Source organism: Dama dama, chromosome 19, assembly GCF_033118175.1.
Source record: "Dama dama isolate Ldn47 chromosome 19, ASM3311817v1, whole genome shotgun sequence".
In the NCBI taxonomy this organism is placed as follows: Eukaryota; Metazoa; Chordata; class Mammalia; order Artiodactyla; family Cervidae; genus Dama; species Dama dama.
In genome coordinates this window covers 48,709,791-48,942,149 of record NC_083699.1, presented here as the reverse complement: position 1 = coordinate 48,942,149, position 232,359 = coordinate 48,709,791, and the positions used below count along the sequence as shown (strand labels likewise).

Sequence of the window (232,359 nt, the reverse complement as noted above, 5' to 3'; positions counted from 1 at the left end):
GAAACTAGAAAACCCCTTTAGTGTCTGCAAACATATGCAAGGTGTGAGCATAGGGAAGGATCAAGAGACCTGGCCCTGGATCCTATTGGGCAAGATCTTACATGGTATTTCCCCTTCATCTCACTTAGGGCCCAAAACTCTGTATGGCAAAAACTTGGTAATGGTCTATGTAGAGCTAGACTTGCACAGTCTCAACACTTGGAGGACCTTTAAGTGACCTTAGCCAAACTGTGACCTCCTTAATGGTGCCTTTATTCAACTAACATTTATTGGGCACCCTGAGGTGCTCGTGCATACTGCAGTGGCTTACAATTACTCATCTTTGTGTCCACACCCTAGCACAAGGTCAGCCATGTAAAATAGATGCTCACTGAATGTTGATTGTGAGATCAGAAAGGTATCATGGGATGAAATACCTTCATTAAGATTTCTTCATAATAGTCTGAAGATTTAGTTAGCGTCTCTCTGCAATACTTAAACATAACCCCTGAGAGGAGAGGGAAAGGGAAATCATTAAAATATCTATATAACCATTTCTGGAGTTCTTCTTCCCTTGTCCACACCCACCTTCTCACCCCTTGCCAAATGAATCTTCATTTGAATAGTGCTTTTTGGCAAAACTCCAAACTCCTGCATTAGGCACTTGTGATGGCACTGAATTAGATTAGTGTCTGCAAGGTTAATGTTCCCCCAGGCATTAACCTTAGTAAATCATGATGCCTGTTTAGAAATAGCAGAAGCCCAGAGGTTCAGCTTAATTTAGACACAGGTAACTAAGAAAAAGCAAGGGTAAACCACAGCTCCACAAGCAACTTTTCCTGTGCTTTCTTCATTAAAAAATATAAATTTTAATAAGATGACAGTGCATATTCTGAACGCTAATTGCAACAAAACGTTGATACAAGCTAGAGCAAGGGACAGTTATCTGGAGGACAGCCTTCTGGCAACTTCTAGCATCTGCAATGGCATCAAATTCAGATGTTTAAAAAAAACACCTCTGGCAGCAAAGAGGCAGACTCTGAGTATTAGGTAATAGGAAAACTAATAACTAAACAGAATTGAAGGCCTGGATATTACACCCAGTAGGCTAAGATTGATTGGCCTATCATCAGGAATAGACCTAGTTCTCTACTCAGGATCATAACTAAGAAATAATAGAGGAATAACTGTCTAACATGGGCAGAATAAAGAGCATAAAGAGGTAGTGACAGCAGAAGTGATGACGGGGGGAAAGTTTAAGCCTTTGGTAGGTTAAACTTCTGGTAATATTTCTCAGATCCCCAGTTTGCCTTCTTCATGCTCCTCTTGCTCACTTCCCCAATACCAATCCTAGGCATTCAACCTACTTTCCTTCTTTTAAAAAAATTTTTTTAATAATTAAAGACTCAGAAGAAATTGCCAAACTAGTACAAGGAGTCCCATTTACCCTTCACTCATCTTCCCCCAATGGCAACAGAGTTTTAGAAATATATCAAAACCAGGAAATTGACAATGGTACATTATTTTTTAGTAGACTATAGAACTTACTTTTTACCATTTTTAAAAAACATTTGTGTGTGTGTGTGTTGCACAATTTTGGGCTTCCCAGGTGGCATCAGTTGACTTCAGTCGCTCAGTCATGTCCGACTCTTTGCAACCCCATGGACTGCAGCACACCAGGCCTCCCTGTCCATCACCAACTCCCGGAGTTTACCCAAACTCATGTCCATTGAGTTGGTGATGCCATCTAACCATCTCATCCTCTGTCATCCCCTTCTCCTCCTGCCCTCAATCTTTCCCAGCATCAGGGTCTTTTCAAATGAGTCAGCTCTTCGCATAAGGTGGCCAAAGTGTTGGAGTTTCAGCCTCAACATCAGTCCTTCCAATGAACACCCAGGACTCATCTCCTTTAGGATGGACTGGTTGGATCTCCTTGCAGTCCAAGGGACGCTCAAGAGTCTTCTCCAACACCACAGTTCAAAAGCATCAATACTTCTGCGCTCAGCTTTCATTATAGTCCAACTCTCACATCCATACATGACTACTGGAAAAACCATAGCCTTGACTAGACAGACTTTTGTTGACAAAGTAATGTCTCTGCTTTTTAATATGCTGCCTTGGTTGGTCATAAACTTTCCTTCCAAGGAGTAAGCGTCTTTTAATTTCATGGCTGTAATCACCATCTGCAGTGATTTTGGAGCCCAGAAAAACAAAGTCAGCCAATGTTTCCACCATTTCCCCATCTACTTGCCATGAAGCGATGGGACCAGATGCCATGATCTTAGTTTTCTGAATGTTGAGCTTTAAGCCAACTTTTTCACTCTCCTCTTTTCATCAAGAGGCTTTTTAGTTCATCTTCACTTTCTGCCATAAGGGTGGTGTCATCTGCATATCTGCGGTTATTGGTATTTCTCCCAGCAATCTTGATTCCAGCTTGTGCTTCCTCCAGCCCAGCGTTTCTCTTGATGTACTCTGCATATAAGTTAAATAAGCAGGGTGACCATATGCAGCCTTGACATACTCCTTTTCCTATTTGGAACCAGTCTGTTCTTCCATGTCCAGTTTTAACTGTTGCTTCCTGACCTGCATACAGGTTTCTCAAGAGGCAGGTGAGGTGGTCTGGTATTCCCATTTCTTTCAGAATTTTCCACAGTTTATTGTGATCCACACAGTCAAAGGCTTTGGCATAGTCAATAAAGCAGAAATAGATGTTTTTCTGGAACTCTTGCGTTTTTGATGATCCAGCAGATGTTGGCAATTTGATCTCTGGTTCCTCTGCCTTTTCTAAAACCAGTTTGAATAGCTGAAAGTTCACGGCTCATATATTACTGAAGCCTAGCTTGGAGAATTGGTGGCACTAGTGGTAAAGAATCTGTCTGCCAATGCAGGAGACATAAGAGATGCAGGTTCAATCTCTAGGTTAGGAACATCCCCTGGAGTAGGAAATGGCAACCCATTCCAGTATTCTTTCCTGGAAAAAATTCCATGGGCAGAGGAGCCTGGCAGGCTACAGTCCACGGGATTGCAAAGAGTCAGACACAACTAAGCACCTGTCAGCAGCAACAGCATGTACAATTTTATTCCATGTGTCATTTGTGTACCTACTACAACCAGGATATGAAACTGTTCCATTATCACAAAAAAACTCCCTCATGCTACATTTTTGTATTCACAAATTTACCTCCACTTCTAACCCCCCACACTATCCCTGTCTCCTAGTAACCACCAATCTGTTTTTCATCTCTATAGTTTTGTCATTTCAGTAATGTTATATAAACAGTATCATATAGCATGTAACCTTTTGATATTTTCACCTAACATAATGCCCTTTTCTAGTAGTCATGTATGGATGTGAGAGTTGGACCATAAAGAAGGCTGAGCCCTGAAGAATTGATGCTTTGAACTGTGGTGTTGGAGAAGACTCTTGAGAGTCCCTTGGACTGCAAGGAGATCAAACCAGTCAATCCTGAAGAAAATCAATCCTGAATATTCCTTGGAAGGACTGATGAATGCTGAATCTCCAATACTTTGCCCACCTGATGCAAAGAGCCGACTCTTAAGTAAAGACCCAGATGCTGGGAAAGATTGAAGGAAGGAGAAGGGGATGACAGAGGATGAGATGGTTGGATGGCATCACCGACTCAATGGACATGAGTCTGAGTAAGCTCTGGGAGATGGTGAAGGAAAGGGAAGCTTAATGTGCTGCAGTCCATGGCGTCGCAAATAGTCAAACACTACTGAGCGACTAAACAACAACAATGCCCTTGAGTTCCATCCACATTGTGACAGGTTTCAAACATTCATTTCTTGTGATTGTTAAGTGATATTCCATTGTATGGTGGTACCAAAATCTGTTCACCCATTCCCTAGGTGAAGTACATTTGGGTTGTTTCCAGTCTTTTTGCTATTATAAGTAAAACTGCTGTGAAAACCTGTGTACATGTTTTTGTGTGAACTTAAATTTTCATTTCTCTAGGATAAATCCTAAGATTATGATTGATGGGTCATATGGTAAGTGCACATTTAGTTTTTTAAAGAAACTGCCAAACTGTTTCCTAGAGTGGCTATTATCCTTTTACATTTCCACCAACAATGTATGAGAAATCTAGTTTGTCCCCATCCTCATCAGCACTTGATATTATCACTCTTTTTTATTTTAACTGTTTTAATACATATGTAGTGGTATCTCATTGTGGTTCTTTCCCTTTTAAAAAGGGGCACTGTCTCCACAAAACTGGTTCCTGAGTAGGATGTATGCTATCTTTCTCTTACTTTCCATGGTGTATTTTTAAACATGCTTACCAGCCCGTTTGTTGACAGATACTCAAGTGTCCACCAACAGATGAACAGATAAAAGAATATGTGGTGTATACATACAGTGGAATCTTATATATCACTGCAGAGAAACACAACTCTAATGGATAAGTTATTAAATTTCTTGAAATATTAAGTACATATAGCTTATATCTTTTTTTCACATCTTTTTTGAGATGGCTCCAGGAAACATCTGTTAAGCAGATGTAGAAATTTCTCTGGGGAAGTGATACATATAAGCTGCTCAGGATGCAGTTCACAGGTAGAAAACTTTAATGCCCAACAAGCTAAGCATATAACATGAATAAGTAAGGCAGGCCAGATATAAAGATAACTGACAGTAAAAGGGACAGTAAAGAGCCAGACAGTTTAAGCCAGTCTAAAGGGCATCACCACTACTCATTTCTAGCTGATTATTTCCAAGTGAGAAGGTAAAGAGCAAGAAATCAAGAGAAATCAGGAATCTGAATTTTGAGGTGAACTCTCCCTACTATTAATGTTGGCAAATAACATTTAAAATTCTTTAAAACAGGAAAGCATATTAAACAAAACATCTCTGCGGGTCAGATTCAACCTACAACCTTCTGGCTCTCTGGCTTCTTTAGAAGAGGAATGTACTTCCATCTCTAGTCCCCAAAGACTTCGCCAGGTCTTCAGAACCTCCTGAACTGACCATCTTCCAAGCTTGCTGGACTTCTTAGGCTCAGGAGGATGTGGAAGTACTACCTTCTCTCCTCATGTGTTGCCTGCTGCATGAGCCATTTATAAAGGCTGCTCCTACCTTAAGCAGAAGCTTGGCTTTTTTTTTTTTTTTTTGCAAAATTATAAATTCATAACCCTGTCAGAGATTGATTGACAGGAGCCTGCTCCACTATATCTTGTCATTCCCACTCAATCCAGAAAAACATGGCTTTTCCTGTTCTCAAGGGCCATCTTTTCATGGGACACCTCTCCCTCAGTTCCTGCTTCAGATTTGAAGGACACTTACTGATCATTGATATATTCTAAAACTAATGACCAAAATATGGAAACAACTCCAGTGTCCATCAACAGATGTACAGATAAAAGAATATGTGGTGTATACATACAATGGAATCTTATTCAGCTTTTAAAAGGAAGGAAATTCTGCCATTTGTAACAGCATGGATGAACCTGGAGAAAAGTGTGCCAAGTGAAATAAGCCCAACAGAGAAGGACAAACACTGCATGATTCCACTTGTATGAAGTATCCCAAATAGTCAAACTCATAGAAGCAGAGAATACAATAGTGGTTACTAAAGGCTGGGGACAAGGGGCGCAGGGGAAATGGAATATTATTATTCAATGGGTATAAAGTTTCAGTAATGCAAGATAAATACGTTCTAGATATCTGTTATACAACATAGTGCCTATAGTTAATAATACAGTATTGTACACTTAAAAGTTGTTTTCCTTGGACTTCCCTGGTGGTCCAATGGTTAAGACTTCATCTTTCAGTGCAGAGGGTATGTGTTCAATCTCTGGGCAGGGAGCTAAGATCCCACATGTCTCCTGACCAAAAAGCCAAAATATGAAACAGAAGCAATATTGTAACTAATTCAATACAGACCTTTTAAAAAATTGTCCCCATTAAAAGTAATCTTTAAAAAAATTCCTTTCCTGACAAATCTCATGTTAAGTGTTCTCACGACCAAAGAGAGAGAGAGGGAGAGGGGTAGAGAGAGAGAAACATACACAGAAGGAAACTGGGAGGTTTTGGATATCTTTGACCTTGACAGTAGTGATAGTATCACCAGGGTTTGCATATGTCCAAATCATCAAATTGTACACATAAATATGTGTTGTTCTTGGTGAAAAGTGAAGGTGTTAGTCCCTCAGTCGTGTCTGATTCTTTTTGACTCCATGGACTATAGCCTGCCAGGCTCCTCTGTCCATGGAATTCTCCAGGAAGGAATACTGGAGTGGGTAGCCATTCCCTTCTCCAGAGGATCTTCCCAACCCAGGGATAAAACCCAGGTCTCCTACATTACAGGCAGATTCTTTACCATCTGACCCACCAGGGAAATAAAGATATTTAATAAATAAAGCTAAAACTAATGAATGGCCTATTCTTTCCTGCTTAGGAAATTGAGTTTAGACAATAAAGTTTTCAGTTTAGGAAGGCAAGTAGTCCTCCACCTCTCAGTAGCCTCTGAGAGAGGTATTGGGTTGCACTAAAGTTCATTAGCTGTGAGATAACTATAGTTTGGAGGGATCCAGGGAAGACCTGAGTGAACATCAAGAACACAGCAATGAATGAAAATAACGCCTTGGGCCAGGATGATATCCGGGGAAAGGAAAAATTAAATAAAGCAACATTATAAGGATAAAATATTATCAGGGCCTAGAGATTTGCCTTGTGGTTAAACTGAATCCTTCTGGGTTTAAATCCTATCACTACCACTTACTAGGTTTGCGACCTTAGCTACTTCTCTGTGTTTCAAGTACCCCATCTAGAAAATGAGACTAATAGTAACTTCTTCTTACAGTTGTTAAGAACATGAAATATTAATACATGTAAAGTATTTAAAACAGTTTCTGGCACATAGTTAAATGTTCTATGTGTTGTGGATATTGTTGTTCAGTTCAGTTCAGTCGTTCAGTCCTGTCCGACTCTTTGCAACCCCATGAGCTGCAGCATGCCAGGCCTCCCTGTCCACCACCAACTCCCAGAGTCCACCCAAACTCATGTCAACTGTGTCAGTGATGCCATCCAACCATCTCATCCTCTGTTGTCTCCTTCTCCGCCTGCCCTTAATCTTTCCCAGCATCTTATTGTTGTTATTCTTACTGTTAAAAAGGATTTAAAGATGGTGCTGAACCAAATTGCCTAAAAATAAAATTTGATAAGGGCAAGAAGTCAGCTCTTGGAAGTGGACTGAGGCAAGGGAAAAGATAAGAACTATTCAAGGACAAAAAAAAGTGATTTGAATGGGAAAATATCTTACAAAATGTTTACCTTAGGGAATAAAGAGGGTATATGATAGAGGGAACCAGGAAAAATAAGCAATTAAGCTGCAGGAAAAAAAAATACATAACATTATTCAAGGGCTTCTCTGATGGCTTAGACAGCGGTGGCTCAGTGATAAAGAATCTGCTTGCAATGCGGGAGACCTGGGTTTGATCCCTGGGTTGGGAAGATCCCCTGGAGGAAGGCATGGCAATCCACTCCAGTATTCTTGCCTGGAGAATCCCATGGACAGAGGAACCTGGTGGGCTACAGTCCATGGAGTCACAGAGAGTCAGACATGACTGAGCAACTAAGCACAACATTATTTAAAGAATTTATTTCTGAGCATAATCTTTGCCTGAATAATTTTATTTATAAGGCTAATGAAATTGTAAAGATGCTTGTATTTTCAGCAAGTACAAGTGAATCAAGCTCCTACCTCTCCTTTCCCAAAGTTTAAGCAGAATGAAGACAAGTTAACTACTGTTATATGTATTAAAGCTGTGGGTTTCCATAAAATAGAAAGAATGACAATTTGAAATTTTTATCATTCTGGAGCTTTCAAAGATTTCATACTTTAGCTTATTGCCAGATAATGTGATATAATGTGGAGATGATTTTTTTTCTTGTTTTTACTATCTTTTATAATTTAAAATTTAAAAGCACATCAGAATTCCAGCCTTACCAGAGAATCTTAAAAATACCCTGTTGCTAAACAATTGTTTTTGGGGCTCCAAAATCACTGCAGATGGTGACTGCAGCCATGAAATTAAAAGATGCTTGCTCCTTGGAAGAAAAGTTATGACCAACCTAGACAGCATATTAAAAAGCAGAGACATTACTTTACAAACAAAGGTCCATCTAGTCAAAGCTATGGTTTTTCCAGTAGTCATGTATGGATGTGAGAGTTGGACTATAAGGAAAGCTGAGCACCAAAGAACTGATGCTTTTGAACTGTGGTGTTGGAGAAGACTCTTGAGAGTCCCTTGGACAGCAAGGAGATCCAACCAGTCCATCCTAAAGGAAATCAGTCCTGAATATTCATTGGAAGGACTGATGCTGAAGCTGAAACTCCAATACTTTGGTCACCTTATGCGAAGAACTGACTCATTTGAAAAGACCCTGATGCTGGGAAAGATTGAAGGCAGGAGAAGGGGATGACAGAGGATGAGATGGTTAGATGGCATCACCGATTCAATGGACATGAGTTTGAGTAATCTCCAGGAGATGGCGACGGACAGGGAGGCCTGGTGTGCTGCAGTCCATGGGGTTGCAAAGAGTCAGACATGATAGAGCGACTGAACTGAACTGAAATAATTGTGAGGGCTTCCCTGATGACTCAGTGAGTAAAGAATCTGCCTGCAATGCAGGAGACACAGGTTCAGTCCCTGGGTCAGGAAGATTCCCTGGAGGTGGAAATAGCAACCTGCTCCAGTATTGTTGCCTGGAGAATGCCTGGAGAATCCCATGGACAGAGGAGCCTGGCAGGTTACAGTCTATGGGGTCTCAAAGAGTCGGACACAACTGAGTGACTAAGCATTCACACAAACAATTGTAAAGATCAACACAACGAAGGAGTTCCTCCGAAATGACCATCTTCCTACCTGTTAGTATCCGGGATAAACATTTATGAAAAGCGCATATGCAAGACTCAGCAAAAGAGATAAAAGAGGTCCTGGATTGCACTGAAGTTCATCAGCTATAAGATAGCTATGGTTTGGAGGGATTCAGGGGGAGACTCAGGTGAAAGGTCAAGATGCACAAGAATGGAGTGCTAGGGTTGAGGCTGTCACCACTAAAGTGATCATCCAGTTAGCCTCAGGCCCCACATCATGGGAGTCTCCATGTGTGCTCCGCTGAACTCTAACACAGAGAGACATGACATCCAAATCACTGATATCTGTAGGTAGAGCCTCAAATCAACAAAGAACTATTAACATTGCAGGCATTTTATTTAAAAAGTCAGAGAAGTGTGCAATACTTTTGGAAAGTCCCCATCTTTCTCTCTCTCTCTTTTTTTTTTTTAATGTTTTGGTATTTACAAGAGTAAATATCAATGTTTGGAAACTCCACTTATATCAAATATTGCATTCCCTGATGCCAGAGAGTAGAGATATTACAAAAGAGAAAAATAAAAGTTCTGGAGTACAATTTAGTTATTGTGAAACTTTTATTATATACCCTTTGGCACACATTCTTGGAAGAAACATTGGTACCATCAGTCTTAAAAAGTGCTGTGAAAAGGACTTTCATGACTTTGTATGACCTGTAAAAAGGTCATTCGGGGAACCCTGCTCAATGTTTTGTGGCAGCCTGGAAGGGAGGGGCATTTGGGGGAGAATGAATACATGTATATATATGGCTGAGTCCCTTTGCTCTTCCCCTGAAACTACCACAACATTGTTAATCAGCTATACCCCAATACAAAATAAAAAGTGTTTTTAAAAATCTGCATAGGTTGTACTCTGGAATCTCAGAAAAGGAGAATGCTGGCATCAAAATTTGGATATATAGTAAGATAACATTAAGTGCACTGAAAACCTACATGAAGTATGGATTCTAATATTAACTCAAAAGTTTAATATTGGGACTTCCCTGGTGGTCCAGTGGCTAAGATTCTACACTCCCATTGCAGAGAGCCTGGGTTCAATCCCTGGTCAGGAAACTAGGTCCCAAACACTGCAACTAAAGATCCTGCGTGCCACAACTAAGACCCAGAGCAGCCAAATAAACAAATAAATAAAATTTTTTAAGTTTCCTATTTACTCTATAGCTACTTTGCACTAAGAGAAAAGCACACTGTCTTTACTGCAGATTTCCTGACAGTCTGCCCTCTCTTGCAGCAAGCCTATTTACTGAAGGACCAAAAGTCTCTTCAGGCACAGATAGACATTCTGACCTCATTTCTGACCTCTTCCTGGGCAAACAGTAGAGAACAATGTCACATAGTGCCAAGCCATTTGAATCGGACACCATCTCTCAAATGATTTTTTTAAATGTAATATCACTAGGGTGAGGAGCAACATTTACTTCTTTCAGTCATTCAGCAATATTTTTTGAATGCCTAGCAGTATCAGGCAATGTGCTGAATGTTACTGCTATTCATTTCCTTGAGAAATCTATACATTTGTTCTTTCATTCATCAACCAGATCATTCCTGAATATCTGGTACTATACTAAATACTAGAAATACGATGGTAAGTAAAATATTCTTCCCCCAGCCCTTGAAAAGGGCTTCAGCTTCAGTCTTCATTCAGCTGAAGCAAAACACGCAAGGAAGCCACTTCACTAGAGGAAGATACACTCTAGGACGGACAAGCCAGGCTCCTGGAGAGGACATGGCTCAACCTAGGGCCAGGCAGCTCTCCCTTCCCAATATAAGACCAAAGCCGAGACCTGAAAGGTGGTGGACTGGGTTTCTGATGGAGTCTTGGATAGAGGAAGGAGATGGCGAGTACAGAGTCCCAGAGCCAGAGAGAGCTCCATGCTCAGACAGAGCTCGGTGTATTCAGGGGAACTTCCAGTCATTCAGAATGAATGAGTGCAGAAAGTGGTTTAAAAAAAAAAACAACTGAGAGTCTGCAGCGGAAAGCACAGCCAACTTCAGGGTGCCTCGTGGGCTATGTTGTGGCATCTGACTTTATCCTGAGAGCAGGTTTCCCAAAAGTGTGGCTGAGTGGTACCAAGATTTTAGATGGTGTGCAAACCAATGTGTGTTTCTTTCTTTCTTTTGTTGGTAGCTAATGGATTTTCTATGTGCTAGAAAATACATAATGCAAGTATCCAACACATTCTCTTACATTATTGCTCAAGATGGGACTGAGCAATGAAAGTGATTTAATTCACACAAATTTTAAAATATCACTGGTACATGAACAACCATAAAAGATGGACATTTGGGAGAACCTGCCTGAGACCCAGAGATTGCCTTTGAAAGATTTTATGCAGTAAAGTAACAGGACAAGACTTTTGAAGTCGGAAAGAACACTCTAGTTGTGGACAATGCATTAGGGAAGTGTTCATGAAACTTCTGATTAAATTCCATTAAAGGATTCTGAAATCAAATTTAAAGTTGTAACTGGCAGGGTTTTTTCAATGAAATGTAATAGGGGAGAATAAATAATATCAGACAGCTTCACACTAATGATACTTTTAACTATATTATGTTCATGTGTGCATGTGTGTGACTCTTCACTGGATTACACTGTAAAATGTTTTTCCTCCTGTGAGTCAAGTTCAAAGAAAGTTTAAAAGCCTCTGAAAATAGACCAGTTAAGAGGCTATTACAGTAGTCTGTTCATTCATTTGACTGGTATTTATTGAGCACATCCTATGTGAAAGGTGCTGTTATAGGCACTGAGAATATAGTTGGTGAACAAAACAGAAACTGTCTCTGATCTCACAAGATTTACACATCGGTGAGGAGAGGTGATATAATGACCACGTAACCAAATATATACATAAAACAATTTGAGGGATGGCATGTTTTTAAAAGCTATAAATCTAAGGGAGAAATGTAAGCTCCACACAGGCTGTTTTTTTTCACTGCTGTGTCCCAAGCCCAGGGAATAAATAGTCCCTGGAACATAATGCTTATCAAGAAGTATTAGTTGATTGAGTAAATAAAGGAAGTTGTTGGTTTGACACAGGTAGTGACAACAGAAATTAAACAGATGGGTTCAACATATATTTACAAGGTAAAAAGGGCTTACTGAGAAAAAATTGTGGGGGGAGGCGCTGAGAGATAAAAAGAAGAGGAATAAAAAAAAAAAAAAGAAGAGGAATGATTTCCCTACAACCTATTCTAAACATTCTAATCAGAGTGATTGTATGATTTCTTCACTCTAAACCCTCCTATGGTTCGCTATTATACTCAGAGTAAAACTCAAAATCTTACAATGGCCAGTAAGACTGCACGTGATGTGGACTTAGGTACCTCCTTGACCTCATCTCTAATAATCTCCCCATGGTTCTCTCTCTTCAAGCCACACTGACCACCTTGCTGTTCCTCAAATCCTCCAGTTAAGTTTCTGGTCAAGGCCTCTGAACCAGCAGTCCCTCTTCCTGAAATCCTCTTCCCCCAAATATTTATTCATTTAGCACAGTTCTTGCTTCCTTCAACAGTCTCTTCCTTCATGAGGTCTAATCTGACCATTCCATTTAATATTACAGTATACTCTCCATGACATTCATTGCTCTGCCTCCTCAATTTCTCCCTGATATCATGTATTGTTTTATATAAATATATAAATGGGCTTCCGCGATGGCCCAGTAGATAAAGAATCTGCCTGCAATGCAGGAGACTCAGGAGATGCAGGTTTAATCCCTGGGTACGGAAGATTCCCTGGAGAAGGAAATGGCAACCCACTCCAGTATTCTTGGCTGGAAAGTCACATGGACAGAGGAGCCTGGAAGACTACAGTCCATGGGGTCACAAAGAGTTGGACCAACTGAGCACACACGTGTGTATAACAATTACACCAAAATGTATTGGCTTAAAATAAAGCACATTTATTATCTTCCTCCTCCTGTGGGTCAGGAATCTGTGCACTGCTTAGCTGGGGCCTCTTGTTACGTTACATTACCAGGCTGCAGTCAAGTTATTAGCCAAGGCTGTGGTCTCTTTGGTAGGGTTGACTGAGAAGGAATCCTCTTCCAAACTGTTAGAAAACTGGCCAATTGTTGGCAGGATTCCATTTCCTAAGATCTGTTAGGATGAGGGCCTTGGATCCTTCTCATGTGGGTCTCGCCATAGGGTACCTCACAACTTGGGAGCTTGCATCAACAGAACAAACATGCAAGAAGACTCTGAGGAAAAGTGCAAGCAACTTTCTTATAACTTAATCTCAGAAGTGCCATGCCATCACACCTCACATTTGTCTTATTCTGTTCTTTAGAAGAAAGGTACCAACTCAGCCCACACACAAGGGGAGAGGATCATGAAAGGGAATGAATACCAGGAGGTGGAGATCACTGGGATCCATTTTTGAAACTGCCTCCTCCAGAAGATGTGTCAGCAGTATTAAATGTTGTAGCATGATCAAGTGTCCAGGAGATTTGGCAATCTCCTGGGAAGCCATTTGTTATTTTAGAGAGAGCTGGCTTAGCAAAGGCCAGACTCTGATGGCCTGAAGAGTAAGAATGGAAGTAGTCAAGACATCTATCCCAGACAGTTCTTTAAAGATGCATATGAAAAGATGCTGAACATTGCTAATTATTAAGAGAAATGCAAATCAAAACTACAATGACATATCACCTCACACTGGTCAGAATGGCCATCATCAAAAAATCTACAAACAAAAAATGCTGGAGAGGGCGTGGAGAAAAGGGGCCCCTCTTACACTGTTGGTGTACCTCTCTGGAGAACAGTCTATGCTGTGCTGTGCTAAGTCGCTTTAGTCCTCTCCAACTCTTTGCAATTCCATGACCCACAGCCCGCCAGGCTCCTCTGTCCATGGGATTCTCCAGGCAAGAATACTGGAGTGGGCTGCCATGCCCTCCTCCAGGGGATCTTCCTGAACCAGGTGTTGAACCCACATCTCCCGAGTCTCCTGGATTAGAGGCTATTTCTTTACCACTGAGACACCGACAAAGACCCATGGAGAACAGTATGGAGGTTTCTTAAAAAGCTAAAAGTAGAAATACCATATGATCCAGCAATCTCACTCCTGAGCATGTACCCGGAGAAAACTATAATTCAAAAACATACATGCAACCCAGTACTCATTGCAGCAATATTTACAATGGCCAGGATATGGAAGTAACCTCAATGTCCATCAACAGAGGAATGGATAAAGAAGATGTACTACATATACACAATGAAGTATTACTCAGCCATTAAAAGGAATGAAATTGGGTCATTTGTAGAGATGTGGATGGACCTAGAGACTGTCACATAGAATGAAGTAAGTCAGAAAGAGAAAAAAATATATCATATGTTAATGCATATGTGTGGAATCTAGAAAAATGGCATAGATGATCTTTTCTGCAAAGCTGAAATAGAGACACAGAATAGAGAACATATGGATACCAAAGTGGGAAGAGGGGTAGAATGGATTGGGAGATGGAGATTGATATATATACACTACTATGTATAAAATAGGTAACTAACGAGAACCCAGTGTATATAACTCTACTCAGTGCGCTGTGGTGATGTAAATGTGAAGGAAATCCTAAAAAGGGGGGATATATGTATACATATAGTTGACTCATTTTTCTGTACAGCAGAAGATAACACAACATTGTAAGGCAACTACACACCAATTAAAAATGTTTTTAAAAAAGATGCTTAGATCAGGTGGTAAAGAATCCACCTGCAATGCAGGAGACCTCAGTTCATTTCCTGGGTTGAGAAGATCCTATGGAGAAGGGATAGGCTACCCACTCCAGTATTCGGGCCTGGAGAGTTCCAAGGACTCTCAAAAAGTTGGAAACAATTGAGCGACTTTCACACAGGTATGAAGGAAAGGATAGAGATAGGATGGCAGGGGGAAAGAATGGAGTCAAGCCAGATTATAGGTTTTTTAAAAATTGGAAGAAATTTGAAAGTGTTGAAATGTTATTTGGTAAGCATCAATAGAAAGGAAGAGATTGTGGTCAGAGAGAGAAAAAAATCACTCAGATGGTTTTATGAGGGATGGAGAAGACCAGTAGTAAGTCCAGGAGAAAGATGATGAGGGCCTTGATAACTACTGTTTTTAAGGCCTTGTTTGTCCAGGCTTATTGAAAGTACTTTACTGTATTATCTCATTTAATTCAACTCTCAAACCTAAGACTTTTATCACCATGCTATATACCAGGAAACAGGCCTAGAAAAACTAAGTAACTTGCCCAAGATCACACAGTAAATAAGAGGAGCAAAATTTGAAATCAGCCCATAGATCACTAGGGCTCAAATTGTAGTCCAGCAGCAGCAGCACCAAGGAAGTCATTAGAAACGCAAATTGTCATGTCCCACTCCAGACCAAGTGAATCAGAAATTCTGGGGGCAGGGCCCAGTAATCTGTTTTAACACGCCAGGCCCTCCAGGTCACTGAAGTTAGAGAAGCACTTCTCCAGGCAATGCTGCCCTTCAAGGCCTAAACTGGGGCATGTGTGCCAAAGATGAGTGAAAATTATAGATTTGAGAATTATTTAGAAAGTTAAAGAGAGAGGAACTGGATGAAGAAAGCCAGGATGAGTTTCTAGCTTGAGTGACAGAGAAATTGCCCAAAGAAGGAGGAAGTTTAGTAGAGAAAGGTAACGAATTTTGTTGTGGACAAGCCAATTTTGAAGTTCTAGCAAACAGGTACACTGTTTAGTAGGCAAATGAATATACACATCAGATGGTATAAGGGAAGATGGTGACAGAAAAGCTGGTCCCCAACATTTGCAGAGCCTGGGGCAAGAGTACACATAACCTGAACTTTAATATTTAAATGTTTGTAAGTTATCAATCAGACTAAGTTATTTTTAAATAAAATACACTATCTCCTTTTACTATGACACATATACCTTCGTAATGACAAAATTTTAAAAAATGTGTATAAAGAGATGGTTTTTTATATTCCTGAAAATTGGCAAAATGGCAGATGCCTTGGGAGTTCTGTTGATGGGTCAGTGATTAGGATAAGTCATAAAGTATGTAATTTATGTAATACATAAAGTATTACAAAAAATTATGTAATACATAAAGTATGTAATTCATAAATTATTGTTCATTTCCTTTATGAAATTTATTTTCCATGCCTTCATCTCAGCAGAATTTTCAATGAAGTTGTTATAATGAAGATTTTCACATAATCTGTATGCAACTGACAATAATGATTCAAAGGGTTAAACAATAAATGTAACTATTCAAAGTTCACAAAAATTTTTTAGTAAATTTTCATTAAAATGTAAATCAAAGAAATGTAAAAAATTTCAATTACCTTTCATGAATGTTTCTAAAAATTCTTTTTCTTCCAAACTATTCAGAACTATTAAAATTAAAAAGCAAGATACAAATTACAATGAATGAACATCAATTTAAAGCAAAAGCAAAAGTTGAAAGTCTTAATTTTTTGACAATTTAAAACTTATTAAATATTTTTAGAAAGATAAAACTATTAGCAACTCTAGCAATTCATGTTTTCATTTTCTCTTGCCACACAACTAATCATCTCAAAACTTAGTACCTTAAAATCATGAGCTCTTATCTCTCACCATTCTGTGGACTGGCTGACTGGCTTTTTTTCCTATAGTCTCTCCTGAGCTTTTCATGAGCCTGCAGTTGTACGGAAGCTCAGCCAGAACTGGGTTGCGAAAATCCCCTGGAGAAAGGAATGGCTACCCACTCCATTATTTGTTAGGGTCACAAAGAATAGGACACAACTGAGCAACTAACACTCTTCTAAAACTAATTCTTCTCCAAACTCCTCTTCCATCCAGGCTGCTACATAACATTGAGCGGAGTTCCCTGAGCTATACAGTAGCTCCTTGTTGGGTATCCGTTTTAAACACAGCAGTATGTACATGTCCATCCCAAACTCCCTAACTAGCCCTCCCACCCCCCGACCCTGTTCTTCCACAGACTTCTGTCACTTTCTACTGGTCAAAACAAATCATAAGGTCATTCCAGATGGAAAGAAACAGACTCTGCTTCTTGATGGGAGAAATGCCATGACTGGACAGGGATGGGAAGCATTATAAGAAGCTATCTATGCAATCTACCATAGTCCATCTGGTTGTCAATGTGAAAAACTGGTTATCTTCATAGCTGCACAGACCTACATATAAACCTACATATATACAAATTTTAAATAATAGGATATAGTAAATAACAGGATATATAACTTAAAATAATAATTTTGTTTAATACTGCAAAATGGTCCTCCACCATTCTGTACAACAATAGGAGAATCAGAATTTAGAACATGAAGAGAAGCAAGAAAATGGAGGTTCATCATCCATTTTCTACAGTTAGTGGGAAACACTTCGTTATGCAAGTATCTGTTATACTTCATGCAGTCTGAGAGAAAGGATTTGACCAGTTAATTGTCTAAATACTTACCCTGCTCAAATCCTCTTCAAACTCAGAAGCAGCATCAATCTCTATGTCAGCAGCAGGAATTTAGAGGCAGCTGCCTTTTGTTTTAGGGACATAGGGCAAAAGATGTGGAGAAGTGTTTCCTTGGGACTTGAACAGTATTAGTAAAGTGGATGTTTACAGATACGGATCACACTGTACCTGTGCTGAGTACTTATGCTGATACCTGAGTACCTGTGTTGATCCTGGATGACAAAGGTGCTCAGGTAGTCCTCCATTCATTTATACTGTATATGTTTGCATATGAAGGAATCTCCAAAGTACACAAGTCAGGGAAGAACCCTCTTGCCTAATGGAAGTACTGAGTAGGGACCACTGGATAGGGAGTAACATGAGAGGAGAGGAGAGAAAATCCAGGGAGAATGGGGAGACCAGCAAGGATGGGACTCTGGGGAATAAACACATTGTTTATGGTATGTGAAGGTCACTCAGTGGTGTCTGACTCTTTGCAACCCCAGTCGGTGAAATTCTCCAGGTCAGAATACTGGAGTGGGTAGCTGTTCCCTTCTCCAGGGGATCTTCCCAACCCAGAGATCAAACCCAGGTCTCCTGCATTGCAGGCAGATTCTCTACCAGCTGAGACACAAGGAAAGCCTGTTTATGGTATGGATGAACTGAAATATCCACTGACAGGAGAAATGATTAAATCAATTATAATGCATTCATTGTAGGAAATCCTAAGAACTCTTTTCTCTCATTCTGTCTTTGTCTCTATCTCTTTTCTACATACATTTGCATGGACTGATCTCTAAAATAAAGCACAGAATAAAACAACCAGCAAAATGTAGGACAATAGGTATAACATGATTTATATTACATTTATATCACACACACACATGATGCATAGAAAAAGGACTATAAGCAAACATACCAAACTGCCAAATGTTTAGAGGTGCAAAGGGGGATTTTCACATCTTATTCAGTCACTTAGAATAACTTGTTGTCTCTGAACGTGAGTTTTCTGTTACGTAAAGTACAGATAATAATAGTAATCACTTCACAGAGTTCTTTTTTAAAAGTTGAGATATAATTCACCACAAAATTCACCCTTTTAAAGTTTACAACTTGGTATTTTTTAGTATATTCACAAAGGTGTATAGCCATCACCACTGTCTAATCCAGAACATTTCATCACCCCAGAAAGAAGCCCCAAACCCCTAAGCAGTCACTCCCCAAGCTCTCTTCCTCCCAGTCTTTGGTGACCACTCATCTACATTCTGCCTCTCTGTATTTGGCTATTCTGGGAATTTCATATAAATGGAATCATACAGTATTTTCAAGGTTCATCCATGTAATAACATGTAACCTATTTTATTCCTTTTTATGGCTGGTTAATATTCCACTGGGTGAGGGTATCACAATTTGTTTATCTATTCATCAGTTGACAGACATTTGGGGTTTTTTTTCCCATTTTTTAGCTATTATGAATACTGTTGCTATAAACACTCCTGTACAAGTTTTTGTTGGGGGCATAGATTTTATTTCTCTTGGGCCCATATCTAGGAGTGGAATTGCTGAGTCATATGGTAACTCTATGTTTAACTTTTTGAGAACTGCCAAACATTTTTACAGCAGCTGCACTATTTTACATTCCCATCAACAATGTATGACTGTTCCAATTACTCCACATCCTTGCCAACACTTGGTGTTGTCTGTCTTTTTTCTCACAGTCATCCCACTGGGTGTGAAGTGGTATCTCATTGTGGTTTTGATTTGCATGTCCCTGATGGCTAATGATATTGAGTATCTTTTCACATGTTTATTGGTCATTTGCATATCTTCTTTGGAGAAATGTGTATTTACTTTGCCCATTTTAGAATTATTTTATTTTTTATGAGGTTTTTTTTTTTAATATTTACTATTTATTTGGCTATGTTGGGTCTTACTTACGGTACATATGCTTCTCTCTGCAGTGTGCAGGCTGAGTTTTTTTGTTTGTTATTTTGTTTTTTGTTGGCTGCGCTGAGTCTTCATTGCTGCCTGTGGGCTTTCTCCAGTTGCAGCGAGCAGGGGCTACTCTTCATTGCTGTGTGCAGGTTTATCATTGTGGTGGCTTCTCTTGTTTTGGAGCATGGGCTCTAGAGTGAACAGGCTTAGCTGCCCCTCAGCATGTGGGATCTTCCTAGACCGGGGATCGAACCCATGTCCCCTGCATTGGCAGGCAGGTTCTTAACCACTGGACCACCAGGAAAGTCCCAAAAGCTTTCAATTTTGATGAAGTTCAATTTGTTCTTTTTTATTGCATGTGCTTTGGGTGTCATATTTTTTAAAACATTACCTAATCCAAGGTCACAAGGATTTACAACTATATTTTCTAATAGTTTTAGCTATAAAACTGTAAGTTTTAGCTCTTACATTTAGGTTGTTGATCCATTTTGAGTTCAGTTTTATATCTGGTGATAGATCTCAAAGTTCTTACAATGATTCAGTGAAATGAATATTGCAAACTACAAAGCATATAATAAGCTCTCCATGACTGGTAGCTAGTATTATTACTGTATTGCTTGTTTAAAAACCATCAAATGCACAACAATCACCAAAAAAACTTTGCAGAGAAAGATCAACCTTATTACTATGTTGTCACATCTACTTTTTGAGAAAAACATAACCACCCAATATGGTTATCCCCTTGCTCATCATTTTTGGTAATTGCTAGTGTTACCAAAAAGATGAAGACTTGCCATGGGTAAAGATTTCAAAGCTGAAGCAGTTTCCAAGGACAGCCCCAGCACCACCCTAGATAATGAGGCACCTCTGGCCCAAGTGTAAAGCTCCTCACAGTGACTGACTATTGGAGGAAAAACATGCATTTTGACATAGTTATTTAGCATGAAACTTCATAGTTTCATCCTTGTATTTCTATGTCCATGTGCATATATATTCTGCACCTGAGCCTTACGGAGAATTAACTTTTGAGGATTCACCCACTACTTAAATGCTCCAAGCTAACTCAGAGCTCCAGCTACCCAAATGTGCTAGATATCTTCTCTGAGTCTTTAGTACTCACAATGACCCCGTATTGGTCTTTCTTTGAGACAGTCTCCCTGAAATCTCAGTATTTTTAATGGGGAGGCGGTTGCCCCCAGCGTACGTTTGGCAACGTCTGGAGATATTCTTGGTTGTCACAACTGAGGGAGGACTACTGGCATCCAGCAGGCAGAGGCAGGGACATTGCTAAACATTCTACAACGCACAGGACAACCCCCACACAGAAACCTCCGTGTGTGTGCTCAGTCATGTCCGACTCTTTGCAACCCCATGGACTGTAGCCCACCAGGCCCTTCTGTCCAAGGGATTCTCCAGACAAGAATACTGGAGTGGGTGGCCATGCCCTCTGCCAGGGAATCTTCCTAACCCAGGGATTGAACTCGTGTCTCCTGCATTGACAGACAGGTTCTTTACCACTGGTGCCACCTGGGAAGCCCAAACGAAAACTTATGCAGTCTCAACTGTCAATCATGTAGACTGAGAAACCCTGACTAGATTTATGAGTCAATCATGCTTACATTTTGAACTAGGGCCACAAGATGTGAAGGCTCTGGAATCAGACACAGCTGGATTCAAATCTCAGCTCTTTCACTTACCCCCCTTTGTGAGCTTGAGCAAGTTTCTTAACCTCTCTGAGCCTTAGTTTCCTCAGCTAATAATCACTCTAATATACATATGTGTATATACATATACTTAGACTCATCTAATATGTAATGTGTGGCATAGTGACTGGCACATATTGTGTTCTAATATTAGCTCACATAAACATAGTTGATAACGATATCCTAATAAAAATAATACCTTAGGATTTTTTTAAAGTTGGGTGTATTGTATTGATTTACATAGGGTAATATCATCTTTTTTGAGTATACAATGAGTTTTGACAAATGAACACAATGGTGTGATCACTACTGCAGTAATGATACTGAACAGGTTCATCACCCCCAAAATTCCCTCATATCCCTTTGTATAAATTCCTCACCCCACTCATCTACTTTCTGTCCCTATTGTTTTTTGCCTGTTTCAAAGCATCACATAAATGGAATCATAGAGCATGTAGCCTTTGAATCTGGCTTCTTTTGCTTACATAGTGCTTTTGTGACTCATCTATGCTTTTGCACGCATCAGTAGCCTTGTTCGTTTATATTGCTGAGTAGTATTTCATTGTGTGGATGTGCCACAGTTTTGTTTATCCATTTACCAGCTGATGGGCTTTTTTTTGTTTCCAGTTTCTTGGCTATTATGAATGTAGCCACTATAAACATTGGCATACAGGTCTTTCTGTGGATGTGCCTTTTTATTTCTCTTGAAACTAACTAGTTTAATCCCAGGAGTAAGACTTCTTGGTGTCATAGTAAATGTATGTTTAACTTTGTGAGAAACTGCCTGACTGTTTTCTAAAGGGACTGTACCATTTTGCATTGCTGATCTATAGCCTAGCTAGTACGTGATGCTGTTAGTTTTTGCTTTGCAATTTTAGTTATTCTAGAAAGTAGGTAGTAGTATCTTATTGTGTTAATTTGCATTTTCCCTAATAACTCGCAGTGTTGAGTGCCTTTGTTTTGCTTTCAGTTCTTAACATACAGACCATTTGGGATGCCTTAAACCTCACAGAAAACTATATTAAGTAGGTAGAAATAAACAACATGTTCATACTGATGAGAATTAAATGCATGCGTCTCTCCACCCCACCATCACCAAAGTGACTGCTTCCCCACTTCCCATAAGAAAAGAGACGTCTGGTTTTGTACACTCTAGCAACCCGGAGCTGCAGCCAATCTGCGTCATCCTCACTGTGTAATTAGAGGCTGGAGGTGCCCACGTGTCTCATTTTTAGGATGCTGTGGGCTACATTTGGCCCAGATTAGGTTATACTTTAGGCATTTCACTGCATATCTCTTTTTCCCCCTCAGAGTTCTGTTTCTCAGAAGGCTCTCAAAAGAACAAACAGCTCTGGGTCCAAGTGAAGATTCTCCCTCTCTGAGGACAGTGGGGGTGATAGAGACCTCCCTCAGGCATACTCTCTAAAGCAGAAAAGGAAAGAAAAACAAGCCCCAGCAGCCCTGAGGGTGCAGTGCCTTAGACTCAAACCCAGAAAGAGCATGCTGCTTCATGTACTAAAATCCTCCATCCACAAGTTTATTTCACCAAGTGAACATTGTCCTGCCCTCTCTTCTTCTCACATAGAACCCATCATCCCTAATGCTTTTCCTTGCTCTTCTAGTTATGGTTGCCAGAAAAAATAGAAGATCCCCGGTTAAACTTGAATTTCGAATAACACACAAATTTTTAGTGGAAGTATATCCCATATAATATTTGGAGTCTTCTTGTAGTGCCAATGTTGGAGGGGTTAACTTATTTTTATTATGGGAGTCAAAATATTACTTGAGGAGAGAACTAAGAACCTATTTGATTTTGTCTTAACCCTATGCTTGTTCTCCCCCCTGCCCCCACCCCTGCTCCTGGATATATAGACAACTACTTATTTTCTCCACCGCAGCATCAGTTAAGGGACTTCAGAAGCAAAAGGACCAGAGCTAGATGGCAATGACCATCAGTAGCAATTCCTGTTTAAAAAAAAAAAGCAAAGCTCCTTCTGGGCTGGCTCTGTGTATAGTCAGATGAAAAACTGACCACTCCGTTTGTTCAACACAGGATGGCTGGGGAAGGAAGTGAGCCAATCCTTATTAAAGCGCCACTTAAACTCATTTCTGAAATCAGCCTGATATAAATGCATTCATGTTAAACTTCTTCAGTCACTGCACTGCCAGCAAATCACTAAGAGTGAGCCTCTCCTACAGAGAAGGGAACAAGCAATTTCAGACCCTTCAGCCTCTCATATAAGGTTAATGGGAAAATAAACGCAAACTATAATTAAAAGTAAATGAACAAATGTTATTTTTAAAATAAGAGAAAAAATTTATTGACTGCCTCCTTGTCCAAGTTCCCTATGTGTGTTATGTGAATGGGTCCAATTTTACCTAACATACTTGTGGGCTATGTGTTATGAATTACTGAATAATTAAATAACTTTCCCAATGCTAGTAGGAGTAGCTTGGATTTTTATTAGGATCAGTCTGATTCTAGAATTAGGTCTCCCTACTAATCCACATAAATCTGACACCATAATTACCCAGGAGAAGGAAAGAGAAACTTCTCAGTGAAAATGCTCGGTAGTGTATGGAAATTCTCACAATGAATCGTCCCCACAGTTACAAGGCCTATGATTCCAACAGCCAAGCAGAACCCACATAGGCAGTTTTGACAGCGATATGAAAGATGGGTTCCAGGTGCCATGGCCACAGATTATTTAAGAGGCAGCTGTGGGGCTCTAGTGAAGCGGCGGGACTGAAGATTGGTGTTAAAAGTCATTGACACAAAGGTGAATAAAACTGTCTTGTAATTTCCCAGAGACCAGAGCAGACAGATCAGAAATCGAGGCAAGTAGAGAAATCCAATCACATCTCTAGCTACCAAAGCACCATGAAGTGATTATGACTCTGACATAATGTCTGGGCCAGCCATAGCTTGGTCAGGGCCTTGGACCTGTTTCCCCAGGTGTGATGTCAACAACAACAAGAGTTAACATTGTCATGGTGCTGTCCAGGTGTCAGGTTCTGCTTCAGGTGCTGCACAACTTTTAAGCCATTTCATCTTCACAAAAACCCTCTGAGATAAGTACTCTTGTCATCTCTCTTTCATCCTTGAGGAAACCATGGCAGAGGGAGGCTAAGTAACTCACCCAAGATCCCAAGTGGCAGATCTGCGATTCAAACAGAACAGTCTGGATCCAGAGTCTGTGCTCTTAACCATCATACCACGTGCTATGTGCTAAGCATCTGCACCTGTCAAAGAGGCGGACCTGAGGAAAGGATTGAAACTGATGGGTAGGATCAGCTTTCCAAATGAAGGCACTGAATGTAGAGGAGAAAATCAGTGGAGAAAGCCATGGTGAGAGGAGGGAAAGAGAAGGGAGGACCATGGAGGTAGACAAAGAAGGAACAGTCAGAGAGGTATAAAGGGAAGCAGGATTGTGCAAAAGCAGGGAAGTACAAGGAGAAGGAAGCTTCAGGAAGGAAGGTCATCCACAGAACCCCAGTGCTGCAGAAAGATCAAGAAGAGTGGGGCCTGAGAAACAGACATTGAATTAGCACTTTGAAGCTTGTGTTGATGAAGACTGGGTTACCCCTGAAGGATACCAATTTGGATGCTGTGACTCGGATGGTAAAGACTCCACCTGCAATGCAGGATACCCAGATTCGATCCTTGGGTCGGGAAGATCCCCTGGAGGAGGGCATGGCAACCCACTCCAGCATTCTTGCCTGGAGAATCCCATGGACAGAGGAGCCTGGTGGGCTACAGTCCATGGGGTCGCATGGAGTCTGACACAACTAAGCAGCCTACAAAGGCCCACAACAAAGGCCAAAAATGACAGTGTGAAGGGTATTTCCCCTCATGTGACAGTCCAGCCTAAACAGTTCTGGGCTAATCTCACCTTGGTGCACTGCCATCTTGAGCATGAGGTTTCTATATTAAAATGACTGTTCCTGTCATCTCTCCACAGTCTAGGCAGCATGAAGGCTAAAGACTTAATGGAAAACGCACCCCTTCCTTTCAAAGGGTTGGTCTGGAAGCTATGAACCTGGCAACACCAAGCTGCAAGGGAACCTAGAAAATGCATTCTTTCGTTGGGCAGTTGTACTCAGATAACAGTGATGAGTTCTATAGAAAAGGTAGAAAAAAAGATGACAGAATCAGGACACAACTCTATACCATAGAGGTCACTGATCACCTTGGCAGTTAGCTTCATCTAGTGGGCTGTAGGGAGTTCACAGGGAGAGGGTGGGTCTTTCCTAGAGAGGAAAGACCATGTGAAAGAGTTACTGGTCATGGAAATAGAGAAAATGATAGAGGCAGAGGAGTAGCAGAATACAAAGATGGTCTGTGCAAAAAGGGGAGAATCAGGAATGTTTATGGAGAATAGAAAAAAATCAAGAGGGAAGAGAGAGATCAGATGCTGCGAGGTCTGCCTTGGACACTTCTTTCTTTGAAACAAGAGGACAGGATAACACAGTGAGTAAAGATGTACATTTCTTTATTTCTTTCTTTATTTTTATTTGGCTTCATTGGGACTTAGTTGTGGCACAAGGGGTCTTTTTTTTCTGGTTGCAGCATGTGGGACCTAGTTCCCTCACCATGAATCACACCTGGGCCCCCTGCATTGGGAGTGTGGAGTCTTAGCCACTGGACCACCAGGAAAGTGTACATTTCACTGTGAAGATTAGGGAAGTTGAGCAAGCATGGGTTCATGTGGCTCCAGTCTCAACCACATAGGTGAGATCAGTCGCCTCCCTAACAGCGTGTTTCCAAATATGAAGGCTACCAGGAGCTTACAAAACGTAAGGGTGATGCTCCCTGTGCCTGACTAGCATCCTGTCGCCTGCATCTCAGGAGGACACTCGTGACTACGCACTGTCTCTCTCCTACAGAGTTAGAACCCTACAGAGAGCCGCTTCTCACCCATAGAGCCACTGTGGACACAGAGATGACCCCCAATAAATATCTGTTAAGTCAGTGAATAAATGAATAGGTGAATGAACAAACACATTTCACGACTGAGTAGTTGCACATGTTCAGAACATTTAAATTCCTCTTCAAGCAGCATAATTCCTTATGGGCTGACATTCATCTCAACAGATTCCATTTCCAAACCTGCTTCCTTCTTCTCTAAAACATGAGAATGATACATCCCCTGGAATATCTGAGATGTTGTAGATTTTACTAGGCAATATCTCTCTAATAGCACAGAGAAGTGCCTCCGTTTATTAGTGACTCTAATAGTGGCTAATATCTCTCTACGTCTTTTGTTTGCATTGTTAGAGAAGCTTGTAAGGATCCATTCAGGCTAAATGTTGACTTCTTTCAGTTTAAAGAAACAGCACCCAAAATAGGCTGCTTTTGCCCTAAAAGGAAAATATCCTTTCATGGAAGTTTTTTGCATGTACTTGTTTCCTACTGCCACAATGTCATATCATTTCGGATGTCAGCCAAGCAATGTCAGAACTCAAAGAGTTCAGATATTTCAGACAAGGAAAATGTCCCCCCTCCCTGTTCCCCACCTTCAGTTCTTACAGTTAATTGTTCATCAGCTCAACTCTGTTATTTCAGGAGGTTACTTACAGGAAGATGGTGAAATTAGCAGGAGAAAATCAGATCAAAAGTGGCCTCATCAGCCACTAACTACCCAAAAAATCACAAAGTCTTTCATTACGTAGTTACTATATGTGGTGACATGTTTAGGACTAAACAAAATGACAAAGTGGCTCCTGGGCTGGTGTCAACATATCTTCAGTACCTGCCTCTGTAGGATGATCCCAGTCATATGACCACTTAAGACTTTGGCCCTGCCCTGGGTTTTTTTCTGAATTAAACGCACTCTGTTGGTGAGTCACAGAACATGTTCTCTGTAAAGGGAGACTCTCCAGGTTCAACTATTACAACTGCAGAAACTATAAGCAAGCATAATGATTACATCACTTCTAATTACAGTTCCTCTTTCTGGCTCCGACAGGAGGAAACATTGTGCTTGCTCACCTCCAGACTGCCACTCTCCAAGCAGCCTTCACCTTCTGAAGGACATAGCTGCCTCTGGTCTTCTACCCTTGGAAATCACCCTGAGCTTGTCTCTCTCCAAGACAAGACACTCTTTAAAGCATTCTTTAAAGCCCAGACTCTCTGGCACAGGACAGAAACAGGTGTGCAAGGGACTTGAAATAACTGTCCTCTTCCTTCTCCAAGAAAAGTGACTTTTGGCGACTATATTTGGGGCGCCACCTCTGCCTCCTCCATGCTCTCCTGAAACACTGAGCTTCCACTGTTCTTGGCAGGGGATAGGGCACTAACACCAGTACCCATTATGTGGCCTCAATCCCTCCCTGCTTCCAGATTGTTCCATTAGCTTTAGGGCACCACCCAGTCCTCTCAATAACTTTTGTTTGACTTCACAGCTTCTGACTTCTCAGCCTGCATGCCAGAGGTTGACAAGGTCCTTCCTGCCCAGAGCACAGGGAGCGCTTTCTACCTTGCTTTTCCCTCTTTTCCATCTGTGGGCCTCCCTCTTTCCCATATGCAAAGACAATACAAAGAGCAGACCACACATTTTCAAGATGTTTACTGAAGAAAATTAAAGGAGTGATCTAAAATTACAGACTAGCATTTGTGTGTAATCCTTGGTTAGAAATTGGTGCTAAATCCTGTCCATCCTTCTCTGATCACACAGTTATGGTCACCCAAGATCTGTGCCTCTCCCAGGTCTATCTGGGACTATGCCAGAGTCCCCATGCTGACCCAGTTTGGGCCCAGCCTCCTCCTGTAATTACAGATGCACTAGACCATGGTAGTCTTGTGTCTGAATCTTGTCCTAGCACTTGATGCACCTGCTATTTCATACCCTGTGTTTAGTCCTGGTTGTCATCATTTGAGAAGCACGTTGACAAACTTGAGAGAACAACCAAGTAGTGAGGAATCTGGAAGACATCTTACACCCAGAATGGTCAGAGAAACTGAGGATGTGGGCTAGAGAAGGACTTGGGGAGTGGACATGGCCATCATAGAGACTGTTGAGATACATCTGCTGCTTTCAGGCCAACCCAAAGATAATGCCTTTCTTACACTAACCCAGATATATTAAAGTGGTGCAGAGTGTTCTAGAAAATGGTATTTCTGTCTCTAACTTGTTCTAGCAGTGACGTTCCTTCCAGCAGAGATGGTCCAGAGATTCGTGTGCCGGGTAAGGGCTGGCCTTCCAAATCCATAATTGTCTATTTCTATGGAGAACACCGAGGGAGGGTCCAGAGGTTTTTGGTGACTGGGATCCTGTTAAACCTTGTGGCCTGCTTGGTACTAGACATCAGTCAGCTTTCACCTATTATTATTAGCCTTTGAAATTCTGACATGCTCTCCAGGAATTTAAAATATTCCCTTCTGCAGGACGGCACAGCTTGCCAGCTTTAAAATTCAAACTTCAAAGCTGCTTTGGAAATAAAAATTTGCTTTTACAATTTTAAACGTTTCTAGCCACAAGAAAGATGACTTGAACTTTTGGAAATTGGCTTTTGAAATGTACATCTATTGACCAGTTTATGATGAGCTTGGAAGGCCCGCTGCCAGTGGCCTGTTTAACTTACCTTTGCCCTCTAGCAGGTCACCCAGCATCTGGTTCAGAGCAGGCTACAGCAGTGGCTCCCAGCTGGGCTGGGATTGGGTCAGGCATCGGTCACTTATTTAATTCTCTGGGTCAATGTGCAGCTGGAGGTGAGAAGCTCTGTTGTTGAAGGTTTGAGAATTGCCATTTTAAACCATGTTCCTCTCAGACATCATTTCAGAACAAGCCAGTTTGCTTACATTCTATCATATCACAAAGCACCCTTCCGCAATAAGTGGATGAGATGTTTTTATCTGTTGTCCTGATTCTCAGAGGACCTCAGGTCTGCTGACCCAGCTATGATGGTGGAGTGACAATGGGGTGCAGGTTGAGAGGTGTTTTACATCTCTGATGACAAAATTAGGGTGGTGGTCAAGCTACACTCACCCCTAGGTGTTTCTAGGGTTTCTCTTGGGTGCCCTTGCCAACACACAGCCTCCCCAGGCCTGGACAAAAACCTTTTTCTCTGGAGCTTCCACAGTCTCAGACAAGACTGCGTTCCTTTAAGAAGGCTTTTGACATGCTGATTCACAGCTGTTTGTAGTCAAGAATAGCTGCCCATTGGGGAAATCACATCTGTGCTGACTATTGGAATAAAACTGCCCACAGAAGTTGATGAGCCAGCAGACTCATTCTTCTGGATAGTGCTAGGTCCCTGCCATCCCCACACAAAAGTAAACTCCATGAAGGCACAGATCTCATGGGACTTCCACACCCTGGTGACCTCAAAGCCTGGAACAACATCCGGCAGGAAGGGGGTGCTCAAGAAATGTATTCAATGGATGCATAAATGAATGAATGAATCTAATGCTAATCGGGGCCCAGAGAGAACTCCAGAGACCATCGATACTACTTAAAAATAAATAAGTAAAATATTTATTTACAGATTTTGGCTTTCCCAGGGCTTCAGATACTAGCAAGGGAAAACTTTCTGGACAACTTTACATGTTAACCTAGGGCGTTGTGCTATGCTTAGTCACTCAGTCGTGTCTGACTCTTTGCGACCACATGGACTGTAGCCTGCCAGGCTCCCCTGTCCATGGGGATTCTCCAGGCAAGAATACTGAAGTTGGTTGCCATGCCCTCCTCCAGGGGATCTTCCCAATCCAGGGATCAAACCCAGGAAGCCCAATAATACTGGAGTGGGTTGTCATGCCCTCCTCCAGGGGATCTGTAGGAACAAAGACGGCTCAACCTACATGAAGTCTTAGATCCACTGCTAACTGACCAGCCCAAATGCTCTCATTGCCAAGAATTCCCTGAGCATCAGGAAGCATCCCTCCACAAAGCTGCCTCCCCCAACTCAGGGGTTACCGATATTAACTGCACTTACCCACCCCACCTAAAGGGAGGGCCCCTCACAAATCCATTCTCATGTCTCAGGTCTCCAGCCTGACCCCCAACACCCTTGCATAATTCCAGTTTTTTTGTCTTCTTCCTCAGAAGCAGCTTAGAAAATCTTCTTTAATTTGTGTGTGTGTGTATGTGCACATGCATGCCTTAAGAAATTAGAACTAGGCTTGTCCAGCCCTGCCAGTGTTAGCAATCATCTGCTGGGGAAGCATACAAATTTGAGTAAAAAAAAGCCACACAGCTGTGTTCTCCCAATCCCTAGGGCCCTAGAACACACCCCATAGAGAGTAGAAATCCTTTCTTGAATATGGAATGTGGGGTTGAATGAAAAGATTCTGACCTAACCACCTTTCTCCTGGGCTCTCACATCTTTCCCCTAGAAGAAGCTGGTATATAGGGAAGTGTTCACATCGATTGCTTTTTAGTTTCCCCGTCAGCTTGGCTGCTGACCACATGACTTGGCAGAGCCAAATATCTTTCCCTGAGTCTCTGACTGGTACAATAAGGAATTTTAACTTTGAGGTTCAGTCAGCTGTCTGATGAAAAGGATTCTCTATGTCTCAGTATAAGCATTGCCTGTATCAAAATGTGCACATGGAAAAATCAAGTGCTTGCACCCAATAGTTGATGTGTTGAATCCCTTGTATTTATCACATTCTCTGGCTGAGATTCAAAGTGAGTGATTAAATGCTGGCAACCTGGGGGCTAGCATTATTTAGTGTCTTTAGAAAAGTCCCCTCTATGATGCATCATTTAGACTAGGAAGATCGTTTCCTGTGGACTGCACCTCTAGGGAAGTGCATCTTAAAATCAAGAGGGAAACAGTCAAGCAGCTTGATCTGTAACAATAACCTGTGATTGTTAGCCACAGGTTAATACTTTAAGAAGAGCAGCATTCCAATTTCTAATCAAGGGGCCATTGTTACTGATAATAATTAATCCTCTCTCTGCTTATCCCTCTCTTTGAACTATGCATCCTAGACAGGGTGGAAAGTTATTGCTTGTTTAGGAAACTTCACTCTTGTCCATGTTATCACAACCACAGGGAGATTCACATAAATGAGGCGGAGGTATTAGGACTGAGAGCAAGGCTGAGATATTTAAAGTAGCGCCTAGTTAGCAGCAGCTAGAGAGAGCTTTCCCCTCCCTCAAAATACATGCAGACACAGAAAAAGATTAAAACTCTAAGTCATCCAGGGATTAAAAAAAAAACCACTCATCTGACAAGTGATGAATAGTCACTGCTTTCAAGGAATTTCTGGTCCAGTCACTAAACCAAGCTCTTAGTTAACTAATTTGCTGTGTAGCAAATTACCACAAAACTTAACGGCTTAAAACATTTATTTTCTCACAGTTCCTGGGGGTCAGAGTCCAAGCGTGGCTTAGCTGGACCCTAACTGGGTCTCTCTGGGCTCAAGAAGGAAGGATTCACTTCCTCCCTCAATCACGGGGCTTGTCAATGGGATTCAGCTCCTTATGGCTGGCAGTCTGAGGATTCCTTGGTTTCTTGAGACATGGGCTTCTCCACAGAGCGTATCACAACACTGCAGCATTTGAAGAGCTTCAATAACAAAACAGAATGGAGTAAACCTGGAGACAAGCAGGAATAGTTCCAAATTCCCTGCCTTGTTCCCCACTCACAGCTGATTTGAGGAGTATCTTAAATGCTTTCCTGCCCACCCATCTGTGACTAGACGCCTTCTCATTCCTTCCTTCACTGATTCATCCACTCAACTATTAATATTTGGGGGTTCTCTCTATGTGCCAAGAATGATTTGAAGTAGCGGGAGTATAGCCGTGAACAAAGCAGATTTCCAGTTCTTAGGGATTTTACAGTCCAGTAGAGAAGACAAATAATAAATAAATAAGAAATGTAATGCTCACTTCAGCCTCACATACTAAAATTGGAATGATTATAGAGAAGATTAGCATGGTTCCTGCACAAGGATGACACATAAATTCATGAAGTGGTCCATATTTTTGTCCATCAACAGAGGAATGGATAAAGAAGATATGGTATGTATATCTATATATATACATATACACACAATGGAGTATTACTTGCAGCAATATGGATGGATCTAGAGACTGTCATATTGAGTGAAGTTATTCAGGCATAGAAAGACAAATATATGATATCACTTATATGTGGAATCTTAAAAAAGGGTACAAATATACTTATCTATAAAACAAAAATAGAGTTACAGACATAGCAAACAAACATATGGTTACTAGGGGGTAAGAGGGCTAAACTGGGAGATTGGGATTGACATATAAACATTACTACAAATAAAATAAATAACTAATAAGGACCTCCTGTACAGCACAGGGAACTCTACTTGATACTCTGTAATGATCTATATGGGAAAAGAATCTAAAAAAGACTGGAGATATATATATATATATATATATGTATAACTGATTCACTTTGCTAACAAAATGTAAATCAACTATACTCCAACAAAAATTTTAAAATAAAAGAAATGCTTCAAAATTATTTATTCATATTTTATTTCCAATTTTAAATAAGGTTATTACTATTTTACTATTGGCAAATATTTTTTAAAATGTCAACTCTCTGTTGTTATATTTAAAGCAAAACTTTACAAGTTAGATTTTGTCCTTTTATTGTGTTTATTATTTTAGATTAATATTTTAGGTTATATGTATTCAAATTTACCTGTCTGTATTTAAGTTTTATGTCTGAGAATATTTTTCCTATTTTTAATTAAAAAAAAAAAAGAACTGTATAGTTTATCAGAAGACAAGTGCTATAGAGAAGAAAAAAAGTGTTGGTCTTCCAGTCATGTCTGACTCTGTGACCCCATGGACTGTAGCCCCATCAGGCTCCTCTGTCCATGGAATTCTTCAGGCAAGAATACTGGAGTGGGAAGCCATTCCCTTCTCCAGGGATCTTCCCAACCCAGGGATCAAACTCGGGTTTCCTGTATTACAGGTGGATTCTTTACCATCTAAGCCACCAGGAAGTGCTGAGGGGTGTGTAAGTCTGTGCGATGGGAGGTTATAATATGACATTGGAGCAGAGAAGTGATAGAAGGTAGAAGTCTTGGGGTTGCAGTGTGCTTGATGTGTTTGAAGAACAGCAGTAAAGTCGATGGGACTGAAGCAAGGTCGGTGAGGCAGACAGCAGTACGACAGCAGGTCAGAGGGGTGGTTGACTCATGGGATGTGGTAAAGCCCATTTCACAGTCACTTGAAGGGTTCTGTAGGTCAGTTTAAGACTTCGATTTTTACTGTGAGGTGGAACATGGTGGGCAGATTTGGACAAGAGGAGTAACATGATTGGATGTAAGACCACGTGGTTGCTAGGTTTAAAAAGAAATGGTCTGTGGGGCAAGGCTGGAAGCCAGGACACCAGTTACAAAAGAATAGAAATAATACAGGCAAAAATGGTAAGAAGTAGCTGGATTCAGGATTTATTTTAAAGGTAGAGTAAATATAAGATTTAATGACAGAATGAATATGGGAGCAAGAAAAGAGTCATTAAGGACAATTCCAGAGTTTTTGGCCTGAGCAACTGGTGCCATTAAGAAGAAAGAGGAACGCTGGTGGAGGAATAAGATGGGGAAGGTTCAGAAATCAAGAATTGTGACAGAACCAAAACAAATAATCCTAACATTTATACAGACCCTGAACAGCCAAAGCAAGCTTCAGAAAAAAGAACAAAGCTAGAGGTATCATGCTCCCTAACTTCAGATTATACTACAAAGCTATAGTAATATACTGGCACAAAAACAGACACATAGATCAATGGAATACAACAGAGAGCCCAGAAATAAACCCACACACCAGTGGTCAATTAACCTACAGCAAAGGAGGCAAGAATACACTATGGAGAAAAGACAGTCTCTTCAATAAGTGGTGCTGGGAAAACCAAACAACTGTGTATAGAAGATGACATTATAGTTTTCTCACACCATATACAAAGATAAACTCAAAATGAATTAAAGACCAGAAACCATTAAACTTTTCGAAGAAAAGAAGCAGAACACTCTTTGACATAAATTGTAACAGTCTTTTTTTGGATCTGTCTCCTAAGGCAAAGGAAACAAAAGCAAAAATAAACAAATAAAATTTAGTTCAATTTAAAAGCTTTTGCATACCAAAGGAAACCACTGACAAAATGAAAAGACAACTTGCCGAATGGGAGAACATATTTGCAAATGATATGACTAATAAGGGGTTAGTATCTAAAGTATATAAACAACTCATGTAACTCAATATCAAAAAACCAAACAACTGGATTTAAAAATGGGCAGGACTTCCCTGATGGTCCAGCGGCTAAGACACTGCTCTCCCAATGCAGAGGGCCCAGGTTCAATCCCTGGTCATTGAACTAGATTTCACATGCTGCAACTAAGTCCCAGTGTAGTCAAATAAATAAAGAAATATATATTATTTTAATGGGCAGAAGACCTAAATAGACATTTTTCCAAAGGTGACATAGCTGGCCAACAGGCACATGAAAAGATGCTCAACGCTGCTAATCATCAGAGAAATGTAAATCAAAATCATAATGAGATATCACTTGGTCAGAATGACTATCATCAAAAACACCACAAATAACGGTCATTGGTACTGTAATCATCATCATAATCATTATGTTGTACACTTGAAACCAACATAATACTATAAATCAACTACACTTCAAAAAAGACCATAGTAAAATAAAAATAAATAATAAAAAAATTCTGCTTTGAATCTGTTGAGATACCTATTAGATGCCCATATGGGCAAATCAAGTAGACAGTTCAATAAATGAGTCTGGGGTTCATGGATTGATTCTGGCTAGAGATGGAAACATGGGAGTTATCAGACTTTAATAAGGGCTCCCTGGTGGCTCAGACGGTAAAGCGTCTGCCCGCAATGCGGGAGACCCGGGTTCGATCCCTGGGTTGGGAAGATCCCCTGGAGAAGGAAATGGCAACCCACTCTAGTACTCTTGCCTAGAAAACTCCATGGATGGAGGACCCTGGTGGGCTACAGTCCATGGGGTCACAAAGAGTTGGACACGACTGAGCGACTTCACTTACTTCACTCACTCAGACATTAATTAAAGCCCTGAGTCAATGAATTCACTAAGAAGTTAGAGCAGATAGAAAAGAAAGATTCAAGAACTGAACCCTGGGACACTCTAACATGGAGAGGAGGATGACAGGAAAAGTGCAAGTGGCTAGTAAGGCAGGGAAAATCAAGAAAAAGTGGTATTCAGGAAAACAAATGAAGGAAGCATTCCAAATTATTGCATCTTCCTTTAGTTTCTGGTTTTTTGGTTGTTTTTTTTTTTTTTCCAAATGCTCATGTTCATAAGAATCACTCTACAAAGTATCCAGAGGATGCCTTAATTACTTGTTTTGTGGGAAATTGAAAAGATTTTCAAGATAGTTCTGACTTGGGTTGATTTTAGCCATAGGTACTGATGCAAGAATGTAATTGTGATGGAATGGGATCTACTGTAGTTTTGAGAGAGCTGGAAGGATTCTAACATGCTTTAAGGAGAGAGGCAGTGTTTACTGGGTGATTAAGTGAGTTTTTTTGATAGTTGCAATTTTAAAAACTTTCATTATAGAGAATATCACATGTGCAAAATTAGCAGAATAGTCTAATGTTATAATATCCTCTGTATTCCCATCACCCAATTCAACAATTATCAATTCATGGCCAAACTTTTTTCTATTTCATGCACTATCTCCATATATTTTGAAACAGACTCCAAACACCGTATCACTTCATCTGCAAAAATAAAGATTTTTTCACATTAATAAAATATCATTATCACCCCCAAAAAGTTAATGTAATTTCTTAACATTATAAAGAAAGCCAGTCAATGCTCAATTTTTCAATTGTTTCATAAAGGTTATGATTTAAAAAAAAAATTTGGCCACACAGCATGTGGCATCTTAATTCTCTGACCAGGGATTGAACCTGCACCCCATGCATTGGAAGCACAGAGTCTTAATCACTGAAACACCAGGGGAGTCTTGATTTATTTAATTGTTTGTTTGTTTAACTAGATGCTTCCTAGGTGGCTCAATTGGTAAAGAATCTGCCTGCAATGCAGGAGACCTGGGTTTGATCCCTGGGTTGGGAAGATCCCTTGGAGATAGGATGGTAACATTGTTTAAATAAGGTCTATACATTGAAAATAGTGGTAATATTATCTTTTAAGTCTCTGTACATTTTCCCTTTACCATTTCTCATATGTGTATGTGTGTATGTATGTATGTATATATATATATATATATATATATATATATTTTTTTTTTTTTTTTCCTTTTCCAGACAAATTGTTTGTGGAAGGGAACAGGCAGTTTCCCACCATCTGGATTTTGATGATTGCATCCTCATGTTGGTGGTGCTGAAATGCTTAGCATGCTCCTCTATCCCCTGAATTTCCTATAAAATGAAGTTGAATCTGGAGGCTTAATCAGGTTTGTTAGATTTTTTTGGCAAGACTACCTTATAGGTGCTGCTGCTTTCTTCCCCCAGAGGTCCCTTACTGTCTGGTTGCATCTCTTCTTTGTGATGTTGATGGCTGTTGATGGTCAAAGCCTAGACTGGTTATTACATTGGAGGTTGCAAAATGGTTCTAACTCTATCCTTCCTTCATTATTTACTAACTATAATATTTCTATAAAGAGAAACTTACCACAATCTGTATTTGGCTTCTACATGATACAGTCCGAAAAAAGAAAGCCACCATAACTGCTTAATTTATCTTATTTATTAATTTTAAAAACAATGAGTTGGTCTCTAGCATCCTCCCACAGAGACCAACGAGGGCTTTGCCAGGAAAGGGTTTATTGTGAATGCATGGATTTAATTATTTCAGTGTTCAATCCATTGCAGTTATCCTCACTTATGCTCAAATTATCCACCATTGGCCAATGGAAACCCCTTTACATTAGTTCCTGAATCCTTCTGATGTATAATCCTCACTATCTGGTGTAACAAGCTGTTTAGGCTTATCTTGTATATTTCCCATCCGGACCTGGAATCAGCCATGTTCCCTAGAAGCCCTGTTTCCTTTTAATGGAAAAGGAATTGAAGTTGTTACATACCATATAGGGTCACAGAATCAAAGAGCCAGGAGGTAGGTGTTGAAGGAGATGTCACTTTAGTGAGCAAAGCTGTCTAGAGTCCCCTAGGACTCAGAATTTGACTGGGAACCATTCACACCAACCTCCTCTCAAGCTGTTGATCTAAGAAAAGGATGCTATTATCTCCCAAGCAGAAAGTGTTGGGCCAAGCTGATGGCATTGTTTCATTCAATCCAAGTAAGTAAAAGGAGAAAAAAATGGAACCCATGAAAAAATTCTACTAAATAAGAGAAGAACAAACCTCTTGATCCCTGAACAACAAGAGGAAGGGACAAATCCCTGAAAATGTAGACTGCTACAGGATACAGAAAGAAAATGCTGAGAAATTGCTGGGCACCCTCAGAAAGATGGAAGAAGAAATGTCTTTCATAAAACATGAGCAGATAGTCATAGGATGAAAACAAGCTAAGAAGAAAAAGAGTGAAATAAATAGAACGGTAGATACATGAGATAAAGAATGCTAAGGGAAAATCACAAACACAAGGGTAAGAATAAGATCAGACTAGACATCTACACATATAATACTATGGTTTTCACTTAACAATATATGAGAAACATTTTTCCATATGTCATTAAAATTTTTTTAAACCATAATGTTCCTAGTAACTAGACTGGGAAATTTAAAATATGAAGAATCATACCTCATTGAACTAATCCTCTCATGTTAGAAAATGAGGCGTTTTCCAAGTTTTTCTGCCACTCTGAGCAATCTTAAGATATACATATTTTTGTATATCTGTCCATGTAGTCAGTAACTATTTATTGAGCATCTAGTGATTATTACTGGGCACATTCTGGGGTGCATAGTGGTGAAAGAGATGGACACAGTTCCCATCTTCATGGAACTTGCAGCTCAACAGGGAAACCAACTATTAAGAAATTGCAACACTTTTGTGATAAATGGTAGAGAAATTGTATGGTGATAATGAAGCACATGGCCAGGAAGCCTAACCTACTTTAGAGTTTCCTGAGAAAGTGCCATTTAATCTGAGACCTGAAGAATGAGAGGAGGTAAGCTAAGAAAAGAATTGCAAATAATATTTTCGGGAGAAAGAACAGTGGGTGCAAAGGCCTGAATGTAAGAAGAGCAAGGCACATTCAAGACAAAAGAAATTCAGTGGCAGGTCACCTTGTGACAAGGTCACCTTGAACTTTTTCAAGGTCACCTTGAACCCAGTGACAAGGGTCTTGTCACTGAAGGATGTTAAGCATGGGTGTTCCATGGTCAAATTTTTTGCTCTGGAGGAAGCACCCTGGAGCACAATGGACATTGGTTTGAAGTGTAGCTTGACTCAAGGTAGGGAAGTCATTCAGGAAGCTCTTCAATAACCCAGGCAAGAAAGGGTAGTGAGCCAGAAGAGGGTGTTGACCCTGAGAACTCAGAGAAGCAAATGGATCTGGAAAATATTTAGGAGAGACTGTTTCATTTGAATCAGCTGTGGTAAGGGAGAGGGGAGTCAAATTCGGACCCTAGGTTTCTGACTTTAGCAACCAAGGGGTGCCATTTACTAGTATCAGGAGAAAGAAATGAGAAAAATTATGAATTCAGTTGGATACAGTTGAATTTGAGGTTCCTCCAAAATTCCCAGATGGAAATAGCCAATATGCAATTAGATATACAGATTTACAGCTCAGAATTGCTCCTGAGACCTGGACTGGAATTCTAGATTTGGGATCTATCAGCATATGGGTTATAATCAGAGCTTTGGGAGTAGTGATCTTACAGAAAGAATATGTGGAGGGAGAAAGAAAAGTACCTAGGGCACACCCTGAGGAACAGCGCCAACACTGAAGGGATGGGCCAAAGACGCTTAGAAGGGAAAGCCTATAAGACAGGAAGAAAACTGGGAGGAAACGCAGCCTTCTAGAAGCTGAGGAAAGAGCTTGCATAGAGGGGAAGGGCGTGGCTTGCAACATCAAATATTTCCAAGAAGTTAAGAAAGACAAGGGCTGAAGAGACTCTGTTGGATTTAGTGACCACCTACAAGACAAGACCAGTGACAGAGGAGGTGGACATGGTGACCAAATTTCACAGGAAAGAGTTAGCTGAAGTTGAGGGAACAATTTCTTATTTGACTCCTGACCCAATTTTGAGAACCACTCTCTTTAACTCTAGCAAGTAACTCATCTACAATTATTTTCATAATAGCTTCATTTGGGGTTTGCTTCATTCATTTTGTTTTATGCTTTCTAGCTTTTATGTATCCTTGCTCTTTCTTTTCTATCTTACCTTTTGCTGAGTAGACCACTGCAAAATCACGGCAGATGGTGACTGCAGCCATGAAATTAAAAGACGCTTGCTCCTTGGAAGAAAAGTTATGACCAACCTAGACGCATATTGAAAAGCAGAGACATTACTTTGCCAACAAAGGTCCATCTAGTCAAAGCTATGGTTTTTCCAGCAGTCATGTATGAATGTGAGAGTTGGACTGTAAAGAAAGCTGAGTGCTGAAGAACTGATGCTTTTGAACTGTGGCGTTGGAAGACTCTTGAGAGTCCCTTGGACAGCAAGGAGATCCAACCAGTCCATCCTAAAGGAAATCAGTTCTGAATATTCATTGGAAGGACTGATGCTGAAGCTGAAACTCCAATACTTTGGCCACCTGATGCAAAGAACTGACTCATTTGAAAAGACTCTGATGCTGGGAAAGATTGAAGGCAGCAGAAGGGGACGACAGAGGATGAGATGGTTGGATGGCAGCATCAACTCAATGGACATGAGTTTGAGTTAGCTCCGGGAGTTGGTGATGGACTGAAGTGACTTAGAAGCAGCAGCAGCAGCAGCAGGGAATCGTGGCGTATTGCAGTTCCATGGGGTCGCAAAGAGTCAGACATGACTGAGAGACTGAACTGAACTGAGCTGAGTACTGTTTACCATTATTTCTAAAGCGAACTAGAGCATGAATAGCCTGCTTTTAATTATACTCAGTAGGGGAGCCAGAATTTGAACCCTGTAGGAGCCTGGTGGGCTGCCATCTATGGGGTCGCACAGAGTCAGACACGACTGAAGTGACTTAGCAGCAGCAGCAGCAGTCCACAGTCTCAGCCATAATGTTGTACAGCCTTGTGTGTGACCCCAAGTAGCCTATACCTATAGAAAATTAACTTGCCCTTGAAAATAGTTGGGCTTCCACTGAGGCTCATTGTGGCTCACTGTGTTAAGAATTTGCCTGCAGTGAGGGAGACCTGGGTTTGATTCCTGGGTTGGGAAGATCCCCCGGAGAAGGGAAAGACTACCCACTCCAGTATTCTGGCCTGAAGAATTTCATGGACTGTATAGTCCATGGGGTCACAAAATGTTGGACATGACTGAGCACCTTTCACTGAAAATAGTTATGTCATTAGGGCAATAACTTCACCTATAGAAATATACTGTAGAGAACTAACCAGAGAATTATGCACATAGTTATTTATTGTAGTATTATTTATAACAATATGAATTTATATAGGTTTTTCTGTTTTAAAACAATATTCATCAGTTGTTCCTCTCTAATGCTTGACTTATCTTTTTGTCTGTGTTTATAATTTTTGGCCTTGCATCTGAACTTTGGTGTACATTGATCACATTCATTTAAATGCCGATTGAAAAAAATATTTACATTAAAATCTGTGCCCTGCTTGCTTCCTAAGTTGGCTGACTGTTTGCAACACAGAACAAGACTTGACATATAAGGATGAAAGAGCTCAGAGTCCATCTGAAGGAGGCAGAGGAGGCAGGCATTCTCTGGCGTCAGAGCAGAACGTATTACAAGACCTGAGCAATTTGGTTCTAAGCTGTCTGGCAATGAAGCAGGAAGAAACACAGTAAGTTACATAATTTTCATTGTCCTAGGAGACAAAGAATTCATACTAATTCTTTTGCGGAGGCAAGCTCTTTTTGAGATCTAAAATCAAGCAGAAATTTATGTGAATCTTCATGTAACAGGTATTGAGGGACACTGAAGACTGGAATAGAGTCCCCAAACCCTTGGAATGTTCTGAGCTCTAAGAGTCATGGAGAGCATCTTTTTTTTGTAATATTCGGTTTTTCATCTTCAGTTTCTGAAATTGCTTCAGAGCCATAACGGTGGAGTGGATATCTTGTTATGTGTAAGTCCCTTTCAACCACAACTGATTTTATGTGAATGAGGCAACTTTTGGAAAGCACCTAAAGCTGGGGGGCTGGCTACTGGAGAAGCCAACCCTGTGAGTAAAGGGTTGAAAGTTTCATTCCTACTCCCTGATGGCTAGAGACTGAGTTCAATCACCAATGGCCCATGATTTAATCGATCCTGCTTGTGTAACGAAGCCTCCCTAAAATCTCAGGAGAACAGGGTTCAGAGAACTTTGGAGTTGGTGAGTGAACACATGAAGACGGGGGAGATGGAGAATCTCTGGTCCCTTTCCTATGCTTACCCTGTGCATCTCTTCTATCTGGTTGTTCCTGAGTTCTATCCTTTCATAATAAACTGGTAATATAGTAAGTAAAATGTTTCCCTGAGTTCTGTGAACCCCTTTAGCACACTGACTGAAACCAAGCGGGGGTCATAAGAACCTCCAGTCTATAGACAGGAGGTCAGAAGTACAGATACAAACTAAATTTGTGACTGGAATGTCGGCAGGGGGGCGGGGGTGATGTGCCTCTTGTGGAACTGAGCCCTTAATCTGTGGAAGCTGGCCCTATCTCCAGGTAGACAGTGTCAGAATCGAGTTGAATCGCAGGACACCCAACTGGTGCAGGAGAATTGCTTGTTGGTGTGGGGAAGATACCCTCATGCTCACCCTGCCACAAGTTGGGACTGGGTGCTCGAATCCCTCACTACCTTCAAACAGTTTATAAAGATATCCTGTTAAACTCATTGGCCTGGATGGCTCTCCAAGAATTTGCCATAAAATCACATACCAAGGTACTTCCCTGGGGCTCCAAGGGCTTCTCTGGTGGCTCAAGACAGTAAAGAATCTGCCTGTAATGAGGGAGACGTGGGTTCAATCACTGGGTTGGGAAGATACCCTGGAGGAGAGCATGGCTACCCACTCCAGTATTCTTGCCTGGAGAATCCCCATGGATGGTGGAGCCTGGAGGGCTACAGTCCGTGGGGTTGCAAAAGAGTAGGACACAGCTGAGCAGCCAAGCACATAGCACATCCCTGGGGCTCCAGTGGTTAAGACTTCACCTTCTAACACTTGGGGGTGTGGATTCGATCCCTGGTCAGAGAGATAAGATCCCACATGCCTTGTGGCCAAAAAACAAAACATAAAACAGAAGCAATATTGTAACAAATTCAATAAACCCTTTAAAAATGGTTCACATTAAAAAAATTTTTTTTAATTCACTATAAAAATAAAAGCACACAGCAAGATATCCTCTCCCAACCTGGGGAAATTCTTTATGTAAACAGACAAGAGAGGGGTCCGGGTATTTTATTTTCTGGTCCTAGTTGAGCCTTTCTCTCATCTGGGGAGCTCTACCACCAGCAAGGAGCTTTTAGATCCCGTGCTTTTTCAGTTTTGCCACGAAAGCACCCTCACGTGAATACGAGCTGGAGGTGGGTGAGAAGATGTTGTAGCCCAAAAAGGCCAGCTGTAAGCTAAAATGTGTTTGAAGATTTGCAATTTATATTTAAAGTCCATGTGAATTACAGTCTGTTTCATAATGTGTTATAGATAAAAATGTGTTCCCCCCACCCTTAAAACTTCTAACAGAATTGGTGCTCCAGGAAGATGAGCTGTTTTTATCCCATCTGAGCAACTCTGGGCCAGCTGACTTGGACCTCCCTATGCCCACAGACACACTTTTACTTTAATTTTGATGTTGGGTCAGTGCTTCTGTGGTGGCTCAGACAGTAAAGCGTCTGCCTGCAATGTGGGAGACCTAGGTTCAATCCCTGGGTCGGGAAGATCCCCTGGAGTAGGAAATGGCAACCCACTCCAGTACTCTTGCCTGGAAAATCCCATGGATGGAGGAGCCTGATAGGCTATATTCCATGGGGTCACAAAGAGTCGGACGTGACTGAGTGACTTCTCTTTCTCTCTCTCTCTTCCAGGGCTTTCAGAGTCTAGATTAGTGAACTGTTCTTTCCAATGTTAAATGTACAGCAGAACATTGTGTATTCTTCTAAAATATAGAAAAGAGGGTCTGTATAAGCTCTGGTTGACAGGTATTTTTTTTTTAAGTTGACATTATGTGGTGAACACAGGTAAGTTGGACTTACTGTTTAGCCACTGTTTTACACAGATACAAACATTAAGAGTGACCACATTAGGCAAGAGTGGATAATTATTTCTTAAGCAAGATCTTTTAATCTCTAGCATTCATGACCATGACCTACCTGCAGTCCTAGGGAGAAGATGCCCGGGTGGTGAACACTGGGTGGACTGATGTCACTAGAATAACGAGGCTCTAAGGAGAGGTTTGAAACTGCCGACCTGGCACAGGCTCTCTGTAAAAGCAAGCTCATGCTAAGAACTTTGCACGTTGAGTCAATTATCCTATAAGCTCTTTCCTACTCAGTTGGTCCTTTCTCTGCCTAGGACTCCTGGATCTTGAAAGCCTACAGGTAGGTAAAGCAGCTCTGGGGAAGGGGTGTTTTATAGATCCTCCAGCTGGACTTAGGACTGGGCTGGGCCATCATTTGTGAGTATGGAAGGATAGAAGGCCCAAGATTATTTGGGAAAAGATGTATTCTTCTGAAATCAGAGGCCACAACCTCCATGAGCAAGCCTCATAGAATGCAGGTCAGGGATCGGCCAGTAGGCATGTGGAAAGCCCCATCAAAGAAGGAAGAAAGACTTCCTTGTGGAAAAGGATCGAAAGCAGATGCTGGCCACCTCTTCCATAGAAGAACTTCAGGATAGCCTCAGAAGTACAGCTATTTTAAGAAAAACACTCACTGAACTATCAAAATGAGTAAGTTATAAATTGTACCCCTAAATATCTAATAGATAGAACCCTTTGGTACCATTTTTAAAGACTCATTGAGGGACTTTCCTGGCGGTCCAGTGGCTAAGACTCTATGTTCCCAATGCAAGGGAACCCTAAAGACCTAATAGAACTGTTTGGTACCATTTTTAAAGACTCACTGAGGGACTTCCCTGGTGGTCCAGTGACTAAGACTCATGCTCCCAATGCAAAGGGCCCAGGTTCGATCTCTGGTTGGGGAACTAGATCCTACAGGCTGCAACTAAAGATCCTGCATGCCACAACTAAGACCTGGAGCAGCCAAATACATATTATTAAAATAAATAAACAGTCATTTAAATACTGGCAAAACCAATATTTGAAACCATATGTGTTGGCCAGGGGGAAGACCCAGGAGGAGGTAAGGTCAGGTGTTCATTCCTCCAGAGCCCTCCTTGCAGGGCTGTGAGTTGGAGTGGTGGCATTTCTGTACTGAAAGCTATAACCCTGCTGGGGCCCTCCTCCAGCTACAACTCTCACCAAATCCTAGTAACTGCTCCCTCCTCTGTCCCTTCAGGCTTGGGGGCAGTAATGCTGGCCTGGGACATCTCACCATCCTTCCCCAGTTTCTGCTAAGGCTGTCCACTCCTTTGTGGATTAACACCTCATTAAACTCTCAATTCCCCTTTCGCCTGTGTCATCTTTCCCCTGCTGGACCCTGACTCACACATGGTCCTCACTCCGGGGCTAGCCTGATGAAGCTGCCACCATCTAGAACCTGTCTGGAAATAGAATATAGTGGCATGTACCTTGTTCTTAAGGTTTCTTCTTCCTGAAAATGACATGTGACACTTCTGTCCATTCTTTATAAGCCAAAGCAAATCACAGGTATACTAGTTATCAATTGCTGTATAACAAATAACCCCAAAACCTGGTAGCTGAAAATAATGAACATTTATGATCCCACATAGCTTCCGAGGGTCAGGAATCTGTGACCAGATTAGCTGGGTGGCTCTGGCCCCAGGCCTCTCACAAAGCTACAGGCATTTGGAAGCTTGACAGGGGCTGGAGAGTCTGTTTGCAAGGCAGCTCACTAACACGTCTGGCAGCTTAGGACTGGTTGTTGGCAGGGGGCCTCAGGTCCTCGCCATATGAAACTTTAAAGTACTCCTTGAGCGTTCTCATGACATGGTAGCTGGCTTCCCCTGGAATGAGCATGTCAACAGAGAGTCCAAGAAGAAGCCACGAAACCTTTTAGGACCTTGTCTGAAAGTCAGAATACTCTGTTCATTCTAAGTGAGTCGTTAACTCCAGCCCATACCATACGGGCAAAGCTAAGTTCCACCTCCTGAAGGGAACAGTATCAAAGAACACTTAGATATTTTAAAACCACCTCAGAAGCCTACACCTAACTTCAAAGCAAAAGATGTAACTGGGAGATGAAACATAAACATCTGGTGACTAGCACTAATGATCGGAAGAATCCTAGATTTTACTGGCCACTTAAAAAGGTCAACAAGGTCTGGACCCAAGCTTTACCTCTGTGTTTGTGAGTCTTTGCTATATGAATCTTGGGGCTATGGTGTTGAAATATGACTTGAACCTGATGCAGGAATTCCTTGGGATGTTGAGGGGGCAGACCAGCCTACAGACTTCCTTGAAATAATGTCATTCCCAGGGCTAATCCCCTCTGGGAGGAAGGGGTTCTTCACTTAAAATGAGACTCCAGGCAGACAAGAGTGAGGAATCCACTTCTTTCCACGATCTTCACTGTTCCCACAGCTGGGAGTGACTCAGCCAGGTCCGAACCCATGCTTTAGGAAGACTGGCAGTTCCCCCTTCCTCCTTGTTGGTCCCCAGCATCCATGCTGTGAGGAAGCCCAGGCAGCCACATGGAGGAGAACCAAGCCGCTTGCACAATGACCCCAGCTGACCTCCCCGCTGTCAGCCAGCACCAACTTACCAATCAGGTGACCAAGCCATGTGGAACATGGACAGATGTCCCCACTGAGCCCAGTCTCAATTGTAAAGATGTGAACAAACCTGTGACTACTGTTTTAAGGCACTAGTTTTGGGGGTGGTTTGTTTTGTAGCAATCAGTAACTGACACGCTTCTAAGTTCTCCAAGTAGCCCCGTGGAAGCCTTTACTACTAGGTTGGACATGAAATAGATGGTAGGATGGGCACTCAGCCTGGCAACAGATCTCTCCAAGATCTGTGATCTCTCACAAGTCACCCTCTCTCCCCACACTCTAACCTGGAATAGAGTTCATATCCCTAACCTGAGTTACTTTCATATCCCTAATCTGCCTGAGGAGTCCAAGAGTTGTGGAATCAGCTCTTTGAAATTTCCTTTACAAATTCAAAATGCATGGGAATTCTGTCTGATGCTCACACAAGCATCTAGTATTGTTCATAGTAATTCTTCAGTTAAAGCTGAGGCCCAAACAGCCTCACTTTCAGGTTCTGTGGCACTGGGTCCAGGACCGGCTGGGGCAGATACTGACTGGGAGTCTTCAAGCAGATGGATGGGACACATGTTTAAATTTTTTTTTTTTTTAAACTGGGAAATCCTGGCAGAGTCCTATCTGAAGGTCCAAACAAGTTAAAAGCTATGCTGTAGTTGAAGTGGGTGGGGGACATCCAAGCTGGTCCAGAGGACGCCCTCCTTGCTCCTACAGTGCCCTATAAAGTAACATCAATGGCTTGGGGTGTGCAGAGCACAATTTGAACACCACTTGTGTAAGGTAACCAGCTTGGGCTTCAGAGCAGGTGAACATCTCTGCACCTCTGTATCTTTATCTGTGCAAGGTGGACAATGACGATGCCTGCCTCACCGTTTTTAGAAGAATTTGATGAGACCAAGAGGGCAAGCACATCTGCTCTTAGTTGGTAATCCAAGATGTCTGTGCCTCTCTCATTTCATTCTGACCCACGTCTTAACTCAACGTAACATGGACATTCCTCCCTGGGCTTGGTGGAGAGCCCACCACAGCACCCCAGGCCTCTGCGGATTGTCACTGTGTGGGATGACCAAAGCCCCTCTTCTGGAGGTTGGCCAGACTTCTGGTAAGGGAAGGGTTAACCATGGTGCCCCTCCCAGTCCAGGCTAGAGAAAGGCTGAGTCTACTGTGGTCACAGAGGATGCACCAAGGCCGTTTCCGTGCCCCACAGGGGGACCCAGCAAATCCTCCCTCACAACCGTTGTTGGTACTCGCCACATGCTAGACAGATGCTAAGTGCTTTTTCTGCACTACTTCATTTAATCTCCACAATGACCCCAAGGGGCAGATACTGCCACCCTGTTTAGAAAACTGAGGATCATAGATATTAAGCCAGTAATCCCCAAATTTGGCTGATCATCAGAATAACTGGGGAGGTCTTAAAATGCACATTCCTAGGTCCTCCTCAGAGCAACAAAACCAGAACTCAGTTCTTTAGGATCCAAGGTTACTTACCCATCCAGTGGGAAGACAGGTCTGGGAATGGGGTGAGGCAATGGAAGCAGCTGGAGTGAGGTTAGACACAGAGAGCCAGCCTTTGTGCAATCTAAATGTAGGTGCCCCAGCTCACCCTAGTCCCACCCACTGTGAAGCCAGAATTGGAACGCAGGCCACTCTTAGCCATGAAGCTTACCATCCCAGGATCCCCTAGGGAGGAACTTTTAAACTTGAAGGTGCGTCAGAGCCACCAGGAGAGTGCTGTCCCCACCACCTGCGCAGCCTGTGATTCAGTAGGCCTGGAGTGAGGCTGATAATCTGGATTTCTAAGTTCCCACGTGATGCTGATGCTCCCGGCCCAGGCTCCACACTCGGGAGCTCCACCATCTTAAGGTGGAAGGAGAAGCCAGCACCTTGAGCAAGGGCTTCCTTCTCTAAGCGTCTAGGATGAAGGGCTCCCAGGTGCCTGGATGCTCCATCCTGCAACCCCAAGTTGGATGAATTCCCTCATCTCTCCTGCAGGCATCCCAAGCTGCTCCTGGTCTCAATAAGGAAAAGTGTCTCGAACACAGAGAAGTCAGGGCTGACAGGCTCTCTGGTCTCTGACCACTCTGTATTGACCCCATCCATTCGTGCGGCAGCTTCTGGGATGGTAGTGGTATACTCACGTGTATTTCTGTGCTTTCTGCAGCCCCGCATTTACGCAGCTGACCAAGAAAAAGAAGAGCCTAACTTAAAAGTTCTTAGGCTCTCACACTTCCCTCACTGAGTAATTGTCCTGAGAGCAGTTGCAGACATTAGCACTAATTAGTTAATTTAACTTTATGTGCGCCTTGTTAGGGCCCCAAATTCAATCTACAAATTAACGGCAGCTCACATGCACATAAGTGGGATTCACAGTCCCCAGACTTCATGGTTTTGGTTTGTAAAACAGCCCTATAGCCCATAAGCCAGCACGGGGTATTTCCTTCTAATCCTCAAAAAACTATTTGATTCATTAAGCACGTAATTGCACAGCTCTTAAGGGAAGTTTCTATCAAAAATGCAAAACAACATTCAGTGGGCCTGGGCCCCCTCATCACTTCTACCCCCATGAACTGCAAAGTCAACAATTGCCTGTCTTAACTGACCTGTTCCTGACCCCTGGCCACTCCCAATTTCTCCACTTGTAACTCTGGCCTGTTAGGCTCTGGGGAAAGAGCTCTGTGTTTTGTGTCAGGACCTGTGAGCTCTGCCCACTGACTAGCTGTGTGTATGGGGTGGTCACCTTGCCTCTCTTAGGCTGCAGTTTTCTCACCCAAATACAGGAGCAACAGGATGGTAGCTTCTCCTGAAGAAAATGGGAGGTGCTGCTGGGAAGAGGAGTCTAGGGTTGCTGTGAACTTGGGGCTGGGAGAGGAAGGACTTCCTCTGGGGTTTTTGGAACATGGAGTTTTGGGGAGGATGGAAAGCAGCTCTGGGGACGACAGTGAGTTGATGCTTGCTGCAGGGGTGAAGGGGGTTTAACAACATCCTTGGATGCCATTTTACTTTTGCTGGCAGCTGCAATGAAGTCCGGCTTCCAGGGGACACAAACAGCCCTTGAAGGATTCAGAGCCTTGGAGAAAACTAGCCCTGGCTGACCAGCATCTGTGTGGAGAAGTTCAAAGAGGTGCGTGTGTGCTCAGTTGTGTCCGACTCTCTGTGACCACACAGACTGTAGCCTGCCAGGCTCCACTGCCCATGGGATTTTTCCTGGCAAGAATACTGAGTGGGTTGCCATTTTCTTCTCCAGGGGATCTTCCTGACCCAGAGATCGAACCCGTGTCTCCTGCACTGCAGGCAGATTCTTCACTGCTGAGCCACCTGGGAAGCCCAAAGTTCAAAGAGCTTTATTTCATTGCCATGGGAGCCCAGGCCAGCCCCAGCTGACCACAAGCTGCAGAGACAGCCCTGAGAAACCGCTGTTTCTAGGTGACAGGCCGCATGGTGAATGGTCCTTCTGGCCTCTTGTATCTTCTCAGACATGAAATGACCACGACCGAGAACCACTAAGGGTTTCTAGATTCATTATTGACAGGACACATTTTTTTAAAGTTCTACTGAAGTGTAACTGACAAATAACGGGAGATATTTTTAACAAGTTGTATGTTGGGAGCTTGGAATTGCTTATTTGGACCTTAAAAAATAGTTTCTTATTTTCATCCAAGTTGGTGAAGCAAGACTTCTGGTTATTTGAGAGAACTACCCTGCCTTAGTCCTTTCGGACTGCCCTGACATCACACCACATATGGTGTGGCTGATAAGCACCAGAAATTTCTCACGGTTCTGGAGATTAGAAAGTCCAAGGTCGAATGCTGGCTGAATCAGCTTGTGGCGAGAGCCCTCTTCTGGGTGCCAACTTCTCTCTGGACCCTCATATGGCAGACGGGACGAGAGAGCTCCATGAGGTCTCTCTTGTAAGAGCACTAATTCCGTTCCGGGGGGGCTCCACCCTCTGAACCACACAGCTGGCCTCCCGACACCATCAGGCTGGGCATAAGGATTTCAACATATCAATCTGGGGGGAAACGAGCACTCAGACCACAGTGTAGCCTGATCTCTCCAGGCACATCAGCAGTATTGGTCCATGATCCCACGAGCTATCTCCATCCTTTACTTAACTGAACAATAGCCAGCATAACCAAGCACTTAGCCCAGTGTGCCAGGCACTATGCTAGGCACTTTACATGCATTATTGTCCCTAACACAACATTTCTGCAGAGTAGATGCTATGCTTGTGCCCACTTTGCACTGAGGAAGCCAAGCCTCAAAAACTAGGGACGCACCCTAAAAATCACAGACTTTGTAAAGGGTGGAGCTTACAGTGCCACCTACGGCTGCTTCTCCAGCACCAGCCCCACCCTGCGGTCCCTAACAGTCAGGAATTTGTCTGCCTGCGAGAGACCCTCCCCCAAGCATGAGGACTGGGCACTGGGAGCAGTCAGACTGCAGCAAGGGACACGGCTGGGGGAGGCTTGGAGTTCAACCCTGGACCATTTAAGGCAGAAGCCACATGTGGTGAAACGTTAAAAAAATCCTTTTGCTGTTCTATTTCTGTTGAAGGATAGACGCAGTTAGACAATACAAACGTGTGCTTGTACAAAGGGTGTGAAAGAGATGCCGCTGGGCAAGGGGGGAAAGCAGCAAGGAAAGCCCTCGTGCTTGTTCAGGAACTCCAAAACGAAAGAATAAAACATTTTTGTTTCTTTTTTTTAAAGAAGGCAGAAAAATCTCAAACTGTGAGTGGGAGATTGAAGAAATGAGAGGGGTTTGTGGGCTCCTAGATCAGAAAGGGAGAAGGCAATGGCGCCCCACTCCAGTACTCTTGCCTGGAAAATGCCATGGACGGAGGAGCCTGGTAGGCCGCAGTCCACGGGGTTGCGAAGAGTCGGACACGACTGAGCGACTTCACTTTCACTTTTCACTTTCATGCATTGGAGAAGGAAATGGCAACTCACTCCAGTGTTCTTGCCTGGAGAATCTCAGGGATGGGGGAGCCTGGTGGGCTGCCGTCTATGGGGTCACATAGAGTCGGACATGACTGAAGCAACTTAGCAGCAGCAGCAGCAGATCAGAAAGAGGCACATTCTCCCATACAAGTTGGACAGGTTGAAGGACGAGTGGTTGGGCCATGAGTCTAAGATTCTTTCCAAAAATAGGACTACCCCAGTCCCCAAGGGTTTCCACAGGCCACCAAGTTCCCCTCTCTAAAACCCTTGCCCCAGGCTCTGACAGGATCTCCTGGCTGAGGATATGGCTCCACAGCCTTGATTTCTGCCAGGGGTGGAAAGGCAGGGGCAGGAGCAGCAAAGTGTGGGTGGAAAGTCGGGAAGGATCATCCAAGTGCAGGTGAGTTCAAAGCAGAGATTCCCCCTGAGGAATCACAGTGATGAAATCTAGGCTAGAGAGGGCCACGTTCAAAGGTCTGTTTACTTTATTATCTTTTTACCCTGAGGAATGTGCCTGCTGGGTTAATGTTTATTTTATTGAACAATCTAGTTTTAGGCACGTCAATAAGAGTCAATGCTACTTTATATGAAGAAAGTGCAGGTTTGTGGCTATTTCTGAGCTCTTCCTGGGTACTTCCTGGACCCGTTAGCACTACTGCCACCTGCTGGTGGATTTCTGTAGAGCAGGGCTGGCCATTTGGGTCGCAGGCTGGAGCCCAAGCCCAGGGCTGGAATCGTGGCTCGGCTCACTCGGAGCAGGGTGACTAGTTGAGAGTCTCCCTCTCTGAATTTCATTTTCTACCTCTTAAAGTGGCTTTTGGGGGATTTTGTGATGATTCAAAGAGTTAACATATATAAAATGCCTGGTGCATATTTATGTGTAATGTTTATTATTTAAATGTGTAATGTTTATGTAATTTATGTTTATTTATGTGTAATAAACTATTAATTAGTCTTAAGAATTCGATATCCCTGTGGGGTCCTCTTCTCATTACCATCTTGACCCAAACAAAGTTACAGAAGGCATGGCCCCACATCGGTGACTGAATCAGAGGCTGAGGCATCGGCAGGCTGGGCCAAAACAGGCGAGATGTAACAGGCATAAAGCTCTTAATTACATTTATTGTCCACCAAGTGCATAAATGTGGGGGATGCCTGGTTGACAAAAAAGACCAAGCCAAAAACACCGAGAGATTTTAAGAACACATAGCTCAACCAGAGCCAACTGGGTGACTCCACACTCAAAATTCTAATGTGATCAATAGCCATGAAGGAGCAACAGATATGACAAGCCTTTAAAACGTTCATACGCCCTGACCTCATAATTCCATGACTAGGACTCTGTGCAGAAGAAATAAGAAGAGAGAGTTGTATACAAAAATTCCATTCCAGTGAGATTTATAAAAGTGAAAAATTAGATACAATCAATGTTCAATAATAGAGGACTAGTTAATTAAATCATGGTTTATCCATATGTAGTCCTTGAAAATTAAAGGGAAAAATCTCATCATGTAACTTGGAGTGGAGGGAGGACCACAGTATAAATAGAAATAGAGGCATAATATACTGATAAAAAGTTTCAATAAAGATAAAAATTAAAACCCTTCCTGCATCTAATGAGAGAGCATCAAACTGTATATGGCATCAACTGACAAAACTGAGGAGAAACTGACAAGCTCAGCATTGAAGTAGGAGATTTAATACACCTCTCTCAGTAGTTGATCAAGCAACCAAAAAAAATCTGTAAGGATAAAGGGTTGAACTTCACAATTCAGAAATTTAATAGAAACACTGCAGAGTACATTGATCCCTGTAGCTGAAGCAAACATGTCCTTTTCAAATGCAGGCTTGACCCCCACTCCCTAACCCTCCCCGCCCCCACGGAGAAACCAGCAATTTCAGCATTTGATGCTAAAGTTTAAGAACAGGGAGCCTGGGGAGCCGAAGGCTCTTTGAATTGGGGCACAGAGAAGATCACCCAGCGGAGGTTGTGGCTAAGATGAGTTTGTGAGGATGGTTCTCTAGATAGGGAAGATGGGCTGGGAGCCGAGCATGCCTCACGCAGGAGAGGCACCAGGTCCCCGGGTCCTGAGGCAAACGAAAGCAAATGAGCTTGGGGAGTTGCAGAGGGCAATCCTTGCGGTCACGCCAGCTCTCAGCCAGCCTGCTTCCAGGCAGACGCTCTGCCATGACTACCCAGGCCCCACCAGAAGCTATGGTTCAGTTTCCACCTCTAACAGAAGACAGGGGGTCTTCAGTTACTTCCAAGCAGAGCCATGTCCCCCAAAGAGGAACATGAGCTGGGCCTGAAAAGGAGCCACTGGAGCTCAGGTGTCAGGCAGGTTTGGCGAGCTCACCACAAGCGGGACGGTCACAGGACTCCTGCAGCTCTGCCGACCACCAAAGGAACCCATTCCCCTCCAGGGGGACCCCTGAAGAGCCTTAGAGGCCTCCCTGCAGGCTGGGCCAGGCAAACTGGGAGCCACGGCTTCCAGGCCTGTTCCCCCCAGCTGTGTAACCCAGATCGCCCATCGTGCTCTGGGGCTCAGGCCACCTGTTAAACACAGCTATCACTGGCGTCCTGCCCACCCCGCCAGGGTGTCACATACACAGGCTCAGGTTAAGGAAGGGACTGGAGAGCTGTTTGCAACAGTAACCGTCCGAAGTCTCTGCATGGTTGAAAGGCAGTGTTGATCCCACACACTCATTCAGCCAATTGTTTTCCCGTGTTCTCCCCACAAACTGCTCTCCGTGTGCCCCCTGACCTGGTGTGAGGGCTCGCCTTATCCCCTTTCCAGTCCCTGTCCCTGGCTACAAGCAAGTGGTGAGACATGATAGCCAGAGAGATCTGGGCAAGACACCCAGGCCCACTAGCTCAGGAGACAGAGCAAATACAGGAAGGGAGGAACCCTGTCCGGAAGTCGAGCATCTGCTGTGTGACTGGGAGCGAGTCACTTGTTCTCTCTGGTCACGTTTCCTCATTTCTAAACTGACGGGGAATCATCTCTAAGCTCATTGCTTGCTGAAGATTCTGGGATCCTATCATTGGAAGACCTGGGTCTGTTTCAAAGGTCAGTCAAGTTCTTAATTAGAGAGTATCATCCCCTCCATTGACTTTACCAGGGCTGCCGACCAGTGGAAGAAGCAGAAGTGGGACTCCCCGAGTCTCTGCTGAGCCAGACTGGGAACTAGACCTCTCAGGGGCTGTTGCCAGACCAGGTACCAGGTTCATTTTGCTCCCCATGCAGCAGCCAAAACACTTAGGTGCTGAGGGTTACAGCACAGAGGGGGCTTGTTCACAGGGCAGCCAGGGGTAAGCAAACCTCACATGTACCTCCCCACAGACAAGGGGCTCAGGGCACTTAAGAGATAAAGATGCAAGGTAGCCTGAGGCACAGGGAACATGGGGAAAGGTGAGGTGATGGATGTTCTGCACAGGTGTCACTAGGCTACGGGCATCAGCACGTTGGAAAATGGAGGCATCAGGCACCACCTGAGGGCGGCTGTGAGCCCTCTGACATCAGAGGTCACTGGGCAGACACTCGTGCAGGCCCAGTGTGAGGGGTTGGTGGTCCTGTCCAATCTCAACCAGCTTACCTCCAAGATGCAGCAGACTCCAAGTTTCTGGAAAATAACTGGGCAAACAACTTACTGTTTAGGCTACATGCTGCATGGAGGACATGCAAGCCTTTTGTAGATAACCTTGACTAGTGAAGGTAGGTGACATGAAATTTTGACTAATGGTTACCCACGGTTTCAGGGCTGCAGTAGGGCCAGTGTTCTTCGATCATTCCCATCTGACCAACACAGCAGCACGGGGAACACTGGTGCTTCTATCAGGCCTGACCAACATTTCTGATATGCTAGTAAGTCCTAAGAGAAGCCAATCCTTTAACTGTGGGTATGCATGGGTCTATACCTAAAAATACATAAAGAAATTTGAAACCTTTATATATATATATATATCTCCCCTGGAGGAGGGCATGGCAACCCACTCCAGTATTCTTGCCTGGAGAATCCCCACGGACGGAAGAGCCTGGCGGGCTATAGTCCATGGGGTCGCACAGAGTCAGACACAACTGAAGTGACTTAGCACATATATATATGTGTGTGTGTGTGTGTATGTGTGTGTGTATATATATACATGAATATAGAGAATCAAAAAAAGTAGAATTATGTGATACAACATAGTTTTGGTGGTTAAAGAATCGGCCTGCAATACAGGAGACCTGGGTTTGATCCCTGGGTCGGGAAGATCCCCTGGAGAAGGCAATGGCTACCTACTCCAGTATTCCTGCCTGGAGAATTCCATGGACATAGGATGCTGGTGGGCTACAGTCCATGGGGTCACAAAGAGTTGGACAGGACTGAGCGACTAACTCTGTCTTCTTTCTGGTTCCCGAGCATCTTTAGTGGTGTAAGGGAAACAGAGACCCGGCTCACAGTGGTGATCCTCAGTTTGCTGACAGGTAACGAGTGGTGCCTCAATACTAGCCAGGAGTAACATTCCTGCATCCTGCTTACACTGGGTGAACCTCTGGAGGGTCATACTTATCTCTGGGTCCTAAGTTTTGAGAAGGATACTTCAAATCAGAGATTGACAAGTAATACTAGCTCAGGTGGGTCGGAGCCTGGAAAGCACATGAGTGATGGCTGAAAGAACTGGGCACTCAAGAGTCTAAACAGGAACACAGATTAGCACAGAAATAGAGTTGAGTTTTTACCAAAACCAAAGTAGAAGGAAGAAAGATTAGTTAAATGGTCATGCCCATATCCACACATACGGTTTCATGCTTGGGTCTCTCTTCTTTTTTTTTTGGGGGGGGGGGGGGTTTCTTTTCATTCAGGCTGCTCCCCGCAGTGTTCATTCCATCTATCTGCTAACGTCTCCCAAACCCATGTTCAGCCAAGACTCCTCTGGAGCTTCTGACCTGTATATCTAACTCCCTCCTGGCCACCTCGACCTGGTTGTTCTCATCATACCAAGCTCCACATGTCCTAAAGTGAACTCTTCACCACATCCATGACCATATTTGGAAGGGCTTCAACTTTTATAGGCTGCATTTTTATTGACCATATCTGGAAGGCAAAGAAGGGTATGGAATGTGTCATTTATAACTAAACTCCACTGTGGTGGTTACCATTTGCCTCTATCCTTAGAATGAAGTGTTTTCAACTTGGTTGCTCATCAGAATCTCCTGGGACATTTTTAGAAAATGCAGATTTTTTTCCCCAGGCCCCACCTGAAATTCCATGAATCAGAATCCCATAAATTTTAACTTTCATTTTCCTTCAAATTTTGACTCCCACTAATGAGGTCAACAAAAGTCAACTATGCTAATTAACAATTCATAAATATCACCACTGAAAATTTCTTTCTCACATTTATTGCAGTCAGTAGGAAAGATCAGGGATTGATTTTGAGGGAATGAGTGCCTTGGCTCTTATCACCACCTTTAACCGGAAAACACACTGCTCAACCATTCTCTTAAAATTTAGCAACTCTGGGAAGAATTATTCACTTGATGCCTTCAGAAAGAATCTGCCCTTCATCTGGCCTCTCTGAGCATCAGGTGCTTCACTGCACAGTATTAATCTGTTCTCACAATAATTCTGTCCTTTGGAGCAATTCCCAAATCACTAACTGGCCCCACCCACTCCAAACTGGAAGCTCAAGGGCAGGAAAAGGAAGGGCAGGAGAGCCAGAACAGGCAATGAAAGGTGCCAACGTCCACGCGGACCCACACCATCTTTCAGGGGGCTCCCATGCTGCCCCTTGGCTTGGTGGTGGCCCTGAGTTTCTGGCCCCAGACTTGCTTCTCCTGATAAGAATCTGTCATTTTGGAGCCTTGATGCACTGCTGGCTACCTTTCTGTACTTTTGATAGCTTTTCCCTTTGAACAAACAAAACATAGTTATGTTCAACTTGTGGGTGGGCTTCCCTTGTGGCTCAGTTGGTAAAGAATCCGCCTACCATGCAGGAGACCTGGGTTCGATCCCTGGGTTGGGAAGATACCCTGGAGAAGGGAAAGGCAACTCACTCCAGTATTCTGGCCTGGAGAATCCCATGTCCATGGGGTTGCAAAGAGTCAGACACGACTGAGCAACTTTCACTTTCACCTTGCGGGCAGGGTGGTGGGGTGGGGTGGGGATAGGTAAAATGTACGCAGTTCTAAATGGTAGGTCATTGCCAAATTATTTAAATACCAGCATGGGAATGTAATCAGAAACGAATGTGCTAGAATTTACCTCCCTTCCCATGTCAGCCGCTCCCTGGTTATGTATACGCTGCACCCCACTCTCAATCCTTTTGACCTGTGCCCCACCTTTTTCTCTGCTTCTTATATATTAGAAGAAAGAAGGAATTATTTTTACATTTTTATTATACATACTCTGAATTAGCTATTGACTCAAACTACTTCTCCTTTCTTCATCTTGTCACATACAGGAGCGCAGAATTTGCACACTAAGCCAAGTTTCTAACGAGCAGGCAGTGTACTGTGGTGACTGGAAACCATCACTTATGACACTATCTATAGTAAGTGGGGAGGGGCAGATGTGGACACTGCCGTTTCATGTCAGTATGCTGTAGCCATATTTTGCTGATAGCCTAATTCCTGATACTTCTTTAATTTTCTTTCTTTTTTTTTTGAAGTAAGAGAAATCATTTTAATATATACATTTTCACTTCAGTCAATTCAACAATGATTTCTAATAAGCATGCAGACCCATTTAGTTTGCTTCAAATTTCTTTCTCAACATGCAGAAACCTTCCTAATGAGATAGTTAAGTTGAACTATTTATTCCTAAAGAGTACAATGTACCTTGTCCTCAAAGAGTTTTATCAACTTTAACATTTTCAAAGAGCCCTATGAGGCTGCTCAATATGGTAGTTTTCCCCTGAAATTTCCTATTTGGAGGATGGAACAGTCTAGGATCTTTCCCAGTCTACTGGTTGCTTGTATTCATATCACAGCACGGCTGGCTAAGAGGTAGAGACTGAATAATATGTAGATAGCCTTCAAGCCCAGCTGAGTGAGACAGCTTCATTTTTAGAAAGGAAACCAAATCATGAAAACCCTCCTAATAGCATGATTTGTTCCAGGGTTCTTTTAAGAAGGGACGTAATCCTCATGCACAGGACTCTTTATGGCCTTCTAGAGTTTTCTGCTCCAGCCACTGCTCTCTAGCGAGGTGACTTATTGCACTTTCTGCAGAACTGAAAGCATGAAGTCTCTGTCTACTTGCATAATTAGAAGTGGTGTTAATCTTCTCATTTCCGGCCAAATGGATCCGACCACACTTTCAACCCTGGTGGCTGCACGTCTTCTTGAACAATACCAGCTCGATTAATGGCTTGTTCCTTCTTGCACTCCTCCAGCCGCATTAAGGACCGGAAGTAGATGGGGTAGAAGGCGGCGCCGATCAGGGAGTTGAAGCCACCGAAAATGAGAGCAGTGCGCAGGCTCCGGACACGGCTCCCGCCGGGGCTACCCGGATTCTCCGAGGGCCCGGGACTCTCTTAATTTCCTGACTTTTAGTTACAATTCCTTTGGAGCCACTTTTGGAGAGAAGATGTGTGTTTTCCTCACTTTTATCACTCATGTCCATATTCATTTCTAGTGTATTATACTGTCTACCACATGTACCCAACTTTGATAAGGTTCCTATGGGGTCATGTTGTCTGAGGTAGTGATTACTGTTATTTTCCCTTTGGTCACAAAGCAGTTTGGTGTATAGTGATAATTTTTCACAAATATTATTCCTATCATCTGCAGGGATGTAACTATTAATTTAAACAGTACTTACAATTTCCTATAATAAGCCATAACAGAAAAGAAAAAGAACATATATGTGTAACTGAATCACTTTGCTGTCAGGTAAAAATTAACACAACATTCTAAATCAACTATACTTCAGTAAATTTTTTAAAAACTAAATAATATTTAAAGATTTACAATATAAAATAAAATTAGTTAGAGTATGGATGAAATGTGATTGGCCACATCTGTAATTGTTGGGGCTGGATGAGGGGTACATGGAGATTCACTGTACTTTTCTCTATACTTGTGAGTATGCTTGAGAATTTCCACAATACACACAAAATATTGTGAGAATTAACACAATAGTGTTAACAAAAAAGTTTATGACAAAAATAGCTGCCACTTATTTCACCTTCTACCTATTCTCTATTCTTCAGTCCCTTCAATTCTTTTTGCCATTTCTTTGGACATTTATCTTTGTATTTTTTAACAATGCTTCTGGAGCTGTGTCTTGATTTATCGACATACTAAGTTAAGTATTTGGCATGCTTAATCTCCCCTCCCAAACCACCATTACAGTGGTTAGCACCATGTCTGGATAAGCTGATTGTCAGGTTTCCACTATTATAATTATGTAAATATTTAACTTCAGAGCCATGTAGTATACTCTGATTATGATTCTCTTCCTGCAAAACATTTCTTTTCCTCCTGAATATTATAATAGACTTGTTTTTATTGTTTAGTTTTCTATGTCTAGCATCCCACTCCAGTGGCTCTAAATACAACATTCCACATTTGTCAAATCTATACAGAAGCCTAAAATTACAACTTTTCCCCAGCTGTTCTTCCTCCTGGAGCTCTCCATCTCTGGCTTCCCACTGGACAGTGCCTTCCTGTGACTCCTTTTGACTGTATTCTGGGCATATCTGTCATCTACCTTCTATGCTGGATCTCCTTTTTCTGTATCCTGTCTCTTCGGGGTCAATGCTTCTGCTTTGGTGAACCACATCCTCTGATGGCTTTTTGAGAATAAATGTATAGGAAGAGAATTTTTTGAGACTACGCATCCAAAAATGTCTTTGTTCTGCCTCACATGTGATTGACAGTTTGGCTGTCAAGCTGGAAATAGTTTTAGAATTCTGAAGGAATTATTCTTTTCAGAGACTTTGCTATTGAGAAGCCTGACGCTATGATGATGGCAATTCTCGGTATATTCACTTTTCCTGGAATTTTTTATTCATGTGAAATTTCATAGTAATGTGCAATGGTGCTTGCCTCATTATATGGAGAAGAGTCAGGTCCTGGCGTCTACTTGCTCTTGGTATAGATTTTCCACCGACCCCTCCCCCTACCTTTAACTCTACACCCATTCATTTGGTTTCCTCTAATTTCTAAGTCTTTCTAACATTCTGCTGTGCAGATATGCTTACTTCTTATTAGCAGACCCCACTATAAGCATGTATTAATAAATTTCAGCTGTCACCATTTTGCTTAGTCAATTAACACTTCTCCATCTTTTTATTCTTCCAAAACTTTGTGATTTTGTCAACATTTCTTACACACTGTTGTCTCTTCCGTTCCCTTTGCCCTTAATGGTACTCAAAAAAATTTTTTTTACCTTACTGCCATTTTAGATGAATTCTGAGGAGGTGCAAACATAAACCAAAAGAACAGTCTAAATCACTGTATTTAATAGAAAATCTTCCACAATATTTGATGAATGCCTCATAAATGCTATTTTTATCACATTATAAAATTTCAGTGTTTTTATGTAATTATTATCCATATACTCATCTTTATCATTAAAGCTTCACATAGAACTTGCTTTTGATATAAACTTCCAAACTTGACATAGTACTAAGAAGTTGCTATTATCTAATTTTCTTTTTTTTTGTATAACTGCTAAATTTTTGTATATTTTCTAAATAACTGAATCAAAATAGATCTGTTTGGCCAGGTCATTGGCCTAATAGCTAGTGATGTCCAATATAATATAAATGTATGCATTTAACACCTCACTACTGAAAGGGTGACCAGTACCACTGCCAGTATCTGGGAGCTTGTTAAGAAATGTGGACTCTCAGGCTCCACTCTATAAACTATTCAATCAGAATCTGTGTTTTAACTAGATCCCCAAGCAATTCACAAACACATTAAAGTTGGAGAATTAGTCTAGTATTTCACCAGAGCCTGCTTCTCTCTCATGTCTCCACTCCCTGCTCCCACTTTCAGAAATACCCATGACATTTTCCTTTCAAATACCTTACAATCTGAGTATGATGAAAGTTACCTTTTCTATCCCTCTGCCATCCTCATGGGTCTGTCCCAGAGGGTCTCCTCCAAGTCTCTGCTCCTCAAAAAGGGAAAAGCCTCGAAAAGTACAGGCTCTAGAGCCATGTTATTTGGGTTCATTTAAACTCTGACTCTACTCATTACTATATATGGGACCTTGGGCCAACACACTGCGACACTGTGCCTCAGTTTTAGGTGTAGTATGAATAGCATTGTCATGCATGTTAGCTATTATCCTCTGAAATCAAGGCCTTAACAACTGAGTATTTAGGAATTTCTCCTCGTCTCCTGCTGATGGTGCTTCTATCACACGATGGTTTATTCATTTGGACTTTTGCTACTGAATCAACTAGTTCCACCTTCATCTGGGGATGATTTTATAAAATTTCCTGAATCAACATTCCCCAGGCTTTTTGGACTTGGAGTGTCCACCTGGTGAACATACGTGAATGAATTTCCTGTTAGAAGCTTTACGAATGAGGCAGCCATCTTCTTCAAGGTTCAACAATATTCTGAGAAAAGTGAGCACAGGGAACAATCCAGGAAGGAGACAGCTGAAGGGAGAAAGCCAGAAGAATTTCAGCACTGGTGGGAGGACAGGGGGAAATGGGGACATATATTGTCTAGCGGGGAGTTGCCTAGTAATGAACTTGACTTTCCCAACATTAAATATGATGTTAGCTGTAGGTTTTCCACAGATGCACTTTATCAAATTAAGTTTTCTTCTATTCCTAGTTTCCTCAGAGTTTTAAGTCGTGAATCAGAGTCGAATCCTGTCAAATGTCTGTCTGCATGTATTGAAGTGGTCATGAAGGATTTCCTTTATTTTGTTATTATGGTAAATTATAGTAACTGACTCTTCTAATTTTAAAACGACCCTGCATTCTGAGATAAACTCTACTTGGTCATAAGGTATTATGTTCTTTATATATTGCTGGATTCAACTAGCTAATAGTTCAATAATTTCTGTATCTATGTTCATGATATATATTGGTATGGCCACTTTCTTTCCTTGAAATGTCTTTGGCTCATTTTGCTTTGGGGTAATACTTGTTTACATTTAAAAAAAAAAATAGGGTAAGTATTCTGAAAATCTGTGTAGAATTAAAGCTTTTTACTCCTTAAATGTTTGCTAGAATTCACCAATAAAGCAAAGTGGGCCTGGAGTTCTTTTGGATGAAAATTTCTGATAATTTCTTTAATATTAAAACTATTCACATTTTCTGTCTTGTATCAGTTCTAGTAAGCTGTATTTTTCAAGAAATTTGATGACTTTATTGGTTTAAATTTGTACATAATATTCCTTATTGTCCTTTTAACAGCTGAAAGATCTAAATAACATTCTTGATTTCATTCCTGATAAGGATAATCTGTCTTTTAGGTTTTTCCATCACTTTGCTAGAGGTTTAATTTTATTAATATTCTCAAAGACCAACTTTTGGCTTTGTTAACTGTATTACCTGTTTTCAATATCACTGATTTTTGCTCTTGCTTTTAATATTTCTTTCTTCTACTTACTTTGAATTTTATTGCTCATTTCTCCCCCTCTAGTCTGCTCTTTTAAATATATAAATATTTAAAGCTACAAAAGTAAGGAAGCAAGTACAATTTTACTGATTTGGCCTTTTGTTAGCTTATTTCTCTGGATTATTAAATCTTGAAAAAAAATTTCTAAAATTTTTATAGGTAAATATTTTCAGGATAATCAGTAAATTCTACCATGGAGAGAGTATGCATATAAACATAAAAAATGATTATAAGAATATACAAAGCCTAGTTAGCACTCCTGTTACATAACCCCTGGTTTTTCATTCCATTCCAAGCTGGATATGTGTTTATTCTAAAGATGCTTGAATTTTAAGAACTCTCAGTTCCTGTTTTGGATGCTATGTTGTAATTACCAATGACTCATTCACCAAGTTTTTGGATATAAATGAAGGTGAGGTATGACTTCAGTTAATTTTAATGCTTTGACTACACTAACTGCATCAGTGGTACACTGTAAAGATTAAATTTTCCTGTTATGAAGTATCTACATTTATGTAATAAGTCGTCTTTAGTTATTGCTCATACAAGCTTTACATATATATATATATGTATTTTTAAGCTTTTTATATTTATCTTTGGAGATCTATCTCCCTTTTAAATAATTCATTTTTGAGTTCTAGTTTTTAAATACTGAAAAGGGTAAATGCATACTGGTGGCGCAGTGGTAAAGAAATCTGCCTGCCAGTGCAGGAGATGTGGGTTCAATCCCTGGGTCAGGAAGACCCCCTGGAGAAGGAAATGGCAACCCACTCCAGTATTCTTGCCTGGGAAATCCCATAGACAGAGCCTGGTGGGCTACAGTCCATGGGGTCACAAAGAGTTAGACACGCCTGAGTGAGCACACACACACACACAATAGTACCAAAAATGATTTTCACCATAAAATTCCTTTAAGAGTTCTTTTTAAAGGAATTATTGTACTATCAAGTGAAACTTTTTCAAACTCAATCCGTTAAGATATTCCTACTTAAATATACATACAACCAAATGAACTTTTTTTTGTATATTTCAGAGATAATAAAATATTTTTGCTAATTTATCTCAAAACATAGGTATTAGTGACCTTCTCAAATTAGGTCAGGTAGTAGGAAAAAAACCTAATACTTTTTTTTGGTTGTGCTGGGTCGTCAGTGTTGCTTGGACTTTCTCCTGTTGCAGTGAGCAGGCTTCTCATTGCAGTGGCTTCTCGTGTTGTGGAGCAAGGCTCTGGTGCATGGGCTTTAGCGGCTGCAGCACAGGAGCTCATGAGTGGTGGCTCACAGGTCCAGAGCGTGGGGGCTCAGTAGTTGTGGCTCATGGACTTAGTTGCCCAAGCTATGTGGAATCTTCCCGGACCAAGGATCAAATCTGTGTCCCCTGCACTGGCAGGCAGATTCTTATCCATTGTACCACCAGGGAAGTCCTCTAATATATTTTCTATTTAGCATAAGGTTAGGTTGGAAGAAAAGGCTTTTGATTTTAAAGGCCAAATGGAAAGCTATTTTATTTTGTGAGCCAAGAGAGGATACACTTCAGTGGGATGAAAAGTGTACCTATCAAGATGACTTTTGCTCCTGACAATTTTATCTTTTTTTAAAAAAAGGTAAACATTTAAAAATCATATATCATTTCAGCATCTTATTTTTAAGAAATCCAACATTTTGGCATAAGACAAATTTATACAATTAAACTCTTCAAAATATAATATGGCATATATTATTTTTCCACAGGGCATCAGATACTAACAGATATAGACCACTTTGTTAAATAACAAAAATCATATGAAAATCAACACAGTATTTCATTTATTTACTGTATAAGTCTGGCAAACAGCACAAAAATTCAGCAACATTTCAAACATGTAAAAAAGTCAAATGTTGAACAGTACTGAAAAATTTTTTTACATAATTAGTAATAATGAGTACACATGTAGAGTTCTGCAAAGCTGGCAAATTCCAAGGGTGCTTGGCTTCTGAACATATACCACAAAAACACATACACAAAAGCACAATATAATTTATCTTTATAAAAATTATAGCCAAGCAATAAAAAAGGATGATAATAATGAAGATAATAATACATATGTTCACTACATATATCTTATACATTGAAATGCTACATCTTGTACCCTGAAATGCCATGTGTAGAGAGCCAAGCAGAGTAAATTTAGGCTCATCACTGAGGTTAAGAATTATTTAAGAATTTAATGCTTGTATATGCAACATACTCAAAACTTTCTATATAGCAATTCCTAGATTATAACAATGTATTCCACTGAGAAGTTGAGTCTTCTTTGTTGGCAGTATAAAATTTTGACCGTATCAAAATTCTGGTAAAACACACACTGAAGGCATTTGTCCAGTGTATGTAATGTTTGGGGGCATTAATGAATGTAGGAGAAATTCTTAGATTTCACACTAAATTTCAGCTGAGCTTTGTCAAACCAAACAGCTCAACTGTAAGGCAAGAAAAATTAACCCTGTGATAGATTAGTGGGCCTTACCAAATAAAGATAAGAATTCAGTCTTAGGGAAAGACTCCCTACATAAGCAGATATGAAACAGTGGGCACTGAAACGAACTTCTAGAAATGACCTAACATCTTGATATTCAGACACTGGTTCAGAAGCGACAATCTGTTGGTATATTTTATCTAATTAACATTTTACAATCAGCACCAGTCCCCAAAACCTCAAATTATAATATTTAATCTTCATTAAAATACATCCTTTTGTGCTATATTAATATAATCAAATTAACGAAAGTTGAACTTACTCAACTTACTATATATTTTTGTGTATGCAGGGTAACAAATCTTTTTATTTACTTGTGCTTCTGTTTTGGGGTACTTTGATTGAAGAGAAATTCATTTCACAGGATTACATCTTGCTAAAGCATTCCTTAGCATTGGTCCAAACTTGAATTCCCTTTTAAAACAAACAAACCAAAAAAAAAAAAGGCCCAAAAACCTTAAAATGTGATTTTGGAAGGATTTTGAAAGGTCAAGTACTTGGCTTACTGGTATGTTAGGTTTCAACTTTTGGAATAATTAATAAGTACAACAAACAGAACACTTTTTCTGGCAATGGCAAATATAAGTCAAAGTGAAATACTTGTGAAAAAAGTAACAGAATCACTGTATGAGCCTGTCTTCAAAAAAGATACAGAACTCCTACTTCTTTTTGAAAGACTCATTTACTCATATCATATATTCATATCATTTCTACTTATAAAGCAAACAAGTTTTGCAATATCTGAAACAAAAAAACCTATTAGTCTAACAATTAAATATTATTAATTTATTAACCTAATAACCAATATTTTGATTAAAAAGTTATGAACTCCCTCTCAATGGTTACAGCAGGCTATTTAGCAAAAACTAACATGCTATTATATACCTAATAGGCTTAAACAAAAATGCATGTTTGTAAAAATTTAATAGTAAAATCTAGACAGTGGTGGAAGGTATGTTTTCAACAAACAAGATATATATATATCCTGTTTATATATATATATTCTTCAATAACTGCTAATTTATGAAGAAATTTTAATACTTATACATTAAAGTTAATCAATATTTATTGAGGCTTTGAACAATAGAAAAAAAATTAATCTTTTTAGCTTTTTTTCCTCCCTGATGAAACACAAAAAGAAAAACAAAACAAAACCACACAAGAATCCTTTAATGTCCCAGATTGACTTACTAAATGATTTACTGAGATAAAGCATGCTGAATCACTCAATAAATTGAGAAGCACTAGAGAAATGTAAAGCACCAGTACTGACTGGTGATCACATAGGCAGCTCTGGGGTTATGAAAATGAGGTTAAGGAATATTATACATTTTGTTCTTACAACATCATTTTAGAAAAATTTCCATCACTGCCAAAACACTTATTTTAACCAGAATAAGCTTCAGTGTTCATACCTTATACGATAGGTATCAGTGACATGTTTATTAATACACACTTTCATGTGTATCTTTTCAAACTCATTTGTATATATACAATCATTTAAAAAATACACACTTTCCTCTTTCCCACAAAAACAGGATTGCATTATATGCACTAGTGTGTAGCCTGTTTTCTCATCTGCCGTTCTATTAGCACATCTCATTAGGACAGTACATGTGAGATCCATCTTATTAGGACAGTGCATGTGAGATCCATCTTATTAGGAGTCCTAGTGCATGTGAGATCTATCTTGCCTTTTCTAACAATGAATACTCCATTAGATACTACTTTATCTAAGCCCTAACGTTTAGACCATTTTTCAATGAAAGTATGTATCGCTGTTAGGAATGGTATTTTACTGCCCTGTTCAAGAATATCACATAACCATAGTAATGTTTTTAGTACACATTTTCAAATACAAGTAAAAATAGGGCATACAAATTTGGAACTTTAGATGAGTGGAGACTTGGTAATTAAGATTTTAATTATGACACTTCTTTCAAAATTAAGTAGAGAAACTGGGAAACATTCTGGCAGAGAAGAATGGACTTTAAAAATAAAAATGATATATACTTTGTTCCAAACAAGAAACTGATTTTAAAGAAATTTGCCGGCACTTCTGAATATACTCGTACCTTCAATGAAACCAAAACCTACCTTTTTGCACATACTGATCTGCATGACTGCGTAGCTTATGAGGGCCTCCTTTAAATCATGGTTCTTTTGTTCTTTGAAGCGTTCAATATCAGCCCAAGCATTTCTGACAAACTCTCTGAAATAAAAGATATAGTCATCATCATTATTCTTATTTAAATTAAATAAAGTACATATTATTAATTCAAATAAACACTTCTCATCTGAGTTGGGTTTTTGTCTATAAAGTGAGAGAAAAAGCAGACAGTCATACACTCTTCTACATTTTAATAGTCTCTTTTACCACAAATTCCAGCTTCAAATTATTCCTGTAAAACAGATGTAAATGGCTCCTTGAACCAATTTATAAGCCAACAGATGCCACATGGACTTACCTGCCTGGAGTCACTGCAAAACATACAGTCTTTTCAACAAGATGGATTATGTATCACATTTATCATGTATTTTCTTTAAATGACAACTAGAGTTTTAAAAATTCTGAGAGCCATTTATCTTTTTAACTCTGTTCATGAGTTAACTTTGACTTACTTGACACCAGCAGTTTCAAAAATTAACAAAACCACCTCCAAATCAGTGAAACTCTTGGTCTGCCTTGATCTACTCAACTGTCAGACAAAAACAATATGAAAAATGAGCCCAAAAGTCAATGGCAGATCTCTGAGAACTGAATTTCTGAAAATATTTATGGAATAATTATATTCTAAGTCATATGCAAGGTGCTGGGACACAAAGATGAAGAAGACACAATAACTGACTTTGAAGGGTTCGTAATTTAGCCAGAGACAGTCACACTGTACAAAATGCCGTGGGATAAGGGCATTAACCAAGTGCTGTGACAGCCTGTGAGGATAACCGAAGGCTTAACAAAGGAAGCAGTTCAAGAGCTGGGCATTGCAGAATGATGAGGCTTTTAACTGACAGAAAAGAGTAGAGGAAATATGCAAAGGATAGAAATCATGTAAAGTGCAAGAAAATAATATTATGAAGTTTAAAATAATATTATGAAGTTTAAACACTTCCTTCTTCCTCTTTCCCCAACACTAACACAACTGTTTCTGTGTAACATGATTTTTGATTACTCAAATTTCTCAGGAATAGTCAATCACTGTATTTTAGAAGACTGAGGCTACATCCAGGAACTGATGAAGCTAGGAATCGTTATAAGCCACCTGCCACAGAGCCTAAAGTCTAGCCATGTTAAACATCCCAGCATTTTTACCTGCCTTCCAGATTTTTAGACTTAAGTTGTTGTTCTCCTTCCTTTATTTGTTCTTCTAGCATCTTTATTCTGGCTTCTCTCTGCTCTGGAGTTTCTTGACCGAACAGCTTGGTAGTCATTCCCTTCAAAGAAAATGTTCTCACAGTCTAAAATGAAACAGAAACAGATGAATGAATAAATAACATCTGTACACTGAAATATTTTTCAGTCTTAAAAAGGAAGAAAATTCTGACACACGCTACAATATGGATGAACCTTGAGGACACTGTGCTAAGTAAAATAAGCCAGTCACAAAAAGACAAATACACAAGTCTACTTACATGAAGTATCCAGAGTAATATAACTTACAGAGACAGAAAGTGGAATGGTGACTGCCAAGGGCTAGGTGACGAGGGAAATTAATAGTTGATATTTAATAAGTATAGAGTTTCAATTTTGCAAGATGAAGAGTTCTGCAGGTTGGCTGTACAACAATGTAAATGAACTTACTACTACTGAACTTGAAAAATGTTTAAAATAATAAATGCTATGTTCTATATATTTTACCACAATTTTTTTTTAAAGAGGGCATAGTCATTTTCCCCCTACCTCAGACAGAACACCACAAACCATACAACCAAGGGGCTACTATTAAGGCTTATAGTACTAGAAAATGTTGAAGAATCAAAAAAGGAAAAATTTTATCTACAAAGCGTCCAATAAAGAAAGAAGCAGCCATGGAAAAAAAAACAAAAAAACAAAAAAGGAAAAATTTTAACTGAGCTTCTTCATCATATGGAAAACTTCCAGGTGAAATACTAGACAAGTTATTTATGTCAGCAGTCATATTTTTTCAATTATTCTGTAATCATAAAAAATGGATAAAATTCAACAGGCAACAATGAAAATAAACCAAAATGAAAAAACCATTTAAAATCTGCATAACTCACACTAAAACTTGGTTATCTATTAATAAAACAGAATGACTAAACCCAAACCTCAAACTTCACCATCTCTTCACTCTCTGGAATTTACTGAAGGAAACGCTTTTCCCTGCAAATGCAGGAGTAGAGAACCAAGCTCCCTGAAAATGGACTGGAAATTTCCCCTGGATTTTAAAAATAAATCAAGCCAGTGTGTATCTGCTTCATGGTCAAAGGTCCTTCCCCATGTATCTTTATGTGGGTAGCCCATAAGCACTCTTAAAAGTAAAGTGAAGTTGCTCAGTCGTATCTGACTCTTTGCGACCCCATGGACTGTAGCCTACCAGGCTTCTCCATCCATGGGATTTTCCAGGCAAGAATACTGGAGTGGGTTACCATTTCCTTCTCCAGGAGATCTTCCCAGCCCAGGGTTTGAACCCGGGTCTCCCACACTGTAGGGAGATGCTTTACCGTCCGAGCCAGCAGGGAAGTCAAGGACTTGTTAACCATGAAATGACTTATAAACAGTGGCACTGTCACTGCTTCATTACTTCCAGACTGTGTGCTCTCACCATGACAGCTTATTTATTCCAATGAAATAGCTGGACAATAGAAAGCTGATTATAAAAACTATCTAAGTCTAATATAGTAAGACACAAAATTTTCTTAACAAGTACTCACTGTAAAGATTCAAGAATAAAATACACAAAAAGTTCTCTGTTAGGAGAGAGGCACTGATTCTAACAGGGCAAAGTTTTTCAAAGTTAACTAAAATTTCTACAATGTAAGTGATAAAATTAAACCGTGCAAAGGTCATTATTTCAATCCCAAAGAATAATGGTTTTTTCCACTTAATCAGAAAAGAGATGGTTCTTATTACACAGTGCAATCTGGCAAAATTTCTTGTAACGCTATATATGTTTTAATGGCTTGCTTTTTTTTTTAGACTTAATTTTTTTAATTTAATTTTACTTTTTGGCTACCACAACGCAGCATGTAGGACCTTAGTTCCCTGACCATGGACTGAACTCGTGCTCCCTGCAATGAAAGCACGTAGTCTTAACCACTGGACCATCAGGGAAGTCCCTAATGGCTTATATCTTTTTATGTTAAGATCACAACCAAAAGAATTAAAAAGTTGTCCACAAATTACTCCCCTTTAAAAGCTACAGGCATCCTGCAGCCCATTTCACTTAAGGTTCGTTATAATAAAACCAAAGACCCAAATGGAAAACAGCTCACCCCAGTTGCCAGTTCCTCACACTGCTGCTTCTTGGATGCTAGGTCCTGAGCAGCCATCTCTAAGTCATACTGCATAAGTTCATGTTTCCTGCACACAGCCCTAGGAAAAAAAATTAATTTTTGCCATTTAATTTTTGTGGCCTCTCTAATTATTAACATGTTAAATTTTTCCCCAGGGAGTAAAGTCGAGGCATTCACGTACTATGATCAGAAGTTTTATATCTAGAATTTTTAAGCTTAAAATGTAGTAGCCCAACATTAAAAATTTAATTTATCAGAACCTAAGCATAAAAACTTTATAAATCAAAAAAAGGTTGTTTTCTAAATTTTTATCACATACATTTTTTAAAAAAGCTTTTTTTGTACAGCACTGGCACTAATGCTATAATCTCACATAACAACTGAATATTGTTTAAAAAGACTATCTCAAAGTTTTCTATTTAGAAATGTCTATTAGTTTTCATTATCATAAAAGTAATCCATGCTCACTAAAAAAAAAAAGATTCTAATACAGGAATGTACTAAATAAGTTTCAAGAATACTTTCTTCTCCCTAGTTCTACTATCCAGACACAATTCATATTAATAGGTGGTATATATTGTTCTAGACTTTAACTAGGCATTTCTGAACTATATACCAAGGACACGTTTCTTTATCAATATACATTCATCTTTTCTATAATCTTTAAGAGTTGCAAAGAATTCCATTGTGTTAAGCAACCTTCCTTTGGTAAGTTACTTGAAAAAGCTTGGTGTGACCTCTACTACTCAAAGCTCTAGAAGGAAGAAGGCTAACAATATGATGTTTTCATCCCAGCTACTGAACAGCCAAAGGAATATTGCTCTTCTGTTTTATTAACAGAATTCTTACACTGATTTTAAAAGTGACAGGAAAATGATTCATTTTTCTAAACTGGAATATCTCCCAGAGAATTCTGTTTGGCCCTGTAGGAGATACCATAAAAACAGAAGACAAAGTCCTGACATTAAGAAATTTTACAATCTTACTAAGGAGATAAAATATGCAGGTATGGAAACATCACAGAATTTAAAGGTAATATATAATCTAATGACAGATCATGATAACACACACTCAATGTGTACTTTGCTTCCAATCTCCAAGCTGAAAAAACCAGAAAGAACAACATACAGACAGACCTGAAGTCAGAGACTAACAGGTTTTATCAATATAATGTTTCAAATATAGTGAAAGTGTTAGTTGCTTAGTCATGTCCGACTCTTTGTGACCCCATGGACTGTAGCCCTCCAGACTCCTCTGTCCATGGGATTCTCCAGGGAAGAATACTGGTACGTTGCCATTTCCTTCTCCAGGGTATCTTTCCAACCCAGAGATCGAACTAAGGTCTCCTGCATTGCAAGCAGACACTTTACCATCTGACCACCAGGGATCAGGGTTGTCTTAAATTCCTATGTCTAGCACTCTGCAACAGATAGGAATACAGTGAGATCTCATTCAATTATCTAGGGGAAGGAATTCATTTAAAAATCACCTTATTCTCTTTGTTTTAGAGTAACAGATGAAGAGAGTGTTGACCAGCCATAGGACTGCATCTGGAACATGTATTATACTTACCGCAATGCTTCTGCATAAAAAAGATACTCCTTTAACTGATCTGCATAATGTTCTTCATCTTCCAAAATATCATCAATAGAAGATGCATATCTGTTTAAAAATAACATATACAGTAACTTTTATCAAGACACAAAATATTAATATTCTAAAGAAGGGCTATTCAAAGCATAGTCCACTGACCATTTGCTACCCATGAATGACCAAAGTACAAAAAATTAGAATAAGCATTTAGAAACATTTATAGCAACTTTTTAATTGAAGTATATTTGATTTGCAATACTATGTTAGTTTCAGGTATATAGCAAAGTGATTCAATTATACATTTATTTCTTTCAAATTTTCCATTATAGGTTATTACAAGATATTAAATATAGTGCCCTGTGCTATACAGTACGCCCTTGTTACTTATTTTATGTAGTTTGTGTCTGTTAATCCCACATTCCTAATTTATCCCTCCCCCCAACAGCAATCCTTAATTACCATGACAATTCTATGGAATTTTACCAAAATGTGTTTAGCAAGGGCTTGGTGACAAAGCCCTTGCTTTTTAAAAGAACAAAGCAAACAAAAAATTGTCCTTCTTAAGGTAGCTTAATGAGCACTGTAGTATCTTTTGTTAAACGTAGTATAAAAAGGGCTACAAAATCTGTAGAAAGAATAAGAATTTAGTATAATTGAAGAATTTAGTATCCCTGATAGCAACTACATAAAGTCAAAAAGCTACAGAAGGAACAGTTGAGCAAATAAAGATCACAGAAAATTTTAGAAGCATTATTTTACTCTAATTCTCAGTAGCAACCTCTGCTTTGATCTGGACAAGTCTCTCACAGTTGTGCCATTCTTGTTCTGAGTCTTCCTTTGCACAGAATTATAGCGGCTCTCCACACTGCCTCTCCAAATCCTCAACACCTCTAGAAATCTCCCCAGACTCTGGTCCTTGTTCATCACTCTACTTCTGATCTCTTGTCAAAAACTGAGAACTTAAATCTTATCAAAGAAACGTCTCTTACAGGTATATGCATCACTGAGTCCCTACACTGTTCACCTCAAACTATCAGAACACTGTTAATCGGCTATACTCCAATACGAAATAAAAAGTTTAAAAAAAAAAAAAAAGAAATGTGTTGTGTTGGTTTTCTCTGATCACCAGGGCTTCCCTCGTGGCCCAGATGGTAAACAACCTGCTTGCAACGCAAGAGACCCAGGTTCAATCCCTGGGTTGGGAAGATCCCCTGGAGAAGGGAATGTCTACCCACTCCAGTATTCTTGCCTGGGCAATTAGATGGACAGAGTCCATGGGGTGCAGCCTATGGGGTCAAAAAGAATTGGAGACATCTGAGCAACAACACTTTCTCTGATCACATTATAAATTCCCTAAGGACATGGGCTATGTCATTTATTATTTCTGTATGGTGTAAGTAGCATTTTTTTTTTTTAATTAATTCTGATTCCTTAGCATGGGCATAAAAGAAAAATATACTTTATGTCTCCAAGACTGCTTTTACATGTAGTTAAGTAAACAAGTTTACTGAATTAAAAAATAAACAAAAAATCTAAGTTAATGCTCAATGAAAAGCAACATGCTTATAGTATTTAGGAAAGTAGGCAAAATACATATTCTGTAAATATAAATTTACATTTCTGAGAGTGTGGACTTTGTCCTGTGCGACTGAAAAATGTCTTGAGAATGTTGTTAAGAGTAGGAATAACTGTCTGTAGTTCATAAATCTACGATTCTGGAAAAGTTAATGTTAAGAAAACAAAAAAGAAGGTAAGCGGCTGGTGGCTTGAAGATAGGAAACACAGTGTGGAGAAAGAGGCAAGTGGTAAAGATGTTTTAGGTATTAGTACTAAAATTAATTTTATTTAACATTTACATAAACCAAGTGAAGGGATAATCCCAAATTCCTGCAAATACTGACACTGTCCTGTCAACAGAATGCATGAAGACAACAAAATAGTTGAAAAGCAGCTGGGCAGCTTAAACAATAATCCAAAGAAAAGTGATATTTAAATAAAATAAATATTTTTGTCTCTTTGTTGATCAGCTGTAGGAGTTCTTTATATATTTTGGTTGAAAATGTTTACTCCCGGTCTGTGGCTTGCCTCTTCACCATCTTAATGGAGTGTGTTTTTGTGTGTGTGGTAAAATGTAACGTAAAATTCACCTTTTTAACAATTTATTGATGTATATAGTTCAGTGGCTTTGAGTACTTTCATGCTGTTGTACAACCATTACCACCATTCATCTCCAGAACTTATCTTCCCCAACTGACTGTACTCCTACATTCCTTCCACTTACAACGGAATCTTTTGATAAGCCAAATTTTTAATTAATTTTTTTTGTTTTTTGGCACAGCATGTTAGGTAGCAGTTCCCCACCCAGGGCTCAAACCAGTGCTCCCTGCACTGGAAGCAGGGCGTCTTTACTGCTGGACGACCAGGGAGATCCCCAAATTTCTAATTTTGAAGAACAATTTACCATTTTTAAAAGATTGTTTTTCCTTTCATGTCCTTTAAAAAAAGTCTTTTGCTTACTCAAAGGCTGCTAAAATATTCTCCTATTTTCTACTAAAAGCTGTAGTTTAAGGTTTTATATTGATGTATATCATCCAAATTGAATTAGCGTTTATGTAAGATATGAGATATGGCTCAAGGTTCCTTTTTTTTAAATGATTCACTTTTTAAAAAAATTACTCATTTTCCACAGAAAAAATAAAATTTATACAGAAAAAATCCTGTTAACTGCAAATAAAGACAGTTTTCCAGCTTCCTTTCTATGCTGGGTCTTTGTTGCTGCATGGGCTTCTCTCTATTTGCAGAGAGCAGCGGCTACTCTCCAGCTGCAGTGCATGGCCTCTCTCGTTGCAGAGCACGGGCACTAGGGAACGCATACTTTGGTAGCTGCAGTACATCGGCTAAGAAGTTGTGGCTCCTGGGCTCTAGAGCACAGGCTCAGTAGTTGCGGTGCAGGGACTTAGCTGCCGTGTGGCATGTGGGCTCTTCCGGGAGCAGGGATTGAACCTGTGGCTCCTATACTGTCAGGAGGATTCTCTATTACTGATTCAAAAGGGAAGCCCTCAAGGTTTAGTTTTTTTCCCATGAAGATATCCAGTTATTCTAGAACCATGTCTTGAAATGAGCTATGTAAATGTAGATCTATTTCTGAATTCTACCCTATTCCATGGATCTGTTTATCTCAATATTGCCTGATAACTATAGCTCTATAGTAAGTCTTGAAATCATGTAATACATTCAACTTTGTCCTTTTTTTTTCAAGATTGTTTTGACTACTTCATGTTCTTTGAATTTCTATATACATTTTCGAATCAGCTTATCAATTTCTATTAAAAATCACTGGAGGTTTGATTGGGACTGTCATTTAGGAAGAATGCTCATATTAACACTACTGAGTCTTCCAATCTATGAACATGGTTTAATCTCCCCTTTTATTTAGGTATTTAGTTTCTCTCAGCAATGTTTATATATAAAGTTTTCAGTGTAGAGGTCTTTCACACTATTATAAACAGCACTTTTAAGCTTTTATTTTCTAATTTTACTAGTATGCAAAAATGTTTTTTTTATACATTCATTATGTATCATGCATTCTCATTAAACTCAGTTGTTAGCTCTATAGTATTTTTGGTTGATTATTTTCTACAGAAAAATCCTGTTAACTGCCAATAAAGGCAGGACAGTTTTCCTTCTTCCTTCTAAGACGTACACCACTTATGTGATCTTCTTGTCTTACTGCGCTGACCAGGCCTCTGCTACCACTTCCACCAGTAGTGGTGGAGCAGACAATCTTGCCTTATTCCTGATTTTAGGAGAAAACATCAATATTTCACTATTAAGTACAGTATTAGCTGTATGTTTTACACTGAGGAAATTCTTATTCCTAGTTTGATGAAAATTTTTACTGTGAATGGATGTTAAAATGCTTTCTACATATGTTGAAATGAACATCTGGATTTTCTTCTCTGTTCTGCTAACATGTGAACTGAACTGAAAGATTTTTGAATGCTAATCTTGCATTCCTGAGATAAACTCCTTTAAGTCAAATCTGTATACAGGAAGCACAATACAAATGCCAGTAACCTTTTTAAAACCAGAAGACTCACTGACACTTTAGCACTAAATGTCACCTCCAGTTCTACCTTAAATTCTCTGGGTACTTACACATCCATGTGATGACCAGCACTCTGCAGTCCATCACCCATTTCTTTCTCTATGGCACTCCACTCACTATGAAGAAAGAGATGAAACCAAAACTATTATGAATTAGATATGCAATATTATTAAACAGAATCTTTTATGTTTTTTTCCTAGTTAGCTTTTAAACAGTATGATATCTATTTTATTTTTTTCCTGACGATTTATTTTCCGTGACTCAAATATGCTCCTTTCCCCTGAAGTTTACAACTAAATGCAAGTGAAGGCTTTAAAAATGCTAATTCAAAAGTTTATATCTGCAGTTAAGTACAAAGTTAGTATCATACAAAACAGTTTCTGCTTCAGACAGCTTTCTCAGCTACAGTGCCTATTTAAATCAACCGTGGAGCTTTCAGAAACTATGGATGCTTGTCCTGCTCTTGATCTACTTAATCAGAGTTTCTAGGATAGAGCTGAGGCATGTATATTTTTAAACTCTACATGAATAACTGTGATAACCACACATGATTACATGTCACTATCTTAATAGGTAACAGAAAAAGACAACTGTACAGAAATATTGGGTATACCATAAAACTTCAGTAACCTGCACTAAAGTTGCACAACAAAGTCTACTGGAACCACAGATGATTTTGTTACCATTTCAGTGAAATTCCTGAAATAAAAATTCCTTTTTATGGAAGATGTATATATTATAATAAAGGGGATCTATAATCTTAAATACTAAGAGATGATATAATTTGATATATTTTCTTCTAGTTATTTTTACTTATTTTAATATGGCTAAGATCATGCAGTAGATGCAACTTTGTACCATGTTTTTTCTTGTTAACAGTATTTTCCCACATTATTAATTTGTTCTCAGCATTGTTTCAGTGGCAACTCTTAATTTTTTTAACCATTTTCTGAACCATTCAAGATTGTTTCCAATTTTTCTGCTATGTAAAGAATGTATAATAAACACCTTCAACTGCATAATATCATAAAAAAGTTAAAACACTACGATTCTGTTAATCTGTAGTCTTTATAAATTGTTCTTGAAATATCAAGATTATATGCTTATAATACTAGAAAGGAAAACCCTCACATGGTTTTTAAAACTGTCAAGGAAGGAAAACAAACATAAATAAACATACCTCCTTCTGATAATTTTACTCATGTTTACTCTCTAAATAGTAATAGCAACAGTTAATCCTTTTTTAGTGCTGGCTGTTTACAATATGATTCTTTTTTTTTGGCTGTGCTACGTCTTAACACTGATATTCAAATAAATTTCAGATGAATCCAAAATTTACAGAACCACAAAAATATAGAAGAAATGAAAAATGTATGCTTTATTATTCATAAGGGGGAGACCTTACTAAGATATATAAAAAGTCAGAGGCTATGACTTTATAAAGGAAAAAAAACTAATCACTTCCATGTCAACTGACTTTAACAGATTGAATATTTTTGTATATTAAAAGCCACATAAGAAAAGTCAAGAGACATATGACAAAGTGGGGAAAAAGTTGCAATTCATTTCACAAAGGTCTAATTCTCCTAAAAGATAAACAACTCCTGCAAATCAATTAAGAAAACAGGCTAGCAGCCCAACAGGAAAAAACGGCCAAAGATACAGACAGTTTATAAAATTAAAAGAATAAAATAAAATAGAGGCTATTAATCATCAGGAAAAAAGTTTAACTTCATTCATAATTAGAGTAATACAAATTATAACTACAGTGAGAAGGCATTTTTCACCATCAGGCTGATAAAGACAAAAGTTCACTAAAAATTGTTTGGGTGAGGATCTGAGGAAATAGATATTAACATTTTGATGATGGGAGTTGAATATCTTCCATACAGGGAAATTTGGCAATATCTACCAACTCAATTATCCTTAGATCCAGTAACAACATTTGTAGAATTTTACCCTACATATATACTCAATCATGTGTGAAATGACAGGAACATGAACATTAATTAAAGCATTGAATGCAACAGCAGATTAGAAATAATTATCAAGAAGAAACTGGTTAAATAAATTATGATGCTCCAGCTCAATAAAGCCCAATACAGTTATTCGCTGATAACAATATATCTAGGATAGCAGTTTTTAAGTTTAAAAAAGCAACATCAAAGAAGTGAACATAGCAATATATACAATATGCTCCCTTTCCATGTTAAAAAAAAGGGGGGGGTGGGGAGGGAGTAGAATGCATTTGTTTGTGTGTTAATATATACATTGACAGTGCTGCAATACATTTTACTGGAAGGATACACAAGTAACTCAGAAACTGCTAGTAGTTGCCTCAGAGGAAGAGACCTGGGAGGTTGGCAGGCAGGAGCAAAGAGACTTTTCACTATACAAGCTTTTGTTCCTATTGAATTTTGTATTATATGAATATATTACCTATTCAAACATGTTAAATGAGTTATTTTTGACTACTTCAATCAAAAGGACAGAACATTAGGAAGGACAGTCTTTCTTACAAGGAGATATGGATAATAACTACTAAAATTTCACAACTAAAATAATTAACAAACAAAAATTCACAAAAGAAAAATCTCAAAAATTACCAACATATGCAAGTTACATATATAAGTAAACATTCTAATTTACACTAATATTACCCCAAGACTGAAAAACACATCTTGCAAAAGCCTTAGAAATGATGAAGTGAAACAAAGAAAAGAAAAAGAAAACCACCAACTCAATATGACAGTGATTTAAAAGGAATCTCCTCGGGCAATCTGCCAAGAAAATAAAAGACACTGCTCACTGCTTAAGAGGAGTTTATCTTTTATCTGCTCAATATATTAGATTCCTTTACTATTTTTTATTTAAAGAAAGGCTTTACAATAAAAAGTTTGAAGACTTAAAACTCCCTGGCAGTCCAGTGGCTAAGACTCTGCCGCTATATGGGGGTATAGGTTCGATCCCTGGTCAGGGAATTAAGAGCTTGCAGGAAAAGTTTGAAGACTACTACTATTGGACAGGATTTTAAAAATAAGCTTTTGGGACTTCCCTGGTGGTCCAGTGGTTAAGAATCTGTCTTTCAACATACAAAACGTGGGTTGGATCCCTGGTCAGGGAACTAAGAGCCCACAGGCTGCAGGGCAACTAAGCCTGTGCGCCACAACTAGAAGGCACATACATCACAATGAAGACCCAGCCCAGCAAAGAAAATAGATAAATAACAATTAAAAATTATCTTTTGCTTTGCAGACTCATATATATTCAAGAATTACAGTTCTTACACAAAAAGCTGATTAGAGCTAACTGTTGTTTATTATAAAAGTTTGTATAATGCATACCTGAAAACTCGCCCGTAATTCCCATGTACTTTATACACACCATATAGTCGATCTGCTACTCTCTGGAATAAATATTCAAAAGAAATTGCTATTAGTTATAAATAGTTCACTGTTTATAAGTTATAAACAGATTACTAAAAATACATTTTATCTTCATTAAAAAATACAAATGTATACTTAGTATAACTTGAAAAATATGCAAAAAAAAAAAGAGCTTAAATCTCCCAAAGTCTCATCATGGGGAAAAAAACTAATGTTGTCATCATATTTATGTAATTTTTTCATATATATATATATATACACATATATATGTTTTAATTAACATTTTAAATTTCCTATACCAAGAGTGCTAATATTTTTATCCAGCAGGTTAATATTATTTTTAATAGACACCAGTTAAAAAAAGATGCATAAAATTTCACCTAGTGGTATATAAATTATATAGACAGTCCTTGTCAGGTACTCAGTTATCCCTAATTTTTTCTGTATTAAATAAGCATCCTCTTAGAGTACAGCTTTTTCCAAATTTCAGATTGCTTCCTTAAGATAAAAGTCCCCAAAGAGGGATCTACCAGGGAAGAGAATATAAACATTTTCAATTGTATTATTGATAGTTTTATACATAAATGATATACACATGCAATATTCCTGTGCTATTTTATCAAATTAATGCCTTCTAACCATTTAATAACAGTAGAATTATAGTTTAGCTCACTGAGATTAAAACACATACCACCCCATCATTCACACACATCTTGCAAAAGACAAAAAACACTGTGTGTGGTAATCTCCTTTCTTCAAAGTGTTATGGACATGAAATAGAAGACCAGAAGTCAATGTCACATAAAACTCTTTTAAAAAAATTTCTAGTATACAATTTCTCAATGTAAATCCTGAAGATGAACTGCCCCTCTAACTCCTTACTCAGTTCAGTTCAGTTCAGTCGCTCAGTCATATCCGACTCTTTGCGACCACATGAACCACAGCATGCCACGCCTCCCTGTCCATCACCAACTTCCAGAGTTTACCCAAACTCATGTCCATTGAGTCAGTGATGCCATCCAACCAACTATCTCATCGTCTGTCGTCCCCTTCTCCTTGTGCCCTCAGTCTTTCTCAGCATCAGGGTCTTTTCAAATGAGTCAGCTCTTAGCATCAGGTGGCCAAATTCCTTACTCAAATATGAGTAATTTGAGGAAACAGGCATTAGCCATACAAATCTTAACCTGTTCAACACTTCAGCTTAAAAGTCAGTAAACTACACTGTAAAACTCGGAGCTGGTACAAGAGGATCATAAAGTGCTTTCCATCTCTCCTTGACCTGCTATGAAAAAACACATACCTGCTAGATGAGGGGGCAGCACACTATTGGTCTACAGCTAGTTTCTGTGAAGTCTTAACTAGAACAGTCATACTCACTCACGTTAGCACTACCTACGGCTGCTTTCATAGCAGAGTTGAACAGCTTCAACAAGGGCCATACGACCCAAGCAGGTGAAAATAATTACTATCTGGCCTTTAGAAAAAGTTTGCCAACTCCTGTATTAGACTCCACTTCCAGTACAAACTTCACAGTCTTTACTATGCGTGAAATTTTTTAGGGTTGTCCGCAGACCTCTAAACTAGTTACTCTGGGACGTTATTTCCCAATTATTTTTTGAGAGTCCTACAGAGTGTTGACTGGTTGTTTAAATGGGTTCCATTGTTAAATAAATTTTGGAAACAGTGAGATTTAAAAGTTTAACAGGTTGTTGTGTTTTTTCTTTTCTGCCTGACTTTTTAGTTCTTTAACACTATATATGAATAAGGACTACTGAGAGGGCATGATTTGCAGTAGGGACCATCTAATAGGACTAGCATTCTGAAGAGGACAAAATGCCATTCTAAACTACTAACTTTTCTAAATTCTTGTACTTTTAAAAATCAAACCTCCTCCTGAAAGCTGAGCATTTTATCATCTACCTAAGATACTAAGCATGGAAAAGAGGGAAAGAATTTGTTAAATAACCACGTAAGTATAAAAACTAGAGCAACTTAAATACAAAATACATATCCAAAATAAATGTGCAAGAAAAAGTTTTTGAATCCCAGGTGTTTAAAAGTTTTGGTTTTTTTCTTTAAATTTTATCACTCCGTGCAGCTGATACAAAAAGAGCTTCAATCATAATAATTAGAGCTCTGGAAAATACTCTAGTCCACAGAGCATGACAAAAAGAGGCAAGAGTTCTCATATGCCAAAAAGATGAGCAACTACACAAGGAACCACTCTACTAGAGAATGAGGCAACACAGAGCCACTCAGCAGTTGTTACTGAATCAGCAGTAATGTTTCTGGTATCAACTACTCATGGAAGTAAATTGTGCTAGCCAACTAAAACACGAGATGACTAGTACCCAGATCATCAGGCAGTGAGAAAAAAGATGAAGCAAAGAAAAACTATAGACCAAAAATGAGCATTTCTACAGAAAAGTAAAGATAAAGATGGCCAGGAAATAAATTATGAATTATTAAAACCTATGGCTCAGTGGTAAAGAATTCACCTGCCAATGCAGGAGACGCAGATGGGGGTTCAATCCCTGGGTCAGGAAGGTCCCCCTGGGAAGGAAATGGCAACCCATTCCAGTATTCTTGCCTGGGAAGTTCCATGGACAGAGGAGCCTGGTGGGCTACAGTCCATGGCGTCACAAAAGAGTCGGATGCAACACAGGGACTAAACAACAACAAAACCAGATTAATTCAATGGTCACTGGTAATCAAGAATCATGGTGCCAGGGAAAAGGGGCTAGACCCAATGATTTAGTCTAGACTGTCACTCAATTTCAATTCTGTTGACAAGTCTTTCTTTTTGAAAACTGATCATCTTAACAACTGACAGGAGAGGACTGACACCTAGCAAATAATATGACAACAGAAGAAACTGACAGACTCATCATATCATCCTCCCCAGCTCTGAATCACTTGGAACTATGCTAAGAATGCCTTCCCTACCCATACTGAAGTAGTAGCAGATTAAATGTTAAAAAGGACATAAAGTTTTATGACAGTCTATTAAATGATCTTATTTTAAAAATCTGGACACATGGTTTTTCTTCTGAATTATCTCCTAAGGAGGCAATGATCATGAGATTTAAGACTCATGACACTACTGCTAAAATCTTTCCCAAAGGAGTTGTAAGACTTTATATTGCCATCACCGAATATTTCATAAACACTACATATTGCTATCTATACAAATGACTACAAATTAAATGTTAAATAGTAGCTCAATAATTTCAGCTTACATAGTTAGCATATTAGCAAAGTTAAGCAATCCTCCTTCCCTTCTAAATTTGATTTCCCCTAGAGAGGCAGCAAATATGATTATAAGAAAAAAGGGATTTGCTTCCTAATCTATATAAACTGGGGACAGTCACAGCACCTACTTTCAAAGGGCCACTGTCAGAATCAGGTAAAAATAACATACCATGGTTGGCTTATATACAACAGTAAAGATAATAAATATTAGATCAGTTCAGTTCAGTTCAGTCCACAGTCATGTCTGACTCTTTGCGACCCCATGGACTGCAGCATGCCAGGCCTCCCTGTCTATCACCAACTCCCGGAATTTACTCAAACTCATGTCCATCGAGTCAGTGATGCCATCCAGCCATCTTCATCCTCTGTCATCCCCTTCTCCGGCCTTCAATCTTTCCCAGCATCAGGGTCTTTTCCAATGAATCAGTTCTTCGCATCAAGTGGCCAAAGTATTGGAGTTTCAGCTTCAGCATCCGTCCTTCCAATGAATATTTAGGACTGATTTCCTTTAGGATGAACTGGTTTGATTTCCTTGCAGTCCAAAGAACTCTCCAGAGTCTTCTCCAACACCACAGTTCAAAATATTAGATATTAGTATTTTTTCCTTTTGTTTTTAGTTTATGAAACATGGATGATCTCATCTGAATATCACAACTCTATGAATAACACACTCATTCATGTAACAAAAATTTATGCAGTACCTACTGTGTACCAGGGCAGATACTCTTCAAGAAAACAAACTCTGAAAGGTCTCTAGATTTGCCTGAAGAACTTAGTAAACGGCAGACACAAGTGTTAACTCCAGCTCCTCTCAATTTAAGACTACCCACCCTTTCTGGTTGTTCTGTTTTAATATCTTAAATATTAACTCTTTAACCTGTAAGTCATTTATTTTTTACCTTTTCTATTAAGACTTTCATAAGAATTTTTCTCAACAGAAAAGATAGCCAAATAATTGCATTTTCTCTTTAATAAGTTATCATGTCTCCAACAGTGTCTAAAGCCTTCTTCTCTTGACACTGAATGTTACAAAAAGGCTCTCCCTGTGGCAATCTCTATGTTGTTTTCAGGATTCTGTCAGTGTTGGGCTCTAACCTTCCATTTTTAACTTTTATGTTACTGTCAATGACTAAAGAGCCTTTTTCCTAATTCTAGAACGATCAAGATTTTAGCTATTCCATATTTTTTACTGGCATTTATCTTATTTACACAGTCAAAATCTCAGTTTGACTCACAGATCAAGTGCTGTCTTTCTTTGAAGCGCTCACGCAGTCTTTCAGGTCAATTAAGTTTCTGAAGCCTGTTTTCATAAAGTCTAGGGTAAATATCTAGACCCAGAATTCTCTTACTTGTGTATTACAAGCTCTTTGACGACAAGGTCATTTTCTTTAGAAGTTCTTGTCATATATCCATTAGTAACCAGTTCCCCTTGGCTGGTTATAGTTAAGTTCAAGAAGCAATTTATCTTACTGCTTTTCAAGACTTTTTTAAACATAAAACTGTCAGCACATACATTTATTTATTCATCCATTCAATGAATACATAGTGGGTACTATTTGAGTCAGACATTATTCTCAGGATTCCGCAGTGAGAAAACAAAGCTCCTGCTCTTGCGAGCTCACATATATACTAGTAGAGGAAATAATTAACAAGTTCAGAATGACAGAAAATGACAGAAACAATAGAAACCTGCACCACATTTTATATAGGATGCTCAGGAAAGATAATTTCTCTCAAGAGGTATCTGAACCAATAACTGAACAACAAAAAGAATAAGCCAAGAGAGGATCCTGGTGGTAGGGCATGGGGGAAGAATGGTACAGGCCCAGGAAACAGCAAATAAAAGACCAGAAACAAGCTTGGCATGGTTAAAAATAGTTAGAACAAGGCTAAAACGAAGTGCCGCAATGTTTAGTCACTAAGTCATGTTCTTTTGCAACCCCATGGACTATAGCCCACCAGGCTCCTCTGTCCATGGGATTTCCCAGGCAAGAATGTTGAAGTGGGTTGCCATTTCATTCTCCAGGGGATCTTCCCAAACCAGGGATCGAACCCAAGTCACCTGCACCTCTCCTGCATTAGCAGGCAGATTCTTTACCACTGAGCCAGGAGGGAAGCCCTCAAAATGAAATGTACAAAGTACTGAAACAGCTGTGTGTGAGACTCAAAATTTTCTGTAACATCACTATTACATTTTATCATGATCTCTAAAGATTAAGTATTAATCACATTCAAAAATATACTTTCAGCAGAAAGCCAAATATGATCACTGGATATCCTACCCTGACTGTGATAATTTTCTTACTTGCTTTATGAGAGCAATCACCCATACCTTCTTGCAGGCTAGATGATCTGCAGCACAGCTTCACAACAGTGACAGTTATTTCCTCCCTCCTCTAGATCTCATTCAAACTTATTCCCTACACTTTACAGATTTTCTGGGTTTTAACTGTTACACTTTGTTCAATTCACCACTCATCACTGATATTTCTGCAAAATCTGACTCTGGTTGGTTTTTCTGCCTTTTCCCTTTGTTTCTTCTGGATGTGAACGACTGCTTGAGAACCTCTCAATACCGGGAGCTGGTCATGTGACTGCTTTAACAGCGTGCCTCTGCCCACCCAAGACGCCCAGCACTGTCCAGCTTCCTGCGGCATGACACCTTCCACAGTGTGCCCCCTATTCCTTTGGTGGAAGGTCTTTAAGAAGGATACAGCTTTCATTATCAGCCAGACCTCTAATTTAAGTAAATTCTCCAGGTTTTTTGACACAGAAGACAAAACAGTATGAAGGGTTCTTCCAGTCTTCTGGGGTGTCTCTGACCCCACCTTCACTTTCCATTAAGAACTGTTGCCTTATTTGTTTGGGTAACTTCAAAGCAACTAGAGGCCTAGAAATTTTATCTCATCAATTCACAAGTCCTTTTCAATACCCCATTCTTGACTCTACCCTAATAATTCTCATAGGTACCTTTTTCTTTTCCTACAAAGTATCTTACAATTTTTATAAAGAGTCCTGTAGTACTCTGGATGGTTACACAGATTGGGCCAATATGAGGATACTTCAAAAAGAGTGTTCCCTTACTTTATATTTTTATACTTTTTATGAAATCTTCAAACATACAGAAAGTAGAGAATAGTAGGATATACCCCATTTCCCAACACTTAACCGTCAACAATTATCATATGGCCAATTAAGTTGCATCTAAAATTGACCCCACTCTGCACCCTTTACCAGCAGACTCTTTTATTAAAACAAATCCCAGATAATATATTTCATTTCAAGATGATTCCAATGAGTGTAAGATATGATCCTAGACCTGGTAACTCAGTGTCTTTCAAAGCCTTTAAGACCAGTTCTAAGGTTTTCTCTAGGTTACCCCAACAGACCAGAGTGGATGATACAACATTTTTCAGATACTACGTTAATCCACCCAAAAATATATTTCTCCATGTCTATTACAAGACAAACTCTACAGGTAAGTACAATCATCATTGGTATATTTCTAGTTCCTCATGTCATCATAGCAGACCATTAACCCACATAAGTTTATTTAGGATAATATAAGAGCACAGACACAGAATGACTTAATATTAACTATTTACCAACCTTAAAAAAAGTCTTGAAAGAAAAAAAGAATACGTAGATCAAAGTCACACAATTATATTCCAATGCTAAAATGGCAGGCCCTTTGATAAATGTCAAAACAACCATATACTAAGGAAAAAACAATAAAAAACAAGAAACCATATAAAGACTACAGAGAAAACAATAGGTTAAAATTCTTTTAAGTTATTTATGCCAGAAAAAATTTCACAATTAAAAAAAATGCAATTTAGATGAATAACACACCAAATTTGAATATAAAAATCAGTTATTCATCATAAATGTCTTCCATTACTTAAAAACATAATGATTAAATGAGAAGCACTTCCATAAAAACACCTGTCAAAAAGCTTCTGGTGACCACTTACAGCTCTGACTCGAAGGAGATGTGAGATGACAGATTGGAGTTCATCACTATAGTGTTTTAGTTCAATAAATCTCCTGAAATAGGAAACAAAACATCATTTTTTTCATGAAAAGCAGTCAAAAACTGAAAGACAAAACAGCAGTTCCTAAGAATAATGAGACTGACTCTATTTAACCATATGCTAGCCTTAAACATTTACACACTGATACAAACTCAAAAAGTTCTAAAATTACTACTACAATATTGTAAAGTAATTAGCCTCCAACTAATAAAAATAAACAAAAAAAAAAGAGCTCTAAAATTAAATAACCACATTTTCTTTAGATATTTTTAAAGCCAAGAAAAGATGTCATACTTTATAATTTATACCGTGGAACTGAGATAGAGATAAAATTTGTTGGTATGAAAAATTACTTGGGAAAAAAAGAAAACAGGAGAAAATTTATGGTGCTAAAAAAATCTTTTGGTACAAACATAAACTCATGATCTCTAACCCTAATCTTCATGCTGCTCAGTAATCTTTGTTTCTATAATCTAATATCTGCCATTCTCCATAATGACCTGAAACTTCAGATAACACTGCTCTTCCAGCAATGTAACAGCTTACTTAACCCTCCTCAAAAACTTATTTCCTTGACATCATTGTTAATTTTTCCTTTTACTCTCTGGTCACTCCTAAAGTCTCCTTTGCAGGACTGACTTCCTTCACCCATCTCTTATACTGCCAACTTTAATGTGCAAAGGACTCCTAAAATATTTGCCAGAAACACAACTGAGGGCCTCAGTAAAAGAAGGCATGAGTAATCACCATAACTGTACACAGAGGCCCTAGTGGGACTCAGGAATCTGAATTTATAACAAACTCACTCACAGGGTTCAGATGCTGGTAATCCTCAGATTATACTATGGAAAACACCCTTCAAGTACTGGTTTCTTTAGAGTTCAGCCCTAGGTCCTTGCCCATATTACAACCAATCACTCGGTCTACATACTCTATGTGTGTCCATGCGTGCCAAGTCACTTCAGTTGTGACTGACTCTTTGCGACTCTATGGACTGTAGCCCACCAGGCTTCTCTGTCCATGGGATTCTCCGGGTAAGAATACTGGAGTTGGTTGCCATGCCCTCCTCCAGAGGATCTTCCTGACCCAGGGATCAAACCTGGGTCTCCTGCACTGGTAGGCGGGTTCTTTACCACTAGCGTCATGTGGGAAGCCTGTACTCTATGTGACTTACTCACAAAGCTTCACGATTATCATCTACATGCTGCTGAACTCCAAATATCTATCTCCAGCCCAAAGATCTCTCCTAAATGCTGTATCTATAATGCCAACTGGCTAGCAGATATTAGTAGCTGCTTACAAATCCAAAGTTCAACTTATCTTCCCCTATCCCATCAAATCTCTCTCCTCTGTACTCCCTAGCAGTTTAAAGAATGAAACCTAGGTGCCACCTGTATTTCCTTCTCCTCTCTTTCATCCCATACATTCTATTAATCACTTGGTTTACCTCCTAAATATCAGCCAAATACTGCCACAAGGAAGTAGAAGACTCAAGGTCCTCCTCCTCACTACTTTGAACAGTCTCAAGAAAAATATCCAACTAATAAAAATAAATGAAAAAAAAAAAAGGAAAGAAAAATAAACATGCATGAAGGAGGTATTATTTTGGTATTTCCTCTGAAACTCTTTCTGGTTTTCTAGATTTTAAGAAAGAACAGAAAGAAAGTGTTTTAGTGATATAAACTATTTTAGTAATACTATGAATAATAACTAATCTACTGGGCTGGCTAGACCTAGAACAGAGATTCTATGTATTAAAAATCTGTTACAACAATGACAGAAACAGATAATTCTCTAATCTAAAACTTAAGGCAAACAAATTCTATTACTAATTATATACTTTAACGAGAAATTAGGAGCAAATAACTGCCCTGGTTATGTTATTGGCCGTATCACATTTAAAATTCTACAATATGGATATTAAATAAAATTTAGCAAACTAGAAAAGATGGTAGGTCAGAAAAGGGAAGACAAACATACAATTGACATTTTTTATTACATTAAAAAACACCTAACAGTAGCATTAAAATATTAAATTGCCTCATTTACATGCTCCTCTAACGAATGTACATTCACCAATGTTGTAAAGTCTGCTGCTTACATTTTCCAAAGCTTTTTTTGGAGGGTGACATAATTTTAGTTCTTAGTCTAGACAACACTTCTTATATACTATGGATGTCTAACCTTTTAGTTCTTAATCTAGACAACACTTCTTATATACTATGGATGTCATAACCTTTATAAAAACCTCAGTGGAATCTTAAATGCATACTGTAAAGCAAATGTCTGTCTGAAAATGCTCCATACTATGATAGAACATTCTGGAAAAGGCAAAACTATGGAAACAGTAAAAAGATCAGTGGTTGCTAGGGTTATGGGAAGGAAGAGATAAAAAGGGAGAGCAAAGAGGATTTTTAGCACAGTGAAAATACTTTTCATAATACTATAATGATACATACATGTCATTGTACATGTGTCAAAATCCATACAATATATAACACCAAGGGTGAACCCTGATGTAAACTATGCGCTTTGACAGGCATCATGATGAGTCAATGCAGGCTGATCAATCTTAGCAGCCTGGTATCACGCTGGTAAGGGCTAACAGGGGTGGCTGTGTGTATCCAGGAACAGCTGTGCAAGTGTAGGTGCAGAGGGGATATGGGAGCTCTGTATGATGTTTCACTTAGTTTTTCTAGGAACCTAAAACTACTCTAAGAAACAAAGTCTATTAAAAAAGTGAAAACCTCAGTGGTTACCATCACAATTTCCTAATTACCAAAACTTTAAAATATTAATATTTACATCTTATATTCAAAAGTTATATTAAAATGTAGAGGCATTACTCTAATGTGTTACGGTTTATGAAAATCAGCATAACAGGCTATTAGACTATGCAAACTTGGCCTTTGTCTGCTAAGAATGTACACTATGTAGAAGTTAAGGCTTGAAGGCCTGACGAGCGAACTTCTAACAGACCTCGTAAACTTGGTCTTTAAACTTTCCATACTTGGAAAAACCCCATCTACCTAAGCACATTTCTAATTGGAAAGTACAGCTGAACTAAGCTTCAGGCAAAGGTCCGTATGATGAAGAGCCTGAATTATCTGCCAAATTCAAAGAATGAGCAAAACCAAATCTTAAATACCTAGATTCCACCCTTCGGAAAGTTATTTCTGAATACACAGCTTCATTAATATAGAAATGCTCTCACAAACTCCAAACTAACATTAATGAAGTAGGTAACTGTCATATAGATATAGTTCTATGAAATTATTATACTAGTATGCATTTATTTATCAAGTTTTCTTGGCATTCAAAGTAGATAGTTTATTATTAAAATAGATAATATATTATCTTGAGTTTTGCACATATCTGACAAGCAAAGTCTAATAAGAAAACCTATTTTATGTGAAATTAAAATTACTTTCCTCATTTTTCTGATACCTTCAATAACACTTAATAAATCCTTCCAGGAAAAAGCAGTGGTTTAATTTTCTAAAACTTCAGTTACTTACAACCTTAATCCCAATAAAATCATCAAATTTCAAAATCAGTTTTAGACTTTAAAAGGATTTCACTAATGTGAATTGCTATTTAAAATATTTAGCAAATAAAGTGCATACATTCAGAAATGAAAAATTAAATAGACTGATAGGCACCATTCAAAACAACATTGTAACTGTTATTAAAACAAAACCTTACTTGTCTGGGTTTTTCACTCTGAATGTTGCATTAAGCGCTTTTAACCTGGAGTCTGCCTGGAAAAAATAATTTATTCACTTAATACAATCACATTTCAGGGTATAAATCCAAACAGTTTTATTTTCCCTTTAGAATTAAGCTATTCGAGTATACTTTTCTTCATATTATTTGTGTCAAACACATTAAACATATCCCAAAAAACACCTAGTAGTTTTTTTTAAACACTGCAAAAATAATATTATAAATACATGACATTCAATATCAAAGTAAAACAACTGTAAATACCAACAGGTGAGCAAGCATACAACTCTGCATTATAATAACTCAGAATAGGTTGTGTCAAAAAGTAGTTTACTTTTTCTCTAAATCAAGAAGAACAATGATCTGTATATATAAACTAAATAAAATTATTGCTTTGAAGCCTGTGCATTATTGATGGATTCTCAGATGGAATCTAAACCAAATGTACACTGGTTTTTCTCCTTTTCATGATCAGTACTTTAGAAAAGAAAGAAATATGAAAATGCCTGTACTAAATTAAAACAAGCTACATTGACATCAAACTAATTCCTTTTTAGCTGACAGAAAACATTACAACACAACTCTTAAACAACCTTTACTTATTTCTAGATATTCTGACACAACTATTTAACTACCTTTACTTATTTCTGCTGCTGCTTAGTCGCTAAGTGGTGTCCAAAACTTTGCAATCCTGTGAACTACAGCCAGCCAGGCTCCTCTGTCCATGGGACTTCCCAGGCAAGAATACTGGAGTGGGTTGCCATTTCCTCCTCCAGAGGATTCTCCTGACCCAGGGATAGAGCTCACATCTCCTGTGTTGGCAGGCAGATTCTTTACCACTGAGCTACCTGGGAAACCCCTTCACTTCTACCTTATTTCAAAGGAGAGACAGAGGGATCAACACTAAATAATAATTTCATTGTATAAACTTATACTTAATATACCCAAATCTTATCCTCTTTGTCTATGTCCTCATTTAAAATATATAAATAAATGTATTTTTTTCCCCTGACCAAGGCACAAAAAACATAGGATTCACAGAAGGTAGCTCAATCAGTTAACAATTTTATATCATGATTTGGTTTTGAAAATACCAATCATCCTGAACATTTTATATCATTCCAACTTACAAACCCTAATTACAAATACTCCCCAAATAATAAAACAAACAAACCAGAACAACTAAGGCTTCCCAGATTACATAGCTTTAAAAAAAAAAAAAAAACTGCAATAAATACACCACTCCACAAATCCAGCATCCTAAAACTTTAGACCAAAAGCAATTCAAAGAGCTATCAAGAATATCTAAAGCTTAAGTTGTCATTGAATTCAGGGGATTCTCTTATTTCTAAAATGGGGTATATTTTAGGAATTTCCCTGGCGGTCCAGGGGTTAGGACTCCACACTTCCAATGTAGGGGGCACAGGTTGGATCCCTGGTTAAGAAATGAGGATCCCACACGCCGTGTGGCATGGCCCAAAAAAAAAAAAAGTTTTTAATAAATAAAAGGATATTTTACCAATTCTTGACATTTCTTACATCTGAAAGGCAAAGGAGCTAATGTATGTGAAAGTCCTTTCAATTATAGCATATAGAACTTAAGGCATATATTACTCCCTTGTGTTCTTTAAGTGATTTCAAATTACCAATGTGTTAATGATTTTATAGGTACAGGTAAATGAGATTCTTTAAATAAGGATGAAATTATATAAAACCCATCAGTAAAAATAGAAAATTTTCATGTGTATCTTTTTCTGAATCTCATACTGAATACCATCAATTTATTTTTTACTTTTAATATTACCAATTTACCACTATAGAAGGCATATAAAATGTAAACTATCACCATCCTAACCTTGCTTATCAAACCCTGTCAGGTCAGTCCACTATAATACCCCACTCAATCTGCTCATCATTTCACAAGATTCCATAAAAAGAGAAACTGCCTAAAATGTCATCAAATCAGAAACTTCTCCCCACAGCTAGATCTCTAAGTGAAAGTCACTCAGTCGTGTCCGACTCTGTGACCCCACGGACTATCCAGTCCCTGGAATTCTCCAGGCCAGAATACTGGAGTGGGTAGCCTGTCCCTTCTCCAGGGGATCCTCTCAACCCAGGGATTGAACCCAGGTCTCCCACATTGCAGGCGGATTCTTCACCAGCTGAGCCACAAGGGAAGCCCTACCCAAGTCTGACAGGTTACCGTTCATCCATCTTATCAGATTCCCCACTAAATATCTAAAGAAGCCCTCACACCACTGTTTCACACCACCCTACTCTGTCTTCTTCACTACAGCACTGTCTGAAATCCCCTGGGTCGTTTGCTTGTTTCCTAGCTGTCCATGAAAATATAAGAGCCACAAGGAAAAACACAATGTGAATGGGGCCCCGAGAGCTGCACAACAGCCGCCATGGCACTACTTTAAACTGCATTTTCATTCCTGTATCCCCAGCACTTCCCAATGCCTGGCACAAGAAAAACATGCAATAAGTACACTGGATGGATGGAAAGAAAAACCCGACTATTCTACAGTCCCAACTTACTACCTTCCCATATTCTTTAACCCCCACCTCCCTTTCCCTTTCCAATTCCTATCACATATTATACTTCTCTTGTCCTAGACCTTGTCTTTCCTCTATTTCATTTTCAGATTCTTATCTTCCTCCAAACCTTACCTAGTAAACCATTACCAGCGTGTCCTGTCTCTAACATTCTTCTTCCTTGACCCGTTAGGCTGACTCCACTGCAGGCTTCTCATTATTCAGGTCTCAGCTCAAATGTTCTCTTCAACCATGTGACCCAGTTTGCCCAGAACAGTACTGGTTTACACTTGCTGTCCTAACCTAATTATTAGCAGAGCCTCTTTTTAGTCTCAAAACTGTCTCCATTTGAACAATAAATTATACTGTCATATCTCAAAATAACCCCTTGGGAAAAAATTCCAGCTGTCATATTCTCTCACAATGATAACTGTAACTTTCAAAGTATCTTAAATAGATGTAAATTTAAAGTCTTCAACTACTTCAGTATAAGCTCCATAAGAACATAAGAACATGGAGCTTATGAATGTTTCCAGCTTATTCACAGTTGGATCCACAGCACCTAGAAGAGTACCCAACAGTCTGTAGGTACCTAGCATCTGGAATCTTCAGATTTAGCAGAGATCCTAAAGGCTCAGATTTTGTCTCTGGCAGTTCCTGCTCCAAGCAACAAACAAGGTTCTAGATACTTCCCTAAATTCAGGGAAGTATAAATTCATTTAAGATTTGGGCATATGGATGACACTTACTTTCATGTAACTGGGTTAAAATGGTATTTCTTTAAATTAAAGTAACTAGTTAATATGTTCGTTACTCGAAAGAGAAACTCTCTGATCTCCCTTCAGTGAATTAACAAAAGTATCATATAGACATTCAAGAAAAACAAAGGAATGCCAATATACAACAGTGATGAAATATCTATGTTAAATGAAGAACAAGAGTGGGAAGGTGGGGGGAGGGGAGAGAGTTCCCTAGTGGTCCAGTGGTTAGAACTCTGTGCTCTCACTGTCAAGGGTGTCCGTTGAATGTTTAACCCCTGGTTGGGGAATCAAGATCCCACAAGTCATGTAGCATGGCCAAAAAAAATAAAGCACGGACTTTTATAAAATTAAATTTTTATAATTATCTTGCTGAGTGTGATACTCTAAAAATATTTAAGAAAATGTAAACTCTTAGGCCCAAACTATAGATTAAACATGTCTAGAAGGGAGAAATTAAAGCTTATTTCAATTTGATGATGACAAGCCAATAGCCAAGTTCAAGTATTCTTTTTTTAATTGCAGTATTATTGATCTATAACACTATATTAGCTCCAGTCTGACTCAGAACAATCTCATTTTCACTGAAATATAGTTTCCAACATTCCTTTACCAACCATCTTTATATACATTAATTATATTAAGTAGCTAGTGAAAAGATAAGTAATACAGGATGGTAATTAAGAAGGCCTGGACTTGAATTCAGCCTCGATCACTTATAACTATATGACTGTGGGTTAAGTCACTTTCTCAAGTTCCTGACCTAAAAAGCTGGGATAATACTGAACTAACCTCAAAGGTACTGAGGCAACTGCCAGCAAAAAAAAGCATAAACACTGTATCAGAGTACAGTGCTTAAGCACACAGTAAACATTTAATGTTAATGATATTCAGACAAAATGCTGCTTTTGGTTCTAAACTTTTTTTTCTTAACAATTTTGATAATCTTTTAAAATTATCTTCCTAAAAACATTCTTATCTGTCATCTTACAACAATGTTTGTCAAGTTTTGGGCCCATGGAAGTCAGTATGTCTGCAATGAACTCTAGGATTCAGTATTCTGAACAATCCCAACAAATTGAGACTCATGAAGCCAACTGACCACACTTGAAGAAACACTGAATTTAAAAAAATTTTTTACATCAAAAAACTAGTTGCATGCTAAAAAGAAAAAACACTGAATTATAAGTACTCAGCCAGCAATTCAACCTTTTCTGGAAGCCTCAAAGTAACCACTATCAACAACTAATACTGAATCCACCTGTGATGCAATGAAGCCCGAGAGGCTACAAAGGTGTGTGGGGATTTGGCACCATGCCACAGACCCCAGTACTGCAGTGTCTGATTCTCATATCACTGTTATACTTACCAGCAGGCTCAGCTGTCAATTCTCACTATTGTCACAGTATGCCTATCTCCAGCAGTATTCACCTTTAGACCTTTAAAACTTTCTAGTAGGCTGCAGACTAAAAATAGTCAAGTTTGTTTGGATAACTACAATAAAATTAACTGGATACTATCTGAAAGGACCAAAGTATACCTGTAAGCACTGTAGTAAGTTATGTCACATCCATCTGAACATCTCAGAAGTCAGTTCTAAATCCCACCTTTTGACTGTGATCAGATTAGTTATAACTACCAAATACACAACCTCTAGATAAGAGAAGTGAGTCTTTCTCTCTGTATGTGTATATGAAGTGAAGTGAAGTGGAGTGAAGTCACTCAGTCATGTCCAACTCTTTGCGACCCCGTGGACGGTAGCCACCTGGCTCCTCTGTCCATGGGATTCTCCAGGCAAGAATACTGGAGTGGGTTGCCATTTCCTTCTCCAGGGGATCTTCCCAACCCAAGGATCGAACCCAGGTCTCCTGCATTGCAGGCAGACACTTTAACCTCTGAGCCACCAGGGAAGCCTGTCTATATATATATAGATGTACACAAATGCATGTACATGTTTGAATGTATGCATGAATGTACATGCATGTGTTAGTCCAAAAGCTTCCATTTCCTTGCAAGTTTTTCCAAATTCTCCCTATAGATTTTACTTCTAGTCCATTTCAATTTCTACTTTTCAAATTATTAATACTGTGTATAGAGTATTACCTTTCAAAGATTTTATAAAAGTGAAACTAGGATTTTACATAAGGCTACCCAAATATAAAACATTGTATCTAAACACTTAGGTAGCATCTTTTCACACACAAAATTCAAAACACTCTGTAAACAGAAGAGTCTAAATGGATGAGGAAATTCATGAATTTTCTCAAGGCCACCCAGTTATGCCCAAAAACTGCGCTAAGGACAAACAACTGAAAACCAGTTACTAAAATAATGACTAAAACAATGACTAAAAGTTTTTAAATTTTCTATTATATAAAGAGACATCACCAAAAAAAATATTTCAGTTTGTTCTTTTCTTTAATATTAGCTCCTAAGAAATCATGGACTAGTTCTCATAAAATTCTATCAAAATATAAACAATTTTTTAAAGTCAGAGTTATTTCAAATCATCTTTAAAATTCCATTATTCTTTTTTTGAGCACCATAGTGAGTTACAGCTAAGAAAATACTAATTTTCATGTTATCTGAAGTTTCAGATAACTCATAAGTTGAACCAGTAAGTTAAAATTGGTTTATGAAAAAATTAGACACTTAATTACATTTTCTGTGCAGAAAAAAATGTTTTCTCCTGTCTTTTTGTGTTAAAATTAAAATACCTATATGCAAATATATAAATCTCTAGTTCTTAAAATTACTGTAAAGACATTCTGTTCTTGCTGCTTAAATCTACTGAACTTCTGTTATTGCAATATCATATGAACTGTTTATCAACTTATATATCAAATTATATTACTTTTTCTTCTTACCTATTCTGTTTACATAAGAGATGAAAACTTTTAAAAATTTGCAATGTTAAATTACTTTTGGAAACAAGAGGGAGGGGAGAGCAGAGCAGAGTGAGGGCAGTCATCTTATGACTGACACACTCTTTAATTTTTAGGCAACAGTTCCATTCCCAAACACTAACTTCTAATGATCAAGTATGATAAGCAATCAAAACCTAATTAAACCTGTATCACTGATACAAAATGAATCCTATGCCCATTCAAAACTGGCCACCATGTCTCAGTATACAAAATAAGCGTGACTGATGGCTACTCTTTCAGCCTACTAAGATAGGAAAACCCAAGTTCAACCCTTTAGAAGTGTCTTTTCTATCTAACAGAGTAAGCAATTATGCAGGCACCACTGAGAGTGACAGTGATAAGGACAGAGGAAAGAAAAAAACATAAAAAGCATAATATGACTATACTGTGGGAAAAATCTATAGCTTATACCTAAATTATTGCTTCAAAATGTTCTTTCCCAAGAGAATTAAATTCATACATAAATATGCCCATTATAGTCTCACTATTAACAAAAATTACACCAATCAAAAATAAACTGCATTGCTTCTTTAAAAACTTTACCAGAGATATTAGATGTAAAGCCTATTTCCAACATTCACTCATACAACATTCACTTCCAATAAATAGCAGGTACCCATTAAGGCATGGCACTGTGCTAGAAATTGTTAACAGACATAACAAATTATTTCATACAATTACCCTTACCTTCAGCTGAAATCCAGTTTCATTTACTGTCTCTTTCCAGTTGCCTTCCTAAAAATTAAAGATAACTTTAGATATCACTGTAAAATAGCCCATAAGTAATATCCCAAATAAAATACCCATCGTTCTGTTCTTCTTTCATGGGAGATGGGGGAGAGGGGTTAAAAAAGAATTCTTTTCACTGCAAAATTACACATACAATCCAGATTCCAAAAGATTACCAGAGACAGCCCCAAGATTTTATAGATCTGGGATTGAAAAAACTAAAGACTAACTTTGATACCATTTAAGTGATACCAAAAAGTACAATCTTTAGTATCTTTAAGTATAAAAATGTTAGCCAAAAGAATGATATAATACTTTGGAAATTCAAAACAAAACAAACCATGAAATACATATAAATTAACAAAGGGCAGCTCTAAGAGAATCCTTAAGAAGAAGCATTCCATAATTTAAAATTTTAAAAATCCCAAGTCAAATGAAATTTTTTAAAAGACTAAAGAAAAGAAAAATACCTGTGTTAAAAACAAATAGAAGATTTTGTCTCTACAAAGGATGGGATGTGAAGCAACTCTCAAGAGGAAGTTTTCTAAACCAATTCGTCGTCTTTCCACAAAATCCGGGTCCATGTTGTCAGCAGAGAGTTTATGCCAAACAAATTCTGCCTAGATAAACAAAACAATCATGAAGAATAGTCTCAATGCTAACTACTTCTAAACTACACCACCATTTCACTCCTTACCCTTTTTTCTGGTAGAGGTGGCACAACAATATGTGGATAGTAAACTAAAAGGTAGTTTCTCAACAACTCAAATTCACTATACCGCCTCCACAGTGAGTCTGTTAGGACACTCTGACCATCACTATGTTCAACTGACCTGAAAAAGACAGAATAAGATTTCTAGTGTTTTTTAAAAATACAAATGCATGCATACGACCTCCTTTAAAACTGATAACTCCATTTACTGAATGCTTATGAACCAGGAGGGCTATGAACCAGGCACTGAGAACTTTTCATGTATTATTTAATTCCTACAACAAACCTGGTGAAGCAGGGATTACTGTCCCCATTTCACAGATGAGAAAGCAGCTGCACGGTATATGCTCTTCCTTCAATCACAAAGATTTGTGGGTAGAGCACTCAGATCCATCTGATTCCCAAGCCCTCATTCCTAACCACTTTCCTCCATTATAGAAAACCTATTTGAACTTGAGAGAAATAGTCATATTAGGAATATTCTTCTCAACAAAAGCCTCAATATAAAATAATTGAGTTAACATAATGGCTGGCTTTACAATATAGTAAAAGTCTGGCTTCACCAGTGCTTCATTAAAGAAAAAAGTACTTTTAACTGCCACAATGAAAGAACAACTCCTGCCACAATGAGAGAACAACATTCATGCCAAAGACCATGACACCAAAAAAGCCCTCAGTTTAACATCATCAAAGAATCAGATGCATCCAAGTGCCAGAAAAGATCCACAAAAGTAAAATGTCAATTAACTCTGAAAGAGTGGCAACAAGGGATGTAACAAATCAATTCTAGTCTTATACTTAATATAAACAGCTGCAGGCAATGCCATGAGTCATCCATATAAAAGTTCAATTTGGGGGAAAGCTGGGTAAAATCATAAAAATAATATTTGAAATTATTTTGACTATTTATCATTTCTGCTAGCATAATGACTATTAGAAAACATTAGCCTTCTAAACATTATCGGAACCTTCCCATTTCCTAATAGAAAATAACTTACAGATCCTCCAAGAAACATGCATATAACCAAAATGTGCATTTGTGCATGTACAGTATAAAGGCAGAGGCTAAATCAGTCTCAGAATAAAGTCTTGAGAAAATGGATACACCATGTCATGCTCAACACAAGATGTTCATTGTTTTTATTATTTATATATTGTTTGCTAAATTAATTCACTGTACATTAATTAAAAAGGGAAACATAATATGAAATTCAAAATATACAAATGGCTTTCATGGCAAGATATAGGATTATTAAATGATAATTCATTTTAAAGAGCTGACCTAACCATTAGCTGACTAAAACTGTTCTAATTCAGATTTTCAACTTCAGCTAAAAAAACATATCTTGGGTTAATATCAAGTTTCAAATTATTCAAAATTATTACCAACAGAGCCCAAATCTTGCTAAAAAATAGATAAATATAGCCTATAGGCAGTATACCTAAAGGCTGTTAGAAGAGCTGCTACAAGTTGTTTTTGCTTTGTTTTATTTCAAAGGCCACAAAAAGAAGTCAGCGGAAGCTACCTAAAAGCATAGAGAAGACTTTCTTTGGACCACAAAACTACCCCATTTATCCAATCATTTAGTAAATGTTTAATAGCACATAATTGGTTTCACTTGCAATATTTAAATTAAATTTAACCGTTTAAACCATTTAATATGACAAAGTATATAGGATCTTTAGCCCTGCTTTACAAATTAGAAGAATTAAGGAAAGACATCATATAGCTTCCCAAGACAAAGAGGCACTCTTACCTGTTAATACACACAATGTTCTTACCTATTTTAAAAGGGTTCATACTTAATGAACAGCAAAACATAAAAATCTCTGGAGAAATTAAAATCAATGACCTTAGCCTTATTAATCCTTAGCCCATTAAACTGTAGCACGATAGGCAACTGCTAAACTGACTTTTTTCTTGAGTCCACAGAGTAGGTAGAAGAGCTATGTGATAAAGTTGAACTTTTAGTCAATGTCAAGGCTCAACAATATTCATAGTGTCGAAGATACTCTGCATAACACTGAATTACAGCAAGAATTCTACATGACCAAATTAATAACTTCCAGGGTTCTGTGGCTGAAGGTCAGCTATAGTGCTGACAAAATTATTTAGAAACAATATCTATAAACAGTAATTTTCAAAGTGGATGTGTATATGATATGGGATAGGCAAGACTTTAAGACAGGGAAAACACAAGTCATAAAGAAAAAAAGATAAATTTGACTATCTTAAAATGTAAAGCTTTTGTATTTGAAAGATAAAACTATGGTCCATGGCTTATTTGCTTCAAAAACACTTGGAACTTAAGCTTAAAATGTGTTAATTCCTGGACCCCACTCAAAATTCTGTAGCTTAACAGATTTTCCAACTGATTCCTATATATGTTAAAGTTTAAGAATCACTGTTTTAAAATAAATGAAATATAAGCGTGACAGTCAACTCAATATCCTTTTGTGTACATTATTCACTGATGATCCACTTAGATATTTATCCAGAGGCTAACTATATTACTCACATATGGTCACTTCTAACTCCAACTTTTGAATTATAATTCTCTATACATTTCAAAGTCAAGAGTAAACAACTATAATAAATAAAGAGTAAACAACTATAAATTATTCCAGATTACTGAAATCAAGAGGTTCTTCTAGCAGTAAAGCTAATCAACAGCTAATTTCATTGTTGAACTGGATGAAGAAACAGGCATATACTAAAAATATCCTTTTCAGTTTTAAATTTAAGAATTTACTTAAAAAGCTAGAGCCAATACAAATTTCTAAAGTATGATATTTTAAAATGGCTAATTAAACTTAAAAAAAAAACAAAACTCTCATGGGACCATACTTTTTTTAAATTAACTTAAAAGTTTCTGATACATATGCATGTATGTACACAGGCAGGATACTTCCCTGATCCACCGGGCAGGTCCCTCTACTTTTCTTTAAAAAATATGGACTATACTTTTTTATTAATTTTTTTTATATTTTGGCCGCACTGCACAGCATGTGGGATCTAATTTCCCCAACCAGGGATCAAACCTGCACACCCTGCACTGGAAGCATGGAGTCTTAATGGACTACCAGGGAAGCCCCCCCTATTTGTTTTAACTGAAAAGTATTTCTTCTCAGCCCACACAAAGAAAAGAGCTTGTCGATGTAGTCTTTTATATAAACAATTTATAATAAGCAAAATTCCCAGGTGGTGCAGTGGTAAAGAATTCACCTGCCAATGCAGCAGATGCAAGAAACGTGGGTTCGATCCCTAGGTCAGGAAGAGGCCCTGGAGAAGGAAATGGCAACCCACTCCAGTATTCTTGCCTGGGAATCCCATGGACAGAGAAGCCTGGTGGGTCACAAAGAGTCAGACATGACTGCACACACACACACACACACACACACACACATCCTTTGCTTTTCTCTGGACAAAACAGTTCAATTCATTTAACTTTTTCCTTATGAAGTAAAAGACTTTTCTGGTGAGTTTTTTAAATAAATAAGTTTATTTATGGCTGTGCTGAGTCTTCCCTGCTGTGTGGGCTTTTCTCTAGTTGCGGTGCGCGGTGGCTTCTCTTGCTGGGGAGCACAGGCTCTAGGGGGCGGGCCTCAGTAGTTGTGGCTCCCGAGCTCTCGAGCACAGACTCAACAGTTGTGGCACATGAGCTTAGTTACTCTGAGGCGTGTGGGGTCTTCCCAAACAGGGATGAACCCGTGTATCCCGCATGGGCAGGCCTGTGATGTGGATGGGATCTGGATGTTACTTGACACTAAAGCAAGAACCAAGTAACATCCAGTAACCTTCGTTCTCCCTCCAAAACAAATACATTCAAATTTAGCTAGAGTACCAGAGTAAAAGAAAACCTGGTCACCTGTTAAAAAGTAAAGAAACAAAAAGACAATGACCTGTAAATAATTCCATTATACAACAGAATTTGCATCAACAGCTACCAAAGCTTTTTCTAACTTCAGACATAATTCTCATCACTCACCTTGTTTCAATGAGGTAAGCAGTATATGTTTCCTGCATGTTCATGGCATTTCTTCCGGTTCGCTTTTCTGCTTCTGAAACACTAATTTCTATCTTCTTCAACGAAAAATTACTTTCTGTCATCTGAATAAAAATAGAACAACAAAAAACTTTTTAAATGATACTGAAAAAAACCCCAGCTATTATAATCAAATCCATTATTAGTACATATCTCAGGTTACTTTTTTTTTTGTCTCTTGCATTACTAGTGGTTACTAAATGACATCAGCAAATGATACGCCTCTTTTTATCAGCATGTAGCACATTAAACTTTTCCAGAAGCTATTTTAGCAAGTGCCATAGATTTAATTATTAAAATGTAGGCATGATTATAGGAGAAAAATATTAAAATAAAAAGCATACCTACAGAAAAAGAGACACAGATGTACAGAACAGACTTTTAGACTCTGTGGGAGAAGGCGAGGGTGGGATGTTCAGAGAGAACAGCATTGAAACAAGTATACTATCAAGGGTGAAACAGATCACCAGCCCAGACTGGATGCATGAGACGGGTGCTCAGGGCTGGTGCACTGGGAAGACCCAGAGGGATGGGATGGAGAGGGAGGCGGGAGGGGGGATCGGGATGGGGAACACATGTAAATCCATGGCTGATTCATGTCAATGTATGGCAAAAACCACTACAATATTGTAAAGTAATTAGCCTCCAACGAATAAAAATAAATGAAAAAAAAAAAGCATACCTATCACTTAAATGACCAAGAATAAATCTATATAGAAATATATAAGAAAAAACTTAAAAACACTGTTTACAAGATGAATGGTCCTCAATACTGACATCTTTTTATTTTACCAGTCAAATCAAATATAAAATGCTGTATGACAAAAGGTGAAATTTTCAGCTTTCAGCTTTAAAAATTAAAGCTGAATTTTAAATTTTTTTAAAAAGAAGGAGCCATCATACATTTGAGCATAAATTTGCCTAAACGTTTTGGCAGTGGTTAACAGGCTCCACTGTGAGATAGCAGGTTTTTCTTTTTTGTAAATATTGTTTTTATTGATTTATTCATTTTTTACTGAAGTATAGTTGATTTACAATGTTGTTTTAATTCCTGGTATACAGCAAAGATATTCTTTAATATATATTCTTTTTCATTTTATTTGTGATTATAGTTTATTACAAGATAATGAACAGAGTTCCCTGTGCTATACACAGGACCCTGTCTATCTGAGATAGTAGGTTTTAAGAACAGGAAACTTCTTTCTTTTCCTGCTAGATCATCCCCAGGTCTGTATCAAACAACATCACTGGTGGTTCACAGGCTCTTTGTGCCACTGAAGAAAGAAAATGAAAGTGAAGTCATTCAGTCCTGCCCAACTCTTTGCAACCCCATGGACTGTAGCCTACTGTGCTCCTCCATCCACGGGATTTTCCAAGCAAGAGTACTGGAGTGGGTTGCCATTTCCTTCTCCAGAGGATCTTCCCAACCCAGGGATCAAACCTGGGTCTCCCGCATTGTAGGCAGACGCTTTACTGTCTGAGTCACCAGCGAAGTCCTGCCACTGAAGGAGGGTCTTGAATACACCCAAACTATCTCCAAGTTTAAACAAGAAAGACACAGTGAGGCCATGCGATAACTGCTGTTCTTTTCTTTTTGTTCCCTTGCTTTTTTTTTCTCCCTTTCTCCCTGAACTTTCAAAGTTCAGAGGTGGGTTTTAATTAAAAAGCATTATATTGCACTACAACCGGGGGTGGTTTGTGAAGAAGAGATATAAGTAAAAAGATGGATATACCAACAAGTTAAAAGAAAAAGCGGTATGTAATAAAAATCCATGATGATACTTTACACAGAAAATTAAATCTGTATGCTATGAAGACAGAATAAGCTATGTGACAATACACAAAATTAAATCAGTGATGAATGAAGATGACATGCTTAGAAAGTACCCCAAAAGCTCTAAAGAATAATGGAGGAGGTAAAGATGCTAAAAGAAAATAAAGGACAGAGAACTAAAAATGAACCCAAAACAAAACTACTCTGTTGCCAAACAAGACAAATTTTTAAGTTTTATGTTCATGTAGTAAAAGAGAAAACAAGATAGAGAAAAATCATTCAACTGAAAGAAAGCTCAAGAAATTACATAAGCATAAACCACTCAACATCAGGATTATGAAGTCCTCACTGGTTGAGATTATACATATAAAAAGTTTTGGCCTACAGCCAAGCACTGATTTATCTACCAAGTACTTCACTGAAAAATTCTCTGAATTCTAGAATCAGAAACTGATAAAACAAATTATTTCCCACCAAAAAGATAGTGCACATTAATCATAAAATTTACCCCATTATGCCATCCAAATAATTACACAGAAGGGAAAAATAAAAGTATAAAATCAACTATCATAAAAACTAAAGACAGGCACATAAAAATATCAGCAGAGATTGGTAGATGATATAAAATTGCTAATACTGTCATACTAAAGTACAAACAGTGCCATGAATAGCATAACTAATGTTAAAAGGACACATTAAAAAGATTTAGAAATGGATAAACTTGATGACTGGAAGATGAGACTAGGAGTGTGTTTTAAAGAGAGAGATAATATTTTATGTATTTACTTTTAAATTGAAGTAACGTTGATTTACAATGTTGTATTGGTGAAACACAATGTTTTAGATGTATTAAAAGTGGACTTCTCATCAGAGTAAAGAATATCATTAAAGAATGATGCTACACTCGTATCCTATACTTACATTCAAAGAATAACATCCCAAATGTAGATGCTCGATATGTGAATCACTACTTCCCACCTGACTTAAGACCAAATATATATAAAAGATGGACATGTTTAAAAGGCTGATGAAAAATAAAAGGCTGATGAAATTTTTTATTTCCGAGTCAATGAGCAAAAGTCAATCTGTGTGCATGTGTGCCAAGTCACTTCAGTCATGTCCAATTCTGCGAACCTATGGACTATAGCCCACCAGACTCCTCCGTCCACGGAATATTCCAGGCAAGAATATTAGAGTGGGGTGTCATTCCTTTCTCCAATGAACTTCCCAACCCAGGGATCAAACCTAGGTCTCCTGCATTGCAGGCAGATTCTTAACCATCTAAGCCACCAGGCAAGCCCCAAAATCAATCTACTATAAGTTTTAAAATATTGCAAGGACTTCCCTGGTGGCTCAGTGGATAAGAATCCATCTGCCAATGCAGAGGACACGGGTTCGATCCTTGGTCCAAGAAGATTCTACATGCTGTGGGGCAACTGGGCCTATTTGCCACAACTACTGAGCCCGCACTCTAGAGCCCTCAAATTGCAACTACTGAAACCCATGTGCCCTAAAGCCTGTGCTCTGCAACAAGAGAAACCACAGCAGTGAGAAGCCTGAGAACCACAAGAAGAGAACAGCACCTGCTTGTCGCAACTAGAAGAAAGCCCATGCCCGCAATGAAAATCCAGTGCAGCCATAAATGAGGAAATAATGCTGCAAACAGTGAAACAGTAAAAGCAAGCATAAGACAAGTAACAGTGATAAAAGGAATGATAAGAAACTATTAATTCAATAACTGAATGATTACTAAGTATATACAATATCAGTCATTAGGAATGGGAGATAACTGAGACAAAGTGCGTGAGTTCAGTGGTTCAAAGTGCAGAGTTCAGTGGTTGAGTTTGCCTGAGGAATTCTCACCATTCAAAAAAGAGAAAATGATGAAAGATCATTTTTTAAAAAAGGAAAACTAAGAACCAATGCTTAAATAATACTTCTTAAGGAAGAAATTGGAAGAAACAGAACAGAAATAATGATCACCAATATAAAAAAAAAAGAAACCAACAAAAATTCTTTCTGGATTGAAAATATTTCTACAGCTCCAAATTGAAAGGCATGTGGTCCATGTATAATAAATTAGAAAATTAAACATCTTCAGCATAAAGGAAAAAAATCCTAAAAAGATTAAGGCAGGAAAATAAAAAGCACAATCACTGCCAAAGAATAAAGACCAGATTTGCCCTAGATTTCACAATAATATAAAGTCCAAATGACAAAGGAGCTCCATGCATATAGAATGCTTGAAATATTATAAAAATACTAACACACTGTTCCTTTAAAGATAACTTTATCCAGAAGGGATTTTTGCGGTGGTTTTTTTTTTTTTTTTTAAAGAAACTGATGCTCTGTTCCTACAATTTATATGGAAATACAAAGAACCTAGAATAGCCAAAATAGTTTTGATAAATAACAAGTTGCAGGATCTATACTATCTCATTTCAAAATTTATTAAAAAGCTAAACTAATCAAGACAGTGGGGGCACTGGCAGGATAGACATAGACATCAATGGATCAATGGAACAGAATTGAGAATTCAGAAATAAACCCTTACATTTAAGGTCAAATGATTTTAATAAACACACCCAGAGAATTCAACAGGGAGAGTCTTTTCAACATATAGTGCAGGGGCAACTGAGTAGCCACAGACCAAGGAAAAAACTCCAAAACTAGACCCTTTACTCACATTGTACACAGAAATTAACTCAAAATGGCTTACATACGCAGATGTAAAAGCAAAACCTGGGGAATTCCCTGGCAGTCCAGTGATTAGGATTCATATGCTTTCACCACCAAGGAGCCAGGTTCCATCCCTGGTCAGAGAACTAAGATCTCCTAAGCCACCTGGGGTAAGCTCAAAAAAAGACAAAGAAAACATGATCCTGGGATAAGCAAAGCGTTCTTAGATAAGCACAAAGGAAAAAAAAAAACCACCTGATTTCCTAGTCTTCATCAAAATTAAAAACGACTGCTAAACTTTCAAAGATATCATCAAGAAAAAGTAAAAAGCCACAGCCCAAGGGAAATATCTGCAAATCTCATTATTTGATTAAAACAAAATATCCAGAATAACTGAACAACATGTGCTTATGTGCTCAGTTATGTCCGACTCTGCGACCCCACGGACTATAGCCCACCAGGCTCCTCTGTCCATGGAATTTTCCAGGCAAGATGACTGGAGCAGGTTGCCATTTCCTACTCCAGAGGATCTTCCCAACCCAGGGATCAAACCTGTATCTCCTGCACTGGCAGGCAGATTCTCTACCACTAAGCTATGTGGGAAGCACTCTCAATAAAAAGAAAAACCACCCAATTTTAATAAGCAAAAGATCTGAATAGAATTTCACCAAAAAAGATATGCAAATGGAAATAAGCACATGAAAAGATGTTCAGCACCATCAGTCATTAAAAAAATGCAAATTAAAACCACTTCACATCCACTAGAATGGTTATAATCAGAAAGACAGACACTGCCAAGTGCTGGCAGGGATGTGGAGAAAAGTGAGCCTCATAATTGCTGGTGGTAATGTTAAATGGTACAGCCACTCTGGAAAACAGTGGCAGTTTCTTATAACAAAAAGTTAAAACTTACCATATAACTCAGCAATTACACTGCTACAAATTTAACTCAAGAGAAATGTAAACATACATCCACGCAAAGACTTAAACCTGAATATTCATCACAGCAATAATATTCATAATATAAAAGCTGAAAATAACCCAACTTGCATCAAATGGTGAATAAACAAAAAGTGATACATCCATACAACCGAATGTTATTCAGTAATAATAATAATAAAAAAAAAAAAATCAGAAAAGTTCCAAAACTGGGTTGTAGTGATGGTGGTGCAATTCTGCAAATCCAACTCTGAGACCCCCATGGACTGTAGCCTGCCAGGCTCCTTTGTCCATGAAATTCTCCAGGCAAGAATACTAGAGTGGGTTGCCATTTCCTTCTCCAAGGGATCTTCCTGACCCATGGATCAAACCCAGGTCTTCTGCATTGCAGGAATACCAACTGAGGCACCAGTGAAGCCCTTACTACAAATTACTGAATTTATATACTTACAGAGTGAATTTTATGGTGTATAAATCATATATTAATAAAGTTTAAAAAATAAAACCCATGAGTCCATAATGAAAAAGACAAATAGAAACTTTGATAAGGAACAAGGTATTTTTGTAATTTCAAAGTATGTCTTCACAAAACGAGATCAGATTTGTAGTTACCAGAGACAGTTCAGTTCAGTTGTCACTCAATTGTGTCCGACTCTTTGTGACCCCATGAACCACAGCACGCCAGGCCTCCCTGTCCATCACCAACTCCCGGAGTCCACCCAAACTCATGTCCATTGAGTTGGTGATGCCATCCAACCATCTCATCCTCTGTCATCCCCTTCTCCTCCTGCCCTCAATGTTTACCAACATCAGGGTCTTTTCCAACCAGTCAGCTCTTTCCATCAGGTGGCCAAAGTACTGGAGTTTCAGCTTCAACATCAGTCCTACCAATGAACACCCAGGACTGATCTCTTAGGATGGACTGGCTGGATCTCCTTGCAGTCCAAGGGACTCTCAAGAGTCTTCTCCAACACTGCAGTTCAAAAGATTCAATTTTTCGGTGCTCAGCTTTTTTTTTTTTTTCCAAAAAACTTTATTGTTTCAAGTGGCAAAACGTTATCGATTTCTGTGGGGCCCCTGGCAGGGCGGAGGGAGACGTGGGGTGGGGCTGGGCTCCGCCCATTACAAAAAATCAAAGGCTTTTATAAAAAAGGCTATAAACTGGTATCAAAAGAAAACCCAAGGCGGGGCTGCAGAAGGAAGCAGAGAGGGAGGCAGGAAGAGCGAGGGACCAACACCGTGGACCACAGAAGGGCGCTCAGCTTTCTTTATAGTCCAATTCTCACATCCACACATGACTACTGGAAAAACCATAGCCTTGACTAGTCGCACCTTTGTTGACAAAGTAATGTCTCTGCTTTTTAATATGCTGTCTAGGTTGGTCATACGGAGGAGGCAATGGCGACCCACTCCAGTACTCTTGCCTGGAAAATCCCATGGACAGAGGAGCCTGGTAGGCTGCAGTCCATGGGGTCGCTAAGAGTTGGACACGACTGAGCGACTTCAGTTTCATTTTCACTTTCATGCATTGGAGAAGGAAATGGCAACCCACTCCAGTGTTCTTGCCCCAAGATTCCTGGGGACTGGGCGGGGGGGGGGGGGGGGGGGGGGGGGGGCTGTTGGGCTGCCGACTATGGGGTCACACAGAGTCGGACACGACTGAAGTGACAGCAGCAGCAGCAGGTTGGTCATAACTTTCCTTCCAAGGAGCAAGTGTCTTTTAATTTCACAGCTGCAGTCACCATCTGCAGTGATTTTGGAGCCCAGAAAAATAAAGTCAGCCACTGTTTCCACTGTTTCCCCATCTATCTGCCATGAAGTGATGGGATCAGATTCCATGATATTAGTTTTCTGAATGTTGAGCTTAAAGCCAACTTTTTCACTCTCCTCCTTCACTTTCATCAAGAGGCTCTTTAGTTCTTCTTCACTTTCTGCCATAAGGGTGGTGTTATCTGCATATCTGAGATTATTGATATTTCTCCCAGCAATCTTGATTCCAGCCTGTGCTTCCTCCAGCCCAGTGTTTCTCATGATGTGCTCTGCATATAAGTTAAATAAGCAGGGTGACAATATACAGCCTTGATGTACTCCTTTTCGTATTTGGAACCAGTCTATTGTTCCATGTCCAGTTCTAACTGTTGCTTCCCGACCTGCATACAGGTTTCTCAAGAGGCAGGTCAGGTGGTCTGGTATTCCCATCTCTTTCAGAATTTTCCACAGTTTATTGTGATCCACACAGTCAAAGGCTTTGGCATAGTCAATAAAGCAGAAAGCAGAGGCAGGGGATGGGGAAAAAAGAAACTGGATGAAAGAATCAAAAGGTACAAAGTTATAAAGAGTACTAGGGAATTAATGTACAACATGATAAATTAACACTGATGTATGTTATTTATAAGAATTGTTGAGAGTAAACCTTAAACATTCTCATCACAAGAAAAAAAATGTATTTTTTTCTATTTCTTAATTTTGTTTCTATATGAGATGATGGACATTCATTTCATGATGAATGTAAGTCCAATCTTTATACTGTACACCTTAAACATATATAGTTCTGTATGCCAATTAGACCTCAATAAAACAGGAAGGCAAAAAAAAAAGTATGTCCCCACAAAGTTAATCACAGAAACTTTATACTGGAGAAGACTGGCAGAGAAAGTGATCAAACCTGAATCATGTGCAAGCTGGTAAGAAGCAATTAGAAGAACACAGCATCACATTAGTGGCAATTTCTGCCAAAGAAGCATAACCTGAATTTAACCACAAGAAAACATCAGGCAAACCCAAACTGAAGGGCATTCTACAAAAATAACTGGTTGCTAATATACAAAAAGGCCAAAGTCATGAAAGCAAAGACCAAGAAACACTTTCAGATTGGAGGAGACTAAAGAGACAATGCAACTAAATGTAATACTTGAGTCTGGACAGAATTATTTTGTTGTGAAGAACACTATTGGTACAACTGGCAAAACTTATATGAAGTCTGAGGATTAGATAAAATAATTTATCAATGCTTTTGATAGCAGCTCTGTGATTATACAGAATGTCCTTTTTTGCCCTTGAAATATATACTAAATGTTCTGGGGATGAGATAAATTACAGTTTATTCTCAAATATTTCAAGGGAAACAATTCTTTGTACTGTATTTGCTTATAAATTTGAGATCATTTCTATAAATTACTTTAAAAAATTTAATGGCCATTACATTTACATAAATAATATCTGTCTCAATTATGTCTTGGGGAAGAAAAAAAAAGACATGCCTTCAAAATCATTATAGAGGATAAAACCAAAGAAACTATGGTCCACAAAGGAAAATCCAAAAACAGAAACCAAAATAAGAAAGCATAAACTATAACAGAAAAAAATCAGCTAAAAATAGAGTCAGTTAAGATAATAAATGTAGGGGCTTCCCTGGTGGTCCAGTCTTTCAGAATTTGCCGTTCAATGCAGGGGGCACAGATTCAATCCCTGGTCAGGAAGCTAAGATCCTACAAGCTTTGTGGCCAAAAAACATAAAACAAGTAATACTGTAACAAATTCAGTAAAGACTTTAAAAATACTCCACATCAAAAAAAAATTTTTTAATAAAAAATAGATAATAAATGCAAATATCTTATTCCTCATGGTAAATATGGGGCTTCCCTGGTGGTTCAGCGGTAAAGAATCCACCTGCAATGCAGGAGACATAGGTTCAATTCCTGGATTGGATGATCCCTTGTAGAAGGAAATGGCAACCCACTCCAGCATTCCTGTCTGGGAAATTCCATGGTCACAGAAGCCTGGTGGGCTAAAGTCCACAGGGTCAGAGTCAGCCATGACTGAGTTGAAACAATGCTTATGTATACAAGTACATGTGTACTGAGTATGATGTAAAATTTATTCTGCACCATAAGTTGCCTTCAAAAAATAACTGAGAGCTGCTGAAGTAGAAAGTGAAGAAAGCAATTATTGAGAATTATTTAATAATCTGCTGTGTTGTGTGTGCTTAGTCACTCAGTCGTGTCCGACTCTTTGTGACCTCCTTGACGGTAGCCCACCAGGCTCCTCTATCCATGGGGATTCTCCAGGCAAGAATACTGGAGGCGGCTGCCATGCCCTCCTCCAGGGAATCTTCCCACCTCAGGAATTAAGGGGTCTACAGCACTGCAGGCAGATTCATTACCAGCTGAGCTACCAGGGAAGCCCTAAACTGACAAATTCTATAACTCTGCCTATACATTTCCTTTTTCATGTTATCTTTACCACAAATGTCTCAAACCTTCCTCCACTCACTTCTGGACTCCTCCACTCAGCTTTCTGCTACCAACCTGTGAAGGAACTAATAGTGTACAGGCATTTTTCAAGCAACAGTTGCTCAAGCACTCTTAGCCCCAGGAGCACTCAGAGGCCTAAAGAACCGTCCCTACAAAAGAAAGACACTCTGAATCCCTCAGGCAGCGGTTCTCTGAGCAAATGCTGTTAACTGCCAACTCAATGGAATCTTCCAGCCTAAAAAAAGCAGCATTTTTACCTCCATTCCCTTGCTACTTCCTCGCCAGGACTAATTACTACTCTCTTGAAGATTGCAGTCCTCCCTCATGTTTCATATTCTAAACTACTTTAAATAAAACTGACAATACTTAAAAACAAACAAACAAAAAAAAAACACTCTTCCTTATAAGGAAAAAGTACAAAAAGAAAGGAAACTTCTAACCAGACACTGGAAAGGAAGAGGATGAGGACTCACAGAAACAAAAACAAGAGAGTAAGAGTTTACAACATAATTTAAAGAATGTTAAAATTAGTGATGTTTAAAACTGGAAAAGATTTGCAACCTTGGTAGTGCTTGTTTCCACTATCCCTCGGGGTAGGGCAACTGGCACAATTTACTCTCCAACCAAAATGTAGAGTCAAAAATAAGGCTGATGAGGCTTTTTGTCATTTCTGCACACTATCTGTATAGATATTTTTATGGTGAAAAAGTTATTGATAAATCAACACATTATTCAGAGCTCTTTTCTTCTTAAAATAACAACTTAAATCTTAATAAAACAAAAAATATTTAAGTATAGTATTTTACAATTTACAAGACTATTTTCAATCTCTTTTTTTTTGGTTGGGGGGGCAGGGTATGAAGCTGTACTGAGTTAAAGCCAGGAGGACCTGGGCCCAAATCCCAGCCATGTCACCACTGTGTGACTTTGGCCAAATCACTTCTCTCAGAGCCTCTGCTTCCTTATCTCTGTATGTCTTTTATGTCTTTTGGGAGTAATTTTGAAAATTAAATGAAAAGTAAAGCCTCACAGTGTCTAGCACAAACAAATGTAACTTACCTGTCTGCCCAGACCACATTCCTATCTACCAGTAACAGTAGCAACGTGGCTATGGTTACTGCAATACTTCTCAACTGGGGATGGATTAGAGAGGAAGAGGAGATAGAAAGAGGAAAAGGAGTAGATCTTCTGAGACTGCAGACCTTTAGAAGGAGGGGACAACATAGAGAGTGTATGTGAATGCATATGTGTGTGTTTATAAGCTCCAGGTGATTCTGAAATAATTGTCCAAATGGCTTGCATTTCTAAAAATTAGTAAATTAGCTCTATAAATTACTAAATCATTGTTTGAGGAAATCCTTAAGTTTGGGCAATCTCGAATGGTCTCTTACGACACATATAAAAGTCAGGTAATATTACATAACTACAACTTTTCCTGTATGATGGCATCTTTGGGATTTCAAATATCTTAAACCAAACACAGGTTTTTTATTTTAAATGAGATACTTATAATCACTTAACACAAATGGATTTTATACTATAGTTGCAACTTTGTATTAGATAATCATCCAAAGGCTTTCACAAAAAAAATTACCAAAATGTTCAGTCATAATCAAAATTAAACTCCCGATGCAGCTAACAAAAGATAGGATTCTTACCCTTTGAAACAATCTAAAATTGCTTTAACACATATCCATATGGTTGGCAAATAAAAGTCTGAAAATATTAAGTGCTGATAAGGATAGACAGCAGCAGGCACTACTGATGCGAATACAAACTGGTATGTTCACTCTAGAAAACAACTTGGCACTGCTTACTACACTCCAGTGCTACCCAGGTGGCACACTGCTCAAGAATCTGCCTGCCAGTGCAAGAGACCTGGGTTCAACCCCTGGGTCGGGAAATCCCTTGGAGCAGGAAACAGCAACCCACTCCAGTATTCTTGCCTAGAAAATTCGAGTGGGCTATATAGTCTCGCAAAGTCAAACATGACTGAATAGCTGAGCGTGTGCGCGCGCATACACACACACACACACACACACACACACACACACACACACACACACACAATTCTATGACTTATGCTACCACCCTATAATCCAGCAATTCCACTGTTAAGTTTATATACACTTGCACTATGTATTTCTTACATGTAAGAAGTTCTTAGTGGTAGTAATCTTTCAGAAACAGCAAGAATCTTGAAACAACCCTAACGTCTGTAAAACGAGGAAAAGAGAAATCAACTGTAGAATACCTACAAAATGGTATACTATAGAGTCATGACTATAAAAACAAACTAAGTTACATTTTGGATGAATCCCCAAAACAGTATAAAGCAAAGAAAGGAAGTCATAGTAAAACTAGTCCGATTATGTAAATTTCAAAATGAAGTAAAACTAAGCAACATGTTGTTTAGGGACATTTACATTTATATATATATTTAAAGCTAGAGAATTGTTAATACAAAATTCAGAATAAAGATTACTTCTGTGGTCAAGGGAGCAGATGTAACACAGGAGAATATACACAGGTTTCAAAGAAACTGATTTTTATTTTGTGAGACTCTTCTCTGCATTAATTATATACTTCATGATAAAAGCTTTTTGTTTTTTTTTTTAAGAAACAGAAAAACTAAGTCACAAATGGAATCTGCATTAAAAAAGCAATTCACGGAAGAGTCAAGTTTATGGACTACAGCATACACACACTGCTCTCACATTTCATATAAGATACCTCTCCACAAATAATTCTATAATTTAGGAAGAAACTAAATGAAAAACTGAAAATTCATCCACAGAAGTCTTCATGCGATCCCATACACCTCGACATTTCCCCCAAGTAGGCAAAACCGTAAATTCCTAGCTAGTTAAATCTTTCTTAAATAGCTAGTGCTTAAGTGTTGAACTTCAACTAGTGTTGAAATTCCTAACTAGTTGTCTTTCTAGTTACAGTCAGCAAACAACTTTTAACTTTTCTTTATCCATTTATCACAAGGATGGGCAGTTTTGTATTTAGAACTTGTTTCAGGAAAAAAAGAATCAAAATGGATGAGCACTGCACAGGCTCATTAGGGTGGTCTGATGATAAGTACTCGACTGAGTTTCCGAATCACTTTATTTAACGTGGTCTACTCATCTTGCATTATGCGTGAAAACACTTTGGAATGAAAGCAATTACAAATATAAAATGATGCATTTTATCCTTCCGTCAAGCAAATGAAAATCACTATCAAAGGGGCTTCACAAAGCCAACAGGATATCCATGACACATCTCCATTGGGAGATACAGCACTGACCCCAAACGAGGAAATTACAAGTCAAGTAAGAATGTGGATGGGGGGAGGTTCAACAGGGAGGGGACCTATGTATACTTACGGCTGATTCACGTTCTCGTGTGGCAGAAACCAACACAATATAGTAAAGCAATTTTATTATCCTCCAACTAAAAATACACTTAAAAACACACAAAGAAACCAAAATCTTTTTTCACTTGTACCTTTCCTTGGCTCTAACACTTTATTCCATTTTCCGATGGTGGCATCAAGCCAAACACCCTCGTGCCCCAGACTCGCTCCTCAAGTCCCCCATTCTCTTCCTTCCCAAACAGCGCTGCCACCGCCCCCGGTTAAGCCTACTCCTCCGCACAACTCATAGATGCCAGAAACATCAGCGTTCCTCTTCGAGTCCAACCGCCCCGGTTCCCGACCCTGAAACCGCACCTGCCTCAGCCTGGCGCTTCCCGGGCCCCGCGCCCGCGCCCGCCGAGCCGCGCCCACAGAACCCCTCGGCTCCCTCGGCCGCGCCCTCTCCAGCCTTCCTGCGGTCCCGCAGCCCTGGCGCTCGCCCCCTACTCAGAACCCCCTTTTCCCATCGAGCCTCCCCCACTGACTGCACCCCGCTTCCCCGTCACCGCGGGGCCTCTCGGCCGAGCGAGCCCACCCGCGCGGTCAGCGTAAACCAGTCCATTCTGCCCTCTAGGCCGCGACCCAGGCCGGGGGAGTCTCTGCCGCCCCTTCTCCTCACCGTGCCGTCCCCGGGGCTCTCGTCCCGGGCCCCCTTCGCTTCCTCACCGACCACGGACTCCAGCCCCGCGTCGGGGTGGCTCAGCGGCTCCAGCGGCGCGGGCTGCAAAAGCCGCTCAGGGTCGGGAGCTGCCTGCTCCATGGCTGCGGCTCAGCACAGCGGACACAGTGCGCCGGCGCCGCCTCGCCCGGGCCGCCCACCCAAGGCCGCCGGCCAGGCCCCGCCCCCTCGGCCTGCGCCCGCCCCGCCCCACCGCGCCCAGCTCGCCGCTGCGCAGGCTGAGAGCGCTCCTGGCTTACGTCCGCAGTTGGGAATGGTACTTGGGAAAGGGGGACCTGCGGGGAAAGTGGTCAGCTCCCGAGCCTGGAGACCCAGGAATCCGGGAGAACCGGTGGAGGAAGAGAAAGACAGAAAGGCAAGGGGAAGGTGAAGATAGGGTGGATGCTGGTACCACTCAGGTTGGTGATCACCTAAAGAAAACTTGAAATCGGTAGAAATCCGAGGCTGTGATCTGACGTCGCCCTCTTGGCATTTATCTTGCCTGCCATCAGTGGTTCCTTTTTGGCCCCACCCCCACCCCCCAAACACGCTCCCGGAAAGATCAGAGCCGCGTAACTCACTAATTTTCAACAGGTTGAGTGACACAATCAGGAAAAAGTGAACACTTTTCAAGTGTTTGAGAAAAGCGAAGCGCTTAACTGAAGCTGTGTTTGAGTTCTATCTTCAAGTTTCTTGAAGCCCTGGTGATATCTGATAATTTTCTATAAACACTTCAGTTGAATTTTCGGAACCTGTTTTCTAGGCAAGCATTCACTATGATAACCTGACGGGAAACGCTCCCTGGGTGTACCAGACTGTGGTACTTTGTAGTACCTTGTATAGGAAGTCTGGTCATCAGTTTTTCAAGGAGAGAAACTGATCTTTCTGTCTAAATAACTTAGCTGTTCGAAGCGGTGACACGCAATTTCCTCCTCCTCCTGATACTTCTTTTGGCATGGTAGCGATTTTTCCCATTCATCCCTAAAACCTCAAGTTATGTCCAAGTGCTGATGTCACTTTGTCCATAAATCAGTTATGATCTTTCTCATACTTCTTTACAATTATTTATGTCTGTCTGCCCCAATTGGACTTCAGACTCCTTTAAAGCAAGGACCTTATTTTATTATTTTTTCTCTCTTACCAAGCCTAGGACATTTACTCAACAAATGTTTAAAGGCATTTAGGACTTCCCTGGTGGTCCAGTGGTTAAGAATCCACCTTGCAATGCAAGGGACACAAATCCAATCCCTGATCCAGGAATATCCCACATGCCAGTGAGCAACTGAGCCTCTGTGCTGCAACTACTGAAGCCCATGTGCCTAGAGCCTTGATGAACAACAAGAGAAGCCACTAATGAGAAACCTGTGCACCACAAGGAGAGAAAGCCCATGTGCAGCAACAGGGACCCACTACAGCCAAATAAATAAGCAAAGCTTTAATGTTTCAAGGCATTTAAACAGTTTTTCAGGGAATATCCAGGCTAGGCATGTTCTTAGCTTCTTTTTTTTTTTTTTTTTTGTGGCTTCACTGTGTGACTTGTGGAACCTTAATTTCTCCACCAAGGGTTAAACAACCCTGGCCCTTCACAGTGAGAGTGTTGAGTCCTAACCACTGGACCACCAAGGAATTTCCAGGAACCATTTTTTTTCCCCCTTTATTTATTTATTTATTTATTTTTTCAGTGGGTTTTGTCATACATTGATATGAATCAGCCATAGATTTACACGTATTCCCCACCCCGATCCCCCCTCCTTCTCCACCCGATTCCTCTGGGTCTTCCCAGTGCACCAGGCCCGAGCACTTGTCTCATGCATCCCACCTGGGCTGGTGATCTGTTTCACCATAGATAATATACATGCTGTTCTTTCGAAACATCCCACCCTCACCTTCTCCCACAGAGTTCAAAAGTCTGTTCTGTACTTCTGTGTCTCTTTTTCTGTTTTGCATATAGGGTTGTGGTTACCATCTTTCTAAATTCCATATATAAGTGTTAGTATGCTGTAATGTTCTTTATCTTTCTGGCTTACTTCACTCTGTATAATGGGCTCCAGTTTCATCCATCTCATTAGAACTGGTTCAAATGAATTCTTTTTAACGGCTGAGTAATATTCCATGGTGTATATGTACCACAGCTTCCTTATCCATTCATCTGCTGATGGGCATCTAGGTTGCTTCCATGTCCTGGCTATTATAAACAGTGCTGCGATGAACATTGGGGTGCACGTGTCTCTTTCAGATCTGGTTTCCTCAGTGTGTATGCCCAGAAGTGGGATTGCTGGTTCATATGGCAGTTCTATTTCCAGTTTTTTAAGAAATCTCCACACTGTTTCAGGAACCATTTTTAAATCAGAAGACTTTATTATTATAGGAGAAATAGATATATTTTCAGCGACAGATTTGTATCTGTTAATTTTTGTCGTTCAGTCACTAAGTGGTGTTCGACTGAGACCCCACGGACTGCAGCATGCCAGGCTCTTCTGTCCTTCACTGTCTCCAGAAATTTGCTCAGATTCATGTCCATTGAGTCAGTGTTGCTATCTAACCATCTCATTGTCTGCTGCCCCCTTCTTTTTCCTTCAGTCTCTCCAGGGTCTTTTCTAATGAGTCAGATCTTCTCATCAGGTGGCCAAAGTATTGGAGCTTCAGCTTCAGCATCAGTTCTTTCAATGAATATTCAGAGTTAATTTCCTTTAGGATTGACTGATTTGATCTCCTTGCTGTCCAAAGGACTCTCAAGAGTCTACTCTAGCACCACAAAAAGCATCAGTTCTTCGGCGCTCAGCCTTCTTTATGGTCCAACTCTCACACCATATGTTACTATTGGAAAAAACATAGCTTTGATTATATGGACCTTTGTCTGTATCTGTTACACTGTGCCCTTTTCCCAGTTTTGAGATACCCAGGAAAGTAAGTCCTAGAGCCATTGAGATAATTGCTCTGGGCTGATGACTTGAGCATCTCACCTTGCAGTGAATAGTGTTAAAAAACCGTAATTCAACTGAGTAAACTTTGAAAGTCAAGCCCAGAGAATTGATGCTTTTGAAGTGTGGTGTTGGAGAAGACTCTTGTGAGTCTCTTGGACAGCAAGGAGATCAAACCAGATCAATCAGATCAAATCCTAAAAGAAATTAACCCTGAATATTCATTGGAAGGACTGGTGCTGAAGCTCCAATACTTTGACCATGTGATGCAAAGAGCTGACTCACTGGAAAAGAGCCTGATGCTGGGAAAGATCAAAGGCAGGAGAAGTGGAGGACAGATGATGAGACGGTTGGATGGCATCACCGACTCAATGGACATGAGTTTGAGCAAGCTCCAGGAGATGGTTAAGGACAGGGAAGCCTGGCGTGCTGCAGTCCATGGGGTCACAAAGAGTCAGACACGACTGAATGACTGAACAACAACAAACTTTAAGGATCTTTTTGGCTTTATTCAACAATTCATGGATCAGGCATCATCCCATCTAAGCAGGGATAGGCACTCCAATGAGCTGTACAAACTGGAAGACTTAGGAGGGAACAAGGGCAAGGAAGTTACACCAGCAAAAACTGAATTGTTTGTGGTAAGGACACCTTCCTTTCGAGGATCAGTTCAGTTCAGTCGCTCAGTCGCGTCCAACTCTTTGCGACCCCATGAATCACAGCACGCCAGGACTCCCTGTCCATCACCAACTCCCAGAGTTTATTCAAACTCATGTCCATCGAGTCGGTGATGCCATCCAGCCATCTCATCCTCTGTCGTCCCTTCTCCTCCTGCTCCCAATCCCTCCCAGCGTCAGGGTCTTTTCCAATGAGTCAGCTCTTCCCATGAGGTGGCCAAAGTATTGGAGTTTCAGCTTCAGCATCAGTCCTTCCAATGAACACCCAGGACTGATCTCCTTTAGGATGGACTGGTTGGATCTCCTCGCAGTCCAAGGGACTCTCAAGAGTCTTCTCCAACACCACAGTTCAAAAGCATCAATATTTTGGTGCTCAGCTTTCTTCACAGTCCAACTCTCACATCCATACATGACCACTGGAAAAACCATAGCCTTGACTAGATGGACCTTGTTGGCAAAGGAACGTCTCTGCTTTTTAATACGCTATCTAGGTTGGTCATAACTTTCCTTCCAAGGAGTAAGCATCTTTTAATTTCATGGCTGCAATCACCATCTGCAGTGATTTTGGAGCCCCAAAAAACAAAGTCTGACACTGCTTCCATTGTTTCCCCATCTATTTCCCATAGAGTGATGGGACCAGATGCCATGATCTTAGTTTTCTGAATGTTGATCTTTAAGCCAACTTTTTCACTCTCCTCTTTCACTTTCATCAAGAGGCTTTTTAGTTCCTTTTCACTTTCTGCCATAAGGGTGGTGTCATCTGCATATCTGAGGTTATTGATATTTCTCCCGGCAATCTTGATTCCAGCTTGTGCTTCTTCCAGCCCAGCATTTCTCATGATGTACTCTGCAAATAAGTTAAATAAGCAGGATAGTAGTGTCTAAAGAACAAATTACCTCACTAGTGCTGACCAAGTAATTCCTGATTGACAAGTTTGATTCCATTTTGGGAAGAGCTGAAACTGTAATGAAGTTAAATATTAAGTGCCGTTTGATGACATGGGGCTAGCATAAGTGACCTGAGGCACCTTTCCTTTTTATGAAGGTAAAGTCACTACACTGGCTAAAGTCTAGAAGAGCCCAAGACTAGCTCGGTGGAGATTTCAGATACAGGTGTCCTCCATTCTTCTGATTCAGATAGGGGGATATCTATCCCAGCACTTCCCTCAGGGAGGGCCTGAATGGGAAAATCTCAGGAGCAGGGTTATCTAGGGTGGGGTAGTCACCTTCTATGTGGACACACTCCCCACCTCATCGAGCCAGTGGAACTTCAGTTTCTTACATCTGAATAGTGTGATTTAAGCTCCCATTTTGTCATGGGTTTAACAAATATTTATTGAGCTCTGCTATTAGCCTAGGAACCCCATTAAACACCCATTCTTGCTCCCCATCATCTGGTTCTCCCATCATCAGGGAGGTTCTGTGCTCCCCTCCCCAGGATTCTCCTCCTGTGTCTGGCCAACCTCTCAGGGTCTGTGAAGGTCATGTTCTTCTTCCTCTGAAACTATACTCTTCTTCTCTTTGACCAGCAACCAGCCCCAACCCCTCCCATCTCTCATTTTAGTGTCATTGTGGGTGACATCTGCTTCATGTATTCTGAAGATGTATATATTAGGCCCATACAAACTTATGACTGTTGTGTATTTCTAGTGGAATTGATCTTTTATCATGGAGAAGTGTCTCTTTCTGTCTACTGATACTCTGTGCATTAAGGCCCATTTTATCTGATATCAATATGGCCATACCAGCTATGTGATGCTTATTGTTTTGTTTGCATGGTAGATCTTTTTCCATTTTGTTATCTTCAACCTATCTGTGTCTTTAAAGTGTTTCATATAGACAGTATAAGTGGGAGGGGAGAGCGGGGAGGAAGGCTGCATTTGTGAGAAAATTTAAATTACCATGAATCAGTTTAAAACATTAATGTCTTAGATGGAATCTTCTACTTGGAACTTCTGGTATCATTTGCCCCTTGCTGTGTGGACTGCCACAGGGAAACACTTTAAGTCACTAATCAGAGGTACAACCCTCCTGAGGGGGATCCTATCCTTCTTCAGCCAATCACCCTCAAAAAGCAGTGGTTCCCAGGGCAGCAAAGCAAAGCGAAAGCCATGCTGTGAATGAGAACACCCAGGAATAGAATGAAGTGAGGGCAGGACGCAGGAGAGAGAACAGTATCTGGGATCTTAACCTCTGCCTGAGAAGCAGCGTGTCCAATACATGTTCAGAAAGGTGAACAAGAAACAGGCAAGAAACAGTTGTTGTGACTGATAACCTGTGGAGAGCTCTTCAATTGTTTTCTCCTAAACTATTTTGCCCTTTTTATGGACATCTATAGAAAAACAGGGGACTTCCTGAATACTAGAAATAATTTTAAATAAGTAAATTTATACTGAATGTACTTTGCCCTGTCTTTATTCTTTTTCCTTTATTGTGTTCTGCTTCAGTTATTTCCGCCAGTCTATCTTCCAGCTCATGTAACTGTTCTGCCTCACTTACTCTGCTGTTGATTCCCACCAGTGTATTTTTAATCTCAGTTATTGTGTTGTTGATTGTTGATTATTTTAATTTTTCTAGGTCCTTGTTAAACAAGACCTTGTGTCTTCCTGATCCATGCCTCCATTTATCTTCTAGATTTTGGGTCATCTTTAGTATCATTACTTTGAATTCTTTTTCAGGTAGACTGCCTATTTCCTCTTCATTTGTTTGGTCTTATGGGTTTTTACCATTTTCCTTCATCTGCTGCATATTTCTCTGTCTTTCCATTTTGTTTAATTTACTGTGTTTGGGGTCTCCTTTCTGCAAACTGGAAGGTCATAGTTGCTCTGAATTGTCTGCCTGCCATGGGTGGGGTTGGACTAGTGCCTTGTGAAGGCTTCTTGTTTTGGGGGGACTTGTGCCCATGTTCTGATGGATGGGGCTGGATTTCATCTCTCTGGAAGGCAGTGCCATGGCCAGTAGTGTGTTTTAGGGTGTCTATGGGTTCAGTATGGCTTTGGGCAGCCTGTCTGCTAATATGCAGGGTTGTGATTCTGCTTTGCTGAAGGATTGGTGTGGGGCATCCAGCACTGGAGTTTGCTGGGTTTTGGGTGGAACATGGTCTTAGTGTTGAGATGGAGGCCTTTGGGAGGGCTCTTGCCTATTAATTTTCCATGCAGTTAGGAGTTCCCTGGTGGTCCAAAGTCCTGGAGTTGACTCTCCTGCCTCTGGGGTTCAGGCTCAACCCCTTACAGCAGCATCAAGACTTCACAGGGCACACAGCACAGAAGACAAAACACCTAGACTAATGGTGAAACAATTCTCAACATCCAAGATCACCCAAAAAGATTCACACACTTAAACAAAGCAAAGAAGAGCGAAGAAGGAGAAAAAAGGGGGAACAAAGATCAAAAGAAAAGAGAGCAATCAAGTCAATAACCTAACTCCTAAGTGAAAACAGGTACTAAAAATTAGACTCTCAAAGATACAAAATTAAAAACAAAAGATCAAAAAACAAAAATCAAAAACATGGAAAAAAATTAGACTCTCAAAATTATAAAATCAAAAACATCAAAAACAAAAAATATGTAATTTGTTTAAAAGATAAGGTGTTTTTATTTTTTAAGAAAAAATAGGTTACAAAAAATAAAAATTAAAGGAGTAATAAAGAACTGTATTAGGCCAATATGAGAAGAAGAGGGAAAAAGCAGGGGGGTGCAGAATACAGAGAGTGGCAGTGAAAGGAATGTTCAAGTGATTCTTGTTTTCCTGCTGCAGTCCCTCTGCCTATTCAGAAAGTCTTCCAATATATCTTGGAAGGTCTCTGAACCTGTTGTGGGTGGTGTGGGGTCAGCTTAGACTCAGATCTTCCCTTGCTCAAGCTTGTACTTGGCTCTCAAAGTCTACAGTTGCCCCTAAAGCACACAACCTCAGATTAATTGCAGGCATTTAAACCTCTGCACTTGCCACTTCTGGGGCGGTTTCCTCTTCTTTCCTTTGCTCACAGACCTTGGTGTTCCACTTTGGTTTGGGGGTTGCCTCTTCTTCTAAGTCTTTCTCCAGTGTCTGTTCTCCGCCCAGACACGACACGAGGGGGCGAAAGTAGCCACTTATTAGGACTCACTTGCTCAGTTGTGCTGGGAAGAGGGAGGGGTACAGCTGATACTGCTGGGGTGTGTACGGAGTGCTTGCCATGGCTGGGCCCTGAGGGAGGTTGCCCAGTCTGGGGTGGGTCATGTGCTTCCCCAGGGGAGTTGGTTCCAGGTTGTGACATCCTTGGCAGAGCCAAGCAACTCAGGCTCTCAGGAAGATGTGGGTAGCGACGGGCATGTGTTCACAGCTTGATGGTAGTTGTGATCTGTGGGGTCAGTACTGAAGATCTCCTGCCCCTGGCACTCATGCCTGCTTCTCTGCCTCTGGGACCTTAGATGGATAGATCGGAGTCCTTTGTTCTGTGAGCACATGGAGTTAGAGCATGGGGGCATTAGAGATTTCCCATGGAATAATCTTTTGCTTCTCTGGTGGTCCCATATATCTCCCCCTTAAGAATCTGAATATGTCCTACACATTTCAGGGCTTTCCTGGTGGCTCAGATGGTAAAGAATTTGTCTGCAATGCAGGAGACCCAGGTTCGAGATCCCCTAGAGAAGGGAATGGCAAGCCACTCCAGTATTCTTGCCTGGAGAATCCCATGGACAGAGGAGCCTGGTGGGCTGCATTCCATGGGGTCGCAGAGTTGGATACAACTGAGCGACTAACAAACACTGGTGGTCCCAGGGTTTTCCCTGGTCCGCTTCCTTTGTGTCATATTAGCCCCCTCAGAGTACCTTCATGGCAGTCAACCCCCGTTTCTCTCACTAAGGACCAATCCCGAGGCCTGAATCTCCACACCCAGCCCCTGCTTGCCACAAGCATGAGAGCCACGTGCGATCTCAGTGATGAAGTTTCTCCATTTTGCCTTCGGCACACCTGTCTCGCTGTGCTTCCCTCTGAGGTTCTGAAGCTCCCCTCACCTGACCTTGCTTGTGAGGGGTTTTCCTAGCATACAGAAACCTTTTCTCCTTCACGACTCTGTCCCCAGGATGCAGGCCCCCATCCCAAATTCTTTGTCTCCTTTTTTGTCTTTTATCTTTTGCCCTACCTCATTCCGAGGAGATTGGCTTGCCTTTCTGTAAATCTGGGGTCTTCTGGCAGCGTTCCAAAGGTGTTCTGTGGGAACTGTTCCACATGCAGATGATATTTTGATACATTTATTGGGGAGAAGGTGGTCTTCCCGTCCTATTCCTCCACCATCTTCTCTCCCTTTCTGCCCTGTGTTTAGACTGGTTGTTTTCTTGATGATATTTTTTTCATGAATTTTTTGATGATTTTTTCTCACATACTCATTAACCCCTTTCATTGAAGGCTGGCTTTTTTCTGTTCTGGCATGTCTCCCCTGGTTTACTAACATACTGTCTCCTCTTCTAGGCTAATGGGGGAGTGGGGAGTGTCTCACATCTCTATGTCCCCAGCACTCAGCATATAGGTCTCCTGAATTAATAAATGAGTGGGGGGTGGGTGGGACAGGGCATACAAGACAAAACAAGCAAACAAATAATAAGAAACCACACTTTTGCTTATTAAAGCCAGATAGGTCTCCTGCCCACCCTACCTCTCATTGTACCAGTCAGGCCAAAAGCAAGTCCTTCCTCCTCCAGCCCATGTAGGCATTTCCTCATACCCAAATTCTCCCTAAAACTGCAAGGAAGGAAGTAGGTAAAAATGGTGATGGTGGAATGGTGGCCAGTGCTGCCTCCTTTCATATCCCTTCCCCAGTCCCAAGATGGGCCCTCCTCCCTAGCCCCTGCCCCATGGGCCTGGTCCTGTGAGGACCCCAGCTTGGTTCCTGAGAATCTTTTCCTTGAGACGGAGAGGCACAAAGCAGAGTTACCATGTCCCTTTATACCTCTGGGCCCTAAAGTCAGAGCTCTGCTTCTACCAGGGAGTGACTCTGAGCAGCCTTACCATCCTCACTTCTCCCCTTTGTTAGGCAGGAAAAACAGTGACATGGCAGAGATCTGAGTCAGCTGACTGGTTCCTGAAACCACCAACTTCAGCCCTAAGGGGAATGGGAGAGGAGGGGATTTTTTTTTTCCTGTATAAATAACCCAAACTGGAGATCATTGGTAAGGCATTATCTGAGAGATCCTCTAGTCAACCCCTTCATTTTTCTGATGAGGGCCAGGAAGCCCAGAGAGCCAGTTAGACTTACACATATTCCTCACTAGTAGTAGTGGTGTTGGTCGCTCAGTCATGCCCGACTCTTTGCAACCCCATGGACTGTAGCGCACCAGGCTCCTCTGTCCATAGAATTCTTCAGGCAAGAATACTGGAGTGGGTAGCTATTCTCTTCTCCATGGGATATTCCTGACCCAGGGATCAAACCCAGTCTCCTGCTTTGCAGACAGATTCTTTATTGAGAGCCACCTGAGAAGCCCATAGTCGGCATTAACAACAAGCTAATAGCAGAAGGTGGTTGGGATAGAGCTCACTGGCCCTAAACTCTGATTGAGGGGCAGAGAGTGCCTGGCTTAGCTTCTTCTAAAGGCCAAAGTAAGCCATTTCCTTGTCTGGAGGGATGGAGGAGAAGTTTTTTCTCTTCCACTTGAGTCAGAATGAGGTGCTGGGAAGACAACCACAGCTATCTATCAACACCAGTGAATAAATGAATAAATTGTGGTATATTCCAAACAATTCAGCAATAAAAAAGAATATATGAATCAACATGGATAAATAGCAGATAATTATGCTGAATGGAATAAGTCAGACCCCCCACCCCCAACAAAAGACCATACTGTTTGATTCTGTTAACAAACCTGTGATACAAGGCAGTTAGTGATGTAATGGGTTGAATGATAACCTCCAAAATGATATGTCCATATCCCAATTCCTGGAACCTGTGAATGTTACCTTACTTACATAAAAGGTCTTTGCAGGTGTAATAAAGGATCCTGAGATGAGGTCACCATCCTGAATTATCCTGGTGGGCCTTAAATCCAATGTCAAGTGTGCTTACAATACAATACACTGATACAAGAAGTTCCCTGGAAACAGGAAAGAAGATGGGGAGAGGTGGAAAGGAAAGATTACAAAGAATTAGAGTCTACTTTCAGGAATGATAAATATTTTCATTATCATGACTGCGATACTGTTTCATGGATGGAGACGTATGTCAAAACTTATCAAATTGTATACTTTAAGTCCATTATACATTAACAGAACTGTTAAAAAGATGAAAGATCCATGGATCCAAAATGAGACTCCACTTGCAATATTTTGGCTTTTTGGAAGTAACATTGATATATGGTGCATTCTCAGGAAATTGATTATGAGAGAAAAGTACCATCATACGAAGAACAGCTAAATAACACCAGAATATTAAAATTGGGAGAATGAACATACATATAAATACATATAGTAATCAAATATATTAAGTATTGTGACATACAAGTTAAAACATTCTCATCTTATATGAACTTCATCAGAATCGAGATCAATGATATCATTGTAGTGAGACAGATTTTGGTTCAAATAACTTCCTAAAGTCAGTACCTGTCCACAGATATGATAGTGGTTGGAGGAGCTAGTTAGTGGGAGGCTACCTGTCTAGATGGACAGAGGAGCCTGGTAGGCTAGCCCATGAGGTTGTGAATGAGCCAGACGCAACTTAGCGACTAAAGAAGAACAACAATGTGTCTCAAGATCATAGAGTGGAAGCCTCTCTGACTTGTGTTTGATCTTATGTTTTTCATGATTTTTTATCCTCTCCAATTCCTGTTTTTTCCCCTCTTGTTTTGCCGGAGCATATACTTTAAAAGTTTCCAGAAAAGGAAATGCTGGCATAAAATTTTGAAATCTTTTTTTTTTTTATAAGACATTATGATAACTTGTACTTTAACAAGGCTTCAATGTTCACATTCTAGATTCAGAATAAACAATGGCGAGAACAGCTATTAATATTTATGCTTCTGTTGATCACTGTAGAACAAGATTCTTCCTAGAGTGTTAGTAAAATAGAAATTCTGAAATCTTGAATGTCAGATTTGTCTTTTGGCTGGGAGTAAAATTCTAGGCAAAATTGGAGGCATTACTCTTTTGCCTTTTAGCTTTAAGTGATGTTATTGAGAAGGCTGGTACTATTCTCTTTTTAGAATCTCTCTATCCTTGCCTCCATGTGTGCTAAGTTGCTTCAGTCGTGTCCGACTTTGAGCAACTGTACGGACTGTGCCCGCCAGGCTCCTCTGTTTGCGGGATTCTCCAGGAGAGGATACTGGAGTGGGGAAAAAACAAAAAACAAGAATACAGGAGTGGGTTGCCATGCCCTCCTTCAGGGGATCTTCCCGACCCAGGGATGTTGGAACCAGCATCTCTTATGTCTCCTGCATTGGCAGGCAAGTTCTTTACCACTAGCACCACCTAGGACGCCCTCTCTATCATTAGTGTTAATGAAATTTCACAATATGCTTTGGTTTGGGCTTTTGTTTTTTCCCTATTGTGCAGGGTATTCATGGCATTTTCAAATGAATTCACATTATTTACTTCTGGGAAATTTTATATATACACAAATATATAAATAGTATCATCCTTGCCATTGGTTTTCTTTCCCTGGAATCCCCACTAGTTACATATTAGACTTCCTAGACTGCATCTCCCATTTTCATATTATTTCTCTCCTATTGTCCATTATCTGTCCTTTTGTTCTATTTGCTGAGAGTTTTTTCTCACTTATCTTTTAGAACATCTATTGAGTGGTTAATTTGAACTATCATATTTTAAATTTCCAAGACCAGTGCCTGTTCTCTGAACAATCCATTTTAAAAATAGCATTTTGTTCATGTTTCATAGAAGCAAAATCATCTGTCCAAAGATTTAATTTTTTCTGAAGTTATTTCCCCAAACTTCCTAAATTATCACCTTCCTCTAATTTCTCTTCTCCTATTTGATCTCTTTTTTATTTATGTTGGAAGCTTTCCTGAAATGTCAGCTGAACCTTAGCTATTAAAACAAAGTGTGATGTTGTATGTATATATATATATATACACACACATATATACATACACAGTGTGGGGGAACACAGATGTGTGTAGTGTGTTGGAGAGAGGGTAGAGAATTAAGCTGAAGGAGTTGGTGACTTGGCTTTACTAACAGAGTTGTCAGCTGAGCTTTTTGTTGGTGGACCCTTTAAATTTATCATAGGACTTTTTGTTTTCTGGAGTTTTACTCCAGAAAATGTATCTTTTAATCTCTCACCTAAGGGTTTAAGTCTGACTGCCAATATTCAGGGAGTGGGATAGAGGAAGGGGTTGAAAGGTCTCACTTTTAAGTCTATAGACTTTAACTTGTTCCCTGTTTTTTCAGTTTAATAGTTTATTTGTGTTCTTGAATTGGGAACCTCTCTCGTTAAATCTCTCCGAGTCTTTTGTAGGGTGGAACAAGGGTAAGTCACCTGGATGCATTGTTCGGAGCTTTTTATGCAGACTTTGAACCAACCTTCTTTTTTTTTTTTTGAACCAACCTTCTTGATTTCGTCTCAATGCTCAACTCTGCCTTCCATATTACCGAGGTATTAGTGATGCTCTTCTGGGATTTGGAAAGACCAATACATAGCCTTGCCTGTGTCTTCATACCATTTTCAGGAATTAAGTTTTAGTTTCTTCCCTCATCTAAGTCTGTGAGGATACAGAGAGTTTTGCCACATCTGAGTCCAGTGCATCAAGCAGCTCTAAACGGAATACTCAGCAGATGTTTGTTGAATGAATGAAACTCTAGCTAAGTGACCTGAAGTGAGCACTAAACTTTCTGAGCAATAATTTCTTCATCTCTACAGTATGAACACCCATCCCTGAGTTTCCAACTTCACAGGGTTGTTTGAACATTAAGTGAAAATGCTTTGTAAGAATTTCCTTTGCAATTTGGTTTTTGGACCAAATTGGGATTTTTGTTGTTGTTGCTGCTGTTTATGCCACTAGAATATATTTATTAAAATTTCCATGTGTATGAGCTTTGTCTTTTTTATCCCCCATATGGTAGAATCTGGAGAAGGGAATGGCAGTCCACTCCAGTATTCTTGCCTGGAAAATTTCATGGACAGAGAAGCCTGGCGGGCTGTAGTCCATGGGGTTGCAGAGTCGAACATGACTGAGTAACTAACACACACATGGCAGAATCGTCTTATATTCACTTTTCTACTATCTCTGGTGAATCATCACTCAGTTTCCAGTCACTGTAGCAGCTAAAAAGAATCCCTCCAAAGTGTAGATTCTGGAATAATCACACCAATTTGCCTTTCTACGGGAACACATTGAATAGAAGTTAGCTTTCATCTTAAGGCAATATTTTTAACAAAATTTCAGACTTACCAAATTAATAAATCTTAAGAATCCATCTAGACAGCATATTAAAAAGCAGAGACATTACTTTGCCAACAAAGGTCCGTCTAGTTAAGGCTACGGTTTTTCCAGTGGTCATGTATGGATGTGAGAGTTGAACTATAAAGAAAGCTGAGCGTCAAAGAACTGATGCTTTTGAACTGTGGTGTTGGAGAAGACTCTTGAGAGTCCCTTGGACTGCAAGGAGATCCAACCAGTCCATCCAAAAGGAAATCAGTCCTGAATATTCATTGGAAGGTCTGATGCTGAAGCTGAAACTCCAATACCTTGGTCACCTGATGCGAAGAGCTGATTCATTTGAAAAGACCCTGATGCTGGGAAAGATTGAAGGCGGGAGGAGAAGGAGACGACAGAGGATGAGATGGTTGGATGGCATCACCGACTCAATGGACATGAATTTGAGTAAACTCCGGGAGTTCGTGATAGACAGGGAGGCCTGGCGTGCCACAGTTCATGGGGTCGCACAGAGTCAGAAACGACTGAGCGACAGAACTGAACTGAAGAATCCATCTGTAGAAGTTGGTTCATCAAGTACCAGATATTTACAGTAAGAGTAACATATGAGGATTATGGAGTGAGGAACTCAATACTTTTTTTCTTATTTTTAGTGACAAGTAGGTATTAAAGTTGATGGTTACAACTTGCAGAGTTCAGTGAATCAATATACAACTGCCATACCTCACCCAATACACAACCTAAAAGTCAGAATACCTACTTTTTGTCACTTCCAGTCTTGGACTTCTTAACATACAATTTCTCATAGCCAGAAGGAAAGTGTACATTTAAAACTTTGGCCCAAAAGATAGACACAATTGCTACAAAAACTGCTCCCCTGGCCAATTAACAAGGCGTAGACTAAAAGAACAAAACAAAAACCAAAAAAGGCCTCTACCTCTTGTTAGGTGAGTAAGCTGCAGTAGATGTCAAGAAAAGGACAGGGACTTACCTCGTGGTAGAGTGGATAAGAATCTGCCTGACGATGCAGGGGACACAGGTTTGATCCCTGGTCTGGGAAGATCCTACATCCTGCAGAACAACTAAGCTTCTGTGCCACAACCACTGAGTCTGAGCTCCAGAGCCCACAAGCAGCAGCCCACATGCTCAACTACTGAAGACCATGCATCTAGAGCCTGTGCTCTGCAACAAGAGAAGTCACTGCAATGAGAAGCCCAGGCATCAAAATGAGTAGTAGCCCCCACTTGCCCCAAGGAGAGAAAGTTCATGCACAGCCATGAAGACTGAGAGAAACTAAAAATAAATAAATAAATAAATAATATATTTTCAAAAGGGACTCATAGGTTATTATTATTTTTTTTAAAGGACAAGGTAAAACAGTTAGCCTAAAGTGGTATTACTTTACTTCTGTCAACATGGGGAGATTTCAGTTACTTCAAATGTATTTTGAACAAGAATTTTAAAAATCCTATTTCATTAATTCTTAAAATGGTTCAAAAATTCAAAGAAATAAATGAGCATTCAAATGGTTCAAAGAACAAAACAAAAACTTCTATTCCAATTTATTTAAGTAGTAAAATTAAAATATTTCATTAAAAATAAAAACACAACTAAGCTTACTCCCTATCTTCCCAAAAGATTCCTGAAGGTAAGGATTTCAAATCAATGTCCTGGGCTTCCTTGGTGGCTCAGTAGTAAAGAATCTACCTGCCAATGTAGGAGATGTGGGTTTGATCCCTGATTCGGGAAGATCCCACACGCCGTGAAGCAACTAAGCCCCTGTGCCACAACTTTGAGCCTGCATTAGAGCCTGGGAGCTGCAACCACTGAGCCACCACTGAAGCCTGGACACCCTAACGCCCGTGCTCTGCAACAAGAGAGGCCACTGCAAACCACGACTAGAGAGTAACCCCTGCTCTCTGCAACTAGTGAAAAACCCATGCAGCAATGAAGATCCAGGACAGACAAAAATAAATAAATTATTAAAAAAATAAAAATCAACATCATTATACACGTGTGTATATACATACACATATATACATAGAGCTGACTCATTTTGCTGTACAGCAGAAACATTGTAAAACAACTAATTCCAATAAAAAAAAAAAATATGGAGAAGGAAATGCAACCCACCCCAGTAATCTTGCCTGGAAAACTCTATGGACAGAGGAGCCTGGCAGGCTACAGTCCACGGCATTGCAAGAGTCAGACACAACTTAGCGACTAAACCATCTACTACTACCACAAAGTGAATATATGCCTAAAGATAACATGTGAAAAGGATATTTGCCATATACTAGCTAGTTTCTTTGGGGGAGGGTGGGAGTCAAGGAAGACGGGTTATTTTTTCTTCAACTTCCATTTTATACTTAATGACCATTATTTTTACTAGTACTGTAAAACTATGAAAAATTAATAAAATACTAGAAGTTTCATGTAAAAATAAATTAAAAAATAAATGCCCTTCTCAAATGAATGGAGAAATAACTCCAACTTTCTATTTCTCTCCACTCATAAAATAGACAAAGGCATCACTGTTGTCCAGTTTTATTATTTTTTAATCTTTCCAACACATGAACTTTAATTCATTTTGAGATTTTTTTCAGTGCATTTCACAGCAAAAATGAACAAGGGAATCATTAAAATGGTTGTACATAAACCAATTATCTTCTTACAATTTACAATTTGTTGAAAAAATTATTTTACTGTTTTCATCCTATTAACCCCCTTCAATAAAACACAATTTATCAGCGCACAAAGCTTAAACATCTTAATGTTGATGCAACAGATACAGCCACCTACAACGGCTGATGAATAATAGGTATATGTTACACACACTGATTGGAAGACCACATCAGGAGAAACAGAGTAAGGCACCACTCTTGGAAAATTAAGGTAGCTTGCAGTAAAACAACTGTTGAGTACCATAAGTAGGTGCTCAATAAATACTTGAATGAATGATGAAAGCCATAATTAGCACTATTCTTTTGTCAGTAATTCTTCAACCTCAATAAAATACTTAAAAAAAAAAAAGATTTGTACCTGAATACAACTTCCTGATACCTTTTTTCCTGGTATCTTTTTATTTCATACTTTTTCGTTAGCATTTGAGTTTCCTTGAAAAGAAAACAAAACCATACTATACATACATATTCAAATTCTGAATTACTGACAAATAGGAATAGTTATTTTAAATTTTGAGTGAACGGAGGTAAAATAAAGCATACTTATCCAGAGGGATAGCACATAATACTGGATATTAACCTACAAATGAAAAAAAGGTAAGGAAAACAGTAACAGCTTTATTTTTAAATATTTGCTAGGTTCTTTAATGCCTCAGTTCTTGAGAAAGGCCAAAATCTCATCATATTGACATGAACACATTTAAAAAAATTGTCTCTCAAGTATAATATTTAATAAAACTAGGTATTGAAAAATGTTCTGAAATTTTTCAAGTCAATGTTGTTTTCAAGTATATTAAAATGCTCAGAAGAAAAAATTCTCCATGGTTATAATTCTAATCAATTTATAAATATACTTTTTAAAAGAGAGTTCCAACAGAGGTGGATAATGGATAAGTTCCTCAGACACAGGCACACAGTCTCTTTGAAGGAACAGAATGCCTTGTTATGACAACCTGGTTGATTTTTTTTTTTTAACACTGATTTCAGGCACAATGGCTGAAGCCACTTCTGGGTCATCTTCTTCCTCCTCTTGGTTTGTTGTAAGAGTAGCGAATACTTCAGCTACTAACAGAAAGCAAAGCACAAACTCTAAAAGAGACTTCAATTTTCACTATAAAGAAATTAAAATCACTGAGTTCTCATTGTGTTTATCTGCTGCCCCCATGCAAAAACAGGGGATTCAAACTTAGCTTCTGGAGCAGAAACTGGATAAGAGATTATTCATCTAATAATTCAGGTGAAAGGTTTTCAGATGATATTGCTCACGTCACATGAACAGCTTGGTGAGAAGTCCATCATGCTTCTTCCACACTTTGGTCTTGCTACAGTTCTATGGTGCCCTAATCGGTACATTCGTGTGTAATTAGTTTCAGTCTGTGCAATCAGGAAGCAGTTCACTCAGTGCAATGACTCCATACTGGGAGGGTTTAGGGTAAACAGAGAAGTTCATTTAGCTGAGTCTTAGATAGTATGTATCACTCTGCTGGTTGTGTTGTTGGAATTATTTTCCAAAGGGGTTTGTGATAAACCCAGCCATCTCCCTGAAACAAGCAGAAAAACAAATTAAAGGACCATTCCTCTAGTATTTTCAGAATCGGTAACCAAAACTAGATGCCATGATTTTATTGAAATGGAATTCTATTTTCACATTTAAACACAAGAGTTTTTAAAGAAAAGATCTCTTTTGCTTAAGACATCAAAAAGTATGTGTGGTTTAGCTAGGATTAGGTGAGAAGTTCTGGTCTGGAAAGACCTAGTTTGTGCTCCAAGTGGAAGTCATCTATAGCAACTCTGCTACTTTTGCCAAGATGCTTCAAACTGAGCCTCACCCACAGAGTGACAGGTAGCATGTGGAACACGGAAAATGGCCACCAACATACTAACTGTTCTCTACATGGCAAATAGCATCTAGCAGCTGAGTATTGTTTTCCAGTTCTTTCCTGAATCTATCGCTTAGCTTTCTCTGGTTCCTGTGAACAGAAGGTTACCAAAAGGAGATAAAGTTAGTCAAAGAGTTTACTAAAGACAGGAGAAGACCAAGTGAGGAAAAAAGTGCTGTCAAGAATGCATGAAGCAGAATACTGGGGTAAAAGCCAAGCTGAGTAAAAGTTGAGGGGTAAAAGTTGAGGTCACAGTAGCTAAGACTGAAATTTGGTGCTTCCGCAATGAGGTTATTAAGTAAGTCAGATTTGAACCTCTGTCCATAATCCCTATATCAACTTCAATATATTTGCATTAAATTTTAAAAAATATATTTACAATACCCTGTTCCAAAAATGACTTATGGTCAGCAATTATGTGGCTCATACTGACAAGACTCTCTCCTTGACTAAACTTTAAAAGTTAAGACTCTTTTGTCTCTAGTTTTGCCTAAGCCTTCTAGGCCTGCTGAACTCAGTTTTAGCCAAAAAAATCCCGATGAACCAGTTTATCAAGAATCCTCTCATTTTTGATATCCAATGAAGTTCCTCTCCTCCCACCTTCTAACTAATCACGGGCCTCCCTCGATCCATCATCACTGACATCTGACCAAGGCCTCCTGGTAATTTTCCATCTACTCCCTCATCCTACATGCTCGCTATAAACTCCTACTTAGCCCCATATTCAGCATTGAATTCAATCTTTCTCCTCTATTGCAATATTCTTTAATTTTTCTATTTTTAAAATTTTTTATTTTTCCATTTATTTTTTATTAGTTGGAGGTTAATTACTTTACAATATTGTAGTGGTTTTTGCCATACATTGACATGAATCAGCCATGGATTTACATGTGTTCCCCATCCCGAACCCCCCTCCCACCTCCCTCTCCATCCCATCCCTCTGGGTCTTCCCAGTGCACCAGCCCCGAGCACTTGTCTCATGCATCCAAACTGGACTGGCGATCTGTTTCACACTTGATAATATACATGTTTCGATGCTGTTCTTTCAAATCATCCCACCCTCGCCTTCTCCCATAGAGTCCAAGTCTGTTCTATACACCTGTGTCTCTTTCTCTGTCTTGCATATAGGGTTATTGTTACCATCTTTCTAAATTCCATATATATGCGTTAGTATACTGTATTGATGTTTATCTTTCTGGCTTACTTCACTCTGTATAATGGGTTCCAGTTTTATCCATCTCATTAGAACTGATTATTGCAATATTCTGATGTCATTTAATCACATTACAGAATGCTAGGTTTACAAGTTAACCTGTGCCATCTGACCATCTCATTTCAAAGAAAAAATGGAGGCTCTGAGAAGTGAAATGGGCAGCCCAACTTCACCCAGGAAGGGACAGAGTTCTTTCCAGTACAACTTCTGTATATCTACCTACACTTAAAAAATAATACTTTTATTTATTTATTTATTTTTGGCTGTGATAGGTCTTTGTTGCTGCATGGGCTTTTCCCCAATTGTGGTGCACAGGCTTCTGACTGTGGTGGCTTCTCTTGCTGTGGCATTCGGGGTCTAGGATGCGTGGACTTCAGTAGTTGCAGCATGTGGGCTCAGCAGCTGTGGTTCCCAGGCTCTCGAGCACAGGCTCAACGGCTGTGGTGCACAGGCTAAGCTGCTCTGTGACATGTGGGATCTTCCCAGATCAGAGATAGAACCTGTGTCTCCTGCACTGGCAGGTGGATTCTTTACCACTGAGCCACCACGGAAGTTTAGCACCTGCCTACATTTTACAGATGAGGAAACTGAAGTGAGAAACGGTAAATAAACTATCCAAGGTATGAGCTGTGGTGGAAATTTAGCACATCTGACTCCAGTGTGGCCCACTATTCTGTAAAAGCCTTCCTGCTTGCATTTATACACATCTCAAGAAATTTTAAACATCCATTTAAGAGGATACAACCAACAGATCCTGATGGATGTGTAAAATCACAGAAGGGAGGAAACAGATCTAATTTATTTTCTTGGGCTTGAAAATCACTGCAGACAGTGCCTGCTGCCATGAAATAAAAAAATGCTTGCTCCTTGGAAGATACGCTATGACAAACCTAGACAGCATATTAAAAAGCAAAGACATCCCTGGAGAAGGGAATGGCAACCCACTCCAGTATTCTTGGCTGGAAAATCCCACAGACAGAGGAGCATAATGGGCTATAGTCCATGGCATCACAAAGAGTTGGAAAAAAAAAAAAAGCAGAGACATCACTTTGCCAACAAAGGTCCATAGAGTCAAAGCTATGGTTTTTCCAGTAGTCATGTACAGATATGAGAGTTGGACCATAAAAGAAGGTTGAGCACCAAAGAATTGATGCTTTTGAACTGTTGCGCTGGAGAAAACTCTTGAGAGTCCCTTGGACAGCAAAGAGATAAAAACCAGTCAATTCTAAAGGAAATCAGTCCTGAATATTCATTGGAAGGACTGACGCTGAAGCTAAAGCTCCAATACTTTGGCTACCTGTTGTGAAGAGCTGACTCATAGAAAAGACCCTGATGCTGGGAAAGTTTGAGGGCAGGAGGAGAAGGGGACAACAGAGGACGAGATGGTTGGATGGCATCACTGATTCAATGGACATGAATTTGAGCACACTCCAAGAGATAGTAAAGGATAGGGAAGCCTTCTGTGCTGCAGTCCATAGGGTCACAAAGAGTTGGACATGACTAAGCAACTAAACAATGACAAAGAAGATCTAGTAAACTAAATGTCAATGAGAAATGGTTAGGAAAAGAGGGTGGGTATTACCAAATGATTCTAGAAACACTTAAGTTTCACCTATAATTTCTCAGGTTACTCTCTCTCCTTGTTCTATACCAAAAGACTCTTCCATACTCCATCTAAAGCCAATTTCAAACTGGTCTGTAATTGGTCTCACAGCAATAATGAAAGTACCAAACAAATGAAAAAGCTCTTGTTACTCATAACAATATGGATGAAACACCTACTATGTATTTAGCATTCTGCCTAGGACCACAGGAAGACAAAATAGGCTTTTCAGTAATATGACTTTTCTTAGCAAAGAGCCATACCTGAAGGCAAGAGCTCCAAAGTTGTTATGAACCTTGGGGTACCAGCTTCAGCTATCTCATCAGCCTCATTTGACTCTGCAGTGCTTCTCACAGCACAAGCCATGGTCCTGTCACACACAGGATGTGACTTGACTGTTCCATGAGTTCAGCTCAGTTCAGTCGCTCAGTCATGTCTGACTCTTTGCAACCCCATGGACTGCAGCACGCCAGATCTCCCTGTCCACCACCAACTTTCGGAGTTTACTCAAACTCATGTCCATTGAGTCAGTGATGCCATCCAACCATCTCATCCTGTGTCATCCCCTTCTCCTCCCACCTTCAATCTTTCCCAGCATCAGGGTCTTTTCAAATGAGTCAGCTCTTCGCAACAGGTGGTCAAAGTATTGGAGTTTCAGCTTCAACATCAGTACTTCCAATGAATATTCAGGACTGATTTCCTTTCAGATGGACTGGTTGGATTTCCTTGCAGTCCAAGGGACTCTCAAGAGTCTTCTCCAACACCACAGTTCAAAAGCATCAATTCTTCAGCACTCAGCTTTCTTTATAGTCCAACTCTCACATCCGTACATGACTACTGGAAAAACCATAGCTTTGACTAGACAGACCTTTGTTGGCAAAGTAATGTCTCTGCTTTTTAATATGCTGTCTAGGTTGGTCATAACTTTCCTTCCAAGGAGTAAGCATCTTTTAATTTTATGGCTGCAGTCACCATCTGCAGTGATTTTGGAGCCCCAAAAAATAGTCTGTCACTGTTTCCCCATCTATTTGCCATGAAGAGATGGGACCAGATGCCATGATCTTAGTTTTCTGAATGTTGAGCTTTAAGCCAACTTTTTCACTCTCCTCTTTCACTTTCATCAAGAGGCTCTTTAGTTCTTCATTCCTTTCTGCCACAAGGGTGGTGTCATCTGCAAATCTGTGGTTATTGATATTTCTCCCGGCAATCCTGATTCTAGCTGTGCTTCATCTAGTTCAGCATTTCTCATGATGTACTCTGCATATAAGTTAAATAAGCAGGGTGACAAAATACAGCCTTGATGTACTCCTTTTCCTATTTGGAACCAGTCTGTCGTTCCAAGTCTCGTTCTAGCTGTTGCTTCTTGACCAGCATACAGATTTCTCAGGAGGAAAGTCAGATGGTCGATATTCCTATCTCTTTAAGAATCTTCCACAGCTTGTTGTAATCCACACAGTCAAAGGCTTTGGCATAGTCAATAAGGTAGAAGTAGGTGTTTTTCTGGAACTCTCTTGTTTTTTCGATGATCCAATGGATGTTGGCAATTTGATTTTGGGTTCCTCTGCCTTTTCTAAAACCAGCTTGAACATCTGGAAGTTCATGGTTCACATACTGTTGAGGCCTGGCTTGGAGAATTTTGAGCATTACTTTACTAGCATGTGAGATGAGTGCAATTGTGTGGTAGTTAAACATTCTTTGGCATTGCATTTCTTTGGGATTGGAATGAAAACTGACCTTTCCAGTCCTGTGGCCACTGCTGAGTTTTCCAAATTTGCTGGCATATTGAGTGCAGCACTTTCACAGCATCATCTTTGCGGATCTGAAAGAGCTCAGCTGGAATTCCATCACCTGCACTAGCTTTGTTCGTAGTGATGCTTCCTAAGGCCCACTTACTTCGCATTCTAGGATGCCTGGCTCTAGGTGAGTGATCACACCATCGTGATTATCTGGGTTGTGAAGACCTTTTTTGTTTAGTTTTTCTGTGTATTCTTGCCACCTCTTCTTAATATTTTCTACTTCTGTTAGGTCCATACCATTTCTGTCCTTTACTATGCCCCTCGCTATTCTTTGGAACTCTGCATTCAGATGGGTATACCTTTCCTTTTCTCCTTTGCTTTCACTTCTCTTCTTCTCCATGAGCTTAGGCAATCAATATTTGTCATAAAATCTTACCTATCTATTTTGTACCACTGTGCCATGGCACACCATTTAGAAAGTCATCTTATATCTTACCACCTAAAGGGGCCCAAATGTGAGTCAGCATCTCCAATCTACTGTTCCATCAGGCAGCTAGTTAAGATTACTTAGGTGGAAAGAAAATCAGTATTTTACTGGACAATTGCTGTATCTTGCTACCACTTTCTACACCTGTCTATTCAACATTACAAAATGTAATAAAGGTATTAAGTGGTAGGCTCTTAATAATAATCTGTCAAATAAAGAATGAATGAGAAGTAGCATGTTTCCATGTCATGTTAGTTGAAAGATACAGGAGGCCTGTCTTTTAAATTTGGTTGCATCTTTTACCATTACAATTTCTTGCTCTTAGCCAATAGAGTTCATTTTTAATGATTTATAGAAGTCTTCCCTTAGAAAATTTTTCCTGTGTTTGGTATATCTGCTTTCTTAGTGAGCTTGAAATGAAAAAAATCCAAGGTTACCAAACTTTAATTTTGCAGAGTAATTACAATGGTTTCATTTTTCCATATAAAAAGATACGGAAAGGACTTTCCCTTCAATTCCTATCCATGAAAACAGTTGGTATTTATATCAGATATCCAAAGATGAGAAAAATTAAAGCAATGAAATTACTATAATAAACTATGTGCTTTTTAGAGTAGTAGCTATCCAAAATTCACATTCAAATGATTTTTCCAGAGTTTCTCTTGACAGACCAAATGAGTTTCCTTAGACTTGGCTATGGACAAGAAAACTTTTTTTGGCATTGGCTCTGGTCCATTATTCACCTTACTCTGAGTTCTACCAGAAAGTAATAAACAAAATAAAATAAAACCTTTAAATTTAGAAAAGACTTTAGAAATCATTTAGTCTTAACTGCAAAACCAGTGAACTGAACTCTTCTATATAAGCTTTGGTCTCTTATATGAGCTTAGTGATAGGAACACATTACTATAAAATGTACATTTGTTATTACTGGGTATTTTTATTGATAAGCAATTCTTTCTTATGTCAAGCTCAAAATGTGCTTCGTAGATTTAAGCCTAGCTCTAGTCTGCTATCCAAGTTGATAAAAAACTTCCATATGAAAGCCTATTTATACTTGAAGAAAGCTATAATGAACAGCCCCAATTTTCTGTTTTCAGTCTAAACACTCACCATTTCATTCTTTTATCCTTAAGCACTGTAAAGATTCTAGCCACTTCACTATCCTCTGTGTGGCCAATTAAGTTTTTCATGTATCCCTTAAAATGTAATCTTTGGAAGTGAAAAAAGTTTCACTGTTGTGGCACAATGGCAACAAACTTTTAATTGTGTATTCATTATTGAGATTAAAGATTAATATTAGTATTTTTTGGTGAATTTAAATCCCCAAATCTATTTCTGAACTGCTGGTAAACTATTCTATTTGACAAATTGTCAAAAAGTCACAAAAAAGCTCATGGTTAAGCTGGACTATTTTCAGAAACAAAGATATGTAAGTGTTAACAAGTCAAAAAAGCCTACTAAGGTAAAGTTCTCATTATGTAGATAATGAGTTTTAGTCTGAAGGCATATAGGACATATACCTCTTTAATAAAATATTTGGTTTTCCAAGGTGTGCCTGTTTCAGTACGATGCCTTTCTTCAGTCCTCTGGCGTTCTTCCAGGGTACGTTTATGCTCTGTGGCTTTATCGATTTCGGAGTCCCTCAGAGAGTCTGTCACATTTTTCCACAATCGCCTGAAAACAGAAAGCCACATGCTTTACAAACATTCTTCAAAAAAAGAAACAAAAAACAGAATGGATACCCTCAAAATTAACAGTAATTTTAATAAATTACATTTCCTGAATCATATCTATAATTTCACACATGAGTTATAAGAATACATCCTGTGTTGCTGATGTTAATGTCCAAGATGCTGCTGTTTCTGCTTCTTTTTAAATTAAAAATAATGTATTTTTTCCCAAGCTATATAACCAAGATTTTATTTTAAAGAAACTTAGGAAATAAGAAGCAAAAAGAGAAATATATATTTAAAAAGCTGAAACAGAAGACACCATTTCTGCTTCTGGACATGATGAAATAAGGGGCACCAGATCTACCCTCCCACTTTTAATCAGCTAGGAAACTAGACAAAAATATATAAACAATGGTTTTCAGATATTGAACAAAAGGCAGCACAGGACAGTGATTCCTGAGAGCAGGCAAACAAATGAGGGGAACCCTAGGAGTGCTCCAACTAGTTAGAGAGCATTTGCAGGCACAGCACAGGGAAGGGGAAACTCAACACTCTCCAAGCAAAAGAAAACTGCCAAGACAATTCTTGGGGAAAGTACAGTCTGTTCAACAAATGGTGCTGAAAAAACTGGATATCCATGTGCAAAAATGTGACCTTACACTCTCATGTCACAACGAAACTAAGAAGATATGAGAAAATCTTTGAGACTTTGGGTTAGGCAACGATTTCTTAACTACAACACCAAAACCATAATCTATAAAAGAAAACATTGATAGTCTCACCTCATCAAAATAAAAACACCATTAAGAAAATGGAAAGATGAGCAATAGATAAGGAGACAATATTTACGAAACATATACCCAACAAAGGAATTGTGTCTAGAATTTACAAAGAACTCCTATAACACGATAAGACAACAAACAGTTCAATTTAAAAAATGGGCAAAATTTATAAGTACACATTTCAACAAAAAAGATATACAAATGGCTAACTAGCACATAAAGACATGTTCAACATCATTAGCCATTAAGGAAATACAAATTAAAATCACAATGAGATACTATTTCAGACCAGCTCGAATGGGTATATTAAATAAGATAGGCAATAACAAATGTTGATGAGGATGAGAACTGGAACCCTCATATGTTCCCAGCAGAAATGGAAAATGGTGCAGCCATTTTGGAAAATAGTTAGGCAGTTATGTGAAAAGTTAGACATAAAACCCACACAAACCAGCAATTTCACTCTGAGGTGTTTTACCCGAGAGACATGAAAACATGTCCACAAAAGATTTGCACAAGAATGTTCACAGTGGTGTGTGCATGCTAAGTCACTTCAGTCCTATCTCTCTGTGACCCATGGACTGTAGCCCGCCAAGGTCTTCTGTCCATGGGATTCTCCAGCCAAGAATACTGGAGAGGGTTGCCATGCCCTTCTCCAGGGGATCTTCCCAACCCAGGGATCAAACCCAGGTCTCCCACATTGCAGGCACATTCTTTACCATTTGAGCTATCCCAGAAGCCAAACCAGGAGTAAAACAATGGTTTAATGCTCATTTTTGTAAGCAGACTTTTGTTTTAATATAGCAACATCTATCTGTTTTTGTCTATGGCTATTTTAATGCTACAACAGCTGAACTGAGCTGTGGTAGAGCCTATCTAGCCCATCAAGCTTAAGATATTCATTCTGAGATCAAACCAGTCAATCCTAAAAGAAATCAATCCTGAAAATTCATTGGAAGGACTGATGCTGAAGTTGAAGCTGCAGTACTTTGGCCACCTGATGCAAAGAACTGACTCACTGGAAAAGAGCCTGATGCTGGGAAAGACTGAAGGTAAGAGGAGAAGGGGACGACAGAGGATGTGATGGTTGGATGGTGTCACCAACTTGATGGATCTGAGTTTGAGCAAGCTCCAGGAGTTGGTGATGGACAGGGAAGCCTGGCATGCCGCAGTCCATGGGGTCACAAAGAGTTGGACACGACTCAGTGACTGAACTGAACAGAGCCTTTAACAAAAGAAGTTTGCTGACCCTTCTAACTTCTATTTTAAGAAACTATAAAAAGAGCAAATGATGCACAAAATAAACAGAAAAAAGGAAATAAGAGCAGAAATCAATTAAAAAGAAAACAGAAATAGAGAGAGACATCAATGAAACCAAAAACTAGTTCTTTGAGTAAAATTAATGAAACTTTAATCACATTAATCAGGAAAAGAATCATGAATACAAGGAATGAGTGTGACATCATCACTATAGAGCCTACAAACATTAAAAAATAAGCACATATTATAAAATACATGTCAATAAATTTGAAAAATTGAACCAACTCTTTGAAAGATAAAAACTACCAAAGTTTGTTCAAGAAGTAGATAATCTCAATAGCCCTAGGTACTAAAGATATTAAATTTATGGTTAAAAATTTTCTCCCAAAGAAAACAAAAGGCCAATAGCCCCCAGGAATGCAGACAAAAAACATCTATAATACAGGTTTAGCAAAGAGAATCTCTTAAACACCTGGTTCAATAATAGCCAGATTCTTATATCTGCTTCTACATTCAATCTATTGTGATAAGTATTGTTTTAGTCAAAGTATATAAAGAAAATATGGCCTCACACAGATAGATATATAGTTAGTAAAGAGAAGGGATTTTAATAGCTATTTCAAATAACTCAATTCTTTATTATTATATTAAAATTCAGAAAGTGGTAGTTCTTAAAAGATTAGTTGCAATGTGGAAACTGAAAAATGTCAATGAATTTTTCATACTCTAATACATGAAAATCCATTGGTCTAATTTGTACCTTCAGTGGAATTTTTATCCATGCATAATTTTGTAATATCATACAAAATATCACTGGAAAATATCATGCAGTGATCATCTGAAAAAATTATCTTCCAGATGTTGACATATTTCATGATGTCATATTTTTAAAAATCACCTTCATTAGTTTCACCACCAATTTCATCATGGGTTTACTAGGGAAGCTTTCAATTCATTGTGACAGATAAAAGTTTTCTAAAATTTTGATATTTGCCTTTAAAAGCTTCATTTTTTTCCTCAAGTTTTACTAAGATACAATCGACATACAGCTCTGTATAAGTTTTAAGAGTATAGCATAATGATGTGATTTACATATATTGTGAAATGATTACCACAATAAGTTAAGATTCATCCTCTCACATAGAAACAAAAGCAGAGAAACAATTTTTTTTCTTCCTTGTGATGAGAACTCTTAGGATCTATTCTCTCAACCAATTTCAAATATACCTAACAGCAGTGTTAACCACGATCATCATGAGGTACGTTACATCCCCAGTACTTATTTATCTTATAACTGGAGGTTTGTATGTTTTGACTACCTTCATCCAATTCCTTCACTCCCTACCCCACATTTCTGGTAACCACAATCTGGCTTCCTTTCTATGAATTTTTAAAAAAAGTTTTGTTGAAATATATAGTTGATATATAACATTGTGTTAGTTTCAGGTATACAACGTAATAATTTAGTATTTGTATTACTACGAATGGTCACCACAATAAGTCTAGTCAACCTCCATCACCATACATAATTACCAAAAACATTTTCTTCTTGTGATGAAGACTTTTAAGAACTACTTTCTTAGCAACTTTCAATTATCCAATACAGCTATAATTAACTATAGCCACTATGCTGGAGAAGGAAATGGCAACCCACTCCAGTATTCTTGCCTGGAGAATCCTGTGGACGGAAGAGCCTGGTAGCCTACAGTCCACAGGGTCGCAGAGTCAGACACGACTGAGCAACTTCATTATGCTGTACATTATGTCCTCATGACATTTATTTTAAAACTGGAATTTGTACCTTTTGACCTACTTCATTCATTTCACTCACTGCCCAGGTGCCCACCTCTGGCATTTTGGCAATAATACCAATTGCTGTTTTCTGTATCTGTGGGCTATTTTTTTTTTAAGATTCCACATATAAGTAAGATCATACAGTATTTGTCTTTACATATCTGACATTTCACTTGGCATAATGTTCTCAAGATCCACTCACGTTGTCTCAAATGGCAAGATTTCCTTCTTTTTATGGTTGAATACTATTCCCAATTATAAAAATACTGGGAGTATTATTATACAATAAAAAAAATACTACCAATTGTATAAATGAGACCATTGAGTATTTGCTCTTTCTCTGACACTTCATATAATGTCCTCGAAGTCCATCCATGTTATCACAAATGGTGGGATTCCTTTCCTTTTTAGGACTGAATAATATTCCATTATAAATACACATCACAACTTGCTTATCCATTTATCTGTCAATGGATGGTTAGGTTGTTTCCATTTAAATTTTATTATTAGCAAAAAAATTATTGCCAATTGTTTTCCTTTAAGTGCCATGTTCACAGCATTCATTTACAAGAAAAATGTCTGCCCAATATTAAAATGATAACAGTCTGTCTGTCAATCACCTAAGTAAAAATGGTGCTTCAAGAAAGGGTAATCTGCTTGTAACTCCATCAGTTGCACAAGTTCTCTCCCTTCAGATCATCAGTGTACTTTATCATCTAGCACAAATGCTTTATGTATACTCCAAATGTATCATGCAGAATATTTTTTAAAAAGACAGGTAGTCAATGTTCCAGATCTAAAAAAACTAATAATCTGTACTGCTTTTCAAGGACATTTTTAAAAGAAAATGGCTTTGAAAAAATTGCAATGTAGAAAAGAAAAAAAACTGCAGGGCAGTAAGGAACACACGATTACTTTTACAGTTTGACATCACTGCCTTGAACGGTGCTAAGGCCCAGCAGTGCTACCCACCACTGCTTTTGTACCACCAATGCAAGTGCCAACAGAATGAAAAAGGCAAAGAGTATTTTAGCATTATTAAGAAAGCTTTCTCAACTTGCAAACCCCTGGTACAAATATCAAGGGCACCAGGGGTCCACAAACCAAACCTTGATGCATGCTCCTAAATAAATTCTAAATAATCATAAATAAGAATTTTTTTTTTCAGTCACTACTGTTTTATTTTTTGACCCAACCTGAGTTTTTGCTTAATAGGTACTAAATCTCTTTACACATCTGCTTATAAATGGTTTGGTTCCATTTATGTGACCTTAAGATGGTTAATGCTTCCTTATATTTGATACAGTAATACTTACATGTGATATAAAATTTAAACAGTACAAAAGGGCATTCTGTGAAGAGTAAGTCTGTTTCTTATCAGAGAGATGAATAAGTGGTTCAGTTGTGTCTGACTCTTTGTGACCCCAGGGACTGCAGCCTACCTGACTCCTTTGTCCATGGAATTTTCCAGGCAAAAATACTGGATTGGGTTGCCATTTCTTCCTCCAGAGAATCTTCCTGACCCAAGGATCTCCTTGGGTCTCCCAAGGAGCTCCTACATCTCCTGCATCTCCTTCATTGGCAGGCAGATTCTTCACCGTTGCACCACCTGGAAAGCCTAAACCCCAGTATTCCTCTCTGGAAGCAACTACTGCCAATACATTCTGGAGACTACCTTATTAACACATATAGAGCCACTTCATTTACTTTAAAAAAAATTATATAATCGCTGCATGGGCTTTTCTCTAGGTGCGGCAAGCGAGAGCTACTCTCTAGTTGTGGTACCCAGGATTCTCATTGCTGTGGCTTCTCTTGTTGTGGAGTATGGGCTCTAGAGCACGTGGGCTTCGGTGTTTGTGGCTCCTGGGCTCTCCAGTGCAGACTCAATAGTTCTGGCCCATGGACTCAGTTGCTCTGCAGAATGTGAGATCTTCACAGACCAGGGATTGAACCCATTATCTCCTGCACTGGCAGGAAGATTTTTTGCCACTGACCAATCAGGGAAGCCCCATTTCATTTATCTTTTTCTTTTTTTCTTAATATTTATTTTTATTTATTTATTTAGTTGGTGTGATGGGTCTTTGTTGCAGCACATTGGATCTTTGATCTTAATTGTGGCATGTGAACTCTCAGTTGTGGCATGTGGGATCTAGTTCCCTGACTGGGGACTGAACCCAGGCCCCTGCATTTGGAGCATGGAGTCACTGAACCACCAGGGAAGTCCCCCATTTCATTTAAAGGTCTATGACATATATTTCCAAAATACCTTCTAGGAAGATTGTATCAGTTTACCTCTCTAACCAACAATATGAAAATGTCTATTCACTTTTCCCCAAAAGAGATACCATTTAAAAAAATTTTTGTATTTCTTTGAATTCTAATTATAATGAACAATTTTTCATTTTCTTAGTGGGTATTGTTTTCTTCTATTTTTGTGAACTACCTCTTTATGTCTTTGCCCATTTTCCTACTAGGGTACCCATCTTTTTATTAATAACTTGTAAGAGCTTGTATGACAAAGACAGTGATGCTTTAACCACTAAAAGTTAATATTTTTGTCTAGTTTACAAATGTTTTATTTTTACTAAAATGTGACTATGTATACATAATGTCATAGCTGGTACAGTGTTTACAGTGTTTACAAACATGAGATCAGGCCAACACTTTCAATTTACAGATGAGGAAGCTTATCTAAAGTGGTGAAGTGACTTGCCAAGGGTTAGAAATTAGTGAAAAGGTTTAAATTAAGATCTAGGCTTTCTGACTCTTTCCTGATGGATGCAAGGATGACACACCTGGATTCAAATGGATCCTGCTTCTCCAAAGGTCTTACTCTTTTCTTCGTCACTGCCAACTTAGTCAAGTCCACGTATTTTGTCTCTCCACTGCTGTAAGCAAACTCAAGAATGCTATTCCATTCTCCTTGTACTCTGCATACAACAGTGTTGGTGATGTTGTGCTTTACTTCACCTGTAACCCTAGAAACAGGCAGGAAAAAAAAAAAAAGCTTTAATAAGTAATACTGTGCTTGTTTCTTAGGGATTTTAAAACCCCAAGAATGTACTTTGTGAATTCTGTTTAAAACAGTTACACAATTCGCTTCAGTCTGTTGGTGCCAAAGTGAGAGTCTCTGTAAATCCATGATAGTTTCCGAGATAATTTTTTCAAATATATTAATTTAATTTTAGAAAGAATACTGGGAATCAAACTAGAGACTTACCATAAATGATCACAAAGTACGATATTTTAATTTCTGCTACAAACAACTATTATAACATTAAAACTAAGTAGGAATATGAAAAATAATGACATTCTTTTTTTATTACAGTCAAAAATGTTAAAACACTAGGGGCAGGGTAAAAACGTTACAACACTATAGCTTATTCAACATTTAAAAAAAAAAAACTAGTCCTATTTATTTAAAAAATTAAAGTCCCTAGATTTCCCTGGTAGTGCAGTGGATAAAAATCCGTCTGCCGATGCAGGAGACATAGCTTCAACCTCTGGTCCAGGAAGATTCCACATGCCACAGAGCGACTAAGCTTGTGCACCACAACTACTAAAATCTATGGGCCCTAGAGCCTGTGCTCTGCAACAACAGAAGCCGCTGAAATGAGGAGACTATGCACCACAACGAAGAGTAGTCCCAACTTGTTGCAACTAGGAAAAAACACACACAAAGCAATGAAGACCCAGTGCATCCAAAAATAAATAAATGAATAACTAATTTTTAAATTAAAAAAAGTTCAGAAAATTTGAATTCTGGATATATAAATTCTATATAAAATCACATAAGCTTAATTTTAAGTTAAATACAGAAATCAGATAATAAGAGATAGAAAAAACAAGATATATTAAAATTTTTATAATTCTCTTAAAAAGAACACTGGCATACAAAAATTATTGCCAGCAACACAAAACTCTAAGAGTGCTCAAGCACTACTGTTGAAACTTTAATGAAGGGTTATCTGGCTGGTTTATCAACAGACAGATAGGATGCAGCTCAAATGAAGGTTGGGATAGAAAACAGGTCTAATTTTTTTTAATGAAGTACTCTATGTTCACTGTTGGACACAAACAACAGGGTACAATTAGACAAAGATTGAGAACTCAAAGAATAGTGGGCAAATACTAGGGTCTGGTCAGTGTACCAGGGATTATGGTTTATCTGGATTCAAAAGGGAATCTAAAGGACCCAAGGCCATGTTCAGGTGATAGCTCAGGAACCCAAAGTAGCATTTGTCAGATATAAGTCAAGGGCCTGGGAACCAGAAGGATATGGTTGAATTTAGGGAATCCATAGCTTTTAATCAGGAGAAGTGAATGGCCTACAAATTCAAAACTTGAGGCAGAGGTACAGGAGCCAATGGGCTTCCTGATGGCTCAGTGGTCAAGTACCTGCTTGCAGTACAGAAGACACTGGGTTGATCTCTGGGTCAGGAAGATCCCCTGGAGAAGGAAATGTCAACCCACTCCAGCACTGTCACCTAGGACATCTCGTGGAGAGGAGCCTGCCAGGATCCACGGGGTTCAAGGCAGGGGGCAAAAGGGTCAGACACAACTCCGTGACTAAACGACAACAACATCAACAACAGCACAGGAGCCAATAAGCAAATGAACCAGATCTTAGAGATGAAGGTGTACTAGGGGTTTGGAATCTAAAAGCAGACCAAACATCAAAAATCAAAAGTTAGAAAAAAATTAAAACTTAGGCATAATTGTAGCTAATTAGACACAAAGAACACCAACTCTGCTAGATTACAGCATTAGTGGGAACTCTGGGTTATAATTCAAAGCATATGAACTTAAATAACTATGCTAAGGGGTTTTCCCTGATTTTTGTGACATCCATGTTTCTTCTCTGATCCTACCAGCCAACATTGTTTCCTTCCTTGAAAATGTATATCTAACCAAACAGGATATAAAGAGATGGCACTAAACACTTACCTCTTCCATCTTACAATCAGACACACCCAAAACTATATTCTGCAAACTGAGGGGTAATAATCCATTTCTCACTTGATCTTTCTTTTATTGCCACAATCTCTCAAGTTATCATTATCTCTGTCACAAGCCTTTCCACTTAAAACATAACAAGCCCTAGGTCCCTATTTAAGCGTGCTGGGTTACACGGAGTCTTTGCTGCTTACTGCAGTTACTGCAAAATCATCAGGACAAGAAATGGGGCAGGAAACAAGAACTGTACATGATAGAGATAGGTCATGCATGCATGCATGCATGCTAAGTCGCTTCAGTTGTGCCCTACTCTGTGCAGCTCTATGGACGTCAGCCTGCCAGGCTCCTCTGTCCAGGGGATTCTCCAAGCAAGAATACTGAAGTGGGTTGCCATGCCCTCCTCCAGGGAAATCTTCCCAACCCAGGGATTGAACCTGTCTCTTATGTCTCCTACATTGGCAGGTGGGTTCTTTACCACTAGCACCAACTGGGAAGCCCATAGAATACTAGAAAATCACTGGATATATTAACTTGGCTTCATACAGGAAGCTTTTATTTAAAGACTGAAAGTCAAAACTTCAGCTTTGGGTTTTATTGATACGTATATAAGAAACACCAAATGAAAGATAATTATATTTTATGCAGAACAACTACAGGACACATTGTCCTATCATGTTATTCAATGCCACTACATGAGAATACTCATCCTTTCCCATCACCATACTTACTACAATAACAGACTTTATTTTTAACTGTCTGTTATACATAAGTTTTTCCTAAAAGCCTTACAAATGCTTTCCAAAGATAGGGTCCTGAATTCTAATACCAGAATGTCTAAGCTTCTTGACATATTGAGTGCCACTGTGAGTTTTCCAAATTTGCGGGCCACAGGACTGGAAACAGTCGGTTTTCATTCCAATCCCAAAGAAGGGCAATGCCAAAGAATGTTCAAACTACAATACAACTGCGCTCATTTCACATGCCAGCAAGATAATGCTCAAAATTCCTCAAGGTAGGCTTCAACAATATGTAAACAGAGAACTTGCAGATGTACAAGTTGGATTTAGAAAAGGCAGCAGGACCAGAGATTAAATTGCCAACATCCTTTAGATCATAGAAAAAGCAAGGGAATTAAAAAAAAAACCATCTGCTTCATTTGACTACACTAAAGCCTCTGACAGCATGGATCACAACAAACTGTGGAAAATTCTGAAAGAGATTCAAATACCAGACCACCTTACCTGTCTCCTGAGAAACTTGTATGCAGGACAAGAAGCAACAGTTAGAACTGGACATGGAACAATAGACTGGTTCCAAATTGAGAAAGGAGAATGTCAAGGTCGTATACTGTCACCTTGCTTATGTAACTTATATGCAGAGTACATCATGTGAAATCCCAGGCTGGATGACTCACAAGCTGGAATCAAGATGGCTGGGAGAAATATCAACAACCTTAGATATGCAGGTGATACCACTCTAATGGTAGAAAGCAAAGAGGAACTAAAGAGCCTCTTGATGAGGGTGAAAGAATGAAATGAAAAAATTGGCTTAAAACTCAACATTTAAATAGCTAAGATCATGGCATATGTTCCCAAAACTTCATGGCAAACAGATGGGGAAAAGTGGAAACAGTGACAGATTTTATTTTCTTGGGCTCCAAAATCACTGTGGACTGTGACTGCAGCCATGAAATTAAAAGATGCTCACTCCTTGGAAGAAAAGCTATGATAACCTAGACAGTGTATTAAAAAGCAGAGACCTCACTTTGACGACAAAGGTCCATATATGGACTGTGGAAGTGTAGTCAAAGCTATGGTTTTTCTGTAGTCATGTATGGACGTGAGAGTTGGACCATAAAGAAGACTGAGTACTGAAGAAATGATGCTTTCAAACTGTGAGGCTGGAGAAGACTCTTTAGAATCCCTTGGACAGCAAACAGAAACCAACCCTGAGTATTCACTGGAAGGACTGATGCTGAAGCTGTTCCAATACTTTGGCCACCTGATGTGAAAAGCCAACTTGTTGGAAAAGACCTTGGTGCTGGGAAAGACTGAGGGCAAGAGGAGAAGGGTCAACAGAGGATGAGATAGTTAGATGGCATCACCAACTCAATGGACACAAGTTTGAGGAAACCCTGGGAGACAGAGAAGGACAGGAAAGCCTGGTGTGCTACAGTTCATGGGGCCACAAAGAGTCAGATACAACTTAGCAACTGAAAAACAAAAGCTTCTTGAAGGCAAGAGTTTTTTATCTTTTCTGTATCTTCAGTGTGCCACTGAGCAGTTAGCTGACACAATCTTAATGACATTATACCACTACATATATTTAAAAATGGAAAATAGGATCAGGATATGGAAAAGGGCATGAGGAACAGTTAACTAGGCCTGCTTGGCTTCATCAGAGATAGCTGTGGAAAATGAGGGAGTAAGGAAAGGCAAGTGGAAGACAATATATTTATACCAAATGCAGACAGCAGATAATGTGTCTGCTTGATTGCAGAGAGCAGTAAAAAACTAGGCTATGTCTGAGGAGGGAAGCATGGCTAATACAAAAGAGAGCCTAAGTTAAAATATTCTGTAAAATCAAAGAAGAAAAGATATCAAAATAGAGAAACCTGTTTTTAATATTAATCTTTTAAATGAGAAATTAAGTGAAATCATTGGTTTTAAGGGAAATCACAGTGGAAAAAAATGAGGAAACTCTAGAGTCAACCAAAAGTATACTTCTAGGTAACAAAAAGACCCAATGCTTATGGCCTTGTGGAACCATTAAAAGGTATGAAAGGAGAAGAGAAGCCAACTTAAGTAAAAAATAAAAAGAAATAAGATGGCAAATAAATGACTGATCATTAGCAAACCAAGGATATTTACCTAAAATTATTAGAAATCTTTAAAAAGTCAAAGTATGAACACCAGGTATCAAAAGCCAGTAAGGCTTTTGAAATTCTTGGTTTTGGATACTCCGTCCCTCTTAGGAATCCAGATGTCAAGATAAGAGAAGCTCTAGTAATGTGGAAAGGCCACATGCAGTCCCCCTGAATTACAGCCCCAGCTGAGGCCCTGGTCAACAGCCAGCTCTCCTGCTTCCCATGTGACTGAGCTGCTTTCGATACTCAGCTGGTTCAAGCCTGTAGGTCACAATCAAGACCCAACTACAACCACATGAAAGATGCCATGTGAGAATCACCTAACTGAGCACAGCCAACCCACAGAACTGTAAAGATAATAATAAATAGCTGTTTAAGCACTAAATTTTAGAGAGGTTTATTACAAGCGATAGATAACTAGGTCATCATCCAAAGTTATCTTAGATATACTGGCTTCCCCTGTACCAGTCAGTTACTCCCTAAAGTCTGTCCATTCTGAATGCCTAACTGGTCTCCCAACTTCTAATGTCCCCTCACACACCCCTAATCTAATCTTTATCTGCCACCAAATTGATCTTTATTGATGGGAAGCATATCACTTCCAGATACAACATTGCTCATATTGGATTCTTAACAAAAAATGTATAACCTGAACCTAAAATAAAAAACAAACCCAAATTAAAGAAAGGCATTTTAATAAAACTGGCCTGTATTGTTCAAAAATGTCAATGTCATAAGTGACAAAGAAAGGCTAAAAAATATTGCCAATTAAGTGAGACTAAAGGGACATAACAAGAAAATGTAATGCATGATCCTGGGTCAGGAGAGAATACATCGCTAATTATCAGGCCAATTAAAAAAAATTTAATACAGATTATACATTAGATAATGGTATTGTATCAGTTTACATTTCCTGAATTTGACAACATTCATAGTTATGTTGGTTTCCCTGGTGGTTAGACAGTAAAGAATCTGCCTGCGATGCAGGACACCCAGGTTCAATCCCTGGGTTGTGAAGATCCCCTGGAGAAGGGAATGGCTACCCAGTCCAGTATTCTTGCCTGGAGAATATCATGGCAGAGTGATTATGTAAGAGCATTTTCCGGTTCTTGGGAAACTCTGGCTAAAATACATGGGGTAAAGTGTCATGATGTTTTTCACTCTCAAATGTTTCAGGAATAATAATAATAATAAAACAACAATGACAATAAAGTATGTGTGTATAAATATAGAGAGATTTTGATAAGGCTGTTGTAACAAAATGTTACCAACTGGAAATGTAGGCAAAGGGGACATGAGAATTTTTATAAGTCTTTTGTGGGTTTGAAATGATTACAAAAGAAAAGATAAAAATAAGTAAAATAAACAAAATGTATCATTAAATGTTTGAAAGTTTCATTGGCTCCCACTGCCTTCAGAATAAATATTGAATTTGTCAACAAAAATATCACTAAAAAAAAAAAAAATCACTAAAGATAATATGATAGGAATTTTAAATCATAAAAGGAAGCTTGAATGTGCCCTATCTTTTAAAGTCCCTCTAACTTTTAAAATAGATTCTGTATCAACAAAATTGTGGCTACAAAGTAGTTAAATAAATGAAACTATTTTTTGTGTAGAAGGGCTATGAAAACTACATACAGAGAAAAAAGGAACTATAAAATTGGCCACCTTTCCTCCCACTTGCCAACCTGAATCTCAATCCCGTAGATTTGCTCTCTGGAGCTGCCCTTGGAGATTCAGCCATTGGTGGGCGTCAGGTTTGTCAGCACATCTCTGCTTTGCGTGTTTACTGCCTGCTCCTAGCAGGGAATACTGAGTGAGACAGACAACAGCTGAATTTTTAAAAATGCAGATACAGGAAGTCAAAGGACATGATTATGGGCTTCATCAGGAAGAGTGGGTATTGCTGAGTGTTCGAGTTCACAGAGCAGAGAAGCCTTATGATAAATAATAATGATTTCAAAAGAAGTCCACAGTCATTATCTACTCATTGTAGACATGGGAGAACTCACCCTGGAGAAAAACCTTTATTAGTCATTCATATGTTAAATGGCACAAGAGAAAACGAAAAAGAGGAAAATTATATGAATACAAATGCTATGAAGCAACTCTCTATAATCATTCACTCCTTAAACCACACAAAAGAGTCCATAACAAAACCCTGTATGAATGCGATCTGTGTGGGAAAGTCTTTCATCACTACTTGACTCAGGTAATACAAGATAATTTACACTGGAGAAGGACCCTACAAATGTAGTAATTGTAGTAAATGGCCAGTAAATGTAGAGTTTAGCCAAAGCTCTACCTTAACTGACATCAAAGAACTCTTAGGAGGAAATGCTATTTTTGAAATCAATGCAGGAGACCCTTTAGCTGGAGCTCTGGCCTCAATGTACAGAAGACAACCCATATTGGGGAGTAATCCTGCATACATAATGAATGGGAAGAAGTCTTGAACAGGAGACTCTTGAGTACCAGAGAATTCATAGAGCAGATACAAGTTCAATTAAATGAATGTGGGAAATTCTTTATTCATTGAGCAACACTTGTAAAACGTGAGAATTCACTGAAGAACAACAGTTCGAATAATATGAATAAAAGAAAGTTTTCAATAACTATCTATTAAAAACCTTATAATATTAAATATCTCTCCCTGGAGGAATTCTATGCATACAGTCAATGTGTAGGTGTAACTCTCAATTTATTAAACATGAAAAGAGTGCACAACAGCTGTTTTTAAACTTCTGAAAGGTTATCCTAGAGGAAAAAGGGAGTATCAATTGTACAAAGCTCCAAAAATATCAAGTCCGAGGGCTCATATAGAAGTTAACCTGTAGCAGATCAAAACATCATTGGGAAAAGCTATAATCTGACAGGGTGGACAAAACTGTATCTGTAAGAAGAAAGAAACTCACACTTACTATATTTCTCTCACATTATATACAAAAATAAACTCAAAATGACTTAAAGACCTAAAGCCATAAAACTTCTAGAGAAGAACATAGGAGAAACACTTTTTAACATAACTTGTAGCAATATTTTCTTGGATTAGTACAAGAAACAAAAGCAAAAATAAATGAATGGGAACTAATTAAATTTAAAAGCTTTTGCACAACAAATGAAACCATCAACAAAATGAAAAGAAAAACTATGGAATGTGAGAAAATATCTGAAAGTGATTTGATCAATAAGGGGTTGACACCACAACACTTTATAGCAATTAGCCTCCAATAAAAAAGGAGGGGGGGTTAACATCCAAAATACACAAACACCTCATACAACTCAGTATCAAAAAAAGCCAAACAACCCAACCAAAAAATGGGCAAAACACCTAAATAGACAGTTTTCCAAAGATGGCATATAGATGGCTAATATGAACATGAAAAGATGCTCAATACTGCTAACCATTAGAGAAATGCAAATCAAAAAACAATAAGATATTACCTCACCCTTGTCAGAATCACTATCATATCAGAAAGTCTCCATATATCCAAAGAAACACAAACAAAAAAACCCCAGAAGAATACCTAAGTGAAGTGGAGACAGGCAATCTACTGAAAAAAGAATTCAGAGTAAGGACAGTAAAGATGACCCAAGACCTCAGAAAAAGAAGAGAGGCACAGACTAAGAAGACAGAAGAAATGTTTAACAAAGAGCTGGAAGATATAAAGGACTAACAGAGTTGAACAACACAGTAACTGAAATGAAAAATACACTAGAAGGACTCAATAGCAGAACAAATGAGGCAGAAGCACAGATAAGTGAGCTGGAAGACAGAGTAGTGGGAATCACTGCTGCAGAACAGAATAAAGATAAAATAATGAAAAGAAATGAAGGCAGTTTAAGAGACCTCTGGACAACATTACATGCACCAACATTCACATAATAGAGGTCCCAGAAGGAGAAGGGTCCCAGAAGAGAACAGGGCTTCCCTGGTGGTTCAGACAGTAAAGAATCTGCCTGCAATACAGGAGACCTGGGTTCGATCCCTGGGTTGGGAAGATTCCCTGGAGGAGGGCATGGCAATCCACTCCAGTATTCTTGCCTGGAGAATCCCTGGGGACAGAGGAGCCTGGTGGGGTCACAAAGAGTCGGACACGACAGGGACTAAACACAGCACAACACAGAAGGAGAAGAGAGAGAAAAGGCCTGAGAAAATACTTGAAGAGATTACAGTTGAATACTTCCCTAATATGGGAAAGGAAATAGCCACCCAAGTCCAGGAAGCAGAGAGAGTCCCATACAGGATAAACCCAAGGAGGAACACACTGAGATACATATTAATCAAACTGACAAAAATTAAAGACAAAGAGAAAATATGAAAAGCAACAAGAGAAAAGCAACAAATAACATTCAAGGGAATCTCAATACGTTTATCAGCAAATTTTTTCCAGTAGAAACTCTGCAAGCCAGGATATATTGTACCTCTGCAGGCACAATACATTAAAGTGATGAGAAGGAAAAACCTACAGCCAAGAAAACTCTCCCTAGCAAGGCTCTTGTTCAGAGCTTTACAGAAAAGCAAAGGCTAAGCGTATTCAGCACCACCAAATCAGCTTTACAATAATTGCTGAAGGAACTTCTCTAGGCAGAAAAGAAAAGGCTACAACTAGAAACAAACAAAAAAAATTATGAATGGGAAAGTGAAAGTGAAAGTCACTCAGTCATGTCCAACTCTTTGCGACCCCATGGACTATACAGACCACGGGGTTCTCCAGGCCAGAATACTGGAGTGGGTAGCCGTCCCCTTCTCCAGGGGATCTTCCCGACCCAGGGATCGAACCCAGGTCTCCCACATTGCAGGTGGATTCTTTACTAGCTGAGCCACCAGGGAAGTTATGAACGGGAAAGCTCACCAGTAAACATACAGGAAAGGCAGGAAATCATCCACAAAATGTGAACCACAATAATACCTTCTCTGAGGATAAAGGACAACTATTCTGATAATCTCCAGTGGTTCTGTTTGAGTGATTTTTTTTTTTCTTTTTAATTCTGTGCTTCAGTATTTTGAAATTTGTATTTTTTAAGGCCCATTCAATGCCTGGGAATCAATAAATCTTTCCACTTCTAAGACTGTTCAGTCCTAGCTGTCTGGTGAAGAAGTAAAACAGCTAATACACACTGAAAATTTACACATGACTGAAGCTAGTGCATTCTGGTATATCCATGTAAGAAAATTTTTTGCAATAATACAGTCAAATTTTCATTCCTTACAACCCAACAATTCCACTCCTAGGTATCTATCAAACATAAATTCATGCATTCACTAATGTTCTATTTGAAATGGCCCAAAATCATCTTACATACTTTTATATATTATTGTTCAATACAAACTGTAGAAAAAGAAAACTATCTGTACTTCAGAATAATCAGAATAGACATCAAAAGCTAAAACAAAGAGTATTCTTTTGAGGATCCTGTTAGAAAACTTGTCTTCATGAAGTTGGATGATCTGGACGAGTGCTAAAGAGACCAACAAGCCATTAAAGGAGTATAATAACTGGCCCATTCCTAAATGGAATCAGAACAAAGCCATTATTCAGTATTGGTGCTTGAAGATATTGACTTCCATCATTGTGCTTCTTGAATTATTCTTTATAGATTAGTAGATATATTTTCTTCCTAATTTGTAGCAATATTACCTCTACTGAAGTCTCAGTCCAAGTCTGAATCCCTTTAAAAACAGAAATTGGACCAGAAGTAACATACCATTTGTTAGGAGTTCTAGTTTATTAGAATAGATAGATCTGTTACTATTTTTAAAATCAGATCATAATTTTCAGAATTCCTTCAAAGATGAAATATATTAAAAAAAAAAAAAACATGAATAGAAATCCAACCCCATTTCACAAAAAACAAAGCAGAAAATGAATGAGTTATAATACAAGATTAAACTGACAGCCGAAGAGCCAGATATCACTAAAATATTCTTACCGGTGCAGTTTGCCACCATAAAATGGCTTAGTATGAAAAGTGATGCTGGCAGAGTACCCAGTTTTTGCACAGTTGACATTGACTTTGCCACCCAGTTCTACCCAAGGAACAGTTAAAATTGACCGGGCATATGCACAAGGCAGAGAAAACGTATACTCTTCTCCATGCTCCAGCAGACTAAGGATACCTGAATGTGAAAACATGAAGGTGGATAATACGTTTAAAAAGCAACAAAAAAAGATAGCTATGTAAAATCCGTATTAGGATTTTTTTCTGCCTGGTAAAAGAACATCATAATTTTGCTTAATTTTCTTTTCGCTTTGCATGAAATTGGCTTCATTTACAATTACATTTGACAACAATTCATGGTAACAGTTAATCAAGGTTACTTTCACTATGACTTTAGTATCCCTTTGGGGTTCAAGGAACAAAATTCCCTCTAATGCTCCTAAAAATAAAATAAAACTTCAAGTCAGAATTTAAGTCCATGCTAGACTGTATCATCATAAGACCTGATCTTTAGCTAGTATTAATAACTTTTAAAGTAGCTTTTAGAATAACTAAATATCTAACATAACATAGACCTTAATCTCAAACGACATGGGGGGAGTTCTTCATTCTATTCTATGCATATTAAGATAGAAAAAAGTTATTTTATGATATAAACTAATGTCATCATAATAATTTTGCTTGCCAAATTCTGAAATATTTAAGGCAAAGCTACAAGAGTTAGAAATGGCAGTTTTCAAACAATATTCTAATGGGGCTTGTTCTATATTAAATGATAGTATATTAAAAGATGACTTTAAAAAAACATATAAGAAAGAGAGCTACAGGGAAAAAAAGGGAATTACATTAATGAATAATCAATCTATCACAGATGATTAAGAGACACTGAGGAGACTTGAGCTAATTACATTACTAACCTAAGCTCATTACCTAGTTCACAATCAAAATAAACACCAAACTGGATATGTACTGCTAATTTGAACTCTGAGGGTATCTCTCTCTTAATAAATGCTCATCATGTACTGTGTTCTTAATGTTCACAAAAAAGGGCAAAAATTATATTTTTATACAGTCAAAATCTTAGGACACACAAATAGACTGAGTTATAAAGCAGTCTACATAAAGCAACAGCAACTACTTTTTGTATTGTTCTTAGTAGTTTTTGCACAGGGCAATAATAAATTGAGCCATAGGAAAAGAAACATGGTTTTGTATATATTTATATATAATGGGAGCTATCAGAGACATACATATAACATACTTGGTTATTCAAGTATTTGACAATAACTGGATTAATTCTAAGCTGGAAAGGATATCATGTTCTTTTCTAAAAACATTTGGCCTTACAAACTGGATTCAGGATCTTTTATTTCTAGGAATATAGTTAGCATGAGTTAACATTCATTATGGAATTTAAGGTCCAAGAAATATGTAATTAGTGAACAGGAAAATAAGACTAGCTAGGATAACTGAAATTCAAAGAATTCTAAAATCTCATTTATCTAATAATTAAACACATTTTCCTCCTGCTTTAAAGAAAATCAGAGCTACTAACAGGAGCAAAATAAACTGTCAGAAGTTCCATTCTCTGATATAATTTACCTTCTGTTGAGGGTGCCAAAGGTAATTTAATTTTAAAAAGGCAAATCTATGAATATATAACCAGCACTTAAATAATAATAAAAAAAATATCATACCACCTTCTCATTTAACATGTGGTTAAGATATTAATGCTTTCCTCATTTCTTGAGGTATTTCCTTTCTTAGAGTGGGAGAAGCTACCAGATACTTTCTGTCTCATGAACTGGTAAGAGTAACTGCCCTTGGGGAGAGTGTGTCAAAGAATGAGGGTCTAAATCTGACTATGCCTTAGTTTCTATGATTCCATCACTAGCAGACTTCAGGTTTTTCATCTCTAAAACAAGTAAACTGCTTTGTGAAGAGCCTAAGGTTAATGTGATATACCTTATAACTGGAGTGAGCCAACTCTTTTTTTTTTTTTAAACTAATACAATATCTTACTATGTTATAAAAAATTTAATTAGTTTGAAATATTACTTGGAAACTGACTCATAGCACAATAGGTGTTAAAGATGAGGAATGCCTGTAAGGGGAATAAAATATTTTCTTCAGGGCTAAAACAACACAATCTCAAAATATTAGGGTCCCAGGCTTAACTACACCATGCTTACAGTGTCAGCTTATATTTACAACAAATTTTCTTATGCACACAAGTGTTCCTCTGACATTAAAATGGCAGAGTTTTTTCCTGCCACTATATTTTCATTAACTCTGAAAAGATTTCTGTGGAGACTTGTCTGTTGTTGTTAATCTGTTTTTTGTATTCTTAGCCAAAAAACACTGTATTTAATTGTTATAATAATTTGTGCTGGAGTTGATTTAAAGGTTGGCAGTATATTTTAAAATATTTTATGAATATTTCCTATGATATATAAAAGACACAGACACAGATTTGCCTAGAAAATATTTCTTGAGTGCTATTTATAAGAAAAACATGTTTTATGTTTTAAAGCATTATCAAAAACTTGAGAAAATATTCACTGCAAAAAAGGACACAACTACATAGAGAGAATCCTAATTTTACAAAACTGAAAGTATGAACATACATACACAGAAAAAATACAAAATACTAGCTAAATTTATCTATCTCTGAATGGAGGGATTAGACATACATTTTCTCCTTGACACTTTTCTAAGTTTACTAAATTTTCTATAATAAAAATAATTTACATTTAAAATCAGGAAAAAAATTGCAAAAAAATTTTTGTTTGATAGATTCACCCTCTCCCCTCTACCAACATTCTGAAACATACTAGGAATTAGGGGAAAAAGTAGTACACATACAGTTCAAATTTACAGTTGATATTTATCTAGCTTCCCCCAATTTAAGGTTATGGTTTGATATGAAAAATTGGATAATAATTTTTTCTACTTACCTTCCCCAACCATTGTCACGCCTATCGACATGCCTAAGAATTTGCTCTTAGTCCAGACATGTGCATTTACACACATCTTCCTCTCTGCACATTCTGCATAAAATCCTGAGACTGGAGGATGATGGGAAACCTGCTCGGCAACAAATCTGACCATGTAACAGTCTGAACCCATCTGGTTCAAAGCCTCCTCTGATGGAGGTGCATGATTTGTGATGGCCTGGGTAGAAGAGCTGTTAATGACACTGGATGCTACCTCGCTTTTGGGCATCCTCCAGGAACAGTGAAACGTTTCTCCAATGATAGGATTGTATGGTTTCTTAGCAATGGCTCCCTTGCGGCCTTCGTGAAATGAGGTAAGGTAGTACTCAACAAAACGAATCATCCTGTCCTCAGCTGTAGTTCCATTAGTGATGGCTATAAATAGGTCTGGATGAGACATAAAGTCTGCATACATTTCCAACAAGGAACGCTTCTCTAGGATAAATGTAGGAAGCACCACCTAAAACAACAACAATAACAACAACAAATCAACCAAAGAGGGCAGTACAAAAAAAACAGTAATAAATACTTTCAGAGAATTGAGATGATATTATACACATGAAACAAGAATGTTTTTTGAAAAAGAAAATTCAGAAGAATTTAGAACATGACAGGAAAAATTAAAATTTAAGAGAAGGGTTAGAAGATAAAGGTGAGGACCTTCCTGGTCTGGTCCTCTATTCTCCTAAGAGATTTCTGCTTCTTTCAAGTCTGTTTCTTTATTTTGTTCTTTATATTCCTAATTAGAGGTCTTCTCAAAGACCTGATACATCTGTAGAGAATGATTCTTATTGCCCCGAAAATATTTCATTCTAGATGGGTATTAAAAGCAGAGTCACAAAAGAAAAGTAATTTGTCTCAGTAAAAAATAAGCCTGCTATACTTTGAGGAAACCCAAATTGAAAAAGACACATGTACCCCAATGTGCACTGCAACACTATTTACAAGAGCTAGGACATGGATGCAACCTAGATGTCTATCAACAGATGAATGGATAAAGAAGTTGTGGTACATATATACAATGGAATATTACTCAGCCATAAAAAGGGGTGCATCTGAGTCAGTTCTAATGAGGCAGATGAACCCGGAGCTTATTATACAGAGTGAAGTAAGTCAGAAAGAGAAAAACATGGTATATTAATGCATATACATGGAATCTAGAAAGATGGTACTGGTGAACCTAGTCACGGGGCAGCAGTGGATATGCAGACATAAAGAAGAGACTCATGGACACAGAATGGAAGAAGAGGGTGGGACCAATGGAGAAAGTAGCATGGAAACATATACACTACCATATGCAAAACAGTCAGTCAAGGGGAATCTGCTGTGTGACCCAGGGAGCTCAAACCAGGACTCTGTAACGAGGGGTGGGGTGGGGAGGGAGGTGGGAGGGAGGTTCAAGAGGGAGGGAACATTATGTGTACCTACGACTGACTCATGTTAAAGTATGGCAGGAACAAGGGCAATGTTATGAATCAATTATCCTTCAATTAAAAATAAGTTAATTAAAAAATATAAGCATGCTTAAAAGGAAATAACCTTTCCAAACTGTTAAGGTCAAACAATCAATTCAGGACTTCAAAAGGGTCAACTAAAAAAAACCAACCACTTCAAATTCCTAGATTGGATAAAAGTATCACAAGGGGAAAGACATAAGGGAAGAGAATGGTAATTTACATTTAATTTTAAGCACAAGAAGACTAATTCTAAGAAAAGAGCTTTTGATACTTAAAGCCAGGTAAATAGAAGGAAGATTAAACATTTTATTTTAAGCAGAATTGGAGAAGCACTGAAACTGGCTCAACTCTGTGACAAAACAATCTGGCAACATTTTTTGAAGAGCCTGAAGATTTCATATCCATTTAGCTTAGTAATGATTCTTCCAAGAATCTTGTCTTAGGAAGTAATACAAATGAAAGAGGGAAATGTGAAAATAAAATTAAAACAGTCTATGTTTTTAACTCTGTACTGTGTTCAATTGTGTCCAACTCTTTGCAACCCTGTGGAATGTAGCCCACCAGACTCTTCTATCTATGGGGATTTCTCCAGGCAAGAATAATGGAATGGGTTTGGAGAAGAAGCTATGCCCTTCTCCAGGAGATCTTCCCAGCCCAGGGATCGAACCCAGGTCTCCCACATTGCAAGCAGATTCTTGACTAGCTGAGCTACAGGGAGGCCCAAGAATACTCTGGGTCTAGTTAAATGACATGATAAAGGGGTACGAAGTAACCCTCTATAAATTAAATGATTGATACTAAGACACTTTCCAACCTAGCCCTCTTCTCCTCCCTAACTCCTACTTGCTTTACCTATCAAGCAAGAGTTAGAAGAATTTTCTTCTGGGGGAATTCGACTAACCCTAGAGGAAAAATCTAAATGATACTAACATCAGGTTCCCCAACAATTCAGATTACTGTGTTGAAAAGCACAGGCTCCACTCACATGTTCAAAACTTAAAATTAGGTTTTTAGTTCCCCTGGTCCCATCACTTCATGGCAAATAGATGGGGAAACAGTGGAAACAATGGCTGATTTTATTTTTCTGGGCTCCAAAATCACTGCAGATGGGGACTGCAGCCATGAAATTAAAAGATGCTTACTCCCTGGAAGGAAAGTTATGACCAACCTAGACAGCATATTAAAAAGCAGAGACATTACTTTGCCAACAAAGGTCCATCTAGTCAAGGCTATGGTTTTTCCGGTGGTCATGTATGAATGTGAGAGTTGGACTATAAAGAAACCTGAGCGCCAAAGAATTGATGCTTTTGAACTGTGGTGTGGGAGAAGACTCTTGAGAGTCCCTTGAACTGCAAGGAGATCCAACCAGCCCATCCTAAAGGAGATCAGTCCTGGGTGTTCATTGGAGGGACTGATGTTGAAGCTGAAACTCCAATACTTTGGCCACCTGATGTGAAGAGCTAACTCACTTGAAAAGACCCTGATGCTGGGAAAAATTGAGGGCGGGAGGAGAAGGGCACAACAGAGGTTGAGATAGTTGGATGGCATCACCGACTCTATGGACATGGGTTTGGGTAAACTCCGGGAGTTGGTGATGGACAGGGAGGCCTGGCGTGCTGTGGTTCATGGGGTTGCAAAGAGTCAGACACGACTGAGCAACTGAACTGAACTTATACTTAAACATGAGGGGAAATCCAAGAAACATCAGATCTCTAAGAATACCTCTCATAAGAAATATAAAGAAAATATACAGCCAAGATTGTACTCACTATTCACTTTCCTCTAAGTAACACTGTTACGGGATACATATATAGGTGGTAAAACTATAAATGAAAGTAGGGGGATGATTAACACAAAAGACAAGTTAAGTGGTTATATCTAGGAAAAAACAGAAGACTACAACTGGAATGGGCACTCAGAGAGCTTCCAAGATCTGGCAATGTTCTGTAACTTAATCAGAGGTGGGTACACAGGTATTTATTTTACCACTGTTTTCTGAACTCTTTCTATGCACTCTAGTCAGTCTTCTGTGTGTACAATACACTTCACAAAAAAAAAGATATTAACTGAAAAAAAGGGAAATATTATAAAATTGGATATAAAATATAATTATATAAAGAAAAACTGGAAGGAAATCACAAAAAGTAACATCTATGTTGTTAGGATGGTAGAATTATAGATTTTTTTCCTTTTATTTTTCAAAAACTTTCTTTGAAAAGTTTATACTAAATTCATGACACTATTTTTAAAAGAACAAAATAATGGGAAAACTGGCTATTATTTATTCACAATATGCAAGTAAGGGCCTTGTTTGTAGCTGTAGTCACAATACCTAACAGTGTCTGGAATATAAGGTGGCTCGATAACTCTTTGCTGTCTCAGTGTCACTGTTAGATAGGAGGTGTACGTGACTGCAGTTCAGTTACCAGGTTCTTTAACGTTGTTCAAAAAGTACCATTCTTTTAAACGTATATAAATTCTAAAAGACACAAGTACCTCAATGTTCACTGTGGCACTATTTACAATAGTCAGGACATGGAAGCGACCTAGATGTCCATCAACAGATGAATAAAGAAGTTGTGGTACATATACACAATGGAATATTAGCCATAAAAAGGAATGAAATTGAGTCAGCTCTAGTGAGGTGGATGAACCTAGAGCCTATGACACAGAGTGAAGTAAGGAAGACAAAAACAAATATTGAATATTAACTCATATATATGGAACCTAGAAAGATGGTATTGACGAACCTATTTGTAGGGCAGCGACAGAGATACAGACATAGAGAATAGACTTGTGGACACAGAGGGGAAGGAGAGTATGGGATGAATTGAGAAAGTAGCATTGAAACATACACATTTCTGTATGTAAAACAGATAGCAAGTGGGACACAGGGAGCTCAACCCAGTGCTCTGTGACAACTCTAAGAGTTACAATGGGGTGGGAGGTGGAAGGGAAGCCATATACCTATGGCTGATTTATGTTGATGTATGGCAGAAACCAACACAACATTGTAAAGCAGTTATCCTCTGATTAAAAATACATAAATATAAAATTTTAAAAATAAAAAATAAATATTATATGTGTGCTAAGTCACTTCAGTCATGTCCAACTCTTTGCCACCCCATGGACTATAATTTGTGATCAGTTAATGATTTTATATATAAATAAAATATATATTTTTTCAATTAACAATGCACAAATGTGGACAAACTACATTGAATTCATTATCTATGTTAAAAGAGAATGTATCATCTGGATTACTACTATAGCACATTCTTTTCAAATGTTCTAATGCCTCATAAACCCCAACATTGTTCTTATGACTTAAAACCTAAATTTACTAGAAGACAGCAAATACCACAATAACCAAATAAATCTATACCTAATGCTCATTTTAACCAATTTTAAAACTAGTCTTTTCTGAACCACGAATACGAAAATATTTCTAGAATAAAAATGATACCCAGTTGAAATACTAAGATTAGATGAAAGATGAATTGTTAGAATGGCTTTCTTTATCTATTCCTAAAATATCTGCTTCTTAGTAGGTTATTAATTGAATCAACTTACAAACTCTCTTATAGTTACTATAAGTCGAAGTAAAGAAATATATTTTTTTATTTTGAAATGCTTCAAAGTGAATGCTAAAGGCAAAATGCTTTTTATTTAAGTTACATTTTCAGGTAAGTAATTCACTGGAATCAAACAACCTTTTAAATTACACTTTTACTACCTCACAGGCATTGAAAACCTCAATTCAAAATATATATCCTGAAGTCAATTTTGAAATTCCACACTAATGCAAAGTAGTGTCAGTAGTGATTCAAAATATGTAATTCCACAGTAGTAAATGTCTAACATACATAGGTTTTGAACCTTATTGGCTTTCTAAATCAATGTCATGGGTTAATTGTTAAAACAAATTAAGGCACACTCATTAGATAAACTGGGAAAGGAGAAGATGGGCCTAAAATTAAAAACTATACATCAGTGCTTCTCAAACTTTAATGCATATGTATGTATTTCCTGAAATGCAGATTCTGTTTCTCTAACTTTGAGATTGGGGCCAAGATTACACATTTCTAACAAGTTCTCAGGTGATGGTGATGATACTGACTTTCAGATTTATTTCTTCTTTCAGTTATAAGGCATAACTGACAAATAAAACCATAAGTTATTTAAAGTGTACATTGTAGTGATTTGATATACACATATATAGTGAAAGGGGGCTTCCCTGGTAGCTCAGCTGGTAAAGAATTCACCTGCAGTGCAGGAGATCCTGGTTTGATTCCTGGGTTAGGAAGTTCCCCTGAAGAAGGGTAGGCTACCCACTCCAGTCATTCTTGGGCTTCCCTGGTGGCTCAGATGGTAAAGAATTTGCCTGCAATGTGGGAGACCTGGGTTCAATCTCTGGTTAGGAAGATCCCTTGGAGGAGGGCATGGCAACCCACTCCAATATTCTTGCCTGGAGAATCCCCATGGACAGAGGAGCCTTGCAGGCTACAGTCCATGGGGTCGCAGAGAGTCGGACACGACTGAGCATAAGCACAGCACACAGTAAAAGGACTCCCACCATCAAATTAATTCAGGCCACATTTTTAAAGTAGCAACCCTGCAGACCAGGGGTATGCAAACTATGGCCTTCAGGTCAAATCTGGCTTCCTGTTTGTGTAATATAGTTTTGCTGAAATACACCCATCCAATCCAACATATTGGGTTGGCCAAAGGGTTTGTTCTGTAAGGTGCTACCCAGAAAAACCCAAATGAACTTTTTGGTCAACCCAGTATTATCCACAGCTGCTTTTACACTTCACAGGCTGGGTTGAATACTGCTGATCCTTAAACAATATGGGTTTGAAATGCAGGTCAAAATACATGGATTTTTTTCCCAATAAATATACAAAAATATATATGCAGAACATCATGTGCAAGACTTGTATTGAGGTGGATAGTCTACACTTACACAGGCTTAAGAGGAGTAATACATAATATAAAATGAATATGTTAGTTTTCTTACTGTTTCATAACTTTGCTTTCAAAGAACTATATTACCATAACTATCACACCTCTCTCATACTGCAAGAAACTGTATTATGACAGGTATGTGGGATTTTTAAAAAATGTAATGTTTCCTATATCATGAATATGACTGTAATACCTTATGTCACAAAAATTTTATAACAATTTATTCATTAGTATATAGGCTAGGCTACCATGAAGCTTACTGCACTAGGATACAATAAAACAATCATGTTGCTGCTTCATCATTATCAATGCATAAATTATTATACCTGTAAATAAACATGAATGTTTTTCACGTTCTTTTCATTTTTGATGTCTAGTATTAGTAACACATATAAACAAAAGTTGTGCTGAGTATTTATGTTATTGGTAAGGCTCCCAGAAAATAAATTAGTACCTAAGTTTTGAGAGAATCAAAAATTATATGCGGATTTTCAACTGCATGAGGGGCTGGTGTCCCTAACCCCTATATATATAGTTACAACTATGTATCAACTATATATATATATAACCATATATATAGTTACAACTATGTATCAACTACAGTTACAACAGAGATCTATGCCCACATAGCAAAAAACATCTACTATCTGATCCTTTACAGAAAATGTTTGCTGACCTCTGTTACAGAGAATACCTAAAATGTACTATCAAACATGGGAAGTAAGAATAAAGCAGAAGGATCAATGACTTTAATGGTTTTATGGGATTAAATCCTTTTCTTTACATTTTCCAATTCTGTATCCCAATGGACTCTTTTATTTTGCACAGAAACAAGATTACAGGTCTTTAGTTGCCATGTGACTTAATCTGCACCAAAAAAAACCATCACATTTTTAATGAAAATAAGAAATGCTGATCAAGAGAAAAAGAAACCAACTCATAAAGATTAAAAAGCCCTGACAGCATTAACAATTATAGGTACAGTCCTGACCAAATGATCTTCATAGACTGTCTATCCCATTACTTACTCTTGTTAAGTCCATGCCCAGCTTGAGCTGTGATAAGAGATGTAGGATAACACTGCGTTGCTCTTCCACAGCTCCCAGGTCATCCTCCTTATTGTCACAAGTATCCTCCACCTCATCGTCTGCATTTATTTCTTCAGGTTCCTTATAAAGCAAAAGTCTGTTGTTACAAGTGCGTGTTAATATGCACTAAGAATAAAAGTATAAACATCAGATGAAGACATACTAGGCCTAAACAAAACTGAGAGCAGACAAAAATCTTTCTGAAAATACAACTTACATCATTTGGCCATGGAATAGATTTCCTTCAGTGAACGCATTATCACTGACATTGAACATACTGTTGTTTTGTCTTAAGCATCACACATAAAATACATACATTTTGTGAAAATAGGATTTTTCAGGAAGAGTGAAAAAATGTCTCATCTGAAACTTAGGCTTTGAAGGCTTTCTCCACCTGCCTAGGGACCCTACTACTATCTATAATTCAAGATGCTTTGAGAATTAAATATTTGCCCTATTTTTAAGCTTACACTGTAAAAGTAAAATTTTAAAGTGACTGTACATATCCAGTCTAACTTCTGTAATCTGTATTTAGATATGTACTCATCCTTGGAATTGTCAGGAAGAAACTTTGGGGATGAAGAAAATTCTAGGTGCAGGTATGGAAACCCTGTAGTTGGTTATGCAGTCTTAAGACCACAAAAGGTTCTCTACACAGTTTTTCAATCAATCAATAAAACAACCCCTAGAAGAGCCAAAAATGTTTACCCTCCTCTTAGAAAGGTCTTAGCTCCAAATAACTGCTTAAAAGAACTCTAATTTCATTTCCTTTTTAAAATTAGATTTATTCATTAATTTTGGCTGTGCTGAGTCTTTGTTGCTGCACATGGGCTTTCTTTAGTTGTGGCAAGAGGAGGTTACCCTCTATTTGTGGTGCACGAGTTTCTCATTTCAGTGTCTTATCTTGTTCCAGAGCACAGGCTCAAGAGGACGTGAGCTTCAGCAGTTGCAGCTCGCTGGCTCAGTAGGTGCAGCTCACTGGCTCAGTAGTTGTGGCGCAAAGGCTTAACTGCCCTTGTGGCATGTGGAATCTTCCTGGACCAGGGATCAAACTTGTGTTCCCTGTATTGGTAGATGGATTCTTTACCACTGGACTGACCACTGGGCAAGTCAGAGAAATCCAATTTCTTATTTTTATTTAAACAACAAGTAACAGTTTCAAATCCCAAAATTCTAAATAATCTTATTGGATGTCACTTTTCATGTTTATGTGGGGATGGAATACGACCTTTCTCAGGAGTACCTCTTTTCATTACCTTCGTGCAAGAGAGCTTTCATGAGTATATTATCTTTGCTAATGTGTTAAAATTTAAGTTATGAGGGTTTTAAAAAAGAAATGATTCTGTTAATGTCTCTGCCTTTAATTTTCTCTTCCCATAAGCAAATCCTATCAAACAAGAAGCCCATCTGTTCTCTGTAGCTAGACAAAGAAAACCAACCCTAATCAGGCATAAAATCAAGAACTTAATATTCTTAAAATATTAAAAACAAAATACAAAACATGGTGATAGAGATGAAAAATAATGAATTTCTGGTCATTCTTTTGCCTTTGTTCTGCTTTTTTCTTCTTCCCTTCTATCATCACTTCTATCAATAAAGTCTTTATTAGCTCAAATTCTGATAAATCAATTAATAGTCCAGTTCAGAAAGCAAAGAACTAAAGAGCCTCTTGATGAAAGTGAAAGAGGAGAGTGAAAAAGTTGGCTTAAAACTCAACATTCAGAAAACGAAGATCATGGCATCCAGTCCCATCACTTTACGGCAAATAGATGGGGAAACAATGGAAACTGCCAGACTTTATTTTTTGGGCCTCCAAAATCACTGCAAATGGTGACTGCAGCCATGAAATTAAAAGATGCTTGCTCCTTGGAAGAAAAGCTATGAACAACCTAGACAGCATATTAAAAAGAAGAGACATTACTCTGCCAACAAAGGTCCATTTAGTCAAAGTTATGGTTTTTCCAGTGTCACACATGTGGACGTGAGAGTTGGACTATAAAGAAAGCTGAATGCCGAAGAATTGGTGCTTTTGAACTGTGGTGTTGGAGAAGACTCTTTAGAGTCCTTTGGACTGCAAGGAGATCAAACCAATCAATCCTAAAGGAAAGCAGTCCTGAATATTCTTTGGAAGGACTGATGCTGAAGCAGATCCCAATACTCTGGCCACCTGAAGTGAAGAACTGACTCATTGGAAAAAACCCTGATGCTGGGAAAGACTGAAGGCAGGAGGAGAAGGGGATGATAGAGAATGATATGGCTGGACGGCATCACCAACTCAATGGACATGAGTTTGAGCGAGCTTCAGGAGTTGGTGACGGACAGGGAAGCCTGGTGTGACACAGTCCATGGTGTCACAGAGAGTCAGACACGACGAGCAACTGAACTGAACTGAACTGAGTCCAATTCATTTTTTCAGAGACCAAATACACCAACTGTTTGTATATACCACAATTATTTGTTATTATGACCTTAAGGAGAGATTCCCAAAGGCGAATTTCTCAATTTCCCTTTTCTATGGCTAGTAAGTCTGTCAGGAAGTACTTCCTATAATCCACCCTAAGTCAGTTGCATAATATAGTTTAAGTATATTTGTGAACGTATACTCATTATAAATCAGAGGGAAAAGCAGATCATTCCTCTTTCTATATACAATACCAAATATAACAATTTTTCATTTGAGAAATGTTGAGGGGGAAAATACAGATCTTGATTAAATAATGTCCTTCAGCTTCTGAAAGGTACTATTACATTTGAGGTCAGAACCTAGGACACAGATTAATAATGCAAATATAGCCTTAACATTATTATACACAATTATACACAAAGTTTATTGTGTAGTTAACTCTAATGAAAATAGTATTAAACTAAAGAGATAAACAAATTTGATAGAAAAGCTAAAGAACATATTTTTGTTATCTTTATAAAAATAGTCAAACCACTTAATAAAATAGAAAAAAAAAGAATTCCATTCATGAATAAATACTGATTCTAAAGTGTAATATGAATGGAAGATTCTGGAAGCTCTCTTTTTTTTTGAAACGCCTCTTCTTAGAGATCATGCCTTTCTTAAAGATAAGTTTAAAAAAAAAAAGCATTACCAAAATTCAAACAAACTGCTCAAATGTATAAAATCCCTACAAACTCAGAATGACTAGTAAATGCAGTGACAAAAGCAGTTGAGTTTCTAGGAATTCATAATATCTGGCGATTGCATGGCAAAGGGAAATTCCACAAAACTCATACCAACCCCATTTTTTGTCTTCCTGATTTCTGACTTGAGCACTAAGAAACTGTGGGCTTCATTCTAGTCTCTAGCGTTTATCTTCTCTATCACCTGACAGCAACATTTCCACCACTGTAATACATGTTTTCAGCCTGCATTGACACTTATATTCCAAAAAAGGCATATGCGAAATTTTCAAACAATTCAGGTCTATTCTTGTATGCTTGAAAGTGAAAGTTGCTCAGTTGTGTCTGACTCTTTGTGACCCCATGGACTATACAGTCCATGGAATTCTCCAGGCCAGAATACTGGAGTGGGTAGCCTTTCCCTTCTCCAGGGGATCTTCCCAACTCAGGGATCAAACCCAGGTTTCCCGCATTGCAGTCAGATTCTTTACCGGCTGAGCCACCAGGAAAGCTTGAGTGGAGTCTAAAATCTTTTGTTAATTGAACAAAAAGAATCTATGCACTTAAAGAGTTTTTTCTGCTTGCATTGGGTCATACACTAGGCTACTCATTTCAGAAAGTTTAGAAATTCAACAATCCTCTCCCCCACATCTCTGTGTCTCATCTCTACCATATGTCTCTATCCTGATCTCCAACATGTTTTGTATTCTCATTTAGAAGAATGAAAATGTTGTGGAGTGTATTACCTATTGTTTATAATTTTTCACAAAAAATTATAGTCCTGATCTCTGCAAAGCTTTGGTTTCATCATTTCCAAACTGTTTTTCATGTACATTAACAATCATACATCCTCTTCCCACATAAAATTCAACATGTTTATAAACTACACTAAACCTTCTCTTAAAAAGCTTTCTTTCTAATTTTGCTAGGTTTGTGAATGGGACCCTAATTTTAATCTCAATTTTAGACTGAGATTAAATCAATCAAAAACTTGGAAGTCATTTGTTACCCAACCCTATATCCAGTCAATCACAAGTTCAACTGATTTTTCATTTGAAATGCACATTCCCTGTTCATGTCTTCATTCCTACTTCCACAGACTTCTATCCACACTTCAATTACAAGTCATATGATATACCAATCTTTTTATACATTTTGCATCCCTTCTCACGCTCATGATCTCAGTATCTGTCACATTAAGACTAAAGTTTTCCAGGATGGGGAATACATGTAAATCCATGGCTGATTCATGTCAGTGTATGACAAAAATCATTACAATATTGTAAAGTAATTAGCCTCCAACTAATAAAAATAAATGGAAAAAAAAAAAAAAGACTAAAGTTTTCTGCCTGAGTTTACACTGTATTCTATGCAACAGTGCTCCAGGAATAATCATTCCACAAAGAATACGACATGAATGGCCATTTGGATTTGTAAAATCCAACAACACTGGGGTCATTTTCCATAAACTAGGTGCTCTGCTAAATTTACTTTATCTTAAAAACAACTTATAATGTATTATTACCCCTACTTTACAAATGAGAAAGTTAAGCATGATTAATGAGTTGGCCCACATATTAGGAGATGACAGGACCTGGGTTCAACATCATCAGGCAAGCCTTCCCCACAGTAAGTTCAGTTCAGTTCAGTCACTCAGTTGTGTCCAACTCCTTGCCACCCCACGAATTGCAGCATGCCAGGCCTCGTGTCCATCACCAACTAGTGCAGTTTACCCAAACCCATGTCCATTGAGTGGGTGATGCCATTCAACCATCTCAACCTCTGTCGTCCCCTTCTACTCCTGCCCTCAATCTTTCCCAACATCAGGGTCTTTTCCAATGAGTCAGCTCTTCGCATCAGGTGGCCAAAGTATTGGAGTTTCAGCTTCAACATCAGTCCTTCCAATGAACACCCAGGACTGATCTCCTTTAGGATGGACTGGTTGGATCTCCTTGCAGTCCAAGGGACTCTCAAGAGTCTTCTCCAACACCACAGTTCAAAAGCATCAATTCTTCTGCACTCAGCTTTCTTTATAGTCCAACTCTCACATCCATACATGACCACTAGAAAAACCAAAGCCTTGACTAGACGGACCTTTGTTGACAAAGTAATGCCTCTGCTTTTCAATATGCTATTTAGGTTGGTCATAACTTTCCTTCCAAGGAGTAAGCGTCTTTTAATTTCATGGCTGCAATCACCATCTGCAATGATTTTGGAGCCCAGAAAAATAAAATCAGGCACTATTTCCCCATCTATTTGCCATGAAGTGATGGGACCAGATGCCATGATCTTAGTTTTTTGAATGTTGAACTTTCAGCCAACTTTTTCACTCTCCTCTTTCACTTTCATCAAGAGGCTCTTTAGTTCTTCTTCACTGTCTGCCATAAGAGTAGTATCATCTGCATATCTGAGGTTATTGATATTTCTCCCAGCAATCTTGATTCCAGCTTGTGCTTCTTCCAGCCCAGCGTTTCTCATGATGTGCTCTGCATATAAGTTAAATAAGGGTGACAATATACAGCCTTGACGTACTCCTTTTCCTATTTGGAACCAGTCTGCTGTTTCATGTCGAGTTCTAACTGTTGCTTCCTCACCTGCATACAGGTTTCTCAAGAGGCAGGTCAGGTGGTCTGGTATTCCCATCACTTTCAGAATTTTCCACAGTTTATTGTGATCCACACAGTCAAAGGCTTTGGCATAGGCAATAAAGCAGAAACAGATGTTTTTCTGGAACTCTCTTGCTTTTTGATGATCCATCGGATGTTGGCAATTTTTGATCTCTGGTTCCTCTGCCTTTTCTAAAACCAGCTTGAATATCTGGAAGTTCATGGTTCATGTATTGCTGAAGCCTGGCCTGGAGAATTTTAAGCATTACTTTACTAGCGTGTTGAGATGAATGCAATTGTGCGGTAGTTTGAGCATTCTTTGGCATTGCATTTCTTTGAGATTGGAATGAAAACTGACCTTTTCCAGTCCTGTGGCCACTGCTGAGTTTTCCAAATTTGCTGGCATATTGAGTGCAGCACTTTCACAGCATCATCTATCAGGGGTTGAAATAGTTCAACTGGAATTCCATCACCTCCACTAGCTTTGTTCGTAGTGATGCTTCCTAAGGCCCACTTGACCTCACATTCCAGGATGTCTGGCTGTAGGTGAGTGATCACACCATTGTGATTACCTGGGTCGTGAAGATCTTTTTTGTACAGTTTTTCTGTGTATTCTTGCCACCTCTTCTTAATATCTTCTGCTTCTGTTAGGTCCCTACCATTTCTGGCCTTTATCAAGCCCATCTTTTTTAGAGCCTCACAGTAACTGGGGACTCTAAATGATTTTAAGTCTCTCCAGTGAAAGAACTGTCTTCTATTTTTGTGTCTCCTCTAACTCTTAACATTGGACTTGTCATATACTAAGATAACTTAATGAATACTTACTAACTGCGTGACTCCACAAATGAATTAGTTAAGAAACTGTAAGAACAAGAGGCTTTTCCTCCTCCTCCCCCGCCCTCGGTCCTGCCTGCCTCACTGAGCCAGACCTCTGCCCGCTTTGGGAGTCCCTGTGGTATGTTTCTTTCAAGGAGCAATTTACTAACATACATATAGCCAGAAACCATGCCTTACTGATGACTCAAAAACTTTGGTTGGCAATAACTTAAGAAATAATCTAAATAAAGGGGAGAAAAAAAATAAAACAGTAGACAAAATGATACAGCATTATTTAGAAGAACAAAAAAAAAAATAACAACCTAGACATTCAATAGCCTACTTCACCCTTTAAAAATTTTAATTATATAGCCCAGAATAACATATAAAAACACTTACGAGAAGTATCAAGTAAAAAGAGCTTAAAACAAAACTATCTATGTAATTATGATAACCATAAAAATAAAAGATGTAAACTCAAGAGGCAAAAAAACAGTGTGATATGTTACAGAGGTAGAACTAAGAATAGAAGAGAGCCCTGTTTAGCTTCTGGGAAATGTGTAACGAACATTACTTTACAAAAATATTAAATACATAAGACTGTGTGTTATTTTAAGTAGACTAACACTTTTAAAAATTGGTGTGGTACAGTTCTTACTATCAAAAAAAACCTTAACAGTAAACCTTTAAACTTAGAAACTTAATAGGAAACACCTACTAAATAATGTTAAATTAAGAAATCTATGAGATAAATATCATGCAAATAATCTTCCATTAGAAAAGCTGTTTTCCAGAAAAAGAAAAACATGTAAATTTTAAATACATTTATATAAAGCAAAAGTAAACTAAAACTAAGAAGGACACATAATTTAACCTAGAAACACAATATGTACAAGTTTTACACAATAGAGCCCTTCCAAAGCCAATGCAGTTCAAAGTAGAACAACACTTAGAGTGAGCTCTCTCAGTATGCACATCCTGACAATGAAAAGGTGCTTTTCAGCGATTCCAAATTTTTACTCCAAAACTGTATTTTTGTATTACCTTACCCTTGCTAATAGTCCAGATTCTGCAACACACTGCTCTTCTGGGACTGCCACTGGCTTACTTTGCTCAGTTGCAAAGGGTTGGTCGGCTCCATTTTTATAGTGGTTTGATAATGGTATCTTTGGTTCTAACCATTCGATTGTCGTTCCTGATGAAGTAAGAGAAAACTTTCGCTGAAACTTGCTCATAATCTGGAAAGTTCAGCAAATGTGGATTTTATTAAACGATTTTGTTTTGCATCTACAAGGCTAAAAGCAATTCAGCCAGTTAAGAGACTCTGCAAGACAGCGACTTGTATCTCATTAGCATGAGCATGACGATTGGTTATTTTACAACAGAGCAACCTGCAACTTGAAATCAGATACCACTTAAGTGAATCAACCCTGAATAGGAGTGAACTCACTTCCTGGGCAAATCTGTGAATCTAAGTGTATTCTCACCCCAATAGTTGACCTTTCTGCATGAATCTTGACCCTCTAGTGATAAGCACTATGCAGTTAGATTTGAGGGAATCACAATTATAGGAACTGCCTGGGATTGTGAAACAGTAAAATCTACTTCAATTTGGGGTTGAACCTTATTCTCAGTACCAATTTTCTAACCAATCAAGATAATTCCACAATCTAATTTAAGAATTGCAGGTGCATGTCCATTATGTTTTTTTTTCCAATCATATAAAAAGGCTCCATATACTTTTAAACTGAAAGGTTCTTATACTGAATAAATAATAGCTGACCTAATGAAAAACAGTGGTCACATTTAGACTTGTCATCTTCTCAGTTAATGACTCAAATGTCTCTTATTACCCTCAACTAGTTTAACAAAGTGGATTCTATGCCTAATCAATAATGGAAAATGTTCCATTTGATTTCAGAGGCTGATCTAGGTTTCACAGAAGCTTGGTTATACAGTGTTACATTAAGGGATACTCAGACTACTATACTAGAAATTTAAAAGGAGTATGGAATTTACTTAGTCTATAATAAAATCCTAGACTTCATAGAGGAATAAATTACAAAGTACCTATGAGGCTACCAGAGCATCTTGCCTTGGCACTTAGTTTGGATTCACTGAGGGGGATTCACAATTGGGGGAATGCCCTGGATAAGTTCATGGGGCCTGTTTCAAAATTTCAAAGAAATGAAAGCTCTTTGTTCCTACCTTGATATGTTTATTTTTAATATCAGCATCTAGATTCCCCTACTTCTTGAAAGAGGATGCACATAAACACTGAATTTAAGAGATTTAAGAGATTATTCACAGAACAATCATAACAAAATTCTTTATCAAACAAATCGTCTGGTCTCAGGGTCCTTCTAGATCAGTACTTTCTAAAATATCTTTCTTTCACAAGCAAGAGGAGTTCATTGAATAAGAAAACAATGAGTGCTGGGAAATACTAAGTTACTACTATTAATTCATTGTGATGGGGGTGGGGAAATTGGGGTGATGTTGTTAAAGGGTACAGACTTGCAACTAGAAGATGAATAAGTCCTGGAGATCTAATATACAGCACAGTGAATGGAGTCAACAGTACTACAGTAAATATTTCAAAGTTGCTAAGAGACTAGATCCTAAATGTTCTCATTACAGAATAGGGAATTCCTTAGTTCCAAAGGGGCAGAGAAAAAAAGAAATGACAATTATGTGATATGATTGGGACATTAGTTAACACTCTGGTGGCATATAAATATACAAATGTATTAAATCAACACTTTAAACTTGCATGTCAATTATATACAATGTCATTTTATATGTACTATATGTCAGTTATATCTCAATTTTTAAATGAGTTTATTAATCTCATTTAATAGAAAATTTCATTTTTTGTTATGCAATAACAAATAATGCAATAACATTGTTTTTTCCAATAAAATAATTTCAACAAATAGGTCCTCTCAAATACTAGATGTATATCTTATTTTCCAAACTGAAAGGTGACTGATAGACTTTTATATATATGTATCTCAACACGGAAATAGTGACTAGTGGACTAAAGCAACCAAGGAATGATTCCAATGTTTCTACTTTGATTGACTGGATAGAGTAATGCCATCAACTTCAACAGAAATACAGAAGACATGAATTTTTAATTCAGTTTTTGACAAGTTTAATTTGAGGTCTCTAAAGGAATATTTAATTATATGAGACCTAAAATGGTTTTAGATTTGAAAAAGGACACAGTAAACGAGACTTTGTGTAACATTAGTATGATAATAAAAACCAAGAGGCTAGCTGGTTTTCTATTTGTCTTGCTTTGATTAAGATTTTCTTGAGCAGAATTACAAAGAATACAGTTATTATTTCCATGTTTTGACCTGTAATGTTCAGTCCTACCTTTAAGCAATAACTTACCTGAAGGCAATGAGCCCTTCTGATGTGATGCATGCTGTAACTGGAGAATATGAAAGCAGTCATTTAAGCAGTTCATAGTTGCCATGGAAGTAGCCTTGAGCATTAAGAGATCCTGGTCCAAGGAACTAAGATGGCCAGAAGCAGGAAGGCATTCAATTCCTCTAATTAAGTCTCTTTGTTGTCCTTCAGCATGAGACATCATCTAAGGAAAATAACAGTTCCATGTTTCTCACTCAATCTCTGTATAGCATGTATACATATAGTTGCCACTTTAATCACCATATTCTGTATAACATGTAACATACAATTGTCATTTTTAGGATATATTTAGCCTAGAAATCTATTTTAAATTTGTTTGGCTATTCCCAATAAGCATTTAATAGTGCTACTCAAAAGATGATAACACATAAGTAAATCTCCAACATACGCTGACTAAAAAGAGGCCATACCCAGAGAAGCACATATTTCATTCAGTTCAGAGATTTCAAACACAGGCACAATAAATCTTTGGTTTATAGGTGAGGAAACCCCTACACATTAGAAGTCAGGATAGTGAAGAGAGTATAATGATGAAGAGGCATCAGAGGGTCCTCTAGGGTACTGGTAATATTTATTTATTTTTGGTAGCAAGCGAATACAATTTATTAGAGAGGAGGAAAGTATAAAGCTCTCAGTGAAGACACTGAGGGGGGTAAAGAGTCCCCCAATATTTAATTTTTTGATCCAGGAGGTAGTTACATTAAAATTACAAGATGCACACTTATATATCAGGTTCTTTTATACAAGGATACATGCTTAGAAGGTTAATTAAGAACTGGGATGGAGACCAAGGGAAGGGAGCCAAACAGATCCATTAGGTTTACCACTGGTCTAATGAAAAGAACTTCCATGATTAAACAGAACAGGCCAGATAAGAAATTATAGACAAAATTCTACAATTAGTTGATACATAAGCCCCAGATTTTCAGAGACTATCCCCATTCATGCTTACAGTTCTGCTGTAATTATGTCTAAACCTGTTACAGCTTGAAGGCCAAGTTATATACTTACCCTATTTCTTCATTTTACAAGAACTTCTTGGCATGAAATTAGAAATGGGATGTTTATAGTATGCCTCTTTTGCATCTCCTACTGGTCTAGGGGTTCTAACTATAATCGCTCTTCTCCTCTGCTTCTAGCAATGTTATAAGCAAATACTAAGTTTTATACTTGTCAGATTTCTTAAACAAGTCACAAGTGCTAGTAATGCTGAGGGAAAAAATTACTACTCAAGTATATCTGAACCAAGATGAATTTATTACTTTCCAGGCAAGGGAAAAATGTCCTTCCAGAACAAATCAAACAGCTAATCTTATGTAAACTTCTTGGGGACATACAACATTCAAGGATGGGTTGACTTTACAACAAAAGTAATAGCATGGAGGAAGTATGGCCTTTAGGGACTATCTAACATTCAGAAGGAAGCATATTCAAACAAAGTTGTTAATGATTGAAGTGAGTTGGTTAAACAGGCTCCATGTTACCTGCTAATAGAGTCAATCTAGAGCCAAACAAGAGATTGTTTTTCACTTTCTTTTTTGAACTCAAGAGAATACAACTTCTTATTCTCACAACAAGAAACACATTTGAAAAACTGGACATTCAAATTAAAAAAACACCTATTCACTTGAATACACTCTTCAGAGAACACAAAGGAAAAAAGGATGTACATTTATGATCTGCATACTTTTCTATATTATGTTATAAGCCAATAAAAGTTTAATAAAGGAAAAAATCATAAGCAGGATATTGACAATATGAATAATCAGCTCTCACAATATAACATTTAAGAGAAGAAAAGTGTTTTTTTGTACAAATGGCCCAAAAAAGCCACTTGCTAGTGTTGATATTATAAGTGAAGAGGCCTAAGTACTTCCCTAGTGGCCCAGTGGTTAAGAATCAGCCGGCCAATGCAGGAGACATGGGTTTGATCTCTGGTCTGCAAAGATTCCACATACTGCAGAGCAACTAATCCTTGCACAACTACTGAGTCAGCTCTAAGGCTCTCAAGCCACTAAGCCTGCATGCTGTAACCACTGAAGCCCATGCTCTACAACAAGAAAAGCTACCACAATGAGAAGCCCCCACACCACAACTAGAGAGGAGTCCCCATCTTCACAATTAGAGAAAGCCTGCAGGCAGCAATGAAGACCCAGCACAACCAAAAAATAAAATAAATTATTTTTAAAAATTAAAATAAAAAAGTGAAGAGGTTTAAGAAAGTGATGCTCTACTAACACATATATATGGAATTTAGAAAGATGGTAACGATAACCCTATATGCAAAACAGAAAAAGAGGCACAGAAATACAGAACAGACTTTTGAACTCTGTGGGAGAAGGTGAGGGTGGGATATTTCAAAAGAACAGCATGTATACTATCTATGGTGAAACAGATCACCAGCCCAGGTGGGATGCATGAGACAAGTGCTCGGGCCTGGTGCACTGGGAAGACCCAGAGGAATCAGGCGGAGAGGGAGGTGGGAGGGGGGATCGGGATGGGGAATACGTGTAAATCTATGGCCGATTCATGTCAATGTATGACAAAAAAAAAATAATAATAATAATAAAAATAAATAAATAAATAAATAAAGTGATGCTCTTGACTGGAAAAAAATAAACTTTAAATTATAATTAGAGCACAAATGTTAAAATCTAAAAATTCCCTGGTGGTCTATTCATTAGGACTCTGTGCTTCCACTACAAGGGGTACCAGTTGGATCCCAGAAGCTGCATGGCATGCCCCCCTCCTCCTGCCAAAGAATAAAATTTGGTTATGGTTCTTTCCAAAGCAAACAAATGGGCTGACCATATATTTACAATGAAATAGAACTGATTCTGCGAAGCTGTTTTAGTGACTGTTCCTGACATTAGTAAAACTGGTTCCTTAAGAATGAAAAACCATTATGAAAGCTGAAAACTTGCTTAATCTGTGTTTTGCAGCTAGGTATGACAAATACGGTGATAATGAACATCACTTATGTGGCATCGAGTTTGTCTGAAAATCAGATGAGAATCATGATTTTATCGCTTGTATTTTAAATGTTTCTCCCTTACTAGACTGGTGATGTTAGCTTCTCCCAAGGCACAGCATAGTAACCTACAAGAAGCACGCACTGATTAATGGAGTGATTGATGCATTGTAAATTAGTAATTAATTGTAATCAGTAAATACTAAAATAGATCACTTTAACACTTAAGTAACAAATCCACAGAGTCACAATATGACTTGATTTTCAACAGTCAGTTGCTTTTGTCAACTGTTACTTTATTTATTGCTGGACTTATGGACTTTGATTAAAATACTCCTTTCAAACTCACTTTGAATTACATCTTTGCATTATAACCAACTGGAGCTAGACCACTCTAGAATAGCAATTTTCAAACAGTGCTCTCCAGATTCTTATGGGGCTCTTTTCAGGGGGTTGATAGAGTCAAGGTTATTTTCACAATAATTCTAGGAAATTAATTTGCCTTCTTCACTTAATGGCATTTGCACTGATGGTGCAAAAGCAATGGTGGGTAAAACTGTTGGTGTCTTAGAATCAAGGCAGTTGATACAACAGTGTCATGACTGTATTCTTCACTGCCATGCACTCACGGAGTAGGCATTGGGGACTAGGGAAAAGACAGCCAATTTTATTTAAGAATATTTTTGAAAAATCAGTAAAATTTATTAGTTTTACTATATCTCGACTGTTGAGTAAACATATTTAAAACTGTCTATATGAGAAATGAGAAGCACACTTCTGCTGTATATTAAAAAAAAAAAAAAGCACACTGCTGTTGCATGCCAAAGCACTGTGGTTGCCCAAGGAAAAGCACCTGTGAGACTGAGTTACAGGTTGAACTAGCAGTTTATTTCCACAGATCACCACCTGACGTGAAAGAACGTGATATATATTGGTTGTTCAGAAACACATGTGACAACCTGGACCTGGGAATGGCATCTGAAATGAGGGCAGTGGGATCTGATACTATCTCAGTTAAATGGTGTCAGAACTGAATTAAATTGTAGAACACCAAGCTGGAGTCTGCCAAGAATCAGAGAATTACCTAGTGTGAAGGAAACCCCCGTACATTTGGTGATTGGAGTACATAAGTATGGGGTGTTATAGTAGAATAGAGGAGAAACACAAGTGTTGTTTTTCCCTGACAGAATGATACTAACAACTAAAGCTCTTCAGGCTTGGGAGTATGTGGTAGACATCTTTTCAAAATTAAAGAAAATGATTTGTCATTTCAAGAAAAACAACTAACAGTATTTGTTGCCAATTATAAAACCTGAGCTTTAAAATGAAATTACAATTTTGGAAAACCTCTATCAGTCACCATAAGCTTGGCAGTTTCCCAATATTGAAAGCCTTTTCTGATGAAGTTGGTACAGATGTTAATGAATGTGAATTTTTGATATTGTATACCAATATCTGTAAGGGCTGCCTAATTCTGAACTAACATTTTCCAAATGACTAATGCAGTGTTACAAAATCATGCATAAGTTAAAGATCCACTCAAAGTGCAAGGTAAACCAATGTATTTTCATGAAACAGAAACATGAAAAGTTCACTGATATGTATTAGATTCCACACTGCATCTAACACTTAAGAAACTACCACTGTCCAGTTTTACTGGAGTATCAAAGAAGAGCCACATTTACCTTAAAAAGCTATTTTAAAACATTCTTTTTTTCCCAATCACAAAGTTTTTTTTCATATAGTTCAACTAAAACTACATATTTGCAATAAATTGAGTGTAATTATTTTGTTTGGGGGGGGGAAATAGCTGTTTGACATAAAAATATGTTATCTATGTTAACATGTATGAATTTATTAATTTTTATTTTAAAATAATAAAATATCTAAAATTTAAAAGTAAATTTTAAAAACAAGCATTTTAAAAATACCTGTTTCAATTTCTAATAAGGTAACTATTGGTAAATGTAACCTATATAAAGCAAAAATTCTTTGAGGTCCTCAATAATTTTTAAGAGTGAAACAGATACCAAGACCACAAAAAGCCTGAGAACCCCTACCGGGAACCATAGTCAGTATGTCAACAAAAGTTCTCTCAATGTCTTTGAAAAGAAAAAGTATCTACATAGTCTCAAAGAAACTCCCCAGATATTTATTAACTACAGAGGAAAAGACAGCAACTTTACAGTGGAGAAAAGCTACTTTACCCAAGCAGAAGCTACCTTAACCACACAATCAAGGTGAACATCACCAGTAATATGACATACTGATATCATGAACTCCTTGATATCACTTCAGTTGCTCAGTTGTGTCCGACTCTTTGCAACCCCATGAATCACAGCACGCCAGGCCTCCCTGTCCATCACCAACTCCCGGAGTCTACTCCTTGATATAGGTACTGACAATACATATCTTCAAGGGTATCTTTCCCAGAAATGTATAATTTCACTCAAATAATAAGAAAATATCAGACAAATGCAAATCTGGGAACATTAAACAAAACTGGATCTTCATAGGTATCAATGCCAGGAAAGATAAAGACTGAGCAACAATTACAGACAGAAGGAGACAAAGTAGTAATAATAACAATTAAATGCATCATTTTAGGACAGGATCCTAAAACAGAAAAAAGAATGTTAGTGGAAACACTACTAAAATTTGAATAAGAACTATAGTTAACAGTATTATATAATTTCCTGGTTTTGATACTGTTATGAAAGATAGTAACATTGCAGAAAGTTGGGTGAGGGACACACTTAGAAATCCTGCATTACTTTTGCAACTTTTCTGTAAATTTAAAATTACTGCGAAATAAGAAGCTTTTTTCTTGGCGGGGGGAGGCTGTGCTGGGTCTTTGCTGCTGTTCGGGCTTTTCTCTGGTTGCGGCGAGCAGGGGCTACTCTCTAGTCGCCGTGCACGGGGTTCTCACTGCTGTGGCTTCTCTTTTTGTCACTCGGGCTCTAGAGTGAGCAGGTTTCACTGTGCTCAGTAGTGGCTCCCAGGCTCTAACTAGAGCAAAGGCTTAGTTGCTTCACAGCATGTGGGATCTTCCCAAATCAGGGGTCGAATCTGTATCTCCTACACTAGCAGGGAAGCCCCCAAATAAGAAGCTTCTAAAAAGTGTTCTCAGCTTGTGAAAACTGTTAGCTTTGGTTTTACCTTAACACAAATCTTTTCAGTCATTGTCTTGGATAAAAAAAAGGCTCAGAAACTTTCTGTGGACCATGCTTTCATAAAGCATTTAGAGCTCCCACAATGAAATACATCCAAGCCACAAAACTGAAACAAGATTCTTTAATGCATGGCATCATAAGCAAAGTTAGAAAACAATATGCATCTACAGACCAGATTATGATAATTTTAAGTAAAAGGAAATAAGCTAACTTTTAAAGGAAAACATAGTTCCAGTGAACTCTCCAAATGCACTATTTGTGAGGAATTATTCCATTGGAATACAGAAATGTTCCTAATAGAACATTTACATAAAATGTTAGAAATCAAATAACTATAATTTTATAGTTTGACCTACTGAGTTCTTAAAAACAAAAACATAAACTTAGTGAAGACAAAGACACTCAACTACAACTTTTTTGTAGGTGGCATTGGCAGAGACTGCCAAACAATGGTCAACACTCAAATCCTAGAATAATTACTGGTGCCATAATTCAAGAAGGCTGCCATTAAATTAGTGAGCTGTATAAGTAAATACTTATCCTTCCTCAAGAGGCAGCTGTGAAACTTTGGGGACACCACATACTCTCTACATACAAATGTCAGAGTTATATGCTAAATATTAACATGCTGTCACAATAATATGAAAGGGTATATTTAAAGTCCAGAAAATTACAGTGTGGATACTGCAAGAAATTACCCCTGGGTGTGAGAATAACAAAAGAACCATTAGAGCAGGAAAGAGAAGAGTAGGGGATTAAAGTCACAGTAGAAAAGAAGCTAAGAGAGATATGACAGTGTTCTCAGTACAGCAGGTCATAAAGATCCAAGCACAACCAAGCAGAGGCCTCCACAGATGGCTAAAATCTCAAATACAAAAAGGTTCCTTTTTCATCGAAAATGTGCACGATTCATGGCAATTTCAACTATATGCTTTTTGCTTGTTTTTAACCTTTTACTGAAGTATACAGACTGACATATAATATTACAGATAGGGAAGTACACTTCTCAACAGTATATAGGGTTGACAAATTTTCATACACCAAACACATCATGTAACCAACACCCAGATCAAGAAACGGAATGCCACCAGCACTCTGAAGAACCCTCAAGCTCCCATCACCAGCCATGATCAAAGAGTTCCAAAGTTTCATGACAGCCTAATTTTTAGGGGTGAAGGAACACACCACGATACAAGCATATTCCTAGATGTTTTTCTTTACTCCATCCCTGATTATCTTAACCACTTTTAATATTTCCATTTCCTTCACTGTAGATTAATATATCAGAACCTTGATTTCCTAAAGATATAAACACCTATCAACAGATTGAATACCATCAACATAAATACTAAAAATTATTTTATTAAAAAAGGTATTTGTAATTGTCATTCATTTTTAACATGATTAAAAAGTGAGTTAAAAGCTATTACTCATCTCAAGCAAATTATTTTACCTCTTTAAACCTCAATTTCTTCACCTATAAATACAACCCAAAATAACCTGATAGAGGGAACATTCTCCCCAGCTTCCTGCCTTAAATCATTTGGGTGTGATTTTATAATATTATTTTCACAATCCACTACATAGGTATCTATGAGCTCTACCAAAATTAACTCAGTAAACAACACCTGGATTATTAACCTAACTGCATTCTTTATTAACTAGAATTATTTGGTACTTAGTTTCAAAGAGAATAAGGAAAATAGTGAGATAAAGGAACATCAAGGATTTAACTATTCTATTTTTGTGTGTTTGAAATTCTCTATTTACATGTATCAGTAAACAAAAAGTCACTTGTTTGATCACACAGTCTTTCCACTAACCTTAATAACCCTTTTATCATAAATTTTACATTAAAGGAGTCTATACTTTCTCTTGAGAAACAAAAGATACAGATTTTTGAAACATGAGTGTGCACAGAACCTAGCTCAGACTTGAGGAAACTTAGGACACCTAAAAAATCAGGGAATTGTTATGACCTAAACATTGAGGCCCCCAGAACACACAAACAGGATTTAAAATTTTGGGGGGACAAAATCAAGCTGGTAATATTATTTTATGCATTTTAACTTGATTTCAATTCATACTTACTTCTCTGACTTCCACAAGATGGTCTGGAGGTAAGTTAGCTCTTTTGCTCACTGATTGTAGTTTGGAATGTCCAACATTAAAAAAGGAAATGGTATTTTGACTTGGTCTCCTCTGGGATATAGGAGAATTACCACTAGATGCAAGTGAGAAGCTCCGTGATTTCAGAGGAGGATTATTCTATTAGACAAAGAAAATAATTCCTTTTTAAAAATTTAGGTAAACTCTCAACCTATAATATACTGGAGTCTTACACACAAGCAGTTTTAAAAATAAAGTTAACCTCAGAATTAACTACAAGAATAGTTCTGAAGATGGAAAAATTTAAGACCTTCAAAGTCTAAGAATTTCACACATCCCATAGTAAACTGGTAATTTACTCAGAAAATTAATTCCAGGTGTGTGCTGTCAAGAATTCTTTTTTTACATTAGACATATATTAGAATAACAAGAAATTTCTAATTTTATATATTTAAACATCATGATTGAAGCAAAAAATATATTCAGCAATACTCAATATAGTAATTTTTCTAGTGTAACATTCAAGTATCTTTGAAACAAACTAGCACTTTCTGGTCACTGCCAACGATTAGAATCTTGCAGCAAGAACAAAGTTTTTTGCTGGATTTCTTAAAGACTGCAGGCCTAAATCACAACTTTAAAAAAGTTAGCTACGGGGAAAGAACACTAGGAAGAAGACAAAAAAGTAGGTATGGAAATCCTTTAACTCTGCTTCCCACATATTCATTTTTAGACATTTCTGACCTCAGATTTCAAGTACTAAGACCCTCTTTCTCATCTTAAAAAAGAAAACACTCCAAATGAGATACAGAAATTATCTATAAGCACATGAAAAGACACTCAACCTTATTAGCCATTAGAGAAATGAAATCAAAACCACAATGAAATTCTACTTCATAACCATGAGGATGGCCATAGTAATTGTAAAAAAGGACAGTAACAGTATCGATAAGAATGTAGAGAAACTGGAACCTTCGTGTATTGCTGGTGAGAATGGGAAATAATTTGGCCAGTTTCAAAAACAGTTTGGCAGTTCCTCAATAGTTAAACAGACAACTACCATAAAACCCAGTAATTCCACTCCTAGGGATAACCTAGAAAACTGAAATCATGTGTTCATACAAAAATTTGAACACGAATGTTCATAGAAGTATTATTCATAACAGCCACAACATGTAAGCAATCCACATGCATATCAGCTGATACATGGATAAACATAATGTGGTATAACCATAAAACAGGATTATTCAGTCTTAAAAAGGAATAAAGTATGATCCATGCAATGACATGGATGAACCTTTAAAACGTTATGCTTATTGTAAGAAGCCAGACAAAAACAAACAAACAAACACCATATACTGTATGATTCCATTTACATCAAATGCCCAGAACAGACAAATCTATTGAAACAGAAATTATAGGTTAGTGTTTGCCAGGGGACTGAGAAGAGATTTGAATAGGGAGTGACTGTTAAACAGATATGGGTTTTTTGGAAGGTGATGAAAATGTTCAGGAATTAGACAGTTAGTTGCAACAGCTACATAATCTTATGACTATACTAATAAAAACCATGAAACTGTACACTTTAAAAGGATCAATTTTATGGTATGTGAATCTCAATTTTAAAATGCAAAAAAATAAAGTTAAAAAGCTCTTTCCCCATTTCCGTGCATTAATATCATACATGAATCCACATACCTTGCCAATAGCTTCAGTGTGGTGTTGTGTACATATCTGAAGTCTGCTAACCCAATGTTGTCGCTCTTTAGCATCTGTGGCTGATAAAAGGTATCTATAAGTTATTTACTTTTTCATTTATTTTTAGAATACAATTAATTGTCTATAGCATGAACAACAGATCACCGAAAATCAGGGCATTTTCCTACTCTCCCTGACCAGAGCAAGGTTGGAAAAAGGCCAAAGCATCAACCTTGTTAGGTAACACCATAGCTGGATGTGGATATTTCCTAAGGAGGATAAATTACATACAGCTAGGTGGGTATATGGAACTTGACATGTCTTAACTTTCTCTTAAAGATATGCTCTTCTTCAAATAAATACCCTTTATTAAGCATTTGGTATGTACTCAATATATTCTTTCAGATCTCTAACATGATCAATTAGGATTAACATCATACTTTATGTATATTAATTAAAAATAGAAACCTCTATACAAATTAAATTCATCTAAAAAAAGTTATACCTGAATACAAGCATTTTCATAAATCCCAATTATGTACATTAATCTTCAAAAAACACAAAGAGAACATAACTAAATCAAGAAAGGAAGTAAAATACAAATCTGTGGAAGACAAAAAAATTTTAAACAAGTCTATGTTTTTAGATTTCTCAGTATTTTGTCTATACAAATTTCTCAGAAGGTCAATTTTAAACAGACTTGCTCACTGTGCAACTTAAAAGTCATTAATTAAAACAGATCGCACAAATCCTTAAAACAATTCCAAGGTGTAGAATACTGTTTCTGTATCATCAATGATAACAGTTTCTATTTCCAAAACCTAAATGAAAGGAGGTAAGGATACCAACTTCTCAAGGAAGAAGAAAATCACACTATTAATTCTTATATTTCAGTCATACCTCTGAGTTTATACTGTTCCCCACTGGCAGCATTTACAGTGAAGGTATGAGAGTCCTCATCACTGGGTGATATTACAGCTCCTGCAAGCTGCAAAGTACCTCTGGGTTTTTGATTTCTAGACTGTTCATTCACAAAATACTCCAACAGCCCAGCTTCATTGTTTAGAACAAAAAACCTGCAATGATTTTTAAAAAAGGTCATACTGTTAAAGTATTTCCCCTAGTCAAACTAAAGCAATCCAAATTTTAATCACATACTTTTGAGTTTTTGCTATTAAAAAAATAAAATTCAAAAGCATCTCAAGAAGTACTTAGAAACACTAGACTGAATTTCCTAGTAGTAAATGTTACTGAAGAATTGAATGAGTTTAATAAAAGATATAAAATCTTCAGCTGTGAAAGAGGCATTTAATAGGGAAGAGGCATACAAGACAATGCAGAAAGGAAACAAAGACACAGTATCCTTCAGAGGAAGATTTCCCTCCAGAATTCATTAACAGGGAGGGTTAAGTTCCCATAGACAAATGGTAGGGAGTGTTTTTATTTAAAATTCACTGGGAACAAATCAAAGCATGAGCTCCGGGATTAACAAATACTAGGTAAGAAATGAATAAGATTTAAGATTTAACCAGTGAAATAAACAATATGAATAATGCCAAAGTAGCAAGACTGTGAACATATTATTAAACAGGTCACAACTAAAGATTACTTATCCTGTTTAAAAATGAAAAGGCTGCAACTGGAGATGCAGAACCATAAGGAACTTGAAACTAAATGATGAAATAATGATACACGTTGGAAAAGAATTTGATGTTCTGATTTGGTTTTAGATTAACTACTTTGGGAAATATATTAACTTGGATTCCAATTTAAGTAGTATCTTTTCTTTAGGAAAAAAATCTAAAAAGTTTCTATTTCAAAAAATTAATGTTTGGGTTTAGAGCAATTTGGTATTCTACACGTTAATGTATTCTGTAATACATCCAGACAGACAATTTGATCCAGTTCAAGTTCCTAGAAGATACTGTCTTAAGCAACCTGGCAACTATATCAATCATACCAAACTGGGAGGGAATGTAATCAGCCTTTTATTAAGGGAAAGAAAAAGAAATAATGAGAAGCAAATAAGAGAAATTGAAAGCAGCTATCTGAAAAGGGAGCTGGGAAAGCAAGACTATTGTTTTTCTCATTCATCTTTTAGCATGCTCATGACTCTTAAACGGGCTTCCCTGGTGGTTCAAACAGTAAAGAATCTGAACAAGCAGACAAACAAGAAACAAAGAAAGGAATGAATGAAGGAAATAAGGAAAGAAATCTCTTTCTACTAGTCTAAGCAATAAGCCCAATTATTTCAAACAAAGAAAAAAGACTGGTCTCTTCTAAGAAGTCAATTCAAAGAAAATTCAGAAAACAACGTTGGAAATCTCAAGTTACTGGGAACATGTATTTCTTATCCCAAAAGCATTACCACAAATCTACAACATGGGAAGCACTCGCCTAGATATACAAAAGTAATACTGAGGAGGAACTGGTAAAATGATAGAATTGAGTCAATAACTGATTACCTAATACCAAGATGATGCTATGGACCCAGTGGCACCAATAAGGCACTGTAGGCTGTCTTTCATCATACATGAATTAACCCAAATGTTCTTCGTTCACCCTTTCTCTGGAGATGTACAAGATGTGCAGATTGGAGATAGAAAGACAATTCACATAGTAAGGAAACTGAAAGCTATTTTGCCCAGAAGGGGACTAGACTCTTGATTATAGTATTCTTAGCAAGGTGGTCTAACCTAGAAGCTAAAGAAATACAGAAAAAAAGGCTTAAGATTCAGCATCTATCTTTATATGATGAAAAGTCATTACATTGTTAAAAGGAAAAATTAAATAATTATTTATTTTGTGCAGTTTCAAAATAAAGACTGCAGGTTTGAGAAAATGACTAATCTTCAGAATAGCTGACAACTTAAAATGAAGTATTTTGGAATGGAACTTTAAAAAATATTCTGACTTGGAAGTATGTCTTATGATAGCAAAAATCAACTTCAGGGAAGATTTTGGATGGAAAGCACACATATGCTTTGTGCTGACCATTCTAGGCTTAAGTGCTGAGCATGTACAGAACTTCTAAGTAGGAAGTAGGAAGAAATCTCTTCATGAATGCTAATTGAAAGTGAAAGGAAGCACATTCAAGAGAGGGTCTTGCTCTTTCCAAGGGCACCACATTTAACAAGCAGTTTATTATTTACAGAGTATGCTCATCCTGGATTTCTCCAAGCTTCTCTAAGTTGCCCTTAGTCAAACAGAAATAGATTGCCGGCAAACCACCTTGAATACTTGGCACAGGTACAGTGCTTTTGTTACTTAAGCTTTAGCCACAGCTCAGGGACCAAGTGGCTAGGCCTACCAAAGGAACTGAGCTCTAAGCCTAAGTTCCTTTAACATGGTCTTAACCTTTCTGTAGGTATCCAATATGCTACTGGAGATCAGTGGAGAAATTACTCCAGAAAGAAGGGGTGGAGCCAAAGCAAAAACAACACCCAGTTGTGGATGTGATTGGTGATAGAAGAAAGGTCCGATGCTGTAAAGAGCAATATTGCATAGGAACCTAGAATAATTGGAAGTGGTCAAACAGGACGTGGCAAGAGTGAACGTTGACATTTTAGGAATCAGCAAACTAAGGTGGACTGGAATGGGTGAATTTAACTCAGACGGCCATTATATCTACTACTGTGGGCAGGAATCCCATAGAAGAAATGGAGTAGCCATTATGGTCAACAAGAGTCCGAAATGCAGTACTTGGATGCAATCTCAAAAATGACAGAATGATCTCTGTTCGTTTCCAAGGCAAACCATTCAATATCACAGTAATCCAAGTCTATGCCCCAACTAGTAATGTTGAAGAAGCTGAAGTTGAAAGGTTCTATGAAGACCTACAAGATCTTTTAGAAACACCCAGAAAAGATGTCCTTTTCATTATAGGGGACTGAAATGCAAAAGTAGGAAGTCAGGAAATACCTGGAGTAACAGGCAAATTTGGCCTTGGAGTACAGAATGAAACAGGGCAAAGGCTAATAGAGTTTTGCCAAGAGAACACACTGGTCACAGCAAATACCCTCTTCCAACAACACAAGAGAAGACTCTACACATGGACATCACCAGATGATGATGACTCGGTGATCATCAACACTGAAATCAGATTGATTATATTCTTTGCAGCCAAAGATGGAGAAGCTCTATACAGTCAGCAAAAACAAGACCAGGAGCTGACTGTGGCTCAGATCATGAACTCCTTATTGCCAAATTCAGACTTAAATTGAAGAAAGTGGGAGAAACCACCAGACAATTCAGGTATGACCTAAATCAAATCCCTTATGATTATACAGTGGAAGTGTGAAATAGATTAAAGGGACTAGACCTGATAGACAGAGTGGCTGATGAACTATGGATGGAGGTTCGTGACACTCTACAGGAGACAGGGATCAAGACCATGCCCAAGAAAAAGAAATGCAAAAAAGCAAAATGGCTATCTGAGGAGGCCTTACAAATAGCTGTGAAAAGAAGAGAAATGAAAAACAAAGGAGAAAAGGAAAGATATACCCATTTGAATGTAAAGTTCCAAAGAATAGCAAGGAGAGATAAGAAAGTCTTCCTCAGTGATCAAGGCAAAGAAATAGAGGAAAACAACAGAATAGGAAAGACTAGAGATCTCTTCAAGAAAATTAGAGATACCAAGGGAACATTTCATGCAAAGATGGGCTCAATAAAGGACAGAAATGGTATGGACCTAACAGAAGCAGAAGATATAAGAAGTGGCAAAAATAACAGAAGAACCATACAAAAAAGATCTTCATGACCCAGATAATCACAGTGGTGTGATCACTCACCTAGAGCCAGACATCCTGGAATGTGAAGTCAAGAGGGCCTTAGGAAGTATCACTACAAACAAAGCTAGTGGACGTGATGGATTTCCAGTTAAGCTATTTCAAATCCTAAAAGACGATACTGTGAAAGTACTGCACTCAATATGCCAGCAAATTTGGAAAACTCAGCAGTGGCCACAGGACTGGAAAAGGTCAGTTTTCATTCCAATGCCAAAGAAAGGCAATGCCAAAGAATGCTCAAACTACCACACAATTGCACTCATCTCACACGCTAGTATAGTAATCCTCAAAATTCTCCAAGCCAGGCTTCAGCAATATGTGAATGATGAACTTCCAGATGTTCAAGCTGGTTTTAGAAAAGGCAGAGGAACCAGAGATCAAATTGCCAACATTCGCTGGATCATCGAAAAAGCAAGAGTTCCAGATAAACATTTCTGCTTTATTGACTACGCCAAAGCCTTTGACTGTGGATCACAATAAACTGTGGAAAATTCTGAAAGAGATGGGAATACCAGACCACCTGACCTGCCTCTTGAGAAATCTGTATGCAGGTCAGGAAACAACAGTTAGAACTGGACATGGAACAATAGACTGGTTCCAAATAGGAAAAGGAGTACGTCAAAGCTGTATATTGTCACCCTGCTTATTTAACTTACATGCAGAGTACATCATGAGAAACGCTGGGCTGGAAGAAGCACAAGGTGGAATCAAGATTGCTGGGAGAAATATCAATAACCTCAGATATGCAGACGACACCACCCTTATGGCAGAAAGTGAAGAAGGACTAAACAGCCTTTTGATGAAAGTGAAAGAAGAGAGTGAAAAAGTTGACTTAAAGCTCAACATTCAGGAAACTAAGATCATAGCATCTGGTCCCATCACTTCATGGCAAATAGATGGGGAAACAGTGGCTGACTTTATTTTTTGGGGCTCCAAAATCACTGCAGATGGTGACTGCATCCATGAAATTAAAAGATGCTTACTCTTGAAGGAAAGTTATGACCAACCTAGACAGCATATTAAAAAGCAGAGACATTACTTTGTCAACAAAGGTCTGTCTAGTCAAAGCTATGGTTTTTCCAGTGGTCATGTATGGATGTGACAGCTGGACTATAAAGAAAGCTGAGCGCAGAATTGATGCTTTTGAACTATGGTGTTGGAGAAGACTCTTGAGAGTCCCTTGGACTGCAAAGTGATCCAACCAGTCCATCCTATCGATCCTGGGTGTTCATTTGAAGGACTGATGTTAAAGCTGAAACTTCAGAAGTTTGCCACCTGATGTGAAAAGCTGACTCATTTGAAAAGACCCTGATGCTGGGAAAGACTAAGGGCAGGAAGACAAGGGAACGACAGAGGATAAGATGGTTGGATGGCATCACCAACTCAATGGACATGAGTTTGGGTAAACTCTGAGAGTTGGTGATAGACAGGGAGGCCTCGCGTGCTGCAGTTCATGGGGTTGCAAAGAGTTGGACACGACTGAGAGACTGAACTGAATTGAACCTTTCTGTTCCTCTTTTATCATTCAATCTGCAATTCATGCTGGTAACCCAGGATATCGCTGCTGTGCCACAAGCCTCCAGGCAGTCTGGCAGAAAAGGGAAATGAGCTTGCAGCAAACCAGTTGACAACCTGAGACCTCTCTGATGGGACAAAGGGGTAAAAGGTTGTGTTCTCAGTGGCAAATGGGGATGGGCTGTAGTCATTCCCACACTTCCCTTACTGCTAAAACTGGCCTCTAGGACAGCTAGAAGAATCGCAAGGTCAGAAGCAGTGCCCTTCCCTATGCTAGAACTTTGCTTGGATCTCTTAGCTAACTCCCTGGGCAACCAGTGGCCAATGGATCTTTTTAGTATGCTCCCCCACACAAAGATACAAACACATGGCCCTTCTTCCCATGGCCTCAAGTCACCACTGACCTGAAATGCCATGTTTAACATATACTAAATCTTACATGCTTGGGTATACTTTGGAGCTTTCCTACTCTGTTCCACTTCTGAGAACTTCTCAGTAATATTCAATAATATAACATGAATGAAATTCGTTGAATGTCATGGGCGAGAAAAGTTAACCTATTTTCCTATTTAAAAAGAGAACAAAAAACAGTGCTAAAAGCAAAGGGACATAAAATTTTTTTTTATATTTTATATATCATTTAAATGTATAAGCCTTCAAATAATTACATAAAAACTGAGGTGAGAAAATGCAAAATGAAAAAGGACTTTGTTCTTTCTTAAAAAAAATTAAGGGTGGGAACCTTAGAGAACTACCCTTTTCACTTTAACAGGAAAGATTCTCTTCTATAATTTCATATCCAGCTTTGACCTCTCATATGATTTCCAACGTCTAGCTATCACTTTTATGTGAAAGCCCTACTGTTACTTCAGCTAAACATATCCCAAACTGTCTTCTCTTTTAGGCAATCACATGTTCATTACAATGCTTCAACTATTTTTTGAATTCTGAAAAACATTCTTTCATATACTATGTACCATTTTCTAACTGTTTAAGGTAGAAAGGCAGAATCAGCTTATCATTCCATTTAACCAAAATCAGAGATCTCCAAATGACATGTGAATAAGAAGCAGTATTTATAATGAAAATACCAACCTGGGAGTCAGAACTATTTGGGTTCAGATTCTAGCTTTATCACTTTTTTAAGTAGTTTTAAAAAACCACAATGAGATAACACTCAATACCCATTAAGATGGCTATTATACACACACACATAGACACAACAGAAAGTAACAAGTGTTGAGAAGATGTAGAGAAACTGGAATCCTTGTACACTGCTGGTGGGAATGTAAAACAGTGCTATGGAAAACAGTATGGAGATTCCCCCCAAAATTAAACATAGAATTACAATGTGATTCAGCAATTCCACTTCTGGGTATACACACACACAAATGAGAGCAGTGACTCCGATATTATGTATACCAATGCTCACAGCAGCATTATTCACAATAGCCAAAAAATGGAAGCAACCCAAATGTCCACTGATTGATAACTGGATAAATAAATGTGGTATATACGTACAAGGGACTGTTTTTCAGCCCTCAAAAGGTAGAGAATTCTGACACACACTACATGGATGAACTTTGAGGACATTACACTAAATGAAATAAGCCAATCACAAAAGGACAAATATATGATTCCACTTATATAAGGTACCTAGAGTAATCAAATTCATAGAGACAGAGAGTAGAACTGCGGTTGCTTAAGGACTCAAGGGGAGAGGAAAATGTGAAATTATTGTTTGATAGGTATAGTTTTAGTCTGAGAAGGTGCAAAGAGTTCTGAGATGAATGGGGGTGATGGTTGCACAAAAACATGAATGTATTTAATATCACTGAACTGCATATCAAAAAATATTTAAAATGGTAAATTTTATATTTTACCACAATAAAAAATTAAAAGTTTAGTCCCCTGCCCCACAAATATCAATTCCACAAAGTATTTAAGATAGTTGGCTGTGCTACTTCTTGACTGCTTGTTTGACCTCAGGTTGGTTATTTAAACTTTTCAAGGTCCCAAAAGAGTTTAAGAATCCTCAACAACGAAAAGAAGCAAGAATCTTCAACAGGCACCTAACACAAATCTCTTTGCTGTCTCCAAACCATCCTAAAAGCCTAACCACTGGAAGTACACATAAGAAGCCCAAGGCAAGTTGATAAATGATACTAATCTTAACGTAACAGTAACTTCTGACATATTTGGAGGCTGCAATTTGGACAATGTTAACTCCTCTTACCTCCTAAAAATAGAAAAAGAAAGTCATTAGACTTATGGAAAACATGGTAAATCTTTCTCTAACATGTTTCCCAGCCATGTAACATCAGATTATAAAATTATCAGGCCCATTTCTGTTCTCTTGGGGGAGAGAGAGAGAGAGAGAGAGAGAAGTGACAGGAGAATCACACTTACCTGTACTGCCACCCAGTGACAAGGTTGGTGTACTTCATTAGGTAGCCATACACATTTTCCATGTGGTCACTGTTTCAAAAGATCAGAAAGTGCCAAAGTCAGTGAAAATTAGAAGAAATTCCAGGAAGTTAACTGTACAGTTGAAAAAATAGCTTTAGAGACATACTTTTTTCTATAAATGTCTCAAGCTTACTTCAGAAGTAAAATTCATAGGTTAACAAATAGAGCTATTTATTTAATCCCCCATATTTCATATTATAGGACTATATATTTTATCACAGTTCTTCAAAACAAGTGTAATCAAATCATTGTGTATTTCAAACATAAAATCATTATATAAGTATAAAATTACATAAATATGAAACAAATATACTGTAAATATAAATAAAAGCATTTAATAACCTAATTCAACACTAAACAAAGACAACCCAGTTTTATGGTTCCAGAACAAACTAAAAAAACATCTCTAGGCTGAATAGTGCTTCCTCACTCTGGTGGGACATATTATGTCTCTGAATCTTTGGGCTTCCAAAATGAAGATCCTGTTTTCTTGATGTCTGTGATACCTCACTCCCACTCCCCCATCCCAGACAGGCATGAGGCAAAGTGCTCACTGCAAATCTTGCCACTGGAAAGATTTATTTGGAACCTGTATCATTAGCCTTACTACTACTGAGTTTCTTTACTTCTGCCCCCCTTTTCTATTTAATAGATATATTCTGTTATAGTGATTCACAGAAAATGCAGTCTCTCACTACTTCTTTTCCAATATTTTAAGGTTCCCTATACTTATGAAAAGATATCAAAGCTACAACTACATTGATATATCTTTTTGACATACAGGCTTCATTTTTTATTTTGTAATTTACATTAAGAATTCCTTTTAAACTCATCTAAAGTTTTAACTTTACATTATAAAATGCAACTAATATTAAACATTTATTTTCTCTACTATCCCTGAATTGCAGAGCTCATTTGGTAAAAGTTCAGCTAACCAGCATTTAGGAAATGGAAAATATCAGATAACTGACAACCTTTAAAACATGGACATCAAAAGTGAAATCAAGAGAGAGCTGACACAACCAACAGAACAGAATTTTTAAAAGATTTAGATTGATCTGAATGACAAATGAAAAGAGATGAAGATAAAGACACTCTCTCGCGTAAACACATAACAAAATAACTATAAGATTCCAGGAGTTTTTATTACTGGAGATCAAGTAGGAGGATGCCTCAGGGATAAACTCAGTGTTGGGTGCCTTTCTAACCTCATTTCTTCAGAGTGCTTGGAAATAAAGATCAAATCTGAAAGTAAAGAACTGATCCCAGTTCAAAAAATATATTATTTTTTTCTATATTTTTCTTCCAATCCAAGGTTAGCAAAAAACACCGTTTTTTTCCACTAACATTAAATGAAACTGCTCAAGCCCTTTTGGTTTTATAAGGTCAGTAATCTCAAGAAGGTAAAGGCTGTCAACTTCTAAAATGCCAGCCCAAAGTTATAATAATTATATATGTACTCTGTCATGTTAAAACTGACAGTACCATTTGAATTCTCATTTCATGATTTTCTAAAGCCCATATCTAAAGGAAGGATTCTCTGAAAACTCAACCTGTTAGATTTTTGCCCTATTTCCATCCTTAGGTCACAGCAAAGGTACTTCTTTCAGTACACTGGTACTTGAAAAGGCAGAGAGATACTCCTCTAGTCTGGCTCTCAAATTTTTCCCAGGCTTCAAACAGCTTTTTGGGGCCACAATGAGTCCCAATGCCCCCGAACTCTGCCCAAAAATAATTTCACAAAAAGTTCCTCGTCTGTTTTTGATATTTCACATATAGCTTAGCTGTCTTGAATAGTTCTCATCCTCAAAACTTATTCCTTCACTTAAATATGGAATCTAATAATGTCCCCCCACCAAAAAAAAAAAAAAACCCAAAACTCATAGATAGAAGAGATTAGTGGCTGCCAGAGGTGACAGGTGAACAAAATGGGTGAAGGTGATCAAAAGACACAAATTGCAGTTATAAAATAAGTAAGTCCTAGGGATGTTATTTATAACATGGTGACTATAATTAATAATACTATATTGTGTATTTGAAAGTTGCTAAGTATAGATCTTAAAAGTTCTCATCATAAGAAAAAAAAAGTGTAACTGTGTAGTGATAGATATTAACTAGACTTGTGATCATTTTGCAACATATAAAAAAATCACTGTACACTTAAAAGTAATGTTACATGACAATTATATCCAAATTAAAAAAAAAACTTTATTCTTTGCCTATTCTTGTGGCTTTATAACCTCAATATTTATTTAATTACATCCTGTATCAACCCAGAAGAGGACTAAGGTGTCACACAACCAGAATTAAATCAACCAGAATTAAATATTTCCCTAAAGTACCTAGATAGTCCATAATTCACCATTTTTTATTTTCCATTTTAATCTAGGTTCTCTACACCAAACTTTCATTATTAAATAAGCATCATTTCATAGCTATTAGTATGCAATAAAAATATTACAATGCAATTATAGTTCACTTCCTCTGGTTCTAGGATTACATATATTCTTCAAATGGATATATGAACTGTGCAGAAAATCTGTCTTAAAACTTCAAATAAACGATCCACAACTAAGAAAAACAAAACTCTTCATTTCAAAGCAATGAGGGCTCATGTTCCTTACCTTTGTTCAGTCCCTCATATTATTAAAGGTATTCCTTATTTGGGTCATAAGTTATTTATATTAATCGTTTAATGACTATCAATGAATTTTTTAGAGTATAATTTCAGTAGCATTGTTCACTAAACAACAAAAGTTTATCTTCATACTGCATAATAATGTTTTATGTTCAACTTTTAATGTTTTTAGTATTTTTGATTCTTGTATCCAGAAAGTTAACCTTCTCACAAAAATCACAATAGGGATACTGACAGGGTTCATTTGGTAGCAGCATAAAGTCAACTTCAAAAGAAACAAATTCAAACATGCAATTATAAGCTGCTGGCCTGCTTTTACTACAGAAAACGGACACCTGAGGTTATAAAGAACCGACTTAAGAACATCCCATCCCTGAACAGCTGGTGACACTGTCCCTCCCTCATCCTTCCCCTTCTCTGTCAGTGCGACCAGCGGATGTGGAACCACTGCGCCATCTGGTGGCCCGCATAAAAAGCTCTCTGAGTGCAAGTCCTTTGTTCGCTCTCCTTTCTTCTCTCTACTTCCTTGTAGTTGAGTTATTATGTAGTACCTCTAACACTCATGGTTTGCTCCCAATTAAAATATGTGCATTTAACTTGTTAATATGAATAAAATCTAGTTGTTAAAGTGGGAATATACCACATATTTGATTATAGCATATTAATATTTTTCCTATGAAGTAGATATGATGGTCCAAAAGATTAATACACTGAAAAATAAGCAATAAAAAAGTTAATTTCTTCTTCAGTCCTTCAGCAACTCCACCACTCAAATTGGGTACATTCTGATCTTGTTAACATTTTATTGAAATCAAGCTAGAAGCTGACAGTCTCTAAACACAGTTGATGAACTGAACTATATGTCAAGCAAATTCTATTTAATTTGCTGTTCACCACCTCCCAAGTATCTTAATAATGACTGTTTCAACTTCTAATTCTCCATTATTATAACACAGATTTCTTAATTCTTCTTCATCAGACTTAAGGAAAACATGTAGAAGCTTCTAAATTAAGCTACTTTTTAAACAGTTTCAAATTCTTTTATTTCAGTTCAACACAATTGTTCAGTGCCTTCTAAATATAAAGCACTCTGAAAATCCACTGAAAAGGATAGGGAAATAAAGAAGGCTATACCTCTCCATCCCAAATTCATTACCAAATATAAGAAAAAGATCTTCTTGAAGAAAAAGACAATGATCCACAGCGACTCTGTTTTTAGCTGTCATACAAATGAAAAGGATAGTTCGTTAAAGATACAGTATTCATTAAACAAAGACACAGCATTCAATGGTGATTAGGTTGAAGTGACAGGACTTATCAGATGTGGAATGAGAGTGAGAGTAAGAGTAAGACAGAACGGACAAAGGCAAAAACCCTGATTTCCAGCTGGCACTACTGTGTAGATATGAACACCTTCATGAACTGGGGATCATAAAAGAAGTTTTGGGTTTGTTCCAAATTACCATGGTGATTTTAAGGGACCTATGAGACATAACACAAAGAGATATCCAATACGGTAGTAATGATTTGGATTGAACACATAGATTTTGGTGGTAATCAGCACATAAGCATATTAACTGGTATTTGAAATCATTAGGGCAAATCACCTAGGAATTATATAAAATGACAAGGGGTGGGAGGTGGGAGGGAGGCTCAGGAGAGAGGGGAGATATGTATACATATGGCTGATCCATGTTGAAGTATGGCAGAAACCAACACAATACTGTTAATTATCCTTCAATTAAAAATAAATAATTTTTTTAAAAAATGACAAGAGAAGGGGCAGATTCTAAGAGAGAACCCTAGGGAAAAGTTTTAAAGGCAAGAGGAATACAGAGAGGAGATAAGAAGTGGCTGAATAGTAGGACGAAAACCAGGAGTATTTCAAGTAAGTTTTTGGTCAAGAATGTTAATACTATTTGAGGGTAAAAGAAGATGAAGATTGAGAAATTTCTATTAAGATTTAACAACCAAGGGAAACCAAGGGTGGTCCAGTGGTTGGGAATCAGTGCTTTCACTTGTATGGGCCTGTTCAATCCCTGATAAGGGAACTAGGATCCCAAAAGTCACGACACATGACCAAAAAAAAAAGATTTAACAACCAAGAGATAATAATTCAATGTAATGATGAAGGCAGAGCTAGCTGGCAATGAATTGAAGAAAGACTGGGAGAAAGAAAAGTGGTTAAGGCAATGTGGGCTTGAGGCAGGGGCAGTTCAAAGTGCCTAATGGATAGGATACAGTAAAGAGAAGGGCTTCCCTGGTGGCTTAGATGGTAAAGCGTCCGCCCGCAATGCGGGAGACCCGGGTTCAATCCCTGAGTCGGGAAGACCCCCTGGAGAAGGAAATGGCAGCCCACTCCAGTACTCTTGCCTGGAAAATCCCATGGACGGAGGAGACCATGGGGTCGCAAAGAGTCGGACATGACTGAGCGACTTCACTTCACAGTAAAGAGAAAAAGGCTCACAACTCAGAAGAGGGATGGAAATGAGGCAGAGGTGGGCTCCAGAGCGCAGGTAGAGGAACTAGCATCAGATACCTTAGGGCACTTAATTACAGGCAGAAATTTATGCAAGCTGTAGTAAAGAAAGTGCCATTCAGCCACAGTTCAATATTCCTACTTTCTACTAGGCAAAAATTGTCCTTCAAAAAGGCTGAATTTTGGTTCATTCCCTTGATAATATAAATAGCATGAACGGAGGGAGCCGCCTTCTTAGTTGAGGAAAAAGCCACTGACAACAGATGGGAATGATTGCAACACATGTACCTCCTTCTGCTGTAAAAAGATATTCCACAGAGCAGTGACTGCTTCTTACTCATCCTACAGTCCTTGCAGCACCTAGTGCATAGTCAGGGATATAAGCAGGTGTTCACTACATCTCTGTTGAATGAATTAAGCAACGAGAAGACAGAAGAGGAATTTTCCTATAAAAGCACAAGACAACTGAGAAGCTTGCAAAAAAAAAAAAAAGAAAGAAAAAACTTAAATTCATAGCCTGTATACTGAAATAAATCCCAGATAAAACAAATTCTAATTGCAACTATCTTAATCTATACCAAAAAGTATACAGTCAAAGGAAACTCTCACCTTTCTGCTAAATATTCTTAAAAATGTTAATGCTCTTTGGCATAAGAATTTCACTTCTAGGTATCCTACCAAAAAAAAAATAATAAAAAAAATAAAATAAAAAAAAATAATAAAGCAAATTAGGCAATAAAGGTTTTTGAAAATTGTCTAGAAATAAATAATATCTAGATTAAAAAAAAAAAAAAGAATTTCACTTCTAGGTATCCTGACAGACAATAGAAATGTAGACAAACATAATATGCAAACATGTCCACTGTAGCACTATTTATAATAGTAAAAAATATAAAATGGGAAAAAAAGGAAGTGAAGAGGAAAGAAAAACAAATTAAACAAATGAAATTAAGAAAATGATTAACTAATATAGAATAGTATTCACCAGTTAAAATGTTTATGAGCTTTTAACACAGGGAAACGCTTATCAAGAGCACTAAAACTGCAGGTTACAGAATTTTATATAGTGTGTAAAATACATGCACAGAACAAAAGTACACAAAACCTTAAGTGTGGTTATCACTGGATAGAAGAATTATGGATGATTTAATTTGCTTCCTTTACTGTTTCACATTTTTCAATCTTAATACATTATTTTTATAATCAAGTAAAACATTTAAAAATGTTTTATCATATTGACTAGATGGGACAGTCCAGACACAGAGCTATTTATACTTATTAATATAGGTATGAATTAAATTTTTTGAAACTTTCCAATGTGACCCTATGAGCATTGCTTTTTTGGGATGTAAAACTATGTTCCTATAAGCCTTTAATTCTCAAGTTAGGTTAGTGACTTAGTGAAGTCGTTCAGTCGTGTCCGACTCTTTGCGACCCCATGGACTGTAGCCTACCAGGCTCCTTCGTCTATGGAATTTTCCAGGCAAGAGTACTGGAGTGGGTTGCCATTTCCTTCTCCAGGGGATCTTCCCGACCCAGGGATTGAACCCGGGTCTCCCACATTGCAGGCAGATGCTTTACCATCTGAGCCACCAAGGAAGCCCCAAATTAGGTCACACATACCCAAAACTGGGTTAGGTGGTTAGGAGAACAGGGTAAAACAAGGCTATATTTCTAGAGCAAATTTACTTGACTGTAAGAAATTAAAGCATTTTTAATGTTAAAACTCACATAAATGTTAAGAAACTTGCTCCCTGCTCACATATTTTCATGAGGATGACTTCACTAAAGAGCTCCTGTCCTCCTCTCCCAGCCTTCCCCTTTCCCTTCACTCTTTCCATAGCTAGGCATGAATAGCTCACTCCCTTCTGGGCACTCTTCTTTGTATCCTAGACTATCTACCCAGAGAACATACTCTCATTTGCTCTGACAGAGATGGGACCTGGATATTCTAAGCTGCTTGTAATAAGGTGGATGTGTGCATGCATGTGTGTAAGTGCTCAGCCGTGTCTGATACTTTTGAGACCCTACAGACTATAAACCACCAGGCTCCTCTGTCCATGGGATTCTCCAGGCAAGAATACTGCAGTGGGTTGTAATTTCCTACTCCAAGGGATCTTGCCAACCCAGGGATCAAAGCCAAGTGTCCTGTGCCTCGTGCACTGGCAGGCAGATTCTTTACCACTGCACCACCAGAGAAGCCCTTACCCATTAGTTATCGCTATTATCAAAACCAAAACCAAGGGACTTCTCTGATGGTCCAGTGGTTGAGACTCTGTGCTTCCACTGCAGGGAGCATGAGTTTGATTCCTAGTCAGGGACCTAAGATCCCACATGTTGTGTGGTGCAGCCAAAAATGTAAATAAATAAAACCAAACAAAACAGAAAATAACAGTGTTGGTAAGAATGTAGAGAAATTAGAACACTTGTGCATTGCTGGTGGGACTATAAAATGGTGTAGCCACCGTGGCGAACAGTATAATCATTTCTCAAAAAGTTAAATATAGAATTACTATATGATCCAGCAATTTCACTTCTGGGTAGATACACAAAAGAATAAAACAAAGAACTCCAACGGATATTTGCACACAAATATTTATAGCAACATTATTCACAACAGCCAAAAGGTACAAATAACTCTGGACAGTCCTATGTAAATCAATGAAGCCAGAACATACCCTCACATCATACACAAAAATAAACTCAAAGTGATTTAAAGACTTAAATATAAGATAAGACACCACAAAACTCCCAGAAAGAACATAGGCAAAACCTTCTGACATAAACAGTACCAATATTTTCTTAGGTCAGTCTCCCAAGGAATAAAAGCAAAATCACACAAATGGGACCTAATCAAATTTACAAGCTTTTGCACAGCAAGGGAAACAATAAAAAAACTGAAAAGACAGCCTACAGAGTGGGAGAAAATATTTGCAAATGATGCAACCAACAAGGGTTTAATTTCCAAAACAAACAAACAGCTTCTACAATTCAATAACAAAAACAAACAACCCAAGCAAAAAAAGTGCAGGAGACCTAAATAGACATTTCTCCAAAGATGACACATAGATGGCCAACAGGGACATGAAAAGATGCTAATTATTAGAGAATTATCTAGTGACAGATAAACGTTACTCAAAATTTTATTTTAAGCTGACATTAATAACCTTTACTTATTTTAAAATTATTCAGTAATTGTTCTCCAGTATGTTAAAACTTATTATAAAAAAAAAAAACAAAATAAGATACATGTACCCCTACATTCATAGCAGCACTATTTACAATAGACAAGACATAGAAACAACCAAAATGTCCATCGACAGATGAATGGATGAAGAAGCTGTGGTACACATACATACATACACACACACACACACACACAAATGAAATATTGCTCAGCTGTTTAAAAGAGTGAAATAATGCCATTTGCAGCAACATGCAAGGACCTCTAAGTTCACCCTAAGCGAAGTTAAGGCAGAAAGAGAAAGACAAATACCATATGATACCACTTATATGTGGAATCTAAAATACAACACACACCTTATCTTTGACAAAGGAGGCAAGGATATACAATGGAAAAAAGACAACCTCTTTAACAAGTGGTGCTGGGAAAACTGGTCAACCACTTGTAAAAGAATGAAACTAGAAAACTTTCTAACACCATACACAAAAATAGACTCAAAATGGATTAAAGATCTAAATGTAAGACCAGAAACTATAAAACTCCTAGAGGAAAACATAGGCAAAACACTCTCCGACATAAATCACAGCAGGATCCTCTATGACCCACCTCCCAGAATATTGGAAATAAAAGCAAAACTAAACAAATGGGACCTAATGAAACTTAAAAGCTTTTGCACAACAAGGGAAACTATAAGTAAGGTGAAAAGACAGCCCTCAGATTGGGAGAAAATAATAGCAAACGAAGCAACAGACAAAGGAGTAATCTCAAAAATATACAAGCAACTCCTAAAGCTCAATTCCAGAAAAATAAATGACCCGATCAAAAAATGGGCCAAAGAACTAAACAGACATTTCTCCAAAGAAGACATACAGATGGCTAACAAACACATGAAAAGATGCTCAACATCACTCATTATTAGAGAAATGCAAATCAAAACCACAATGAGGTACCATTACAAGCCAGTCAGGATGGCTGCTATCCAAAAGTCTACAAGCAATAAATGCTGGAGAGGGTGTGGAGAAAAGGGAACCCTCTTACACTGTTGGTGGGAATGCAAACTAGTACAGCCGCTATGGAAAACAGTGTGGAGATTCCTTAAAAAACTGGAAATAGAACTGCCATATGACCCAGCAATCCCACTTCTGGGCATACACACTGAGGAAACCAGATCTGAAAGAGACACGTGCACCCCAATGTTCATCGCAGCACTGTTTATAATAGCCAGGACATGGAAGCAACCTAGATGCCCATCAGCAGATGAATGGATAAGGAAGCTGTGGTACATATACACCATGGAATATTACTCAGCCGTTAAAAAGAATTCATTTGAATCCGTCCTAATGAGATGGATGAAACTGGAGCCCATTATACAGAGTGAAGTAAGCCAGAAAGATACAGAACATTACAGCATACTAACACTTATATATGGAATTTAGAAAGATGGTAACGATAACCCTATATGCAAAACAGAAAAAGAGACACAGAAATACAGAACAGACTTTTGAACTCTGTGGGAGAAGGTGAGGGTGGGATGTTTCAAAAGAACAGCATGTATACTATCTATGGTGAAACAGATCACCAGCCCAGGTGGGATGCATGAGACAAGTGCTCGGGCCTGGTGCACTGGGAAGACCCAGAGGGATCGGGTGGAGAGGGAGGTGGGAGGGGGGATCGGGATGGGGAATACGTGTAAATCTATGGCTGATTCATATCAATGTATGACAAAACCCACTGAAATGTTGTGAAGTAATTAGCCTCCAACTAATAAAAAAAATAATAATAAAAAAAAAAAGAAAAAAAAATACAACATAAATGAACATATCTATGAAACAAAAATAGACCCACAAATACAGAGAACAGACTTGTGATTGCCAAGGGGGAACAGGGGTAGGGGAGGGAAGGATTGGGCATTTGGGATCAGCAGATGCAAACTATTATACATAGGATGGATAAACAAATCCTACTGTCTAGCACCAGGAACTATATTTAATATCCTGTGATAAACCATAATGGAAAAGAATATGAAAAAGAAAATATATATATCTGAGTCACTTTGCTGTAGAGCAAAAATTAAACACAACATTGTAAATCAACAATACTTTAATTAAAAAAAATTTTTTAAGGCAGAAACAACTCAGATATCCATCAGATGAATGGATAAATAAAATGTGGTGTGTATATATATATATACAGGGAATATTTATTCAGCCTTAAAAGAAAAAGAAGGAAATTCTGACACATGATACAACATGGATAAATCTTGAGGACACTGCTAAATGAAATAAGCTAATCACAAAATGACAAGTATTTTATGATTCCACTTACATGAGGTACTTAGATTTGTCAAAATCAGAGACAGAAGGTAGAACAGTGGTTGGGGCGGGGCCTGATATAAGGAGTTATTTAATAGTTACAGAGTTTTAGTTTGGGATGATAAAAAATTCTGGAATGAATAGTGGAGATGGCTGTATAACAATGTGAATATATTTTAGGTCACTGAACTTATAAATACTTACAAATGGTTAAAGTCGCAAATTTTATGATATGTACATTTTACCACAATAAAAAAATAATCTGACAATCTGACTGCATCCTATCTGATCCGTATGTCCTCTCAACTGGTCCTGAACTCATGGTGTTATTTACTGACCTCTGAAAAACCCAGTAACAGATATAGTACAGGGTAGAATATAAATCCTCGTGAATTTTGAAGATCATAAAGTTACATCAGCCATGGGCTCCTTTAAATCACAAACTGCACTGACTGTCTTACGTAATTAAGAGAATTTTCATAAAGGAAGTTTGAGCAACACAGCTGTAAAACATTTGCCTATACAGACTGGAAACAGAAAGAAAAATTCAATATATAATCTGATAGTTACAGACAACTAAATCCCTCATGCAGGTAACCAGCCATCTGAAGATGGGAAAAAAGAAACTTATACATGAAAGGGTAGAAAGTCAACTCTAACACTTACAGAAAGTTAGGAAGTTGTTTATTATAATGTGAAGAGCAGGAGCTTAACCCAGACAAACACAAGTTTGAATCCCAGTGCGATCTTAGGCAAGTAACACATCTGGTCCTGTGTCTTTACCTGTAAATGTGAATAAAAAAACTGAACTTCAGATTTATAATGAGGCATGAAGAAGAGATATTTCAATCCAAATACATTTGAAGTGCACTTCAATATGGTGAATGCCCAGGAAACACTGGTCTTCTCCCACTCAAGGGAGTCGATTCCTCTGCAGACAAAGGGCTCATTTTCTAGATCAGTTCTCTAGATCTGTCTTACTTTGTTAGATTGACATTTTCAAGTCAGAATGATGGGATCTAAAAAGCTGAGTCTCCCACTTCTTTTATTTGAAAAAAATACTTTTTTTGTCCACTAGGTATCTTGTCAAGAACTATGAAGGGTCTGAGACATCATCCTATTTTGTGGTCTGAGACATCATCCTATTTTGTTGTTGTTCGGTCACTCAATCATGTCCAACTCTGCGACCCTATGGACTGTAGCGCGCCAGGCTTCCCTGTTATTCACTGTCTCCCAGAGTTTGCTCAAACTCATGTCCATTGAGTTGGTGATGCCATCCAACCACCTCACCTCATCCTCTGTCATATTCTTCTTTTGCCTTCTATCTTTCCCAGCATCAGGGTCTTTTCCAATGAGTCGGCCCTTCGCATCAGGAGGCCAAAGTTTGGAAGTTCAGCTTCAGCAACAGTCTTCTGATGAATATTCAAGATTGATTTCCTTTAGGATTGACGGATTTGATCTCCATGCAGTACAACGGACTTTCAAGAGTCTTCTCCAGTCACCACAATTTGAAGGCATCAATTCTTTGGTGCTCAGCCTTCTTTATGGTCCAACTCTTACATCCATACTGGAAAAACCATCGCCTTGACTATACGGATCTTTGTCGGCAAAGTGATGTCTCTGCTTTTTAATATGTTGTCTAGGTTTCTCGTAGTTTTTCTTCCTAGAAGTAAGCATCTTTCAATTTCATGGCTGCAGTCACCGTCTGCAGTGATTTTGGAGCCCAAGAAAATCAAATCTGCCACTGTTTCCACTTTACCCTATTTGCAAGCCAACAAATTAGCTTGCCACAGTTTCCTGGATGCTGGCAGAATACATTAAACTCCTGTATCAGAGACCAAAGGCTTCAGTAGTCACAGCAATAGCAGTAGATTATCAGCCCAGTCACATGGGGCAATGCAGAGGGCAGGAGATGCCTGCACATGTGGTAGGTGGCCGTACAGACAAGGAACCTTGAGTGGAGGGAACCCAAATCTTTTAAGAACAGTAAGTCTATCTGACCTCCATGGCAAGGAGACATTATCTTTATTATATTGGACAGTAAACAAACCTTTTAAAAAACAAAAAAACAAAAAAAACAAACCTGACTTTTGCTCAGGAGGGAGGTATTATCTCTATCCTCTAAGACTTTTTGCTATACAAATATTTTTTGAAAAAAACAGTAAAGAACAAAGGAGAGTCAGTACCTCAACTCACAAGGGAAGCAGAAATATGAGCAACTCATAAAAACTTTTTTCCTAATAACTGTTCCCTAACTACATACATATACAGTGAAAAGTCTCTTTCCAATCTTGTCTTCCAGCCAACAGTTCCCCTCCTCAGAGATAAGCACTTCCCTCAACTTTTTACCATCTCTTCAAGACAGTCTGTGTACCTACAAGTATGTGTGTGCACTGTGTGCACTCACTAAATTTTTTTTAAATGGTTGCTACTACATACACTGTACCTTGCTTCTTTCACAATTTTCTTATGGATGATTTCATTTTGACACATATGGATTTAATTCATTCTTAGCATCTGCATAGAAATCCACTGCACAGCAGTATTACGATATATTTAACTAGTCCTCCTAGTGATGGACATTTGCTTCCAGGCTTTTATTATTACAAACAATACTATAACAAACTAAGTTATACACATCTTTGTATATATTTGCTAAAAGTGAAATCCCTAGGCGAGAAGGATATGCATTTTAAAATTCATTTTTAATGGAGGATAACTGCTTTACAATGCTGTGTTGGTTTCTGCTGTACAACAGTGTGAATCAGCTACACGTATGCATGTACCCGCTTCCTCCTGACCCTCTGGCCCCCCCCGCCTAGGCCATCAGAGCGCCAGGCTAGGCTCCCTGTGTCCAACAGCAATTTCCCCCTAGCTATCTATTTTAGACATGGTAGTGTATTTGCGTTGATGCTACTCTCTCAACTTCGTCAAACCCTCTGCAAATAGGTTCATCGGCATCATTTTTCTAGATTCTACACATATGCATTAATATACAATATTTGTTTTTCTCTTTCTGACTGACTTCACTCTGCATAACAAGCTCTAGGTTCATCCACCTCACTTCAACTGACTCAGATTTGTTCTTGAAATGTATATGCATTTTTAATTTTTATATATTGTCAATGTGCTCTCTAAAGAGACTGCAACCAATGTTAACTCCCACCTTTCAATACAAAAACGGCCAGTTTCCTCACACCAAACTACAGCACCACTGCCAACAAAAACAGGGTGAAGTCTTTACTTATAAACAGGACTTTCAGACATTACTAGTAGGATCTTCAATAACTTTATGTTCAAAATTAAGTTTCTAAAGCTTAAGCGTGAGGTAGTATATACTGTGGAATGCACACCTGAAAGGGATACATGATCAAGTTTTGACTTTCCCACCGACTAATGCCACGAGTGATGTTGGCCAAATCACTTAAATTCTCTTTCAGTTTTCTCATGTGTTAGTTAGATGACCTTTTCAATCTAAAATGTGTGTACATTACTCATCACTCAAAATTCCAAAGGTTTTCCTCAACAGAAAATTGTTATTTCAAAAGTAAAGTTTGCATGTAAGAGCAACATATTTCACATTTAAAATTTTTACAGAAAAGTAGACATATTTTTCTAGTACAATATCTTGTTCACATAGTAGCATTTACTTATACCCCATATACTCTCAAAAAGTCTTCATAATAGCCATTTCAATAAGACTTGGACACCACAAAACAAGAGGACAGCAGGATACTAAAAGTCCCTGCTATCCTCTCCCTATCTGAATGTCTATTCTCTCTACTTTCGTTATGTACCTCTCTCTAGCTTTAAACCATACTTAGTTCCAAAAACACACTTACAGTAACATTTAAATTTTGCCTGTACAGCATAATTCAAGAAAGAATACATTCTTCCCTTGTGCTAATTCTTTCTAAATTGAATGTAAAAAGAAGTAACAGAAAAGCATTTCCCTTCCTCCATATTTGAATTAAAAAGGAGAAAAAAATATATATGGAATTTAGAAAGATGGTAACGATAACCCAATATGCAAAACAGAAAAAGAGACACAGATGTATAGAACAGATTTTGGACTCTGTGGGAGAAGGCGAGGGTGGGATGTTTAGAGAGAACAGCATCGAAACATGTATATTATCAAGGGTGAAACAGATCACCAGCCCAGGTTGGATGCATGAAAAAAGTGCTCGGGGCTGGTGCACTGGGAAGACCCAGAGGGATCGGGTGGGTGGAGAGGGAGGTGGGAGGGGGGATCGGGATGGGGAATACATGTAAATCCATGGCTGATTCATGTCAATGTATGGCAAAAACCACTACAATATTGTAAAGTAATTAGCCTCCAACTAATAAAAATAAATGGAAAAAAAAGGAGAAAAAAGGTGATAACCACACAAGAAGCTCCAAGCAAAGTTCTTTTTCATATATATATATATATAACCTGACTAAAGAGTTGACTCTTTTGAAAATTTTACATTACTTAACGACAAATTCAAACTCTCAAGTTTTTTTACCTTAAAGAACGTGTAAGTTATTCAAAAAACAACACAGAAAAATTTAAAAGCTCACTCTAGTACTGAAATAAAAGAAACATCTGGGAATTCTCTGGTGGTCCAGTGGTTAGGACTCCACATGCTTACTGTCAAGGGGTCAGATTTGATCCCTGGTCGGGGAACTAAGATTCCACATGCCTCGTGGAGAGGCAAAAAAAAGAAATCTTTTTTTTTTTTTTTTTAATAATAGTTTCATCATAATTTTTGGTGGCAAATCTTCAAGTTTCCTATTTCTAGGAAGTGGATCACCTCCAATTACAAATTTGCATAATCAAATGATTCCATATCTTGTACAGCTATAAAACCATGTGAAATTTTAAAAATATAACTTCAAAATATACAAGGTATACTCTAAAATGAAACCATGTCTCTGGTTACCAAGAATATAATAATAAAAACAAAATTATGTCAAAGGCATAAGTATATTTTGTACAGAATTCTCCCAACTGCTGATCTATTAATAAATTGATTCACTATTTACAATGAGACCAAAACAGAATAAAATCCCACTCAGAATTTCATGCTAAAATTTCACTCATAAAAAAAAAGAATCAAATTAAAACTATCCTGAAATACCATTTTTTAATCTATTAAACTTTTAAATTTTTGCCAGTCTAAGTGCCGAAAAATTGATGCTTTTGAACTGTGGTGTTGGAGAAGACTCTTGAGAGTCCCTTGGACTGCAAGGAGATCCAACCAGTCCATCCTAAAGATCAGTCCTGGGTGTTCACTGGAAGGACTGATGCTGAAGCTGAAACTCCAATACCTTGGTCACCTGATGCGAAGAGCTGACTCATTGGAAAAGACCCTGATGCTGGGAGGGATTGGGGGCAGGAGGAAAAGGGGATGACAGCGGATGAGATGGCTGGATGGCATCACCGACTCGATGGACATGAGTATGAATAAACTCTGGGAGTTGGTGGTGGACAGGGAGGCCTGGCGTGCTGCGATTCATGGGGTCACAAAGAGTCGGACACGACTGAGCGACTGAACTGAACTGAATAACACATTACACTGATAAGGCTGATGGGAAACAAGCACTCGATCACTGCCACCGTACACCCCAATGAGGAGAAATATAATAACTATTATCAAAATTACAAGCTGATTCAGTAAGTCCAACCTCTAGGTATTTTTCCCACAGATGTATTCACATGCTTGTAAGATGACATGTGTGGAAGGTTATTAACTACAACACTATAATAACAAAATTTTGGAAAACAAATGTCCATCAATAGGGAACTTATTAAAGGTAGACTGAATTGTGTCTCTCCAAAATTCATATGATAAAGTCCTAACCCCCACTGTGATGGTTTTTAGAGATGGGGCCTTTGGGAGATACTCAGGTATAGATTGGGGCCCCTATAATGAGATTTGTGCCCTTAAAACAAACACCAGAGAGCTCTCTCCCATCCCTCTGTCTCTACCATATGAGCACACAGTGAGAAGATCACCTGGAAACCTGGAAAAGAGCCTTCAGCAGAACCTGACAATGCTGGCACCCTGATCTCAAAACTTCCTGCCTTCATAGTTGTGAGAAATTAAATTTATGTTGTTTAAGCCATTCAGAGTACAGCATTTTTGTTATGAAAGCCTAAGCTAATACTACATACATATATATAGTTTGATACCATTTGTGGTAAAATTAAAAGTGGAGCAAATGTATATTATATTTACTTAATTCTTAAAAAAAAAAAAAAAAAACTCTGAAAGTACACAAAAAACCAAGTGTTTACCCTCTATTTTTAGGTGAGAGGAGTACTGAGCAAGTGGAGATCAGGTGGAAAGATTTTCATCACAAATCTTTTTTTCCTTCTGGATCAAGTGAACATATTACCTGTTCTCCAAAATTAGATTTAGAATATTTTTCATTTATGTTAGTTATAAATACGTGAAATATCTACAAAATTGATAAACAACTTATTCTTTATAGAATTGAGAGTACAGGCTCAGGCACTACATTAAAAAGGCCTCTAGTATCAAGGATAGGAAACCTGTTTCAGAAGCAACTGTTGGTGGCATTTCATCTCATCACTTACATCATTTTCATTCTGTCCCTTTCTTCCGTCCCTCCCTCTTTCTCCCTCTGTCTATCTCTCTTTCCTATGTCCTTTTTTCATCCCTGTTTTACATCTTGTTCCATTTCTAATTTTCTCTTCCTTCTATCCCTCTGACTAGGGTTTCCAGCTACAGCCAGTAGCAACCATAGGCTTCAGTCTACCCCTCCAGGGACTTTCCAGCCAACCTCAAGAATAGTAATGGAAGCAAATTGCAAAAGCAGGGGAACTCAAGTGTATGGAGACTCTGAGTAGGAAATGATGCTTTGTTACAATACCTAATTAACCAAAAAGAAAATCTTTTTTTCACCAGAAACTAAACTGCTTTAAAATTTTCCTAAAACCCAGATATTGTCAAAACGCTAATGCAACTTTTTAATTAGGCAATTTAGTTTTAAGTTAAACCTGAACAAAGTCTGAACACAAATTATTTGATTAAACAAAATCAGTACAGTGGAAGATTCTTAGCTAAGAAAGATGTTCCCTCTCTCAAAGTAGTATAACTTACATTAAGAATATTCACCACTATTTTCAGAGTGCAGAGTGCTAACCATTACACCATGAGGCCTGTTATCTCTAGTATTTTCAAAAGCAAAAACAAAAGACATAATTTCCCACAAGTCTATTTAACAGGCAGTTACCTCTGGGACCTAAATTACATGACATTCAGAAAATACTAAAAAGACTAAATTTGTGTGTTCTAACATTAAGTTGTTTGTATAGTTTTAATAAATATAACTTCTTGAGAAATATGAACTCAAATAGACTATACTTAAACTCATAAAGCAAAAATATAAGAAATCACAGTATACTATAACCAAATCTTGTTCAAGGCTCAGTAGAATTCTCACTAGATTTCTGCAACAGTATTATTATTGTTCTCAGTTTTATGCCTATAAGTTGTCTTCCCCTTGTTATCAGCTGTAGCAGACTTAAGACAAACAAAACAAAACAAAACAAAAGCTAGGGTACAGAAATACATATTCAACTTTCCTTTAACCTTTAGAGAAAAAAAGCAAACGTTAACAACTTTTTCTTCAAATCAACCCCAAAAGTGGTAAAAATCTCAAAGACAGCAAATACTAGGCTATATTTAGGCAAATGTCATTTCCCTATTTGCAAATGGGTACTTTTCCCTGTAACAGAGTATTTAGAGTGGAAGACACTAGGTCTGACCACAAAAATTATTTCTATGTATTTGCAGACTTCTACCCAATCTACTGAAATGTATACTATTTGCTAATGTTAGCATACTGTTTTCTAACAAAGAGATCTGTTTGTTAACAGTGGTTAGCTAGCACAGACTCCAAAATAAGAAAAAGCAGGCCTATCATATGCCCCAATTTGCTTTTCAGTTCCTCCTCTGGGTAGTTCTCTTCTCTCCATTTTAAATAAAAAAGTGGCAGATTTGCAGATTTGTAAATTTTTCTGAAAGCTGACAAAAGAAAAATAGTGGAAACATGCACATTTTATAAACTGAACATTTACTATGAAAAAGGAAGGAAAGATCTAGAATTAAGAAATCTATTTTCATTTTAAATAGTGAATATAAATCATATGAGTATAAATTACTCTGGAAAGAAAATTTAAGACTAATAAACACACTTCTCAGCTTTGGTTTTAAAAAAGTTCATCATGATACATTAATATTTTACAAATATAGTTAAGGCTCCTCCCTTTAGTGATCCTTTTTCATGATCCTCCCAAAATAAGCCTTGGGGTCCCTACTTCCACTGTTCTGAGAGCATACATTATTTTAGAATTAACTAACAGAGAGCTTCACACATGGAAAAGACTCAAAAGTATTTGCTGCATGAGTTACAACACTAGTAAATGATGAAACTTTTGTTGTTGTTCAATCGCTAATCATATCCACCTCTTTGCAAGCCCATGGACTGCAGTAAGCCAGGCTTCCCTGTCCTTCCTTCAGTATCTCCCAGAGTTTGCTCAAATTCATGTCCATTGAGTCGGTGATGCTACCCAACCAGTTATCTCATCCTCTGCTGCCCTATTCTCCTTTTGACTTCAAACTTTTCTGGCATCAGGGTCTTTTCCAATGAGTAGTTCTCTGCATCATGGTAACAGCCCTGTCATGGTGAAGGGGCCTGCATAACTCGAAGCTATGAGCTATGCCGTAAAGGTCCACCGAAGACAGACAGGTCATAGTAGAGAGTTCTGACAAAATGTGGTCCACTCTAAGAGGGAATGGCAAATCACTCCAGTATTCTTGCTACGAGAACCCCATGAGCAGTATGAAAAGGCAAGAAAGCAAGAAGCTTCCATGTTCTAACTAATTCTTCATCAATAATTATTCATTCCTTTAGAGAGCTCATCTACTTTTAATATCTTTAGGCAAACAGCTCCCTGGGAATAAAATTTCTCTCATTTACTAGCTATATAACCTTTGCCAACTTATTTAGACTACTTTCTGGGAAGGGGCATTGTCCCTAAATTGTTGAGGCAGCATATTCTCCCAATCCTCATATTGAGGGTCTCTGATCCAGGGGCCCCAAGTAATAAGCAAAAGAAAAAACAGATGGGGCTTCATGGAAATTAAAAGCTTCTGTGCTACAAAAAATTTCATCAAAAAAGTGAAAAGACCAGAATTCCCTGGTGGTCCAGTGGTTAGGACTCTGGGCTTTCACTGCCGTGGGCCTAAATTCAATCCCTGGTTGGGGAACTAAGATCCCACAAGCCCTGTGGCTTGGCAAAAAAAAAAAAAGTGAAAAGACAACCCACAAGTGGGAAAAAATATTTGCAAATCAATATCTGATAAGAGAGGGCTTCCCTGGTGGCTCAGACGGTAAAGCATCTGTCCACAATGCGGGAGACCCAGGTTCGGTCCCTGGGTCGGGAAGATCCCCTGGAGAAGGAAATGGCAACCCACTCCAGTACTCTTGCTTGGAAAATCCCATGGACTGAGGAGCCTGGTGAGCTACAGTCCATGGGGCCGCAAAGAGTTGGACATGACTGAGCGACTTCACCTTCACCTTCTGATAAGAGAATTGTTCACAGAATACACAAAGAACCCTTACAACTCAATAATAAAAAGACAAATAATCCAATTTTAAAATGGCCAAAGATATCAACAAAAAGTCTACAAATAATAAATGCTGGAGAGGCTGTGAAGAAAAAGGAATCCTCCTACACTGTTGGTAAGGATACAAACTGGTACAGCCACTCTGGAAAACAGTATGGAGGTTCCTTAAAAAACTAAAAATAGAGTTACCATATGATCCAGCAATCTCACTCCTGGGCATATATCTGGAAAAGATGAACACTCTAACTCGAAAAGACAGATGCATCCCAATGTTCACAGAATTATAATAATCAAGACATGGAAGCAACCTAAATGTCCACTGATATAGATGAATAGGTAAAGAAGATGTAATACACACACACACACACAAAAGAATACTACTCAGCAAAAAAAGAATAATGCCATTTGCAGCAACATGGATGTACCTAGACTTTAACAGAGTAAGTGAAATAAGTAAGAAAAAGACAAATATCATATATCACTTATTTGTGGAATCTAAAAAAAAGACACAAAGGAACTTATATTTATAAGATATAAACAGACTCGCAGACATTGAAAACAAATTTATGATTATCAAAGGGGAAAGGGGGTAAGGGATAAATTAGGAGTTTGGGATTAACAGATACAAATTGCTGTATATAAAATAGATAAACAGCAAGGACCTGCTGCATAGCACAGGGAACTATATTCAGTATCTTGTAATAACCTACAATGGAAAAGAATCTGACACTTTGCTGTATACTTGAGACTAGCACAATATTGTAAACCAACTATCCAGTTCAATTTTTTTAAAGTGGCCAAAAGATCTGAATACACATTTCTCCAAAGAAGACAGACAAATAACCAGTAAGTACATGAAGATACTTAACATTATTAGTCATCAAGGAAATGCAATTCAAAAACCACAATGAGATGCCATTTCATACCCACTAGGATGGCTAAAACCAAAAAGACAGACAGTAACAAGTGTTGATGAGAATATCAAGAAATTAAAACCTTAAGATACTGCTGATAAGAAGATAAGATGGTGCAGCAGTTTTGGAAAATGGTCTAACAGGTTCACAAACAGTTGACCAGTTAAACAATTATCTTATGACCCAACAATTCTACTCCTAGGTATATATCCAAGAGAAATGAAAACCTATGTCCACATAAAACTTGAACACAAATGTTCAAAGCAGCATTATGCATAATATACAACATGGAAACTGATGAACAGATTAGCAAAATGTGGTGTACTCATAAATGGAATATTATTCAGCCACAAAAAGGAATAAAGTAACAATATATGCTACAACATATATGACTCATGAAAGCATTATGCCAATTCATCTTCTAAGTCTGCAAAGCCAAAGCCCAGTGTCTGAACCACAGTGCATGTGCTCAGCTGCTCAGTCGTGAGCACAGACTATAGCCCGCCAGGCTCCTCTGTCCCTGGAAATTTCCAGGCAAGAATACTGGAGCATTTTACCATTTCTATTCTAGGGGATCTTCCGGATCCTGGGATAGAGCCCACATCTCTGTGTCTCCTGCACTGGCAGGTGGATTCTTTAGCACTGTGCCACCTGGGAAGCCACTGAATCACACAGTCTTTACTAAATTTCAACCACTCCCTAAGACATAACCTGAAATCTCCATTTTTTAAAATGGGATAGTAGCCAGTTACAGGTAAGCACAGTTGCATTTATGGCTCTAAAATTCCAGATGGGGACTGGTGAGGCCATGGAAGAGAATGAGACAGCAAACAGAAATCATGAGCTTAAGAGGAGATGATGAAGCAACATATTAGCTTCTAAAGTAAAAGAGCCAACCAAAGAAGTGAGAAAGGAGCAATTAGACAAAAGTTAGAGCAATAACGGGGCTCCCAGCATAGCAGTCAGTAAAGAATCTGTCTGCAACGCAGGAGACCTGGGTTTGATTCCTGGGTCCGGAAGATCCCCTGGAGAAGGAAATGGCAACCCACTCCAGTATTCTTGACTGGAGAATCCCATGGACAGAGGAGCCTAGCAGGCTACAGTCCATGGGGTCACAAGAGTCGGACATGACTTGGTGCTTTTTCTTAGAGCAATAAAGGAGAAATTAAGAGAAAATAATGTCAAAAAAGGCAAGAAAAGAATAGTAACAGATACACTTATAAAGATATCATATATATTATAAAGTTGGAATAAGAATCTAAAAATATTCATCATTTTTTACTCATATCCTTGATAAGGACAGAGCCAATTGTCATGGGTTGAGCAATAAATAAGGGTTATGGAAATGGAAGCAGTTGAGTGTAAACTGTTTTTAAGAGGAAAGGTTGAGATTAGTTTTCATCATTGTTTTTGTTTTTTAAATCTAGAGACTTAGGGCCTCAGAGGAAGAAGCCTGGGAAGAAGTAACACAAGACAATGAAGGAAACTGTCTGACTAATGTCCTACAGGATAAAGGGATAAATTCAACTGAGAGACAGGCTGAAAGATTAGCTTTGAATAAGCCTCATGTAAGTAAAAGTATATGTCAGTATGTAAATGCAGTAATGCGCTATATATCTGTATCACTGGAGAAGAGCTCCACATAACTGAATTACCCAACACTTAAGCCATTTTTTTTAATTTAGTCATTTTCCTTGAAACTGTTCACCATAGTATGATACAGTTCTCTGCCTTCTTAAACATATTGTACTTTCCTGGATGACAAAGTCATTGTAACTATAATTATATTAATAGGAAGTAATATAGCTGAATCTGCATGTTAATTTTTCAAGTCTTTGCCTGTTCTATGTTGTCAGTTGCCATTTCCTGATAACTTTTTTCCTTTGTGCTTTCAACAGATTCTAGTTTTAAAATTATATAACCATTAAATAATACCCTAAGTAAGGGATAATAGAGTCCTGAATCAAAGTATAGGAATAAAGTATATGGCTTTATGACAGTGTTAAAAAACCTGTTTCACTTTTCAATTCAATTAAAGATTGGGTTTCAAACAGTTGAGGATGTCAGAAGACTGACCTCTGGCTACATGAAATATTACTTTATCTTGCTTCCTTAAGTTATAGCAAAATAACCCTGCTAAGTTATTGATAATTTTATATGGTTAGTCTTAAACTACACAGACACACACAAAAGCATCATGCATTCCAAAACTGAGCCTAGACATTTCACAGTAACTATACTTTCCTTTTGTATGATCACTTACCAATAAAAAGTTATAATCTTCCACTTTTCTGTATGTAAATATAGCCAAGCGTATTTCAGATATATGGATACTATTCATGATAAATGTATAGCCTTCACAAAATCTTGATTTTAATCTCTTCCAAATTTCATACAAATTTCACTAGAAACATCACAAAGGCTAAAAAGGACTAGAGCTAGGCATAAGGCAATCATTTGACCAAAATTTAAGAATTCATTCCTGTAATTCCAATAACACAGGATATTACAATTTCATTCATTCATTCTTAAGGTTCTGAATAATCCAGCAATTTCACTTCCAGGTATTCATCTGAAGGAAAGGAAAACACTAATTTGAAAATATATCGGAACCTTCATGTTCGCTGCAGCATTATTTACAAAAGCCAAAACATGGACGCAACCAAAGAGTCCATCAAATGTACAATGATGAGTAGATAAATAAAATATGGTATATATACACACAGCAGAATATTATTCAGCCATAAAAAAGGAAATATTGCCATTTGCAATAAGGTGGATGTACTTTTTGAGGGCATTATGCTAAGTGAGAAAAGTCAGAAAGAGAAAAGACAAATACAGTACAATCCTTCTTATATGTAGAATCTAAAAAACAAAACGAAACTCATAAATACAGAGAACAGACTGAGGGCAGCCAGAGGCAGGGGTGGGTAAAATGGATGAAGGTGATCAAAAGGTACAAACTTCCAGTTATAAATAAGTCATGGAAACGTAATGTGCAGCATCACGACTATAGTTGATAATACTGTATCACACATTTGAAAGTTGCTAAGAGAGTTCTCATTAAAAAAAAAATTAACTCTGTGTGGGGACACACATTAACTAGATCTATTATGGTGATCATTCCACAATACATACAAATATCAAATCTTTACGTTGTACACCTGAACCTAATATAATGTTACATGTCAAATATTTCTCAATTAAAAAAAAAAGATTCTGGATGGCTATGCTCACCTATCCTATACATTATCAAAAACAAAAAACTACCATTACTTCTCCAGCACTCACTTCCTGTTCCTTCAGTTTTTCATTCATATCAATGAAAATTAATAAATTAATAAATGTAGAATCTCTCAAAGACAGAGGGGTGTGGCCTAATCAACTCAAACTGAAACATCTCACTAGTTTAGAGTATCGAAAGCACTAGCATTTGTACTTTTGCCAAGACCTGAGTTCGATCCCTGGATCAGGAAGATCCCCTAGAGACAGGAATGGCAACCCACTCCAGTATTCTTGCCTGGAGAATTCCATGGACAGAGGAGCCTGGCAGGCTACAGTCCACGGGGTCACAAAGACAGACACGACTGAGCATGCACACACTCTGTATTTAAATTATTTAGGTACATCTCTTTTTCTAAATCACAAATACTATGAGGACAAGAATCTTTTCTGATTGAATGATTCCATCACTGGACAAACAAGTTCTCAGCACCAAGCATTTTGCTAGCCTCTGGAGAGTGGAGTTAAACAGTTCCCCACCTTCAACAAGCAAGAAAGGGAGGCAGACTTATTGTAAACAAATTACAATATGGGCAAAAAAAAAAAAAAGTGAGTATAGACTCAAATCACAGGAAAAATTAACTCTACGGTTGTACAGGGAGTTAAGGGATACATTTATGTGTTCTCCAAAAGGCCTTCAATAAATACCTGTTGAATGGACAAATAAACGTATTAAATCTTGCTAATGAAAGTTGAGACCCCCAGGTCCAAATGAAACGTATTAGCTACTTCTGAAGTTACTGCATAAACCTAACCCTTCAACAACTGCAGGAATGCAGACTTCAGCATACTCACCCCCTCCTCAGGAAATCACCTTGGAGAAAGGGCCATACCTGTACTGCCAGCCTTTGGCACTGCCGCCTCGGCTGCTGCTGCTGCTGCTGCTGCTGATTCCACCCCCACAGCTGCTGTTGCTGCTGCTCTTGTTCGGGGTCACCGCGGTGGCCAGGCCCTCCAGCCTTCCTTCGCTCTCTGAGACTTTCATTGCTGACACTGGTTCACCCCCCTGCATCTTAACTCCAAAGTCCATCTGCCCTTCTTGGGCGGGAGAAACAACTCTGTAGAGTAGTTTTGTAAGTGATAAGATTTAAGATCTGATCTGAAAGGGCTCCCAATTGCTAAACCAGCCGGCGGCTGGAGCAGTAATCATCAAACAGTCCAGGGAAGGAATACAAGCATTCCCCCGAAGGAAACTTTTAAAAGGAGAAGGACAGCGATGAGGGCAGATGTCCTTTAAATATATATCTCCTTCCGGGCAAAAGCAAGGAGGGAAAGAAAAAAAAAAAAATCACCCTGCCAGAGGACCTGGTGGCATGCTCAAAGCAGGAGCAGAAACAGCGTGAGGAGGTCGCGACCCTAGCCAGGAGGGCTGGGCGAAGTGCGGACGACTGACGGAACCCGCGGCCTGACCTCTGGGCTGACGGACTGACCCGCCTCGCTCCCTCTTCTCAAGCTGGTCCTCAGCGGGAAGGTTCAGTCCAGCCCGCTCGGCGGTTCCCACAGCAGCTCTCGAGGCAGAGCTGGAGCGGCTCGAGCTCAGCCCGGGAGGAGGGTCGGGGAAGGAGGCCGCCGGGGGCGGGACGCCGGCTCCCAGGGTCGCCTCGCCTCCAGTCAGAGGCGAACAGCTCGGGGCGATTTCCTCCAACGCCCCCGGCCCTGGGCCCTCGACCAGGTTCCCAGAGGCGGACGAGTCCCTCACCCTCGCTACAGCCCAAACGTGAAACCCTCAACTGCGGCCACCGCCCCACCCACAGCCCTAGAACCCCACAGCCGGTCACCCGCCCGCTCGCTCTCTCCCCGCCTTCCCTTCCGGAGTAGCGTGAGCTCACTTCCCCGAGAGGAGAGGCCACTGGCGCCATCTTGGAGAAGGGCGCGCGGCCCTGAAGGGGGCGGAGCCTCAGGGATCGAGGTGCTGGGGCGGTGGACTCCGAGGAAAGGGAGGGGGCAGGCAGCGGAGGGAGGAGCGGTGGGTCAGCCACAAGGCGGAAAAAAAAGGAGTTAGCGCCCTAATGAAGGTGTCTTGCGACCTTCCTATCCCCGGCAAGGGCCTTCTATCTGAGGGCCCATTCCAGGCATTTTAGGAAGAAAGTTTAGAAAAATGTCATTTCTGTAAGGAATTTTTAAAAAATAATTCATTTTAGTAAAAAAAAAAAAAAAAATCCGTATTGGCATAAGGCAAATCAGTATTATAAATGAAAAAGAAATTATCATGTAAATTAGAGCTCTCAGAATCAAAACTAGTTATTCTGAGGGTCTGCCCTGGTGGCTCAGCAGTAAGGAATACGCCTGCCAATGCAGGAGATGCTGCTTTGATCCCTGGGTCTCCAAGGCTGCCTTGAGTAGGAAATGGCAGCCCGCTCCAGTATTCTTGCGTGGGAAATCCCCTGGACAGAGGAGCCTGGTAGGCTACAGTCCATGGGATCTCAAAAGAGTCCAGTCAGACACAACTTAGGGACTAAGGACACTGTTTTTTCTGACCTCAGACAATTCTTTCACCCTCCTTAGGCCTAGACTTTTGTACCTGTGAAATCAGAATGTTTAGGTGATTTATAAAGTCCCTTCTAGGACTTCCCTGGTGGCTCAGACGGTAAAGCGTCTGTTTACAATGTGGGAGACCCGCGTTCGGTCCCTGGGCTGGGAAGATCCTCTGGAGAAGGAAATGGCCACCCACTCCAATACTCTTGCCTGGAAAAACCCATGGACAGAGGAACCTTGTAGGCTACAGTCCATGGGTTCCCAAAGAGTCAGACATGACTGAGCAACTAAATTTTCTTTCTTTCTAATTGTAAATTCCAGTTTCTAACATCACTTTTGAATGTATACCATGTGTGAAACAGTAGAAGTATTGTTGTTGTTCAGTTGCTAAGTTGTCTCCGACTCTTTGCCACCCCATGGACTGCAGCACTCTAGGCTCCTCTGTACTCCCCTATCTCCCACAGTTTGCTCAAATTCATGTCCATTGAGTCGGTTAAGTTATCTTCACTCCTCTGATGTCTTCTTCTGTTGCTTTCAATCATTCCCAGCATCAGGGTCTTTTCCAATGAGTTAGCTCTTCATATCAGGTGGCCAAAGGATTGGAGCTTCAGCTTCAGCAATCGTCTTAGTTTTTTGAATGTTGAGTTTCAAGCCAGCTTTTTCACTCTCCTCTTTCACCGTCATCAAGAGGCTCTTTAGATCCTCTTTGCTTTCTGCCAATGGAGTGGTATCATCTGCATATATGATGTTGATGATTTCTCCCAGCAAGCTTGATTCCAGCTCGTGCTTCATCCAACCTGGCATTTCACATGGTGTACTCTGCATATACGTTAAATAAGCAGAGTGACATATACAGTATGACAAAAAAACTTGTCATACTCCTTTCCCGATTTTGAACCAGTCTGCTGTTCAGGTCCAGTTCTAACTGTTGCTTCTTGACCTGCATAAAGGTATCTAAGGAGACAAATAAGGTGGTCTTGTACTCCCATCTCTTTAAGAATTTTCCACAGTTTGTTTTGATGCACACAAAGTCTTATCATAGTGAAACAGATGTTTTTCTGGAATTCCCTTGCTTTCTCCATGATCCAACAAATGTTGGCAATTTGATCTGTGGGTCCTCTGCCTCTTCAAAACCCAGCTTGTACATCTGGAAGTTTCCAGTTCATGTACTGTTGAAGCCTAGCTTGAAAGATTTTCAGTATAACCTTGCTAGCATGTGAAATGAGTGCAATTGTACAGTACTTTGAACATTCTTTGTCATTGCTCTTCTTTGGGATTGGAATGAAAAGTGACTTTTCCAGTCTTGTGTCCAGTGCTGAGTTTTCCAAATTTGCTGGCATGTTGAGTGCAGCACTTTAACAGCATCATCTTTTAGGATTTGAAATAGCTCAGCTGGAATTCCATCACCTCCACTAGCTTTGTTTGTAGTAATGCTTCCTAAGGCCCACTTGACTTCACACTCCAGGTTTCCCAGTTCTGTATGAGTGGTCACTCCATCATGGTTATCTGGGTCATTAAGACCTTTCTTGTATAGTTCTTCTGTGAATTCTTGCCACTTCTTAATCTCTTCTACTTCTGTTAGGTCCTTACAGTTTCTGTCCTGTATTGTGCCCATCTTTGCATGAAACATTCCCTTGGTATCTCCAATTTTCTTGAAGAGATCTCTAGTCTTTCCCATTCTATTGTTTTCTTTTATTTCCTTGTTCTTTCAAGAAGGCCTTTTTACCTCTCCTAGCTATTCTCTGGAACTCTGCATTCAGTTGGGTATAACTCACTTTCTCCCTTGCCTTTCATGTCTCTTCTTTCCTCAGCTATTTGTAAAGCCTCCTCAGACAACCACTTTGCCTTCTTGCATTTCTTTTTCTTTGGGATGATTTTGGTCACTGCCTTCTGTACACTGTTATAAACCTCCATCCATAGTTCTTCAGGCACTCTTGTCTACCAGATCTGATACCTTAATTCATCAGCTCCACTGTATAATCATAAGGGATTTGATTTAGGTCATACCTGAATGACCTAGTGGTTTTCCCTACTTTCTTGAACTTAAGCCTGAATTTTGCAATAAGGAAGTCACGATCTGAGCCACAGTCAGCTCCAGGTCTTGCTTTTCTAACTGTATAAAGCTCCTCCATCTTTGGCTGCAAAGAACATAATCAATCTGATTTCAGTATTGATCATCTGGTGATGTCTCAAAGCAAAAAAGTAAATGAAGTAGTAATATAGATATAGATAATTAAAGCCATGAAGAAAATAAAAGGAGCTGATGTAGAAAATAAGCACGATGGAATAGAGAACTTACTTTTAGGAAGAACAATTGAGGAAAAGTCATCTATGACGAGGTGGCATTTAAAGTGAGAGAATAAAGAAAGGGGAGGAAGCTAAAGGGAAAGCAAGCTTTACTTATTTTGGGAAGTGAGAGACCTGGGACCCTGGATCTCAGTGAATAAAAAGTGGTGTGAAGTGAAAGTGAAGAGATAGGCAGAGAAATTTGGATTTTAAGTGCAATGGAAAGTCACTGAAACATTTAATAAAGGAGGATTGTGATTTGCCTTATGTTTTTAAACCATTTCTCTAGTCTTTTCAGCAGATGGTCCTAGAACACTGGATATTCACATACAAAAGAATAAAATTGGACCCTACACACAATATACAAAAGTTAACTCAAAATGTATCAAAGACACAAATGTAAAAGCTAAAATATTAACACTCTTAAATGAAAATAAGGTGTAAATCTCCACAACCGGAGGTCGGGCAAAGCCTTTTGACTACAACATCAAAGCATAAGTGACAAAAGAAAAAATAGATTGGACTTCATGAAAATTAAAAACATTTGTTTTGGAAACAATACCATCAAGGAAGTAAAAAGGCAACCCACAAAATGGGGGGGAAATATCTACAAACCATATATATAAGGGACTTATATCCAGAATATACAAAGAGCTCTTACAACTCATTAATAAAAATACAAATAACCATATTTTTAAATGGACAAAGCAATGGAACATTTATTCAAAGAAGATATAGCAATTATCAATAACTACATTAAGAAGCTCTCAACATCGTTACTAACCAAGGAAACAGATCATAACCACAGTGAGCAGGGCCTCCCTTGTGGTCCAATGGATAAGAAGCCACCTTGCAATGCAAGGAACACTAGTTTGATCACTGGTGCAGGAAGATCCCACATGCCAGAGGGCAACTAAGCCTATGCACCACAACAGCTAAGTCTGTGCTTTAGAGCAGTCCAGCCACCACTGCTGAAGCCCGAGTGCCTCGGGTCTGTGCTCCGCAGTAAGAGAAGCCACCACAATAGGAAACTGGTGCACCGCAGAGGGTAGCCTCTTCTCACCACATCTAGAGAAAGCCTGTGCACAGCAACAAAGAACCAGTGCAACCATCAATGAATAAACAGATAAAATAAAACAATATTAAACACACACAATGAGGGACATCTCTGGCAGTTCAGTGGTTAGAACTCCATGCTTTCACTGCCAAGGGTACAGGTTTAATCCCTGGTTGGGGAACTAAGATCCTATAAGCTGTGCAGTGTGGCCAAAAAAATATATACATATCTAAAAGATAGAGAATAAGCCAACCAGTGTTGATGAGGGATGTGGCGAAATTAGAATCCTCATACTCTGATCGTGGAAATGTAAAATGTGGTATATCCACACAATGCAATATTACTTGGCCATTAAAGAAATGGAGTGCTAATATATGCAGCAACAAGAATAAGGGACAACATGGAGACTGAGCAGGAGCACGGGAGTCTGGAAAAGGTTTCAACTTTTGAGACCCATAAACTATTTTGTTGCTGCTTCCAATGGTGATGAGACTTGGGGACTAGCCCAGGCTAACCAAATGAACAACAAATGGATGTGTAGCAACTGGAAAGTTGTGTTATTTAACAATGAAAAATACAGTACAAAGTACTCAAGTTTGGTATCAGCACTTTCTATGAAAGACAATCAATGGGATAAGCTACATTATTAACAGAAGGTTACATGATGCTCATGGAATCAGAATCAGGAGAGTTGATTCATAGGTGTTTTATTATTTTTTAAGCAAAAATTTTTTGTTGTTGTACAATAGGGTCTGAGTCTGACTTCCATTTAATGTCTAAGGAGAAAAGAGGGCATATGATTTGAACAAAGAAGATAAAGAAAGGCACTTTTTTAAATGCCTTCAAAGAAGGATATGTTCATCTTTTTGAAGAGTTTAAGGTACATTTCCCTGATTCCAGGTGGGTGATGATGGAACAGTGCATCCTTGAAAGTGGTCAAGAACATGCGCTTATATCTCAGACTGACCATGATTGACTACTGATTGCATGCATGTGACATTGGGTGAGTTACCTAAATTCTTTGTACTTGTTCCTTGCCTGAAAATGGGAGTAATAACCTTTCTGCTATGGATTAAATTGTGCCTCCTGAAAATTCATCTAATCGTCAATGTGTAGAGAAGGAACCTTATGAGTTAATTAGGTTTTGATGAGGTCATTAGCTTGGTGTCCCCATGATGAGACTGCTGCTGCTGCTGCTGCTAAGTCACTTCAGTCGTGTCCGACTCTGTGCGACCCCATAGACGGCAGCCCACCAGGCTCCGCTATCCCTGGGATTCTCCAGGCAAGAACACTGGAGTGGGTTGCCATTTCCTTCTCCAATACGTGAAAGTGAAAAGTGAAAGTGAAGTCGCTCAGTCATGTCTGACTCTTAGTGACCCCATGGACTGCAGCCTACCAGGCTCCTCCGTCCATGGGATTTTCCTGGCAAGAATACTGGAGTGGGTTGCCATTGCGCTCTCCGCATGATGAGATTAGTACCTTTTTAAGAAGACATACCAGAATGCTTTCTCTCTGTCCCCACTCCTCACCCGCCTGCCTCCGACTCCTGTGTGAAGACACAGGGAGAAAGAGGCCATCTACAGGCCATGAAGACAGTTCTCACCAGAAACTGGTGAGTTTGAGCTTGGACCTCTAACTTTCAGATACTATATTTTGTTATGACAGCTGAAGTTAAGACAATCTCCCTTTTGAGTGGTTATCAGCATTAAATGAAATGACACATGCAAAATCTGACACATGACTTGGTAAGTGCTTAGCAACTGTTAGCCATTGTTACTATAAGAATAGGGTTTCCTTGCCAAATACAGTGAATGACTTTGTTTGGTGAGGGCACCTATCTCCTGGACAGCTCTGAAGACACATGAACCAGCATATTTCTGAAGACATCCAAATATTTCTATGGGAGAATACCAACTTTGTCTCCCAGCTGAAATGAAGTTTTCCAGAAGTATCAAAAGAGACTTTTCAGGGTACGTAGATGAATACTCCTAAGGACATTACCTGGAATCACCAGCTTGTGGGTGTCTGGGTGAAAAGGCAGGTGCACCAGGTGATCCCTGCTTCAGTGTCACCCCCTCACAGAGGCCTTCCTTGACCACTCAGTCAGTACAGAGCAGCAGCCCCTCTCCATTTTTTCAGCCTTTTACCCTGCTTTCATTTTCTTACAAGCACCTAAAATTATATGTTCTGTTGTGCATTTTCTGTCTGCTCATTAAAATGTATGCTGCATGAGGAAAGAGTCAATTCTTTTTTTCCCACCTCTGCATCCCCAGTACTGGAACACTGCCTGGAACATTTGTTGAATGAATGAATTTACAACAGTGGTTAGGAATACAAAATTGGCATCAGCCTTCAAATCTTGGCTTTGTCACTTACAGCATGTAATCTTGGGCAAGTTACTACCTTTGTGAACCTGAGTTTTCTCATCTATAAAATCGAAATAGGATGAAATAAGAAAATATACAGAAAGTGCTTATTAGCACAGTGCCTGGCATCTAGTAAGCACTGAACCAATGCTGGCCACATTTTTTCTCTCACCCTGGTATGCAGCGGAGGGAAGGGTAATTTATTTCCCAGAAGCACAGGAGGCCTTCTTTTTCCTTGAGCCCGCAGCTGGCTGTGGCAGCTTCAGCAGCTGGAATAAGGAGATTGACAGGCCTCAGAGAAACAGGATAGGAGGGGATTGGGGAGCAGAGGAACAGGGAGCAGTAATAATCCCATGAGAGCCACTGTGAGAATAAGGCTGTGGACCCGAAATTTCTGTTTTTTTAAAAATGAAGGGGACTTCCCTGGTGACCCAGTGGCTAAGACTCTGCACTCCCAAAGCACATGGGGCCTAAGTTCCATCCCTGATCAGGGAACTAGATCCCACACGCCTCAACTAAGACCAGATGCAGCCAAATAAAGAAGTATATGTACACACACACACACACACACATATATTAATGAAGGAAGGAAAAGAGAAAAAAAGAGCAATTCTGAGAGGACAAAATGTTCATGTTCACAACAGATGTTACTACTACTTTGGTGAAACAGAGTTTTGATTAATCAGGAGACCCATCCTCCCTGCCTCCAGCTTAGACTGAAATCTTTATCGGTTTCCCAGTCCAATGGGGGTGATTCTGATGAAGGGCTCTAAGTAGGGAGCATTAAAGTGGAAACATTCCCCTGGCAAGCTCCTGGTGGGAGTTAAAGAAGCAGACACACTCAGAGATTTTGTTTGGGGAAGAAAGAGTGGAGCAGTGATCAATCTTGGTAAGATGACTTTTTTTTTTTTTCCCTCCCTTTTTTTGCTTCTCCCAGTACCTCTCCCCTGAATCCTTATTGAACCTGAAAGTTTTTTTTTAAATAACCAGTAGACAGTAAAATTAGCTCTTCAAGCTGTGTTATAAAGTGAGAACATATGTTCTTTCAATATGATGTGTTCAGCTTGTCCATTTTTAGACTCATTGGCTAGTACAGGTAATGTTTTGCTGACAGAAGCCCATAAAAATGCACCGTCAACAGAAGTCACTTGACCTTGCCATCATCTACTGGTGAATACCCTGGGAAGGGAGAGAAAGAAATGCTAACTGATGTTTTAAAGCATGCCAACTAACGCTTTATCATGAAATCACATGGGTGTATATTCTGGGGATCAGCACATAAATTTATTGTTCCCATCAAATAAGTCAGTTGACAAGAAAGAAAGGAAAGTGTCAGTCACTCAGTCATGTGTGACTTTTTGTGACCCCATGAACTGTAGCCTGCTAGGCTCCTCTGTCCATGAGATTTCCCAGGCAAGAACACTGGAGTGGGTTGGCATTTCATTTTGCCCAGTTGACAAGAGAACATTGATTTACCTGATTGGATATGTGCAAAAGTCTCTTTTGAAAACACTATGTCCCCCACCAACCCCCCCCCCCCCACAAAAGAAACAAATACTTGGGTAGCATTTTTCAATATGTGTGCCACACAATATTGCAGGATATTAACAGGTGTTACTTGATTTAAATTTTTTCTTGCTGTGATTATATACATTTAACTTATACCAGTTCCTTTATTGCAGGACTTCTTAGAGGATCTAATATATTAATATACATCATATATTTTTTAAAGGGAGACAGAAAGTGTACTATTTCTCCCAAATTATTTGACCATAGAACTCCTTTTAC

At 38.6% G+C, this 232,359-nt stretch overlaps 3 protein-coding genes and 1 non-coding gene across 5 annotated transcripts; 1 reads left to right on the top strand and 3 right to left on the bottom strand.

Moving 5' to 3' along the window:
- Nucleotides 1-31,746: 31,746 nt before the first annotated feature.
- On the top strand, nucleotides 31,747-31,853 carry LOC133074273 (U6 spliceosomal RNA). The gene has a single exon (XR_009697125.1). It is a non-coding gene; the product is annotated as a U6 spliceosomal RNA (small nuclear RNA).
- Nucleotides 31,854-58,011: 26,158 nt separating this feature from the next.
- LOC133074081 (small integral membrane protein 20-like) lies at nucleotides 58,012-63,628 on the bottom strand. The gene is made up of 2 exons (XM_061168028.1): nucleotides 63,487-63,628; nucleotides 58,012-58,300 (listed from the first exon to the last, which is right to left on the bottom strand). Exons 1-2 carry the CDS (start codon nucleotides 63,626-63,628, stop codon nucleotides 58,053-58,055), a joined length of 390 nt encoding a protein of 129 aa, XP_061024011.1. The 3' UTR covers nucleotides 58,012-58,052.
- A 515-nt stretch (nucleotides 63,629-64,143) lies between these two features.
- On the bottom strand, nucleotides 64,144-116,018 carry SNX4 (sorting nexin 4). The gene is made up of 14 exons (XM_061166970.1): nucleotides 115,831-116,018; nucleotides 102,107-102,228; nucleotides 98,103-98,238; nucleotides 97,876-98,025; nucleotides 97,364-97,411; nucleotides 90,430-90,485; nucleotides 86,665-86,737; nucleotides 79,397-79,458; nucleotides 76,103-76,168; nucleotides 71,924-72,013; nucleotides 70,331-70,430; nucleotides 68,187-68,332; nucleotides 66,971-67,085; nucleotides 64,144-65,287 (listed from the first exon to the last, which is right to left on the bottom strand). The coding sequence occupies exons 1-14, from the start codon at nucleotides 115,969-115,971 to the stop codon at nucleotides 65,240-65,242; spliced, it is 1,353 nt and encodes a 450-aa protein (XP_061022953.1). The 5' UTR covers nucleotides 115,972-116,018; the 3' UTR covers nucleotides 64,144-65,239.
- Nucleotides 116,019-132,359: 16,341 nt separating this feature from the next.
- OSBPL11 (oxysterol binding protein like 11) lies at nucleotides 132,360-224,171 on the bottom strand. Of its 2 annotated transcripts, XM_061166968.1 has the most exons (13): nucleotides 223,221-224,166; nucleotides 197,875-197,943; nucleotides 190,064-190,239; nucleotides 189,164-189,243; nucleotides 187,448-187,624; nucleotides 179,174-179,375; nucleotides 176,821-176,966; nucleotides 169,161-169,301; nucleotides 161,669-162,167; nucleotides 158,703-158,889; nucleotides 147,739-147,921; nucleotides 140,955-141,108; nucleotides 132,360-134,053 (listed from the first exon to the last, which is right to left on the bottom strand). In XM_061166968.1, the coding sequence occupies exons 1-13, from the start codon at nucleotides 223,415-223,417 to the stop codon at nucleotides 133,988-133,990; spliced, it is 2,277 nt and encodes a 758-aa protein (XP_061022951.1). In that variant the 5' UTR covers nucleotides 223,418-224,166; the 3' UTR covers nucleotides 132,360-133,987. The 2 variants fall into 2 exon arrangements, with proteins under 2 accessions (XP_061022951.1, XP_061022952.1); XM_061166969.1 differs by lacking the exons at nucleotides 132,360-134,053; nucleotides 140,955-141,108; nucleotides 147,739-147,921 and adding an exon at nucleotides 147,930-148,603 and having other exon boundaries at nucleotides 223,221-224,171.
- Between the last annotated feature and the right edge of the window lie 8,188 nt (nucleotides 224,172-232,359).

Bases quoted from the DNA above. Each gene is read 5' to 3' on its own strand.
- LOC133074081 (XM_061168028.1), bottom strand. From the start codon at position 63,628: ATGAGCTCCTGTGCTGCAGCCGCTAAAGCCCATGCACCAGAGCCTTGC. The intron at 58,301-63,486 runs GTATTAGGTTTT...CAGGAAATTAAG, and splicing joins CCCAGCACAACCAAAAAAAA to AGAGTCCCGGGCCCTCGGAG.
- SNX4 (XM_061166970.1), bottom strand. From the start codon at position 115,971: ATGGAGCAGGCAGCTCCCGACCCTGAGCGGCTTTTGCAGCCCGCGCCG. The intron at 76,169-79,396 runs GTATGCATTATA...CTTTCTTCATAG, and splicing joins AATTACGGGCGAGTTTTCAG to TGAGTGGAGTGCCATAGAGA. The intron at 68,333-70,330 runs GTGAGCTGTTTT...GTTTCATTTTAG, and splicing joins GTGAGGAACTGGCAACTGGG to ACTGTGAGAACATTTTCTTT.
- OSBPL11 (XM_061166968.1), bottom strand. From the start codon at position 223,417: ATGGACTTTGGAGTTAAGATGCAGGGGGGTGAACCAGTGTCAGCAATG. The intron at 176,967-179,173 runs GTAAGTTATTGC...TTACTTCATCAG, and splicing joins GAAGGGCTCATTGCCTTCAG to GAACGACAATCGAATGGTTA. The intron at 147,922-158,702 runs GTAAGAATATTT...GCCTGTTTCTAG, and splicing joins TATGGTGGCAAACTGCACCG to GGTTACAGGTGAAGTAAAGC.